The sequence below is a fragment of the Diorhabda carinulata genome, chromosome 3 (genome assembly GCF_026250575.1).
Source record: "Diorhabda carinulata isolate Delta chromosome 3, icDioCari1.1, whole genome shotgun sequence".
NCBI classification, from domain to species: domain Eukaryota; kingdom Metazoa; phylum Arthropoda; class Insecta; order Coleoptera; family Chrysomelidae; genus Diorhabda; species Diorhabda carinulata.
Genome location: NC_079462.1, coordinates 13,492,332 through 13,765,569, shown reverse-complemented (window position 1 = coordinate 13,765,569; position 273,238 = coordinate 13,492,332). Strand labels below are relative to the sequence as shown.

Here is a 273,238-nt window from a genome sequence, read left to right as displayed (position 1 = left end):
GCACCGAACGCAAACCAGTTGGAATTATATATTTCATTTGCTCCAGGTCCCGATCTTATAGACGCGGCAATTTTCCTTCGATAAACTCTATAACTTTGACATAAGCTGGAATACTTTCTTTTGACTTCGCCAGCCGAAAATTTTGCGCCCTCTGCTTCTAAAGTCAATGCAATTTCTTTGAAAGCATCTTCTTTTTTGATCCTTTTTTTTCTGTCTTCATACACCGGATCCCATATGATGGGTCGTTCGTGAACACGAATCAAACATAGACTCAAAGATTCTGACCATTCCATGATTGAACTATGCACGACTCGCTAATAACAGACATAAAACTAAATAGACTCTATAAAAAATTCTGACCTGGTGCGATTAAATAGAGCCAGGCACTTTAAAACACAAAATGACCATGAAGAATGTGTACGCACTGCAAATTCTTGGGCACACAGAAAGTACCCTACAGCGTCAAAAAAGGGACCGAACTCTGTTTCGTGCTTGAAAACTTTTAATTATAACATCCGAATTATCAGGCCTAATAACTAAGATGATGTAGTCAACATAATAGTGAACTGACCAACTGACGCGCTAGCACATGTAGAACGAGGATGAATGTCGCCTCGAATGATGCAATTTTTCGCGATAAGTGTAAAGCGTGTTGTAATTGGAAACAATATTCTGCGAAATTCCTTTGACGTTTCGTAAAAAAACTGCCCTGTCGGGAGAAATGACACGAAACGCGAAAGAATGTTTCGCGAAATCGCTTTCGAAAGACGAAATGCATCTCTTTACACTTATCGCGTTTCGCGTTTTCGCGGTCTTTTTGTGCTGTTTCGCGAAAAGCCTAAAGTCGGCTTCGTAATAATGATGACCTATTGTCATTTGATGTTGATCGATGTCTTATGATGTCTAATGACGTTGATTGATATCGATTCACGTCAATTCATCTCATTTGAGGTAATTTGGCTAATGAGACCAATGGAATCACATTTTGGTTAATTTAAATTGATTTTTTCCTAATAATGCCCAAACTTTCTTTCGTTTCGGTACATTCACAGAATTAAATGTAAAAAACCGTGCTCGCTACATGCTTCCTGTGGGAGATATCGCTGTTACAGACAGACGGACGGACAAACAAAACGCTAGTAATAATAAAAATACTTATTAATAAGATTTGGAATTATGGAGTTAAATGTATGCATTACTTCCACACGTGATAGGCGCTTTTAATCGATATTAAGATCGTCAAAAAGGTCGATGAACATCACGCGCTTTAGAGGAGATGTAATTCACTATTCGTCGAGGTATTATCCATATTTTCGAAATTATTTAATAGGTGAATAGTATGAATCGTATATCGACTACTCTTGATTTCTATCTGACCAGTGGTTCACAGTTGGAAGTGAGGATTGCCCCAGATAGCGTTCGTTGGAAAATGTTTAAGTACATGAACCAAATAGCGATGCTCTTTGACGTTGTCTCCATTTCGGGTCTCTAGCCCAAACGAGAAGTTGTTATACCACTCTGATGAGACGTAATAACGTCGAAACTGTGGTTAAAAACCTCTCCTTGCAATTGCGAGTTATTGGAGATGTTAGCCATAAGAGTAGTTGTTTTCTCCTTTTAAGTACGGCGAAACATATTTTCGAAATATTAAATTTCGAAATTATTTCAGAGGTTAATAGTAGTATGTACCTATATGCAACTAACTGAATCTTTGAATTCGATTTTCAAGCACTTTTAAAGGTCACATTGATGATATTTTGCACACATCCTATGAAAACTAAAAATTATTTGAGGTAATTAGTGTTTTTATCAATTGACAATATAAATGAACTGCAGCTAATTGATACTTTCTGCAGAATACTTTGTGGTAATACTTATGATGAAAGGCTTGTTTGATGAAGTAATGGACAAAAGTATCACTTAGTTGTCTCCCCAAGGCCTCTTCTTTTAGTGTTTGTTTTCTTCTCCAAATCTTGTTTGTTTTCTCCTCCAAATTTTGTAATAAGAATAGTCATTGTTATTTTACCTCTATATCAAGTTGTATCCCTGAGGAGTCAGAATCCAAGTTTCCAAAAAAATTTATTCCTTTACGAACCTTTAATTTAAAAATATCAAATTCTGAACACTGTATGACACTGTTAATGGTAAGTAGAAGGCGATTGATTCATTCTAGAGGGTTAATTAAGACTGAACTAATCTCAATTAACAGTTTCATAGAGATTATTGAATTTGATATTTAGAAGTTAACGGGCTGCAAAGAAATTGATTTGTTTCAAAATTTTGGGCCCTAGTTTGAGGCCCTATAACTCCTCAGGGATGAAACTTCGTATAAATGTAAAATACCCCCAATCGTCATATTTTGGGCCCCCCTATACGCCTATACTGTTTATTGCCTCCCGCTGTATATCAACAATAAAAATTGATGGTACACGTTTATCCATTAATCAATGCGGATATCGTGCACAAAATATTTAAACTTCTTCATAAAGATGTTAAAATCATATCAAAATTGATTTGTAACAAGATTGAAACAATATATATATTTATTATTTTTTATATTTAATCAATGTTCGTTTTGGAGCTAGTAGTATTTCATTATTTTACCTGTTAACTAAATAAGTTTTAGTGATTATTGAAAATAAAACACCTTGTATGGTAATAACGGCAAACCTTTTTACGTATGTCAAAGTGCCAATCATTTGTAACGGAGTTTATGTGACGTAAATGTAGATATCAAATTTTACACACAAGTTACCATTCAAATTTCGTCTTAACCAACCCATACAAATACCGAAACCGACAATTATATATTAAATTCTATTTTTATATCTTCTTTAATTCACTTCATCCGTAAAATTTAACATTTTATACGTTTATATAACTTGTTTACACATTTCTGCAGGTACATTTTGTAATAAAAATAGATTTTCATTATTACTTTTATAGGTGGGTGCGAAGATGGAACCAGAAGTACCTCGCCAAAACAAAGAAAACAAAAATTTTCGAAAAAATATATTTATTTTTCAACGTAATCTCTTTTATCTCTATACACTTTTCCCAGCGATGTTCAATAGATTCGATATCCTTTTTATAATAAGAATCACTAAGTTTCTTAAAATAGCCATCAACTGCCGAAATCACCTCTTCATAGTTGGAAAATCATTGATCATGGAGCTATTTTTTCAAGACTGGGAGCAGAAAATAATCCGAGGGCCTAAATCTGGCGAATAGGGTGTATGAGGTAGCAATTCAAACTTCAATTCATTACTTTTGGCTATTGCAATAACAGTTTTCGTTGTTTTGATGAAACAACACTTCAAATGCTGCAATCAGTTCGCATAACACTCGCCGTTGATAGTTTTTCCTTTTTCGAGATATTCAATGCAAATTAACCCAAGCGCATCCCAAAACACCGACGACATTACTTTACCTGTAGATAGAACGATGTTTGCCTTTGTTTTTGTTCCAGTGTGAGCAAACGCGGCACCCATATAGCTTTCTCATGTCCAAATTTTTAGTTAATATTCGATGAACCGCAATTTTGAAATGCTTACTATGCCTGTTAGCTAGCACACTTCCAGCTGACGATGATCCAGTACCGCTTTGTGTATTTTCTTCAACATTTCTGGAGTCGTCACCTCATTTGATCGACCACTACGTAACGGGTCTTCGCATGTCGTACGGGTCGCTTAAACTCAACTACCCAATATTTGACTGTTGATAATAAAGGAGCAGTGTCACCCAGTTCAGCTTTTATATTGGTTGAGCTAAGGCCAATGGGCAATTTTTTCGATATATACAAATTCACTGAAAACTTTCACTATTGATGGCTGCCAAACAAATACAGATCAAGATGGTGCCTTGAAACTTGAAACATATGCTGTATAGATTCTGTTTTATCTAATACAGTAGTATTTCTCAAGAAACTATCGCCATCTGTAGGTCAGGCCAGGTACTCCTGGGTCCATCCTCGTTCTAGAACGAATCAGTTGCAATAATTTTGTTGAATGGGTTACTATTTTTTGTTAATAAACGTGAAAAAAAAGTACTCTGACGCGTAATTAAAAAATTTGATATCCTACACAAAATGGAGAAATACTATGTTTATAAGTACCGCGCCAGCCGTCACATCTGCATATTGCGATTAGTGTGTGTCATTCGATAAATGGTACTTCTAATTAGTCTCCTAGCGGTTTATCCACTTTCTAAAGCAGTAATGGAAATAAGTTTTCGAAAAATACCTTCAATGTTTTCTTTCTTTTAACCGACTCTTTTCGATTGCGTTCATTGAGCGACATTTTTAATCTGATGAGAAGCTAAAAGTTGAAGAAATCTATGTCAGAACTTTACGGAGTCAGGCGTCCTCGTTGAATGCGCTGGCGCGGTGTAATTACCAAAGCAGTCAATTAACGCTTGTCCAAAGCTGTGATCTTTTCCTTCTGACTACGTCATGAAATATTTTTTATGGTTCATAGCAGTATTATTTAGTGTGTGATCTACCGAAGCATAATCTTGATGCATACTATAGTTACGTTATCCAAAACAACCCTCTTATCTTTCGCTATAAATTTCGAATATGTTTAGTCTGTCTGTAAGTTTTATAGACTCCACTTCAGCCCCATTGAAGTATCATCTTAATCAGTTAATTATTATTAATGTTACAACAATAAACCATAAATATATTTATCTAATTTTATAATCATTATGGTATAAGATTAGAACTAATATATAAAGAACCCTGTAAAACTAATACTTCCTCCATTCAATTTGATATTCCTCTAGTACGCTAGTCAGATTAGTGTAACTAATTGTAATTTTAAATTATTAAATCCTCAGTTTTCTGAATGAATCGTTTTTAAAAAGCAAGTGGGTGAATTGAGTTATTTAATTCTATTTTCAAAATGAAACACAATAGCCAACAGGGCTTTTCGAAAACTATGACCCTGGGTTAGGTGTAGAAACTATCAGCTGATTGGAGATTTAAGCCCACAACGAAATTTTGATCACAGTTTTCAAACGTTGCGTTCAATATTCGTTGGAAATTTCAAATGTACATAACCAACAAAAAATAAATTCAATTATGGATTCTAGATGTTTAATGCTTGTTATTGAACGAATTACCTACATATTGAGCAAAGCTCACTACCAATAAGTCATTTATATGCTGAAATGTCAAAAAATATAGGTTCAATCAAACATTAACAAACGAAAAAACCCGTGGACTGATCGCTTTTTATCCACTGGTCTACCGGGATAGGTAAGGATCCTGTCATATGAGTACGTCCCGATAAATTCGAATAACAGATTATGATTGAATTAACCCGATCATAGTGTTCGACAAGTCTTGACATTCGTCTTCTCTTTTCGACTATTCAGAATGAATGATATTGTTTTTTGTGGAGTTTAACCTTAAACTTATGATTTATCATCGGTAATAATTCGAAAACCTATATTTTGAGGATGGCATACAAGGAAAATTTTGCTTGTCACACTAACAATAATGTATCTAAAAGTATCATTCCACAAAAAATTGAGGATATTTTAATCAATAATCTATTTAATTTTATACTTCCATCAAATCAAAACAGGAGTAGCCTAGAGGTGGATTATAATTGAAACTACATTTTCTGGCGTACAAAAATAACTAATAAAAACGTTCAAAATAGACTCCGCCGTCTCCAAGACACTGTCGATCCTGCTTCAATAAGAAAACCATGGTTTGGAAAATCAGTGGTTTCTTTGCATCATCAAAAATTTTATTCAATTATTAGTTGTTTATAATTTCTGTAGGATAATGTTATTTATTCAGAAAACCCCAGATACTTAAAGTCGATAAAAAAGAGCCTTGGTAACCCATTTGAGCTTCCAGTATATACCCCTACTCTAATAGTACGTTTTATCAAAATTGCAAATAATTTTCATAATTTAACTTCTTTAGGAAATTGGACCTTTTAAATGGTGATCCAAAATTGGTCTCCTTTCGTGACGATTCGTAATGCCATTCTGTTAAAAATAGTTTAAGAAAACATGTATATAAATAGAAAATGTAATTACAATAAAATTAATTTGCAGATTTTGGTGTAGATAAACGATATGGGGTTTGAATTTGAATGTTCATGAAAAAAACTATCAAGTGAAGCAAAAAATGGATAGAATTAATAGTAAACGGAGTTGGAGTTGAAAAGAATGCAAATGTTGTACATGGCTGATAGAAATTCAAAAAGAAACAACCAGTTAATATACCAAATAACGAATATTGAGACAAAATTAGGTGACAGTACAAGATCCAAAAAGGTAAAGAACAAAAAGACATCATTCGATGATGATGATGATTACTGCTATATATTTGAGATTAAGGACCAAGGAAAAATTCATTATATATATATATATATATATATATATATATATATATATATATATATATTTCTTAGATATGTTTATGTTTCTAAATGTTCTTGATGTTAGTCTCTTCTATTTGAAAATTAGTTTTTTCAATATTTGATAAAGACTCAAAATTAGTCGAAACGTCAATATTTATCTTTCTTTTGAAAAATAATTGAAAGAACTAATTTTGAAACAGAAGAGACCTAACATCAAGAACACCATCACACATAAATAGTAATAGTATGCAATACATTTTTCATCATAGTTTTCTTTAGAATGTCTCTTTATGGCGAACGATTTCCTTGGCATGTACAACGATCTAAAAATCTACATATCTCCTAAACCATAAATTTTATCAAATTAAACAAAGAGTACCGTTTTGTTAAAAATCGATTGAAAAATTAATTTTTGCTATCTTTAAGTTGTCACTGTAAGAGTTACGAATTGTTAACCATTGGGCTTGAGCCGCCCCTGGCTTTCAGATAGTAGTGTAGAATTATTTATTCCGTTAACCTCACTACATGGACATACGTAATCATCCATCAAAAATACATTCGAATGTATAATTTAGAAAATATACTTAAATATGAGTTCTAATATGGCAACTCTAAAGGCATATAACTTATAAACGAGGGGTCGTATGAGAAAATTTGTCATAGCATTATTTTCACGTCATTTACTCACTCCCGAATCACTCTGTTACTATTTATGTGTGATTATGTTATTTATATCTCTCAAAAATTATTAAAAAAAACTAATTTTAAAACAGAGACCTAAAATTAAGGATATAATTTTCCTCAATTTCTTAGACCTTTTATATATGTTTATGTTTCTAAATCGTCTTAATTCGACTTATTTCAATCATTATCAAAATGAGTCGAAACATCAATTTTTCTCTGTCTGCCCCAAAATCAAGACGATTTAGAAACATATATCTATAGTATATGACATAGCTTAGTTACTGTACAACGCGATGATTATAGTATGTTGATTTGATGCAGTTTACTAGGAAATGGAAATATCACAGATTAAGGTCATTCAATGACAAATCGTACGGAGTCGAAGATCACTTTCTCATTCAGTTGAAAGATATGAAGAAACATCTGTTAATATTTTTTATCTGTTTTATATATTTGGGCGTTTTGGGAATCATTGAATGTGCTCCTGTAGAAGGTGATAATCAACCAAAAGCCAGTGATGCAAAATGTAAGTATTAATTGTTTTTGTTAAGTACGATGCGCCTGGTACCGAAAGATTTATTAACAATGTAGAGAAGGATTTCGCATTTTATCCAGTCGATTAGTCTTGGCAACTCTTTTTTTAGTTAAACTCAAAAGTACGGACAAAGCTATATGTATTTATGATTTTCACTTCATTACTACATCTGTAAATAAATTTCAATTTGGAATATTCTATTCTTTGAACCAATTCCTTTTGCTATGGAACGATAGGTAAAAACACAAAAAAATATGTTATCCATATATATTCTTTTCTTTAATTGCATTATAAAGTTTTTGAAATTATTTCTCTGCATATGCTGAAAATCTTGTTATTTTGATACTTGAATTTCGTGAGAATGTTAGGTATATATTATAATTATCTTTTTGTTCATTTGACACATGCCTTTGCGTCGTATTTGGGAATTCTTGTCAGTTTTGTCTTTTTGCCTGTTTTTGAAATAAATTTTTTAAAAACACGAATTTATTTAAAAATTAAAGTAAACAATGCAATATGTAAGTTTATTCCTACATCCAATCCTGTGTATACTATACATAATAATATGTATAAAGAACTGTACATTAGTAGTATTTATAAATAAAGAACTCTATAGTACATTTCACAATTCAAGAAAGTGCCTTTACTACCGAAACCTATAAAAAATTCGATAATACTCAAAATTCGTAAGTCTATGACTATTCATGAGGTGAGCATTGTGCAGGGGCGCACTATTATATTATAATACCCAGCATTTTCCTTACTATTTCAAGAGAAATTTGATTGATACACAATATATTAAAACTATATATATTAAAATTTATTTATTACTAGGTATTATCTTCTTCAATTTCGCTAATCAATAATAAATTTTTTTATGGGTTCTAAACTGTTTATATGTGTTCTTACATCTATATGAGTTTTTTATTTTTTTCATGCGTTGAATACAGTTTCTCCAGTTTTCAGCGGTTACATTCTAACTCTCTTTATTAACCCAATCACACTATTGTTTGAAATAGGTGTATTATTGTGAGCACGTACATTAGATTTTAATTTATGCTAAATCAACTCGATCGGATTGAAGATAGAATAATATTGTGGGAGGCATGGAAGGAATTACTTCGTGACCCCCCTGCCTTTTTATTTTGTCAAAAACGTATTACTTTGAAAAATTATACCTTTTATTTCACTTTTTCTATTACTAGCTATCTAGTAGCTTATTCTTTTGACGACTATGGCAGGATGCATCAAATTACAGCTTTTCAGTGATGTATTCAGCATTAATTTATCCTGAAATTCTTCGAAAACTACTGCGGTTGTATCGCAGTTACAATCCAGCCTGGAATCAGCAATATTCTTGGCTGCTAAAAACAGATATTCTCGTATACATCCCTTACTGGGTTCTGAGTTTAATGGCTCGACATGAACTGCCACAGACAAAGACATTGGGACCATACATAATCCGACGCGAAAAATGTTGAATTTTTTTTTATTAGAAATAATGTCCTTATGGTTATGTGTCTGACTTAATTCATATCCGAGAAAGAAAATCTCACCCAGTCACGATATTTTAAGAAAAAAAGAACAAAATTTATTTAAAAATAAAATTTGGCAAGAAACTATTTGATAGGGGTATGATTTTTAACAAGGATTGGAATCCAGGTTATGAAATATATGAAAATTTTCGCTGTATTTCTTTGAACATGTTTGTTTTCATAAAGATAAAATGAGCAAGGGAAAACAAAAGGAGTATGACTTTAGTTGAGTACATTCAGTTCGATTAGATACGATTAGGTATTATACTATTTCCTTTTTATTTTTTGTAAGGTTCAATTCAACAACAGACACAAATTAATATTTTTTCAATATATTAGCTCTAATTAAAACAAAATTTTTGTGTTTTTTGTTTACATCTTGTACTGGATTTTTTGAAGAAAACTAATTACTGATTGATTTTACAAAATATTAAATAAAGGAATTGTTTTAGCTGCATTCGGAGTGCCGTTTGATGAGATAGTTGTCGATACGTCTTTGATCGTGAAAAGGAAGAATCCAGACAGACAATCAAGAAATACAAATGCTTCAAAAAATAATTCTATCAAATCGGCAGAAGCTACACTTACGCAAAATAACTTCACATGAAAACTTTATGATGATTGTAATTTAGTTATTAAATCATTTTTATGATAAATTAATAGTAATAATATTGTTTTTCCCCAATATGTAAACATAATAAATAAAAAAACATGTAATTGATTTCAAAAAACCTCACAGTCTTCTAATGAAATCGCTGGAATATAATTAATGTAGCCCTGGATTCATCTGAATTTTGATAGATTCTAAATTTTGGAGACTGGTATACGAGTATAAAAAAGAATTTAAGAAATATACCATAACAATGAATTCATGTAGGTACGGGATTAGAAAATTTGTATAATCTATAATATATAAGGAATATGGAGGATGGTGAGAAATATCATTAATATATTAAATAAAGTCAACACGGTATTAGTCTTGAGGAAGTTCTAATACCTGTAAATATTACGAAACGCAATAAAACAAAATAAACACTATTAACAAAATTTTCCTAATCAATTCTCTGTTCTGGAATATTTTTCGATTATAATTGAATGAAAATAGAGTGTTCAAATTTCTAATCCAATATTTCATGAAAAGAGCTTAAAAATACTATACAAACTTTCTTATAAAAACTTGTATCTTTTGAAACCACTTCAATATAATATATCTGACAATGACTTCATCAGAAGAGATTAAGCACCTAGTAATATTAATTCTAATAATAATACCTTACCTATTTATACACCTTTAACGTATACAAATCCATCTTCCAACTTCTTGGAATATCACCAATAAATTAAAAGAAATATGTGCTTACCATCGATAACACTGTGGAAATTAACATTATCACTATTTCTTTTTAGCTAACAGTTAACTGTCACTCAAGAAGAATTTTAATAAAAGTCTTTAAAAAAAAAATAAATGAATGTTGTTTTTTGAATTGTCGACACAACTCATCTTACTATACATGGCGTCGCTAAGGGGAGGAAATCAAATGTAGCTAGCCGCAAAGCGAACAAGGTCCTAAGGCCATGCAAGCAATCACTTCCTTACCTGTTAATAAATTCCGCATCGCATGACAAATTAAGGTTTAATGTATATTGTAGAAAGTATTGAAATATTCAGCATAACATTAAGATTTTGACTTCCATTTTAAAGATCGCTGACATTTTCATCACGACTGTAAAATATATAGGTAGGTATGGTGTGGTGTGTGTGTGTGTGTGTGTGTGTGTGTGTGTTATTGTTACGAACATACAAATTTAATTGGTTTTGTGAACAATGCCATCTGTAACTGTTCCTAAGAATAAGCTACCTAGACCAAGTTCCTCTGCAATGAAAATGATATCAGGCGATATGTTGAATAGGCACACATCAACCGATAAGAAGAAGAAGAATTTACTGAAAACTGTTGGTCCCCTTCCGCGATCTATAACTTTGCGGACGATGCAAAACATTTAAAGATAAAATTTAATTACAATCGTCATCTATGGCCATAGAGTACAATAAAACCGCGTTTATGTGCTTCATAGACTTAACGAAAGCATTTGACAGAGTGAGATTACATGACGTTATTGAGCTACTAAAAGAACGAGGCATAAACCAAAGGACAATAGACATCATTCGGGACATGAACAACGGAAATAGCACATATGTAAGAGTAAACAACGAACTCTCCAGTAAAATGCTAGTATCAACAGGGATCAGACAAGGAGATAGTCTCAGCCCAATACTCTTCAACATTATAATGGACGAAATCATAAAAGAAGTCAAAACGGCAGGCAGAGGATACAGAATGGGAAAACATAAGTTTAAGATAGTTTGCTACGCTGATGACGCGGTTGTGATATCCGAAGATGAGGATAATCTGCAAAAACTGCTACACAGATTTGAAACAGTTGCAGGAAAATTCAATATGATCATATCGACACAAAAGACACAATCCTTGACAATAGCGAGAGAACCAAGAAGATGCAAACTGGCAATTTATAATAAAAGTGTAGAGCAGGTTATGTCTTTTAAATATTTAGGGGTTAACATCACGAGCAATAGGAACTTGAAACAAGAAGTCAAAACGCAAACAACAGCAGCATCTAGGATATCAGGATTCCTTCGAACCGTGAAATGGAGGAATAAATTTTTAAGTATCGAAAGCAAAACACAGATATATAAAACTTGTGTCAGACCAGTAATGACATACGCCATAGAAACGAGGGCGGAGACTGCAACTACTAAGCAGATTCTTAGAACGACCGAGATGAAGACATTACGCTCAATCATAGGGAAAACACTAAGAGACAGAATAAGGAGCAATGAAATTAGAAGAATGTGTGACGTTCCGGATATAGTGAGATGGGCCAGAACTAGAAGAAGAGCTTGGAGAGATCATGTCAGTAGAATGGACGACGATCGACTGGCGAAAATCGCAAAGAAAGAGAGACCCAATACAAGTAGACCGCCTGGAAGACCACCAAAGCGCTGGTATGACAGCTGGTCCTCGGAGTCACAACTTAGGCTGCCTCTTTGAAAACACAAGACATAGTTTTAAAATAAGAAGAAGAAGAAGACAATCGTCATCGAGGCAAAGATTTCCAAATTGTAACGCTTCATGCTCTCGACTGTACCAGGCGTTCTTATTTTTTATCTTAGTCTTGACTTAGTCTGACAACGCCCTTGTTACTATGCCCTGTATATCGAGATACAATATTAATAATATGATTTCAGAAATATTTATTAATTAAAATTAAATATGATTTTAATTGATTGACAAATAAGACCTGTTAATTTCAGGCGTTGAATTGTAGTTGTATTTAATATAACTGGCAAGTGTTCACATAATTTATCTCTGGTTATGTCTCTGACTTTCCCGTTGACCATTTTCTTGTTGAAGGGTTAAATTTTGTGGAAGAGAGAAAATTCCTCATTTGATTCGAATATAATTTTATTACTTATAGTTTCTTTTTTACAACAAATTAGCCATTAGGAAACCTTAATGGGGGACATAATAAGAAATTATATTAATTTTTACTCGAACGATAAGGCTCAGATGAGTTAATTTACTGCTAACGCCCTTTTCTTCAATATGAATGAAATATTTTGATAATTGCAGTCCAAATATTTTTATGTGTGTTTAAAGTAACAGTACTGATTTTAAGTCTTATCATTAAATGATATATCATAGCTCCTGTTGTCTTACACCTAAAATAGTTTAATATACAAATGTTTAGATTTTGTTGGGCTGGGTTCTGGTGTAATTCGCCTAATTTTAAGAGTGAACTCTAGTTGACACAAATTATTTTTTGTTCTATTTATTATATCTCAAATACGACTTATCCCTAAAAAAAATTTTTTAGCGAACTGAATAATTTGTAATTGAAGTTGAATATCAGTTATATATATGAAAATGTGAAGGCAACCAAAACTACCGTCTGGAAATTCCATTATTGGTCCATTATTTTTTAATAAAACTTAGCTAGCTTTTTGTATGCTTGAATAAACTATTCATATTCTTATAACTGTGATACAGAAGATAATGTAAAAGGGTCATTTTTAATTAAGGTAATCTCGCTATGAAATTCGCTTAGTTATCCCGTTTTTAAAAGTAACAACATTTTTCCTGATGAAATTCACCGGCATCATGTTGAAGAATCTGTCAATAATGATGAAAATGTATGTCAACGATGTAGGCAGTTTGGTAAAGGGAGGACAAATATCATGATGACGGCCTAGTGACATGAAAACAGACAAAAATTGATGATGAAATTCACATAAAGTGATGACGAAAGACGAAAAAAACTGATTTATTGGTCTGGTTTTGTTCCATCTAATTGTGAATAAAAAATTGATTCATGTTTAGGTGGATATACGAAAAGAGAGAATTTGATTGGCATACCTATCTGAAGGAACGGATTCTACAACTTTAGATTTCTTTATTTGAGACATATTAAATTGTTATTTATGAAATACAAAAGTCAACTCTTGCTGGGATCAATACAACAATGCTCGTTAGTGCAGGGAATTCAAATGAGTTGTCCATTAAAATGATTTGCCATTTGAAACGCCTGATCATAGTAAGGGATTAAATAGAATAAACAACTTCGCAATTTACTGACATTGTTTATATTTATTTGAGTGGACTATATTCACATAACTTGCCCAATTGACTGTATATTTCATTTTTTGAATAACATATTCAAAACTTAAAACTTACGATACAGGGTAGCTTGTATTAGTGTAACAATAATTTAGAATTACTTGTGATTTTTTTATTTGTGGCTTGTTTTTTTTTGCATTAACGTGGCGTCTTTACGGATCTAACCTGAATATTGTTAAAAGAAAGGGGCACCACTGATTTTTCAGGACTAATAATTTTCAACACTCACGTTTAACATAGAGCAAATTTGATTAGAGTATTTTATTCAAGTAATAATAAACGGCCTGATTTTTATGACATATTCTCTTTTTAAAAAAAAAATTACAAAACTACATTTTTTATGATAGTTGGTTTTTTTTGCTAGTTATCAGACTAATTAAATTAAATTAATAAAATCTAGGGGGTACTATAACTTTTAGAAAACAATAATATTTCCCTATCGCGTTTTAACTATTTTGTGATTAAAATCAGACACTTTTAAACTCAAACACCATAAGTCCAATAAAATCGAAGTCGAATTTGCTCCAAACTAAATGTAATATATTTGTTTAAACTTCAACACTTGGTACCTTAAAATTCAGAGTTTCAAGATCTATCAGTCTGTTCATCTGGATCATGCCGCGGATTGTAGCAGTCATAAAACCATTATTTGTGGCAAAATAACTAGCTATTGCTAGAGAATCTATTTAAGGCAAGTTGTCTGATAAACCACGAAAAAACCATTGCTCCATTTTATAAACACATCAACTCATTGTCGTCAAAAGTCACTCTAATGACATAGTACCTATTTGGAATGGATCTCGGGCGGTATTAAATAAATCCAGACTTTTAAACTCTCGACTTTAAATAAACCATTATTGGTATTATTGTATTTATTTTCGTTGAAAGATAAAATAATTTTTTCAATTTCCCAAGCTCATTTAACGTTATTCCACATAATCAATAGAACATACTCTTTGTTGACTAATATGCCGATATATAATATATTTTACTCACCCAAATGTTCCAATCAACCAATTTTTTCATATCTTATTTTCATGAACTGTTTTGACATGTCTTCTCAAGTGACTACTTTGAGTATACTTCCTGGGACACATAATACACTGGTACGGTTTTCTACCACTATGAATGACCAAATGAGATTTTAAATGTTCACTTCGAGTAAACGCTTTGTGACATATAATGCAAATATGTGACTTTTCCCCAGTGTGAGATTTATGATGGACTCTCAAATGAGAGCTAGTGACAAATGTTTTGTCGCAATAGATACAAATATAGGGACGCTCATTCAAATGGAACCTACAAAAACTGTAATTCATTGTCATGTCATGAATTTTCATAAATATTGGTCCAAAAAGTAAGAAATGTGTCTAGTGCTAAGACCCTCAACCTTTGAAACAAATATAAAGCAAAAAATAGTGATTTCCGTCGATTATTTAAAATAAAATTGTATAAATAATTCCAGATAACTAGCCCGATATATCAAAACATTATAGAATACAGGAAAATTATGTGTATTGTTTTTAGGTCTGTTGTGATTGAAAATTGATTTTTAAAACAGGTAAACAATTCCCATTTCGACCTATTTTGATCTTTATAAAAATGTGTTCACATGTAATGTAATCAAAAAGATCACTGAGTATTATATTGGGTTATGAAGTTATCCAACTATCAGATCTTGATTTTAGGTACTTAGCTATTCATAAAACATACATTTTATTACAAGAGAATAATTATCGTGAAAAAATGATGAATAAACAAATACAATATTCAACTGAGGAACAAAACTGAAGCTAAACATCAAAACACCTTCCCTTGCTATAAGTACAATATTACTAAAACATTAACAAATTAAAACAAAAACAAAAGAAGTAATTGTGAATCTGTTTACAAAGGGGAGATATCTTGGTATATATAAAATATATGAAAAAGTCATCAATACGATAAAAAAATAAATAAAACTGCATTAGCAAAACTTGGAATATTAAAATAAAACATGGATTCAATTATAAAAATTCAAAAAATTTTTAATCAGAATCCAATACAAAAAGAGAACTTTTAGAAATGTATAAAACTGCATTGACAAAACATACAGTAGAGAAAAACATACATTGAATTATAAAAATTCAAAAATTCTTTGAACGCAATCGAAAAAGAGAACTTTTAGAAATAGTTCACATACATAGATACAAGAAAGTCGTCAATGACTAAGGATAAAACAAGTGCGGAATTTCCTCATGGAAACGTGACTTTGTCGGTTTTTTTCTAGTATGCAGTCTTTTGCTCAATGTAGGCAAGCGATAAATATAATCTAAAACGCAAGAGTATCGAAAACTTGTGGAAAATGAGCAGGATTCTGACTAAAGCTATTTTCATTCAATAAAAAGGAGTTAACTCCACCTAAAGCTTCAAGTTTGTTATCTCACTCACTTTACAACCATACATGGTATTCACTGAAAAATTAACGCGACAGTGGAAATTAATGTATAAAAAGCGCAAAATAAATACAAGTGTTCTAGATTTTTTAAATTGCTTGAAAGCTCATTTGCATACTCTTTAAAAAACTGCAAACATACTCATTTTCACTCAGTTTCAATTCCGGAAAAAAACAAGAAATTATTTTCAAAAGATGTAAAGGATATGAGTTTTCATAAAAAAGTTTTAGTATTTTTAAGTTCTTTTCGTGAAATATTGGATTCGAAAGTTTGAGGATTCTATTTCATTTGTTTGATTAAACTATTCTTAGTGTTACGTGGGTGATATGAATGATAATTGATATATCTGCCAGAACTTATTGTTCTCCTACACCAGTAGATTATGATTTCTAATTTTACTGTCAAGAACAGGTGTAATGATTGTTCATTATTTTCTTTCTAGAGTAAATTACATTTGAGGATCGAAACTAAAATAATACTTATCAATTTAATCATATAAAACTGATAAAAAATATGCAGATGATATAATTTTATCCCTTCCATATACTGAAATTGATAATTTTCTATTTTACTTCAATATTTCAATTGAAGATTTTGTTAGTTTGATTGTGAAAATTTCTTTACTTCCTTTTCTAAATTGTTTTTGTTGAAAATTAGTTTCTAAAACACATTCAAAATTGTCGTTTCGACCACTGCGGTCTTTATCAAAATATGACTTGACATTGGCAATTTACATAAGGCAATTTATGAGTGTCAGCCATCAATTGAATTATGCGCAGTTACATTAAAATTTATAAAACAGAATTATAAATTTAACTTAGATTGTCTTTATTTATCATTGATAGTTTTCTCGTTCCCATGTATGGGAAAATTCGTATATTTGATTCCAATTCAAGAATTTTTAAATCTTTATAATTGAATGTATGTTTTTTGATATTTTGGTTCATTAATGCAGTTTCACTTTTTTTTTGGCGGAATAATTATGAAACATAGAATATAGAAAAAATATTCAAATGTAACGTTGCAGTTATAATGAAGACACTAACTTATTTTTAATCTAAAATTTCACGAAAAGAATCCAAAAACACAAACTTTTATGTTATTTTAATAAAAAAATTTGTTCAGTACCTATTTCTAGATTTTTTAATGATTTGAATTTATTGAATTGGAAATTCCAAGGACCCTATTTCTATTTATTAAAATAATTTTAATATTATGTGAGTGATATTAATTATAAATAATATAATTTCCAGAAATAATTGTTTTCTAGTTCTTTACATGTGGGTATTTTTCTCTATGTTTGATATTATTCTGTAAAACAGAAGAATATTCATTTTTTGATAATCCAAAGAAATCTACGAGTACATATATTTAAAAAGCACATTTATATCTCATTGCCACAACCACAAAACAAGCATTATTATTACTAGGGTTCACGCCAGCATGGCGACGTAGCGACAATTGTCGCCAAATCATCAAGAAATGTCGCCAAAATCATACACATCGACGACAAATTTGTCGCCCAAAATATTTTTAAAAAAGCCTATGTTTTATATTTACTGTGCTGTTTTTGCATAAAAGAATTTATATATGCCGTAAAAATATGTATAAAAGTATGTGTAGCATGCATATGTTAATTTTTTTACTTTTGTCTACCACGTTATATTTTTGGACCACTAAATCATAACTTAGGTGGTCCTTTTGGACCACTAAATTTTTATTGCTTGTGTGAACCCTAATTATTACAAAGTTAGCAGAATTTTCTCGAATTTATATACAAGTATAGGGGTACTTTCAAACCATCTCAAGAACCTCAAGAACGTATCATCAAATAGCAGTTAGAAATTCATGGTCCCAAGTTAAACACACATAGTGAAGGAACATAATAGAACATACTTTCTCTTGTGGAAATGGAAATTCTCGTCACCTTTCCGCAGAATAATATCAAATATATATTATGGGGATCGGATAATGAAGTCGTTTTTGCGTATGTATATATTTAATTGTCATTTCCCAGCTCGTTGAGTACTTTTAATTGTTGTAATAGATATTTTAAGGTTATTGTGACTTAATTCGGCAATTTGGGATGAAATGACCAGTTAAATACCAGAAGAGCATATTCTGCATTATATGCTTTTTGAGTTTCGAAAGGGGAATAACGCAACAGTTGCTATCAGAATCATTTGCGATGTTTACAACTGCATTAGACATTCGTAAATGCAGAAAAAATGATTCTCGAAATTTAGATCTGGAAGATAAACATTAGATAATTACGTGCTGAAGGCAGAATTGGAAGGAAATCCAAGTCACACAATCATGAATCCTTCAAACGCGCTTAACCAACCTCGGTCGACCAATCATTTGGTTTTGTTGAAAAAATGAGCAGAACAAATGATTGGGTCCCCCATAATATGTACAAAGATAACAAAGCCAACCTATCACAAGCAACGTATTGCTTCATCGGCTTTATTGGATACAAAAAATGATTTTTATATGATAATTCTAAAACATAAAAGACAATGGCTCGCTCAAAATGAATTACCACGGAATACTGCTAGGCCTATTTTAAATACTAAAAAGGCGTTTTTGAGTATTTGACTGAGCGCTGAAACCTGGGCAAACTGTTAAAGAAGATGCTTTTATTCGTCTGTCTATAGAAAAACCTTCGGCAACATAAAAAGGGACTGTGTTAGACGAATCATGGAGTGATATCGCATCGTCGGATTTCCATTTATTTCGATAATTACTTTTTCTTGAAAATTTGTATTATGTATGATTATCTCGGGTATTGTAACTCACACAACAATTGATTTTTATCGGTCCTGCATTGAAAATTTGCACACTTGATAGGAAAGTGTTGTTAATAACGAGGGTGATTACATTAGTTATTACAAATAAAATAAAAAGCGACGTCGCGCGTACATTACTATCTAGTGTCTCCTCCTTGGTAAATATAAACTAATACGCCAGAAACAAGATACAAACAAAAGTTCTCTCATCAATAAAAATGGATCATGTCGATCAAAGCATAGTGATTAAATAACTGCCTTTAAAAGAGTTCAACGCAAATTCACAAAGATTAGATTCGGCGAATCTGCAGTGCCATAGTGAAAAGGTGTCGTCGTATACAGACGAACGTGAAGGTGGAGCACACCTAAATGCTATCACACACAAAAATTTGGAGAAGTCCGCGATTTCGTGTTGCAAGATCGAAGTGAGACTAATAGATAAATAACTGAAGTGATGTCTGATACCATGATAAACTTACTGCCGAAATAAACATCAAAAAACTGCTTATATGAATGTCTACAGATTCATACAAGTAAACTCAAAAAGACTTTTGCAGTCGTCTTTCAACGCAGTATACAAAACAAAGAAAATTTTCTTTTCTCTAATCCATTACTATCATATATAGACCAAATGGTCGTGCCAAATTTATTTAGGTAAAGATAGTTCCAAAATCACGTGAGACACAGAAACAGAGCTCGTTATGTTACTGATTACCTAAGCTTGTACGGTAGCTCGTTAACATACAGATACCAGTTTAAAATGATTTGAAACTCAATAAAATTACTATCATTGGTTAGGTTAGGTTATTTATTTACTGAATCAAGGAATAATAAAAAATAATTTGGTTTTGAAAAAAATTTTAGATAAATATGATTGAGCTAGGTAACGACTACTATTAATCTTACCTCATATGTATGCTTAGAGTTCCACCAGTTCTGAATCCTTTACCACACAATTCACAAACAAACGGCACTTCTCCTGTATGAATTCGATTATGACTAGATAAAGAAGCAGCTTGTTTAAATGACTTTCCACACACCGTACACATGTGCGGTTTCTCATTACTGTGAGTACCTAAATGCGCCTTTAACGTAGCATATTGAATAAACGTTTTTTTACATATCAAACATTTATGTGGCCGTTCCCCTATAAATAAAAGTGAAAAGCTTATAAATTCAACAATTCTCTAAAATATGTTAATCCGTGAAGTGATAGATTGAATTATGTACAAAAGAGAAAAAAAAAAGAATAAACCGTGCTCTCAGAAAACCTTTACTTCAGGTAGAAATTGAAAGCTTTGAATTAAATCATGTACTGAGTACCATTATTTTAATTTGTACTATCTAATTATGTCAAACTTTCTACTTGCGCCCCTTTAAAAGCCGTGAAAAAAATGATTTTCTAAGTACTGATCAGCTGCTCCAATGCAACACGTAGCTCATTTAAGAATGGGTGAATCGAACAATCGAGTATTACCAATCACGTTGCCAGTCATAATCATGAAATAAATATATATCATGTAAATGTTAAAACATGTATCCAATTATAAATTGTTAAATGTCAGACCAGTTTAAATAAGGACAAAGGGCCTATTCCTTACAGCCCACTCTAAAGTTTAGTAGTTGAGGAATGAATATGAAGATTCCGGACGAAGAAGTTTTCCCGATCGAAGGTTCACTGGTAGGAAAATTCAACATAAAATAGTGAAGTAAATTTGATAGGTTTACCTTCAGTCTCTGAAGACGATAAATTGGTTATAGAAACGCGCGTCAGACAGTGTAATTGTTGCTGCAGTTGTGTGTAATCAGTGTGTCAGTAGAATTTTTTTTCTAAAGATGAAACATAATTCTTAGTTGCGCACCCATACATAGTTACCAGCATATTTATTAGCACAATTAGTAGTCAATATAAACTCGCGAACGACAATTTTGAAACCTAACAAAGATATTGTGACGTAACCAATCAGGAATAAGAAATGTGGAAATAATTAACAAGAATTCTTATTTTAATATCTTATTGCTTATCAATGGATATGCCTTAAAATATTTCTTTGAAACACTAACTTTATTTTACCTGTATGGATCCTTTTATGTATTAAAACATGATCAGCCCTAGTAAACTTTTTATCACAGACATTACACGAGTAAGGTCGATTTTTACCATGTATTGCCATATGCTGATTAAGATTTCCCTTTGAACCTAAAACTTTGTCACAAATATTGCATTTCACACCAGTTTTAACCTTCAAATGCATATTTTTGCCTGATTTACAAATGTCCTTATCATATTCAGAAGAATCCGAATCTGTTACAAAAGTGAGATCATCTGTACTCAGAGTATCATTGTTCATATTTTTGTTCTCTATTGATTCTTTTGGCACAGGTGGGGATTTAGTATTATCAATAACAACAGCAGAGATTACTTCAAAAGTTTGTTCCAAAGGTATTATATCACTTACAATCTGAAAAATCAAAAAAATAAACAATAACTCACATGCTACTATTTTTTTGCAAAATAGTTCATTATTTTCTAAAACAAAATGTATCTCTTGATTGAAAATGAACAAATCTAATAAGTAGCACCCAACATTTTGATGAAAGAATTATGCCAAAATTCGTAAATATATATATATATATATAACTCCTTGAAAACTGTGAATATTTAAATAATTTATAACTCGTAAAAATTTGATAATTCCCTACAGTCATATCTTGATCCAGACTTAAATACTTCAGTACGTATCTAAATATTTCCAACTAGACTGTTGTTGTTAATAATTCTGTAAGTGAATTGACAAGAACATAAAATAAGTATAATTATTGGGAAAAAAACAGAAATTGTGGTTATTTTGTGATTTGCAACAATCATTTACCATATTTTAAATTAATTTTATCCTCTCGACCACATGATCCTATCTACTGCTTTGCCAAGTATTTTTCTTTGAAACCAAAGTATTCAAAACCTGTTTCTTTGGTATTTCGATTTACATATAGCGATGGCATTATGATTTCATAATAGGAAGTACAATATTTTAAAAGAAAATAATAACAGTTAGGTCAATTCTATAATTGCCGCTGAGCACAAAAAATATTAGACAAAAAACCCAGTAAATACGTACAATTCCAACCTAATCTGAATGGCCAAAGAAACATTTTGATTCCAGAGTAACACCATGCGCGAGGCGTGTCAAATTTGAGCCGACAAGTCAGTATAACTAGTGTATGTGTATCGTATGTGCCACCAAATCTGACAACTTTTATTAACATTCTTACAAACGTAGTCACCGATATTGAAGTTCTTTATAGATTTAATTTGACAATTCGTTGTATTTTTTTATCGTTGTCAATAATATGCAATGTTTCTTTCACCGTGTGTCTTCTAGGTTAATTATTATTTAGTATGTAGTTCATTATTTCCAGACTGTATAATTTTAGTATAACTAGTATTTTGTCATCGCTTCCAATCTAGTAACTTTTTTTAGTGATTTTTGGTGGTTTAATTCGGGTTTCCTAAAATGGTCCTCCTAATTTAAAAATAAGGTATAATATATAATAATTTCACAAAAAATCAATTCCTAGGCAGCAAATTAATACTCAGATTTTTGTTTTGAGACTACAAACTTGAGATGCATTAATGTATTCAACTATTAGTAAACAATTCACAGATCAAAAAGTATCGCAAACACATCTCGTAGAATAATTAATTAATCATTTCACTGATGGTCACAAGTTTAATTTTGATGATGTGAAAATTCTGGATAAAAAACATAAATATGCAAAAAGAACCATCAGCGAAATGATATACATAAAATTGAATGATACAGTTAATAACCGTAAAGATCTCGGGGTGCATTATAACCATCTTTTGAATGTTTATATGTCGACACATACTGACCTGACTAGTACTTGATGGTAATTACTCGTAGAATAATTCCAACAGTTTTTACCGTTCATGCTTTTGTTAACATTGGAAAAGTTTGGTGGAAGTATTCATTCACTAATAGATGTATGTTAACAGGAGAATTATATTTCGTGCAGAATTTGTATATACATATGTATATTATCTTTTGACTGGCGTCTAATTATTTAAAAAGGTATATTGTTAGTATAGGTTTTTACTTATATGTGTATATATTGGTTTCTTTAAATAACCTTTTCATTGTTCTTCTGTTTTATACAATGTTCTTTTTTGTTTGTTATATAGTTTGTCTTAGATGCAGTGTATCCTATTCATTTATACAGGGTGTTTCGGAATAGCAATCCAATGTCTCGGGAAATATAAGGAAAAAAGTTGGTATAACAAAACTTCCAAAAACGCTTCGTAAACAATAGATTTCGCCCGGATCCCTGATCCACCAATAATAGAAATGTCTCAGGTCTGAAATGGTCATGCAAATTTGTTTGGTCTATACCGTATTTTGATCTGAAAAATTGATTAAAATAGGTCTCAGATCTGTAACTGCAACAGTATTTACGTTAACTGACGTAAAATACAAAAAACTTAACTCCAAAATACACTTTTTTTACGTTTGGAGTGAAATAACTTCGTTAAATGCCTAATAAATAAATTAAACTTTCAAATAAAACTTACAGAAAACTTAATTCTAAAGAGAATGATGTGTACAAGGCAAGATGTAGGCAAGTGTTACGTTATGGATAATATTAAGAAAATTATCTGTTTCCATTTTATGAATTGTAATAATATTTTAACTTTGAACTATATTTTTAATAATTGCCAATCTTAGACCCGAGACATTCAATTTGGCTTCCTATTAGTGGATCAGGAATCCGGGCGAAATCTATCGCTCACTATAACTCGCTTCCCAGTCGTTGTTGGAAGTTGTGTTATACCAACTTTTTTTATTCAATTTATTTATAGAATCATTTCCGAGAGCTTGGAATGCTATAAACACCCTGTATATACATGTATAGAAATTTAAATTGTTACACTATCTGACTATTGGTTTACTTCTACTTTCACAATTTTTTGTTTACTTGTTTATCTTTATCAACGTTTGAGTTATAACGTACCATATATTTTTAGCTTTGATAAAGGTCAAAAAAAGATCAAAACGTTGGAATTTTAAAAAACTCTTAGACAGTTTTATTTTGAGTCCTCTACTCGCAACACCATTCGAAATCACATACTAGGAAGGACAATAATTTCAACAAAGAACATAACTTCAAATACCTTATTAAATGGTATTGATCCAAAAATTGGCCAAAATGTTTAAACAAAGGCTAGAACCACAATTTGAAAATAACCAGCAAAATTATTCTTCAGTAATTAGACCAAATCCAAAAGACAGACTGTATTTATTTTGTATAATTTAATATGATTTTGTATAATGTGTAATTTTAATCAACACCCGCCTATGAAAAATGCATTTTATAAGATAATTTTTTTTGATAATGATTCAGATCAAAAGGTTGTTATTGTCAAAGAGAAGTTGAAAAAGAGAAGTAAAAATGAAGATTAAGTTAAAACATTAAATTATACTCTCAACTAGAATTAATCAATCGGAATACCAATCGAGACATCAGACTTTTGTAAAATACAGTCCACTAAACGAATCAACTCAACCACAGATCCTAGCTACAATCGGGAAATCGATTTTATTTAACCAAGAACTTTTCAATGTAACAGAAATCAAGGTTTTAATAACCATCTCATAACAATTATGACTATTATACAGATTAAAGCCAAACTCTTGAAAATGAAACTCCCATATTTTATGGATAACCAAACTTCAAATTTTTCCATCCCAGACCTTAATGCACAGATTTGAAGCATCCAGAACCAGACTGCTTCGATCAGTGTTCATATAAAAAGTATTTTGCAGGTTAGTTAAAGAGACTTGTATTATATTAAAGATCTTTTATATTGACAGTTGCTGAATTGTCAATTTTTAAGCAAAAAATGCGAAAATTATAGAAATGTATTTATTCAAAGTATAACAAATTAAGGAATTAGAGTAAACGAATCAAAACTTATTCCAATTCAAGACAAAGATCCATACAGAATGTTAATTTTAATTTAGATATTGATTTTTATCTGTTTTGAGAAAACTTCAACTGCATAGTTGTAGAAGTACAGATAACGAAACATATCTTAATTGAAAACCAAATTTATAAAAATACAATTTCCATTAAACCTAGAGTCAAACAAATTTTCAGATCAAAATTTCGGTTTTAGTAGTAATCAGTACTAAATGTCAAAGGTAATTTCCATAACATTAAAAGATCCAGTCACAGAAAAAGTGGTAAGTGATTACGAACAAGTAGCTGAAGCATTTGCAGATCAATTTGAGCAGACATTTACTAAAAACAAGAATCTTAATGCATTGCCTAGTTTCCCAGACAACAGAAGGGTAATTCCCAGCATTATTACCATAAATTTCACTGATGCGAAAGTAGAAGAAGCCATTAACAACTTGAAAAACCATTTCAGCCCAGGCCCAGACCAAATTCCTACAATATTTTTAAAACGCTGTGTGTGAGCAACTGTAATCCCTATATTCAAGAAAGAAGACAAAGGTCTAGCGTCAAACTATAGACCGATTAGTTTGACTTGTCATCAGTGTAAAGTTATGGAGAAGATAATAGCAAAGGAACTAACAACTTTCATAATAGAAAATGACATTGTACCCAAAAGCCATCATGGGTTTATGCCTGGTCAATCCACAACAACAAATCTTCTGGCATGTCTAGACCATTGGACCACTGCTTATGACAATGGAGTGCTACGGATGTCATAAACCTGGACTTTGAAAAGACATTCGACAAAGTCCCTCATATATTATTGTTACACACACTGGAGCATCTTGGAATAAGAGGGAATCTTTTGGCCCTAATTTCATCCTTTCTACAGCTTATGCAGTTCCAAGTGAAAGCGAATGGTATTTTGTCAACCAAGCACGAGGTTCTTAGTGGAGTACCTCAAGGGTCTGTTCTTGGTCCCCTTCTCTTTGTGATCTACATTAGTGATCTTGCTGTGACCATTAAAACAAATATATCATTCAGTTACTCCAATATGACTTGCACACAAGATAAATGGACAAACACCTGGAAAATGAAGCTCAATGAAACAAAATGTAGTGTCCTACACATTGGTTCAAACAATACCAGAAGAGCTAATACATTAAAAGGTGTGGATATTATTACAGTTGATCAGCAAAGTGATCTTGGAGTTATAGTTACCGAAAACCTAAAATGGTATGTACATATTAACCAAATAGTCAAGAAAGCCAACTCATTCACTTATATGGTACAAAAAGCTTTTAAGGATCACTCAGTTGAGATGATAAGACTTCTTTACAAAACGTATATAAAGCCAAAGCTTGAATTTGCGCATTCAGTGTGGAATCCATAATTTGTGAAGGATATTGTGCTTTTAAAACGAGTTCAGCGAAGGTTTACTAAAATACCTCCCTCGCTGAAAGAACGCCTTAGAATATTTGCCCTACCCACTTTCAGAGAACGTCGCTTCAGAGGAGACTTAATAGAAACTTATAAAATTCTTGCGCATATCTACACTTGCCACTTGGACATTTTCCATGTGATTACAAAAGAGCAGTTAAGAGGGCATTCAAGAAAACTATCTAAGGAAAGAAACTGCAAGTTCCATAATTAAGATGCATTTAAACTATGATTATCGTATTCTGCAGAAATTCACTGTATATTTGATTTTACAAGTTTTAGTCTATCTCTTCAAATAAGAGGTGGGGGGAAGCGGGAATTTTATTATGAAAAAACGCGTGTAAGTCCAGTTCTACTTAACCTATCTATGCAAACATAGTCTTTTTGAAGAGAGTTCCTCTCTACCAATGTAAGAGTTACAATTTCAAGACAACCTAATGAGTAACGTATATGCTAGAGGGCCCTATTTATGTAATTTTTTTTATATGGCTATCCTTGAAAAATGTTGAATGGATACATGCAGTTTTAATCAAGGATTATAAAAGTAGACCAAATTAGCAACAGAATAGCGAAAACGGACGATATCTTTTTCGTATTACGAGATATCCTAAGAAAAGTGTAAATTTTAAGAATTTTCCTTTAAACATAAATTACTCTGGACTGAACTGAACGGATTTTAACATTTTTTGACTTCTCAAAATTGTCTTTCTTTGTTCTATTGATAATATTATGTCAATATAACTTATGCTGTGACAGAGAAACTGCGTTATGGAAGTTATGATGGAAATATATAAAAACAAGTAGTGGGCCATGAAAAAAACAACGCAAAAAGATACGTCTTGTATCAAATTAATAAACCTAGTAATTTGGTCATTTACGTGTCATTGAGATTTGTGAGCATTAAATTCGATATAAAATTTACTTAAAAGTTATATCAAGATGATTCTTACAAACGAAGAAGCATTTGATATGATAGGCATTTACTTTGAATGTATGAGAAATGCAACTGTTGCGACTACGGTATATGGCATACAATATCCCCAAAGACGTCATCCCAGTAACTGGAAATGTAAATCTTCCCGTATTTAAGTCGTTTTAGGACAGAGGTCGTTCAGAGGAAAACACAATAAATGTTTTGGTATGTGTGCAATTTAACCCGCATTTAAGTATTAGAGCAATAAGTAGAGACTTGGGAATAAGCAGAACCACCGTTCAACGTATTTTGACAGGACACAGGTAAATTATGATGTAAAAAGATATGTTTCTTAAACAAAATATACCCGCATAATATTATTTGTGGGCATGGTTATATTTTAACATAGGTAATAATTTATTTATCATTCCGAAAAGATATTTAATAGGACATTATATTTCTTTTAGATTTCATCCATATCATCAACAATTGGTTAATCGTGATGACGACAGAAAGTTGGATTATTGAAACTGGTTACTACATATGCTATATGACGACCCTCAATTAACGTCACGTATTTTGTGGTCAGACGAAGCTACATTTAGTAGTGATGATACGGTTAACCGGCATAATATGCACTATTGGTCACAGAAGAAGTTCAGTATCACTGGCGATGGTCGGTGAATGTGTGGTGTGGTATTGTAGATGATCAGATAATTGGACCTTTTATTTTTGGACCAGGTCACCAGACTTAACCGTCTTAGATTTCTATCTCTGATGCCGGATTAAAGACCTTGTTTGTGCACTTAGACCCACTACTAGAGATAACATGATCAAGAGAATACGAAACGCCATTCAGAGTATTAAGTTATATTTCCATTTTAACTTCCATAACGCAGTTTCCCGGTGACAGCATAAGTAATATTGACATAATAATTGGAACTATTAATAATAAAACAAGGAAAGAAAATATTGAGGAGTCAAAAAATGTTAAAATCCGTTCAGTCAAACCGGAGTAATTTATGTTTAAAGGAAAATGCTTAAAATTTACACTTTTCTTAGGACATCTCGTAATACGAAAAAGATATCGGCATGCGGTTTTCGCTGTTCTGTTGCTATTTTGGTCTACGTTTATATTCTCCAATTAAAACTGCATGTTTCCATTTAACATTTTTCAAGGATAGCTAGATTTAAAAAAATAAATAAATAGCGCCTTCTAGCGTATACGTTACTGATTAGGTTGTATCGAAATTATAAATCTTACATTGGTAGAGAGGAGCTCTCTTCAAAAAGTCTAAGTTTGCATAGATAGGTTAAGTAGAACTGAACTTACAGGCGTTTTTTCATAATAAAGTTCCCCCCACCACCACCTCTTATTTGAAAAGATAGACTAAAAATCAAATATACACTGAATTTCTTGAAGAATACGATAATCATAGTTTAAATGCATCTTCATTAGGCAAAATTTGTAAATTATTAATTTTATAATTTTTGTATTTAATTACGCCCTCTGGCGGTGGACCTACAACTCTGTAAATAATTTCCAAGTTTTTCTCGAGGTCACTTTTGGCATAAATTTTTTTCTCGATGCTGTAGATATGATTTCCTTGTTATGATATAAACAAATGAGAAGTGTGAAATTGAAATGTAATGCATAGCTAAAGGAGAGATTTTAACTGTTTGGATTTGGATAGTTTATTCTCTGATTTCAATTATCAAATATAACATTTTTGTATTTGCATTAGTCAACTATGCAAAATTGATTCATGCAAAGTCTACTTTTAGAAATGTGACCCTGCAGCCACAAAGGTTGGCCACTTATGACATACTTATATACCAACTTAGACATAAATGGCATAAAAAGTAAACAGAAAGTTTAAAAAATATATAATCTCACTATAATCAACTGAATTCTAACTAAAATCATAGACATACTTAGGAGTAACAATACCTTCAATGAAACATTCAATGTGGTTTAATCAGTGCAAATAATATCAAACACACAAAAATAATAGCTCATTCACTGACAATTTCAACAAAATAAACGTTTGGGATAGTTATCTGTTTTCTGAGGGGTAGGTTGCTAACCTAGTCCCTCAACCCCCCTATTTTTTTGGGGATTGAGGCTGGCAACATTGCTCCTATGCTACTGAGTCCACCTAGAAGCACTGCAGGCTCTGATACGACAACAACCGAAAGAAATAACCGAACTCTGTGAATCAAGTCAAATATCAGAAGACAAATGTGTGGTCTACTAGCTATTTAAAGAAGGTAAAGTAAGAAAACCAACATACTGCACATAAGGAATGACGTAGAAGTCGACCAAGCCCTAAAGACCTTAAAAAACAGAAAATTTCTAGAGGCAGTACCATTATACTCATGTGTCAAAATGGAGATAAACAAGTTCCGGCTAACCACAGGAGCATAAATTTCCTGGTTAAAACATTACCACTCAATACAAAAATTATCACCAACAAAATTAAATCAATCACAACACTAGAAGATGAGCAACAATGATTCAGATCAGGAAGATCCTGTGTAGATACAGTATTTATCCTATGACAACTGGTTGAAAAATCCATAGAATGTATCAAACTAGCATTCCTATGCTTTGTTGACCTCACAAATGCCTTTGATCATATTAAACTGGAAAGTGTTATTCACCTATTGTACAAAAGAAACATACCTATCAATATCATCCAGACCATAAAAAAGTCAAGTTCTTGGACACAGGGTAAACAAAAAAAAACCATAACAGTCAACAGTGGTATCAGACAAGGAGACTCTCATAGGCCCATGTTATTTAACATAATAATGGATGAGATCATAAAAAGGTGTGCTAAGGAAAAGGTTAAGAAATGGGTGACAGAGACAAATCCTGTGCTATGCAGATGATGCCATATTTACCGAAAATGAAGATAATCTTCAAAAATTATTAAATACCTTTAATTTCACAGAAAAAACAATTTGACTATCTTGACAGAAAAACATATGCATGACAATATCACATAATAGAACAGAGAATGAAATACAAATAGCTAGAGAAAATAAGGTGTTTAGACTGTAGTATGGAGGAACAAATACCTAACTGTAAAAATGTAGGTTTAAGTCAAAATAAATATTTTCTATTCTGCATTTTGACCTGTTTGTGGTATTATATTATGAAAATTGAAAATACTTCATAGTATAATTTCGAAATAACTATGTTTAAGAATAGTTCCTTTATTGTTAAATACAAATTCTTCCAGCTTTTTAATATAAAAAGTATGCCTTCATTTGGAAACTATTTCCATTGTTTTAAAAAATCATTTCAGTTTATTTTAATGAATTCCAATTTTATTAATACCTGTTCCTTTGATCCATCGATACTAACATCCATTGATTGAATGGTGTAAATAGCTTGTTGATTTGCTCTCTTTTTTACTTTTTCTTCCAAAACTTTTCTCAATTTTAAATCATTTTCCATAGTACTTATTTTGAACTTCTGAAAACTGAGGAGAATTTTTAAACACTTCTTACATATATGTTTTGGTAATCCATCACCGTTATTTATCTTAAAATAAAGAACAAAAATTAAAATAGTTAAAATAATAAACTAAATGTTACATTAGTACTTCAATAGGAATAAAAGATCTTAAAATTGAAGCAAAATCTGTTGAAGATGGTTTATGTAGATCAAATATACTTTTGTCTGCTTCTTCTCGTAAACATGTTCTACACATTTGATTGGCGAGCGTAATTATTTCTGATTCCATTTCATCCACACAATTATAATATATAATGTTGTGATTGTTTGGATATTTTGCTTAGGTTCTTTGAGGTTATATTTTTAAAATATAAGTGATATGAAGATAGCTGCAGTCTGGATTTCCGATAAGTCTCGATTATAATTTCCAAATTTCACCTGCGATAACTATTAATCAGATACTATAATACAATCTTAAAAAGGACAAAAATGTCATACTAAGACAATCCGTTAAAATACGGGTATTTAAGAGTAAGCCTGTGTAAAATTTAAATGCACTGATGTTTATTTCCATGAAGCCACAGTTTGTCGAATGCTTGTATTGGGTCTGTAGAAGAAAAATAGCTTTCTTCTAACGTTTTTATCTCAGACAAGGAAAATATAAGGTTTGATGAATCTCGGTCTTCCTTGATACGAACCATTCCAGAACACGTGACTGACAAGTTTGCCATTTTGCCTGGGTGGCAAACAAAAGAATTATTTTCCATTTGTTCACGTGCGTATTTTGTGTTTTAATTGTGTCTTTTATGTTTTTGCATTGTTCTTTATCATCATTTCAGCAACATGGATCGAAGTGAATATTATCAGACCTTAAGCGATGATGTAAAGTGCCAATATGATCAAAAATTGGAAATTATACAATATTTACCCATATGCAATTCCTGTTAAGGAATGTAGCCTTGACATGTACAAAGTTCCCAATATTACAATGATGGATCTGGTGAATTTTTTAATTCTCAGTCACAGTTTTTATACAGGCCAACAGCTCAAAGCTTATAAAAGCTTACAAGCCTACAAGCAATTCGAGGCTGGCTCTGTTCAGGAGCTTTGGGTGAAGCAGGTCAATGATGAAGCCATTGTTGTCATTGCTAAAGTAAACAATATATATTTATTTACATTGCTTTACAGAGTTTAATTAACTTGCAAAAGTTTTCTGCAAATGATTGTTTATTCATAAAACATCTTTATTTAAATTGTTCTCTTTATTACAGGTTCAACACTTTCAAAGAAAAAGAGAAAAATCATTAAAAATTTGGATTATTATCCTAAAAGATACTAGTATTTCTAGTGCCCACTGCACATGCATGGCTGGCTTATCAGATGTCTGCAATCATATTTCCATGGTTTTACTTTATATGCTTAGAGTACAAGATATGGATTGGTCAAAAAAAACTGAGAAGAAAACTCTGTCTGAGAGATATGCTCCTTGTCTGGATGAAGGTGAACTTAGTAATCTGTTGACGAAACTTCAGGAAATCGATATCAACCCTGCAGTTTGTAGATTACTAGAGACATTTGTATCAAAAATGGAAAACAATTTCCCTTTTAGGCAACTGGTATTCTTCAGACATTAGCAAATCATATGAGGAATGACTGGCTATATGTAACATTTTGCATTTGACTTTGACTCCTGAGCAAAGTGAAGCTATCGAGGCAATAATTCGAGAACAATCACAAAATAGTACCTGGTTCAAATACAGAACTGGAAGAATTATTGCTTCTAGATTGAAGATAGTAAACAACCATTGAGAAGCCTTCTTTAGGTGTGTTAAAAGGTGTTTGTTATCCACAATAGGGTTGTTTTCTACAGTATTGGCTTTGGAAGAGTATGATGACCAACATACTAATTTTATGTTGTCAGCAGCTGGATTTATAATGTATCTTCAAAGCATCCTGAAATTGGTACACCTCCAAATGGTTTAATGCCATGTTCCTGGTTTGATTTTGGATGCGAAGAAGCAAAATGTCCATACCTATTAGAAGACGAGCCAAATCTGGAAGACTTCACCACATTATTAATCAGTTCTCTTGGGATCAATATCAATGATTATTATATTCAATATCAGATGTTTGTGACTGAATGTGAATATTGTGTTTCATAATGTGGTTTGAAAATATTTTGTATGTTGAAAGATTATATGATATTAATTTTTATTATAAAAATGTTACAAAAGCTCTCGATTTTCATTGTTATTAGACCAGAGCTTCTAAGGAGATATTTCACAGAAAATTGAGGATCTAAATCAACCTTGTGCTGTTCATGTCAAAAGTCAGATAGGACGCCAAATGTTAAGGTGTGGTAGCGACAATAATTGTGAAACTCAGTGGTTTCACCTTGAGCACAACAATATTTCAGAGACTCCTAAAAATTGGCTTTGTGTCAATTGCAAATAGTATTTGTTTTTTAAGGTTAATCAAGCTGTTTTTAATTATATTTTTTGTTTCTTCCATAGTAGATATTTCAACCTGCGCCAGGATTAGTTATAAGTAAAAACGTCCTCAATCTATGAAATATTTTTAGGTTTGAAACTTGTCTAGTCTCAATTTAACTAAACAAGTCAACAATATAATTTTTTGTTTTATTGTGTTTATAACTTGAGCAACATCTGGTGAACTGCTCATTTTATCAAGAACTACTGTAAGAGTAAAAGGCATTTTTAATAATAATTTTGTTAAAATTAAATATAAGTTAAAATAGCAATAACAATATGGGTGCTTATCTTAAACAGAAATTACTTTTATATCCACTGGCTATCGGATTGATAATGAAACAAACGTTACCGGTGGTCTGGGGGAAATTTACACTTCAGTTTAACATGAAACAGTGGATCCAAACCTAACTTTTTAAAATTGTTTATATTTTTATGATATTATGAAGGCTTTGGTAAAATGATTAAAGACTAGCATTTTATATTTGATAAACTCGACGATGATAATAAAGAAATTATCAACATTGTTGTCGCGCTGAAGAAACAAAAAGTTATTCGTCCTAGAGCAAACCCTTTCCAGGTTTATGATTATGTTGACTTTAAAAAGGGATTTGGGCTAATCAACGTGACATGTGAATTCATGCATGACCGAATTGGACAAGACTTTAAACATCCAACAACGCAGTAAGTATAATAAGTTGATATTTACTTCATTTTAAATAATGCACACATACTTTTTCCCTATCTTGATATTTTTAATTAGTTTATAGTGTTCATAGTAGTATACCACCAGTTCATAGTAACGAGTAACTTCTTATTGTTTATTGTAGTTTTCACACTGTTTAATTAAGGTTGCAGTATCAATACATGGATAAAAAGTTGTTTTCACTTTTAGTTTATTCTAAAATACTATTAAAGTATATCTGCAGTGTAACTTTATTCTTAATTTTCTTGAAACCCTTAGGTATTTGCCGATTAACATTAGTCGCTTCTATATATGGTTGTGGGAAAAACTCGCTTTTTGTACTAATAAATGATAATAAGCAACTTTTTTGTTCTACAAATGGCGTTTATTTGTTGTTGTTTATTTATAGTACATACTATAAAATAAATAAAGAAGCTTTCAATTCAAATAAAAATTAATAAAATTTATGGCTTATTTGAAATTTATTTATTAACTTCATATAATGATAAACAAGAAATTTGTGGTGAATCTATGCATATTTTTATTTCAGTTAAAATTGTATGTAATATTGGTATTTAATTTTTATAAAAAGAAACTTTCAACAATGTGGCGAATTATATTTTTTCTTGTGTGGTCGAGGTTTCTACAGATACTAAACGACCTCCACAATGGTTAGAATAGACAACTATTACAGTGTTTCTATATTTTTTAATACTTCGAAATACAGTCTATCTAGCATCCTAAAAAATGAAATTTGTATACATTTTACAATATCAAACCCAATGACATTTTCTTTTGTTGTCTCTGGTTCATTTGAGATTTTTTTATACCAATTTATAATGTAATAATTTTCTCCTAAGTAGACGATAAGTGGCCTAAAATAACAGGGCTGCTTTGTGTGTGACAATCATTAAAAAATTGTAAATCGTTGTGTAGTTGATGGCTGCACACGTGGCAGTGCAAGTTATCGTCAACATCGATATTATAGATTATCTAAGACAATTACTTGTATGCAACCATTAATACACGTTATGTTAGTCTGCTTTTTAACAATTGCGGCGAGGATAAAATTGTTCGGCCCCACACAAACGTCCTCTTATGAGGAGCAGCACAAAAGTTATGGACAACGTGAACACCTCTTAGTAGTAAGTTTTTTCGTTGCCTTCTTTCCTCTGGGGCAGCATCGTCTTCTTAAGTTCAGCAAATCACCTCATCTAATTGATCATCATTGAGCAGCTGGAGAATCTGGATCGGACACTGGGTTAGTGCTCGCTTTTGTTGTAGGCGGTCGGCTTTGTCTGCTCAAGGGACATACTGGATTTAGAGTTTACTCAGCATTTCAATATGGAGTTAATGCAGAAGCGTGATATTTCCCTATAGATAGATTTGGCTTCCCTAGAGTGGCTATCATATAAAAAGTGGATATCACTACCAATTGAACAATATTTGGTCCATTACGTTTTGGGGCTAATTTAGATGTAAACTTACTTAGTGTATGAGTATTAAGAAGTACCTTGTTGCCAATCTAATAAGTCACGTCGCGCCTTACCTTATCTTTGGGTTGATTACGTCTGTCTTGACTTTTTTCATGTTTTTCTTGTGCCTCTTGGAGAGTTGTACTTAGAGTCAGTAGGTAGGAAGATTATTTGGGGTACGAAATTATCATTTCACGACCAAATGTGAGGTAGGCTGGGGTAAAGCCAGTTGAATCTCAATTCGCTGTATTAATGGCATATCTTATTGCAGGCAGCATGTCTAACCATTTGGCATAGGCGTTCTCTGTAAGAATTGCTAGTTGAGTCTTCATGTCCCTGCTCTTTCGTTCAACTGGATTAGACTGGATGATAAGCTAGTATAAGACATTGTTTGAAATTCAGGCAGTAGGCTAGTTGTTGTATAACTGAACCAACCTTTTGAGCACTTCACTAATTACTCTTCTAGGTTCGCCATCAGAATAACTTCATCTATTAATAAGCGAGTATCTTCAATGATGAAAATCCATTTATATTCACCTGGGGTTTTAGGAAAAGGTCAAAATAAATCTATGGAAATCACTTCGAACCTCTGAGACTGTATACTGGTGTTTTCAGTAGACCAGAGGAATTTCAATTAGTGGCTTTAAATCTTTGGCATTCGATACCTTTGCCAACGTATTCTGAGATTACTCTTTATTCCAGGCCAGTAGTATCTGTGTGCTATGCGTTGATACGTAGTGCCGTAGTGCCCTGCTGTTTCCAAATCATGATATTTCTTTAGGATTACTGGAATCTGAGAGTTAGCTACTATTAGCTGAAGTTCGTCTTCATCAATTTCTGATAACGATATAGTACACCATTAGACATAACATATCCTCTCTCAGCCAATTTCTTGAAATTTACACCTGCATCTGTTGATTCTAGGTCATTAATAATTTTTTCCAACTCTCTGATGTCCTTAGCAGATTTTGTTGGTAAGTCAATAGACACTAGGTTAATCGATTCATCAGATTTCTTTCTATGTGGTGTGGATAATGTATCAGCGATAAGGTTACCCTTCCCCATAATATAGTCTATACGAAGATCGTAAGCCTGTAAGCTTAAGGGCTATCTATCAAGACGTCATCAGGCGTTTTCAAAACATCAACCACCGTAAGGCCTGATGGTCACTTTGTACTACAACTTCTATGTATCCTCTAAATGTTTGCACAAACAATAGCCAGAGCTTCACGTTCTATGGTATTGTAGTTTTCTCTGCAGACGTCAGTAATAAGCATATTCAATAGGGTTTTTGTCTTCCCCTTTCTCCTGGAGTGAGCATAACTACTTGCATATGTGCACCAGATATAGAGGACATGTGCATCAGCTTGTCTGAGAATCGGAGCAGTACTTAATAAAGTTTTTAGCTGGTGAAAAGTTGCAGACTGTGTGTCATCCCATTTCCATCTTGCATTTTTCTTTGTTATTGAGGATAAAGGTGTTGATATTTGAGCAAATTTGTCTATGAATCGGCGGAACCAAGAACAGGTTTGTACAAAGGAAAGCAGGTCCTTAACATTTTTGGGAGTTGGCCTAGGGATTATCATGGTGTATACATTGTAGTGAAATGATATGTCCAAGATATTTAACAGAAATACAACAGAAGAAGCATTTCTCACGATTTAATTTTAACTTTAACAGTGTTAATTTAGAGAAAATTTACTTAAGATCGTTAATATGCTTTGAGAAGCTGGAAAATATGACAATCAAATCAGGAAGACCAGATCGAAAACGATCCATCAATCTTTAAAAAGTTGCTGGGGGCGAAGATAGGGAAAACTGCATACGAGTTTTCTCTATGCAGTCATCTGTCATCTTTTCAAGGTCATCTTTTCTTGGTAAGGGTCATCGGTCCTAGTCACAGAACTTAGCTTCCTGTAATCAACTGCCAATCGAATATCTCCATCCTTTTTGGGCATTAGGACGACTGGAGAAGCGTAGGGTGACTCGTATTCTTCAATTGTATCGCTTTAGGTAGTTTATCCAACTCCTCCTTAAGTTGTAGCGTTTTGTATTCTGACATCGGTAAGGTGGTACACATATCGGGATATCATCGAGTAATAAAATTGAATATTCAGCATCGGCTTCGGTACTAGACTCGAAAGCAATTCCATTTTTTTTAATAAGTTTTCGAAACTTTGCTTTCCTTTCTGCGGTAGGGAATGACCTTCATCTTCACGAACTGAAACTTGAGAAAATCCGACAGTATTTAATTGAACGAGATTCTCATTGAAATAATATAAATTGTTGGATATATCTAACACGATATTGCCAACTTGAATAACATCAACACCAAGAAGAGTACGACTATTTTCATGTTTTGAAATCGACAGCATCTGCATAATAACATCAAAAAAAAAGAGGATAGCTGTATCCTATCGTAAGATACCATCTGTAAGGATCATATCAAGGTCATGGACTACAAAGTGTGAAACATTCAGTTTAAGCAATAATTGCATTTCGGACAGTTACTTCAAATAAAACCAGGGGTACCACACCCATAAAATTTTAGAGATCAACCCTGATTAAGACTACTTGAGGAAGTACTAGAGCTAGTTAAATTAATTGGGTTCGTTTGTTGATCGTGCGCATTTTTTTCTTCTACAAGTTTACTATTTTTAAGCTCTCGACATTCATCTCTTACATGACCTGCATTTTTACAATATGACCAATGTGCATTTTATCACGAGGCACTTTTTCTCGAATTCATTTTTGTAGTACACCGGTACGTACTTTCATCCCTGCTACTAGGAACGAAATACATACTTTGCGACCGAGGTATGAACAAAAATCGTACATACTACACGGGCCGAAAGTTAAAAACTCGGCTTCGCTTCGTACGGACTATAGACACACTTTTGAGTGCGTAAAGTTTTACACAGTAGCACGTGAAGAAACATAGCTTAAGCAGTAGTGGGTAAAAAACGCATTATTAAGGTCTCCACAATGTAGTAGCTAGAGTACGAGGATCACATGCGAGAGGTCCCAAGTCCAAGTCGAGCTGATGCCATTTTTTTTCTGTTTATGTAGTAATAATTATTTTTAGGTGGCATTTATATATGCCGAAGAGAAGAGTTGACAAATGTCGACTTATGTGATTGTCAATATTCACTGGTCGACAAAAGGCTACTTCACACACTTGTTACATCAATAACTATTTAAAACTGAGAAAGTGTTACAAACAATATTTCTATCATGTTCCTTTATTAATATATTAAAATAATAACTTCTTACTATTTCTAGTCCTTTAAAATTATAAACGAGAAGCTAATAAATTATTTTTCAAAATTTATTTGATCATTTACCTTTTTAATATTCCACTTTTCCAAAAATAAGGCCAGATCTGATGAGATAAGATGTATTATTTATTATTGTACTATTATTATTTTTTGTTAGTTAATAGTTAATATAGTTAATATATTTTAATAATTTTTTATTTTATAATTATTTTAATATATTTTAGTTAATTTAAAATTTCACTTTTTCGTAAATTATAATAAAAACAACGATATAAATTGAGCTCAAAATTTCTAATTCTTTTATCGATTAACATGTGTATATGATTACTGGTATTCGTGGTAATTAAATTAAAATTTTATTTTTTCCGAAATTATAATAAGACAATGATAATAATTATAATTCAAATAAATAATTTTAAATCGTCAATTCTTTTATCAATTTAAATATTCGCATTCTGCGATAAAAATTTACAATACCAGACATTAGTAACACCGACGTGCTCTAGGGAGAGTTTGGAAAATGTATTTATTCAATTCTGGGACGCTTGCAATACATCGCCCTCTTTCTTATCTAGCAGACGATAAACATGCACCGGTATGTCAATATGCAGGTCCGCGCGATCTCTCGTACAATGTAGCGTCCCGTTGGAATCAAAATGTGAAGTATAATGTTTGCTGCATATCTGTTATAAGGTTTTATTCTGATTCCAAAAGTAAAATTTGATACAAAAACATTTTATACAGCTATAAATTTTACTTAAAAATTATTTAGGTCTTTTTTCAGATTCTGTTTCGCTTCAGTTCCATATGTAAGTTCAATGTTATGGTAGGTAGAGATTATTTCATAAATGCCGGTATAAATTTCATTAATTTCTTAGACCTTTTGATATATTAATGCTTCTAAATGTTCTTGATTTTAGGTCTCTTATGTTTTAAAAGTAGTTTTTAATAATAATTTTTAAAAGATTCAAATATCTTGAGGACCAAGTTGGTTTCGTATACCTATGGGTCGCGACCTAAAATTGAGTCGCGAAGCATATTTCTTGGGTCGCGCTGAGTCGAACCAAAAAAGTTAGTAATACACCTAATAATAAGTAATACCAACACCTCCTAGAAGAGTTATTCCCTAATATAATGTTTCGGTTTTACCGCTCTTCGCGAATGGCCTTCCGGAAGTGACGTCAAATTCCTGTCCTGAAGCTTTCTCTTCTAGGAGGTGTTGATAATACGCACGCCATTGCCTTGCATGCGCGCAGACCCAGTAAATATGAATACAAGCATTAATTATTATTATAATAGTAGAGTGATCAAGCTGCAGTGCGTATTGTAAAATTGTAAACACCCTAATAATGGCAAAACGTGAATATATTTATACATTAACATTTTTATAATTAGGTTTTACTTGCATTTATGATCGAGGAGTGAACAAGCCACAATGCGTGTTGTGCAGTGAAATATTAAGTAATGAATCGATGAAACCGAACAAACTTAAAAGACATTTTGATGCAAAACATAAAAATTTTTCCTTTGAGGGAAAAGATCGTACTTTATTCAAAAGAAAAGAAGCCCATTTAAAAAGACAGCGTTTGGATGTAAAATTTGTTTACGAATTAATGATATGTCATTTGATATTAAGAATCAATTTATTTCTGCTATAAAAATTGTTGGTTTATTTAGTATTCAACTGGATGAAACGACAGATGTAAGTAAAGATGCTCAACTCAATTCTGCCAAACAAGCTACACTTGCTTCTTTTTATGTGGCTTGGCATATTGCAAGACAAAAGAAACCCCATAATATTGTTGAATAACTTATAAAACCTGCTGCCATTGACATGGCACCTATCATGTGCGGAGATGAAAGTTAAAAGAAATTACAAAAGATACCATTATCAAATGATACAATTCCTTTACGAATTAATGATATGTCATTTGATATTAAGAATCAACTTATTTCTGCTATAAAAATTGCTGGTTTATTTAGTATTCAACTGGATGAAACGACAGATGTAAGTAAAGATGCTCAACTCATGGTTTACGTTCGGTATCCAGGTTTAACAGATATACAGGAGGACATTTTATTTTTCAAACCAATGTCAACAACAACTAGAGGTGAAGATATTTTTCTTATGGTCGATTCGTTTTTTAAGAATTAAATTGGAATCAGTGTTTCAGTATTTGCACCGACGGTGCAGCTGCCACGACAGCATCTCAAAAGGGATTTTCGACGAGAGCATAACAAATGAATCCACAAATTATATCGATTCATTGTTTGTTACATAGACAAAATCTTGCGTCATAAAAAAATTATCACCCGAATTATGTATCGTTTTGGATGAAATTGTTGCGGAAGTCAATTATTAGTATTATCATTGCGGACAAGAAGTCGAATTTTTTTGAGAAAAAAGAAACACTCATTAGCATCTAAATTCTCCGAGTTGAAGTGGATTACTCTAGTTGCTTGTTTGTCAGATATTTTATTTTAAATAAATAATCTAAATACGTCTATGCGAGGACGTAATCATACTATTATTGAATTAAATAAAAAAATTACATGTTTTAAAAATAAACTCAAATTATGGAGAAATAAGGTTGAAGTAAAGAAACTTGCTTCATTCCCGACTCTTAATTTGTCTTGTTGAAGACAATAATATTGATATGACTGATTTTGAAATACAGAAAATTATTATTAATCATTTGGAAAAACTAATAGCAGACTTTGATCGATATTTCCCTGCAGACGATGTTTTCAAATATAATTGGTTTCTAATGCCATTTAATTTTGATGTAAGTGATTTGCATGAGGAATTTGTTAATATTAATCAATTTCAAGAACAATTAATAGAAATACAAAGTGACCAAGCACTTCGATACAATTTCTACAAAAACACTGAATCTTAATGTGCTTTCTAGTTAAAATTAAAAACCGAAAAGCCAATAATTGTTAAAGAAGTCCTAAAAGTATTATTGCCCTTTTCAACAACATATATGTGTGAGGCTGGTTTTTCGGCTCTGTGTGTAATCAAAAACAATTGCCGGAACAAGTTAAATCCTGAAATAGGTATAAGGTGCTCCTTGACAAGCATTCAAACGAGGTTTGAAGATCTTTCAAAATGTATTCAAGCACAAGGTTCTCATTGAAACTGTAGGACTTGCATTTAAAATTTAAAAGACTTAGGTAACATATGTATTGATATTTCTTTTTTTTAGGAATAAGTTAAAATGTCAATTATTTTCACAAAGTTATAAATATATTTTCATTTGGTCAATAAACATTATTGAAAACACTTGATTATTAATTAAATTTTCCTTGGATCAAAAAGTACTTTTGTTTATTTTTATTATTAAAAAAATTAATAAAAAATTTTTTAGTTAAAAAAAATTATCATCGTAGGATTGAAGCTTTTTAAAAATACGATCTAAAATAAAAGTAATGAAAAAATTTTGACTTTTTTTGGGTCGCGACATGAACATATTTCTCAAATTTGGGTCGCGGATTAAAAAGGTTAAGAACCACTGTCGTATACCATTCGGTTCGTATATTATTATTTTGTTTGTTTTCGATTGTGAATTGAAGTTTTTTATTATAAGAATTGAATTTTCTATTTATGCTTTCAATTTGATTCTTTGGTACGGCAGTAATGCAATCATCTACATATCGGAAAAAGAATGGAATATTTATATCAAGTTTCCTCGAGATCTTCCATTACTCATTGTGCTATAACACACACTTGAAATAGAAGGTCTCCTAGCACAACCGTTAATTTGTATATTTCATTTTCAAATTTGAAGTACGTTGCTGTAAGTGTGAATTCTATAGCTTTTATTAATTCGTTTTGAGGTATTTCTTTATATTTGTATGTAAAGAAACCACATCTAACGAAATAAATTCATTTCGCAAGGAATTTTTCTTTGAAATCCCATAGTACCTCCTTGTTTTGGTATGAATTTTTTTTAAAAATATTTTTCAAATAATTAGATAATGGGGTAAGAGGAGTTTGATTACTTGAAATAATCGGTCGAAGGGCTAGCGCAGCTGTCGAAAATTGTGAATTTTCAATTTTTTTGCATCTAAGGGAAATCTTCCCAAGATCGAGTTATATCATTATTTTGTTTTTGATAAGAATTCATAGGGTCTTGTTTAATTTTTTTGTAAGTTGACTTATCGTTTAATAATTTCATCATTTTCTTATTATAATCTTCTGATTTCATAACAGTTTTATTAGATTCATCTGTTTTCAAAATTTTGAGATCTCTGTTTTGATTGATAAATTTTTTGGTTTCAATTATATTTTAGTGTTTGATCTTGCTCTGTTATTGTTTGTTTTTCAATTTATTTTTAAAATTAGTGATAATGTTACAAATATCAGATCTTATTTTATTTTGAATTTCGTTATTTAAATGACTGGTGTTACATTTAATATTATATAAGATATTTGTCACAGGTAATTCTTTGTCACTAGAAATATTTTGTGCAAAATTGGGACCTAAAGAGAAAACCTTTTCCACTTTCACTATGAAAATATTAGTTAACTACATAAGAACGAAAAAGCTATAATTGATAAAAAAGATCTAAATAATGTAAGTAGAATTTATAGCTCTATTCTGTAAATTCTAATAAAACTACAAATAATTTGATTATGTACTGCTATATATGTAAGGACAGAGGAAAAAATTAATTTTTCTTGTTAGAACAAATTTCTATTTTGATGTTCATGATTGATTAATATAAATACGCAAATTGTCAGTGTCAATATCATATTTTGATAAGGACTTTGAATTAGGCAAACGTCAATTTTCTATCATTCTATTAAAAATTATTAGAATTGTTAAAACAGAAGTGACCTAAAATCCTTGGATTATTAGTGATGTCTTTTATTTCTATTGCTGCTTGTCCTAATTTTACGAATCTGTAACAAAATTGTAAGGTTTCTTTCTATAGTATATTAACGTCTAACGTTTTTAACATATCGGACTCTATGTACAATATTGATAAATTATCGAGCCTTTCTTGGATCATCTTTGTCCTTTTTTCATTTTTTAATATTTTTAATTTTGAAAAAGAACGTTCCGCTGAGCAATTTGTTATCATATGCGATAAAAATATACGCAGGGCTGTTTCCACATTAGGGAAAGCTGATTCAATCTTATCATCATGTATTATTTTACTTATGACATATGAATGAAACTGTTTAATTTCTGTTATTAATTCGGTTTTAAGGTCTTCTGGATATGTGTTTACTAGATTTGTGCTGTGCTCACTATATTCTGCAGTTTGATAGAGACACATAATCTTATCGGCATCGGGTATTTTATTTAAGAATGAGAATTTGTCTGTTGTTTCTTTGTATATTTTTCCTCTTTTTCGCATTTCTGCATTTAATTTATCAATGATGCTATAATAACACGTTATTTTGAATTGTTCTCTTGGGCTGAAACTTACTTCAGGAGTTGAACCATCATTGGGCATTTTCTTTCTTCGTCTTTGACGGCTGTCTTTATATTCCGCATCTGGTAGCTTTTCTTTTCCGCGGGCTTCGAAAGAAACAAAGCCGCACCTCAATTTTTCTAAAAAATTCACGAGTGATTCGTAGAGATTAGCGCAAGTCTCTAGAGTAACTTCTGTGTTTTGTAATACCTTGTTGACTTTTTGGAAGGTTTGCAAAATTTCGTCCCAATGAGTACGAACTCCAATTCTTGTAGTTTATTCGACAAATTAGCTGCTTCTCTTCTGGTTTCTCCTTTTTGCATGTTATCCACAGAAATGACGTCTAATGCATCTATAATTTTGTTATATGTCTGTGAAATAGCTGATGTCGCTTTAGCGTATGCTTTCCATCCTCGTTTCTGATAAAGATTTCAAAACACTTTCATTACCCAAATGATCTGTTAATATGCGCCACCTTATGGTTGAGCCAGAAAAAAAAATTGTATAGATTTTGAACTAATGAAAAAAAATTTACAGCTGCTAGGCAACAATCCACGGCGCTTCGACCCACTAAATTGAGCGAATAAGCTGCGCATGGGATATATATTGCAAACGGATTCGCCTCTAGAATCTTCAATGCATGCCATTGTAACGCCCAGACATATTTGAAGCATTGTCATAAGACTGGCCTCTACATTTTGAAAAATCTAATCCACAATGTTCTTCAAGGTATTGAAGAGTCTGCTTTTCATCTTCTGTGTGATGCGTTTTCAACTCAATAAATGTAAGAAATCGCTCTACTGGCTGCCCATCTTTTATATAGCGAATAACTACACTGAGCTGGTCCATGTGCGTCAAATCTGGCGTAGTATCTACTGAAAGACTTTAATATCTAGTATCTTTTATCTGCGATATAATTTTCCCATGTACTTCTTGGGCCATTATCATAATCAACTCTTCGTAAATCGTTTTAGATAAATAAGAGACGTTTCCTTTTCCGGTTTTTCCATATTTGGTTATGTGTGCCGCTGAAAAGGGATGAAATTGACTTATAAGTTCCAGTAACGCTCCAAAATTTCCATTCTGAGGAGATCCAAATTTCTCGACTGCACCGCGAAAAAGAAGGCCTCTTTCTGCCAATGTACGAATAACAGCTATAACTCGCTGTGATACGTGCTTCCAGTAAACATTCTCTTCATGAACTTGCTTATCAAAACCTTGATGCAAGCTCAAACCTTTCCTGCGTGTTAAATATGTTAATAGACAATCTCTGTGACTAGAACTCTTTTCCTGACCTTCAATCATTACTTTGGTATTCCTCCAGTCACTAAAACCTGTTGATATATCAAAAACTGAAGATTTATCTGAACCAAAAAGCTTACATATAAAACAGTAAAGGGATCCTGTAGAAGGCAAATAAAGTAGCCACTCTCTTTTGTAGTTTTCGCCATTAGGCTTTTGGCCAATAAATACTTTTTCATGGCAGTAACGCGACGTTGAACCATAAGTTCGACGGGATTTCTCAAATGAACTAATATGATTTTGACAGTCATTTGGTCCGCAAGATAGCCAATTTTGCTCGTCAACGTTTGAAACCTCACGCCATAGCCCTGGGTCATTTTCTTGATTTGGTGCTCTGTTAATTACAATTTTGTCTTTTCTATCTTCAGTATTATTCAAGCTTTCAGAATCAGAAGGTTCTTGAATCGTAAAATTTTCTTCACTGTTTTTTGACGTCCCTGGAATTGGAATATCAACTGATGGCGGTGGTTCAGATTGATCGGGACGGAAAAAACTTGTTAACTTTTTTGTTTTGCTTATTGTTTCTGCTATTTTTCTTTTATTCTCTTCTACGTGTTTTCGTTTTTGTGCACCACTCAATTGCGAACGCTTCATGACTTAATCTAGGGATACCCCTAGAAATAAATAAAAAAATAAATGATTAAAAAGACTAAACGCTGTAAAATGGAACCTAATTACTCCGAAGCTGAAGGCTTCAAAGCCCTTTTAAATACGCTGCAACTTCATAGCACTCATACGGTCACAGAATTAGTAATAGTACTCCGTACAGAAGTGACACTCTCCGCCCCGCACCAAAACGCGTTCTTGACGTCACGCCCCCCTCGCTCGCCCGAGCTCGTGGGCCATTCGGGGTGCAAGTTCGAAAGGGTGAGGACGCATTCGAAAGGTAGTTTGATCAAATTTTTATAATAGGGCGGAAATTTTGTTCTGTGTAATGAATCGAATTACAACCAAAGACATTTTTACAAATTTCAGTGAAAACTTATACTAGAACCGCGACTTTAGAGGTATGTTAGCGGTTTATTGAGTCATCACTTTATTTGTACTGTTTAGTGTATCCCAGGATGTGTGTTTAGTTTTATTTCTTTCTTTGATTATGTTACCTGACGCCTGATAATATTGTAACCATCCCTAACCTTACCCACACATGCGCGCGTGTACAGAAAAAACGTCTACCACTACAATGACAGATCAAATCGCGCTTTTTGTATGGAGTATCATACCTGTGATACGGTAGTAATTCATTAAAATGCAGCATCAGCGGATTTAGTGCTCATAGCAAGGACTCGACTCGGAACACGGCCTAGGTCGGACTCCACCAAAGAGTCCGACTCTATGACAACTTAAAACGCGCGAATTTTCAAATTAGTCCTAGAAACTTTTTTTGGTTTGGTTTTTGGTGACGTGAGATGAGAGTGAGACATGATGCCCTAAGGACGGTTTTTTTTGTGCTTCTGGTGCCCCCACAGACGTGATGCCTTAGGCAATTGCTTAATTTGATTAAGGGTTAATCCGTCACTGATGGTGATAAAATTAAGAATCTTGCAAAATTGTGCATGAAATGCTTATATACTAAATGTACAAAATGCAGAGCAGCTGATGCAACACCATTTAATTATTGTGCAATACAGGGTGTTCCGTTACCATAATTCCTCTCCTTATTAGAGAAAGACTTCGGATTCCATAGACTAAGAATGATTATAAAGGTCCATTGAATCCAGTTGATTAATATGAGACTATCTATATTTTCTATTGATAATGGATTTGTTGCTATCAATTAATCTTAAAGTTTGTGAATGTCTTCTAATGAGATTTTTTTATAGTTAACGGCTTCTGCACTATTTTGCTGGTTCACCTTCAATGATAGGAAGAATTAGGGGTTGGCCAAGTCTTGTAGGTTATTTATTCCCGAATTTGTGTTTCAAATATTCTACGCTGCAATTTATGGGAATCTGGACCATGGAATTTTTGTTGATTTTGATAAAATTTTCATTTGGACAAAAGGCTTACAATTTCAAAATTTCACTTGTTATAACAATTAAATATTCGTTAATAATTTTATTAAACATTAGTGAAGGATGATTAATAGGTACGTGCACACACGTTGTTTCAATGTCCTGAATTAGGTCTTTAATATAGTCTTTAAATTCCACCTCCAGTTGTGTGTGTGTGGGCAGACCTCTTCACTAAGAGCCAAAAGGGTTTTTTGAGTATAATACTTATATTACTTTTGAAGGGGATTGGATAAAGATGAAAGTATTTGAATATAATGGTAAGGATACAAAAGGGGAAACTCTGCAGCAAATATTATGTTATGGGCCTTAAAATGTCAGGTTGCATGTATTATTGAATATCATAAATCAATGTCTAAATTTAAAATTCTTTTATTTTCATAATTAATTTTTAATTCTTACAAAATTTCTTTTAAATTTTGATGTGTCAATATGTCTGAATGTAATATTGCTAATTTTTCGAAAGTAATGTGGTTTTCAAGATTTTCAATTGTATATTCTGTATATGGTGTTGGCATTTAGTTATTTGGTCAAGAATATTAGAATACATAGTGAATTTATAAAAACCATTAGTGGTCTACGTCGTTGGATCATTATCGCCACGTCTGACCGCAGTATCGAAGTATCGAAATACAAGGTGTGTTTAAAAAAACGAAAATGGCGGCGAGTGCAAAATTGAAATACGGGGTATGTTAAAAAGAGGTAACGGTGGCGTGTTTTGCAAGGTGATAACGGCCGACAGGGTGTACGTGTTTTGTAAGGTGATAACGGCAACGTGTAAGGTGATAACGACCGACGGGTATATGTTGCAAAAAAGCGAAGCGATAAAAGTGTGACGTGTTTGTCAATACTGGTAGGAGATATGTCAATGGTAAAGCGAACAAGTGAGGTAAGACGATAATGGCAACATCGAAGAATCGTCTATACGGGGTGTGACGTGCATGTTTTGTTGATAAGAGTACGGGTGGGATGTATGTACAGGAATACATATTATACAAAAAAAAGGTGAGTTAGGGCGATAACGGCAATATCGACGAGACGTTTGTGTTTTGTAAGACGATAACGGCAACATCGGAATATTGAGGGTGAAAAAGTCATATACTTACGTGTTTTGTAACGGCAATATTTAAATACGAGGTTAAACAAAAGCGTGGCGATAACGGCCGACGTAACGTACGTGTTTTGTTAATAATATTGTTTCGTTGATAATAATCAAAACTTTAAACAAGCGTACCAAAAATTATTTTCTCGTATGTAATACACAAAGTGCTACGATTGGTCCCGACCATCGAATATTACGATTAAAACACACAAATACTTCTCTAGCCTTATGCGGATGCTGTATTAAAAGAATAACAAACGAAAGAGTTGCCATCCTGTCTGCCTTTTATACATACTTGATGAATAAAAACGATAAAATATTGAAAACATTCTTTATTTCATTATAAGCAGCATATAAAAATAATACACTTGAAAGTGCACAAAAACAAACATTGTTTTTATGATTAATATATTTTGGCTTGGAGTGTTTTAAAGATGGGTCCAATTCACAAATAGGTGTAATTTAGATGCTTCATCATATCACCAAATTGATGTAGAGGTGTCGCGATATTCTTTGAGTTACGCCAATCGATGACTATTTAGCTGGTTATAATGGTTTACACAGTCTGAAAATGCGCACTAATACTGTCTTACAGTCTTCGAGAGAGGGTTATAGAAGAATTTCTTTTCACTCACATTTTCTTCGATCGATGATTTTGAATATAGTCCAAGCCACATTTATACTTTTTTTTGTATCGGAAACTCCAGCAGTATTTCAATGCAAATGGACGTAGGAGATCATAATTGAAACATGACACCATCGCCTTTTATAATGGATATATCAGCAAGTGCAAGAATTTTGAAAATGTCATTGTTTATTACTCCATTGGTGTTATAATGAGATACACTTGAAATTTTATAACTGTTTGGAAATTTGAATGCAATTCCTCCATTATTAATACATAAAATTCCTTGTTCAATTTGGTCTTTTGACCTTTTAAGCGAAGAAAGAAATTTGTGTGTCCGTCACTTCTGAGCAAGTGTTTTATTGAATAATGTTAATAAATTACACATTTCACTTCGCATTCCATCTCCAACAATATCAAGACTTCTATACGTTGTTTCTCTAACAATACAATTTCCTTTCAATAAATTATAATAAAACACAAATTTATAGCCTAGACGATATATTCGATGTATTAAAAATATCGATGTCCACAGTGTAATACATCGAATCGATCCAATATTTTGAAATGCTTTCGATATACTCGATGTATCGATGTTTTTCAGTTTTTACTAGGAAAACATCTATCGATTATATATTTATTTCAGTTAGACCACTAAAATTTTACTCAAATTTTTTTTTCCTATTTGTTTATTTAAAAAAAAGTTTATTATTCAATTGTAGACTGACAATATAATGCCGTAGTAATTTTCTTTTTTCAATCACTCTTGGAGTATACGAGTCAGACGAACGCCATACTTCAGAACAAATAGCTGAAATTCTGCTGAAAACTTGTGCGGATTGGGGATAGATAGTGAAATAGTTTCAACTGTAGTTACAGATAACGTAGCTAACATAGTAAAAGTTGTTTATTTAGTTTTTAGAAGTTGGTCAAAAACAATGCTTTACAGCAGTGTATCAATCAGCGAAGCTTGAAAAACAAACTTGGTTTGAGATAGTAACTTAATTTGAACATAGCAATGTGATCGAGTTACGTGAAGCAACCCAAAAACAAACGAAATTGATACAAGAGGTCCCAACGAGATGATATAGTACTTATTATATGATCGAGCGATTTTTGGAGCTTTGCAGCGTTGTCACTAAATACAGTTATCAAAATTATCATTTCCTTCTTCGGTTTTACAATTTCTGCGACCGACTGGAGTTGTAACGAAGGATGTGTCAGTTGATAAATACTGCACTAGCAGTGAATCTATATAAGTTATCCATTGTCTTCTTTCAAAATTTGAATCTTGAGGAGTCAATGAGTCTCTTACCCAAGAAATGCAGTCATCGATCCCGAAAGAGATTGACAAGAGAATGGGTATTATAGAGTAACACCTCTCGCTATAGCCACAACTTGCACCCTAAGTTTAAGAGAATGCATTTTACGGACTCACTCGTTTGCTACATGGATATATTCAAAAATCAATGAAATAATAAAAAGTAGAGTACAAGATGAGTCCGCGGAATTTGATTCACCAGATCTGTATAACAGAGCAGAATAAAAATTTTCTCCGTGGGAATATTCCCACAAATTTGTTGACAAGAGATGGAAAGCGGTGGAATCTGACGATATTTCAGATAAACTATCTATCTATTTCCGTAGCCCAGTAAATAGATTAAATGAGAACCATTTGGAATGATCTCAAGATTCAGATTCCTCAACTTCGCAGAATTGTATATAAATACATGATCATAGTAAGAACTTTTGAACGTTTGATTACTAAGAGACACAAATCTTTAATCAGCAATTAAGTAGACTAAAAAGCAAACGTTTTAATAAAATGTTGCTTTTTGAAAGGTAATCCAAAAGAACACTTGCAACAGAACATAAGAGAATTAGCAAAATTATTGCGGATGTATTTTTGTTCTTGTCTAAATTACAATAGAGATTTTTTTCATACATGGTCTCTACGTTTTTTAATAAAACAATGTTTGAATTAGTGATGGTGACAGACAGTTAGTAATAGGGTTTCATTTATACCCTAAAAGTACTCAAAACAGTCGTTGGGTGATCCGAAACATAAAATGCCATATTTGGAAAAGGTATCTATGAAACTAGTTATGAACAAATAAAGGAAACTATGATTTTGGATTTGTTAGACACCGAGTCGACTTTTGTTTGATAATATGAAAGAGGAATTTGTTTTGAGGTGGGCAAAAACAGCGGTAGTGTGCATGAAATTCATATGAAAGTTCATTATAATAAATAGCATTCATAAAATAACCATCAATATTACGAAAATGGACCGAAAAACCATGAGTATGGCATCAATAACAAAGAAATAAACATAACCACAAATAATATGATTAGAAAGCCAGATTTTGAATAAAACGTTAAAATAGTTTCAAGTTACAGCTTCTAGTTCAACATTTTCTAAAGTTAATAATCATTTGAAACTATTCTAATCAATTCAAGAGTGTGGATGTAATCAAATATGCCATCAAATTTATATCTGTCATTAATGGGTAAATGGTGACATTTTCAATTTTCTTCTCATAGCCATATGAACATCAATTAGGTAACCTTCTAAAATTATTTCTAACCATCCAGGATAATCCGGAAGTGGGTAAACAAATCAACATACGATTTTTAAATGGAACTCCCTATATTTTCAATATATTGAATTGCATTCTAAGTTTTTATCGTGGTGCTTAAAACTTCCCAATATCTGTCTTTAAAAGTTTATAAACATGTCACAAAAAATATATTTTTCTCATTAGTTTCATCAAGTTAATTTATGTCAATTCTGGACATTATGTATAATTGAGAAATCATTTAATCAAGATATTTAGTGTCATAGATCACTAATTGCACTCAGCTTATGTGAGATAACAAAGAAAATAAGTCACATTATTAAATATTGAAGCAGTTGAACTAATAACAAAAAATAAATTACGACAGTTATTCGAATTAAGCACCATTTACTGTAATACAAAGTGTAAACAGTTTAGTTCTAGTCTTTTGAGACTATAAATTGGTTATTGAAATGCGCATCAAACTGAGTAATTATGAGTGTTAGTGTAATGGTAGAATAACAGTGTGTTCAACACCATGCCTAACGTAATAATCTTACGAGAGTTTATTCCTTTTAAAAGCACCTCATACTTCAATATAACCATCTGCTTGCTTTTTCCAATAATCGTTTTTTCTATTAAATTCACAAGAACAAGTTCAACTATTTTATTGATAACATTCATCAGCAAAGTCAATTAGTCAAGGACTTTCAGATTTCATTCCAAACCAAGATCAAATTATTACATTTGGATTTGGCAGAACTCAAATCCCTTAGCACTTCAACCTCAAACTGAGTCTACAATTTATTTTCGTAAATAAATTCTGCAGAAGCTTGTAAATCGTAAGAATAGCTAAAGCGTACACAAAAATCGTATTCCCAAAAGAATAGTAGTCATCATAATTGTAGGAAATCTTATGCCCTATAATTTTATATTCGTAGATTTGGAAAAAAAGGATTGTTCAACAATGTTAAAATTTGTTTATTAACATTTTATTTTAATCAAAATAGCGAAAGGAAGTTAATAGCATATACAGAAATGTAAAGTAAATGTTTCAAAAAAAGTCGAGATAACGAAAATCAAAGTCAGCTAGGTACTGACACTATACGAGGATGGTTCCTTAAGTACTTTGCCTGATCTTGAGATGGCGGTAGTTACTTGAAAAATACTTCTTTATTAGAAAGTACACAATCTATACAGCATATGTTTCAAGTTTAAAAACACCACGTTGTTTAGTATTTATTTGGAAGCTATCAATAGAGAACGTTTTCAGTGAATTTGTAAACATGGAAAAATTTGATCATCGTTATGTGATACCATACTTTTATTTGAAAGGCTTTAGACAAATTAATTTAAAAGCTGAACTAGATTGTACTATGTGTGAGATTGCTCCTTCGTTATCAGTAGTAAAATATTGGATAGCACAGTTTGAACGAGGCCGTACTTTCTACGAAGACCAGAATCGCAATGATCGACCAATTGTGGTGACGACAGAAATATTTTAAAAAATCCACAAAGCGATACTGGATGATTGTTGACCGAACTTGCGCGAGCTAGCATACATACATAGTAGGCATTTCAAAAAGTGCGGTACACTGCATATTAACTGAAATTTGGACATAAGAAAGGTGTACGCAAGATGGATGCCGCGTTTTCTCACAATGAAACAAAAACAGCGTTATGAAGATGTTTCCATCGAGTATGTTTCATAGAAATGAGGCCAAATTTTTGCGCCGTTTCATAACCATGGACGGTACTTATGGGACTATCCTCCTACTAAGAGAAATTGTGAGTTCTTGATTGATTCGTTAGGTTATCGAATCCGTCACCCTCACCATGACGCTATAACGCTATCGCATCATAGTTTTGTTATGCTCTAAGAATAACTTGCCTTTTCATATATATTCAGTGGTTGCAATTATTGCAACCATTGGTGATATTCATCCACACACTGTTCACACTACACCTACATCACCAAATACAGTGTCTGACGATGATAATCAAGTTATCTTCTCTAGAGACTGAAGGTAAACTGTTAACATTCACTCGCTGAAGGGAATTTGATAACTTGGTTATCAAAACGCGCGAGTTATATATGAAGTTACAGCTGACGGTATATAATAAATGTGATTCTCGGTGTTAGTTACGTTAGGATTTTTAATAATTTATTGCGCTATACTACTTCTTAATATGTAATTTAATTCGACTTCCAAAGTTCATCAATGATTCGTTCATATGTGGTCTCATTCTCGTGAGTTTTGGACTAAACAGTCAATATTTCTACGATCAGCGAAACATTGAATTTAAGCTTTTTTTAATCTAGACCAATCTGTCCCAGCACGATTACCTACTAATATTTCCGCTTTATCTATAAGTTTTTCTTGAACTGATTGAAATATGTATTCAGATAATATTGTGCATCATTAAATTGCCGATAATCATTAATAAGGTCTTCACACCTAATACAAAATTTATTTAATGTGTTACTGTTACCGTCATACGGTTTAATGTTATCAATTCTAGATTTTAAAAAATCCCAGTTCATTTCAGGCATATTTAAAGTTGGATTTACTAATTATAAGGAATTAGTGTGTTGTTTATTAATATTCCGTTGGATGTTAATATTATTTTCGTTATCTAATGGTATATTTGAGATTCCGCTAATTATTTCATTAATATCGCTGATGAAAATAATTTAAAATAAGCAATTTGTTCGCAATGAACAGAATTTAACTATCTTTATCAAAATCCTTATACAGAGGGGTTTGGAAAGGTAAAAGGAAACGGCACTTACATCGCTCTGCTCTCCTGTTGCCACTAGTTCGAGGATTATGAGTTCGTAATACACACTTAAATATAAACTCCAATACAAGGTCCTGAATTTCACTTACGGCACATGTGAAATTGTTCACTTCCGAAATCCTTGCGGATCTTACTGACTGCGCCAATTATATATTAAAAGTTCGAAATTACAAAATTACAATTACAAATATATTTTTATCAAGCAACGTTAGAACAAAAAACAAAAAGAAATACAGTTTTTATTATCTTTTGTGTGTCCGCGGAGTCATCACATTTATTATATGCCGTCAGCTGTTACGTCATATGTAACTCGCGTTAGACTTAATTATGAGTGGTGATGGTTGTATAAACATTATATTCAGTTGTTCAATGAAAATGGAAAAATTTGTTATCTCTTCTTCTAATGATCTTATCAAAAATATTTTGATTCAAATTGTGTGGTCGTAGAAGGTGCATCTTTTCATTATTCGTAACAGAAGCTAATATCAATTTTAAAACAAAAAATCTTGAAAAAACAAACGTTAAAAATATTTTCAATTTTGAAAAGTTTCATCGTATTATGTTTTAAGCTACAACTCTGTCGATGGCAGAAAACTGTATCTTCAAATTGTTAATGATCATGAAATGAAGAAGAACAACAATAGAAAAATACGCAGTCTCAATTTTTAAATCTGGAAAATACTTGAACATATTCAATATATTTTTTAATGTTATCAGTTTCATTTTGTTATTTTGGTTCAGCTGGCTAAGTAAGCAAATTTTATTGAAATTAACGGTCACCATTTTTTTTCAATTTATTCTCATAAATTTAGAAAGAATAATATTTCCTACAATTTTGATGTCAAATTTTTTCTTCAATTAAAAATTAAAGATCGTAAAAGGCTCAATTTTCGAGTACGCTGCGACAAACTGTATCGCAAGCTGCAGCAGCATTTGTTATTGAAGAAAATGATTGTGGGTCGATATGTTCCCGATTACTGACAATATTCTTCATGGGGAAAAGTTGATGATGATTTCCTAACTTCTTTGGAATAATCATTCACTTCATACATGTATTCATATATTTCTACGTACACAATGTTCATATTTTTATTCCATATTTATGACCATAATTTCATTTCTCGATGATCATTACAAAATTGTCATTATTTATATTTATATGCAGTATAAATACATATAGTATTACACTGAAACCCAAATAAAAACTGCTTATACTGCAAGAAATATCTATCATATTTAATGCACACAGTCGTTTACTAAAATTAATTGCTGCATAATAATAATAACCTATATCGTTAGCTGGTACTATATACAGGGGATTCTCTATTTGAATAGAATGCAACATTAAACTTCCACCGATACCTGGGGTTTTAAATTATAAATGGACATCAGATTCATCCAAATAGTAGTAAGGTAGAAAATTATGAGAAAATCGGGCTCTTTCAAATTCTAAAGGAGAATTCACCGGTTTTTTTATTTTTAGCTTGTTTCTATGAAATATTAATACGTTATCAAGCGAATATATAATAGTATAGTATTCAGGAGTGTATAATAGAGGTTATTATTCACTTCGGCATAAATCACCGAGTAGAATACTATACTTCATCCATGACTACTAAATATTTTTGTTGAAGTTTTTTTGTTAGAAAATTTTGTTACATTATTAGAAACACCATTATTTTATTCTTACAAATATATTATTGTATACAATATATTACTGTTTATTTAAACGAAAATTATGATAATATTTCCATAATAATCAACACAGAAATCAATGTATTAGTTTAATTAGTATTTATCCATAGTTTGAAATTCATATGCCATATCATATGATTTCCTTGACTGTAATAAATTTAATGAAGCTTCTCTAATGTCTAAAAAAGGATTTTCATTTTCTATATCCATTTTAGTTGGTTTTTCAGTATAATGTAGTAGTAGATATTAAAACACTGAGGAATCTAAATACACAATAATGTTGACAGGTTTGAATTAAATTTATATTGTTTCAAAAGCTACTTACAATCTATAAATTGTTTCAAAAACCCTGGTGCGTTAAGAAACAGATATAGGACAAACACATCCATGTCGCCGACAGCTCAGTGTTGAAGAAAATTTTATTTTTATATTTTTTTCATGTGTACAGACCTAAATTGAAGATATTTAGTAGTTTTTTACATGATAAAATTATGAAAACCGATTGTTTGTAGTAAAACAATATAAAATTATTGGGGTTGATCAAGTAGACGTATAATGGATATATTTTACAACAGTCGTGGGTAAGAAATGTTAATATAAAAATGTAATAAGCCATGTTTTTTTTCTCTAATTGGTTCAAATCGACGTTGGTTAGGTTACATTAGTGGAGTATTTTGGCATTCAGAGACGGAAATGAAATGTCCAATTTAGGTTCAAAGTTGTTAACTCTTATGCATAAATGCACAAATTATATAGTTGAAGCAAAGAAGGTATAGTAAATTTGGATTTACTAAAAATCATAACAGGTTCAGGTTTTTGAAAATTAATTATCTATTTGTTGTCCTCGATCTGCTGAAATTGTTTTTCATTCAATTTAAAAGGGAAATAGTTTGACACATTGTTCATATTCAATTATAGTTTGATCGCATACTAGACTGACTATGGCTGTATCCAAAGTATTTATTGATTACTCTAAGTTAGTAATTTATTCTAAAGTTGAACTTTATAGAGTATTGATTTTGATCGTCTGTTATTCTGATATTTCTCGATGAATTGTTTTACTTTCAAGAAAATTTGTATCAACTTAATTTATTCTCTTCTTCTTTTTACCTTATCAATACATTTATTGCACCTTTTCTTTGTTTTCTTAATATATTTATGTACAAGAGCTTTCCCAATAATTATGTTGTAAATTCTTATCTATTTTTTGGAAATAATTTTCGATCAACAAAAAATCTAAAATCAAGACGATTTATCAAGAAAAACATATAAAAAGGTCTGGGAAGAGAAAAGAATATATATATATATATATATATATATATATATATATATATATATATATATATATTGTAACGCCAATGGTCTCATCTATCTTGTGAGTATCGTTTGTAATTCTCAGTCACTCAGAGTTTAGCGGTGCCCTCTCGATACTAAAATAAACCAGTCCTTAGAAAAAGAACAAATACTTGCCGCTACCAATAGTACCATTTATTTTTAGTACCTAACTCGAAAAATTGCGCGAAATGAAACTGGCAGTTGTCAGGTGAGTACCTCGTTGGCCGCAACCAACGCCGGGGTCGTAAGATTACTGTTCGACGTTTTGACTTTACGAGTTGAATATTTTTGTATACAAAAGTTTTTGTGTAGTGCTATTTTGTGATAAAGATTATAGTTCTCCATTTAAGGGTATGTTAATTTAATGAATATTTTATAATTCAAATTGCAAATTCATTGTATATTTAAAAAATTATTAAATCTAGCAATGAACGTGTAAATTAATTACAGATTTAGTTCACCACAAACAACTTTTCGAAAATGCGTGTCATGTGGAAGAACTTTTTAAAAAATTTCATATATCCATCTCTCCAATTAATTATTCAGTAGGCCAGTAGAAGAAAAATAGAAAATCAAACATTTGTTTATAATCAATCACATTTTTTGTTGAAACGCTTTAATAAATATTTTAATGAAACATTATTATGTATCCTCAGTTTTGAGTTAAATTAATTTAACTTCGCTTTTACAAGGGTATTTTTATATTTATGCCCGCCATGAAGAGTTAGTTCATTTTCTTAAATTCCTATAAACTACTGATCAACAAATTGTTCACTACCTCTGCATACACTCAATTTTTGACGTGCGTTTCGATAACTATCTTATCAGCTTCAGTGACCAAAGGTGAATTTAAACTTACCTAGTTATTCTACTCTTTCCAAGGAGGGGCTTCTAAGTGGTGATATATCTTATAAAATATAGAGCTTATTGTAAAAAAGAAGCTCTTTGTTTTTACTTAAACTATCCTCACATCTATTTCAATACTTTCAATCGCTTCGAATAACATACATTTTGAACAATTTCACATTTACAGTGATAGTATGCTCGGTAATACGCGATTAAACGTTTTCATATATCTACTACATATATCAAATTTAAACTTCTATTCCTTAATACTAAATATCTAAAAATATTGACTATGTTATTCTCAATTTTGTATTATATTTCAAAATTTAATTCTAGGAATACTGGATGTCCGCCCTGGATCTAAACATTTCAGTTAAAATCTATAGGCAACCATTCATAACTAATTTTTCTATTCCATTTTACTAATAAATATATTTTTAAATAAACTATTAACTCTTTTGATAACAATTTAGAAATATCATAACTAGGTCTAGAAATCGCTGAAACGATAAGATCCAACGTAACGGTAAGTGTACTAGACAGGCCCCAGATATCTGTTACGTTTGGTTTATAGAGCTTTTACGATTCAAGGTATTGATATGCAGTATTGACGAGGATGCTAGAAATCATTATCATACAATAAGTTCAGATAATGTAAAATTGTTCAAAACGTATCCAAATACAGTATTTGATACATTTGAATATACCTCTTAAAATAGATATAATAGAATTTATTCTTTATAATCCACTTTAAAGTTCACTAAAGAAAATTCATTATAATTTTTTTTCTCATTTGGACTTGAATGTCGTGTTGTGTCTTGCTACAAATCTTCACACTTGCGCCCATATAAGTTCTATAGGATTTAGTTCGCAATGATATAGCGGGGTGCGCAGCACAGTTACACTATGTTTTTCTGCTATATCTTCCATGGCCTATTTCATAAAACAATATTTGTGTAAATTTGCTATAGTTAATAGTTCTTTTTTATCAAATTATCTTCAAATTCAATACTTTTGGTGGATAAGCAGTCAATAATTTCTTGTTTTCTCCAAGATGAAATTGAAGTTTTCTCTCAGCGTTGAGAATGATAACTTGCGTTATCCATAACTACTACTGAATCAGCCGGAAGATGTTTTATCATTTCACCAAAATAGTCTTCAAGAACATCCGAATCCATGTCCTCGTGGTAATCTCCCGTATGGTACGACTGAAAGGTTAGCAAGCCTTCTTTTAAATATCCCTCTTCGCTTCCAATATGGACAATTATTAGTCTTTTCCCTTTACCTGAAGGCACCTTAATACTCGTTCTAGTCCTTCCATGAAAGCTTGACGAGCACTGGTTATATTTTTGTCCTGCCACGTTTTTAGTACTGTATAACCTTCATTAATTCAAGTCTCATCAAGATAAAAGATTTTCTTCTGCTCTGTTCTGTACTGCTTTATACTTCTTATGTATTTTCGTCGCCAGCAAACAATTTCATCGCTTATGCTTTTCTCAGGCAAAATCCATGTTTCTCAAAGTGGTCCATAAAAGTTGTTTAGTTATCAACGGAATACTGTCATCCTTGCCAAGCTCCATTAAAATCTTATCTATTGTGGGTATTTCTTTTTTAAAATAAAAAGAGTGAACTTTTCTTCGAATTACACTTTTGGTGTCTTCATCAAGGACTTTCATTGGTGTGACTGGACTTTTAATGAAATCATTTGAAATCGGTGGACTTTCCAACTCCAGTCATTCGGGAACATCGGTCGACAGTTTCTTCATCTTATCTTTGGTGTAAATGTCGACATTTTATTACTAATCTTATAATACTGTGAACACTATTTGCGGCTTAACAGCAAATACTGATGCGTTAAACAAATATATTTATAAAGGTCTAAAAATTTTGGGTAAGGCACCATTGCCCTTACGGCGCATGGTTAAGCCGAATCTGAAATAGGGTTGGAATTGGGCAGAGGCACTAATAGGTTAAACGGTACCTGTTAAACGCAAAACGTAACTGTATAATTAATTACCTAAGTTATCCCTACACAATATTTCGATATTGACACTTCATGCCAGAAAACATACTTTTCTAATTCTCTCACGCAATTACTTGAAATTTTAATATTACAAACAGTACTATTTCAAGATCTACATTTATGGCCGACCCCGAAATTGAGACGAACTGGACGGAATTCCCCATTTTATTACTCTATACCTTTCTGAAATATACTATAATAGATCTACTTTTGGTGCTATCAAATATTTTAATTTCAATATTAACATTTGTCTCTCCAATCCATGTGGATCATGATGAGCCATTAAGTAGTTGTTAGTTATTCAGTTTCAGGTATTTTATTGTTTTTTCATCAAGAAATTTTGAGTTAAATACAATATTTACAATATTCGCAACATAACACATTTGCTGAACTAAGCTTTAAGGTAACGCTTTACTTAAATCAGCCACTGGTGGAGAAAAGTTTCTTATACCTTTAGTATTATAATTTGAAATTTTGTTATCTAAGAAAATAATTGTTATTGAATAATTCGAATAAAACTAATGTTTGTAATTTGAGTAATATAACAAGAGTCGAATGTGTAAAAGATTTTACAAGTTGCTATTTGTGTTATGCTGTTATCTGTAAATGCATGTCTTTCTGTACCTAAGAGTGGAATTTATTTTACTATAGTTTTTTAAGTTTTAGTATCAGCCCAATATATAGATGTAAATTTAATAAATATTTTCTGTGTGATTCCGTTTCATCACGCTAGATTGGTTTCTTACGTTGTGAAGCCATTCCAAAATTATAATTTCATCAAAATTGTTCTGTAAATTCATAACCTTCTCCAAAGTTCTTATTATGACAATGCAATTAGTTTATAATAACTTTTGTGTTGAGGGATAAGCTGTAGAGTACTTGAGGTTTAAACGGTGTATTTTATTCTTAAGTAACACATGTTATGCTACAAATCCATTTTTTTTGTCAGAATAGTTCATTTTTTGTCTGATTCTGTTTTATTTTATTTTATTCACTCTACTCACACATGAACAATAAAACAAACTGTTAATAGGTAGTCGAGTTCAGAGGAATATATGAGAGTGCCAAATTAGCAAATTGTTGCTTTCGAACATATCTCAGAATTTCCCAACAACTCCCCAAATCATTACTACTAAAAATAATTCTGAAATTACATTTAAAAATCATCTGGCCTAATATCGAGTTTTCAAGACCTCTCGGACTATAACTGATGTTTAATGTTTGCGCTTAGGTTGAATGGACGTCGTCACCTTTCAAATTTTAACGTATAACACTAAATAAAACAGTGGAATAGAGGCGCCGTTGTAAGATAAAACGGCAATTTATCTTTATCAAATTACGGTCTTAAAGTGAGTCATACCATACTTGAGACAATTATTTAAATGATGTCTTCCACTACTATTATCAAAGGAGTAATTTTGTAATAAAGAGTCCCATCCAAATAAACGGTAATTTATTAATTCATTCATAATTTTTGAAACTATTTTTAGTGGGTACATGGAAATATATACTGATGTTTGCATAATGGGAAATATTAAAAATAATTGAACTTAGAGAAGTTATCGAATAATATGTTGAGGAGGATAAGAAACATATAGTTTTGAAAATAAAATAATAATTTCAAGGCTTGAGCAGAAATATATAGAAACATAACAAAAAGATTTGGAGAAAAGAATAAGTAGTTTACATTAAGCACAGTAACATTCACTTAATTACTGCTACTTCCACACACTTTCCCCGTTTGGGTAGGATTAATTATCTGAGATTCTTCTATTGATCACATCACACAATTAATCGCCAGGTATAATCATAAATGCAAAATAGAGCCAGAATTCAGCCAGTGATCAAACTGTGTTCTTAAAACCACCATTCTTAATCAGGGCAATAGTCAACCACGTTAGAACAGATAAACTTTCAGTAGAAACACAGGGGGACTATTTGAGTATATACTAATTATATTAATATTCAGGAATGACGAATGCTATATATTATGAGAAAAACTTTCGAAGCTCTTCTGTTTTATTGAATGAATTGATTAAGGCTTGTCATTCAATTTCAAGAGGAGTATCATTAAAGAGATGAGATTTTTTTAATACATGAACAGTGGTAGCGAAACTGGAAACACTTTAGACATGATATGGAAATTATTTTTTCACCAATTTTGTTATTTATATCAATATATTGCAAAAACCAAAAATATAGAACCTGATCCTTATATTTCCAGAGAGTGGTATACGACAATTCCTTGCTAACGTAGATTTTATTAATTGTTCCAGAACATATTAAAAGAGTCTGTCTTTCCGGTACCACTAAGAAACAATTCTATTGATCAAGTATCATGGTTCCAAAGAAGAATGAGGATCTTGAGACCGACGTACCTTGATCCATTATGCGAAAATCAAATACATATGCCTAGGCTGATAGAGATCACCACATTTATTACCTAGTCTTAAAAAAGGTTTTGTTTAATTCTCGATAAGTAATTGTCAAACGGTTTATATCGATTCGTCATCGTCACGTGACATTTTCCAAAATAAAATTGTTCTTTTCAATCAATTTCAGATGTTTATCATGAACTAATACTACTAGTTTGTGAACTATTTTGCTCAATTAATCGCATTCTGGAGTTCCAACACACTTTTCACTAATACGATATCATCGATCAGATTGACTCAATCTGGCGCGCGAATCGAAAAACAAGATATGTCTTCAGAAGCAGAAGGTCAACGTAAAATTGTTAGAAAGAATTGTTGTGATATATACGAGTATGTATCACTTGGTAATAGTAATGTATTCACGAAGTTGTTTTCATCATTATCATTTAATACCTGCAGTTAACCCTCCAGTGACTATAATGAGTTATTTAAATATTTATCCTTGATGTGATAACGGCACTCTAATTCATACTGTACTGTATGGATCATAATCAACTACATATTTTTTCTAGAATCTGTATATTATAAGACTTGGAAAGTTACATGAATTAAAATATCTTTTACAGTGAATGTATATAATTTGAAGGTATAGGTAGCGCAATTTTCCCCTCTAGGTATCTGTAGCAATAAAAGAGGTTCCAAGCTCTTTCAAGGACATCCACTTCTTGTAATTATGTATACTAACAAGTAGGTACGGGGAGTTAGGTGTATTTTTAAACTGAAAGAACTTTACTTTTTAAAATGCACTTTTTCGATTAATATCATTTTTGAGAAAGAAACACGAAGATACGACATAATCCATCTAAAAGCATGAGTTTTAGAAATGAGATGTTTCACCCGTAGTGGAGTAGTTTAAAACATATAAGAGTTATTTAAAGGGAAAGAAATATCTCACCTCATACATCTTTTTTTAGCTGCTATAACAAGATATTGAGGTAATTTTTTTCTTTTGTTTTAAATATTGTAGATCAGTACAAATTTTGGAAGACTTTTGTTACAATGTTTTTGTGATTGAATGGTGAACGCAAATCTTTAAAGTTGAGGTAATGATTATAATATAATTGGATATTAAATGAAATACAAGTAAAAGTCAGTGAAAAACGGACTTTTACAATTTGTGTATAATATTATTTACCATGTTACTGCTTACATTGTATTGTATTTGAAGTTTATTAGAATAATTTTTTGAGCTCTTTGTTTTGAGAGTTCACAATAGTTTTTATTGGACAAATATCTGAATTCAATTTTTTATTATATATTTGATATTATGAATTATATTTTACTGAACAAACATAAGAAATCTCTGAATATTATGAATAATTCCAACCATATCAACATGAAAAATATTCGAGTATTTATATGAACTTTTTGATTATAAGTTATATCAAACTTAAATTTTTCCTCATCAATGAGTTAAACATTTAGGATCAAAATTAGTTGCCATATTTTAATTATTCAATTTAATCATTTCATACACTGATCGTGCTCAAAAATGACTCACTGGAAGTAGGAGATTTCTTAATGAAATTCTAGTAGGGATATGTAGATTTCTACGGTACAACTTTACAAATATCATCATAGTATTCAATATCAATGGTTTGTGTGTTTTACACATTATCAAGCATTATCACAAATATTGAAAAATTTGTACAATGTATCTTTGTGTGATCATAGACTATTTATCAATACAAGGTCGATAGAAATACTATAGATATCAACCACAACTAACATTCACTAGTTTTTGATTTGAGTACTTGACTCCACTGATCCGGCAAATACTGGTCTGCTAACCTATGCTGCATGGTAACTTCCAATGGCTGATAACGTCGACTGTAAAGAAGTTGATAAAATCATAACATACAAAGATTGGCAACAACTTCAGCAAACAAGCAGACAAACTTCCTACACCATTAAATTAAAGTCCAAAATGCAGAAGTGGAATACTATACACAATGTCATACCTTCAAGGGGAGTACCAAAGAAGAGTATACTCTTGAAAGAACAGAATTGAATTGAATAATATGCTAATTATAGTATCTGAATTTTGACTCTGCCTGCAGTGTTGTTGGGTGGATTGAATATCTCAATGACTCTGTTGCCGGTCCCAGGCCCTGAAAAAGGAGGAGGAGGTCTGATCTTCGTCAGATCAGGTTAGCAGCCTACTTGAGGACTTTAAATACATTACCGCTCTTAGAACCAAGGTTGTGCCTTGGATAAACCGGACGGATTTAACAATGATGACCAATGCAAGGAACCGGACAACGCACCAATGGAAAACAAAAAATATATTAAGAATAGCCACTTGGAATATTAAATCCTTAAATACAAGAGAACAGGAACTTACTAAGAAACACACAGATGCAAAGATAGGCAAATGCGCTCCTCAAGAAACGAGGAAAAAAGGCAAGTGTCAAACTATAACTACATAATGATATATAGTGGCGTACCAAAGGAAACAAGAGCCAATGAAGGGTCGCCATATTAGTTCAGAAAAGATTAACTACCCAGATTCAATATGGAATAAATGCGCTGGAAAATAATAGAAAAGAAAACATCAGAGAGAGATTTTTCAAAGACCTACAAAGACCTATAAATGATATGCCATCAAATGGGTGCATGATTGTTTTGGGTGATTTCAATGCTCGAATTGGGAATGACATCATCCCATGAATAAAACAACGATTCAACGAAGATGTCAGGAACGAAAATGGGGACCTTTTAATAGATCTATGCAATACAAATGAATTACACATAAATAATACATTTTTCCCACATAAAGACCAGTACAAATACACCTTTGAAAACACAACAGGAAATAGATCCATGATCGAATATATACTAACTAATTGAGAAATACACCCGTCCAAAACAGAGGACAAAAATAAAGAATTCAAAGCGAAAACGCCATGGTTCTGTAGGGAAATACAAGCAAAATGTAAAGAAAAGAAAAAAGCGTATCTGGAATATATGACAAACAAAACACCACCTCATATGAGAACTATGATAGGATTCGCAAGGGGATGCATAGGCTCATCAGAATGATTAAAAATAACCGAGGAACGCTTCTCGAAAGATCTAGAACATGACTTCTACGGATTGCAAAAGGAAATGTGGAGATTTATAAAAGGACAGAGGCAAGAAATGAAAGAAAAAGTAGAAATAAAACATATAGGAATAAAAACCTGAATAGACTACCTAAAAAAAATGTACTCACAAAACCAACTCACAACAGAAGAACCGGAAACACCAGACATCACAACTGATGAAGAAACCAAAATAAGTACAAAGGAAGTAGAAGAAGCTCAGAGAAAACTAAAAAACCGAAAGGCTACAGCAGTGATGGAATAGCAAATGAGTTTTTAAAAAATTGTGAGAAAGCAATGACTGAGCAGTTGGCACTGTTCATTAACAAAATATTAAAATACAAAAAGTACCCGGAGAATGGAAAACAAGTATACTAATTCCACTGTTTAAAAAAGGTGACAGAAAAGAACCGGAAAACTATAGAGGTATCAATCTTTTAAACACTACTCTAAAAATGACAACCATTATTTTAATCCAACTAATAAATCAAAGAATAAATCAAAGAATATCTTTTGAGGACGAAAAACAAGGTGATCATGTACAGACGCAGTATTTGTAACAAGACAAATGACAGAAAAATCTCTTGAATATAATCCACGGGCATTCATTTGCTGACAAAAGCCTTTGATAGAGTTAGATTAAAAGACTTGGTTCACCTTTTATACAATAGACACAAAAAAAATAAATGTCAAACTTTAAAAATTTTTACTATTACATTGATCATTTTAAGAATTTCAAAAATTAAAAATAAACCATAGCTTTCCGCTAAACGGATAGCTTTCCGAGTCTTTTCTCTTAATTTTTTTCCCGCAGAGAGGTGAGTAATGTCGAATAGTAATCTCCAGTTATTGTTCTACCATTATCCAAAAAATCAATCATGATTACTCCATGGCAATCCCAAAAAACTGAAGAACTTTTCCAGCAGATTTTTGGACACGAAACTTCCTAGGTCTTGGAGAACCAGAGTATCGCCATTCCATCGATTGTTGCTTTGTTTCTGAATCGTAGAAATCTACCTAAGTCTCATCCATAGTAACAATTCAGTTTAAGAAGTCTACATCGTTTTCAAATCGAGTACAGATCGAACGTAATGCTTCTACTCTTGCACACTTTTGGTCAACATTCAAACATTTGGGGATCCATTTTGCAGCAAATTGAGGTGAACTATATGATGAACGCGTTCGTATGAAATATTCAGTGCTTCAGATATCCGTTTTAGATCAATTCAACGGTCTGATAAAATCATGTCGTGAGCTGCATTGATATATTCGGGGACTGACACAGAAACTGGCTTTCCCTCTACCCTTTACCTCTTTTGAAGCTTGAAGTCCAATTTTTCGGTGGACATCTTTTTTCTTTGAATTTATTGCGTCACTCTAGTTCACTTTTTTGACGTCAAACTTTACACTGACACTTCTATTAAGTTATTGTTCGATGCAATGGTAACGCAATATTTTGTTTATGCACGGAACTGGTCTAGGCATATCAATACATACTCGTATCTCTGATCTAGTGATTTTGGGACATAATGAATCTTTATGGTTTCCAATTGAAATAGAAACATTAAAGTGAGTTCTAAAGAAGTATTCCATCATCCCCTTATCCATTTCAGACAAGGTGTTAGCAGGAAGTACAGGAAGATTCTGTTCTACCTGCACGAAATGAATCCATTACTGTAGCGCGGCTACTGGGGGTCATGCATCAGTTACGTTGGCGAAGGAGATCCCAGTACGATAAATGTAAACTATTACCCGATAGCCATTAAAAAGGAAACCAGAGCTAGATCATACGTACCAGTAACGTCTATAGTCCACCAAACGACGACAACCGACAATTCCCATGGCCGATTCGAACATGATATCAGTAGCTGGTCAATCCTTAAACCGAGCTAAGAAAATAAGGATGAGGAAATTTCTTTTGCAGTATCGAGACCTAGTTGTATCAAAAGGAGAAAAGACTGGTAGATCATCAGACGTCAAACATAAAATGGATACTGATGATGAGAAGTCAATCAGTTCGCAGACTTCCAAAAGCAAAGAGATAGGAAGGTTAAAGAATAATTCCAGAGATGGAAGAGGGGAAAGTGATAGACCCATCTACTGGTCCATTTGTGTCTCGAGTAATGCTCGTGGAGAAAAAAGATGGAACAACGAGATTCTACGTGGACTATCGCCAGCTAAGCAACGTCACAAGAAAGACAGCTATCCTCTACCCCGAATTGACCATACACTGAACACTTCAGTAAGCAGCAAGCAGGCAGAGATGGCCCCATAAGATAAGGAGTAGACTTCTTTTACTGCCGGATCTGGACTATGGGAAGGTAAGGATAGGACTGCTTTTACTACCGGATGTGGACTATGGCAATTCGGGCTTTGTAAGGCGCCCGCGACATTTGAAAGATTTAGAATTTAAAAAAAGACGGATTTATTAGGGGCGGCGGTATATTCATATTATTTCTTCTGAATAATTTCTGAAAAGGTCTATTTATTTATTTGTTTTGTGTCTTTAATTTCTAGAAGTTTTATCTTTCTTTTGGAATATATATAAGAAGTTTCTGTAGCGCAGTTTAGTTCAGTTGAGAAAATTAATTATAAACAATAAATAATTGCAGCTAAAACTAAATATATGCAATAATGAAGAATCATTAGTTCCTTAAACAATTGTTTGGTAAATCATGGATAAGCAACTTTATTTGCTTCTTTCTTCACATCTTAGATTCTCCTTGGTTTTGTGTGCAGTGATTCGAGCGCACAGATTATATGGGAGAGTGCATTGAGCGCACATTTGTAGGTATAAAGACGTTATCTTCAATCTCTGTATTTAGCTTGGAATGTTTATTACCGTAAATAAAATGAGAAAAATTATAAAAGAAATAGCAACAGAGTAACTAAGAGTTAATACTTTCTCATCGATGTGATTATAGTCATAGTGAAACAATTTAAATGGGGATTTTATACCTAACCTAACCAAAAATGCACTCATTCTTAGAAAAAATCATTTTCTCTATCAATTTTTCAATATTTTATATAATATTGAACATTTGCTTATTTTGGAAAATCTTAGGTATTGCTGGAATTTTCTTGGACACTTGTTGAACGATCTTTCGGATTCTCGCTGGACTTCGTCTGTATACAATGGTGTAATGGATTATTCGATCTCTTGCATATGTCCATCGTTGCATTCGGTACTGCTGACAGTTAGTATTATTTGTGATATTACAGTAAAAGCTCTTTATTCGCGGGGTATATGTTCCAAAAATATGTCGCGAGACAGAAACCGTGAATACGGAATGGTAATTTGTATAGGATTCTGGGGTATATGTTCCTAGGTGACAATATAAATGAATAAATACATAAAAGTTTTTGAACATTTTGATTAATTATCTTTAGGCTTAGGCAATGGTTTGAAGAATTTTGTAATTTTCTCTTGCTTCGCAGTTTTTAAACTTCAATTCAGACTGATACGAGGCAGTCGCATTAGCAATTTGCCTCTTAAAAATAAGGCTTCGTTCCATAGACGGATCAATGTTCCTAAAGAAATCGCAAAGCTCATTTGCCATTCTTAAACCTTCACTAAGATTTTTCAAATTAAATGTCACGTTTTCAGTGCTTGTTGAAACCTCTTCTACAATAGGCTGTGAATTTAACATTTCCTCCAAGTCGGTTTCAGTCAAATTTTCATCTTGCGATTCAATAATTCCTGAATGTCACTTGAATCTATCTGCTTGAACCCATCTCGTCCTCGATCACAATTTTTATAACGAATGTGAAAGACGAAAAAATAAAACACGCAAAGCGACTTTTATATGTATATGTACTTCATCATTGAATAATAAGGTTGCTTTTATTCTGTCTATTTACATTCTAAAAAACACCGATTGCGGCGAAGGCGGCTTATGTCAAAGTCGTCGGCAATACCATTAAACAACATACTTTAGGCAAAGTTTTTATAAGATCTATTTTACTCTTTTATTAGTCCATTTGACGGTATTTACAAAGGATATTGGGGTGGATACCTATTGGAATCCTTTTATAATTATGTATGTACTTATTAAATCCACGAATAAAGAAATTTTTAGCCGCGAATATAGGAATTGGGTTACATTTTTTTACTCCGCGAATAATGAACACGCGAATGAAGGAAGCGCGAATAAGGAACTTTTACTGTATATGATTTTTTACATTCAGGACATTGATAAAAATAAAGTCGTTTTTTAGATAGGTTATCCATATTTAGAGAATTAATCAAAAATTGTAAAAAGCTTTTAACCATTTGCTTTGAACGAATTGAGATAAATGATGTCGAACAGCTACGTAGGTAAAAAATCTCGAAGATTTCTATCGTATTTACTAGTCAAACAAGTATCTTATAGAATATAGATTGATGATATCTTCAGGATAGGTCAATACCATAGTTTTCGAATTTGATGTGTTCATCGATGTCATTGATTTCAATTCTACAAAGAGTATTAACGTTAGTATTAGATTTTCTTTTTTAAATGCACTTTCAAACTCGAATTCTTTTAATTTTAATCGTTACTATACTAATTTAGAGTTTGAGTTCTTTAATATTTAATTTCTATCTCATTCAGAGCTCTGGACGTACCTATATGTAATGAAACAGAGAAAGTACAGCTCACTTGCAAAGTTGCTGTATTTGTAGGGAGTTCCGTAAACTCTAGATAGGCTGGTAACAGTGATTATAGCATGCATTTATTCAGGCTAAGTCTTCGAGTCTATCATTATTTATACGTACCCGATGCCCACGCATACATACAAGATAAACATCCCATTGTCCATAACTTTCCATAATGTGGCAGTAACGTCCAATATAATTAGTGATATCTTCTGCCATTTGGATCAGGTGTAACTCGCTGGCAAGGTCGAGGGTAGAGAAATGGGCATTTCCATAATTTGTTCAGGATATCTATTGTTTTAGATTGGATATCTATCTTTTACTCTTTTCTTGTTGGCGATAGTTTGTATTTTACTATTATTTTTTATTTAGTTGGTAGAAGCCAAGGAAAGCATCTAAAAACCTTCTACATAACTTATGATTATTATCCTTTTGCATACACAATTACTAATATAATAAGAATTAGACTAATTTCAGATTGAGTTGTACAATTTTGGAATGGTTAATTTATATAAAAAATATTGATGACTCGACTTCGAATATTTCGTCGATCGTTCTTTGACTTTGCTGGATTATCGAAGTATTCCTCTGATATAGTTTGTTTAATCTAACGTGAGGAAGTTCAACTTACTGTAAGCTCATGTGTAACTACTGTAGCAGATGCAAACTGGGCTCTTAAGCGCATTATATTTTTATATGTATATTAATATTATGATGATAAATTACGATTTCATCTAGACAGCCACTCATTAACTTCTGCGAGATTTTTGGATATACACTGTACTTGTGGAGTATTTGCTTCACTTCAAGATTGTATTGTAAACTTATCAAGTTCCTGATGATCGCAGTGTGCTTAAACCCTGTATATTTTGTTTATAATACATGTAGAATTGACATATAATAATTATTTATCGAAAAATATTGTATTTAACTGATTTCCATATCAAAAACTAGTTTACTGATGGTTTGAAAATATAAAATATTTTTTCATTTGATTTAGAAAAAAAAATATGTTTGATAAAAGGAATGCATATTTTGCAATTCAGCAAACAGATTGGGATTTACTCGTATATCGAGTTTCATTTTTTACAATTTTATATGATCATCATAATATCTAGAATTACATTGAACGTGATGTTAGCTCAACAGATCTTTTGAATGAATGATATTTTTTATATATTATAATTGAAAACTGTAAATACACCTCATATCAAATAGTTTTGATTTCATTTCTTTTTAATTGAAAGTGCTGAATTGTTATATCTATATTATGAATAATTTGATTACTATGTATGTATGTATGGATGGGTTTGGGTCTCCTATACATTGCGACCCAAAGGATCTATTGTGTCCCCCTTTCTTGCTGCGATACTGGAGAACCCTGTGCTTACAGCCGATCCATTAATCCCACTCACACTTTTAAAAAGTCTAGAATGTGGGATGGTTTTAATTGTCAGAGATCTTTGTCTATTTCATACGCTCCCAGGTATAGTGCTTTGGAGTTCCTTAGTGTTTCATACTTCGAGAGAATTTGAATAGAGGTTTCGTCCTGTGTGCAACAAAACCTACACGCCGCATTATCTGCTAGGCCTAGCATCTTCAGGTGTTTGCTAAGGCGACAGAGCCCCGTTAGAACTCCTTTTAGTATTCGTAGATTGTTCTTACTTAGATTGCTACAATCTACGAATCTACTCTGATTATAGTTTCCGAAGTGTCTTTGCCTTTCTCAGCCCTTACAGGTTGTTCCAATTATTGGTTCTGCTCCTATCTACCTTCTTCTCCAGTGCTTTTTCCATTGCTCTGTAGCTGATACCACAGAAGGGTTCAGACCCCATGAAGGGCTTGTCTGCCCCAATTTGGTTACTAACATTATTATTTGATTTTTTCGACAACACTTCAAGTAGTGTCGAAAAAATATTTGTGACTACACCAAAATCTCTTTTGAATAGCAAAAAAAGTGTTATTTGGTATTATTGTATTATTTCACAATAAATTACGGTCTAACTTGAATTTTTGTTAGCGTTGAATGAACTTCTCTTTAAGGATTTATGAATTCATTTTGGTAACATGTGAATATAGGAGATCCTCAAATTTCTTAGATTATTTGTCTAATAAGTCTAATCAAATTACATGAGAAATTAAAATTTTGAAGCATTTATAATAATTTTGTCACTGCGAAAACTGTCAATATTGTTTTACGCTCAAATTTTGTTTTAAAGGATGAGTTGAAAAAGCACATCAAAAGCCAATATTATTGTTTTTATTTTAATTGAGATTGTCACCTTGCATCTGCAAACAACTCTCTATATTTTATTTCAAATTCGAATCTATTGTAGTAAAACCTCAAATATAGATTCAAAAATAGAAATATTGTTGCAAGAGCTTCGACAGCAAGAGAACTTCAATATGATATAATAATGGAGAAAAAACTTTGTCATTTTCAGAATTGTTTGGATACCGTTAATATTGGAATTACGTACAATTTAGGATTTTTCATTAGTAAATGCTGTGTGTGAATCACGCATTGAATGAAGAGACAAGTAGTTATCGCAACTCTCTACGTTTGTCTTCTTAAAGCAGCGGTTCTTAACATACGGGTCGCGACCCAAAATTCAGTCGCGAAGCATATTTCTTGGGTCGCGCTGAGTCGAACCAAAAAAGTTAGTAATAAACCAAATAATAAGTAATACCAACACCTCCTAGAAGAGTTATTCCCTAATACAATGTTTCGGTTTTACCGCTCTTCGCGAATGGCCTTCCGGAAGTGACGTCCAATTCCTGTCCTGAAGCTTTCTCTTCTAGGAGGTGTTGGTAATACGCACGCCATTGCTTTGCATGCGCGCAGACTCCGTAAATGTGAATACAAGCATTAATTATTATTATAATAGTAGAGTGATCAAGCTGCAGGGCGTATTGTAAAATTGTAATCACCCTAATAATGGCAAAACGTGAATACAAGGAAGCATTTTTAGAATTAGGTTTTACTTGCATTTATGATCGAGGAATGAACAAGCCGCAATGCGTGTTGTGCAGTGAAATATTAAGTAATGAATCGATGAAACCGAACAAACTTAAAAGACATTTTGATGCAAAACATAAAAATGTTTCCTTTGAGGGAAAAGATCGTACTTTCTTCGAAAGAAAAGAAACCCATTTAAAAAGACAGCGTTTGGATGTACCAAGTAGTAATGGTTTTATAAATTCTGCCAAACAAGCTACACTTGCTTCTTTTTATGTGGCTTGGCATATTGTTGAATAACTTATAAAACTTGCTGCCATTGACATGGCACCTATCATAGGCGGAGATGAAAGTTCAAAGAAATTATAAAAGATACCATTATCAAATGATACAATTCCTTTACGAATTAATGATATGTCATTTGATATTAAAAATCAACTTATTTCTGCTATAAAAATTGCTGGTTTATTTAGTATTCAACTGGATGAAACGACAGATGTAAGTAAAGATGCTCAACTCATGGTTTACGTTCGGTATCCAGGTTTAACAGATATACAGGAGGACATTTTATTTTTCAAACCAATGTCAACAACAACTAGAGTTGAAGATATTTTTCTTATGGTCGATTCGTTTTTTAAAGATTAAATTGGAATCAGTGTTTCAGTATTTGCACCGACGGTGCAGCTGCCATGACAGCATCTCAAAAGGGATTTTCGACGAGAGCATAACAAATGAATCCACAAATTATATCGATTCATTGTTTGTTACATAGACAAAATCTTGCTTCAAAAAAATTATCACCCGAATTATGTATCGTTTTGGATGAAATTGTTGCGGTAGTCAATTTTATCAAATCAAAAGCTTTTAACTGTAGAATTTTCCGCGAACTGTGTTTCGAATTTGGTGCAGAATACGAACATTTATTATATTATTCTGAAGTTAGATGGCTGTCCCGGGGCAAAATTGTTCAAAGAGTATTATCATTGCGGACAGAAGTCGAATTTTTTTGAGAGAAAAGAAACACCCATTAGCATCTAAATTCTCCGAGTTCAAGTGGATTACTCAAGTTGCTTATTTGTCAGATATTTTATTTTAAATAACTGATCTAAATACGTCTATGCAAGGACGTAATCATACTATTATTGAATTAACTGAAAAATTACATGTTTTAAAAATAAACTCAAATTATGGAGAAATAAAGTTGAAGTAAAGAAACTTGCTTCATTCCCGACTCTTAATTTGTCTTGTTGAAGACAATAATATTGATATCACAGATTTTGAAATACAGAAAATTATTATTAATCATTTGGAAAAACTAATAGCAGACTTTGATCGATATTTCCTTGCAGACGATGTTTTCAAATATAATTGGGTTCGAATGCCATTTAATTCTGATGTAAGTGATTTGCATGAGGAATTTGTTAATATTAATCAATTTCAACAACAATTAATAGAAATACAAAGTGACCAAGCACTTCGATACAATTTCTACAAAAACAATGATCTTAATGTGCTTTCTAGTTAAAATTAAAAACCGAAAAGCCAATAATTGTTAAAGAAGTCCTAAAAGTATTATTGCCCTTTTCAACAACATATATGTGTGAGGCTGGTTTTTCGGCTCTGTGTGTAATCAAAAACAATTACCGGAACAAGTTAAAACCTGAAATAGATATAAGGTGCTCCTTGACAAGCATTCAAACGAGGTTTGAAGATCTTTCAAAATGTATTCAAGCACAAGGTTCTCATTAAAACTGTATGACTTGCATTTAAAATTTAAAAGACTTAGGTTACATATGTATTGATATTTCTTTTTTTTTTAGGAATAAGTTAAAATGTCAATTATTTTCAAAAAGTTATAAATATATTTTCATTTGGTCAATAAACATTATTAAAAACACTTGATTATTAATTAAATTTTCCTTGGATCAAAAAGTACTTTTGTTTATCTTTATTATTAAAAAAATAAATAAAAAATTTGTAAGTTAAAAAAAATCATCACCGTAGGATTGAAGATTTTTTAAAAATACGATCTAAAATAAAACAATGAAAAAATTTTGACTTTTTTGGGTCGCGTCATGAACATATTTCTCAAATTTGGGTCGCGGCTTAAAAAGGTTAAGAAGCACTGTCTTAAAGAAAAATTCGTTTATTGGAGAGAAAAAAAATTATAAAGTTTATCGTCAAAGATCTAAACAGAGAATGAATGTACAAGTGGATAATAAAATGCATCTGCATTTGTCGCTAAATGAGAATTTCTAAGAATGTATAATATTTGTGCCGGGCTTCGATATTTATAGGTAAGCCGCATATGTAACTACTCCCTCCTTCATTCTCGAAAAATATGGATTGACTTTTCGATTTTTGGCCATTTTCAGGTTTTCACAACTTGTTTCTTTTGTAGGTTTTCGGAATACCAAAATATTTATTTAAGTTTGAACAAGACATATGCTATTAAAATAATAAATATTATTGTTAAAAGGCTTTCGATTATTGATGTATGTGTCTGTAAAACGTAAAAACTTCGTAACCTGTATGTCTTCTACACTAAAGGTCGCTTAAAACACGCGAAGAACCAAGTAAAGTATCAGGATTCGTGTGCTCTTCGACATCCTGTAACAATTTCCGAACGTTACTTGGTTTCCGGACAATACTTTTGTGATACGTGTCTTTATTGGTTTCAAGCAAAATACCTTCGTCTTTGATTATTTTAGTTTGTTTTTATTTCGGAAGTTTCTTAATTTTTAATTTTGTTTTTTTCGTAGGCAATTCTTTGTTTTGAATAGTCTAAAGATTTGGAGCTTTTTGTGTTTAATTTTTCTATAACCTTTTCATGGTCATTTGGGTCAAACGAATCTGAATTATTTATGTGTCCATTAATAATTTCGAAAGGTGTGATCTTTGATACAGTATGAGCCGAATTGTTATAACTAAGGGTTGCGTGTTTCATTATTTAATCCGGTGTCAATTTTTTATTATCTTCCTGTATGCATCTATAATGTTCTAAAATACTTGAACGAAAACGTTTTACGGGTAAGTTGGAGTTTTGCTGTAGTCTGATGCAAATCTATAAAAAGTTCCCTCTTCCACCTAAGTGTTGTGTGTAAATTAAAGCTATAGAAGTAAAATGTCAATTTCATCACATGGAATATTGAAAATTATATTATATACATCTATTTTTTTACAGTTTATTTTGGTTGTCAACCAAGCATCAGTAAACTGGTGGATGTCAGAGCCTTTTTCTTCACTCTCCAATTGAATCAATTGAGAAGCAATGGGAATATAGCTGGTTGATATTTTTACTTGAAAAGGTAAGACTTTCAATAATCTTCGATTTATTTGTTTCTATGAATGTCTAACCGATTTCATACTCTTTCTATTATTTTCAAGATTTTGATATGATTATCATTATTATTCTTTTGATTAATCTTTTGTTTGTATTAGAACTATTCTCAAGCATTTTGGAAAACGTTACCAGGCATTCACTGTTATCCTTAAGTATTTCATATTTTTAGTTCATTAATACCATTAGATTATATTTACAAGCATTGCATTTTAGACATGTTCAAGGGATGAAATTTAAGGAAGCTAGATATCTCAGAAAAAATTATATCTTGTATATATATAATTTGAGTTTCTAGCTTATGAGTTAGGAGAGATGAAAGATCACATATCAATATCAAGAATTTCAAACCAAACATATAGCAAAGCAAAGTATATGACGACGCCTTTGGTGCATTGTACTGCTCCCTGCGGTTTTACCCCAGCAAGAGAGATCAATTTTTGTATAGAAGCATAAGTTTTGCGTACTTTTCACAAGTTTTATTCAAATATCTAATAGAAATTTTTAGGCAGCAGAGTAGCCGATTCAGCGCTCAATGTTCGACCACTACGAATGACGATTTAGCATTAAAAAAGTCTACTTACGAATGTGATACGTGATGCAGCTTTAGCCGACCCTTTAGCGAGCGATCGGAAGTTATAAGGTCAACAACACCCAAATGATTAAAAGCTTCATAAGTGATTTTATTATAGATAATATAATGAATAATGGACAACAGTAGACAAGAATTAAAATTTCAAAATCAGTTTGCTTTTAGTAAAGTATTGACACTAACGCACAACACTTAACCAAAAGCTTATTTTTCTAGCTTTGATTGATGCAAATTGTGAAATTGTGTCATCGAAGTTTAGTTTTGTAGCAACTTCATACTCTATTGAAAGAAATGTCAAATTTGTGAGGCTTTTTTAACCTGTTCGTGAACGGAGGTAATTCAAGGTAACTCAAGCTACGTCTACAGGTACACGAAGCTCACTGGAATGGTAACAAATATCCTCAAACTTATCTCTGTAGGACAAAGTCATTTACACGTTTTTCCAATGCCTTTTGCGAGCTCTTTTTACCTTTTTAATACGTTTTTCATGGAAGCTACATTAACGCCAATTTCTTCTCAAGTCTGTACAGCTTTGGCTATAATGTCTTCTTAATGGCTTAGTTTTTTGGATGAACCGTTCAGATATATGTCTTCCCTTTGCAACAACTTGTTTTTGCAGTCCACGGAAACTAATTTTTCAGACCACAAGATTATGAAGTCGATATTCTTTGTCGAAATATAGTTTTACAAATTCCCATCAAAGTGTCAAGCCGTTTAAAAAATGTATTGGAACTGGATATGGAAACTTGCCAAGGCTCACATACCTTGACTGACAATGGAATGGAAACAGTGCTCTGAAGTCTGGCAATCTTAATTTGACTACTCAAAAAGCACTTGGCAAAACACTTTACAGACAAAACCAAAAAAACAACGCACAACCAAAATTATCAATTTAGAAATTATATAATGAAATATTCTTCTGAATATTCTTGATTTTAGGTCTCTTCTGTTTTTTTAATAATTTCTTGAAAGGAAGATAAAAACTGACGTTTTGACTTATTTGTGTGAAGATTCAACATTAATAATTATAAAGAAGGTGGAATAACAAACAAGTAGTTTTCTGGAAGTATATGGAGGATAATTGAACTGCAGCAGCTACACCTGTTGGGAGAATATCAACGCCCGTGGAATGTTGAACTCTAACAATACCTACTAATGCACTAATCTAATGGAAATCCATATGTTAAAATAGTTTCGCAATACCAATTGGTTATTACACTCGGAAAACCTGAATGATAATATGTATCTAGAATTTTTAACAAATAATTAATTTGAAACAAGATTCAATACTTCTCATTTTTATAATACTTTGGACTACTCAATAATCTTATGTGAAGTTTATGCCAGACAGATATATTAACATCATAACTAGCGAGACAGAATTGATAGTTATTAACTATTCATTAGAACATTAAGTCAAGTTTACAATATTCTTTTAAATTGGATGAACCATTTGATCATTAGACATACCAGAAACTTTTTGAGCAGGTTCAAATATTTTTAATGTGTCTTGATTAGTAATTAGTTACATTGATATTATTTTTTTCTTTTGTTGGTTAATTACGACGAAAATATTTTTTTTTACATTTTGTTCGTGATTGTTATTTTAAAATATTTTCTTTATATCAATGTCATAAATATCAATATTATTGTCTCAATTCACTGCTCTTTTTTATATGATCAATAATGTTTCGCTCAATTTTTTAAGTAAATATTATATTTCAGTGAAATAAATTCTCAAAATAAAGTTAATATCGTCTTGCCACAAGTGAACAATGAATTTATAAAACGTTTATAAGATCCGAGAAGTCGCAAAAATTATTTGATATTTTTTTTGTGGTAAATTTGAATGGATTTTATTTTGTCTAGGTTGCACTTCACTCCAAGAGACGACTTATGTGCGAGATATCCAGTTGAGTTTTTGATTCTACTGTAAAACTCTCATCCTTCCAGCTTTGATGGTATTCCAAGAAAGTTGAAGGCTACTTAAATTGTAAAGATTTTCTACCTGTGTAGATTACAACATACCTTATTTGATTGTTGATTAAAATGGGTAATAAAGTCAAGATAAGAATTGAAATAAATTGGTATGTTTAAAAATTTTAGGAAGAAAATAAAACTAAACATGCTATTTTATAATTTCGCTGAGATTGATTTATGATGTTTTATTGGGATTTATCTAGCTAGATCCAAATTGTGATTGTTGTTTATTAGGAAGTGGATGCTTTACGGCTCTTCGAAATTTTATGTTATCATAAGAATATTAATTAAATGAAAGTAGTGCATTTTTATCATAAAATAGATCTGAATATTTTGCATAAAACCCTAGTTTTCAAGATTTTTCTCATTATTTACGCAATTCATCATTATTACAATACTATTCAGAGAGAAGCTTCGTGTAAAATTCGTATGGGCGCTAGTCTTAGCGTGTAGGGTAGTGGAGATGTAGGATAATAAATAAAGTTCGATAACTTGTTGAGACTGAAGAAGAATGAATTTCTCCTCGATTCCAAACGCCTCGCCTGAGTTCGTGCATTATTATTTGAAATTGAGTAAACTTAAATGTCTGCTGAAAAATCAATTTTCAAATTTTTTGTATTGTCAATTAACGTGAATATTGACATAAATTTATAATTGGACCTGTATACGCTGTCTATTGCATAAACAAAATTAAATAACTTTTAATAACTACTCATTATATTTACATGACTTTTACTATTAGTAATCCTCTTGATTGTGTTTCTTGATTTTTGGAGAAAATCTATACTTCTAATAGCTCCAATTACTAATTACAACGGTGCGATATCTCTTTAATCGTTGAAAAATGAACACGTTGGATAAGTGACAATTCTACATTAACTGACTGCCACCAAATATCAAAAATACTTTATCAAAAATATTTATTTCTTCAATTTGACTGAATTAAATTCCTAACTAAAGTTTCAGTAAAGAGATTCTATTATAATAATTGTTACTCCTGAACTACCATGGGAAACTGCCACAGTTAACCATCTGCATTGACGGTACCATGAAAAACGCGATGTAATCAAAAACTAATTAGCTTGACTCATACGTTAACATTTGAAAGGTTATTCATGATTGTTGATTGATAATTAACAAATACAGAATTAAATTATATAAGCATCATACAAAGATCTAATAATTTAAGCTTCTTTTTATCAACCTGGGGAGAAAAATATGACATTACTACCAGCGTACTACGATGTCATCTCCTATCATTACGTTGTACGGATGCAATTTTTTTTAGGTCAGGATCGAAAGTTCGAATAAAATTATAATTTTTAGTTAAGACTCATTTAGTAGTATACTACGTATTGGATAAACTCGTGAATAAAATAATACCCAATCCATATTTTTTAGTACTGACTAATTTTCTATTAAAATAAACTACGTGATCTTGAAATTTTTTTAATTGAAAACGCATGTTACAGGTCTTCAATATAATTTGCTCTCCCCTATTAATTTTGTTCTTTATAGTTGATACAGAAAAATTAAATGCATTGAATTTAATTCAATTTTTTGACAACAAGAATGGATATTGTCATAGATAGCTCAGCATTTGAAACAAGTGATTTGCGCCGCTGAATTGGACAAATAGTTTGGTAATAGCATAGAGCTTTCCCCCCAAAGAATTCTGGGAAATTCGGAATATTAAGGTAGCCAATTTGATTTTTGGAATGGTAAAGGTTTACCCATATCTTTCAAATCTTTAGATAGGCTTTTGAAGCATTACTTCTTGTACTAAATCAGAACCCCAATGTTAACTTCAGGGCCTCTATACTTCTACATTATAACCGTTCTTCAACAAGTATGGAATAATAGGAACAAGCATAAGGGAAATTTGCTGCAACACTTTCAAAGTTTTTCTAATATAAAAGTGATGTAATATGCCAAAGAATACTTTTTAAATTATTGCTTATACGCATGTAAGTTAGTTGCTTATCGCCGCTGCTCCATCATAAGTCTATGTATTCAGTTTGTGGTGAACTTTGAGTTAAATAAATGTGTCTAATCCTAAAAACGTTCACTAGGCTCATTACCGCGTAGATATCAGAAAATAACCACTAATCGAGCTTTTGCAATAACGTCTGTCGTTTCATGCGCCATAATTAGCAAAAGAAGGAAAATTATCAATTACTTCAATTGTTTTTTCATGACAGACCTCAACCATGCACTGTAACAGATCATTCTGTTTTTTTTTCGGAGGTTCCTATGGTCATCGAAAGAATATTTTAGAAAGAGTGTTTATTTGGAGTTGCATCTGATTTAGCCAAATTATGTATGAGTCCACAAAATATGTAAGAATTATTTGAAGTATCGCTTTGTACCACAAAATTCAAATAAGGTTGAAAATATATAAATTAAAGTAGAATGCTTAAATGGCGTTCCTGATTCGATTGAAATTGGAATACTTTTTATATAAATGACCAGCCATTTCCAAAACATATATTTATTTAGTTCTAAATCATGCCGAAATTATAAACTAAAATCATAAATTCTGTATAAATCGCGATCTTGTTGATGAGATCAGAAAATGATGAAAGGCTCCAATAATTCAATGGTAAAGTTTTCAACCTAGTTAGCAAGTATTAATAGAACTCAGTATCATAACACTGTAAACATCAATTTTCAGTAATTCGACCACGCTATGTGCACTGGCATATCCGACCCCTCCTAACTGACCGATATCTGCCACAGAAATATCCAAGTAACCTCCTTAATGTCTTAATAACATACAATTGAACTAATTCTCTACTATATACCTGATACATTTTTTGGAGAAAAACAATACTTGCTACCTGGTCATTGTTCTATACTTACACGAACTCAAATGAGGCGTTTGGAAACGAGGAGAAATTCATTCTTCTTCAGTTTCAACACAACACAGGAATCAGATTTCGAATGCCTACATCTCAGCGAAGCTGTGCGGTTTCCAGAGACTTAGCTCGCGCGACGTGGTTTCTACTTTTTCGTTGTTATATTTTTGTGTATATAGTTTTGTAAGTTGAAGTTATGGATCTTTATTTATTGTCATACATCTCCACTACCCTCCATACTAAGACTAGCGCCCATACGAATTTTACACGAAGCTTCTCTCTGAATAGTATTTTTAAATGATGAATTAAGTAAATAATGAGAAAAATCTTGAAAAAGTTTTATGCAAAATATTCAGATATATTTTATGATGAAAACGCACTACTTTCATTTAAGAACAATATTAAATATAAAATACGAATCACTGATTAAGTTAAATATATCGATATCGCTAAGATAAAAATTTGGAATAGCCGTAGAGCATCCACTTCCTAATAAACAACAATCACAATTTGGATCTAGATAGAGGTAAATCCCAATATAACATCATAAATCAATCACAGCAAAATTCTAAAATAGCTTGTTTAGTTTAGTTTTCTTCCTAAAATTTTTAAACATACCAATTTATTTCAATTCTTATCTTGACTTTATTACCCATTTTAATCAACAATCAAATAAGGTATGTTGTAATCTACACAGGTAGAAAATCTTTACAATTTAAGTAGCCTTCAACTTTCTTGGAATACCATCAAATTCCTAATCGCCAATGCAGATTGTAAATTATTTTGGGTAAAATTTGCATTTTTATTTGTCTTGTAATTGTAACACGCAGTAGTTGTCTAGTAAAGGATAAGAAGCGATAGTTATCAATTGAATTGACTTGAATGACACAAACGTCTAATTATATAGGGTAATTTAATTGTCCATATGAAAAGTTTAGTGTTAAATATACATAAACCTCTTGTGCAATTCAAAGGAGAAGCAATCATTAGTAGGCTTTTGAAATTGAAAGGATGAGAGTTTTACAGTAGAATCAAAAACTCAACTGATTATCTCGGACATAAGTCAACTCTTGGAGTGAAGTGCAACCAAGACAAAATAAAATCCATCCAAATTCACTTTATATACAAAAAAAATCAAATAATTTTCACGACTGCTCGAATCTTATAAACGTTTTATAAATTCATTATTCACTTGAAAAAATAATTCTAAAAATGCTTAAAACATTCGAATTGGATAACTGTTGCTAGTTATATTTCACCAGAGCACTGCTTTCCTGATCGGAAAAGAAATTGCAATAATCAAAAGAACTTTTAGCTAACAATATATTATTTTTTTATATATACAACCATGGATTTAATTATTTTTAGCATAAATATTTCGAGCAATGTTCCTTATGTAACTTTACCCCCACTTTTGGTAATGGCTCACCTTCCGGTTTTTTCGAGTGATTATTCAAACTTACATACTTAATAAAATCATAAACACTCTATTATAGAATATTATTATTATTTAGCTCATATCATGAATAATTCGCTAAAAAATATTTAGGTATTCGGTATCTAACCACCATATCGTTGTGCTGGACTATGCAGTAAAATTATCCAGTTAAATCACGTCGGGTCTATAACGTATGTATTTGTAAGTCATGCAAAGAACGCGCAGATCACGTTTATATTTCGAATCATAAATAGATTATTCAACTAGTTGACTGGAAGTCGTTCGCCGGGATTTCGCTTGCAGTTGGTTTTTAAGGCATTAAAAGGCGACTACGAAGTATTTTTTAGAAAAAGGAATAGTATAAAAAATGTATTAATTTATATCAGTATTAATTAAATTATGTAATTATGATCATTTTTCTTTCGGAGAAATCTACAGCACTGCAGCGATTATGCCTCACGGCGCTCGCTTTATAAATACGATAAGCGCATCCTGGATACTCTCTAATATAAAGCTATTCTATTCTTCGCTAACGTTAACCCGATATTCTTTCTCAAAATAAATGTAACGAGAATATACTATCTTTTAAAATTTATGTAAATAAGAAGATTTGAAAGTGAAATACTATTAAATTATCAAAGGTCTCGTGTATAGTAATCACCGATGCAATGCACATTTTTGCTAGACCTCGGCGTACAGACATTCATTTGCCTAATATCTACAACTATTGCATGTTCACTGACTAATTCGAAATTATTATTATTAATTTATGCTCTGGATACAATATGAATAAATATACAGAATTGTAATCAAATACACGTTTCAAGGAAACTACATACCGCAGAGTCACAGTTCATTGTCGGTTTTTAAAATAATGTTAATGAAATAACTGTGACAATTTTGATTGTTATTATACTCTTAAGACATATAAAAGAACAATTAAAACACAACAAATATTTTTTGAGCTGTGAATAATAGCATAAATTCTATAATTATTAGTTATTTACACAATGGATGTAAGTAACATGTACTAGTCGAGAATAATTTTGAGCCTGAGCGATAGCGGTAAATATACTTACATCCCAAAAATGTTTTCGGCCATTTTTTATATCGTTCAAATTGCATGAAATGAACATCTTTGGACTGCTTCTTTAACATTATAAGCATTGTTATTTTGTCAACAGCATTAATACGACAGGTTATAATCAAAAATGGAGAGAAATTGTAATTATTAATTTCTATAACAGCCAAATGGCACATGTTTCTGCTTTTTGCGTACTTGCATGAAAACTCAGTTTTAATAATGTCTCCATCAAGCTTATGTGTGAATTTTCCACCCCGTTAATACAGAAAAACATAAGATACATTCAAGTATCCGAGCATTTTTGAAAAAAATAATAAATCATATTTAGTTTCATGTTATTGATGAAATAAAAACCAAAAGGTATATCCTATGTTTGTATGTATAAACTCAATGATTATAAGGTGTTTTTTAAGTAAATAAGATAAACGTTTTATATGGTTTTATACTGAACACTAAGTAAAATATTAAAATAAACTGTAGTCTATTTCAGAAATATATATAGCAATAAAATGGGGAATTCCGTCCAGTTCGGCTCAATTACGGTATCGGTCATAGGTCTTGAAATATTGTGTAGGGATTACTTAGGTAGTAGATTATACAGTTACGTTTTGCGTTTAACAGGTAAAGTACAGATCAAATAAGAAAAACACAGGCATGTCATCCCTGCAAAAGAGGTTGAGAATATCCTCATCACTTTTGTTCGCTGTATTTTTACTACATTGGCAGGTTTAAAAGTTTTCCGTATTCTTATTGTGTAGAACATGTTTTGCTTAATGAAGTGGCAACGTTCACGGTTTTTGCATGATTTAAATTAGAAGTTGAACAGAAGCGGTCTCGTTCACATGGATACTTTATTATTGGCAGATTTTTTCCGATGTTGCCCGATTACTCATGAAGTTGGAAAAGGGTAAATATATATATGCAGGCTGTTTACTTGTCCTGTTTTTTCGGTTTCAATTATTAGTCCTATTTGTAGTTTTTTAGAGTTTGTTTGTGTTTTGTGTCGTGTTAATATAAGTAACAATTTGTTAAAAAGAAGTTTTAGTATAGTTTAATAATATCTTTTAGTTAAATTATGTCTCTGAAAAAAGTCGGAAACCAAGATCTTCTCGTACAGAGCCATGGACGAAAAATTGTACATAGCGTTAGTAACTAAAATAAGTGTAAGTAATTAAATGTGAGGTTGAAACTATAACATATATTACTTATTTTCCCTTTTACTTGTTTTTTATAAAAACAGGGCACTTTGCCACTACAACTTGGCCAACTTAAATATCCTTTTAAAACTGATTTTGGTATATTTTGCGCTTTTTTAATAGCAAAGCTAAGCTGATCAAGAGGGGTTTTAAGTACTATACCGTTTAACCTTCTATTAGTGCCTCTGCCTAATTCCAACCCTAATTCAAAATCAGCTTAACCCTGCGCCGTAAGGGCAATGTTTATAAGTATATTTGTTTAGTTTAACGCATCAGTATTTGCTGTTAAGCCGCAAATAGTGTTCACAGTATTATAAGATTTGTAATAAAATGGCGACATTTACACCAAAGAAAAGTTGTTCCAATAATTCTCCACTGTGGAAAATTTATTATTTTGAATGTACACGATTGCATAAAATACGATTACCCGAAATTCGCTACTGTACAAGAAACTGTTGACCGATGTTCCCGAATGAGTGGAATTGGAAAGTCCGTCGTTTTTAAATTATTGCGGAGGAGAAAGATAGCAGGCCAAGTGGAACCTCCTAAGAAAAGTCCAGGCAGACCAGTAAAAGTCCTTGATGAAGACACCAAAATTGTAATTCGAAGAAAAGTTCACTCTTTTTATTTTAAAAAAGAAATACCCACCTTAGATAAGATTTTAATGGAGCTTGGCCAGAAGTACAGTATTCCGTTGATAACTAAAAAACTTTTATGAACCACTTTGAGAAATATGGATTTTGCCTGGGAATAGCATAACTGTAAAGCACATTTACTGGAAAGCGATGAAATTGTTTACTGGCGACGAAAATACTTAAGAAGTATGAAGCAGTACAGAACAGAGCAGAAGAAAATCTTTCATCTTGATAAGACGTGGATTAATAAAGGTTATACAAAAAATACCAAAAATGTAACCAGTGCTCGCCAAGCTTTCATGGAAGGCCTTTTAACGGGTATTAAGGTGTCTTCAGGTAAAGGAAATAGACTAATAATCGTCCATATTGGAAGCGAAGAGGGACTTTTAAAAGGATGTTTGCTAACCTTTCAGTCGTGCCTTACAGGAGATAAACACGAGGACATGGAATCGGATGTTTTTGAAAACTATTTTAGTGAAATGATAAAATATCTTCCGGCTGATTCAGTAGTAGCTATGGATAACGCAAGTTATCATTCTCGACGCGATCATCTTCTATAGTAGGCTTAGTTTTGATTTCTTTCTGAAAATGTTTTGTTTTTCAAATCAGTGGCCCTTTTTGGTTTTTTGTGGGACTAGTGGACTGCTGTTTCTAGGTTTAATGCTTTTCGCCATTACCTGACAATAGCATATTCCTTCCTTATACATCTCTCTATTTTGGTTTGTTCGACTGTTTTTCTGTAGATGGATGACCTTCACGACATCTCTCAATTTTATATACCCTTCAGAGCTCTGCCTCTGACTTTAGTACCCTCATCCACACCTTGGGAGGCTACATTATCACATTTATCGCTCTCTACGTATAAGGTTTCTTTCACAAGATGGTGATACTCTTAGAACAATAGAGTCTAATTTCTTAATTCTTAGACTTTTTGTATACGATCGTGACATAAAGTTATTTACTTATTTTAACCAGCTTTTTTCGAAGGTCAATTAGTTAAATATCTACTCTGGACATAATTGTTATTGTTCATTTCAGTTGTTAGGGCATATTGCGATATTTTGTCATAGTCGAAACTACAGAATTGTCATTACTAAATTGATTATAAAAGCATATCCTCTACGCTACTGTTACGAAAATAATATTTATTCATAACAAAACTGAAATTTCAGTAACCAATAGCAGACACCGGTATTATTAAGGTTATTTCGAATAACAACGTATTCATCATCAGGGAATGAAAAAAACAATCTTCAAAATAACAATAAAACATGATTATGAAGTTTATTGATTCTGGTAGCTATTCATTTGTTTTTTTTTGCGTCTAATTGAAAGATTGTTTGTTTAAGTTGTTACGAATGTCGTTGAACTTTTATGAAATTTGTGGAATTGTAATCTCATAATCATATTGGGAAAATATTGAGAAAGGAACATGGAAGAAGGTGTCGATGAACATAGGGAATATTATGAAAAAGTACGAAGGCATTAAGTCTTACTTTGAGAATACAGTGATAATTGTGTGTTTAACTTTACTATCTAGTTGGAAGTATTAAGATTGGATTGGTGAATCCATATAATTACTCCAATAAACTATTTATGGGGGCTATTCACTCTTCAGTGGTAATTAAACAAGGTTAATATCTAGTATAATGTTATTGTATCGAGTAAAGAAGAATAATATGAATAAGGATGTGATGTCAACTGAGTTTTGATATGTTACATGAATTTTGTTTGGAAGTAAGGGAGACAGGTAGAAATGGAGGAGAATGAAATTTTTTATTGTTGTAATGAGGCATCTCACTTGACCGCGCCGGTCATAATTTGATGTTGTGGAAATTATAAAAGAAAATTGGTAGCTCCATCTACTATTGGATAACTATTGTTCTAGATGTTTCCCCAGCTTTTCTATCGTAGTATGCTCCACTTGCTCCGGACAGCTTCAGAGTAGAAAATAAAATACTCCAGTGACAAATACGCTGAAGCCAGTTGAAGAGATTTTACTTGTCCTCCTCGATAGGTGACCTGAGTAATCGCAGCTACTAACTATTACTTACGAAGCTTCTAAGATACGCAGTCGTTTAAGAAAGCGAAACAACAGTTAAACACAATTTCTTAAATTTAAAACTGAAACAAAAAGAAACTGTACACGAAAAAAAAAATAAAGCTAGGGAAAGCAACGATAAGAAAAACATAAACTCTACGATTACTACCTAATAACTCATAAGTTCACCAACTGCGTGCCACAAGCAAGGTGAAGCGTCATGCGGATACTAAGCTCTCGGTCGGTCAGACCTCTACAGAAGGGCTGCGGTTCTCGAATCTCGCATTAGCAAATTACCGCGTGTACGTTTATCAATTCCGAGAGAGAAATGCTTTATTGTCAAAAAATTGTTACAATTTGCAGAAAAAAAGCTTGTAAAAACTAAAAAACAAACAAAAATAACTGAATAGAGATAAAACAAATGAAATAAAATTTCAACATACAGAATAAAACAATAATGTGTAACTAATTTATAGGTAATGGTAATAGATAATAATTAGTAAATAAGTCCATAGTAAGAACTAAAGCGCTATGCAGCATGTCCACTCGTACCCCAGATAGGAAGGGCATATCGGAGATCCGACTAAATAGGAGCATAATAGATTGTTAAGGAGGTGGATAAGTTCAGTTCTCTTGGTTGCGGAAAGTATTATATCTATTGCAGGTCTGTTCTATTGCAAGTAATATGCCAGTCATAGATCTTTGATGTGAATTCGTGAGAGGTTTTTGCCGGTTTGACATTCAAGATTTTAAGTTTTGGCACGAAGCCTTTATCTGCGGAGGATAGGTGGTGTTCGCACTTCATAACCCGATCTCCTACGTGGCAACGCCATTCCCAGCGGCGGAGGTTGTAGTGGCTACTTTGGGCTTCGGAAATATTCCAACGTCTCTTACAAACGTTGTAATCGGTCGCTATAATGATCGGCCTCTGCTGGAATTTAGTCTTTGGTTTCCTTTCCTTCCCATGGCTGGTGGCTCGATGAGGGTTGTATTTGCCGGCAGGCTTTATCTGGGAAGCTTCACATCTTTGACAAGAATCACCATTATAGACATAGTTAACGATGTCATGGAACATAGCGGTCCAGTAGTATCGGGCTGCAATTCTGATTTTGGCAATTCACATGTGTCCGATGGTAGGTGCAGCATGCATTTCCTGCCTCACGCTGAGACTCTGCATAACGCTGAGACGTATTGGTTGCGGAACACACAATTTCTAGGTGTCGATTGGCTCTGATTCGGTGAAATCATTAGAATCTCAGAAATGTCAGTATAAACGATCTTTTTTTATGTAGTAGTCGGGAAAAGTTTCTGGGTTTCTTCGATTCCCTACACTATGGCCAAACACTCCTCCGTGAATATTTCTTCTCGGTGGAGGTTAACAACCGCCTGGTGTATGCAATAACATGTTCTTCATCCGAAGGTTAAGTTAGGACAAGACAGGACTTGCTAGAACTGGTGCCCATGTTAGGCTAGCTTTAAGTTTTCAGAAAGCTTCTTCTTGTTCGGATCCCCACTTCCATCGGTTATTTCCTCAGTACTCGCTGAAGTCGTGCTGCAACATCGAAAATAATGGTACAAACCTTCTGTACCAGGAAACTATTCCTAAAAAGCGTCGAAGCGTTCAGACATTAGTCGGAGCGATCATCTTATTTTCTCCGGGACCGCGCGGATTCTTTGTGATGTCACAAGATGACTCTAGTATAAAAGGGCCCTTCTACAAAGTTGGCATTTTTCAGGGTTGTCTCGTAGGCTTGTGGCTCGGAGTCGACGAAAAACTCTCGGAGATTACTACGATATCTTTCAGGTAGGCGAAACAATAGAGATCCATCTATGGTTCAATTATTTTATCTATGAGGCGCTGGAAAGTGGAAAGGATGACATATAGTCCGAAAGGCATCACCCGAAATTGATACAGTCCTCTGCCTAGAATTGTAAAAGCGGTGATTGATTTACTTTCCTCGGACAGCGCAATTTACCAGTAGCTTTGACGTAGGTTGATGCTGGATATGTACTTAGCTTTCTAGAGTTTGTCTAGAACGTCGTAGATGAAGGGTAGTGGATAAGCATCCTACTTTCTGGAAGTTTATGCAGAACCTAAGCTTGCCATCCGACTGGCTATCTTTTCTACGCTTCGCGTAAGCAAATTATGTTCATAATTTACGAATATGTGAACATCAATTTTGTTAAACTCTGTTATAATAGTAGGAGTGCCCAAGTGGGGATTTCCGGATTTACTAAAACGCGGCAGATTAATATATAGGGGGATACTTTGTGCCCAGTTAGTTAACTAATTAGTTAAATATGATCCTCATATGTAAGGCCGCCCGTCAAGAATGAAAGATCAGATTAGTAAAATAACTGATCAACAGAATTTCTCGAGCGTATTACATTAAGCTAGAGTGAGTTAATTACATGCAAAAAAATGTAATCTGACAATTTGAAAGTGGCATAAAGAAAGAAGAGGGCTCCAAAGTTGGAAAAAAAGGCTCTCGAAATTCTTGAGCATAGCTAATTTTATTGATTTACCGCGAACGATTTAGGATTCACAAGTAATTTATCAACTATATCGTTAGTCGTTCCTTTTAAATTTTGTTGAGATTAAATTGAATAAATTGACGTTTTTTTTAATCAAATAGATGCTAAGTATTCATACTAATTGTAAGAATATATTTTATATATTTTACAAACAAAAACTTAGAGCACAGGATGCTATTTTTTTCTATATTTCCAAGTTTATTACATTAACTGAAAAATTTTTGATAAATAAATGGCATACTGATATATTTTTACGTCCCTGTGTCCAAAACTACATAGTTATTGTGCTGCTTCTAAAGATACACTTCTAGATTTCTTTTAAATTTTCATTTGACAGGATTGGACATTATTTAAATTTAGATTGGTGACATTTATATTTCCCTTTATTGTCTTTATGGGATGCTTCAAATTCTCAAGAAATTATTTCTTTTGAAAAATATATCAATGCTTTTCAATTTCTTTTTATTATTGTAATCTCAGTATCTATTCTATTTCCATTATATGTGAGTTTTTCTTTCAAATGTTTCTATTCATATTGTTGGTACGTGCTTATAACAATAAAACGGCACAAGTTTATGGAAAGTATTTTGTTTTAAATAATTTTTTTAAAAATATTCTACTTAAAAAATACACTTATTAGATACACCCTCTTAGAAAACCTGACGCGCAAGATTAAATTATTTTCTCTTCACTTTCAACCCTCACCGTGAGGGCCTCACGTATGACCACTAGTATCATGCAAATGACCAGTTTAACATATGTACATTCTTAAAAATACAACATCTAACGCTCTTGAGTATCTCCATGCAACAGTATTTGATTACATATTTGAAAATCTACAGCCCCTTCCTCCACTGATGAAAAGGTTTTTCACACATTTTTTATTCTTATCATCTAAGCTTTGCAACCCAATAGGTTTCTATAACGCTCTAAAAAATGAAAAATACAAAGTTGATTCTATTACGCATTACGCAATACGTTTATATATAATTCATTTATAGTGGAAAGTTTGTTGTTATTAAATAAAATAAGCAATTATAAGAAGTTATAACATTGGTTCATTAGCTGTTTTTATCATTGTGATGAGAGTAGACATCAAATTCAATGAATTTATATTGAACACAATGTTCACAGTGCCAGTATACCAACACTCACAATTACAGTCTGACGCGTGTTTCAATAACCAAGTTATCGTCTTCAAAAATTGAAACTAAAATCTTTTAATACCTTTTTTATACTAAATTTTCCCACCGATAAAATATCTCCCGTGAAATATAGCGGGAAAATCTCCTTGGTAGCAATCTTCATATTTATTCCATATTTTAAATGAGCTATGTGCTCCTTAAACCAGACATCAATGTATCTCTTAGTCTGTCCGATATACTTCCCGTTACAATCATTACAGCTCATTTCATGTATACCACTCTTCCAAATTTGGTATGTTATCGTTAGGGTTAACCAATGATTGTTTTAATGTATTATTGGATTTATAAACCAATTTAAAACTCACTATGTTGAAAATTCCTTCTAATCCCTTTCCATAAATAAGACTGAAAGATACCAGAGCAAACTTTTCTTGTTTTTTATTTTGATTTTGGAAAAAGGTGGTTTCACATAGAGATTTCTCAAACCTAGAACGGTTGATTAACCTATTTACAATTCTCTTATCATAACCGTTGAGTACAGCTACATCCTCAATAAAAATCCTTTCCTTATTGTATCTTTCGATCTTTAGTGGAAAGTGAATCAAATGGATACCGACCATATTATATTGGATACAATGAAAGGAATGTACCTGTACTTAAAGGTGTTTTTTCTAAATATATAAAATTCTAGCTTATTAATATTGTGATTTTCTTAAGGAAAAATCGATTCCATTCACAAACGCTATTATGGAGCTCCTAAAGCCATCTTAAAAGAATTATACCAGAGGTAACTGCAATTCACAATTGTGCGATGAAAATGATGAAGAATTCCAACAATTGCTGTTACATACCGAATGTTGCATGTTTATCAAGATTTTATTCCCTTTTTAACTCAGTTTTGGTGTTTCTGTATAGGAAAAATCCTGATTTATAATATATTAAATGATATATAAAAGAGGGTATCAAAAATTTTGACTGAAAGGAAAATATCCTGGATTGTGGGGAATTGTGCTTCTGATCTTGTTTCCCTCGTCATATCTTATCGAAAAAAGTTTTATTGCCGTTACAAACTTTTTAACAAACAAAGGAGTAGATTGAATATCACACAATTGAAGCCAAATATTGATAATCTGCTGTCAAGTTATAACAATAATAATTAATAATGTAATGAATTGAATAAATTCCTACAAAACAAGAAATTATATCTACTATACGAGTATTTCTCTTTACGACTCTGAATGCGAAATTTCTAAATAAAATTTGTGAGCATTGATTGGATTTTGAGCAGTGACTGTAGATTTCAAAAAAGTAAAGATAGATGAAGTCACTTTTTCAATTAACCAAGTATCCACTCATAGCACAATCAACAATTGAAATTCAATTGAAAATTAATTTAGTTAATTTTATTACCAAATAATTAAGCCCATCAAGCAATCAATTCTATCTTTCTTTCGAAAACTATCAATTCATCGTTGAAACTCAGCCTCAATGCAATTGTTAGTAATGTATCTGCAGAGAACCCACCGGATTCAACAAAATTTTGAAAGTGGTCCACGATACAAAAAACTTTGAGATCCAATGTTCTGGATCTTCTAAAAGTGAATTATTATTATCATCATATACGTAATATGTACAACGTGGCTGAGGTCTCTAAACTAAAGTACTTTTGCATAGCGTACCTAGCTCTTTCTTGTTTAGAGTTAAGATTATGGCTTGATTTCTATTATCTAGATGTAGCTTCTTTATTTGGTGATGAAGATGTCTGCTTTTCTGTTTATCTTTTCCTATGCCGGCGTATATATTTGTCTCGAATAGAAAAATTTTTCATGAGAGTTTTTTTAAACGAGCGTTGTTGTATGATACCATAAATTCCCATCTAATTTTATAATTTATTTCTCTTAAACTTTTTTTATACTTGGAATGGTATTCTTTGTGACTTTAAATGCACAAATTTCTAATTTTGATGTGATGACCACATTAAATATTTTGAAAAAAAAGTGACAGAAACTGTATTTAAAAATAAATTATATTTAATAAGACAAAGTTTATGAATAATGAACTGTATTATTAAAAATTATTATCAAATATAACGAGCAATGCACATTACTTAATTTTCGATAAATTACGCATAAAAACTGTTTTGATAATTGTAATCTAGATACGTCAGAGCGTTCCATCGTCGAATCTATCAATTTAATACATTATGAAGGGAGCTGGCGGTGTTTATATTGACGTGATAAATTGCGTTGGATAATTTCGTATAATTAAATTAAAAAAAATAATATGGAATATTGTTTTCTTCACTAATAGTAGATATCAACTCACCAATTGAGTACCTAGTACAATTACAAAAATTTTTACTGAAAGTTGATTCAACTATTAGATTAGTTACAGCATTAAATGCCATTATGTTAGTACATAATTAAGTAATATCAGTTATCACCTCCATTCTCTGTCAACCGTGTCTTTCTACAAGAATTTTGTGATTAATGTCACTATTCACTAAAGGACGAATTTCTTAAGAAGATGTGAGGACTATAATACCTCTGTCAAATAATGCCGGACTAGAGTTTTTCGCAATAAACGATTTCCAAATAAATTCTTATACAGAATCCGCATGCAAGACAGCTTTCTTTCATAATTTTATTTTATTATACTCATTCTCATGGGCGATAGCTTGAAGATCTATTAGTTTCTATAGATAACAATAATGATTATCTTAATTGTACCCGTTGTTATAAATGAGAATAGTATTATCTTCAGACTGTAGTTAATGACATAAATAGTCCAGTAACATTATACATCACAACAACATGCATCAAAATCCGGTAGTTCTGATTTTTTGCAGACTTGTTTATGATGTTGGCCTAATGAATAATAAGCCTCGAGTGCCAAACTTAACTTCGTTGAATATCAAAAAAATTTCCGAAATCAATGCTTTTGAGGTTTAACATTTTTTTCGAACTTCACAATTTCTTGAAATTGTGTCTTTCTGATTGTATTTTCACCCTGATTATACTTTACTTTTGTGATGGAATGCTAAAAGCTAAAAAGGAAAATTAGAAGTGTGAAAGATGATGTTTAAGGGTTAAGAATTAACTAAGAGAAGAATGGAATAAATGACTCAAAGAGGAAGGATAGAAATATAGAAGAATAGATAAATTCTTATTTATGCACTGAAACAAATGTTTAAAAAACAATCTTTTCAAATAAAACAATTTCATCTTTGATATCATCTATTATTTATTAAGCTATGAATAATTAATTAATAAAGTTAATAAACTTACTTTTTCAGGATATTGAGTAATATTCAAATAATAAGAAATTAAATTAAATTATCTCTCTTGGTCCCAGTTGAGGTTCTTCAGTATCTGGATTGACGTATTGGGATGGCATATTCCCTCTTATCAGAGGGATAATGAATCGTCGACATCTTGTGCCACAAGTCATCCTCCATTCCAACATCGGACAGATTGTCGCCATCTGGGATATATGCAACTGCAGCATCAGGTATATTTTCTCAAGAGGTCACGATGCAGTGCCTGCAGACTGATGAGCATTTTAATCCTGCCTTCCTGCAGCTGCACGTGTTCGCACAACCCTTCGTGCAGCCGCAAGAAATCATCTGCAAGAGGTGTTGTGGGGCTACACCTCTAGTCATCAATTTGGAAGTGTTGACTTATGGCGAAGATATCCACCCCAAGACAGGACTCAGTGTGAATCCCAACCACGCTTGTACCTGTAAGAAGATTATTCATGAGATTAGAACATGTTGAATGATATGTAATTGATGCAAGGTCAAATTTTTACCTGATTGTATGTCGGTAAGGAGGAAAATAGATCAGTGTCTTGTGTAGGAGGTAACCTGACTAGATTGAAGCTAGTCTTTTCATCGGATTTCCCGATTTTCGACAAAGTTGCGTTGTACACTTGGTGTCACAAACTTGGATTATTTAATAAGCCATCATCATAAACACGCCTGCAAAAAATCAGAACTACTGTGTTTCAAAAACTAGTCCTTTAGGATTAGAATCACCAAAATTTTAACAAAAAACCGATTTTTAATGTTTTTTTTTTTCGATATTTGACAAAATTGCGCTTAGCCATCAAGGTCCCAAACATTAGGTCAACATTATAAACAAGTTTAGAAAATCAGAAGTACCGAAATCAACACATACTACTCCATATTTTCAGGCGACAAAGTTACTGGATGACAAAGCTACAAATGCGTAGCAATTAAATGTGAGATTTAGTTTTAATGAAGCTTCCGTGCTACCACGTGCTTTAGTATCGAGCTTGTAGTTTAACTAGGAATTGTGGTATATTAATTTCGTTATAAAATACTGAATTCATATAATTCAAAAAACAATTTTCAAAATGTCAGTATATATTGTATCCCCGGATATGTGGAACGACTCTTGTAAAAGATAACAAATTCTCGATTTAAATTTTTATATTTTAGAGTTGGTTGATAACTTATTTCTAACTTTTTCTTAGTTTCGAAACATAAAATATATGAAAATTTTTAAGGAACCAATTTTTCTCTACAGTAAAGTAAAAATTATTCAGAAGAGTTGCTTAGAATCAATATTTAGATTACTATAGTAAATTTCAAAACCACCGTTCAACTATATTTATAAATTTTTTGAGTCAAAGACTGCCAAGATAAAAAAGCAATATTAATCTGTTAAAATTAACTATCAAACACAACGTTATTAAACTTGAACTGTTTTTTAATACAATGTTAACATTTAAGGAAAAAGTTAATATGTTGAGAAACCGACGAAAGATCCACATTTATGGTTATTACTTTTATTCAATGAGATATATGCTATTAGTACAATGTACCAAAATACTGCTTGGCGTTCGATCAAGAGATTTCTTATAGCAGAAAGGATTCCTTATATGAATAAGGAAACAAAATCTTATGATCAAACTAATCGGAACTAGCCAATATCATTCTCACATTTTTTGATTCAGAGCTTTAGGAGAAATTACCTGTTGTTGAAGAAAAGAGATTTGTTCCATCCCGACAATTCAATCCCGTATTATGTGAAACTTCCGAAATATTTTATTATATAATTTATTTATTATATAATAGTTTGAAATGGGTTTAAGAAAATTTAAGCTCGCCATGTAAACTATGTAAATTTGAGAGATTATTATGTCAGATGAAATATTTGTTAACAATAACTTTCTCAACGCCCCCTCATATTTCTTTGTATTCTACATACTAGACCACCGAAATATTTCATTAATGTCCTGTATTAAAAACTACAAATTTACTGAAATGAAATATGGTATATGGTAAAGATCAGTATGCGTTGTGTTTATTAATTCATTATAAAAGCTAGTTTATCCTGTTTTTTAATATGGTATTTGGAATTTGTAATGGATAATTATTTTCTTTCAATACATATTTTGCTTCTTCAAGAGCTTTTTCTCAAAATTAGCGATCTGATATGTTGCAGTTTGGAGAAATAGGACATGACTAGAAGTTTAGATATTATGTGGTCAAGAAAAATATCCTTATTTAAAGTTCATCGATGATAGTTATTCCAAGATTTGGAATTACTAATTGTTCTACAACATTAGAAATGGATCCCTCCCTAAAAATTTGCTCATTTTATGTTCGAAATATATTGAAGTGAGATTTTTCTCTTTTTTTGTATTCACCTACAGCTAAATACATATTTAGTAAAATATTTATAAATATCTATACTACTTTAATTGAAATGAATGCACTTACATTGCGAATTTTGATATTTTGAAATTATATATTTTTTCTTTGTCGAAATTTCACTTAATTTTTATTAATTATATATTACGATGTAGAAAATCTTTAAAATATTTTCATCTGTGAATTGGGGAAAGAAAAAGAAAGAAAGAGGAAGAAAATATATAATATAATAAATCAATTCATATCATCCCATCTAATGAAATAGGACAGTAATATGACATATTACATACATCTCAATATTTGGAAAGTTATTATAAAGTCATTAACGTGATAAAAATATCATTAACAAACAATACATTTAATTACAAAAACCAAATACAAAAATTGAAGTTTTCAAAAATGGTCATGAAGACTTAAACATTTTGAGCAAAGTTTATGAGTAATTATGTCCTATAAATATAAATTTATTGAGAAATAATTTGAAATGTTAGATATTTCCTACTTTTTTCTTTATTTAACTTGCATTTTGAGATGAGGATGAACAACTTCCTTATAATTGAAACACATTGTATTTCGATATGTATGTGATGAATGAATTATCAATTCATGCATTAGTTTTGTCCATATGGACAAAATCTATAGAGGCAATAAAGTCATACGTAAACATTAAACGTTAATTCTACTAATATCGAAAATCAATATTCATTTTAGAAAATAAGTGGAAAAATGTCTGATAAATAAAAAACTGGTCTATAGTTCCTTTATGTTAAAAGATCCAATAAGTAAATGTACATGTATATAATGTACAGTTACAGTTCTTCTAATATCAATTGCAGAAGATATAGTTATAAGTTATAAGAGGATCAATCAATATTTCATAAATACGCACGGCACTGATACCAAATTAAGAAATTAATGATAAATTTCACTCCCCGCTAAAATTCAGTAAATATCTAACAAACCATCAGTCAATGTGGACTCTCATCTCCACTGTTTACCAATCAAAGCATCGAATCATAAACATAAATGCATTTCTATTAGCCAAAGCCGCATGTACACAATTTCTTCGAAATATTTCCTGACAGACATTGGCGTTGCTTGGAGAGATTCATTCAATTAAAAAATGTATTTAAATAAATAGAAATATGGACATTCTTTAGACTATGGGCGAATGAAGATAATGAAATTACACAGTGTAGTGAGAATAAAGACAAGTATGAATTTAATAATAAAGATTTAGATATACAAATACAGCAAGTTATTTTAAATATATTGGAATGTTTAAAAAAGGAAAATATTCAGCAATCTGATAATGCAACCATAATAAGAATTGTTTAATTAACTAGAATAAATAAATTTTCCATTAATCGAGTAGTCACGAATCAGTTGACAAAGCTACTCAAGATTTTATACATTAGAAGGATACAGCAAAAGGTAGCAGAATATCCAGAATACAATTAGTGTCAGCATGTCATACATGTCAGCATGTGTTTTAAACACAAAAAACTAAATAAACGAAAGACTACTGAAGTTCTAATAGACACATAATTTATCTAGATGAAACATGGTTTGCCAGTCACAATGTAAAAAATTTCGGTTGGGTTGACAATAGTAAAAATTGCTGTTTTGAATGGGCCATGTTCTAAAGGGAAACGTATTATAATAGAACACGCTGGAAACAAAGACCGTTTCGTGCTTTATTAATATCTGATCAAAAAATTAAAAACTGTGCAGCTTATTATCATGAAGATATGACAGCAGAATTATTTGGGAAGTGGTTTAATGGACAGCTTTGACCTTACATTCCACCACCAGTAATCGTTATGGACAACTCATCCTATCACTCGTGGCAACTCCTTAAGATACCAAATAGTAGTAGCAGAATTACGAAAATATAATCAGTCTCCAAAACTGAGTAAAAATGTTGTAGAACTAGTAAATAATGTTCTGTGTTGAACATGTTATCAAAGAAGAAGATAAATATGGGGTATCACTCTCTTTACAATTCATTATAATTCAATCAAATGATGTCTCTAGTTCAGACGATTCTGACTACCATGATTATTTATAAAGGTACATTGAAATTGAAATATTTTTTATTTTGTTTTATTTGCAAGAAAATTTATTTTCCTTTATTATTTTTGCTTTAAAATTAAAAAAAAACGGACGGATGGAGTATAAATAGTTCACCCTGTTTAAACCAAACTCCCTTACATTTTACTTCATCTATTTACGTTTTATATTATAAATTTCAGTCGTAGCAAGTTAGCTAGGTATAATAATGACTTTTTTCCAAGTTCCAAGTAGGAATACAATTAAATGCATCTGTCTAAATAACGGCGTATAATGCTGTCTAATTTATAATATTTCGATTTCCTTATATCGAATACTTTCTCGCATAAGTTATACATATTTTTAAAATTATTCATAAAAACTACAAATTTATAAATTGAAATATCTACGCCTATGGTAGATAAATCAAACAAAATTGTCGGGAAGGGTTTTTATAATCTGCAATTGATCTTGGAAAAACTATACCACAACACTGCATCGCAACTTCTTCACCGTTTTCTCAATAGAATCTACATCTAGCTTCGATCTTTATTGAAAATAAATCCTCGCCAATATACTCTCCCAGTAATTCAATACTATTATTAGTTATCATACTTAACTTTTTACTAATGTTTTCAATAATTTAAATAATTTAAAAAAACGATCTGTAAGGGAGCAAAAAACCGAGTTCCTTTTCTGCATTGAGAAGTTATCACTCACTATAAACGTTAGTGCCTGTGGATCAATGTGGTTAAAATTAATATCGTATAAGAAGCTTATTACTCAATTTAAAAATAGACGACCCGTTATTTCAGCAAAAATATAAAAGAACTTATCGAGACCCCACATTTGTTTAGGCATAATCGATTATAGGTAGCGCTTGTAAGAAACATAATCGTTTATTCCATTCTATGGAGGAAAAGCTAAGCTTAAAATTTTCTACTTAAACATGTACTGTATGCTATTTATACTATAATCTGCTTTGTTTTTGGAAGCTCTAATTATGGTTCTTAATGGACTAAGAATTATGATATATAATTTCATTTGGTCTAGTTTCACTTCTAGCTTTATGGGCTGCTATTATCTCCACCCTGCTCTTACTTAGTGCATGAATATTTATAATGCTTTTTACACATTTCTTTCAATAGTCTTCTATTTATTTGATAAGAAAACATTTGACTTCTAGTACTTCACTACCTCCTCAGTCGAGTCGCCTTCTTTAAATGTTTCACATTTGTATTAGTCTCCTGGAAGAAAGGTCATAAGATCAGTATTTCCTAAGAATAATAAGAATAATTTTTTCTTACCAAATAGATATCTTGTCACCTATTGCAACAACGTGGAATTGTGTTAATCACTTGTTGATTTATGTTTTCAAATCATTCAAACCTGAAACGAACTTAGTGTACTCTTTACCCTTATTGGTTCAATTTCTGGTATCGCATTCATATCTTAGATTTACTGCTTTTTTTTGAATTTTAATTTGCAGTTAGACTTAGTTACAAATGCTTGAAGCAACTGGGTTTTCAGTATCCTCCTTGACTTTATTCAGAATTAAATCCGATGACGAATGTTGAAACGGCTCACTTACCATTTTAATTATAAATAATACAAAACTATTATTTACTATATATTATTACATCAGCAAGTATCTATTAATAACAATATATACTTACATATATCTGAACTTAAATACGTCGATGACCCGCACGAGCAATGTATGCAATGAGTGATTGACTAGTACACGGCGGCTTCCTACTAATAAATAGGAAATTTAATAAATTAATAGGGCTATATCATAAACCCTTTAGAAATGGAATCAATCATGTCGTATCAGTCCATCACTTTCTTTTTATACCTTAGATACAATCTTAATAATGAATTAGATACTTTATGCCCTTGCTCAGGGGAAAATTTTCGAGTAGATTATTAAATACCAATAGTACAGCTTCGCTAATATTCTCTACATCATTATCTGACATCTACAAATTATTTTATGCTAATAGACAATTAAAAACGATAATGAAATATGGAAACATACATCAAATTTTTTGTGCAATCAGATATTCTGGAGGCTGGAGAAAAGTAGAGAATTGTATAAAAGATTTCTTTCAAAATTCTTCTACTATAGGGCGAGACACTTTCTTGTCATTTAAATTCAATTGAGTACGCTATTTTATAGCTAGATGGTCCGTTGTTGTCTCCAACATTATGAAAGTTTATGACTGGCTTCGAGCTGCTTTTTGTGCAAATTTTTAGTGACAATTATGAAGTCTTTTATTCTGAATAGGTTTAAACATATTGAACCAGTATTAAGATTATTTGAAGTTTATGCACGATTTGTACCTACTTCTGTTTTGTTTATTTCAATTATTGGCAAAATTTGTTGTACAATTATCCTGGATGATTTATACCTGAAAATCATAAATAGGGATCAATGTTTAAATGTACTCGAAATGTTCAAATTTTAGATGTGTCGGAAAGATTATACTGGCAGAACTGTCAAATCCTGTGGAATAGTAATCGCAACGAGTTTCGAATTATGTATGTATACTGAAATATTTATTATCAAACGTTATCTTCTTAAGATTAATAATCATTTTAGAATGTTGGAGCTGATTATATTGATAGTACAATTAGTTTTATGAAAATGACGGATTTCTGAGTTGATGAAAACTTTCAATTAACAGGTACAGACACAATAGAAATTATTTTATCTTTGAAGGGAAAAAATTTATAATTAATAGTCCAAGTGTATCTAATTTTAATATTAAGTAATAAATCTTTCCAGACTAATGTACCATATCCTTTTCATGTTTGATGCATTTAAAACAGACAAAAACAACTGCACTAACACGAATTGTCAGCAACTATTGTTTCATATTTCTATTAAATAAATAGATGGATTGAAATTCCAACCATGTATAATGCTTTTTATTGAACATTGTCCTTGAAGTTTCAGTTTCATAGAAAAATTGTACAAAGGCTAAATGCACAATAACATCGGAGACAGAAATTATGATCAATGTACATTGTAAAAATATGTACAGTACATTATATAAAAGTATAACAATATTAAAATTTCTCAGATTAATAAATTGAGGTGTCTCAATTTTTTTTTATAAATTATTAAATTCATGCGAGTCAATATTCAATATTAAAAATTGTAGTTGACAAAAATATGGAGTTTGTTGATTCTTGCTGCTATTGAAATTGTTTCTTGAAATTGAAATACGTCAAATTCAAGGACAGGTTCGATCAAGTTGTTATGAATATTAGTATATTCTTAAGGGTTAGATTATGAATGACATTAAATGTTTATGGGTTAGATTAGGTTAGGTCTTTATGGATGAAGATGAAATTTTGTAGGTTAAGTGAAGCTCTCGTACTTTCTTCTTGTTTTATATAATTACAAAGGTACAAATTTAATTCAACATTAATTCATAGGTTGCATATGATTATGTTATTTTAAAAGATATATGTTAATTAAATTTATGTAAATACATTATCTTATATAAGTTCTCGTTCTATTAATTTGCTGAAGCAGTATCAGTATTCCAATTATATAAATTTAATTTAATTTAATTTAATTTAAAATATTTATATATATATATATATATATATATATATATATATATTATATATTTATGTTTTTAAATCGTCTTGATTTCAGGTATCTTGTGTTATAAAATTAGTTTTTTTTAATATTAATTAAGAGTTCTAAAATGAAGACGATTCAAAAACATAAATATACAGGGTGTTTCAAAAAAAGGTGATTCCGTCTCTAGGAGAGATAAAAAATGGAAAAAAAATTGCTGAATAAAAAATTTTCATAACGCCATCTGTAATTAAGATAAGGGGCGTTTAAGAAAAAAAATTATACACATTTTTTATCATTTTGCGGCAACTACTGGCAACATTGTATTGACATTTTATACAAATATATTTTGGAAGCTGATGCATCCAATGATTTTATTTTTATGTCTGACTCTCAGATTCGTCCCAAGTAGTACTGGACTTGAAACTTTTTCAATATTAGATTCTTAAGCAAAATTTCAAGTGAACTCAAACATTATTTAATTTTAAACCAAAAAGATATTCTTGATGCTATGTATCATTTTTATGTATAATTATTAATTATTATTATGAATTGGTAAGCATTATGTGAATTACAAATGTTTTGTCGATAAAACGGATACATTTTAAAAAATTGGGTCTGATGGCTTTCGTTTCTTGTAACATTTCACAAAAATTCAGTCTAATCAGTTTTTCAAAGTTAAATAAGTATAGGCACAATGCTATTGGAGGCCATGAAACAAACAATAATTTGATGATCGTGTATTGCGGTTCAGGGACAAAATGTTGTTTGTTTCATAGTAAGGCCTCTAACAGCTGGGTACACATAATTATTCAGCTTTGATTTCAATTTAAAAAAAAATAATTCTAACAAAAATGTTATTCCATATTATTATTTTTAATGATTTTAATTATAAGCCTTTTGATAATGCTTCTTGTCAGAAGAAAAACGTCAAGAAGATGAGATAACAATCTAATAAAAAATCAACCTAAAAGCTCAAGAAGTTTTAATAAAAAAATTTCTCTTCTTCAAAAAGACTGAAATAAGTCGAAACGTCAATTTAAAAAATTATTTAAGAAAAAACTAATTTTAAAGCAGAAGGGACCTAAAATCAAGAACATATGTGAAAGGTCTAAGAAATAAGATTTATATATATATATATATATATATATATATATATATATATATATATATATATAATGCTTCCTGTTATAAGTCTTTCACTGAACAAAGCATTACCATATTTATCGATCTTTTGTCGGTTTCATAACACTTTTTTCTCTAATATTCACATTGTAAGTATTTGAAAAATATTTTGATAAATATCGAAATAGCTCGAAAATATTTTTGTTTCTATTCTATCCGTTTTCAACATAATTGAAAATAATAAACGTATCACAAATAAATAAAAATAAAAAAAAAACATTCGAAAGTTAAACAATTAATTATCAAAAAAAAGTTTAAGACGCACTCGCAAGAGTAGTGTTGACCCCTAAATACAGCAAAGCGGCGAATTCAAGTATGCAGCTGTGTTGTATCGCTATCAATTTTAGTCAATCTCATAAAAACGCGAGTACCATATTAATACTACTATATAATTATTTTACAATGCGTATGATTCTAGAGAAAATTTTCGAGAATTTTCTTGTGTCAAAAACCAATTAGTTTGGATAATATTTCCTAGTAATCGGAACAGTGACTGAACTATTGAATAAATTTTTCATTAGTGCTGGAACGTATTAGTTCTGAAATTCAAAATTAACCAAATTACTGTTTTGTTGTGTAGTTACTGTGATTCAGAATGGCTCATCGGACATTAAACCGTACGTACTTCTACCTTTATAATTTAATTCTGATTGATATTAGAATGTAGAAATCGAAGCAGTAGTGAATTTATAAATGTAAAATTAATCGAATAATAATTAAGACGAAAGGCTATTCTCATTTATAGGTATCACGTAATATTATTTTCGACAAACGATGAAGATAAATCAGAAGAAATATATTTTCCCATTTGACAAATAATTATAATTACCCTAGCACAAATTAAAAATAGGTTTGTGGGTTTTCATAATGAAAATAATGTGTCTCTAAGTTTTACTGGAGCTATTTTTAATTTAGCTAATAAATTTTGTTTGTTAGTTTTATAAGTGAATTACCTGGAGAAGGCAGAAAAATCATATGTATAACTTGTGGGTAAAGTGCATATTTCTCCCTTGAACGATTCATCCTTGGGAGAAAAAGTAGCATTTTCCACCCTTGTTATACAAATAGCTATTGTCGTAAGTTTTTTTGTGTGGTTTGTGAGCTTATTCGATCGATTTTAAACCTTAATATTTTCAAATGTATTGCAAAATTGCTTCTTAAAGAGATGTTACTAAAAGAAGGGCGAAATTTCCGCCCGGATAAGTGGCTATTCTGTTTTTCCACTATGCAATGTTTTGCTCAATGTAAACAAGCTGTAAATATACTCTAAAACTTCTGTACAATAAGCAAGATTCTGACTAAAGCTCTTTTCATCTAATGAAAAGGAGTTGACTCCACCTAAATATTTAAGTTTGTGGGTTATTTTAAAACCTTGAAATATATTCTCTCATGTTTTAATGATATTAGTATCTAAAACACTTCCGTAATTTGAGCACAAAATAAATACAAGTGCCCTAAATTTTGTAAATTGCTTGAAAGCTTATTTACACACTCTTTAAAAAAACTGCGAAAATACTTGATTTTCGCTGTGTTAGTTTCACTGAAACAGATCTAGAAAGTATCTCTGTTCTCTTAATACCATGAAAAAAAAAACAATACAAAACAACACTCAATACCAGAAAACCCAAGAAAAGCTAACATGGGAACACACGAGATAATCAATTGCTTACCAAAATAACCAAAACCTAGTTGTTATCTGAAAACTGAGCTAAATATCTTTAGTCCCATCCTATTAATCTGTTTTTGCGACATTTATTCCATGTATTTCATAAACAAATCAGTTGAAACTGTAACGAGCCAAAGACAAGGGAACAAAATTTATTTGTTTTCCAGTAACAAAAAGTTGAATTACCTTAATGTTGTCTCATTACTAAACCACATTTACTGTCGAAAGAATGAGAGACTTTTGCAATGCTTGTTTTTATTAGTAAAGTTGCGGTTTTAGAAACTCGTCTGCTCTTTGTAGGATTTGTGATTACTTTTCTATCGGTACTAGCATCAGCAATGTAAATTCCACTGTTCATAAAATCATATTCGACTAATTAGTGCGAAATCGTTAACAAAATGCCAAACTTGAATTAATTTACCATTGAGCAAAAATCAGGTAATGTTGAACTTAAGGAAGTGTAGAAAAACTGTGGAATATAAAGTATTCATGATTCAACACTAATTTCAGTAACTACTATACCTCGGACTATAGAAAAGGATAGCAATGTTCATATTAACCAATCATCCAGAAAAGTAAATATCAAAAAATGAGTTGCCGAACAAATCTGAAAGAACAACATTCGGTCGGGATACAATATCTCTAATTTTTTGTAAACATTTCTTAACTGTGTTACTTTCAAGTGTGTCTCATATAATTTCGATCTATATTTGTTTTCATTTCTATTTGTATTAGCTTAATTATTAGATAAAAACATTTTTGATCGTGATCAAAGATTGATTGACGCACTTAAAATAAAAACAATTGATTATTTAAACAAGAAGAAACGCAAATAAATATTTTGTTTTTATCATAAACTCGTACATTGGTATAACCATATTATTATTTATAATTCAGGGGATGTCAATAACAATCACGCCGTCAATTGTTCCCAGAATATTTAATTTTTTTAATAGTTGTAATATCTATCGCGCAAAAATTAACAATGCAAAAAAAGTTGATATTTCTGTAATAACCACGAAGAATTAACAGACTTTCAATGTTTTTTTCGTAACTCTTGGTACAAATGCTCAATTGAAAAATCCATCTAATAATTATGGCACCACAATAATGGATATAGTTTTTTCTCGGACCCGTAACCAAAAATGAAATTATCATTATCAGAATTGAAATGAAAATTTATGAATCACCGAACTAACTATTATCTTTGATTTTATCTCATATAAAAAAAATTACTGTGTTTAGAGTTGACCCAATTTGTGTATATATTTTGTTTTGGCCAAAGCTTCTGATAGCATTCACCATCCGAAATAATCAGTTGGACTACAAAATATAGGAATTTTGGGGAAAGCTCTCAATCTATTTGATTACAGACAACTTATCATAGTGGATTAATAGGAAGTATTAGAAGAGAAATGAAATGACAGAACTGAAATATATTTTCCTTTGCCAACTTGTTTATATATGAGATTCTTCTGAGGTTATAGTAATAGAAAACCAATGTATACTCGTTTTAATATATATTCCGAGCTTTCGAATAATTATATTCATAATCGAGGGCTGGTATTTTTATATTCATATACATTATACAATGTACATACTTTTACATTATACTTTCAAACTCAATGATTATATTGATTCTCATTTAATTAATTATTGTTTCCACAATTTAAAACCTTTGCAAATCGTAACTAATTATTTCCCAGACGATGAATATATAAATGGTCGAAAGCTCTGAAAGCTCGGTTTATTAATTTTTATCATATCGATGACCTTTTAATCCTTTTAATCTATTTTCAAAATATTAAGAAGAATCAAAGCATCAACTACCAACTAATGACAGTTAATCTCTCAAATTAATTACAAACCTCAAAATAAAAATTAATTTTTGAAGAATTCAGAGTGTAAGAGGCAACGAATTTGCAGACGCACTGGCTTGAAAAGTAATTCAGTGCGAATCTTTTATGTTCTTATGTACTCCTCAATTCTGATCATGGAGGGATGGCAAAAATGAATGGTGAAGAAAGTATTTTTTCTCATTACATTCATTCTTATCTTCTAAAGGGATATTGTTTTAACTACCCTCATTGTGGAAATTCCTTATCTATAATACAAGAATTGTATTGAGATTAAACATAATAACATCTAATGCAAAGTGTGAATAAAACTATTTCTAATAAAATTTATAGTAAAAAAATAAAAGCACATATAACATTCAACCCAATCCTAACTCTTTAAAATATTACTGTATCCTTATTCTTCATTTCCTCCACTTTTTCACTAAATTTTAATGTAGAATCAAGCAAGCGCTGCACCTTTCGTATCAAATAAAAGAGAGAAGAACCTGTTTAAATAAGCTGATAGCCCGTTAGATTAGCTGTTAATAAGGTTTCCATTGGTATCTTAAACTATCGAATTGGAAAAATAGAAAAGCATAAGAGTATCTCAAATAATTAGTATTATCTATTCCACATGAACAAATAAAAGAGAGTACGAAAAAGGAAATATCTTTAATTATTGTGTTTGTAATTTCAACATGTGAAATCAAATGAGAACAATAAAAGATACATTATACCTGAAGTGGGAAGTGATTGGATGTAGTTGACCTTGTTACTATGCACCTCCAACAAGTATTAATCTCTTAACAATAATGAACTATCTAGTGAAGTTTTTATTCTATTTTCTCTTGGGCTTTATTTGCACAATTGCACAAAGGTCAAAAAATATTTTTCTTTAAAAATTCAACCAACCAATTTATTGAAATTTTTAGGTTGATACATCATCAACGTCGATCATGTGTGAAAAATACATGAAAACCTTGTCACTTATTGGTACACCTTGAAAGTACTTAACCTGAAAGATTATTATTATATTAATCGTTCAATAAGTTGGTGTCAATGGCTAAGTAAAAACGCCATCCTCGACCTTGTCCTCAGTTGATACATTGCTATTGTTTATAACTAGAACGTTAAGAAATTATTTTCGTGTTTCATAATAATCTACTACCTTCAGTTTTTTAACAATTAATTGGTTTCCTGGAGAACCATATAGATAGACTTGATCAACAAAATGACCCAATTTTTTTCTCTTTATCTATTCGCACATAAATTAATGGTGATCTGAGCTACATAAGAAAGTATTTGTTGATTAAAAGTCGAGTCGTTTTCTAACCATTCATACAAACTAATCCATTGAAAATTTATCATTTTCTTATGTTTCGAGTATTACCTTTTCAAAACAGAAATAAATTAACCGTACTGTATCAATTAACAAACATTTTTTGCATTTCGTTAGTTTCCTCATGAATTTCTGACAATATTGCGAAGGAGACGCGTAAAATATGTAAAATAATAAATTCACAACAAATCGTCTTTGTGAATGGCGAAAATATTTCCACGGAAAATCTATTTAAGCTGAAATTCGAAATAATCATAAATCAACATTTTATCGCAATTTATCTAATGCGGGTAAAAATCAGTCAAATTCGAATTGTTAATGTTTATTTTAGCTTCTAATAACTAGATACGCGATTTATTGAATAAAATTACAAAGCTTTCCAAACTAATTGTTCAAAAATATACGTGAGAGGCGTTTGCAAGGAGAATAAAAACGTAATACTCGTAGTTTCTATTTAATGAAAAATTGTTATATACTTTATAAAGAATTACTGAATCCACATTCTCACTTGCTGTTGAAGAATGATCTAATTTATCTTAAAATGTTATTTCTTCATCATTAAGTGAAAGTTTGATTGATTTTAGAAGTGTATATTGTAGGAACCAATTCGAATTCGAAGTGTAAGTGTAACTACTATACACGTATAGTAATTAGATCACATGTTTTTTATTGTTTAATTTGTATGATTTATAGTTCTCAAAATTGTTTATGATTTATTGAAGTTGAGTTTGTAATTTGAATGTATAACAAGTGTATAAAGTAAAAGACGTACTTGAAAAATATTATAAAAAAACATGAAACAATGAAATATTTCCATTTCTGTTCTAATTTTTGGATCAAATGATGGTGCATTCAAACCTATTTTTCGCCAAATTCGCCAAATGATGAATTTAATATTCATTGACGTGAAAGAGAGATTAACTCTACCTTCAACCACCTTAAAATTACCTTCTATTTTTTTATGTAGGAAATATGGGCTTCTAATATATTGATTGGAACGTTCATTCTTTTTCCTTTGAAAAATGCTACTATTTTGACGTTTATTGCAAAACTGTATATGAAAAAAGAAATACATCTGATTCGCGTATTAGTACCTATACTATAAATCATAACCACTCGTATTGGTATTAATATTAAAAGAAGTAGAAAAGTCGCTTTCTCAGCGCGAGAAACTATAGCGCATTTTTTATAGTTAGCAATCAATAGATATTAAAAAAATCTTAATTTATATAAATAAATTTCCATAAAAAATAAAACAAGAGAAATATCAATAATTTCATTTATTCAATCATTTTGTCCTCATTATTTATTGACCATTCTCATAATAATGGGTTTATTAAATGAAAAAAATGATTTATAAATAAAAGTTTCAATTTTGTAAGTACTTAATTTTGCAAAGACTTCATTATTGTATTTTTGTTTGCTCGGATATTTCCAAATTCGGTGGTTTTTGAAGGACTGTGCTCGGAAAAAATCACAATAATCACGTTCATTTCGGCACATCTACAATTACACAGAAATTAAATGCAAAAAACTCGATCTTTCAACATGCTTCCGGTGAGGAGATATCGCTAATACAAATGCGCTAAAAATTTGTACATTAATAAAGTGAAGGCAATATACAATTCATTGACTTGTGAAAAGCGTTTGTTCTGAAAAAAAAAATAAGTTATAAACTTTTAAACTAACTGTACTTTTCACATTTGTTTAAGATGTTGGAACTTTTGTGAGTAATTTTATATAAGTAATTTTATCAAGGTTAAGTTGTTAAAATAAGTACATATAGCCCAAAAAGCATGCACTGTATGTTAAAAGAAGTTCTACCATCTTTATATAATGATACTAACTCAGGGAGTCTATTTTGATAAAACTCATATCCGTGATGGACACGTTGAATAACAATTATCGGTATACTTTCTGATGAGTGCATTTACACTCAAGAGTCATTCTATTAGTACAAGTTAAGTGTATTTTGAGAAATTTTTAATACGAACTTACTTTGTTTTTTTATATTAATTTTCACACTAACTTGAAAAAATAACATTTTTCAACAAACGTTTTGAACCATATATTGCCACTCCATAGTTCTTTTTGAAAAAAATATGTAAGGGAATAGAAGGTAAGTATCATAGTTTTATTTTGATTTGGCTTTTCCATAATATATCGTTCAGTAACAATAAATGATTTTGACTAATTCAAAATTACTGGCTCAAGTCTAGCCGATAAAACATTGTATGTTCAGCAAACAAGGTATTATACTTAAATATTTTATCAAATTAACCCATTGATAATTGAGGATCGTCAAAAATAAAATTATTGACCTAAGACTGATAGACTTTCTTTGAAATCATTGATGTATTATATCATAAATAGACATATATAACTTTTCAAGATTTTAGAAAAGAAACAAATAGTTTTCAAATCGCATGATTCACCCTTCGCACAAATTGCACTTTGAGCCTTCATAATTTTATGTATAAAAGTTACCCGTTAGAAAGTTATCCAGCAATGAATATTTTTTGCTTGCCATGTAATTAACATATCATGTACGTATATAATATATTTTTGTTACCTACCTTCAAAAACTTGTATTATCTTATTAGGTCATCATTTGATTTTTTCTTTACACAATAATAGAAGATATCATTTCGCTCTTAGTGGTACCGAACTGCATAAAATTAGTTATTAGGAGCTGTTTTGTAAGTACCGAACCAATTAATAACAAATTAACATTGACTTAAAATTTCACACATAATTGGGAGAAAGTGCATTTATAAAGTACGGCTACTAATCTAAATTTCTTAACACAATAACGCATAACACAACATAATCTATACTTTTCAATTACATGAAATGTTCAAAGAATTCGAATCTATTGACCAGCAAAGTTGTATGCATTAGTTAATTACGTTTCCCTTTTATGAAAATCTTGATTACTTAAAAAGCTGAGAACGTCACTATCTTTTTATTTGTCATTTGTTTGCCAGCAGAACTCAAAAGCAAAAATGAATTCCCATTTTGTAAATAGCATAAAACATCTGGTAACAATTTTTCTTATATCGGATTATTGTTCGCTTATTATTTTCGTCCTGCCACATTATTTACATACTCACTATTATGGTTTATATATGTGAGATTCTTCGGGTTGTATATTTCTATTCTCTAAATATTTATTAATCTTTTGGTCAAGGTGTTGATAACTTGTTTCTTAACTATAACTAGTGACCGATTAATACATCTGAAAATGTATGTCGTTATTCCAACTTTTTCTTGGGAACTGAATTTATGAGTCAATTGTTCAATAGGTACCCAAAGTACCTTGGAAAGTCAAATATATAAATACAGAGCGGGAGCTATCCAAGAAAACCAATGCCCTGAAAACTATGTTTTACTAGATTGGAATTTCTAAAAGCGTTGCTAATATTCACACTGAACAGAAACTGAAGGATTTCACTTTCAGTCTCTGAAGACAATAACTTTATTATTGATATACACGTCAGACAGTGTTGTTTTGAGTGTTGTAGAGGTAGTGTAAACAGTGTATTAAGCGATTATTTTTTTTTGGTTCAATCATATATTTATATTTGGTGCGGCTGTGTATCATGTTTTTTTTTTTTCGATCATACTAATATTATAGTAATTTCTTACTATTCTGGTTGTGATGGCAATGGTAGATAAATTAAATTGAGTGCTATAAAAAATATACAATTAATGATAACAATATTGTTATATATTAATTTATATCAAAATGGATTGTAGAATTTTCCCAATTAATAACAATAGGAAAGAACATTTGTTGACAATATGGTTTATATTAAGTTTATTGATAGAAAACGCAGAATATAAAACAGTAGAAACCAATGCACTGATTATCATTATGTGAAACTTATTTTGAAAATTTTTCTCAGCATAACCAATTTTCATATAAAAATTAATAGAAATGCTAGGTGTAGAGTTTTATGAACATATTTAAAAAAAGGGGATCAACATTGACACAAACTAAAATATATATAGCCAATTCAAATAACTAGGAACATGTACTGAAAACAAGATTGCAAGACAGACCATTTAGGAACATACCACAGAGCAGAATGATCGGTAACACAATATTGTGAATGAATTATGAAAAATACTAGAAGGATGGGATGAAATGGAGTTCGAAATGTGGGATTCGACACAAGCCCCGACTACTACTAATTACTAATAAAATTTTTATCGGGAATTTTCGTATTGTAACTTATCGCGTGGTTACAGAATATATTAGCTTGCAAACAATTTCGAAAATTTAGTGACAACTCGTCCACGGCATGTACCGAGAAGCTGGTCCTGTATGGTTATAATAGAAGAGTCTAAAGTTTGGCGAATGCGCCGACTCCAGGAAACCGCTTCTTAAGCAGCGGCAATTTGTTCATATTGATTTTTAGATCCAATTTCTGAGATTAACTTTTTATTTGTTTGTTTGTCTACTTTCTAGAATTATTCGAGAAATTCTTTTTGGTATAAATACTAGATTGATTATAAAATAAGGTGTTTAATTCAATGCTATAATGAACGGACCCAAAAAGTGAAAAGTAACCGGTGAATTTAAATAAATTATTTAAGTAGTGAATAGTTAATTATTATGAGAAGTGAGTGAGTGTATTGTTAGTGTGTAAATGAATTTAGTAAGTAAGAGACAGGTGTTACAATTTATCCCGCCAATACAAGTAGTTTAAATAAGAAAAAATTACAATCTATTATATGAATGTTGGTTTATACGTTTTGGTATTTGAAAGTTCCATTATTATGTAATATGAATCCAAAGTTTCGATAATAAATGGTATACCCGGGATTGCTATTTCTAGTTCTGGCCTAGATAATTATTACTGTGTACTGTTTGACGTTTCTGGTGAGTATTTTGATATTAAAGGTCATATTGTACATACTTAATGAAGCGCAAGTTTGTAGTAATAGTTATATCCGAAAGGACTTTGTTAACAGTAGTAGTTATCAATTGACCGAGCGTATGTTTTTTCATCTTTCTGAAATTTGTTCCTAATATTAGAATGTTATAAAAATATTGCTCTAAACTTTGAATACTTTTTTCGTATCAGCCATCTCTCAAATTCTATTTTTGTCCTCTTATGTTTACTCGGGGATTTTTCATTTGAATCCTTCCAATTATGGCGCAGGTAAACTACTTCCCTTTTCTTGATATGACAGAGCAACTGGCTGTTTTCATTTAATTTTGCGTTCAAGGTGGCTTTGAATTAGCTAGTTTATGTCTGGAAAATTTCTATTATTTCTATTCTATTGACTGATTTTGCTTTAGAGGCATTGAAGCCAATCTGTTCTGCTCATGCTTGTTTTGTTCATAAATACATAAATACTTGTATATTGTCAATTATAATTACATTATCACGTTGAACCACGTTTGATTTATTTTTATACTTTCGTGCTCTTTATCTAGAGTTTGGTGGGAAAGTTTTCAATATAACTAATAAATAAAATTGAGTAGATAGATATTACAACTAACTACATAATTTTTCACCACTCACTTCTAAGATACTATTATTTCGATAAACTTCTATTATAAATTCTATATAAGAGGAATTTTTATCTATTCTGGTACCTAGACTATCTTTGAAACCAAACCCTATGTTTTTAGCGGAGAGTTGCATATTATCACTTAAGTAGTATGAAAAGCTCAACTATCACTTTAATCAAATATTTTATTTCCAGAGATCGTCGACAGTTTTCGAACAAAGGCCGCTATGTTGCTGCGAGCCATTAAAATTTACTGGAGAACGTTGTTCGTTTTAATCTACCCGTTAGCTCTATTGCCAGTTTTTTTAACAAATAACACATCCGCCTTCAGATGTCTCTACGTAGTTCTTCTTATGGCAGGTAAATATTCGATTGATGTTCTCACAATGATTTTGTTGAGCTTTTAGTTTTCTATATATATGTATGTTGTTTCTATTAACACAAAGTACAGGATATACTAACACGAACATAGTCGACAGACATGTATGATTTCTGTTAAAAATATTTTGTAATAAAATCACGTGTTTTTATTGCATTCTTAGAACCTGTAATCAATTTACAATTTTGCAGAAATTGAGTGAAAGGTAAAACATGATAAACTTTTTCGCTTTAATTTAAAATTATTTGTAAATATCCACGGGCTATACTTACAATTAGCCACTTTTCTCATCACTTCTACACGTTCAAATATCCTCCTCATAGTGAGAAATAATTTCTTAGTGTTAATATTAGTCAACCATGAATTGTTAAATTTTTCTTGCTATGAAAACATTTGATGGAGTTTCCATAAAAACAATCAAAATACTTCACAATTATTATTGCTGCTAACTTTTCAAAAGGAAAGAGTTCTATGGTTATTTTTATACTAAAAGAGTTCAACATTATTTAATATTGATTATAATAGATAACGAAGATCTAAAGTTTAAAAATGTACCACCATAAATACTCAAAATTTCGCGCATTTTTAAAACACATGTTGAAAAAATATTTCAAAAAACTTGTCTCGTTTTTGAAAAGTTTCCAAAGAATTGAATTTAAATAATTTTTGCACTACTTATATTCACATAAAATTAATTGTTTGGTGCATTCTGTCAATTTAAAAATAATGGAATAACTGAAAGATATTCTGAAACTGCTTGAAATGGAAAAAAATCCGGATGCTCTTATTAAGGAAGAATTCATTTTTTTAATGTTATGATCGACTATAAAGTATAAAATACGCCTTGGGATCCAAAAGAAAGACTAACATTACTTATATTTGTAATATTTCATATGACGTAATTCTGAATTTAGTTTTATTTGTAGAATTGTGAGAACTCTTATTTTGTTTTATAGGCTATTGGGTCTTCGAAGTGCTTCCCCTCCCAGTAACATCACTTATACCAGTGGTCTTGTTTCCTCTTATGGGAATTCTCGGTACAGACCAAACGTCGCTGTGTTATTTAAAGGAAACAAATATGATGTTTGTCGGGGGCTTGATTATAGCAATAGCTGTTGAACACTGTAATCTCCATAAAAGAGTAGCTTTGCATGTGATAAGACTCGTAGGTTGCAGTCCAAGAAGATTGAATATTGGACTCTGTTCTGTCACTATGTTTGTTTCTATGTGGATATCAAATACAGCTGCTGCAGCTATGATGATTCCAATTATAGGTAAGATACTGTTTTTCTCTGCCATCTGCTATAAGAAACAAAACAAAAATTGATCTTTAGCAATCTTTAGCATGTAAAAAACAGAAAATTACTGAATAATAAACGGACGTGATACTATGATTGTTCATCTAATTTATGTTGAGTTTGTCAACTTAAAGCGTTAAGAAATTATCTGGGTAAATGTTTTTCTTCTTTAGTCAAAGCTGGAGTTTGTTTCCATAATTATAAAATAATGTGGTCACGTGCCCTAAGATTTTCCATGGAACTGATTATACTTATTTAATATTATTAGAACTATTGGTAAATATATTTTAATTTAGGTAAACTCAAATATTTTCATGTATAAAAGAAATTACAGAGAAAACGATACTAGTATTTAAATCACATATAACAAAAAACCATATACTTGAAAACACAAAGATAAAATTAGACTAAGAACCAAAAAAAAACATTTCATGTGATTATAGGAGTTTTTTAAAGTTTACTAATGTTTATCTTACAGAAGCAACGTTAAATGCATTAGAAGAGCAGGGCATCGGCGAGGTATTTGAAAAAAAAAATCTTGAAGGTGAATTCATAACTGTAGATAATGGCGATATGGAGAATAGACGACCAACAAGGACAACTATGTGCTATTTTATTTCCACTGCTTATGCTGCTAGTATTGGAGGAATGGGTTGCATTATTGGTTCAGGAACCAACCTTACATTCAAGGGATTATATGAAACGTACTTTCCAGAAAGTCCAGGTAATTAATGAAAGCCAATTCAAATACTTATTCTGAATGCCAATATCCAATATATTTATAATATATGAATTTTTGCACATCCAAAGCATAAATAGACAGTTTTATATGAAGGAAATATAGATATGTTCGGTTGAGATTATCAGTAGAATGTTTCTTTCAAATTGGGATACGAATAGAAATTACTCAAGTGGGAAGTAACTGTCGTGAAATCAAACCAACTTAGGGAACGGAATGTATTTATTTTTCGAGAAACTTTACACAAACTCACTTATTACTGATATTCTGGAAATACAATATAAGCTTCAAAAAGTTGCAAATTACGTTGGGCGAGTGGACATGAGAAAATACAAGGCCATTACTGGGTGAATCAGTTAACTAAAGCGATAGTGACATCAGGAAACGAATATAATAGTTATCCTTATATTCAGGTATTCCCGAAATAGAACAATGATTACCAGTATTTTAGATGCCCAGTGAGGGCATAGTTCTATTAAAGTACAACTCGGGAGCATCGATGATATTAAAAATTTATTGTTTACTGTTTAACGCTACATCCTATTTAAGTAATGATTTTTTTAAGAAAAATTATTTAAAGACATGCTCATAATTCACATACATATCTTTCCAAAACATGCAGTTGAAGCAGTCTTATGGGAAATGTTGTTCCTATTGCTTCACTTCTTAACCTCTTTTTGTGATGTCTGTTATGAACGGTTTCTTCATATGAGTATCCTTATGATCCTATTTTTCTTAAATTTATTTGAAATATTGTACACTTAATGGCTTCTATACTGATTTCTGGCCGAAAGAGTCATTGAATTTATGTATAAAGACATATATCAATAAATTTAATTCTTTCAGTAATTTATAATTGAATAGTATTCTCAAGATTCTATAAAATATTTTTCATTTTGTTATGAAGTTTGATATTTGTTAATATGGGAAAAGCTTTAACCAACCGATTTCCGATCTACCGGTGAAAATTTCAATAGAGCTTCGCCACAAATTATAATAAACTCCACTGTTCCATGGAACTACCATTCTATTCTACCAAAGAGTAATAAGAAAGTTTCATCGGGGATCACTTTTGTTGTTTGTTCACTTTCATCAGCTTCATGTATTGTAGTTTTAAAAAATGCACACAAAGATGAGAGAATGGATATATTAAAATGGTATTATGGTATATCAACAAATAATTAATTGGTTGATTTGTGCATATGGATTACAGTCCAATATTAGTCGAATTATCCAAGAATTGTGTGTTTGTATGCAAAAGTAGGAAACAGCGATCTACCATGTGAGAAAGCAATCAATGGAATTCGGTAAACAGGAAAATAAATGTTTTTGCTCCTGCTGAAACCAAATAAGATTGGAATATTTTAAACAGATATGGTTAACATTGTGTCAAAGTACAAATAACTCAGGAAATATATTCCAAAGACAAGGCGAGTGGCATTTTGTTAAGTTGTGATGGAAAATCAAAAGAAAAACGATTTTGTAACTTTGTTAGTTTTTGGATACATCAATATAATATAGTCTATTCACCGTAAGATTCGTTTTTACAGTTTATACAGTTCTACCACTTCTTGTTGACTTTGAAGGTTTCTGAAGATTTGATTCCAGCAAGAAGTTTTAAATTATTTGGAAAATACTTTTAATAATAAAATATTTTTTTTCGTGATTTCCCAGCCTTCTCTACAAATGATACAAATTTTGAAGAATGAAGAAGTAAGTAATCCTTTATGGTGGTATAAGCAAACTTTATGATGGAACTATAACTGAACAGCGCAGAGATATGAGACTATCTCTGTATCTGATTGAAAAATTTTTTAATATTGTTTTTGATCAATATTTTTAATTATAGTTCAATTTTGGAATGTCTTCTCTTCTTATTTATATGATTCGACTTACTATCCGCTCTTGGTTAGGTAGGTTAGGGTACTCAAAGAAGCAAGTGAATCAGTTTATTATAATTTTTAGACGTGATCTATTGAAATGTGCACAGGTTAATGTGTATATACACTAAAATTTTTATATAAACATAAATATTTCATCATTGTATGATACGATTTTCCCATTTTTGTTTGAATAAATAAATACGATTAATTTTATTTGGTTTAGGTGTGGAATTTACAAAATGGATGATTTTGAATGTACCTATTATGTTAATGATAATGTACTTGGGCATTATATGGCTTCAGTTCTGGTATATGGGATTATTTAGACCCAATTCGGTAGATGCTAAGAAGATAAAAGTTGGTTCACAAGGAGAAGCTGTTGCTAAAAAGCTCATTACCCATCAACTAGAGCAATTAGGTCCTATGTCTTTCCATGAGAAAGCTATAGGTGTATGCTTTCTATTATCAATTATTTTGTGGTTCTTCAGGAAGCCACAGTTTGTACCAGGTTGGGCAGAACTCATCACTGAACATAAAGTAAGAAACAGTTTATAATACTTTTATTAGTCAATTGACAAATGGAATCTCTTTATATGAAGAACAAATTTTCCTATGAATCGTTCTTTAAGTTGATCGCAGTAAAAATTACACAACCAATTTCACTGCGTCAATATAATCCTTGGGTGTGTTGTTACTAAAAACATGACTTGATTCAAAATCTCATTTCTATTTAGCAAGCCCCCAAATCCCCATGTTAATTCAAAGAATATTTCATATTCTTTAGAAAGAAACTAACTCACATAATCAATTTTTTCATTGACTGGGTCAATCCTTACATTCTTATTATGGTGAAATTTGACTTTATCGATTGGTAATATCCGTTTAACGCTAGAAGCATCCCCAAGAGAAGTTTCTCGATTGATTAGAAAACATCAGCTCACAAATACATATTCTACCAGAAAGGAATTTCTTTACAACTCAATATCCATTATTTCAATTGATTGGTTGCTATCCATATCATTCATATTGAACGGCAAGAAAAAAAATATCGTAGCTACTAAATTTGCAAGGAAACCAAATTCCTTGTCATCACTTCAGTTTGATAGTTTTGATGGAAACATGTTTGAATACCATTGAACGCTTATTTGCATATTCCAGTGTAGTAACCATGTCATGGGATTTGAGAAAATAAAAAAGACGCTAAAAATATAACAGCATATTTGCGAACAAAATAAAACAGTTTCTATCTCTCCTACAAAGTTCTTGGAGTTGTGTTAGAACATAATAAAAAATAAATTTATTTAGTATGCACTATCCATAATCCCTAATTTCAGTAAATTCAAAGCCATCTGATGTATTTCTATGGTGCATGATGAATGATAAAATTGACGGATTTAAAAATTCTTGAAATCTCTATTGTTTATTTTGGTAGAAACTCTATCGTCAAATCAAAACGCATTAGTTACTTATTTATTGACACGTCTACCATGATATCAAATTGAATTAAACAAATTAACTTGATGAATGAAATATTGTAAACAACTAATATCTTCTCTAAAAATACGCTTTATATTCCGATCGGTCAAGGCCTTTTTATTTAATTTCACTCATGCTTCTTAAACGGGAAGTTCAAAGTCTAACATTATTCATAGTATTCAATTGTTACAATAACTATGTTATGTTCCAAATCTGACCATAATTTACGAACCGAAATTTATACGATGCGTCTGTATTTAAGTATTATTCACAAAAAGAACTAAACAATCTCAACAGATATTTACAGTAAGTAGATATCGATCTATCATAAGGTTGTCTGGAAAAACATGAAATTTCTGCCGTTTCATGCAGAACTTTTCGGAAACTATGAGCGGATCACGGTCATTGATGTTCGGAAACTGATAGAGTTAATTGGGTCGTAGTTGATCTTTTCTATAGGGAGTCAGGCTAATTTCATATATGTAATAAAATATGGAACTACATTCTAGATCGCCCTGTAAGATTGTAAATAATTTTGAAATGTGAAAACTTATGATGGATATAATCGCTCAAATTTTCAAATTGATATCTCAAGCGAAGTGTCGAGTAAAATACCCTGCCGAAAGATGATCATTTCATTAGACGCATTGTTATGATGAAAAATGATTTATCGTACAAGATGGAAAATTACCAGAACCAGTCACAAGGAAAAAACGATTGGATCGGAGAAGCTTGTTGTGTGTCTGGTGGAATTATGAAAGTTTGATATACTCGACATCATTCCAAATGTCCGAGCTATCAATGCCGGGATATATAGTGGACAGCTGATGAGAATGTATCAAATTTTATTCGGAAACGGGTTCTCTTACAACTAAGCGATACTAAACCATATACTGCGAAAGTTACGCTGAATAAGATCGAAGAACTAGGTGATATTGAACTTCTGCCACATCCCTCATTTATCCCGCACCTTGTACTGTCAGATTACTTTTTAGTAAGATCCATGGCGAAATAATTGCATAGGAGAAAATTTTATCCGAAAGAGAGAGAGAAAGAAAATACAGTGCAACAATTTTTTGCATCTGAGCGTTGGGATAAAATAATAGCATACGATGAGCTATACTTCAACTATTAAGGCTTTCTTTTTGTATGACTATTCAATATTCAGGGTGAACATTGGAAATGAACATGATTTATGGACCCTCTATATTAAACTAATATGATCAATCTCCAATTTTCGAATCAATTTATTTAATATATATATATATATATATATATATATATATATATATATATATATATATATATATATATAATAATCTTACTACACAAAATCATATTCTTATTCTCAGAATTATTTTCTCGGACTAAATACATACATCATAAAGGCATCATAAGCAACTACCTCTTTTGGTTCGAAATTCTCAGCCAATATTAATCTGGAGAAGGTATTTTCAAACTTTTCAATCACTTAGTTTTATATTTATTTCGTATTACCATAAGGAAAATATGATGTAATAATGTGATTCTCTTTTAAAGAGTACAAAACATTGGTTTGATGTACAGAAACTAAATATATGCACTATTTATACTTGATTTAATTATTTGATTCTCATTTGTTAAATGTAATTTAAAAATTTTTTTCAGGTAAAGGACGCAACCGCTGCGTTAATAGTCGTAATGATAATGTTTATTGTCCCCTCCAAACTCGATTTCATTTATATGTTTAGCAGTAATGAGCAAAAGAGACCAAAAGCTCCTTCTCCTGCTCTTATTTCTTGGAAAATCGTTCAACAGAAAATGCCTTGGGGTCTCCTCTTTTTACTTGGTGGTGGTTTTGCCATGGCTGAAGGGTCCAAAGCCAGTGGAATGAGTCACATGATAGCTCAACATCTTAGAGGGTTCACTTCATTAAATAAGTATTACGTTATGTTGATTTCCGGATGCATGGGATCTTTTCTGACCCAGTTTTCGAGTAATGTTGCATGCGCCAATGTTATTTTACCGGTACTAGCTGAAATGTCTGTGGTAAGTACATCTCATTTTCTATAACTACCAACTAGAAGTTGTTTTCAAACCAATTTCGAACCATTAGAAAAAGATGCATTTCTGATTCATGAAGTATTAAAAATTAAATGTAATATTTTTAGGATGCCAAAATTCATCCGATGTATCTCATGATGCCCGCTGCACTGTGTTGTTCCTTTTCATATTGTCTTCCAGTATCAACTCCTCCTAACGCAATTGCAGCAGCTCCATGCAACATGCCATCTAAAGAAATGACAAAAGTTGGTATCGGAATGACGATAATTTCTTTATTGGTGCTATTTACCGTTTTTCCTTTTTACTCAAGACTTATATGGGACGTAGATACTTTTCCTATTTGGGCAAAAGATGATTAAAAATTTAGTATTGCCTACTTTAACTGTTTTATCCAAAACTTTATGGATAGAGAAAATTTTATTTAATTTCTTTTGTACATTCTATACTGTACTACAAACAATTTGCCTTTTTATTTAAAACAATTTTTTACTGATTAAGATTTAGAGAGAGTTAAGGTGGGTGAAAGTGAGATAATATTCAAATGAATGTATTTTATTGATATAAGTCACCTTTTAAAGAAGTTTCACCTCGCGTAAAGTAGATATGGATGTGTCACTTAAAGTTTATTTTATTTTTAACAAATCCATAAAAGTTTAGACAATGGTGTTAACGCACCTTAGAACTTTTGTTATGGTAACAATTTGATGTTTTAAAATTAGTAGATTATGGACAATATAATTGAATCAGTTGTCAATGTTTTCATATATATCCGTAGTGAATAGTGCCCTGCTGGAGATAAAACATTGAATTCCAATAAATTAAGTCAAGGAATCAATTAGGAGCAAAAAAGGTAATCTCTTATTTTCGGCAAAGTAACATCAATATTTTAAATGAGTAATGAGTATATTTAACATTTATTGTTGAAAAGATATTTGATTTTTTGATAATGTACGATTCTTCCTCTCAATAGAGAATAACTTTGAAATGGATATTGCATTATTGTTTATTAAAATAGGTATAACCATTTCACTAAACTTTTATTGTAGTTCACTATTGAAATATAGATACAAAAGTTAAAATAATTGATTTTCTTTTGATTCTTCACAAAGTTGCTTTGAAACAGGTAGCCATTTTATCTTAGATATATACTACATCTTTGAATGTACACATTGGCAGAGTTGCCACAATTTAAAAGCTGAATGTAAAAATTGAACTAGAAAATGTACTAGATTGTACCAACTTCAAACAAATTTAATTAAATTATAGAAAGATGTATAAACATAAGTTTAAATTAATTTTTTTTTTCCAAAAATGTTATATACTGTGTCAATTATTAGTTTAAGGATGAAAAATTTATATATAAGTTTACCGATAAAATTAGCAATGCAGTACAAAAATGTCACGATCTAAATATAAATCAACTTGGCTCTGTTTTCTAATTATTGTTATAATCTAGTACAATTTCTAGTTTATTTTATTAAACGAAAATATAAAATAACTTTATATTTGCGAACGCAAGGAAAATGTATTAGAAAAAAGGATAAATGTACTAGCGTATAAAATACACTAAAATGTGCTAAAATTGTACAATTGTACTAGCTCTGGCAACACTGCACATTGGTCGCATTTAGCGGACGAAACCGCTATGCAACTGTTGTAGAATCCTAGCGGATTCTTTCGCTGGCGCGTTCGCTACAAACTCAACACGTTCTGGAGCGGCCGTCATGTTTCTTAACGCTTTTATTTTGTGCTAGGTAGCGATAGCGGAACTGAAACAGAACAAGACCAGAAAGTTGTTAAAACAACTGTGTGCCGTGACTAAACGTTAAGTTGTAGCTTTCTTAAAAGAAAACTGATTTGGTCGAGAGAATGAAAAATAAATTGGAGCTCCATAAATTAATCGCATAATTTAGTTTTGATATACATACATCGTAATTTAAAGAAACTAGACAAAGTACCGCAACATAATGAACACTCGTTAAGTTCAATAAAAATAATTTCGTTTGAATACACTTAACCAAAAACAAATCAAAAACGGCGAGCCAGCGAACGTTTAGCACGTTCCCGATCACTCCGCTGAATGCAGCCATAATAATTCGGACAATATTTCAATTTTCCAACTTTTTTATTTATCATTTTATGATTAGTAGACAATTGATGGGCTTCCGAAGTATTATTGTTTCTAGCTATTTCTCTACGTGATATTTTCTACATTTAAACTTTAGTTTTAAGCCCAAAATCAGTCTTTGTATATTCAATAGCTCCAATAAATTACTCAAATATTATGCACTCATACAGTTGATGTTAAAATATTTAAGGAAGAAGTTACTTGAATGAAAAACACTGATTTCACCTGAGTGAATTGATTCAGTACCTAATCGTCGTCTAAGCGTCCGTTTTACTACACTCTCCATCTATTAATAGCATGATAACTTTCTTATTTTGTTTTATGAAAGCGATTTTCCATTTTAATTATAAAAACTGATTATTTTGTAATAAAACGTGCAATGACATTCTAAATATCTACATATTAAAAACATAAATTTATTTTAGATTTAATACAAAATACAAAAAATCGCTTATAAACGCTGATAATGTAGTAACAAAGTATTTGGGAAAGCTTTCATATTTGGTGAACTGGGTCGACTGCGGAAATAAAAAATCTGAATGAAAATCAGAAAACTATATGTACAAACCAATGTGCATAATGCTTAAGACCTTCCCTTCCTATTTTGTGCCATGCTTCACCCAAACCCTTCTAAGGTTCTCATGCCCCTCTATGTAACATAAATAATTTTTAATTTTAAAAAATATCCAATTGTGAAACTTAATGATAGGTTTTAGGAAAAAATCACTAGGAATTTTTCAACGAAACACATTAAGTAAATTCTTAAAACATATAAAGAGAAACTAAAATTCAAATTCTAAATAACTTTCAAAAAGATTTTTCCTATAATAATTTAATATTTTAAATTTAGTGAGTTAGGTCCAATTTGATTAGCTTCAGCTCAAGTCTCGCCCTTCCGTTATATTATATCCAAACTATTTCTTTTTTTTTACCAGTTAATAATTCATAGCACTAAATCCACACAGGTAAATGTGAAGATAGAAACGGAAAAAATAGTATTCTAGTACATTTGGTTGAATTTGGGTATTTTATATCTGTTTCTTCACAAAGTTATGCCATCGATCTTTTTATATTAAATATAGTTTTATCTATGACTGATCATCTTGCACTTCTGCGAGTTCCTCTTTATACTGCATATTTGATAAATCCGACAAATCCACTAATATTGGCTGCATTATCCATTTTGGAAAATCAATTTGTTTTAAATCAGAAAATTTTTCTTTTGAATAAATGACAAGTAAAAAAATGAAGAGATTTTTACGAATGAAATATTCAGAAGTAAATGAAATTGGCTGAAAGAGTCGACAATAACAAAATATAACCAACTTAAATTAGAAGCAAAATCTCTCCGTAAAATTATAACATTAATTAAACAAAAATCTAAATTATTACTAAATCTACGTCTAAATACACACGTGGCTGTGAAGAAAAGAAATGCTTCTCAGACTCAGTCAGCTGACTCAAAGCAAAAGGGTTAAACTAGTGTCGAGTTTATTTTCGAACTGCTCTCTTTTAAAATCAAATTGCTGTCCTGTGGGGCGTGGGCCCTACGTTAGGAAACACGGCCTTAAGTACTTTATTGAAGCTATGACTGTTCCTAACTACTTTGAAAACGAATTTAATCGTCAACAAATTCATACTTTGAGAGTAATTTTACGTCATTTTCTATGGCCTAGATAACGTCACAGCAATCAACAATAAAAAACATTATTTCAATAATAGAACTATAATGGCGTCAGAATTGATATTTTAATATTTTATATAATGTATGTATTTATTTGAATGAATAATTCTCAACGCTCGTAATAAAACTGGTTATATTGATTTCTAATATTGAATAATTCAAATTTAAACCTTATATAACCCATCTAAATCTCAATTACCTACATAAAAAATTGAAAATTTATAGGGATAGCCCAGTATTGTTATTAGAGTAGTTATTTTAGTACAGACTGATTTCGTCACTAAATAGAGTTCATACTGGTAGAGAGAGTTATCAATGTTGAGCTTATTTCACTCATAACATATCATTATTAAGTCTAAATACATAGAGTAGTAATGTAGCAAGTGTAATAATGTAATTGCTGTAAGTATTGTACAATCGCCGTCATCAATAAGATTGTAATATAAGAGGTATTGAAACCAAGATTTATAGAAGAAAAGAAATCAGACATATGAACAGCACAACACTAACAAATAAAGCGTACTCTTACATTTCTTAGTTCAATTTGAAGTTATTCTATTCACTGGATAAATTCAAATAATGTAATTACTATAACAGTTCATTGAATAAATGAAAAGTAATCACCGTTTACTATATTTTTAGCTCATTCACCAATAATAGTACCAATTTGCTCATTACTTCAATCCTAGCTTCATGAATTTGATTAGAGAAATAAGATTAGGTGTTTGTTCTTCAGTAGTATATCAACAAGATATTGTTTTCACTTTATATGTAAATTAAGCATAATCTCTACTAGTGAACTCCAGACATGACATTAGGGTTGGAATTACAGTGCTAATATTTTTTCAATAGTCTTTACTTCTTGATAGTTTTTGCACCTTGCTAAGTACGTTGCTTCATAAATTTTGTTCAAAGGCACGGATGACTGCAAATGTATCTACTAAAAACATGTACTTTCAAAAACCGAGAAGCACTGTCAAAAGTATAAGGTGCTTTGTTTGAGAAGGAACTTTGACTTTTGTACATCACTGTATATAAATAATTCATTTTCATTTTATAGTATGGAAACGTGAATTAAAAACGAATGTGGTAAAATTGATCGCAGGACAGAGCAAAACTCAATAAAGAAATTGAATTGACATATCCTGATAATAAAGTTTTCTATTTTATTTGTTATGATAAATTTCTTTGGCTGCATTGGTTGTAACTTTATTACAGCTTTTTTACGTGATTCGATCACCACTTGGGGTAGAAAATAAATTTCTCTTCTCTACTACTCTCTGTAAAACAGGCTAAATATGCATAGCAGGGAACTTGAAAATGCTAATATGATTTCCTGTAGTTTCTTCTGTTGTAATATTGCATGTCTTGTTTATTATTATTATTTGCCATTTAGATAATTATTTATGAAACTAATGATACCAATGTCAATACTTGTCTTTCTTCTAGGAAAAACGTGAGGAAACTTTCAGTTTTTACCTTAATTACCATTTAGGAAGGTACAAACTCAAAAACGCAGAAAGTTTATGATTTTTACCTCCATGCATAAGTTAATTTTCCATTGGTCTTAACAAGTAAATTTATTTTTCAACAAAACCTCAAAGTAGATATGGTTCACGGATTGTGCAAATATATAGAGAATACTGACCTCAAGGTGAATTTCATAACATTTTTTCTCAAAATCGTTTGCAGCAGTTCTTTTGTTATTTCCAGATTTTACATACTACTCTTCGGATATTTATGTGCTTCATTAAGTTCTGTAGCGTACATTCTTTCTTTTCTGCATTCCATCTTCTGTCGATGTAACGACTTTTTTCATATAATATATATATAATATATTTTTCAAGTTTTTTTAAATTTAAAATGAATATTTACTTTATTCATCGATAATAAAATTAATACTTCACTTGCATTCCAATTATTTTACATGAATTGAGAATCCTTAAGAATTTATAGCACATGTTGAGTATGTTCATTGAAAATAATTTGAGTAATTGTAACCAATATACATATCGATTATCGCATTGACGTATAAAATAAACAATGAATGAAATAAATAATGTATGGTACCCTTAACCACAATTTTGCATTCTCAGTTAATGTAAATTTTAGTTTAAGTATATATTTATTTAAAAATTTGTGAATCTACCTAATAGTATCAACAAATTGTATTTTTATCAAAATATAAAGTAATTAAACTAATGTTGAAAGCTTGTCGTTTTATTACACTTTGAGTTTATCAAAAATCGCTATCCAAAAAATGGCTTAAACGCTATTACGAAAAACAAACTATTTACCAAATAAGTGTAGTGATATCTACACAAGCAGATTTTTTGCTAACTTCAAGTAATAATATCCATGTTTCTTGTTACCTTACAAAAAATTGAAAAATACATTTAGTGAAAGGAGTGAAAGAAGAAACAGAAATATATAGTTACTCAAATTCAACATACTGCTTATAAAAGTTGCAGCTTTTTTGTAGGTAAGTGATACATATTAACTCAACAATTAAAACGGCTCCGATATGCTACTAGTAGATAATAATTATTGCATTTGACTGCCCTCCCTCTTCTGGTCAATATAGTTAATTTGATGATGAAAACAAAATATTTACTCTTACTACTAAAAATGTTCCCATGAGCGTCCCTCATAGATTTCTTTTGAATCATATAGTGAATTTGGTGCCATGAAAGTATTATTAGTATTATGCTTTGTGACTTTTATCTTCAAAAGATGTGGAAAATAGTCATTTTTCTCCTCGTAAGTAAATAATTTGATTTTTTAATTTTAATATATTTTTCGAGCTTTCGTATACTTATGTATTCATCCTCTAGAAAATAATTAATTTTCGGTGATTTTGAATCGTATTAATTCTTGTAAAAATTTTGAATTTTTAAAATTCAGTATTCAAATTGACGCTGATAGAAATATTTCTATATTAACATACACAACGGAAACCACATCAAACACGAAGAGAATATTAGGAACCACCGAAATGAAAATAGTGCGCAGGATTGCTGGAAAAACACTTTTTGACAGGGAGAGAAGCGAGGACATTTGAAGAACAGGTAAGATTGACAACGTAAACCAATGGATATTGGGAAGAAGGGGAAAGTGGAACGAACACATAAATCGAATGAATGACAAGAGAATGGTAAAAATAGCTAGAGACAAGTCGCCATTAGGGCACTGATGCGTTGAAAGACCCCGCAAGAGATGGAGCGACAACCCCTCTAATAATTAAACGGCAGAGGATACGAGGAAAAACAAGCATTTTGCTTACATTAAAGAAGAAGAAGAATAACATAAGAACATAATGGTATAGGCAAACAATTCAAGATATTTAAACTTCAATTCATAAAAAGGATGAATAGGTAATAAACTAAAATCTAAAAAACCCAAAACAAAAGACGTAATATTAAATATCAATTATCTCGTAATGATTGTTACGCTGTCTACCTAGGGCAGAAATCTCAGTATTTAGAAAATAGATTAAAATGTTATCAATATAATAGAAAATTAGAACCGCATTAACGTACCACAAAATATCAAAAAAAAACATACATTCAATTATAAAGATTCAAAAAGACAATTATTAGAAATGAAACAAAGAAAGCCATTAATGATAAAAATACCTAATCAATGTAAAATTTATTTTATAAATTTTAATGCAACTACAAATAATTTAATTGATGGCTTCTATATATTGTTAAAACAAATTTTAATTAAATATTGATTAATTATTTCAATTAATCAATATTTATATCAACGTTAATTTGAATATTGAATTTTGAATCCTATGAATTTAAAAATTTTTACAAGAATTAATATAATACAATACAACCGAAAATCCTAATTAATTATTTCCCAGACGATTCGGAAGCTCGGAAAATATATTAAAGTTGGTCACGTTATGGTCAAATACAATATAAGAAATATCTATAAATGTATAAGAATAATAAAATTTTACTTACAATAATTAATTAAGATTTCCGGTGATTTTTGATATTATTAATGCTTGTAAAAATTTTTAAACTCATGGAATTCAATATTCAAGTTGACATTGATAGAAATATTAATTAATTGAAATAGTTATTCAGGTTACTATAAGAATTTTCAACAATTTTTAATTGTTTAGATTATGATTGACCTTGAATTTTTATAGGTTAGATAAGGATAAGTTGTGGTGAATGATGTTCAATATCAATTGGTGAATTTATAGATAACATTAAATTTCAATAGGTTAGGTCTTTATGAATCTAGTTGAATATTTATTGGCTAGAATATAAATGACAATAAATTTTATAGGCTAGGTCGTTATAAGTGAAGTGGAAATTTAGGTTAGGTTAGGTGAGGTTAGTTGGTTTTAATGGCGTTGAATTTTTATATAAATTGTTTTTTCAAAATCTAAAAGATATGATATGCATAAATCACACTAAGGTTATTTAAATCAGTTTTCTTATTAATGCATTGATAATTTTGGACAATATATTTTGTTTCTAAAAATAAACGTTTTTTGTAGTTTTTTCAGTTGTCAAAAATTTGGTAGATTCGCTAATGAACATCTATGAGGATATAATCTGCTATCACTCTTGTGAGAAGTTATCCGACTGATCAGTGACCTTTTTGACTGACCAATGTACTTTTTGTCACAATTTAAACAATGTATTTCATTTAATATGTTAGTATTCAATATACTACATTAGTATATGAAATACCTGCATTCAAAAATAAGTGCACAACCACAATTACACACCGCAAAATCCAAGCAGGATAATAGTATTTTTATATTATTATAAGCTATAGACGAACCACATCCATCCACCACTCTTGGTGCATTCCACTAAGCGATCACGGCTTCATTTGGGCATTCCACGTAGCGACTACGACCGTTGTTGTGGTTACGGTGAGAGCATCACTCATGACGTCATGACTAACGTTCACGACGACCCATGTCATGAGGTGGGTCGAAGTGAGCGTTGAAAGAATCAGCGGAATTTTCAAAACTCAAGCGACGCAGATTGCAACCATGAGAATCTGCCTCATCAGAAGTGGGATGGGATATCATTATATTCTTTTGAAGCATTCTTGTGACGCACCACCAAATATTTTACTAACTCCGCAGAAGATAGTTTGATTTTACTTCAACGTAAATTAGTTAAACATTCCACTAAAAAATTCAATGACTTACAAATTGTAACATAACTTCTTGAGTAATTCCTCTTACAATTTAACGCTCTGGACTAAGTGGAAAATGGAAAGATCGTGGTCGTGAACGTGACTGTCGTAAATGCTTAGTAGAATGCACCTATTATTGGACGTAGGCGTTCTTGAGAGTATACTAGACATATTACGGTCGGTGGTTTGTCATTGGTTTTTGACTTAAAATTAAATCAGTAATTTGTAAACTTTACTTGTTTTCTAAATATTTTCAAGTCTAGTACAAACTTTTAATGAAGTACATAGCCATGTTACAAAAAGTCCTGATATGTTAATAATTAATTTGTCATACACGTTTGGGCAGGTTTCATAAGTGATCATATTATTGGTTTTATATCTATAGATGCAAATTTGCCAGCCGAATAATATTTAAGCACTATCGGAGATGAAATTGTTCTTTAGGTAGCCAACCTATATCTCAACGCTTTGCCACGTTTCCAACCCATTATGCTTTAAAAGTGAAAGTTTTCCTAAAATGGATTGGATGTTTGTGTGGGGATATCTCAAGTATATGCAACTAGCATTACAGACCTCAAAACTTCATAAATTCGGAATATTCCACCCCAAATTTTAGCAACGTTCGAGAAGATTTATATAAGAGATAACAACAAGCTAAACAACACCTGAAACATTCATTATATTGTACTTTAGATCAAATACATCATGTTTTGCATAGATTAGTCGGAAAACCATATACATAATACTACTACAAGGACAATTGGTATGGGAAAAAACGTCCCTACGTTATGGTGCCGACAATATTCATTTTCTCTTTCGTTCGAGATACTTTATCTATACTGCGCATTGAGAATGCACAGAACCGAGCTAGAATCCCGGAGGATAGAGAAATCGTTGCCATCCTGTCTTCCTTAGTCGGAACAACCTCCACTTATAATAACTGTACATGTAGATGTATTACATATATACGGAAAACACATCTTTTATGATATAGTATTGTAAAATTTAGAATGAGCTTTTGAAAATATAGAAATAGAGAGAATGTTTATTAAAAATGAATAGTACTATGTTATACTTTCGTCAATCATTCAGTATATTCAAATTGGTATTTCAACTAAATGCAAGTCAATAGTATGTTATTCAATTAGCGAGGTTATTACTCATGAGGTTGATTTTTGCAACGTCCGTGGTGTAATTCTTCCAAATAATAAGTAGTGACCATTACTCCAAATAGAATACTATTCTGTATCTATAAGTAGTAATTATAATTAATGTTTGAGAGCTAACTATTTTATCGCAATTAACACGATTTGGACACGTGAAAAATCTTTAAATATTTATGCTTATCAAAAATTATCAGAAATCTTTCAGAATCTATAAATTGCAAGGAATACTAAAGTTTTTTATTTCAATATGAATATAAGGAATCCAAATATTTGTGAATTCGTTTGAATTTGTACAAAACAACCATAAAAATGGACCGAATAGCTCTGGCAGCCGAGACCTTTCTAATTTAAAGTTGAAGAAGAACCGTACTGTTGATGTATATCGAGTTAGATAAACTATAAAAAACAAATAGAAATTACTAAGTGGTATCTAATGGAATTTACGGATCAAACTTTCGTATCCAATAATTCATTACCAGTTTTACCAGATAGACCTACATCTAATATTCAAAGAACATTGGCTGATGTGAAATCTCAATCAGAAGCTGATCTTGATGAAGATGAAGTATCTCAACAAATGACTCAATCTTATAGTGAAATATCATTCAAATCCGATGTTAGCCCAGACAATGAAATACCGTTATCTTCAACTGTGGAGTCCTTACAAATAGCTGATGAAATTAGAAGACCAATATCTTTATCCTACAACAATCTGATGCCCTTAACATTGGAAGGATCCGTGCATATTGAAGGAAATATGACTCATTTTGTAGCTGAAGAGATTGAACAGAAGATTCGCTTGTGCAGCCCAGTGTCAAAAAAGGATACTCCAGGTAAACACAAATGCAAATAATGTCAACATTACCATCTTGGTGACACCGTTTTAGGTTCCTCAAGAATGTGTACACCAAGTTCCCTATATCGACAATTACTAGTTCCCCAAGTAGGTCATCTTGATTCTGCTCTTATTAATGATTTAGAAATTGAGGCCCAGAAAATGGCAACATCTGTTGATAGTCTTATTGAAAATTTGTGTGGCATTTTACATTCTATATCTTCTATAACTGCTGATAATGTTGATGTTTACAAAAATGCTGTTTCTAAGATGTCTGACGCTATGGATGGCAATATTAAAAGTATGTACACAATGATGGCAAAAGCTGAAGAGGTAACACACTCCATGAAAATAGTTGAAAAGCTTTCTGTTAGAATCAAAGAAATTAAAAGGCTTGTAGATTTATTTGAAAGTTTTGTGTAATTTGTTTTTTGTCCACTGGTTATTATATATTATCCCTTAAGTATGCAGTATAAGAAAAACTTCCCTATTTAATTTTCAATAAAAAGCACATTACTCATTTCAAGAAGAGAAAATCTACAAATTAAATTAATTACTCATTTCATAAATGCCGTATATTAGGATCAAATCATGAGCAATCATTGATGTGGAATAGCTATTCATGTTCAATTTGAAATTAGCAGTTATATAACTGTTCATTTTTACTGACAGAATTCACTGTAATTAGAATAATAGTTAATTCAGGATATTACAGATTTTTGTGTTTTAATCAAACTCTATTTATCAAATATTGTTGAAAAAATCATAGAAAAATTAAAAATTTACTGTTCAGCCATAGTATTTCAATCTAATCTAAATTAAACTCTTGCCTAAATGAATTATAAGAAAAGTTTTTAGTTTGGAGTTTTCATTTAAGACGAAAAAAATTGATATTCAATAAAAATGTGACATGCTTGTGGAACTAAATTACACGGAGACAGGAAAATATCAATTTTAAAAAGGTTTTTAAACACAGATTTCTACAATTTAACTAATTTTATAATAATTCAAGTATAGGAAAGAACTGAGCTACATAAATATGAAGGTACAATTTATGCAAATTTCCAAGAAAGTAGATGCTCAAAATTGTGCACATTGAAGGATTCATGGAAAACTGAGATGCTGCTCTAACCCTCAAAAGTTCAACTTTGAGGGCTAGCATGGGAGTTGCAAATATTCCAGATTGACTGTTTAATCTTTTTTGGATTTGATCAGTGATGAATCCAAAATTCAAGTTATGGGAACGCTTGTAATAACATGACATAGCTAAATTGCTGAAGTACAATCCCTCGGATTCCTTTCCAAGGAAGTTGTAGAGTGTCATTTTTAGTTGTAAAAATAAAAAGTCTTTTTAAGTTTCAAAGAACAACAAATTTAATTTTTATATTGGGAGTACACAAAATACCAAAACAGTGTAACCTTATACATTATATGAACATAATATACTAATATTTGCAAATTCTATGGGATAATGTAGGTATATTCTTGTTTATGTTTATGGTGTCCCAAATAATTTGTAAATGACTTTACCTTTTTGTATTATATCAAATAATTTATGGGAGAATAAAAAAACACACTTCCACTTGTGGAAGCTTCCATTCAAACCAATGTATTCAATAATATATACAGAAACAACAGAACTATCAATATATAACATTCCTTATCAGGTTATATTTAAAGTCCACAAAGTCATAATCCCTAATTACATGGAATCTAGTAGTAATACAATCTTGTTTTACTTATTCTCCCACTTTGCTGACACCACAACAATAATATATACTGATTGATCTACGAGGGATGGAGTTGTATGTGATTATTTTTCTATGCCTTTAGCTGACATTTGAGCATTTTTCTTTACGACAAATATATCAATATTTTTCTCCATCAAACTGTCAAAAATTTTTCTATCATTAGTCATGTGTGAAGTGCATCCTGAATACATTATGAAAAAATTTCCCCAAAACTGTCAAAACCTCTGTATTCTATTAAAAATGAGACTTTTCTCTCTGTAGATTTTCCAACTTTTGGTGAATTATTTCGATTATTTCTGAAAAAAGAATAAACTTTACTGTAATTCGTGTTTTTAAAAACTTTGCATGTTTTTTGTTCCTTTCTGATTTAACTTCATTTTCAGTTTTATTTTTATCATAACTTATATAGGTTTCACAGAAGCAAGCATTGTTTTTGAGCATTGGAACCCCACTGCTTTTTCTTTGTTTATATTTTTAGCACTGTTTTCTTCTGTTAAGTCTCAATATCAGATTTGCTGTTTTTTTAATTTTTGAAGTAAATTCCCATGCTGCTTCGAATAAATGGAGTCTTTCAGGCAATGTATTTAGGATTTTGACATAAGAAAGGTGTCATCTACATCTTACTTCAATGATTTCAGTATATAAGCTAAATTTTGCAATTTACTTATATGCGAGGATTTGCTACCACTATTGCCTTAATGAAAACCAAAATATTGTCGTAAATAAAACTTGTGTTCTTCAATGTCTTATTCGAATATATTGTCCAACTTCTGATACATACCTACATTCTATAGATGTTCTGCATAATGTGCACTGATACTTTTTTATCAATTGTTGAAATCAAAATTTTCAGTGCTTTTGCAACCTTCTGCATCAAAGTTTTCGTGTATTTACCTAGAATCATGTTTTGTGATGTGATTTCACCACATACTATTTCTATAAAGTCCATTTGCTTCAAAAACCACAGTTATATGAAAAATCCACAAATCAAAACTTTCTGAATCACAGAATTTATTGCTATAGTGTGAGTTTTCGACAGTTTTTTTCTCGATTTTTGGTTCCATTCTTTGGAATTTTCCAGCTTTTTCCTTCACTGTATATATCATCTTACAATGTTTTCTGGCTTAACTAAGCACATAACCTTTTCCGGCTTTTAATTTTATTTTCTAAATCTTGTCTAAGAGATGTCTTGTCAAAAATTCTTCTTCTTTATTCTTACAACTGAACTAGTTACTAAACTAAGACTAATATTAAAAAAATTTTCTTAACAAGTAGAAACAAGAGGTATTGTGTTGGGAGCATTATTTTATGAATTTTAGAAGAAATTTTTAGAAACATCATGTTATAACATTTAATATATTGAAGCACTACAATACAAAATTTAGCAATTTGTTGAAGTTGTATGAAATAATGCAGAATGCAGTTTGCTTGTGGTCTTGAGTAAGAAACGTGGATTCCTGCATTGTGTATCAACTACAGATTGAAGATCAGTGGATTTTATTTATTCGTACCAATGAAAATGACAAATATTGTGTCGAGATATAAGTATAAGTGAAAATAAAATTACCTGTTAATATTGATTGTATAAATCATTTTTTCTTATTAAAATTGAATACAAATTTTTAAAAATTACGTAATTTTAGAATAAGTTTTAGTCAGCTGTCAACTTTTTAATACGTCATTAGATATTTTATTCTAAATGCAAGAAAAGTGGGATAAAAAAGAAGAAAATTTCTACTGTGAAATATAAAAACTGTTGAAATGTAAACAAAGTTGTCTGCAAATTTTATATCGATTTACAATGCAAAGACAAAGATTATCTCGGGAATTAACAAAAATAACAACCTATCCCCCTCCAGGAATTTGTCTTTTTGCAAAAGATGATACAATGAATAATTTAGAAGCTAAAATAACTGGTCCTCAAGACAGTCCCTACAAAAATGGTGTCTTCACTCTAGATATTATGATACCCGATAAATATCCATTTACACCTCCCTCCATGAAATTTATTACAAAAATATATCACCCCAACATAGATGAAAATGGAAGAATTTGTTTGGATTTGATTAAAATGCCACCAGTGGGAAGTTGGAAACCAACAATAGGGCTAGAAGGACTACTAACTGCTGTTAGAATGTTACTTGAATTCCCCAATCCAGATGATCCACTAGTGGCTGAGATTGCAGAGGAATTTAAAAGTCAATATCAACAATTTGTTAACAAAGCAAAAATGTATACTGAAAAATATGCTCACTAGATTTAATTAATTATTACAAGATATTGTATGGTTGTTCTTGAAAAAAACATTAATTGTTAATATATTCATTTTTTGTATCTGAAATTATTATCATTTAATATAGTTTTTCCTATTCAATCAAGCAAACTATTCAACAATTATTATAGTAGGATAAATTAAAACTATCTTTTTGGGCATCAATGTTACTTCTAACTTACTTACATCAAACAAAAAAAAGTAAGGACAATTAAAGTTATCCTTTTTCCTTCTTAGAACACTTTATACATTTTTCTTAATAAATCCTTTTGATTTTAGATTTCTTGTGACAGAAAATTGATTCCAAAGAACAGTTTGTTTTTACTTAAATTGTTTAGTGTTTTCTTGTTCCTATGGATGTGAACCAGTTTTATTTTTCAAATGTATTGATGACCCTTAATTTAATACTTTAATGCAGTTTTTTTTCATCATATTGATGACCTTTTAGTTTATTTTCTAAATAATGAAATGTCTGCACTATGTAAACAGCTTTACAATTAGTACAAGGTACTTTATATATAATATTACATCTTATGTTTTTAGGTTTTTAGATTTTAGTTTAGTGAAATATTTATATCGTCTATGACTGGTTCTAATATTATATTTTTTAAGTTCTGTTTTTGTCCTTAATTGATTATTATATAGTATTTGTTTATCCTTGTCTTGAATATGTACTATTTTTTCAGGATAATTATTTTCTTGCAATGCAGATTTTGCTTTTTGAAAAGCCAATAATCTAATTACAGGATCTGATAGATCAAACAAACTTATGATCATTGATCTTTTTTGTGGCATGAATTCAAGTTTGAATATCTTGAGGACCAAATTGGTTTTTATATTCTGTGAGATCAATATAATTAATTTTAATTATAGCTCCAAAAGCAAAAACTACATTAAAAAAATAATTATCATGAAAAAATGATAAATAACATATTCAATAAGAGGATAAACAGATACTATAATCAATTAAGGAACAAGACAGAAACTAAACATTAATATGTAAAACATTTTTCTTTACCATATGTACAAGGATTTTACCAAAAGCTATTCAATTATTTCAATAAATGTGATTTGGTAGTACCTTGTAGTGTTAGTGATGCTGTTCATCTCATCATTTGGAAAATAGATTAAAAAGTCATCATTACCATAAAAAAAAAATAAAACTGCATTAAGAAACCATGAAATATAGACCTAAATAGTTTCTGTAAAATTTTTATTCCTGTTTTTGAATTTTCCTGAAATTTTTAATAATTCAATTGATTGTTGCTACATATGATGTAGCAATGAAGGAAAAATAATTTTTGTGGTTGAAAGAGATTTTTATTTAGGTATTCATGTTGTAGGTGATCTATTGATTAATATGATTATGCAAATTGTCAATATCAAATCATATTTTGATAAAGATTGAAATGGGTCAAAACGTCATTGTTTTTTTAAACCAATTTTCTAACAAAATGTCCTAAAATCAAAGAATATATGTATTGATATGTGGAAGATAAGTAGACTTGAACCTGAGATTTGTAACAGAAACTACAATGAACGATCATATTATCATATTATAGAGAATTCAACATTGTAGTAAACTTTCACTGAATTTATACACTTCTACGAGTACCTGATTATAAAATTTGGTTATCCCAACATTTTGCGTAGAGCCAGACAGTTGAATTTTTAACTTGAACATGCTAGTAGAAAATATAAACCAAAAGGCAGACAGTACTGAAGTATTGTAAAGCACTTATTCATTTTAATCAGAGATATAATGTCAACAAATTAGAGTCACCAATTATGAACCCTACCAAATAATTCCTTTGACCTTAAAAAATAGAAGAGTAAAAATCAGTGTACTTTCTATAAAATATAAGGGTTTCCTTCTTACAATGCAATACAATATATTGCTGAACTCATTCCCCAACAAAACTTGTAATTCTTTTTTTGTTTCTATTGAAGTACATGTTCTCAAATGATCAGATCATTGTTATTCAGTAATGATTTTTAGCACTGTTTTGAAACCTACAACATCTGGTACAATCAACAAGTACAAAATTCAAGACGAAGTGGATCCCCAAATGTTTGAATGTTGACGAAAAACATGCAAGGGTTGAAGCATCGCGTTCGATCTGAGCTCGATTTGACAACGATGCAGACTTCTTAAGCCGAATTGTTACTATGGATGAGACTTGGATACATTTCTACTATCCAGAAACAAGGCAACAATCGATGGAATGGCGACACTCTGGTTCTCCAAGACTTCGTGTCCAAAAATTTGCTGGAAATGTTCCTTGTTGTGCTTCATGCTTTTTTTTTGGGATTGCCATGGAGTAATCATGATTGATTTTTTAGATAGGGGTAGATCAATATCTGGAGATCACTATTCGACATTACTCACTACTCTACAGGAAAAAATTAAAGTGAAAAGACACGGAAAGCTATCCGTTTAGCGGAAAGCTATGGTTTATTTTTAATTTTTGTAATTCTTAAAATGATATATGTAATAGTAAAAATTTTAAAAGTTTGACATTTATTTTTTTAGAAGTTTACATACTATTTACTATCTTTCCAAATGATTCTTATTTTATGGAATAAACAACGAAGTCAAACACGATAGGTTTAGTTTAGAAACTCAAAGTAGAGAAATTTTTTAGTTGTTATGAAAACGGATTTGTCAGGATGCTTTTTTGAATTAGACTATTTCAAATTATAATTTATTCAGAGAAAAATTTTATGTTGATATAACTCATGCTACGTATTACATGTTTTTTATGCCGTTTTTATATATTGCTGAATTAAGAATGTATGAATTTTAACATTAGTTTTTGTAACTACTTGTCTAGTTTATTTTCATATGTAAGGAGTATAAATGTATATGAGAGGAAAAAATTGGTTTTTTATCTTACAATTTAATTACTTTCGGGAAAAAAAGGGAATGAATATAAGGTTTATTTTTGCGATTCAATTTTATTAAGTACTGAAACACATTTAAATTTTGGCACTAACATCACATCTAATCCTATAAAGTTCATACATGAGGCTTGAACTTTGACTGCTCAATTCTATCCAGACCCTCTTCTTCTTCGACATCCACTTCTTCATCACTTATATATTCTATAATCTCCTCTTCGATTTCTTCCCCATTTTGATCGTCGATATCGACTTCTTCTTCAAATTCTTTTTCGTTATTTTCTTCATATTCTCCTTTTTTATCTCCTTCATATTCTTCTTCGTTATCTTCTTCATATTCTTCTTCGTTATCTTCTTCATATTCTTCTTCGTTATCTTCTTCATATTCTCCTTCGTTATCTTCTTTATATTCTCCTTCGTTATCTTCATATTCTTCTTCAACAATATTTTCATAATTATTTGAGGAATTTATATCCTAAAAAAATCATATCATTATAAAATTTGGCAAAAATTGATGAAAAAAGTATCAACTCATCAAATTAGAGCAAGAGTTAATGTTAATATCAACAAAAGGGTCGATTGACATCACGCTCTTCAGAGGATTTGTGATTCAATATTTGTCGAGGCATTAGCCAGGAAAGTAGTTGTTTTCTCCTTTGATGAACGGCATTTTCGAAATATTGAATTTCGAAATGATTTCAGAAGTGATTAGTAGAAATCCTGTAATTTGATACATTTTACACCCATCATTTACCATCGGAATTATAAATTATTATAAATGGAAACTTTGCGCTGACTGCTAAGTTGTTGCACTAGTCATGGGCCTGAAATCAGGATTGTGAAATATTATTACTTCCTCTGTGAATCAGACAGCCTAGCCCGAGATAAACACCACACCGTACGGAACTAGCTTCTGCGAGAAAAGTTTACCTCTGGTAAAATGTCGCCCACGATCCTTTGGTCCCGAAGGAAAATATTTACTCGCCACCTTTGCACATCAAACTTGGATTGATCAAGCAGATTGTTAAAGTAATGGACAGATTATACAACTTTTCCAAAAATCGACGTTTATTGAACACCTAAATAAAAAATAAAAACCTAATTGGCTTGCATTCCAAAACGTGCGTCAGAACTTTTTGGGTAACCACAAAAATGATGATTATGTCGCTCATGACGAGGAATTGTACATGGCGTACAAGGCCATGTGTTATATGTCTCTTCTTTGTAAATTCTTTTACACGCACCTAGGCTTCTTCCCTGAAAATTTAGGAGCGGTCTCCGATGAACATGTAAATAGATTCCATCAAGACATCGCTAAGATGGAGAAGATATTTTTAAGGGAAGTGAAATTCAAGTAAGTTGGTGGAGCACTGCTGTTTTTTTGGACGATACAGCTGTACTTCAGAGTATAAAAGAATAATGATGGATATCTTTATTATTTATAATCGTCCATAACTTTAATACTGTTATCGAAAAATGGTTAAAATAGAAATGCAAGGCTCCCCCAAAAATGGTGTATGATGGAAGAAAACAAACATCGAAAAGAAACATTCAACTTTGTAACGGTGAAAATTACAGCAGATGAAAATTTAGAATCTGTAGTCTTTTAAGCGAACTCGAAGTGATTGAAGTGATCTATAAACGAATCCAGACAGCAACTGGAAAAAATCGGAAACAACCGTTAAAAATATGTTAATTGAATGATTCTTATCTAATTTTTTGAAACCGCAATCGTCGACAAAATAAATTTTAGCCACGTTAGATAATATAATTGAAAGAAAAAGTGTAGCGAGACAACTCGGAGCTCGAAAAAAATTGTTCTGTTCAAAATTCTGCTTTGTTTATGCAATTTGATTCTTTGATATCACATTTAGCATCAGCCGGAGGAGCTATCTCGGAGCTTCATATGGTGGTTCAACTATTACATTGATAACCTCTTACAATTACGTTACAAAGGCAATAGAAACTCTATCGGATGACAATATCACGTTAAGTTTTGTAAAAACACAGTTTTTGGGTCATTAAGTTAAACTCCTACTAGTAGATAATCATTAACACGACATAATTTATTTTCAACTTATAATCTCCTAGCATTACAATTTCGACAGTTTTCATTAAGCCGAAAAACAAGCACAATTTAATCAATTATTTGTGTTTTTTCAATTAAGTGAAAAACAGAAACTTGAAGTTTAATTAACTACTTATCGTTAAAATAACTAGGTGTTTGTTTATTTGACACTTTAATGACCTCCTTTCTAAAATTATGAGCAATCGTGATACATAATTTATGTGTTTAAAATTTATCGACGTATTTGAATTTGCAATAAAAAATAAGACTTTCAATTTTTAAAAATTGAATGACGTCAACAAAGCGTACTCATAACGTCATTAAAGCTATGGTGTTGTTCGCAATAATAGCAAAACTGAATTCACATTTTTAAGTGTCTTGGCTTTTTGCCTAAACGTTCCCTAATGAAGAAAATATAAAAATTCTAAGCCAACTAGCCGAACAATAGGTCGAAACATCAATATGTTTATCTGTCTTAAACAAAGTTTCAAAGACCTAAAACCAAAACAATTTATCAACAAAACCATATAAAAAAGAACTATGAAGTGGGAAAGGGAAAAAATATTTACATTTAAGATTAATTAGTAGGTGTTTTCTGACAAAGAATCATCAGAAATTCAATATTTGTCAATACTAAATTATTACATACAAAGTTTAGTGGTGCAGTACTTACATCTGATAACATTGTTTCAGCAAGATGAGAAATATTAATATCTTGTGAACTTAATTCATCGTCTTCTTGTTCGTTTTTGTCATCGGTTTCTAGTAAGCACTGTCCAAATTTTGTAGGTCCTCCACTTATTTCAGAAACTACGTTTGTTCCTACAATATGTTCAGATGTATCATGTTCTTCAACTTTTTCAATAGAACTGTGATTTGCTTGAAGCAGATCTTCACTAGCCTTTGCTGATACTGATTCTACAGCTTTGTTATTGGTAGCATGATAGTTTGTTATTATATTTGCCTTTGATACGTTTTTATCCTCCATTTCATTATTTTCTTGAATATTCGATTGCTCTGATATTTCATCAGTAATTGTTGTTACCTCGGTTGTGGAAAATTTTTCACTTTGTTTTTTCTCATCATCAAGAATTAATTCTCTTTCAACGATTGTTTCTTTTATAGTTTCATTTTGCTTTGAAATTAATTCCCTTGTGGCTTCTTCTATTTTCTCATTTTGATTCAATTGACCTGTTGGGTTTATGTTTAGATTTTGTCCTTTAATTTCAGTTGCGATTTGTTTCAGTCGCAAGCTTTCTACCTCTTTTATTTCAGGGGAAAGTTCAATTTTATTTGATATCTTTTTTTCCAAAACAAGCTCCTTTGCAACAGGTTGTATTTCTGCTTCAATATCATTTACTAATTTCTTAACCTCATCAGTTACCTCATTTCTGGCACTGTCTTGTATATTTTGAATATCGTAAAAAAGACCTTTTTGAAATTCATCAATTTTATAATCAATAATTTCTGTGGTTTTTGCTACATCTTTTTCAGTTTTAGGCAATAGATCATCCAAATCTTGTTGATTATCTGGAGTTCTTTCTACTACAGTTCCAACGCTTTCTTCAATTACATGTTCTATTGAAGTCGTAGTATCTGTATGAGTGGGATTCGATTCAAGAATATCATTAATTTCATTTTTAATTAGAATACTTTTTTCCACTCCATTAAGGTTTTTAGGAGTTTGTATTATACAAGCTTCTGATTCGTTTACGACCGATTCTCTAATATTATCAATTTCTTTTATTGGTGAGCCCGTTGCATTCACATGCTCAGCTTCTGTAATGATATCGTTAATTTCTTCCTCTAGTTGTGCAGCATCAATTTTTTCAAATTCTTCAGAGACATTACTGCTAATTCGTTTTTCTGGCTTCTTGTCTGGAATGGATGACTCTTCTGTAGCACTTTCTGCAAAAGCAAATTTTATTTTGAATGGATGTTCGAAATATAATAAATAATAATGTATAAATCTTGATGAACTATAATGCCTCTAAGAATATCTGAGGTTTTATCAAGGTACCTATTCTAAGAGGTATTAAGAATGTCTGCAGTTTGATAGTCGCACACCATCTAACTATGCCGATCAAGGTTCAAATCAAAAAATTGTGAGTGGTTGTATCTATTGGACTATGTTCAAATGTTTCTAGAAGAAGTTGGCTACTAATAGACACTTATGCTAATATGTTTTGAACATCGTAAAAGTAAATATACGGTAGTAGATCACAGAATTGGGATTAAGTTGAATATTGGTGTTCGTAGCGAGCGACAAGAAGAAGACAAGAAATTGTCATTAGTGTGATAATTGTGGTCGATCAAATTTTTGAGTGTTGGATAATTAACTTGTACAATTTTATTGATGAATCTTACCCGCGAGTTAAGTATGAAGAAACAGCTGACGGCTTATAATAAAAATGATGACTCCGTGGAAACAAGATAAAAAAACCTGTAATTGTTTTATATTCATTCTTGTTTAATATTCATTCTTTGTTCTAACGTTGCTTGATAAAACTATATTTGCAATTGTTATTTTGTTTGGCCTACAACAAGGAAAACCTTAGTAAAAATTTATATATCATCAGACAACGTATTACCGTATACCATTTCCAGAATTTCAAAATCCATATTATTTCATACATTGTTAATGATGTGGACTTTAATATTGATCTAATTAATAACGAATTAATAGAATCGAATACTGAGATACCTCTCAGATATAGACAGAAAGATTACCTAAATATATTATTTTCAGTAGGACCATTGTATAAACCTGAAATTTTGACTAATGCCGAAGACAGATTGCTTTTATAAAAATCCAGAGCAAAATATATCGAACAATTTTAGTTGATCCCAAAGAACATTTAGAAGTAGAATCATTCGAAGAATCTAGTAATGATATTAATACTTTCCTCCATTTAAATATCAAAGAAAACAAAAAATTAATATATCAATATTAATTAGAACGGAAGGACAAATAGAAATCTCAAGACTTTTTCTAAAAATTCTCTTATATATTTTTAAACCCTATGATAAATTATTGTTCACGTCGCGAACAAAACATGAAATTCCTATACATTGTAAATCGTACAGATATCCCTTTATTAACAAACAAGAAATAGTTAATCAGGTATAGGAAATTATAGAAAAAGGTATCATTGGACCGTAATCTTCACCGTGGTCATCCCCTATTTGAATAGTCAAAAAGAAGGCAAACAAATATATTCTTCAGTTTCTATCATATCGAATGGATAAAAATTCTATATCAACGTCAGTTTCTACTATCGATAACGACTATTATGAGTTTCCGTTTTCTTTCAACGCATTATGGACGTAATTTTGAAAGACCTCCAAAATAAAGTGGTCTATATTAATGATATAATAATATTCAATACGGAAATTCAAGAACAAAATGTTTTTACAAAATTACGCGAGGGGAAACTTAAAATTCTAAGCCATACAGAAACAACAGTCGAAATAAAATCCAATTCAAAAAAGGTCAGCTATTAAAAACTTCCCCTTGCCAAAAACAAAAAAAGATATAGAATAATTTCTAAGATTTCTCCACTATATGGTCTTGACCTAACATACAAACAGAACCAGAAAACCTCAAGATTCAGTCTCGGACTCAACATACATCCGCAAAAAATCTTAGAATAGTAAACATGTACATAAACCAAATATTTATAATAACTGGGAATTTAGAATCGATCATTTCATTGTTAAAATTCTTTTTCTTTTTATCAAGTGCAGGTATCACCCGGGTTGGGGTCAATATATGGGTGTAGCGGTATAGCCTATTGTTATCCATTCACAAACACTGAAAATAGTGTGCCCAAGGCGTGCCGGTAGGATACTCGTAAAAAAGAAAGCGGAATCTGAAATAGGGTTGGAATTAGGCAGAGGCACTAATAGAGGATTAAACGGTACGTGTTAAATGCAAAACGCAACTGTATAATCTACTACATAAGTAATCACTACCCAATATTTCGATATTTACATGCCAGAAAACCTACTTTTCCTAATTCTCTTACGCAATTACTTGAAATTTTAATATTACAAACAATACTATTTCAAGACCTACACCTATGCAGACACCGAAATTGAGCTGAACTGGACGAAATTCCTCATTTTATTACTCTCTACATTTCTGAAATAGATTATAGATTATATGTTACACCGCATTCAAATATTTATTCTCCAAATAACAAATTTCATAAAAGAGTAAATCGCCTTAAACAAAAAGTACTTCAAAAATTTTGTGGTACCGTATACCTTATAGAAGTATACCGTTTTAGAAGATTTAAAAACTAAAGAAGCGAAAGTGCAGAAACGGAATGAAAATAGCACTTACTAAATTATTTTATTGGACAAAAATATCTGAGGACATTTAGAAATACATACATGAATAATTGCGAAATTTGTCAAAAATGCAGATACGATTGAAATTCACATTTAATAAAATTTAATTTTCCGTTCATGTATATTTATTGCTTTTAAATTTCAGGAAACACTTAACTATAAGAGACACATTTTCTCGATACGGCCAAACTTTACCAGCTGTAAACGGATTATCTATAATAGAATGTATATTCAATTTTATTACGCACCATGTATTACCCACAAAAATAACTTCGGTTTCACGTACAGAATTAATGAATAAATATTTTAAAATTTTTTTCGAACTTTATAAGAGTTTACTAAATATACTACACCACTGCTACAAACAATAATTCAAACTGTTCTGTAGAAAGGTTTCACTCTACAATTATTGCACATATGCGTTATACACAATTTGAGGTAATAAGAGGACATGCGTTATACACAATTTGAGGTAATAAGAGGACATAAACGAAATAAACCATTCTGATCTTAATGATCATGTTGTAATTCCAGACTACATATAAGTCCACAAACAAGCAACCAAGAGACCAAAATAACAAACTAATAGAACAACAAAAGAAAAAATTATTAATTGCAGAAGCGAAAAGCGCACAGAGGCCACGGATTATAAAAGCTTATATTCGTATTAAAACAAGAAATAACTTCCAAAATTTGAAAAACTGAAAATACTGTTATTACGAACAAGACATAGTTCGTCTAGCCGGTCTTGTCCAGTTATAATAGAATTCTAAAATTTGGCAAATTCTCAACCCGTTTGATGTTCCTATCATAGTAGGCGATTTGTTTACATTATTACATACTAATGTCTAGTTATTTAGTTGTTTTTGTTTCTTATATATATATATATATATATATATATATAAATGTTCTTGATTTATACATGAAATATATATATATATGTATATATATATATATATATATATATATATATATATAAGCGGTTACTTATTGGGAACGTGGCAAATGAAACACAAAAGTGGACTTCAATATATTTTCCGAGTTTTCGAATACATACAATATAAGAAATATGTATAAATGTATAACAATAAATTATTGTAAGTAAAAATTTCATTATTGTTATAAATTTATACATATTTCTTATATTGAATTTGACCATAATTTCAGTCAAGTATTAGTGTTAAGATAATTATTATACAGGGTGTTTCAGAATAGCACTCCAATTTCTCGGGAAATGATTCTATAGGTAAATATAAGGAAAAAAGTTACTATAACAAAACTTCAAAAACCGCTTCGTAAGCGAGTTATAGTGAGCGATAGATTTTGCCCAGATCCACCAATAATAGTTGTCATGCAAATTTGGTCTATACGTATTTGGACCTGAAAAATTGAATAAAATAGGTCCAAATCTGTATCATAGAAGAACATCGTTAAATGTAAGGTTACTTACACCATTTGTTCATTTTTATTTTTATTTTCATTCTGTAAAAGAAGATATTTTCAACTTGCATTTACTTTTTATTGAAGTTATACACTTTCTCTTCAGAATTAAATTTTCTGTATGTTTTATTTGAAAGTTTAACGGATTTATTAGGGATTTAACAAAGTTATTTTACTTCAAACGTAAAAAAAAGTGTATTTTGGAGTTGGGTTTTTTGTATTTTACGTCAGTTAACGTAAAAACTATTACAGTTACAGATGTGAAACCTATTTTATTCAAATTTCAGGTCAAAATACGTATAGACCAACCAAATTTGCATGACAATTTCAGACCCTAAACATTAAATATGGCTTCCTATTATTGGTGGATAAAAAAATAGTTAGTTAAGTGTAGTGTAAAGTATTTAAATAAATTAAATAAGTAAGTAATATACTGGTGAAACACCTGTCCGAAATTCTGTTTGGACGAGAAATAAATCTTCTTTGTGTTGTCGATCTGAAGTAAATTATGTGATATCAATTGAGAAGAAAAATGGTCGACATACACGAATTGGTTCGCTCAAATCTTCAAACCAAAAATGGCGGTTTTAAAGAGAGGGATAAAGTATGGCTGCACAACCCGACGAGGAGAAAGGAATTTTCTCCAAAATTAGAAAAATCATGGAAAGGTCCATACTTAATCAAGAAAAAGATCAATGATGTGATCTATCGCACAAGCAATATCCCAATGGAAAACCGAAACTAGTCCACCAAATGAATTAGCGCCTTTCGAGGGAGACCATGACCTACAGAAAAAGAGTGAACCATTTGCGAGAAAAGCCTGACCCTGTCTTATAGAATTTATGTATACGTACGAAGGAGTCATTAAAGAACAACAACAAAATTTGTTCACTCTGTCGGAAAATTATTCGCTGGCCTGCAGCATTCCTGCCCGTATCAAGATTACGAGGATTATCAACCGTCTTCCGGAAGAAGTTTGGTCGGCTGAACTGGAAGGGTTAATAATTATGATATAATGAAAATTTTTTTGTAAATACTTACCTGATAACTTAATATTGGTAAACATGGTAACAAATGTCACGTAAATTTACACAGCTAAGAAATTGCAAAAATCTGTCCCAAGACTTGTATACAGTAACCAGAATCAATACGCTTACTATTTCTATCAAACGTTAATTTGAATATTGAATTTTGATGAATTTAATGTTTTTTAAAAGATATTACATAATTAATCACACCGCAATTCTTAAATAATTAATTCCCAGACGATGAATACATTTGCCACAATACCACTAAGATAATAATCTGTTCTCTAAGTCTACCACAATCCTCTTTGATGCTTCGAATTCCATTCCTTTGACGATTTCCGTCCTTGAACTTTCTACACCTTCAAGTTTATAATAAAATTCATTCCAGGGACCCTCAAGACACTGTATCACATGAAGCATTTACATCACATAATATTTAGCGAAAATTTATTCAGTTTCAATAATTTTATAAATATCTTTACGTATTTTGACTAATTAAGTAATTTTTTTTCTTTGCAAATATTGAATTGAATTTGAATTTCACAGGAGGACAACTTTCTGTTCTATTTGTGAAAGTTATATGAACTGATTTAGTTTAATTTGTTCAATTCTCCATATTTTTACCAATATTGTATCCTATATAATATGATGGTATAATCGGCATACACTGCTATGGTCGTTAAGTGTGTAGGTTCTAACCTTTATTTCTCTGGACGCATCTTGGTGCTCAATTAAAAAGTGTCTGTTCTTTAAGTAAGACTTAAGTACTCCAAACAAATCATATGGCAGCTTTTTTTGAATTTAGATATTAGCCCCAAATGTCAGACCTTATCCCTCGAGATTTTATTTAATTCAATTTCAATATTTGAGTCAATACCAATAGTACCTTGTTTGTTTCTGAATCCAAACCGATAATCCGGAATCAGATTATTTAAATGAATAATTTGATGTAGTTTCTTCAAGAAAATTTCTCAAAAACTTTAGAGAGCCCTGGTAGTGAGCTAATAGGACGGTATGACGTAACTTCCTCTGCAGGTTCACCAGGTTTGCCAATCATGATTTTTTTGCCAATTTTCCATTTCTTTTAACTCTATACATGTAGTCCAGTTACTGTTGATGTATATAAAACATTGTTTGTAAAAGCGACAACAGTGCTTTTCTCTCAATCAATTAAAGTGTACCTCTACAGTTATTTTTCCATTTTCTCCATACCTTCCAAGGTCTCTTTCAATTTTCTATTTAAAATCCATATATAATTTAACAAAAATATGATAATAGGTCTGCTAATAAAGAATATAAAGGAAAACTTATGGTTATATACGATATATACAACCTTCTCTAATTTTAGTCATACCATCGGTTTCTCTCCTTTTTTCTTCAATGCGAAGTTCTTTCAGCATCTAATCCGCGAAAGAGCTCACTGTTGAATAAGTCCATCCACCTGCAGATCTAGTCTGTGAATGCTACAAGGCTCGTTTTTTCTAAAAATATCACTCCCAACATAATGTTCCACACAAATACAGACTAAGCCTTGAAATGTCTCTCCAGTGACTTGGTATTCCAAGTATTCCAAGTCATGAGATCGCTCCCTTTGTCATATTTGTGACAAGATCAATGGCATCGAGAGTAGATTGCTTCTACGGAAAACATATTGGTTTTATTTCAGTTGCGGTTTCACGGTTGCTTCTATCCTTTTATATAGTATATGCTCAAGCATAAGTTTTTTTATAGAGGTTTGAGTAAGGAATACCTTCAGCGTTTGGTGTTCTGCCTGGTATGTCGAACTATTTCCCACACTGACTTTCTCTGGTCTGTTCCTCCCGCGGGACCGTCATTAGGCATGACTTTGTGGGGAAATGGCGTATCTATACATCTCATCCGTCGATTGCGTTTTTCTTCTCGATGTTGCTCCTTCCTTCTTTTTTCTCTCAGAGAAAAGTTTTTTCAACACCTCAGCTGTAAACAAGCTCTGTTGATATATCCTACACGATATTTTTAGGCATTACTCCTTCAAGAACTGCTTGCCAGGAGCGACGAAGCCTGCTAAAGCACGAACATTTGAAGAATACGTGTTCCGGACTTTTGTTAATTCCTGTGGAGTGTGGACACTCCAGGAAATGGTTGAACTTGTGAAGGAATTGTCTACAGCATTCGTACGCAGAGTGCATCGAAGTCATATAGTAATTTAAATATAGTTTCAGGTCGACTGCGTCCAGATGTTCTCTGGGACCGTATCTAAAGTGCTTCTAGGCGTTTTGCTACAATTACTTCGACCACTTTATCCGCGATTCTTACAAGGTTCGCCTCCCCCGGTAATATAAGTTTTAGTAGCGTATCATCATCAATATCATCATCATATGATATTCGTCAATAGAGAACCTAGGAATGACTATTACGGTATTTTTCCAGTGTAGCTAGTTACTATATGTTGTGTGTTAAAGGCGTTAAAGATTCCTCCCTTTGCAGTATTGACAACGAAATCAAATGCCTCAAGTGTGAAGCGATCTTTACGAAATCCATATTGTTATTCTTCATATAAAATATCTGGTCATCACTACCACGTGAAGCTGTGTGAGTATCTATGTGATTGCAGCGAATTAACGCGGTGTATGTGACAAACGTATGCTGCACTTTTTAAAATTTGAAATATTCGTAGAAAAATGTAATTATTGCGTTCGGCCGATCAAAGTCAACTTTGAAAAGAAAGAATTCTTAGGTGCTCGACTCAAAAAAAATACCTATCATCTTTTTTATTAATAAAATTGGTGGTGCCCAAGAACTATTACTACATTCCACAATACCGTTGTCCAATATGTTATCCAATTCTTCAACAATCTGCTTATGATCTATGACGTTAGCTTTATAATAAAGCTGGCTAATTAGTGAACGCAAATTGGGACCTAAAGGGTTCTATTACCTTTATAAAATTGGAAAACCCAATTTTTGGATTGCCTTTGATGGATAGTGAAAGAAAAAATAAAGACATTATCTATGTAATCAATAATTACATGTTATTTAGTTAACATCACTTATAGTTAACGAATACGTACAAGAATACATTTTATGGCTAAAAATATTATCAAACATTGTCGGCTTCTTTCAGTTCATAGTTTCTTCATTTTCTATACTTACCAGAAGAATCAAGGCTAATCACTGATAAAGTCATCTTCCCCGCAAGAACTACAGCTGGATCTTCTTCAGCATCCAGTTTCTGAGCTTCTGTCGCTGAATCAGTTACTATAAGATGTGATTGAGGAGGTAGAGACCCCTCTAAAAAGATCTCCTGAAAACAAAAACTAGCATGAGAAAAAGTCTTTAACTGTAAATTATTGAGGTACAAATAACTTCCAAATTACAGGTATATTTTTATTAGTACAGCAATATGAAATGAGGCATGTAGAAAAAGTTAGTATCATGAAGGCAAATTTTACTGCTGAATTCCTAAATATCCACAACAAGATAATTAGATTTATAAAATAGTTATTGGTAGAGTTTTATTTTATGATACTAATAGCATTAACTACATCAGCTTTAATATTATCTTTTAGTTCATCTGTTAATGTTTAATAGCAGATTCGTTACTACCTATATATTCAGTACAAGGTAATTCATTGTTATTCCTATATGAAAGTGCGAAATTTTTACCTAATGCTAATATTTCTTCTTTCATGTCATTTGGTATATACGTTCATATATCGTATTGATTTTAGGTCTCTTCTGTTTTAAGGGTCTTAGGCACGATGCCGGCTGCGGGGACGATTCCCACATTTTCGCTGTGTCATATCTATTTAATCTGTCCAGTATGGCGACGTCGACTAGAAGGACTAAACTGACTCTTTTATCAACTACCACAATGTCAGGTCTGTTATTTGTAACCTGTCATTTTCAAGCACTCTCTGCGGCTGCAGATAGTCAGTATTAGTTAACACACTACAAGCCGATGTTATATGTTAAATGGTCTCTGATATTTGCTGACGCGTTCTGCATTTTTCGGGTTGAATTTTCGGATCTTCAAGCATATTCTTCTCGTAGTCGTAGGAAGCCATCTGTTTGAAGCATGAGATATCAGATAAACATCACTTATGCTTCAAACAAAACATTAACTACAAAAATTTAATTTGCCGAGACATCCGTACTCAAATAAGTGAACATCAGCAGAAATGCGTGATTTTATGTAAAGAATAACATGCAATTTCCAAAAATTGAATTCCGTATATTCTTTAGTGCCATGTCCTTTGATAATAAGATTGGTGTCAAAGCTTTGCGCCTATCACATATCTGTTTGATTTGCTTCTCACTGTCTAAATTCTTCATAGTAATTTTTTACTGACATTTTAATTTTCTATCTATTAAACAGTGATTTGAAAATATTAATAAATAAAAGCCTAAAAATTATATGTAATAATTGCAGCAAAAGGGTACTGTACTTGTGAAGTTGTGTCCTTTGTATGCGAAGGTATCCCTGGGAATATTGGAGAATTGGAGCTTGTCCATTTGTGACCATTTTCCCGACTGGCTGAAGTTTCCAGACCGAGAACTTGAACTGATGACTGATCATCTTCTTTATTTCCGAGAGAACCATTAGCTATGACTTCGTCCTAATAGAAAAAAAAAACAAATTCATTGCAAAATTTCAAAAATGTCTTATTGATATTGTAGCAAATAACTGTTTTCTTTTATTTAATAATTATTAGATATTTCGATGGCAAAAATCAAACCATTAATATTAGCCAACTTGTGTAGGAATATTTCCAATTTCTAACATGCAAAGCTGGTTCTTTATTTAAGAATAATGTAAATCAAAGATATGTTAGCTTCATATCATTATAGCCCATTTCTTTTCATAGCTCAATGAAATATATTTTTAAGCGAGGGGCGTATAAACAAGCAAAACACTAATAATTTCTTTAGATGTTTCTACTCCAAAGAACGAGAGGCGTGGAGAAATTATATATTTGTCTGAAAAAAAATGAAAAAAAGCAATTTGAAAATGATAACATCCAAAAAGGTGGTTTTACAATGTACAAGTGTGTCGGCAAATATTAATCTCAAATTATATATTTTTATAAAATACAATAATACAACAATTTAGAATAATTTTTATAATTACCAAAAAAATTGAAAAGTGATAATTGTGTGAAACGATGAATATATTCTGCAGTTTTTTCAATTAATTTGTATGTGTACTACAAACTTCCCAGAATCAGTAGACTCCATATTTATGTCACGAGTCAATTTGAATATTGATTTTTGAAGCTTACGAATTTGATAATTTTGTTAAAATAAGATAAATTTCAACACGTCACAATCCTCAATCAATCGTCGTGATTTAGATGTTAATATAGAGCAATTTACTCATTTTTAAATGTAATTGAAGAAAAAGTAAAGTATATGTACATTTCATTCTATAAATAATATGAAATATACCTTTTAAGTTTGTCTGGAGTGCAATTATTTCTAGCATATTGACGAGTATATCAGTTTTATAAACTTAAGGCTATTCTTATGATGATCCAAGGTCATATTCCGAAAAATTCCGTAAGATCATCAAAATTTAAAAAATATTAACGCCAGTCATTGCAACAAGCACTTCACATGAAGTTCCTGCACTGTAGCTAATTTGTAGGAATCAATTTTCCATGAAATTTCCAACAGGCAACATTATTAAGTCGATCTTTTACAATGTCCTTACTTCTTGGAAGTCAGTTTAGATGTATTTGTCTCTTTCATCATAGCTCCAAATTCAAAAGCAAGTTAATCTCTTCCATCTCATAATTAACATCCTTCTAAAAGTACCCAAAGAAATATACGTCATAACAAAAACAAGCGCAATAGTAGAATAATATTATGGAAAAGAAGCAAAAACTATACGTAACTTGCTAATTTGGTGCTGAACGGGAAAGTAGATAGAAAAACAATTAGAAATATAATCAAATACATCAATTTGAAACAATACAAAATTAATACTCAAAAATCGGTACAAAAATGTAAAAAAATGGAGATGGAGCAGAATTGAACAATTCAGACAAAAACCACGAGCATCATACAACATATGCAGCGACATATTTTAAATCATATTAACATCTCAAATGATAAAATAGCAAATGTCAAATATGGAATCTATGTATCTAAAAATAGTTTGTTTCAATTTTTTTGCGATCCACACAATCCTCCTGTGTAACAGTTGGAATCGAATAAATAGATAATTAGTGCAGTAAAATACGTTTTGGAAGAAATATAACTTCTATTTTAAAACATGAGCTGAAAAGAAAAAGCTTCAACAAATGTACATTGTAGATACCAAACATAAAGTTTCTACAATCAAATAAAATTCCAAAATTTATTTATAATGACATCAAAACTGGAGTACTGCCAAAATAAACGAAATATCTGAAGCATCATATTTAATTTTTAACTAACTCCGACGTAGTTTAGAGCAATAACAGGAATTTAAGAATGCCACTAAGCCAAGTTTTACCTCTTCTGCTATATTATATATATATATATATATATATATATATATATATATATATATATATATATATATATATATATATATATATATATAATTTTAAAAATTAAAAAAACTAATTTTGAAACAAAAGAGACCTAAAATCAAAACATTTAGAAGCATTAATATATCAAAAGGTCTAAGAAATTAAAGAAATTTTTATATATTTATATATAAGCGGTTTCTTATTGGGAACGTGACAATAAAACACCAAAATGGACTAATATATTTTCCGAGCTTTCGAATACTTATGTATTCATCATCCGAAACTGAAATTACAGTTAAATACAATATAAGAAATATGTATAAATGTATAACAATAATAGAATTTTACTTACAATAATTAATTATTGTTATACATTTATACATATTTCTTATATTGTATTTAACTATAATTTCAGTTTCGGATGATGAATACATAAGTATTCGAAAGCTCGGAAAATATATTAAAGTTAGTCCACTTTGGTGTTTTATTGCCACGTTCCCAATATATATATATATATATATATATATATATATATATATATATATATATATATATATATATTATATATTATATATATTGTATATAATATATATACATAAATTAGTTTTTTTAATAATTTTTGAAAGATTGATGAAAAATTGACGTTTCAACTTTTCTTTAAGACCTTATCAAAATATAAAATAGTCCAATCGTCAATTTTGCATCAATCTTTCAAAAATTATTAAAAAAAATTTTAAAACAGAAGAGACCTAAAATCAAGAACATTTAGAATATATATAATCATACATCTATTCTGTTATTAAATTTTGGAATTCTCGAAAAATCAATCTATAAGAGCAAAGCAAATAATCAAAAACTGAAGGGGTGAATTGATATGTTTGAGAGCATTGCAATGCAGCATTATTCTTCAAAACGAAAAATTTATTTCGGGCGAGGCGTATTCCAATAGGGAGTTCTCTCTGAAATATGGTGACATCTAAATTACCTGTTCAACTTCACTAGTCGGACGCCGAGATGATAGCTCCAAATCTACCTCGTCCAGTAGCGCTGACATCGCGTTTACAACTAGGAATAGAGAATCGATATACTCTTTTTCCATTTGAACACCGTTATTGTAAGCAACTGCCCGGTTAATAGTTTATTTATAGGATAAAAATTGTTTTTTCAATGAAAACATCGTTTTTATTTAAGATATTTCAAACCAAAAGAAGTTTAACTCAACTTAATGTTATGATATCATTTATAAAATTCACGTTCTGGCAGCGATATCATTATAATTTTGTATTCGGAACAAGAATTCGTAAACATTTTTTGTCATGACTTCAAGTTCCGTTTATAGTAAATTCTTACATTTGCATTTTTAGATTCACGATCAACATCAGACGAATTTATTTGTTAGTTCCTACATCATTACTTTATCATTTTCCTTGTATGTTGCTCGTTTTTTTTTAAATTTAACGATGGTGAAATACACGCACAGTTGAATTCATGATCACAATAATAATCATTGTTTTGTTGAAATAATGTCATCAACCGCATTTACCTAAATGTCAGAGCATGTATATTTAATATTTTCGATTTTGTAAAGAATTGTAAGCGCCGTAATAAGTCGAAACGTCAAAATTCAACTTTCCTTTAAAAATTATCAAAAAAAAAACTAATTTTAAAACAAAAGAGACCTAAAATCAAGAACATTTAGAACCTATATTGACCCCAACCCGGGTGGTACTACCTGCACTTGATAAAAAAATTTTACAATGAAATCTATGCCAAACTATGAAAGTGGCTTGAATATTCGTTGGGTCACTCTGTGGTCCCTTTACATACTTAATGAGATTTTATTACTCTATACCTTTCTGAAAGAAACTATAAACTCTTCATATATTTTCTAGAATCTCCGATTTCCTGGAAATATTTAATTTACTATAAGCAAATAAAAAGGCTTTCTCTTTCTCGCAGTGACAAACAGTAAGTCTGGTTGACATTCTCACCCTCTGGAACCCATTCAGTCATCACGATACCGTTGATATCGAAAAAAAAACGATCAACACTGCCTTGAATTTTGATTCGCTTTCTCGGCCCTTACTAAAGTGCTTGCACCAAAAACACGCGCACATGATAGAAAATTGTCCCGATAGGCCTCTTGCAACAATTTATAGGATTCAGTCGATTTTTTTTTCAATTTAACCGATCGATATGTTGCTCCTGTTTTTCGGCACGAGAAAAAAACTTTGTTTCAAACCGCTACTGCACAAATACTATAATAGTGACGGAAACGTGTTTTGGTCATGCATATACAAGATATCTGGATACCCAACGCACTATTCGTTTTTTACCTCACCCTTCTAAGGCGCACTCTCGTTATTTCATAGCCAGACCTCGTATATGATTGATTATAATTAATTTCCGTTAAAGGGTAAGTTCCTTATGTTAAATATGTTTGCAAGGAAATTGGGAAATAATGAGGGGGACATGAGCCAATACTTCTGTTGATACAGTTGATACTGCCGGAAAATATTAGTTACTCTAAATTCCTCGAAAAATATTTTGTTTTAACGATAAGTATTGTTCTTAACATTATTCAGTTTTTTTGATATAAAACACGATTGTTCATTTGTTTTCTTTGAACAACAAAAACTTTGTAAACTGGAATAGGAAAAGCTGAAAGAAATACGACAATACTAAAAAAACGAAACACGACAATACTAAAAAAATTACCGCAAATTTAGGCTGGTGTTCATTTTATTTGAATAGTTAATCTAAGGAAAGACCAGTTGCAACAGGGAAACTACTAAAACAAAACTTACAAAAGGGATCAATTGGTAGAAAAAATTGACATGCAATATATAATAAGCCAAAAAGCAAGGCGATAAAGCTGATAGTAGTATGACAAGAAAAGGCCTATATAGGCGAACCTGAAATTTTAGGGGCACTTTGGCCATCTGTTCAACTATGCGTTCCATGGCCATTTCCGTTTCTCTCAATCGATAACGCAGTCGATCCAATTCGGTGTCTCCTGCAGAGAGAATACGTCAAGTATACAACTGTGGTCGCCGTTTGTAGAATGTTCCACATCAATAGTTAGACAATACTAATATTTTATTATACGAGGATGGTCCCAGAAGTACCTGGCCTGACCTAGAGATGGCGGTAGTTGCTTGAAAAATACCACTGTATTGGAAAGTACACAATCTATACAGCTTATGTTTCAAGTTTGAGGACGACACGTTATTTAGTATTTGTGGGCAGCCATCAATAGTGAACATTTTCCGTGAATTTGTGAATAAGGAAAAAAATTGATCATCGTTATGTAGTACAATACTTTTATTTGATAGGCCTTAGCCCAACCCAACCTAACCAAATGAGGTGACGAGGCCAGAAATATTGAATAAAATCCACAAAGCGGTACTGGATGATCGTCGACTGAAAGTGCGCGAGCAAGCGGACGTTGTGGCTTATCAAATAGTGCGTTATATCGCATATTAACTGAAAATTTGGACATGAGAGAGCTGTGAGCAAGAAGAAGCCGAATTTCGTTTCATAAGCATGGATGAAACATGGATCAAAGAAGGTCAACACAGTTTCTTCTGCAGGCAAGGTTATGGTGTTGGGTTATTGGGGAATAAATCAAGAACGGCAAAATTTGGCTAAGAAAGTATTGTTTCATTAAGACAATGCATCCGCTCACACATCCGTTATTGCAATGGCCGAAATTAATGAATTAAAGTTTTTGCTACCTCATGCACCCTATTTGCAAGATTTAGCGCCTCGGATTATTTCTTATGTGCAGACTTGAAAAAATTGCTCGGTGGTCAAAGATTTTCCAACAATGAAGAAGTGATGTCGGCAGTTAATGACTATTCTTATTGAACATCGCTAGGAAAAGTGTACAGAGATAAAAAGAAATTACTTTGAAAAATAAACATATTTTTTCCAAAATTTTTGTGTGTTCTTCGTTGGGCCGGATACTACTGGGACCATCCTCGTACTATAGGGATCTCTAAAATAGGTAAAAAGATTTTTAGAATGCTTAGTGTTATCCATTAACTTAGATTCCAAAAATTTTATAATAATATAATATTAAATAATTATATAATAATAATAATAACAATAATAATAATAATAATAATAATAATAATAATAATAATGTTTCTAAAAATTCTTGATTTTAGGTTCTTTCTGTTTCAAAATTATTTTTTTTAATAATATTTGAAAGCGAAATAAAATTGACGTTTCGACTTTTCTTTTATCATCTCTAAAAACATGATATTTACACTGACAATTTGCATATTTATATTGATCAATAGATCACCTTCATCATGAATATCAAAATAAGAATAAAATCTAGAGCTCGAAAGTATCACACTACGTGATACGTGTGAAGGAAAGCACAAGATCGAGTCCAAATTTGCCGTCTGCTATATCACCTGTTCTCTATAACGAAGATTTACCAGTACCGATTGCGCCTTTAGATCCGCAAAATATTATTTTAGACTATACTGAAGACAACGTATCATCAGGAATCTCCGAGGAACAATGTACCGACCCTATTTTTACTCCAAGAACCAGTTCCGGCGAGCCACATTTGATTGTGCAAAGTGAGTTGAATGATTTAGCACGTGATTTGGGGTCAAAATAACAGTCTGAACTTCTTGCTTCCCGTCTTAAGGAATGAAATTTGTTAGCCAAAGAGACAAAAATTACGACCTTTAGAAAAAGAAATATTACATTTTCTGCATTCTACAGGATGGAAAATTTGTTGTGTGCGTGTAGGGATATTGATGGTTTAATGAAGGAACTTGATATTGAGTATAAGTGGCGCCTATTTATTGACTCGTCTAAATACAGTTTAAAAGCAGTGTTATTACACAACGGAAATTTGAAACCGTTTATACCATTTGCTCATTCTATGAAGATGAAAGAAACTTATAATCGCTTGCTTTTAGACAAAATTAACCACAACAAATATAAGTGGCAGATATGTGGGGACCTGAAGGTGATTGAAATTTTAATGCGACTTCAAGTAGGTTTTACGAAACATTGCTGTTTTCTTTGTCTAAGGGACAGTCGGGTATTAGATCAACCGGGATCTCAAAATGTTAAGTTATATGTTATGCCCCCCCTTCAAATTAAACTTGGATTGATGAAAAACTTTGTAAAGGCTATGGATAAAGAGGGTGATGGATTCACATAAATACCTTGGAGAAGTCTTTCCCCAGTTGAGTGATGCCAAATTAAAGGAAGGGTCACAGCTAATAAAATTGTTGGTCGATGACAATTTTGTAAAAAAGATCACCAGGCAGGAACTTAGAGCATGGAAGGCATTTGTTAGTGTAGTGAGAGGATTTTTGAGCAACAATATGAATCCAAACTACCAACTTCTAGACGCCTACAAATCCCTTGGTGCTCGAATGTCATTGAAAATTCATTTCCTTCATTCCCAAATATCAGTGATGAGCTGGGTGAAGGTTCCACCAAGATATTCGAAAAATGGAAATTCGGTATCAATGACGATGGGATTCGGCCATGATGGGTGATTACAGTTGGTTTTTAAAAAGAGAAAGTGCAGCCCCACATAAAAGGAAAAAGTGGAGCTAATTGATATTTAAAATGATTTTTTTAGAAATTTTTGTTTTTAATAGATGTGAGGCATGTTTATTAGATGTAAACTATAAATGTTGTCAATATATATGATTTGAAAAACGTGAAATTATTTTTTTAATAAATATTAAATATTTTACTAAAGAATATGGTTCTATAAATGTAAAAACCTTACGCGTTATTTTTTTCATATTTTCGTATTTGTATATGTCTATTTTAACACAATATTTTATTCATTCTTATGTTACTACAAAATTTTTTTTGTCGACCAGTGAATTATTGGAACGGAATCCAATACACGGAAAAGGGAGTTTTTAGAAATGGTTCACATTCATAAGAACGAAAAAGCTATAAATGATAAAGTTTATAGTTCATTTTTATTTTGGTAATAATGATGTAGGTGATATCTAATATATTATATTATATATTAATTATATTTGTTGAATCATTTAATATTATAATTACTGCAAACGAATTTACTGAATTTTTTTACATAAATAATATTTCAATTTGAAAAGTTACACATATTTATAATTAAATTAACTAAACATGTTCGTAAGAAAAGAAAGTTTTTATTAAAATTGAACAGGGTTAAATTGTTATTGTTAATTGTTAATACAAAATTAATTTTCCATGTACACTTTAACATGCATATATAAGTTTCCCTTTTTATTATTGGTACCATTAAATAAATTCACTGACCTTCGGTTTATAATCAATGCCACATATATGCATTCTATAACTTAGGAATAAAACTTCAAAAATTTTCACACCACTACTCAAATATATTCTTAATAAATGTTATGTCCTAATAATTTTATGAAATTTTTTTAAATTCTCTCAAAATATTGAAATTAATTTTCCCAAAAACGACAAGACTTCTATTTTCGTTCTCAAATACTCTCTGACTAAGGATCTTTTTCTCCATTAATAACTATTTTTTTCTTCCATTTATAACTATCTCTTTAACATTCAAATGTTCACAGAAACTTCAGATATTGACACAATCATTCATAATTTTACAATTTTGAAAATAAATTAGATATTTTTAGAAATTTATTCAAATAACTAAATTCCTACCACCTAAATTCTAAATTTCATACATATTATGTAACCCTTCTTATTTATATTTTCACACATTGATCATAACATTTTAAATTATAAAAATGTTGCTTCTTTCTATAACAAAATCTATCGAAAATCCTAACTGTGTATTGGACAAGACCAATATTCTTTTTTTTTCAAGTGGTATCAACTTTAATAATTCTATGATGAATTATAATTATCAAGAAACTATAAATACTTAATTTTAATTTCATATGTGCTATTATTTATTAAATAATCGTGTTTTCCCTAATATTCCATTTAATTTCATACCGTTCTTTCAATTTGATATTTTTCTTTGAATCATTTATATTATATTAGATCAAAATCTACAATTCCTTCTCATAATCTTCTATTTCCATAATATTACCCTCCTTATTCCCCTATTAAATCTTCTATTATTATATCAATATATCTTATTTATACCAACAATCAACAAATTCGTTCAATTAATCTACTTCATCTAAATAATAATAATTTCATATATTTAACATTATTTCAGTTCATAAATCTCACATTGTTCATTTCGATAATAATTGCATAACCTTGTGGGCAAAGGTCAAGTTACAAGAGAAAGAAGACGAAAACCCAACATAAGCTATCCAACTTCCTTACAATTTATTATTGCTAGATAATTTTTCTTAACTTCTTGACACCATTAAAAAATAAATTATATATATATATATATATATATTATATATATATATATATATATATATATATATATATATATATATATATATTATATATATAAATTTCTTCAATTTCTTATTTCTTAGACGTTCTGACATATTAATGCTTCCAAGTGTTTTTGATTTTAGGTCTCTTCTGTTTTAAAATTAGTTTTTTTGATAATTTTTAAAAGAAAGATAAATTTTGACGTTTCGACTTTTTTAAAATCTTTATCAAAATATGATATTAACACTAACAATTTGCTTATATTGCTTATATTTGCATTATATTGATTTATAGATCACCTTCATCAAGTGTCAATATTATATTTTGATAAAGACTTTAAAAAAGTCGAAACGTCAAAATTTATCTTTCTTTTAAAAATTATTAAAAAAAAACTAATTTTAAAACAGAAGAGACCTAAAATCAAGAACATTTAGATGAATTAATATATCAAAAGGTCTAAGATCTTTTGACTAGTGTTTTTAATAATTTTTCGAAGAAAGATAAATTTTGACGTTTCGACTTTTCTCTAAGTCAAAATATCAAAATATGATATTGACACTGACAATTTGCGTATTTATATTAATCTATTATGAACATCAAAATAGAAAATGTTCTAATAAGAAAAATAATTAATTTTTCCTTATTCCTTATATCTCAAATATTAAATTATTTTTAGTTTTATTAGAATTTACAAAATAGAGCTACAAATTTGGCTTAAATTATTTATGAATGTCAACCGTTTCTTAAAATTCTATTTTTCGTGTATTAGATTCCGTTCCAAGAATTTTGATTTTATTCTTATTTTGATGTTCATGATGTAAGTGATCTATTAATTAATATAAATACGCAAATAAATCATATTTTGGTAAAGACGAAACTTCAAACTTTATGTTTCTTTCAAAAATTATTAAATGAAATTAATTTTAAAACAGAAGAGACCTAAAATCAAGAACATTTAGAAGCATTATTATATCAAACCTTCCAAGAAATAAGAAATTAAAGAAATATATATATATATATATATATATATATATATATATATATATATATATATATATATATATATATATATATATTGCAGATTTGAAAATGACATTTTTTCCAAATCCCATTTATTTAAGTATCAACAATGGAACAGTTATTACAAAACTAGAATTAGAATTTTCCATATGTTGCAGCTGAACATTAATAACATTCATGTTTATTCAATTGTTGAGTAAATATAAAACTGAATAGTAATTAATTTTATTAATACTGACGTCGTTTTATTTTTATTGTCGTATGAGCACACACTATTTTTGTTTGCCTGTTTCAACTAAATATTGTAATATAGTATAATAATAATAAAATATAGTGGGGTGAAATAAATATTAAACTGGCGCAAAAAGTGATATAATTAACAGAATTAGCATATATTCGAATCAAATTTCATACATTTGATTACTTACTTGCATCACGTTCTTTCCATCCTGTTCGCAGCAAGAAACAGTGAAATATTAAAAATTCATGTTTTTGTACTATATAATTATCAATCATATTATTTAAATTTAAAATGACTATGAAAAAATGTAGCTCTGATAGATTGGAAAGAATCGATATGAGCTACTTTGATAGAAATTCTTTCCATATTGAATTTAAAAAAAAACCAACTGCAAATGACGTTTTTATTTAAATGGTGATTTTTTTGTGAAATAAAATTTAAATTGAGCAAAAATGCATACCTAATTTGCTGGAAACAGAATCTTTAGATACTTTTGATTCTAAATGTCGTCGATCTGCTTGAAAAACTTCTCTTCTAAAATGTGGATCAGGATTTATAGGCGGGTACAAAGCGTCTGATTGTTTTTTGAATACAACCTAAAACAAAAAACAGATGGAGATATTAAAAACAAAAATAATTAATTTACTATATCTTTTTGTAATAAGTTTTAAGAAATTCGAAAGTTATCTCGAACAAAACACATTTAAAGGTTAAATTGAGAGTTACGTTAGTATATTATATATTATTGAAGGAAAATAATTTATTAGAAACAGAAATTTGTGATTTTAACAAATACGATTTGAATTGTCAAATTTTGTTTGTGAGCTACCTTCAAATTATATTGTTCAAAGATTCGAGAAAGTTTAGAAGTAACTGATTTTATATATGGTAAAGGCGTATAAATAGGTATAATCTATTTCAGAAATTTATATAGCAATAAAATGGGGAATTCCGTCCAGTTCGGCTCAATTTCGGTGTCGGCCATAGATGTAGGTCTTGAAATATTGTGTAGAGATTACTTAGGTAGTAGATTATACAGTTACGTTTTACGTCTAACAGGTACCGTTTAACCTTCTATTAGTACCTCTGCCTAATTCCAACCCTATTTCAGATTCGCCTTAACCATGCGCCGTAAGGGCAATGGTGCCTTACCCAAAATTTTTAGATCTTTATAAGTATATTTGTTTAACGCATCAGTATTTGCTGTTAAGCCGCAAATAGTGTTCACAGTATTATAAGATTAGTAATAAAATGTCGACATTTACACCAAAGATAAGATGAAGAAACTGTCGACCGATGTTCCCGAATGACTGGAATTGGAAAGTCCACCGTTTTCAAATGATTTCATTAAAAGTCCAGTCAGACCAATGAAAGTCCTTGATGAAGACACCAAAAGTGTAATTCGAAGAAAAGTTCACTCTTTTTATTTTAAAAAAGAAATACCCACCATAGATAAGATTTTAATGGAGCTTGGCAAGGATGACAGTATTCCGTTGATAACTAAAAAACTTTTATGGACCACTTTAAGAAATATAGATTTTGCCTGGGAATAGCATAACTATAAAGCACTTTTACTGGAAAGCGATGAAATTGTTTGCTGGCGACGAAAATACATAAGAAGTATAAAGCAGTACAGAACAGAGCAGAAGAAAATCTTTTATCTTGATGAGACGTGGATTAATGAAGGTTATACAGTACCAAAAATGTGGCGAAACAAAAATATAACCAGTGCTCACCAAGCTTTCATGGAAGGCCTGTCAACGGGTTTGCTAACCTTTCAGTCGTGCCATACGGGAGATTACCACGAGGACATGGATTCGAATGTTTTTGAAGACTATTTTGGTGAAATGATAAAATATCTTCCGTTTGATTCAGTAGTAGTTATGGATAACGCAAGTTATAATTCTAAACGCATAGAGAAGAGTCCAATTTTTCGTATAATGTTCAATAAAAAATAAGTGTACCTAATACCATGTACATAACGTCTAGTTTTTATTCTGTTAAAATAAAATTCTTTCCTTTTTACGAGTATCCAACCGGCACGCCTTTGGCACACTATTTTCGGTGTTTGTGAATGAATAACAATAGGCTAAACCCATATATTGACCCCAACTCGGGTGGTACTACCTACACTTGATAAAAAGAAAGAGTTTCACAATGAAATCAATGCCAAACTATGAAAGTGGCTCAAATATTTGTTGGGTCACTCTGTGGTCCCTTTGCATACCGAATGAGGTTTTATTATCTACTCTATACCTTTCTGAAATAAACTATAGCTTGTTTCAAAATATTTTTCTTAATTATAGCCCGATGGAATTTACGACACTTCGGGTATTACATGAAATTTGAAATCAATAGTGATCAATTTACTAGTTCAAGATTGTATTATTTAATAAGATATTAGACCCGGTTTAAAAAAAATTATAAACTATAAACATTTCAGTACTAGACATTTATAAAATTATGGGTATCAACAGAAAAATAAACTTGTGCACTTCATTTTAACGCATTAGTCAAGAAAAATTTCAAATTTTTAAAATCAATTGTTTATAAGCTTCAAATGTTGTGTTCAACTATTTGATTACAGGTTAAAAAGGACTCCGAAATTTTTACAGTGCTTCAATAAGTTTCATATTGGAGCAGTTTTAACATTTAAACATATTCTAATATCTTCAAATTGGTTGAGTGGCCTAATGAAAGCCTTTCTCACATTTCTCTTTTACAAACCCTGGATCTAAATGGTTTTTTGTTAAGGATAATACCTAACTTTTTTTAATGAAGCACTATGTAGAATCGAATATTTCTACTGTTAGGAATAGTTCTTTAAAGTTGGGCATATTATAACCAATAAAATAACATAAAATAAAGTTCATCTTATCAAAAACCGTTTCAACGTTTGTATTGTTGTAATAAGAAGTAAGAAATTAAATAAGTTTTTCCAACTTTTCTATCTCATTTGATCTAAAAATTGAAATCACAGTTTTGGTACCAATCCTTCTTGCAACCAATTGGCTATTAAATATTTGTACATTAAATTTGGTGAAATATGTTTCCAATTTTGATTCTCCAGTAATGTACTAGCTGACATTCCATGAAATATTTATCGGTTAGTCCCTTAGGGTTGCTCTAGGAATCTAACATTGTTTATATATTACTTTTAAATGCGTTTTAAATGAGTTGAAAAAAAGATAGAAAGATTCAGTTAGCAGATATTGAAAAATGACTTACCTTCATGACCGTGTACGCAAAGAATACAACAATACCAATGGTGTATAAGGGCATAATTAATCCCATAGTATTACCACCTTGTTTTGAAGGAGGCACTATATGACCGGCGCCTCCTATGGTTGGACGCATCCCAGGAATAGGCCCAGGCTATAAATAGAACAAGAGTAGTGTAGACATTATTATTAAGTTATACTTAAGACTATCATAAAAGTTATATAACTAATGTCAACAAGAAACTTTCCAATTCTTCATATTCATACACCAAAATTTTGTTATTTCCGGGTGCTCCTGCATTGCAAAATAAAAGAAAAAAACTGATTTTACGATAATAATAATAAGGTACTAGGAAAAATGTTATGATATTTTGTTTTGGAACAACATATCCTATATATTTATTTATATATCTGCTTCTCACATAGGGCACAACTGAGGATTATGAAAGAAAAAATATATGAAAATTCTTAAGGGCGGTAGTAAATTGGGCCAGATAGCAGGTGGATGACCTTTTGGTATGGTAAATTCAGATAGAGATGCAATATCGGTACACATAAACTCGGCCACATTTTATGGTGCTATTTTAAAACCAAAGAAACTTAACCTATAACTCAAAAGTGTTTAGAGCTCTATCGATCATTACGATTTTCCAAGAATTTTATTCTTATGCTCCCGCTATACTTAGGTGTTTCCAGTCGTTTATCTGATATATAAAAATCTAATTTAGGGATGTTTTTAATTATACTATTGTATTGAAATGTGAATTAGGAGTGTACCGATTTAATGAAAACTATTGTCTCTTGTCCTTTTTCGGATATTTGCCTGCTTCCTGTACTCACGTACCTGTGACACTTTTGGTCGATTTTACCAGTGAATTTAAAACGACCTAACATTCATATATAAATCATTTTCGTTTTCGAGGTTGCAGAATCTATTTATCGATGTCCCAGATGTCGAAAATAGTACTTCCAGTTTTACATATAATTGGATTGGTTGACTTCGGCCTTTTGAGCTGGGTTTATGAAACGGCAGTTCCTCTTGTTATCAAACACATTTGATAGAAAAATATTTTTTCCCGAGTTATTGAACAATTAAGGTCCCATCGCTTAAAAATAGGCCTGCTAAAATAAAACATTCCATTCAATTTATAAATTGTAATTATAAATTGGTAAAACTGGAAGAACTCATTTCAGGTATTTGAGACCCCGATAAATGGATTCTACGAACTAAATTTACCAGTTTCAACGTCGTCGCATGTTAATCATTCAGGTGCAAGCAGGAAGACTGGATTCTAATGGATTTTAAATGTTGAGTAGATCTTCAAATAATAAGTTTCAAAACATAGAGAATTTCTGATTATTAGACAAATAATTACTATCTGTGATGACGAATTTTTTAGTTTCAAGATAAAAATTGACTATGGTCAAGGTTGCTGAGATAGTAATTTAATTCCTGCTGTTGTTATACAGAGTTCGGATAAACAAACTTTGTAGTTTTTGGATTTATACATATTTTTTATTCATTTTTAATTAGTTAGTAAGTTACATAAGAAGCACATGTAATAGTAACTCTCTTTTGCAGGCAATCTACAAAATTTACATATCCAGCATCCCAAATAGGATTAGTATAAATTTCCCTGCCGAAGACTGCAAGGTATGTTTTCGAAAGGTGAACTATACTTTGCATTTGGGTCTTTACATCAAAGCGAAGTATCCATGACTCATCCATTATTACTAATCTTGAAAGGAAAGTTTATTCGTCTCATCTATACTATATCAAAAGACGACTTGCAAAAAATTATACAAAATACAAGACTATTTGTTTTATAGTTACACGTTGATCTTGCAACAAGAGATCATAGTTTCTTTTAACATATTCGTGTGGTTCAGCGATTACCACATTTGCATATAGGTCTGTGCACGACTGTGTACTACATTTAAATTCGTGACACCAACTTTTGTAAGCACATTTCAACAGCTTAAATTTGACCATTTCTAACGTTAGTTTATATATAATAACGTTACAATCTGATGTGATGATAAATATTTTGATATATAAATGAGTCAAGGGCAGAGCAAAGGGATCAGTATTCAAATAAAACCATTGTTTTGTAAAAAATGAATAAAAAGTAACTTATGTTATCAAATTTTTGAGATTTCTGCTGTAAAGCTCTTTTACGATGAATTTCAAACTTTTAAGAGCTTTGACAGTATCAAAAATTTACGTGATTAACACCCGAAGCTTTCTAAATATGTAGCTCCCTTCCTAGAAGTAACAACCCCATTTCTTTATCAACACCAGTGACTAAAACTTGGTTTTTGTAGAAATATATAAAAACTTGTCTTTATTGGGGATATTGAATTATTAACAGGTTTATTATGTCGAAACGATATGAAACTAATGCTGAAGTAGCAAAAAACAATATTTCATTCAATAATTTATGGGGAATTTGATTATTTGTAGAGTCTATAAAACCTTGCCTCCGCATATCCGGATATATAAAGTACACTCATAACAGTATGAAGCGGATTTGTTGAATCAGGCAAATGGGGGACCTGTTTTTCACTATCAATGATCTAGGTATAATATTGTGAGGAGGTTTCAATCATATTTATTGATAGATAATTCCAGTTCCAGTTCAAAAGAAAAAAATCGATTAAAAATCATCAAACAATCACATGTCTATAACGAATAGATTAATTGTAAATTAACAATAAGGTTTAGCCAATCAAAGCTTATGGAACGTTCAAGTTCCTCCCTATCGAGCGGTCGAGAGAGCCATAAAAGTATTTAGCTGCTGCCCCGTTTTAGAAACAAAATTCAAAAATCCGAGATATCTCTGACATAGAATAAGGTAGGAAGATGTATTTGATCCTAATGCTTACCATAACTACGCAAAATCAACCAAAATCAAACTTATACCAAACTTGCCATCATCTTATCATAATAAATTATTATCATTGGTTGCGGTGTTGCCACCTCTTATCGCTAAGTCAAACAACCAATAATTGCAACGCTCAAAATTTCACTCACAAGGAGGAGGTAACTTTGATTGAAACTACTTTTGAAAAAAAAAATAAAAAGATTTTATATAAAAAATGATCATATAAATTTGTTATCAAAATAAGTATGCTATTGACTAAACATATAATTCAATATAATTGGTTTCATCTTTCGATGGGATAATGCTTGCAGTTTTTCACAGAGGACATATTTGTTATTAGAATATCACTGTATAAATAAAAAGACAGAAATTATCTCATTTTACCAAAAAAAGATTTGGGGAAACTAAATCTATTTCTCAACAACAAGTAATTCAATGACAAATATATGTGTGAATACTAAGATCCATGTTCAAAAGGCAACGAAAAATAAATGTTTTTTACTTTTAAAATTTTTCATAGAATGTTTGCAATAGTTTGCCAAAGTATACAGTCGACTTGATTCAATGCGTATAAATAAATTTTGGAAAACTACCAACTAATATTCTTGCCATCTAAAAATAACCAAACACTGGTTCAGTGCCTATGTTAATTATAAATAAATATAATGAAATAGTAAAAACAGAATATCAATTCAATGAGTGAAAAGAATTGTAAATAATCCATTATGAATAATAACGCTTTTACTAATGGTCATTTTTTATTATATTAAAAAAATCAATATAATATACATCTCAGATCTGAAACTTTTGTTGGAACATCATCAATTTTTTTTTAACAAAAACTAGTGAAAATATTGTTTCAGCCTTTTACCATTATTAAGAAAAAAAAATAATTTCATTAAACCGAGTATTTTCTTTCGTAGGTTTTGAATTATTATTCAGACATTATCGACAGTAATTGGAAGTTAAGTGTTTAGGGTTGAAACTACTTCACCCCTCATGACACAGGAAAGAAGAAGAAGAAAAATCCAGTCGTAATAATAAAGAGGAAAAAATTCCTTAGAAAATGCGGATACCTGTGATGAGTATTCTAAAAAAATATAAGTAACATATGTATTCATTCCCATTAGTTCATAAACTAAGAGTGGGTGTTGATCAATTTAGGAATAATTTTAGCAAATTCATATTAATTAAAATTAAGGAAGAAAATCGATAACCTCCGCTCTCCTCTTCTCTTCAATAGACTTTTTATTTGAGGTCATACAAAAACTAAGGTTTACACAAATGTCAGAAGAGAGCTGGACATGCAAAAAATGCAGAATGCCACACATGCTGGGTTTTTAAGAATCCATTATAAAAGTTCAATTGGTTGAATCTCTTGTTTATTCTTCTTTGCGTTCAACAATTTTAGATGGTCCGCTTTAATTCTCAACTATTTTCCGTTATAAAACGTTCAGGTTCATCTAAACCAATTACAAAAATGGAGTAATGGAGAGCTAATCAACAAATGTAACATTCACTCTACATAAGGATACATGCCCAACAGTAAGCTGAATAATACAGAAATACCACAAGCAAATAGTGCTTATTACCTAGGAACCCACCTAGACAAAAAACTTAACTGGAAACATCATAGCACAAAAAAAGAAAACAACTTGACAACAAATCCAAAGTCTCACTTGAAAACTAAGTGATATATGGAATTGAGATGTGGGGTTGCACTTCCAAATCTAATATAAATATTATCCAGAGCTCCCAATCAAAACTCCATTAACTAGTAGATGTTCCAGGGTATTAACAATCACACCATTAACGTGGACCTGGAAGTGTCCACTGTACAAAAAGTTATCCAAGAGAAGATCATCAAACGTCACAAAATCAAGGAAAACCACCAAAATTCACTACTAGAAAATTTTTTAAGAACAAGAAACGCAAAGAGATTGAAAAAAATTGGTCAATAAACCTAGTATGAAGTATTAGAAGTTATATCACTGGATGTAAGCCTCATAAAGACATTATAGATGTTAGATTATCTAACAATCACGAGCAAATTAACTCAAAGAATGTAAATAAATATTGTGATTGTTGATAAAAGTGTGTTATAAAAAATTCTGTTAGAACCAGATCGTAGCATTTTGACAATTCAGTACTTTTTGAATATACTCAATAATGATCACGTCTAGGTATTCAACTATATTCTTGAAAGGTTGATAGTGTGAAGGTAAATGAACAGTTAACCTTTGGTCTCTGAAGACGATAAATTTGTAACTGAAATGCGGGTCAGATTGTGTAATTTTGAGAGTTGGTTTAGTGGTATCAGTAAACAGTGTGTTCACTATAAGTTTCTTGGATATTGCACTATACATTTCATCAAAATACCTAACAACAGCTTTTGATTTGTAACTGAAATTAGGTTTTGTAGTATAGTAGTTTGTTAATCATAAGATCCGCCTAAAGTTAAAAAAAGGAAGGAAACTAATAATATTTCATATGCTATTTGGCAGGAACATCAATTTCAATTCTCAATCAAGTTTTGTTCACTTGATTAATTTGATAGGTAATTTTCTGAACCTGAGAGTGTTTGTAGCATATTAAATAATTTATCATGTGTTACATAGATGATTTTGCAGCTTCCATAAAAATCAAAACAGATCCAATCACATCATCTATATAGAAATAATTACATGGTATTAAATTTGTGAAATATCATGAATTGATTAGCATGTTATCAAAAACTAATTGCTATAAAAATGATTATTTGTAACTCATGTTTTACTTCAATAATTTTTTTGCCATCGCATAAAATTTTGATTACAAGTTCCTTAATAATCTTACAGTAATGTCCGTAATTCAAATTTATTGGATCAATTATTTCTTGTAATATTTCATGTAACATTTTATTGAAATACTTACCTTGCCTTCAACAACCTTCTTAATCAAGTGTGAAGGTGGAGCAGGTTTAGTTGGAGTAAATTCCGTTTGAGGAATAGCCCTTCCTCGTTCCCTGAATGCGGGATGCACCATTTCTGATCTAAGATGTAGTGGTCTTTCTTGCCTGATAGCTAAAATAATCAATACTAATTATTCTCCCAAAGCTAACAGAAAAATAAATTATGCTTTTTACAACTTAATTGTCAGAATACATGATAATAATAGCTAAAATAATAATGTTAATTATAGATAAAATAGCTAATATTACTTCCTTCCCTAAATTATCAGATGAATAAATTATTTATGTAATTATTTGATTACAGCTTAAATGTCAGAAAGATTAGATGATAATTACTACAGTGTGGTAAACAGAAATTAGTGATTTATGAAAAATCATGAAATGGTGCCAGGTAGACACACATATTTATTTTAAAATACATTATTAGTTTTAAATGTGGATATCAAAGCAATAAAAAACGTTGTTAATAATGTTAATAAGAAAAATCTTGAACTAAACAGTGCTTACTGGAAGAAGGCAACATCTTAACATTAACTCTATGAGGCACTCCTAACTCCCATGGAGCTACTCCAAAATTATATTTTAAACATAACGAACCATTTAAAGATCTTATCTCTTCTAATATCTGTTTAGTAGAGTGCCCCAGTCTTACTTGTCCCTGCAGTACAGCAGAAATGTCAATGCCACATGTATCCAAAACAATACTTTGGCATTTCTGTATTACATCTTTATTCAATAGAGAGTTTTCTTCATTGTTCTTAATAATTGTCTTGCATATTTCAGACATTAGTTTGATTGTAGTCACATCTCTTTCATATATAACATCACAACAACCTAAATACTCATATTAATTAGCAATAGTGGGATAAATAACTATGATATAGAATTGGAAATGACTGTTTTGTAAATGCTTATATTAGTAAATAGATATTTTGTTACAAGCATGTCTGGTCAAATAATTTTTGGTACCATGATTCCTAATTTGTTCCTACTACCTAATTACAATTAGAAATTTATACCCCTATTTTAACTCAACAGTAAAAACACAAGAGCTTTTATTTTTAGAAAAATTTCTTTTTATAATGAATGAATGAAATACTTTTGCTAATCAGTAATTTTTTGGGAAAAACAGATACCGATTTTGTGAAATATCAGTGTCAGTTTTTGAGCAAAATAATTGAGTTGTAAAAGAAATTGTATCCTTAATTGAATATTTATTGACAAAACAAATCAATAATTGAAGATATGAATGAACAACACAATTGTAATGAATTGTTGCTCTTGTTGCTCGATATACCTAATGATTTAGAAATTTCCTTTTTTAGTATGTGGAATATTCATTTTGATATTTATTATTCAAGGTTGATCGGGAGATAATACAATTTTCCTTCAGGATCAGTTGGAGTTAGATTTCAATATAAGTAGTTTGTTTTTGTATCAAGTATAAACAATATTTAATAATTATGAATGACAGGGTAGACATTAAAATGATGTGAGCATACTAAACGTATTGTAGTTATGAGGAACAGGCATTTTTATCAGTGATAAAAAGGATCCACCTTTTTTTATTACTATCGAACTAACAAAACTGACATCTACTTGCACCTTTCAACAGTAAATAGATATTTGAAAATAATTTATTCGATAAATATGCAAGCATTAATCTTCAGTCATTTGTTCCAATTAATTTTCTAAGTCTGGTTCTATTTAATTATATTTGAAAATGCAACTGCCAAGACATCTAGGTTCCAGATTAAATAATGGGACTAAATATACTATTTGTTTTCTGAAAATAAATTTCCTATTTACAATAATGGAATTAATACATGATTAGGTATATAATAAATATATATTATATAAATATAATAATAAACTCAAACTTATTCACTTTGCACCTAAAAATAAATTTTCCTTGATACTATTATATATATATATATATATATATATATATATATATATATATATATATATATATATATATATATAATATTATATATATATATATATATATATATATATATATATATATATATATATATATATATATGAAAACAGATAAACAGATTTGTAATCAAAGTGGAGAGTATTCTATATTTGTAACTAATAGTTTTGTTATACAACATTCATGTCAATTCTGAAGTTTTGAATATATTTAGATATTTCATATGCATACAATATAAATTTGGTTATTAAATTAATTATCCAATGATAATAGGGTATTTTCTTTCAACATTTTGAGTAATATGAAAGCTTTTTCATTTGTATTTCTTCACTGAAAATTTTGTCAAATGGGAAATATACTAACAAAGCAGGTACTTTTAGTTCAATGATATCTAGTTTTGAGAAGAAATAAGGTTTCAGTAATAATCAAATTGATCATTTAGAGATGATAAATTTCAAATTTCCTGAATTCAAATGGTTATTCAACGATTCATTATTTTTAAAACGAGACCTACCTTGCGTTCTATCAATAGAGCTAGGTTTTATTCTGGTAATTGCTGAGCCAACTAACATAGGATAAAATACCTTAGGCCATAGAACTGCGAAGCAACCCACCACAATCACCAAAACAAGCATAGTTTTTCTAGGGCTAAGATCGTTCACCATTTTCCCCGAAATATATCCTGCGTTTTCGTAACTTAACCTTCTAGATCGGTCAATCATTTTTTGATGCGCTGCTCTTCCAACTTACAGCGCATCGTCATCGATTCGTAACTAAAATTTCAGAAATTCCGGGCTAGACTAGAATTATAATACCAAAATAATTCTTGAAAATGACAGCGACATAGGAAATGGAACATCCACCTATTGAGCGACAAGAGAACTGAAAATAGTAGAATCCTTGTTTAAATGTAACGCTACGTTATAGCTGTTCAATATTAAATACAAGAAGCCCGAATAGTGAAAAAAAGGTATCAATTTGAGGAGGCAGATTTTTTACCGGTCTCTTCAAGAAGTACTCGATTCAAACATTAAGCGAGTAGTTCTGTTCGCAAACGTTATTTTTTAATTAAAATTAAAGATAAGAAAAATAAATCAAATCATGTCATACGAATTTTATAATTTTTTGCTCCTCCCCTATTCCTGGTCAAATTTGTAAGACTCCCCCCTTCCTAGTGTGACGTCACATATTTTGCAAATTACATTTAGAAATTACTGAATGAAATCAGTATTATTTCCATTCAAATTATTTTTCAATAAAATTAACCTCAAATCAAACAATTAACAAAACAAAAAAAAAACGATTAATTATATTAATGAAAGAAAAACAGAACAAAAAAATTAATAGAATTATATTAATTATAGATATAAATTTAATAATCTTAAGTCCATGGATTTTGAATTCAATCCACTAAACTATTTATAACTGGCATAGCAGCCACTTTGTTCTCGTTTGAGTTGTTCATGCAGGAACATTAGTTGTGTCAACATACAGCATCATTGTAATCATCCACACAAAGTTTTCTGACATGTCTAGCAGCAATTCTTTGAGGACGCGATAGGTAAAAGTTCTTGTTGCCTCGCATATTTTGAACATCACTCAATCGAGCCCTGGCTTTGGGAATGGCGAGACTTCCCGTGTATTATTTTCACACCATCCATTGCTAATTCTCGGATAATTTTATTTGCAGCAAATTTTTATATTATAATTATTTATTATTATTATTATTGAAAATCGTTTCCTCTGCAAAGTCTGAAAATTGTTTATCAAGTTGGGAAGCCGGAAAGCTCTTTCCGATACAAACTATTCGTTGGCAGAATGGACGTTTTCTGTAGTGTAATAAATAGGCGTATATTTTGCTGAGTGATTCAACATCATATCTTTTATTAATACATCTCCAAGAATTTTCTTTTGTTATAATGCTTTCAATGTCTAGAATTTTACGTTATCCAAATCTGCATAGTGGAACTCTTCTATTATGTATTCAGTTAATACACATTTTGGTTTCGTGCATCGTGATTTCAAGCGTTGAGATGTCATATCTACATATATCTTATTACAGCTCTTACATTCTCATTTGTTTTTGTCAAGGGATCTTCTGGTAGTTAAATAACTCAATTCACAACTTTGTAAAAACTATTTATTAACATAAAAAATATAAAATTAAGTGGTTTCAATAATCTGACTACTGTTCTCGTTGGATGTCCAGACTATTAAGAAAACACTATGCTTTGTACTCACTTAAATACTAATCCTGTTGTAACAAAAGCTATAATTAATTATATTTATGGTCATTAGAGTCACATCAATGCAAAAATAAGGGTAAGTACTTCGATAAGTTAATGGAACTTCAAGTGTCTAAGGGACATATGGAATCGTTTAAGTAAGACGTTGAGGATGGTCGGTTTACAATAAGTCTTAACGAATACAATTGTAAGTAGAAGTTAAACAGGTAGATTTATGATTTTTCACAGACACATTAATATAAGACAGAAATTAGGTAACCCGGGACGAAACGTTAATGGAGTATAAAATAAGAGACATATTGTATAACTTAATATATGCTTAACAGATCTTAAATGGTTCCCATAAGGAGTGGTGAGATAATTTGGTTGTTTTAATTGTGTGAAAAGTGTTTGCAGTTATTTTGTGTAATTTTAATGTTTGTTTCCCCTTTGAATTCCTTACTAATTTTTTCAGAAAGAGGTGTAATGTATGGGTATCAGGGATGTTTTGTGAACATAGTGGGCCAGATAATAAACTATCAACACAAAATAATACAAGTTATAATTTTATAAAATATTGAATGAACTTAATTAATCTCAACAATTGAATGAACAAAATTCATTAAAGGAATGAATCAACAAAATTCATTAAAAGGTGCTCACAACAATTTCTATTTATAAAAAAATATCTTTTTACGTTTTGCTTTTTAGAATAGCCTGGATTTTTCTACATATAACTAGCGTAACAAAGATGTTCTGATTGGCTCTATCTATTCCACAATAGTCGTGATGCACGTCCATTCCGCAATGTTTGATTTAGCCCTACGGTGTCAGTTCATTATATGAAATGTCATTTGTCAATTGTTAAAGTCAAAATATTCGAGTAGCAAAGTTTTGAAAATTTATTATGACTTATGATTTCTATTTTGCTACGAAAAATAATTATTAGAAATATAAAACATGTTTACCTCGAAACATCTCATTAAGCCGCCTCTTACTAAAGGCATTGTACAGAACGTATTAACGAGATGCTTATTTTCCCAAAAAGGTAGTGGTTCAAAAAAATATTATGATATAATTATTGCTGGTGGAGGAATGATTGGAACGACTCTGGCATGTACTCTAGGTAATACAACTTTATATTTTATGTCAAAAATTCTCGCTCTTACTATAAAGTTTAAGTTTGTTATACTTTTATCTAGGCAAGAACATAAGATTATCAGGGAAACGTATCTTATTACTTGAATCTTCAAAGGATTCTCTCTATGTTTTACCTGAAAAATACAGCAATCGCGTGGTATCTTTGAACCCAGGCACAAAGAAATCTTTAACTAAAATAGATGCATGGAAACATATAAATGAAGCAAGATTTGCAACTGTTAAAAGACTTCAAGTTAGTACATATAGCTTTAAAAATATTAATTTCATCTATAAACAATTTAATCAAATAGTTACTAATTTGTGTACCTGTTATTAGTTCTATTCAAACATTGCTATTGTCTAAAATGCCAAATATTAATTTTTGCAATATATCTTTGAAATGAATTTCAGTAATCAACAATTGAACTTATTCAACCACACAAATTATAACTATACTTTTCCTCCTCTTATAATTTATTATGGTATTGTGCCATATGGTTATAAGAGGACACTTAACTGGAAAACCCACAAAATAGTTACATTTTCTATATTTTATTTACTTATTCTTCATAAAATATTTAATTTGTACATAATTATTTTCACATTTGTGAAGTAAATTCATTTAATGAACAAACTTTATATAAAATAGCTTATGGATGCTCTATCAGATGCCTCAATTACTTTCGGAGAAGAATCTTCAGATAAGGACATTTCTTACATTGTTGAAAATAACTTAATAATAGATGCAGTAAAGAAAGAAATTAAAACAACTAATAATGTTGAAATATGCTATGAGAGAAAAATAAAGAAATATCTCATACCTGGTATAGAAGATCATCATGTGCATATTATTCTTGAAAATGGTGATGAATACTCATGTGATATATTGGTAAGTTACAAAAAATCTTTTAATACTATTTAAAGCTCAATTAGAATATGACGTACTTGTTACTTTTTGTTAGTTCTGTTCTCATTCTATGCATTATGGGATGCCAATGCCCTTAAGGAAGCCAATAAGGAGATATAGCTTGTTTTTATTGAGATTGAAATACTTTTAGGGTCTATCAGTATCATAATTCAAAAGAAAAATTCTTTGAATGATTTGGCCTGGATAGGCATTGCATAAGTCATCCTAGGAGCTTTAATAGCATATATATCACAGGATTTTTGGGTACTTCTGTAAGTCATCATTTCCTTTATGGTTTCACTGAATTATCCAGATTGAAAAATCATATTAAACTAACATTTGAATATCTAAAGATTGTAAAAGTTTATTCGACTGTTTTCCTATAGAAATATTTGTTGAGCAATATATTACTTTTATATCTTCTATACAGTCATTAATGTACCTTGTACAGGAAAAAATTACAGAAAATTTGGATCTGATAGTAACTCTGGTGTTAGTCTATGTATTGCAGAATTGATATGTAGCCACAATTTTATTACCAAAGGGTGCATGGTACAAAATATTCAAAGACACAATGGAACTCTAATAGTTTATATATATATATATATATATATATATATATATATATATATATATATATAAAATATTTTTTCTTTTAGAATTGTTACCACTGAAAACTGTTACCAAATGAAATAATCAATACTCTGTTTCAAGAAGACCTATAAGTGGTGTTAATAGTTTGTTAAAAGGAATCATTAATTTTCTATAACAAATCTCAATACCAGTCCTATGGCCTTATTTCTAATCTTCAGAATTGCCAATGTTGCAAGCAAATTCCGAGACTATGATGCCAGAATTTCACGCCTATTGATAAAATGAAAGGAATAATTATTCACAATTTTCTTGTGTTCCACATTTAACTACACCTTTACAAATAATGATCTCTTCGTGAAATATAACAATTGATGGCAACGTTAACACTTCCAGTTTAGCCTGCCCCAAAATTCTAATTACTTGTTTGAAATAATGGACAAATTTCATGGTTTTTACGTTTAAAGCTTCTATCAAATTTCCATGAATAAAAATCCAAGTTTGAGCATGAAAAACATCTAGAAGAATGTTCTAATTTCAAATCTATTAAGATATTTCTTAAATCTATATTGGCGTGAACAGTTTTGTTTATATTTATTGAATAAAAGTGAATTGTTTAAAAATTGTTTTTAGTTGAGAACTTCCATAGTGTAGATTTTGGCAGAAGAAAAGTTGATTCCTCTCAATTAAATCAATATTTGATACGCTTTTATTGAGGTCATGTTGAGGAGAATAAAAAAAATTATTCTGTAATGTTTTTGTTTTCTAATCGATTTTTTTATTTACTTATTCTATTTAGTTTGGATACAATATTTATATAAAAAAGACATCTTTCTTGTTTTCTAGGAAATGCCAATAAATACTACTTACCTAGACTAATTTAAAATATTTCATTAACCCAATTATTAAAAACTTTTTCTCAGTTATTTTTGTATAAAATATTTATTTGCTTGGAGGAAGAGTTGGGAGAGTGATAATCAATTTTTTGCTTGTCCAATATATATGTTCTATACCTTTGATTGGTACAATATTTCTCATAAAAAAGATACATAATTTTTTTGTTTTCTAGGATTACCTAGATACATATATTGACTGTTTTATTATTTAACTCAAAATACTTCATTAATCCAATTATTATTAAAAATACCTTCTCAATTATTTTTGTGTAAGCTATTTGCTTATAGGAAGATCTGTAAGAGTTATTTTCATTTTTTTTTCTTCTTCAATGTTCTATGCCTTTGATGCTGACCGTAGGTTATAGGTTTTAATTGTCTATCAGTAAAAAGACCTTACTTTGGTCCATTTAAAGTGAGGTAAATTTTATCAATTTTATGTTTCAATATTCGATTTTGTTCATAAAAATCTCGTGAAATATCATCAACTTGTTCCTTAAGTGTTGTTAATTGATTTTTACTACTGTTTTTAGCTGTTTCACTGGTGTAAGAATTTAATCTAGACAGAGATGGAGATATTATGTCATAGTAATAATAATCATTCATTTTTTTTGGCTTTTTGGGTTTGTCTTTCTTACTTACAACTATTTGATAAATGTTTTTTACCAAATCTTTAGGTATTCGCTCTTCTCTAGGATCATTAGGCCTTATATACAGAGCCCAGTGATATTGAGATCTTAAAAGTAATGCGTTGTTATGCAAGAATTTCATTATTTTTTTGGGTACGCAAGAGAGAAGTTTGGAAAACAGCATACTTTCTAAGTGAGCTACTAACTCTGCTTGGCGGACTAATCTATCAAGTCCAGCACTTCTTTGTAACTCCTGAATGTCACTAACAGCCAAACCTACTATCAAATTTGTGAGAATAATTGTAACTAAAATAACAAATCCCAGATACATTAAATGGGCCGTATAAGGATATCGTATTCTGTACTTCTCTTCTTCGGGAAAAAATACATCTTCATATTCCAACTCACCTGACATCATTATTATAACTTTAAGAAACACCCATTTTAAATCTTGAAAGGCTGGATAATTTGCAAAAATGACTCCAAAGCTCAAAGCAAAAGCCAAAAATAAACATATGTATGCCATCATAAATTTGGCATAGTTAACAGCGACAGTTGTAAACATTTGAATATATAAGCCGAACATTGGAAATCTGCCTACTATCATCATTAATTCGACCCAAGTAATGAATATACATATTGCTGCAACATGATGTTGCCAAGAGAATACATCTTGCCTTATATCCATGTTCGTCGTAGGTTGAACGCAACAAAATACTCCAAAAATAATGAGCCACTGCAATGCGTTTTCCCATTGTTTTATGTACGTTTGCCACGAATGCGCTATTTGGAATAACTCTTTTGCTAGTAGCAATAAAGTAAGTATAAGTAAATTGTAACCAAAAATTTTAACATATTCGGGAACCCAACAAGGATTTTTAAAACTTTTTGAAGAAGGACAATTTTTTAAAAATACTCCTATGGTGTAAAAAGTGAATAAAATCGCAAACAAAGAATGAAAAAAGAGACTGAACAGAAAAAATTTCCTTATCCGTCTCCATTTTAAAAATAAGAAAGTTTCACACAATGGATGCTTTAAAACTTCTTTATGGCCAACTTCTATGAAGTTCAAAAGTAGTTCTGTTTCTTTATTACCCACTGTCGGAACGAGTACTCTAAAATCTAATTTCAGTTCGCAGTCAATATCGCCTATTTCGTGATCCACGACCTTTATAGAATTGTCAAACTTCATTATATACTTGTGTATGACGCCAGGTGTTTTCCTTGTTATGAAAGTAAGCACTGATATTCCTCCATTGGTTCTCGCTGTAACATCTCCACCATTATTTATCAGTAGCATTACACAATGGGAGTATTCATTCAGTGCAGCTAAATGTAAAGGCGTATAACCAAAAATATCAGGTTTATTTACATTTGGTCTAGCGCCAAGCAGGATTCTTACACATTCGCACGATCTTGATGCTTTTACAATAGAACAATGTAACGGAGTTCTTCCATCTACGTCTGCAGCATTAGCGTCAGCTCCCTTTGATAAAAGTAGAGCAATTGTTTCAGAACATTGGGATAACGCTGCCAAATGTAAAGGCGTTTGATTTTTATAGTTTTTAGCGGAAACATTGGCTCCAACGTTTATAAGTAACTTGACACATTCTAAATCTCCGTCTTCGACAGCCAAATGTAGGGGAGTCATTTTTTCGGAACCACATTGTACATCGTTTGCAGCTCCATATTGTAGAAGTAATTTCATAATTTCAGAATTTCCAAGAGATGCTGCTACGTGAAGGGGAGTTTCGCTGAAAACCTGAAACAATTAAAAATAATGAGTTTATTTAAACATAATGAAATGATTTATGATCTTTGTGGAGACATTGTCTGCTTCTTCAGGAAGATCAGTGACTGAATGCAAAGTTATCATTGTTATGTACCTACTGTGGTATTGGTAAATGATAGGTGCCAAATATTGAAAAAAATATATAAGAGGCTATTGACGAAATAAAAACTAATATTTAATAATGCAATAGCTTAATAATGACAATTTATCTAATAAGCGATTCATTATTTAGATTGGTAGATTGGTAAATAGACTACACAATTACAAATAATTGGTAACATTAGTGGATTTAGTCATTATTTTCCTTCCATATCTCTCCATATATCTTTCCCAGCTGGACCCGAAAATCTCCTGTAATTCTTTCAGTAAATTATCTAGACATGTCGTTATTAATAATTAAACATCTTATAAAGAATATACTAATGATCCAACTCTTGAAACAATTTATGAGTGAAATAAATTAATACAAAAAATTTGTCAATGAAAAACTAATTGACAAAGAAACCAAAGAGAAATTGAGAAACTATAATAACTGCATTTCTGCTAAATTCCACTGTTAACCAAAAATTCATAAATCAGCTAGATCATTTGTAGCATCAATTAACACTCCGATTAAACCTCTTACTAATTGGTTAACCAAAATTTTAACAAAATATTATAATTATAACAATCAAATACTCATTTAAAATTAATGAAACTATTAATCGATTAATATATGTCTAACATCTTTACCACACTATTGGAGTGATGTAAGTAAAAATTGCTAAATTGATAAAGAAACTCTTATTAAAATTAAAAACATTCATTTTTAATAATACATAATTTTCTTATAATATATTTTGGAATTTGTTATATCTATTTTGCTTTTCAAATTATTCTTTATTAAAAAGTGTGTAGATGATATAATTTTATCCCTTTCATATAATGAAATTGGTAATTTGTTATTTTACTTCAATAGTTTTGATCCCCTTATACAATTCAGTATAGAAAGAGAGAGTGCTGAACAATCATTACCTTTTCTTGACACAAAATTTATAAGAAACGAAGATAATAAAATGTCAATTAACTAGTATACTAAACCAATAAGTTCTTGTAGATACTAGTTCTGACAATACTGTCTTATCTATTAATACACGTTTACTATATATAAATTCAGTTACTCTTAAACTTTCAGGAATCTTTTAACAATATAATTTGAAACTGGCTTACACATAAAACTTGACACTCGAATGTGCATTCACTAAAATGGGATAGAACACTAACTAATGAAGTGTCTAATAACGTAATTGCTTGTTTAAATTGTGATAAGGATTACATTGGTGAATCTATAAGATCACTGCCAAAGTTTTGACTACTGAAATCAACTACTAAAAATGCCTGTTCTTAGAAACAACATACATTGCTCAAAATGTTTAGTGTATCATTATCTAACCTATAAAATTCAACTTTCTACATAACGACCTAACCTAATCTAACCTATAAAATTACAATGTCGTTCATCTAATCTGACCAATGAAAATTTAGAACGATTTGAATAGCAACTATAATCAATAAACTTGATATTTATCTCAATCCTCAAATTAATATTGATATCTGAATCTTTTGAATTTAATAATTTTTTTAATGAAAAAACAAAATCAAGACACCGCAATTCTTAATTAATGTAAGTAATTTTTAATATTGCTATATATTTATACATATTTTCACATTATACCTTCACCATAATTTCAGTCCCCGATGATGAATACATAAGTATTTGAAAGTTCGGAAAGAATATATATTAAACACTCTGGTGAGATGAATTAAAGTAGATTTTTATAGACAATTGTTGTTCTCCCTACTATTACGTATGTTTCCAATAACTTAACTCATTGGAATTTCGACGAACAGTTCTCAAGTTACGTTTAGAGCGGCAGATACATGTTTACCTATACAAAATAAATATTCAACATTGTTCTAAACAACTGATATAATTTTGAACTAGAGTAGTAAATAAAAAAGGGAAAATTATAAAATGTACAAGAATCTAATTTTGTTAATTGATAATGAAATTATTTGTCAAAAAGTGTAAGCATATGTACATGTTATTCTTGTATAAAATACAATTCAATTAATACATTCAAACACCTAAGTTTATTTAGTTTTTATTTGTGCTGCTTATAATGAGAAATTTACTACCCTTCTGGAATTTCTATGATATTACGAAACAACAACATCAAATAAGCTCTGGATGTCGATGGGCGGAGTTTGTCACGGCGTTTGAAAATTGTCAAGGTGGAGTGTCAAACTAGGATGATCGAGTTGACATTTTCAACTTCCAAGACATGTGCTTCTGTATGCGATTTTTTATAATACATTAAACTAGCTTATGCCCATTTCGATATTGATTCTGTATTGGATGTACATTTGTAGCAAACAGTGTCATAACTAATTCATTCTTAGGAGAAAAGAAAAAACGTTTCATTGATACTTCAAACTCACCTGACACGGATTGGGTATAGCTCCATTTTCCAAAAGCTCTTTAACACAATCAGTAGCATTGCTCTGAACAGCAAAATATAAAGGAGCTTTGTATGCACCGCTGCTGAGACCTGCGTTTACATTAGCTTCTTTTTTCAACAAAATTTTGATACAATTCAAATCTCCCGCACCTGCCGCACAGTGTAATGGGGTGATTTGCTTGGTTTTATCCCAAGCATTTATATTACAATCCGTATTCAATAGCAGATTGAGGCAATCACTTTTACCTCCATATGCTGCTAGATGTAGGGCGGTCCTGAAATTAAAAAATTATGATCTTTAACATTATCTTGTGAAATGCTTGCAGATGACATTTTAGTTACAATACAATGTCAAAAAACTAAATGAAACCAAACATGTATTACCCGAATATTCATAAAAACAAAGTGAATTGAATATTTACCTGTTTTTCTGACTAGTTATGAGGGTGATTACTTTCCAAAAAAAAATATTTTTTTTGGGTAATCAAGCAAAATATTAATCTACATAAAAAAATTCTTACCGAGTTTGAGCTCTTTATAATTACTTTTATTTTATGCTCTACGAAATCGCTTTAGAGTTTTTTAATATAATTCGCGCTGGCTCACCAATATGAGTCGTTAAAGCACTGTTTTTGAAAAAAAAAAATTTTCCTCCTATCGCGCGAGTTACACAAAAAAAACTAAAGCGATTTCGTAGAGCATAAACTTCCCCACAAGATCCATCAAACTAATTATAAAAAATTTCTTGCATGTAATTCAAATGGTAAAATTTTAATATTTAAATTGTAAGTACTTAAACTTGATGTTAAGAGTTTATACTTGCTGAGAATTTTCTTTTTATATGTAGATTAATTTTTAGCTTGAGCACCGAAAAAAATTTTTTTTTCGGATACGGATAATTTTTTTTCGTATTTTCAAGAATTTCACTTCAGTTGTTGGTTCCATTTTCTTCAGTTAACTGAAAACTTGGTTTTTTGTTTTTTGTATCGCAGTCATCGAATCAGACAACATGACAAAGTTTCTACAGTTTTAACTATATCTGTGATCATTTTAAAGTAACTTCTGCAGCGACAATTAAATTTTCTTCTTTATTGTTTTTTCTCGAAAAGCAAGATGTAATAATTTAATCTGTTTTAGCTTTCTTAATAAGGGTTTGATGCTTTTTTCCTATTATTTTTCGTACATCTCATGTCGTCAAATTGGACCAAAAGTAAACGTTTTTTTTTCGATAACCACGTATAAAGCTTTAATCACAGGTCATTGAAAGAACAAGTACATTTTCCTTCACACTTTTACTTCTCCCACTTCTCAAGTTATCACGCAAGAAGTTTATCCGTACAGAGGTGGTACAGTTGCTGTTTGAGGAGGCTTTTTTTACTAAGCGAATACAGAATTGTAAGTGCTCCATGAAACTATGACTATGAGCATAGACGTACAATAAATGTTTTTGTTTAGTGCTGTTATTTCAACATTTTCCAATGTTTAGTAGATAATGCTCTACTACATCATACAAAAATAAACGAAATCGCTACGGATCATTGTATCTCGGATTGTCTGACCTCAATCTTATGAAGCATGTTTGAAAACAGCTACAAAGAACCTTAAGCCGTAAGACTTATCAACAATTTTTATCCAGAATTGGGAAACAGATCGATCAATACTATTTCGAAGACCCTATTTATAGTATACCGAAACGTTATCAAGATGTCCATGTGTAATTTAATTTTCAATCAAATTTTTTTGTTCCAAACTGCAAATTTATTGCGCAAAAGGGCATACAAACAGAAAGAAAATCATCCATTATATAATATGTAAACACATTGTGATTGAAAATCGCAATTAGCTTAAACACAATATCCCCTTAACATCTTTGGAGTTTATTTTCAATACCAGCTAAGAATTTTTTACCTTATAGTTTCTTATTAGAAAAGCAATATTTCGTAGCTGGTATTTTGAATAATTTTCTTGGTGTAAGAAAGTCAACTTTACCTTCCACTTTCATCACAAGTTTCTAAATTTGGCATGCTTTCTAGAATTAATTCAAGTGCTTTGATATTCCCCAACCAAGTCGCCATAAGTAGTCCGGTATTTTTGTTTATTCCGATTATTGATTGGAGATTGTTTTTTTGTAACAGGTCATAGATCTCTTCAGCATCTGGTAAATTCTGAAATAAAATTTATGTATCACCTTAATTGAACATGAAATTTTATATATTTACCATTAGACTCTCCCAAATAGAAGATGCATTCCATATTTCTTGGTATGGTCTAGTACGTATTCTTTCCTCGATATTATCTTCAGATCCGTCATCTTCACTCGATATTGTTGAGGAATAGTGTTGCATTTCAATATCTTTATTTTCCCATCTGAATATGGGCTCTTCGTTTTCACTAAGTACCATGTTCCTTTAATTGGCATAAATGAAAATATAGAATAAGAAAGACATAAATTTCTGTTTTATAAAAGGTTAAAGAATTTATTGAATTTTATGTAAATGATTTTCATTTCAAAAAATATATAATAAAATCGATGTTTTAAAACAATATCGATAAATTTATATGAATGGAACTACTATTATATAAAATTACGTTTAGTAATCGCTAGGTCCTAATATTTTTCGCATATACGAGTATAACATGTTAAGCTTTTGTTCTGATTTGTGGCTCATAGACGACATTGCCTTTGAGATTTCAATGTCCTGACATCCTTTTGGATTCAATACATCTTGTGGATTTGATGCATTAAAAACTCTTTAAATAGGGCTCAATTCATCAAATAGGCAGCAGCTCTATTCGTCAACTTCTTGGTATGACGAACAATCGAATTATACGATTAGTATAGTACATTTTCCATGTACTTGTAATCAAAAATTCATATTGATTTCCAAATTAATTTTTTGTCACCTAGTCGATAACAGCTTTTTAGCAGTTTTCAGAACAACAGGGAGGCTCCGTTTGTTTGAGTAGTACCATGAGTTCAAAATTTACGCTTTAAAAGCAATTCCCAAGTGACAACCATATTATAATAGATTCCCCTATACGAGGATATATTGAAAAATTCTTAGCCTACTATAGAGCCAAACAAAATTTCAATGTCAAAATATTTTATTACGCAACTTCTCTTAACTGGATACATTTATTACAGCGAACCTGCAACGTCTCTAGACCTTCTAAAAAAAATGATTCTTCTTGCTCTGCACAACAGACCTCCACAATTTTTATTACCTCCTCGTCGGAAGAAAATTTACGACCTTTACACGAAACTTCTTAGGTCTTGGAAAACCAGAGTGTCCCCATTCCATCGATTGTTGCTTTGTTTCTGTATCGTAGAAATGTACTCAAGTCTCATCCATAGTAACAATTCGGTTTAAGAAGTCTACATCGTTTTCAAATCGAACACAGATCTAACGCGATGCTTCTACCCTTGCACGCTTTTGGTCAACATTCAAACATTTGGGGATCCATTTTGCAGCAATTTTTCTCATGTCCAAATTAATGTGAACTATATGATGAACGCGTTCGTATGAAATATTCAGTGCTTCAGATAAAATCATGTCATTAACTGCATCCATATTTTCGGGCGCTGACACAGAAACTGGCCTTCCCGATCGGTCATCATCTTCAACGGAAAATTTACCTCTTTTGAAGTTTGCAGTCCAATTTTTCACGGTCACATACGAAGGACATTGATCACCAAGGGTATTGAGCATATCTTCGTAAATCTGCTTACCTCTTAACCCTTTTAAATACAGGTACTTGATGATGGCTCGATACTCCAATTTTTCGATTTTCACAATTTCGGTGGACATCTTTTTTCTTTGAATTTATTGCGTCACTTTTTTGACGTCAAACTTTACACTGACACTTCTAATTAGTTATTGTTCGTTGCTATGGTAACGCAATATTTTGTTTATACATGGAACTGGTCTAGGCTAACTAAATATCAATACGTATACGTGATGCCATGAACTTAGAATAAGATTCAAGAAGAATTGCACTTGTTTATTGTGAACGAGATCTTTTGCCACAGTACATGTGAAAATTACAAATATATCCATTTTTAGCGTCACATACATACCATTCTTATAAGTATATCATATTTTATAATTTTCGATGCATATTAAATTTTGAAGGATAGCAATCCCCTCCATGGTATGATACTTCCATCCAATGCCAATTCTTGTTGTCATTTTTGAAGAAATGCAACGCATAAATTCACACCCTCAAAAAACTGTTTTTAAAAAAATTAGATGATTATTTCAGATCTTGTAAATATAAGGGTTTTCGAAAAAAGTTATAAATAACAGTTCCTCAGATTTTAATTCCTTATAAGTTTTTGTTTTGTATTTGTTTTATCATATTCTATCCTTTATATGTTCAGATTTGAGAAAAATATTCAAAGTTTCAAATTCAAATTTTCAATGTTTCATCTCAATTCATTGGCCGAGAAGATAAGTGTAACCTAGGTATAAACATCCAGCTGAACCTCTGTCAAACCAAAAATACATGAAATGGATATATCCGACTAAACATAGACAATAAAAACAATACATAATTTGATATTAAGGTTTTGGTACGTGAAAATATAGAAATTTATATAATATATTGTGAGAAACATGTCCTCTGATATAGACCGTGGAGTTTTAATATGGATAAGGAGGATACCTTCAATTAATCTGGTAGGTGAAGAATAGAATATGGAGATATTGAATAACAAACAACAGGCACGTACAGGTCTGATGGATCCAAAGATTTTTTTCCTACTATCTACTCATCCCTTTTCCTCTTCATCTATTTCAATATTTCCATGGTAAATTCCTTAACCAGTAAACCGTACGGATGTGGTTGAAATTTGTATTAAACAAATATTATAATTTACATTATTATATTATAATATTATAAATATTTATATATCTACATTACTACTAGTGACAGTCTCTTATGTATTTTGGAACCACTCAAATATGCCCTCTATATATTACACATTGAAGAACTGGAAGAAAATTCCTCCTCACAGACTTGTTCCTGGCCGTAATTCAATTCTGTGGTGGGTTACCTCATTTCGGGAGTGCGGAAGTGTCGCCTAAACCCAGACCTGATTATCAAACGACCACCAGAACTCTGGAAAATGTAGAAAGAGTGAAGTCAGGCAATTCTGCGTTCTCCTCGGCGGTCCGCTCGCAAACATGCAGCTGCTCTGGGAATTTCTGACACCACTGTTCGGCGAATTCTCCACGAAGACCTTTATTTTCATCCTTATAAATTGGCTGTTGTGCAAGAATTGACTGAACGCGATTTTGTTGCCCGTCAAAACGCATGTGAAGTGCTGCTTGACAACCTTCCTCAAGATACGGTCGTTTTTTTCAGTGACGAGGCTCATTTTCACTTTTCGGGCTGCGTCAAGAAACAAAATATGCGTTATTGGAGTGGTAAAAATCCGCGTGAATTTCACCAGAAGCCACTTCATTGCGAACGAGTTACTGTCTGGTGTGCGATATTGATAATGGGAATAATTGGTCCTTATTTTTTTGAAGAAAACGAACGTGTAATTACTGTGATTGCAACTCGTTACAGTAACATTATAATTTTGTCTTCCAAGCCTCGAACAAATGAACGATATGGTGTGTGGTTTCAGCAAGATGGAGCCACAGCAGGAGGTCCAATGGATTTGATGCGACAACATTTCCCCGGCCGCACTAATCTCTCTCGTTTATGAAGATCGACCACGGTCCATTGCTCACCTGAAGAACAACATTCGTGATGCCATTGCCAACATACCCATTGATATGCTGCGAAGAGTGGAGATGAACTTCCGAAATCGCCTAAATCAACGTATACATAATGGAGGTAGCCATTTAACAGATGTCATTTTCAGCACCGAATGAAAAAAAACTGGGACATTGTATTCTCAAATAAAAAAAAAAATTAAAAACAATATCTGAAGTACTTTTGTTTTTATTGACCTTTCAAATAAGTAAGTTTCTTTGGCCCACCCTGTATTATATACGATATGGGCAGTTTCTATAAATGGAAATTGTTCCGACTAAGGAAGACAGAATGGCAATGATTTCTCTATCTTCCGAAGTTCCAGCTCGGTTCTGCGCATTCTCAAGCATGAGTAGTATAGATCAAGACTCCCGAATGAGAGAGAAAATAAATATTGTCGACACCGTAACGTAGGGACGTTTTTTTTTCATACCAACTGTCCATGTAAGTATTACATATATGTAATATTACATGTATGAGTTTTTACGAAGCAACTTTTTCAGTTTGAACGCATTGAATGAAATAGAAGTTTGTGTATATGTCAAATATTTCAATTCAATCTAATCCAGACTCCACTTACAATAATGCTTAAAAAGAGATAATGATGATTAATATTACAGTGTTCTAAGCAAAACATCACTATAGACAAATAAAAATAGAATAGAACTATAACATTACAACATTACACACTAAATAAAACCATTTGACATCACATTTTCTATAATATTACTTTGTAATAAAGATTTCAAACGCCGTTTCATAAATCTATACTATTTTTCAAATCCGTACGTATTGGAAAAGAAATAATTTATATTTCATAATACCATGGATCAACTTTACAAATAACAATATGGATTGAACGAATACTCAAGTTAGAACAATTATTCAAATTTTAATAGTTCATAGTAGCGGTTTTTAGTTTTTAGTTTAGCGGTTTTAGTAAAATTTTCGAAAAAGCAGTATCTTTGAGATTATTTGACTAGTTTATCCGACGCTAGTTTTTCTTTGTAACACCTGAACTCTCTTGACTCGACGTCAGGATTTACATCCTAAATTTTGTTTTACTCTTGTAAATAGTTATATCAAATTATTTATTACGTATGAGGAAATATTGGCAGATTTCGAGTAAGAGGAATGGGAAAATGAGGAATAATTATGGAGAGACTTGTTCAGATAAACAGACAGGCGTACTTCAGCAAAGTGACCACAACAAAAATTCTTTTGCACCGGTCAATTTAAAACTACTTCAGGTATCCCAAAATATTTTTAAGGAATGACGAACAAATCGAATAATCTAAATATCTATTTTGGATATCATATCGCACACGAAAAAATAAAAGATCTAACTAAATTACTAGTGTTAAAATAATAATATAGAACCATGTAAGACAAATTAGCATTCATCTGATCACTTGCGACCGCCATCCAAAATAACTTCGAAGTCTTAAACATCCAAATTCTTGACAATTGATAAAAAGTTGATTCCGATGCCATTGCTGGTCGCGAAACAACCAAGCTTTGCAATGACGCCTGCTAAAACTGATCCCAAGGATCATATGGACCTCGTCTAATCACCCAAAGACATTGTTTTTCGCGTCACTGGAATTGTGGACAGTAGCTGCAATATTATTGTGATAATTCACATTCTATTAGCAATATTATTTATATGCCATCGTCCGTCTTAATTTCTGGCTGATATACCTTCGGATTTAAAAAAAAAATGAATGAAGCAGAAAAAGGGGTAGTTTTTGTGCTTCTACTGAATATAATATCATTTTTTTCATTTTTGTGGAAAAACAACGAACTATTTCTATATCTGCATTTAAATATTAGATTTTGAAAAAATTATTTGATTGTACTATTGTATCATTCTAATAAACAACTAGTATTTTATTAAATACTAGTATTAGCAAAATTTTTTGTTTTTATTTTACTATCTATTTAAAAATCCACTGGTTATGGAAGAAATATTCTTTTAATCACTTTAAGGATTTGAGCCAGTCTATGATTCGCATGCACTCCCTGATTGTTTATATTTCATAGATGTACTTCGAGATGTTCACTTCCACTACTAGTTCCTTTCAAATAAAAAATTCCTTGACTTAAAACTAAAAATATCGATTTATCACATTTTAATTGTCATTCCTTCCCCGTTCGTTAGTGATTTTTTAAAAAGTTTATGATGCATAACCGAAAAACATTATAAATATAAATTTCAACAGATCACCTGCAAATCCCGGTGTGCTCCCATTTTGCAAAACAATGAACCCGCAAACTTTCTCAAAATGAACTTTTAAGACCAACCTTCCATTATGCTTAACGAAATCTTTTTTCTCGTCTTAGACGATATGGCTTTCATTAACCGTCTCGTCCAACTTATATTTTCTTTCCTTTTTATTGTATGTTTACTACTAAAGGAATTTATTCTTTCCACTGACAAATAAATTCGTCTTTTCGAGTTCCAGATTTTCGAAATAAAAAATGAAACTTCAATAAAGCCCCCAAATTGTTCTTTGTTTCATATATGGTAAATGTAGGTTCATAAATCCTATTTAAGTAAACGATTTTTATTAGAAGAAATAAATAAATTCAGTTTAAAATTGAAATAACCTATACGGACAATAAAGTAAGGAATCGTTTTAATGACATTTTGTAAATTCACCGATTATTGTTGGTGGTTGATGGTTCGAATTTATTTGAATAATACTTAACGTAACGCTAAAGGCTTAGATCGATACAATTCGGTAGTTATTCGAGAAACCAAAACAAAAATTTAATAAAACCTTTAACCTTAAATACCATTAGCTCATAATCTCAAAAATAGTGCATTGACATGCATAATTTTGTTTCTAGATATATAACGGACAAATTTATTAATAATGGCGATAGGCAATCGAGATAATTAATGTTCTTGTTTATTAATCGCCAATCTAATTCACGAGCTCATCACAAAACATGTATCGGCTGCACTTTTCACGAATTAACAATAAACTACAATCACTACTCAGACTATGTTGAATTTTTCTTAATTATAGCTTTATTATCGTTAATCAATATTCTCAATTTACAATTAGTTAAATTTAAAAAATGAATTGATAAATTAATATCTGCATGTTGACAAATTTATATTTAAGTCTTCTTGACGGGAGTAATTTGCCAAGTATTAGTGGTTTTTCCCCAAGAGTAATTTAGCAGTATATGCAGCAAAGAATTATCTATATAACCCTCTGCTTCAGCTAATAACTGAAATGTCTATACCACTGTCATACAGTGAAGAGTTGCGAATACTCCCATTTCAAGCATTTTACTGCAACTGGGTGTGTGAAATATTTGTTATTTTTATAAAAAATGAAAAACCGTTTGCAGTAAGTACCGATCTCAAAGAAATATAGTATTCAGTTATATTTAGAATGATATTTGTTTCATTCTATTCTATTTATGTGAATAATTCACTCTGAAAGAAGAGCATGCCGGTGAAGAAAGTTGAATTTTACTCATTTTATAAATCTGTTGAAGTTCCCGTATATCAATTTATGTGTTATCACAAATTTTATTTTTCAATAGTACTCTTTATTCAACTATATTTGAAATAATCAAAATGTATCATTTTTTCTTCGAGACAACTTTTAAATGTTTCTATAAAAATGTGCATTTGAAAATTTGGGTACACTGAAATTGTATGTTTGTTAAATGAAATGTAAACTGTGTGTGTAAGTAATCTACTTTTAGATAGTACAATAAACAGAGAGGCAAACTGTATTTACTGGTTTCGGGTTTATTTGTTAGTAGATCCAATCAAGATTAATTATTAGTGAAGGATATGGAAGTATATCCCCATTTATTTACTTAGGTTATTTTTGGATCTTTTTGTCAAGTTTGGAAAGTGTTTTGTCACTGCGTCTTTTCATATATTAATATAAATTCATTGATATAAAAAGAAATTACCACTCTTTAAATAAAATTACAAAGATATTATGCTTAAGATATGAAGTTTCAATGCCCAGTTATTGAAATTTATATTTGCAAAATGGAAATTGATTTTATCTGGTATTTACTGCAAAATCTGTGTATTTTTAGTTTTGTCTATTACACTCACCACAACAAATTTATTAACACAATAAGTAACTGAAAATTTTCGATTGAATTGCTTTACGTTCACAGAGAAACTAAAAGCCAGGCATTATAAGTGGGAATTGTGATGTGGCTATTTTTAAATATATTTAAAGAAATCTATCAAATACAAAATTCGCGAAAAAAATATTATAGGCCAATCACAAATATTTCATTGGACTAGATGTCCACTTGTTTATAGTATTAAATGTGAAGTTGAAAAAGGAAAAATATATTTAAGTGAAATTTATCACGTAGTCGTACAATCACAAAATCTAATCCCTCCCAATTTTCGAAGCTGTTTTTTATCATTGATATGATTTGTTCTTGTTTAAATTAGGTATCTGGTATAAATATGAATAACATAAAAAATTGTCAGAATCTGTTAACTTCTTAAATAAATATTGCCAATAGAACTCTTCATTCAAGAACAATATTTGCACTCACACCTCATTCGAGTCAAATATTTTTGGGAATTGTATTTAGGCTTACGAATAGAAAAAAGTCGCTGGTATAAAATCTATAGAATTCAAAGTTTAATTGTAATTTTCATATCGTATTTAATCCTTTCTTCCCCAGCTAAGATTATACAAAATAAAATTATATTTTAATAAAATTCATTATACATAAGTTATTTTACATAAAATAAAATGATCATAACGATTGAAGCAGTTTGGCATACACAATGCAGGTCTTGCAGGGCACAAATTAGAAGAGTATCTAGTATCGCATTTGATGTTATTTGACGAACACATAACACATCTTCGTTGTGGACGCAGACGACAACGAGTAAGTGGAAATTTTGAAAAAGTATAAACAACAGGTTTATCACGAACTTCAATTTGTTGCCTTCGACGTCGTCTAGGAAGTGGCTCATTCGCATCCAATCTTTCGATTTCTTCTAAACGGCTTTCCATGAAAGAGACAATTACAAAATTTGAGTAGTCAATGATGTCATATTTTGGTCGCTAAATTGTTTGTAAACATAATGTGAATTCAATATTGCACATTGAACAAAATGTATATCTAATTTCTTGAACCATGATATACGGCAACATTTATAGGCATGCAATAATTGATCGATTTTATCGACGCCTAGCAAACACTGAGTGTATTATTGAATCACTGCAGGTTTCATAAAAAATTCTCGCTGACCACCTACAACATATCTCTCTCTTTCAGCAAGTTCCGCACTAAATTCTGTCGAAAGAACGTACAAGTCTTTTTTGTCAAAATATTTCAAAATAATTACATTCTCTTTTCTTGCAAATGCTGACGGGTGTCTATTGCGTGGAGAATGTTTGTAACCCCTCTATCCGATCGAACCTTATTATTATTATTCGAAAGACTTATTTACTACTCAGCTTACAGCTGGTATTATTTACCTATTGCGGATACAAAGTATCAAAAGGATTAGGCTCGGTGCACATAATGAACTTGCGCACTGTGTGGCAAGTATTATTCAATATTAGAGTCTTCTGGATGTTGGCGAAAGTGTTTTTTGGTAATCCCTGTTTGGCAATGCTGTCATGCAGGGTCTTAGGCACAACGCCAGTTGCTGACATAATAACTGGCACCATTTCCACATATTCGCTGTGCCACATCTGTTTGATCTCAATTGCGAGATCCGCATATTTGGCCAGATGCTCCTGGTGTTTGTTGAGAACGTTATGAGTGTTCGTTACAGCTACATCGACAAGAAGAACTGAATTGACTCTTCTATCAACCACCACGATGTCAGGTCTGTTATTCGTCACCTGTCTATCGGTGCTAATGGACCTATCGTAGTATAGTCTAAAATTGTCATTTTCGAGCACCTTCTGCGGCTGGTATTGTAATACGGTGTATACGTATTGAGAAGACCGAACTTGTTGGCCAGTTTTTGGTGGATGATGTTGCACACATGGTTATGCCGGAGCAGGAAGTCGGTATTAGCTAATACACTACGAGCAGCATTTGTCAGATTGAATGTTCGGATCCTTAATATTTTTCTTGTAGTTATTTGTGTTAATAACTTGATCTTGGATAGCCATCATGAAGCCTTCGGTCTCTGGAAAGAGATTGCCGCTAGGAAGCCATCTGTTTGAAGCTTCTTTGTCAACATGCGGTTGGTTGAGGTCATGATAATGTCTTCCGTGTAGTGCCTTCCTAGACCACTGTTGCATATTCTTGGTGTAATTATTATTACTATTATTATTATTAATTAGTAAGTATAATGGGAATTGAAAATTTTTTGTGGCGTAAATGAGACCCTTTCGATAAAACAGATACATTTTAGGACTGATGGCTTTCGTTTCTTGTAAAGTTTCACAAAAATCCAGTCTAATCAGTGTAGGATCTTGTTTTTCAAAGTTAAATAAGTATGGGCACTGAATTATTTAACTTCGAATTTTACACGGCAATAGCATTTTCTCTGTTTACCAATAATAATTACATGTCTGAAATCTTGTTATTTGTTAAATTAGATATTGTTAATCAAAATGTACTCAAATTTTGAATACACTGACATGTTATTAATTCTGGTTGGCCAAGAACCATTAATAAAGAAAAGATGATTTTAAATTTAGTTGATCAAAATCCAACAGTTAGCGTAAGGAATGTGGCATGACAAACAAATATGTCTTCTTCAAGTACTTGGAGGATACTTGAAGAGCAACAGCTACATCCTCATCATTACAGACAAGATATTTTCATGTAATTCTAAATTCATTAAATTCAAAAAACAATCTTCAGAATGACAAGGTATAAAAATGAAGTTTGTTGATTCCGGTTGATATTCAAAATTTTTTTGAAATTTAAATCCGTCTAATTGATCTTCCATAACTAACTATGATGAACTGATATGGCTTCTCTCATGGTACAGCCATTGATTTGCTCGTACTAGTATTTTTTATTCTCTTATTTGAAGTACATCGATGTCATTGTTAGTTCCGCAGCTCTTATCAGTTAATTCCGAGTTATATTTTTATGTTTTCCAAATGTTCCTCCAATATAACTTACACAATTTATTGTAAAATAACTACATGTTCATTTTTGCTCCTCTGAAATCCCATGTAATCCCATATAATATTTAGTTTGGCAAACAACTCAAAATTCATAGGCAAATATAAAATATCACAAATGAACTAACATAAAAACTCAATTCTTCCCACGTTATGTGGATAATTACCTTTCTGCTTTAACCAAAAAATGAAACAACATGAACTTAATTTCAAAAACTACCATGCAATTAAATGAGTTGGCTAAGTGGTGACATAAAATTAATTTAATGCTTTATAATCATACACTAAAACTACATAATCAAAATTTTTGGGCTTTTTAGAAAAAAGAGTACACGAAGTATCATCCCAATTTTTGGACATACTTTTAGGTCTAGAATTACATGTACGTGAATATCCTTGTTTCTACTTACAAACTCCTGTATCTTCAATACCACGTTGTAAGTTATCAATTAGACATAAAAATACTCTTGAAGTAAGAGTATAGTTTTTTATTTCATTTATATATCAAGTAGCATACAAAAGAAGTTAGTATTATAAATTATTGTTTTTCATATATCAAAATTGAAATAATATTTTTATTGTGATAATCTTTGAATTATTCAGAGCTGATGATTCTGACATATTAAAATGGGATTATTTAGGTTGCCTTCCAGTGAATAAGTTAATGTTTTATTTTCTATAATAGTTTCAAGTTTGAATGAACGTCTTCACATAAATTTTATTACTACCACATACTTCCACAAAGGAAAAATCTAAATTTAAAATTCTCTATAACACTTATGTAGAACTGTGTCGATGATAATTATTAATAAACTGCGATCTATAAATAACATTTTGTGAATACGGCAGTTTTTAGTCTTAACTTACATTTTCCATGACATCATTCTACTACTTGAAGAGTTACACAAAGAATTTGTTATTATTGAACAGTCTTCAAGTAATTATAATATCTAAAATCAGGAAAATCTGTTTCTTCAGGTTTAAGATAGATAGGCGTTACCTAGACTATTATAGTGTAATGTTTCAGTCAAAGAAGCATTCAGTTTTCAATAGGCTGATTAGAACATTTTGTTGCAAATTTTATGATTTATATAGTTTGGATTTGGATACATAAAACAAATCAACGATATGTTATTGACACCATTAAAACGATGCTTTCATTTCTTTTGAGTGGTATCAAAGTTTAAAATGTAACTTTGCATGCAAAATATTTCACAAGCTCTCAACAAATTAGTTTTGTGGTAAATTATCTTTCCTCTTAACATCAGAAATGATCGGTTTCCGCCTACAGATTTACTAATCCCAAAACAAATATTGCAACTTTATAAAATTACTGAACAGTGTCGATATATAAATGTAACAATGAAATTTGAGTATTAGCCTATTTCGTATTTTCTCAAATTTACTCTTATCCAATACGCTAGTTAACGTTATTTCCTAATAAAATGTTGAACATTATTATATAGTCATCAAGCAATAGTTATTGTTAGAAAGGTTCATATTCAAATTATGGTACAATTAAATGAGCAGTATTTATAACAGTTCTAATACATACTGAATGTTCTCGAGGTTAAAATGGAAGATTGGTAGTAAGAGTAATCCTATTCCTAGAGTTTAATTTTGAGAAATTGTATAGAAATAGATTGTGACACCCAACAGGCGAATTTGCGGAGCTGGTGATATTTTATGTCCAAACAGGACCAAATCCTGAGCAGCAGTTCTAGCCATCTGCTGCATTAAACTTTTTCAGATTGCTTCCATCCCACTCCATAATGGTTTCAAGATCGGTATTGATGGTGGTAATGTTGTGTTTAGATAGATTCTGGTATCTATATAAATGCTGTTTAATGATTCTATTTATTCGATTTAAATGATATTGATCATTATTCAAGTATGTTCTTTACTTCGAAGTGATATTTGGGTAAATCTAAATTTATAGCTGTATCTACTAGTTCTATAATTACGCTTTTTGTGTTCATATTATAATATAGATATTGTCCATACCATGTTTCTTCTCTCTGTATTTCAGTTTTAATTTTATTATTGTTGGTTTTAATAAGATTCGTATCTGAAAAATTTATATGATGACCTACTGTTTTCTATTGGTGAACTGGATTTTAGAGTCAAATGAAACATTTGTATATGGAATAGAAATTAAACACTAATCAACATAACGTCTGAAAAATAATACATGAAGTTTTATATTTTTTTACTTTTTCTTCTACACACTCAATTACAATTTGTGCAAAATAGGCAGAACTTGAGAGATCACATGGAAAGTTTGTTTAGTTAAAGATAGAAATGATCATTGTATTGAAAATAATTATCTATGCCTTCTAGATATCAATGATCAGTAAGAGATGTATGTTGTTTAATTGAATTCGACATCTAGATGTACGATTTTGTAATTTTTAAGATAAAGTATTGTATCTAAAAATAGTTTATAAATATGAATCTTTTGTTTAAAAATAATGTTTTATTCATTTTGATAAAATATCTACTTTGTGTGATTTTGGCAATCCTTATTTTGGTGGCATTGGATTATGTGGTTGTGATTTTTTAACACTGTATTGATAGAATTTTTATTTAAAAGTTTATTAACGATAACAATCACCGAATTTGGCGGAATATTTGTTAGGAGCTGATTGGTAAACCATTTTTTTAGTAATACCACGGTCATGTCTTCGTGGTAATCAGCACAGAATTTGGAAATGTCTAAAAAAAAAGAAATCAATGCATATGGACTGTTTGAATCTCGATGTGTATTACATAAATATTCTTGTCAAAGTTCAACTATACTATTCTGTTGTCAAGTCTTGTATATTTAAGCCACATTACACTAAAATATGTGTCCAATTTTGGCACTAGATTGGCTTTGTAAAGGTTAAACAACATTCGTCGAAGAACATATTTCATCGCATAGTTACGTTTTATCATTTTTGGATTAATAGCATGTTATAAATGTTTCCATGTTCACGTCATAAGTACTCGAAAATATTTCAAATAACCCTTAATAAAAATCACTAGGAAACGAGTACCTAAGTAAAATTCTCTACGTTTCTCGTGGAATAGGTATTATACGCGCTTCTCTAAAGCTCGTAGATCTAAAATGTATTTTATACATTCCTTCAAGTAAGAAAATATCAAATGTACCTACCGTATTTGTCCTTTCGCAGTCATTATCTCCAGAGGAGATAAATGAGTTTCTCGTTATCCATTGAAGTGAGCAAACTGAATTATTTGCATTGGCCAATAACCGTATCATTCTTCAATGTTGGTATTTGAAAGTTTTTTCGGAATATTTTTAGTTTCAGCCGAGGTGAGTGTTCTTTCGAGAATAATTACCTTGTCGCTGATTCTGGTAGGAGATTGCTTCAGAAGTTCAATAGCTTCATCGTTTCTGTACTCCTCTAGCTCGACGGTAGCTTCCACTTCACTCCTCGTTGGTGATACAAGATCTTTTATTTTCATGTTTTTTTCCATTTTTTCCTGAGCCTTCTTCATTTTTTTCCTTAAATCTTTTTGATGTACCTCAATTTTATTTCTTCACTTGCCTCCAAATTTTCCGGAATTTTCTTAATTTATTCTTGGACATTTGTCATATTTTCTTTGATTTCTTCTTTGCTTGCCTCCAATTTTTCTGAGCCCATCTTTATTTCTCCTTGTATATTTGTTTTCTATCGCTCGCCACGTATCTTTGCCATTCAAAGCAGTTTTCTTATTTATTAATTATGTTGTTCAATGAACTAGCTAACTGCATTATATAATACTTTTATTTATAGATTGGTTGTGATGGCGTGAATTCACAAGTCAGAAACGCAATGGGTGTTCATTATTTAAATTGGAAATATGACAATACAGGAGTTGTAGCAACTTTAACCTTTTCAGAGGTAAGCTAGAAAATTAAAATTTGCATTAAATTTCACTTTTTGTAAAATAAATGATATTTATATGTATGCCAGATGTATATACACAAAACATACCCTAAGGAGATATACAAACTTGGTTGTTAATCAGTGGAAACAACATGGCGTATTTTTGATGCCACTGCTCTTGATGGTACGTGGCAGAACTAATCTATTTTCGCGATTCATTTAAATTTACAACGCAGAATATGTTATTCATTTCCACCCCGTTCTAATTTTGCAGTTTCCAGAATTCATGATAAAAAACATCTTAGAAATAGGACACGTTCATTTACAAAATAATTTTACATACCAAGGAAAATTATTATCAATTTTAAAATGGAAACTGACAAAATATAGATTTTTCTAGCAAACAAAGTGAAAAGTGTAATATATAAATAAATACTAAACAGAAATAAAACAGTAATTCAATTGAACAGATATGCATATTATTACAATGATGTATTACTATCATTTTGGGATTTAACAAAAAAATATTACTATGAATACAAGTGAGACCAAGAACATATAACGATAATTAATATTTACGCTCTTGGAGGGAGAATATATAGTTTAGCCGAAGAAGACAACATGTATATTAGTAGCACTAGTTTTAAACATAAGAAAGAACATAAAATTACTTGGATGATACCAGGAATTACCAAGGGAAACCAAATAGATCACGTCTTAATATCAACAAGAAGATCAAAGATGATACAAAATATATATATATATATATATATATATATATATATATATATATATAACAAAAAAAATTGAATTTTATTTAAATTTATAAAGACATAACATTTTTCCAACCTGAGCGTACCACGAATTTTTTCGGGTCACCTTAGATGTAACATGTATCAATTGCATGTGGTGTATACGTAATAAGGAAAATTCCGTCATGTAATTTGATACTGCGAAAATATTGTAGAGCTTTTCATTAATAGGAGCAGATTAAAAACCTTGCATATTTCTGACGCAAGTTTCAATAACAACGGACTTTTTACAAAGAGGTTTGTATGATACCTTTTAGTAAGTTAAAAACTGAAATTGAAGAATTCGTGGCCCCACTTACAAGCTGAATTTGTATACGATAATTCAGGTTGTCTTGGAAAATGTACATATACAACAAAAATATATTGATATCTATAAAAAGGAAAATACTACTCCATCCTTAAAGAACTCTGGAGTTCCATTCATACCATTCACATCGATTGTGAAAATAACTATTTGATTTTTGTACAAGAAGCGAATCCAATAGGAATAGGAATAGGAGACGAATTATTTTATAAATAAATATTTTGAGCGACGACGTCCAAAAATTTATCCTTGTACAGAAAGATGATGAATATATTTTACTCTGACATGCTTTCATTGGTTGTGCGTAACAAAGTTTATTCACGCCATCCAGACGAAGAGGAAAGGGCTTTTCTTAAAATTACAGAAATATTAGAAAGGCCCATATTTAATCAAAATCAGGATCGATGAAGCAGTACTTCTATCTACGAAGCCTACGAGAACATGTGACATCCAATCTGAAGGAACTGTCTATACCCAAGATAAAAAGCTACCAGTTCGATTGGCGAATTATCAGGGTTGTAGTGATCTTCCATAATACCAGTGTCCACATATTGAAATCGGTTTTGCGTCATTGCGCATAAAGAAAGTTACTGATAAAACAGAATGAGGTAAAAATACAGTGAAACTAAATACAGACCATCCAAACCAAAAATCGTTCACACATTGATAGGTAGAGATTATGATGAGCGTTTTGAATGTTGCTTTTTTATCGAAAGAGAGTTTTTTTTAAATGGAATTGCCATGACATGGTCGCTAGTGATCTAAGAAAATCCCAATTTTATAATAAAGACTCATCATTAATATTGGACAAACATTCCTTGAAAGATCATCAATGTATTTGGTACCCCACATTTAATTTTAGGGAATATTTGTAATTTTGTACTCGAATTAGATATTATATAATATGAACACGTATTACATACAGCAGAAAGATACACGTTGGTTAGTTGCCAGAAAATGTTTGCAACGATTCTTCACTCTAAAGAAAAAAATTCTCGTTTTTGGACAGGAAATTCAAATAGCAGATGCATTCATACAATTCAAACATTTATATTACATAAAATACATTGTCATAATTGTGTGATTTATATAAATCGTGGGACCATACAAACAGTATGTTATTTTTAATAAGGCCATAACTCGAAGGTTTCTTTATCAATACAGGTCTAGAAGGATTTTTTAACTTCTTCATATTAGTGAGTATAATTATTAATATATCAATATCACTGGCTCTAATGTCAACGTTATGCCGATGTGCTATTGTTAAGAGCAACAGCTGTACTCAGACATCTACCTTAAACTAGTTTCAATGATGTATGTTAGAGGACAAGAAAAAACTTTGAGTTGGAAAGAATACGACATTAGTATATGAAAGATAAGAAATAAAGAACGAAAACCCTTTTATTCCATATACAACGTATCTACTAGACCCAGGAAAAATCGTGGTATTTTACTGTCTGTGCCAGGTCAAAAGAACCTACGTATCGGCCTGTCTTCAGAAATATAAGCTTTTCATATTTCAAATAATAACATATACAAATTTCAAGTTTCCGAAAATATGTTTATTTTTATTTAATTTTTCAAAATGTGTGCCATCACTCTAGAACCGCGATAATGCTGTTTTGATTTTAGTTAGCAATAATAGTATATTGTAACATATCCTAACGCAGCTAAAATATATTTTTACTTCATGAAATTTTCTGAACTGTCACACTTGAGTGTAGTTGTAGCTTCCATTTCATGGTTGGCAGATACAGCGGATTCACCGAGGAAATTTTAGACTTTCCTAAAATATGTTTGATCTACCGCCCACTGGCTCTTAATTATTACGCATGCAAACTTTAACTGATGCTTTTTAAGTGAACAGAAGTGTATAACCAGTTCAAAACTTCAAATTCTGCTTCAATAATTCTCTTACTATATGTGTGTAGGACATGCAACCCGTGGTAGCATGTGTATTTTGGTGGATATTTTTCCAAGAATTTTGGAGGGAATATTTTTTTTTGGCATTGTTCGGAGATTGTTTTATAAAATACGATCGCCACACACTAAAGTCGTTGATATATCCAGGACCTAAAGTGTTCTAAAACTATAACATTTTTGTCTACATCAGTTGCAATATCAACTACTAATTTGTCTTTCGGCATATAAAAACTTAATTGTCAGATAATATCATTTTTTTCAAGTCACTTTTATTTTTGATGTTGGACAAAAATTTTATTATGTTTCAAGGATATATGTTTGTGGAATCCAATATCTGTAAGTTTATTCTTCAGTGGACAATGCTGTCTTTCGACTGGAATCATTCAAGTCATTGTATTTCTTAGCTCTATAGAATATCACGGATGTATTAAATTTATCCTTAAAACATTATGTATAATACTTTCTTCATTACCTCTATGAGATTCGTAACAACTTACTTATATATTTATCTTCATTAATAGTAGTAAGGGTCCAGCTTCATTTTGTTGCACATTACAATAGTTATTGCGATTATTTTATTTTACCACTTCTACATTATTGTTCAAAGCCACTGGGACCCTCATAACAGCTATCTGTAATTCAATATATACAGAAGAAAAATATATGAAATAGAAATGCTCTAATATTAATAATTTATACTTATAGTTTATATTGGATAATGAAAAAAATCATGTCCCAACAAAAAAAAAGTCTGCGTAAAACAAAATCCTACTAAAAAATATATATTTCTCTACCAACAAAAATACTAGGAAAAACCTCCATGTGCTGCGTTATTCATTTTAATATTTTTTAGGAATTTGATAATTGCATTGCTTGGCAACGTTGGCTGCCGACTGGACCTATAGCATTGCTACCTGTGAGTATTAAATATAACTTAATCACTATAAAAAAAATCAAATAAATAGAAACGATTTGGGCATTTCAATCTATATATACCCAATTTTTTTTGGGAAAGTCCTTGTACGAGTACATATGGTAAGGAAAAATGTTTTATGTTCTGGTGTTTCCTTTCTGATTTGTTTTTTAATTGATTGTAGTATCTGATTATCCTTTTCTTGGATATGTTATTCATCATTTTTTCCGGATAATTATTTTCATTCAATGCAGTTTTTGCTTTTTGAATAGCTAAGCATCTAAATTCAGGATCTGATAGTTGGATAGATCTATCAGCCAAACGTATTATCAATGATCTTTTTTGTGATATAGGATGACACGAATAATTGGACATGTCCATTATTATTATTAATATTATTATTAGACACACATGTAAATCCACAAAGTCAAATAGTCGGTCAAAATATTACCACAAGTTAATAAGCTTTAACTGACCAATGTCAAAAATTAACTGTTTTTTTTTTCAATAAAACCTAGAAACGTTTTTTGTCTCTCCTGAAAAATTTATAAAAGTGGACTTGTCCACTTCTTGCATTGACCCCTTTAATTGAAGTTTAAATATCTTGAGGACCAAATTGCTTTCGTATGCCATTCTGTTCTTATGTTATTGTTAACTTTATATAATGTGACATCAAGAAAATTTATTCTATTATTTGGCTCAACCTCGATTGTGAATTGAAGATTTTTATGATAAGAATTGAATTTTTTACTTATGTTTTCAATTTGATTCTTTGGTACAGCAGTAATAAACAGATACTACAATCAATTTAAAAACAAAACTGAAACGAAACATCAAAACATTTTTCCTTGCCATATGTACAAGGACTTTCCCAACAATTATCGAATTATTTCAATAAATATGATATTGGTATAAATCATAGAGGACAAAATACATTATCCTAATATTTCACTAAATTAAAATCTAAAACACCAAAAAACAAAAGAAGTAATATTATATATCAAGTGCCTTCTACTAATTGTGACGCTGTCTACATAAGGCAAACATCTCAGTATTTAGAAAATAGACTGGTCATCAATACGATAAAAAAATAGAACTGCATTAACGAACCATGAAATATCAAAAAAAAAACATAAATTCAATAAAGTTCTAAATAATTTAAGTAAAATTTATAGCTCTATTTTGTAAATTCTAATAAATTTAATATATCTGAGATGTGGAAACCAAGGAAAAATTAATTTTTCTTAGTGGAAAAAAGTTCTAAGTTGATTTTATCCTTATTTTGATATTCATGATGAAGAAAAAAACTAATTTTGAAGAGACCTAAAATCAAGAACATTATAAGGAAGTTTCTGCCAGCTAGATTATGAGCGTTTTCGTAGTGGGATTGCAAACAAAATTAAACACCAAAGTGTACTAAAACTATAAAAAAAAATTAATTTTGAAACAGAAGAGACCTAAAATCAAGAACATTTAGATATATATATATATATATATATATATATATATATATATATATATATATATATATATATATTTAGGTCTCTTCTGTTTCAAAATTAATTTTTTTAATTTATTTTAATTTAATATTTATTTATAATAAATAATTTATTTAATTTAATATTTATTTAATTTTTTTAATTAATCAGTACATGGTACTTGATACCAATATTACTTCTTTTATTTTTTGGTGTTTTATAATTCAGTTCAGTGTAATAAGGACATAATGTATTAGTGTATTATTATAAGTCATAAAGGACATAAAACAGAGAATTTTTAGAAATGGTTCATATACAGAAAAACGAGAAAACTATAAATTATTGAAAAGAACTAAATAATTTAAGTAAAATTGATGACTGCTTCATATTTGCGAAATGTAAAAACTAAAGAAAGAAAATATTTGTTATTCAAACAGATTTTTATTTTGATTTTGATATTTATGAAGTATAATTACGCAATGTCAAGTCATATTTTTATAAAGACCGATGTAGGTCGAAACGTAAATTTTTCATTATTATTTTAAACTGATTTTCTATGGAAAGAGACCAAAAATCAGGACAAATCATCACGAAAAAAAAATATGTATTTATACAGGGTGGATGATGAGGAACTTTACGTACTTTTACCATATGTTGAGCTCCTCAGGGAGAATATCAAGAGACTGACTAAAAATCTCAATGAACACTATGAGGATAATACTGTCGCACTTTTATTCGGTTTTTAGCGAACAATGAAATCTTACTAAAAATGAACAACCACAATGAGAATGACGTATCTCATAATAACGTATTAATTAAAAGAAATTATATGAATTTCGAGTATTTCATTAAAATGAGAACCTCCTATAACATAATCTAATATGCATGTATAAATTCAACTACATCTTTACTGTCTTTTGGTATTATCATATCATAAGAGCAGAATCAATTACGTTTGGTAGAGCTTTTGTTACCTTCATTCAAAATGCCATATCAGTTTTCGACCAAAAATATACTGACATACTCTTGGTTTATGGGTTTTGTAATGAAATTGGTAGAGCTGCTTCTAGAGAATATCACAGGAGATTTCCTAATCATCGAACTCCCAGTAATCCAACATGTGGGTCAGTTTTTAATTATTTGCGAGAAAATGTCACAGAACGACGTGTAGATGGAGCACAGGAAAATGACATTATTGACGCTTTCACTATGAACCCTACAATAAACTAGACAAGTAAATCGAAAACTTAATGCAACTCAATCAAAAGTGGGCAGAGTCTTACAAAAAAATCAACTGTACCAATATCATATTCAAACGGTTGAGCGACTACATCCTGGAGACGGAATCCATAAGTTGGAATTTTGTAGACGGATTAACAATTAAACAGAACACCATTTACAGATGAAGCCCAATTTACAAAAGACGGGAAAATAATTCACATAATTCACATGTGAAGACAGAAGAAACTCCCCAGTTAGATTTTCGCATAACATGTGGATTGGTGTCATAAATGACTGATTTGTTGGTCCTTACTTTTTTTATGGTTCTTTAAGAGGACAGGTATATTTGAACTTGAACTACAAAATATTTTGACGAATTTGGTTATCAACTCAAACGTTGTTATCCGAGAGATGTATTTTCAGCATGATGAGGCGTCCCCCCACTATTTACTGGCTGTGATAAAACATCTAAATAATATTTATGGTAATAGGTTGATACGACGTGAAGGTCTTATTCATTCATTTACCCAAAGAATATTAATAAACGACAACATTTAATTAATGAAATTATACTCTTTAGTAATACTATGATCAATATTTGATTCCCTAAGTATCCGTAATTAAATAGGTAATTAACAATTCGGCAACAAAAATGTGTAGAGGCTACTGGGCTCCATTTAAAGAATCTACTTCAAATTATTTTCATTTTGTTACAATTATTGTATTTTTTTCAGTTTTTTTATGTATCTTAACTACGTAATTTTACTTATTGTCTTAAATTGTTGCTCGATCTTGATATTAGTTTCTGTTTATTGTTGTTTGGTATTTGTCGTTATTGTAATTTGATACAGTTTACATTTTAGTTGAAATTTATATGATTAGTTCAAATTAATACCTTATAACTTATTATGTGATACGTTAGTCTCATTGTGGTTTTTCATTTTTGGTAAGATTTGATCGTTCACTAAAAATTTAATGTAAGTGCGACAACGTTGTGGTTTTCATCGGTTATTTATGTAGTTTGAAAGTCACTGAATTTAAAAAAAAATATACAGGGTGCAATCTTCAATACGAATCCCTAAATTGATTTTTCCGAAGCCGGTCCTGAAATTTTTGAAGTTTAGTTAATACCAGTCGAATGCTTGATAGTAGTGTTCCTATATTAATGTAATTTTCAAAAAAACTTCATTACTGTTGTACTTTTATAGATATTTTTACATTTATTTAACCATAATTTCAGTCCTCGATAATGAATGCATATAAATGTTTTTTGGTAGTGGGAGTGTGGCAAAATTAAACACCGTAGTGTACTCGGTCTACTAATATATTTCGATTACTTTATTCATCATCGGCAACTGAAATTATGGTCAAAGTATTTAAAAAATAGATGTATTAAAGTATAACAATATTGAAAATTATTTACATTATTAATAGAGGATTGTGGCATGTTGACATTTATTCTCTTTCAACAAAATTATTAAATTCATAAACTTCAAAAATCAAAATTCAAATTGACTCGTGACATAAATATAAAATTTATTTATTCTGGTTGATATTCAAATTATTGGTTAGATTATGAATGACATTGATTTTTTATAGCTTAGATTAGGTCGTTATGAATAAAGAATATTTATTGATTAGATTATGAATGACTTTTAATTTTGATAGGTTAGAATAGATTAGGCCTTTGTGAGTGAAGTAGAATTTTATACGTTAGGTAAAGTTAGTTGGTTATTGATGGCTTTGAATTTCTTTCATAGCTTTTGTTTATAAAAATCTAAAAGATATACCTAAGTTTTGACAAATAAAAGTAACTACAAAAGACACATACTTAGAAACAACAAATATTACTCAAAAATATCATTATATTAAGAAAAAAACTGACTTAAATAAACTTTGTGTAATCAATGCATATCTTTCAGATTTTGAAATAAAAAATTATGAATACTTTATACTATAACTTTATAATTTGAATTATTTTTATTGTAATTCCAGCTCAACAATTCCCAAAGTTCCTTGGTTTGGTCCACAACACCTGCAGATGCAAAAAAGCTATTACAACTTACCAATGAACAATTTGTGGATGCGGTGAATGAAGCCATTGTTAGTATTAAATCTGAATTTTTATAACACTTTTTGTTTACTACCAGTACAATTCATTTAAACCCACAAAGCATCTAATTTCTTCAGTTTTCAAATTGTATTTCCTCAAAATAATTCAAAAACATACACTCCCAAGTAACAATGTGTTATTTACTTTTAGGGGACTAATTAGATGTCTTTTTACTGGCTACTTTAAATATGAGAAATGATTTTGTTGAATTACTTGACCTAGTAACTCCGAAATTAATTATAAGGTTCGCCAAAATCATAATCTTACCCCCGAAGGTAGTTCTGTAGCTTTCGAGATCATTAAAAAGTTTACAAAAAATAGGAAGAAATCAGAAACCACGTTAATGTTGTAGGCGTGTAAATGATGCAAATCACTCTAATTTTTGTGACTCCGAGCATTAAGACAAATGGTTGTTCCCTTCATCAAGATTTTGTGTGGTACTATTAATAAAAAATAAGCAAAAAGTACCTGTAACTTGACCTCTTTCAACTCTAGTACATCAGAGTACGATTACAATTTGCTAGAGATCATTTGAACAGGAAGACCACCAAAAATCAAATTTAATGAATGATCAACAAAAAAGGAAACTTTCCCTCCATGCATGACAATGTTCGTCTGCATGACGCCAACAATTCAAGCAATGACACGGTCAGCTTACAGTTTAATATATTTGCCAAGTTTTCCAACACTTTTGAGACATAAATACCAAAAAAATAACGCTACAATAGTTAACGAGATCTAGTTAAATTATAGTGTTATAAATAAGAATAAATCGCATCACAATATATAGTTAAAATATAGTTAAGTTATAAGGAATAAAATTCAGTGAAAATTTAATCAACATTTCATAACAAAACCAAAATCATTATTATCCTGATAACATTTTTATTGGAATTATCTTAAGTCAGATTAAAAAAACAAAATTATACCTTAATTTTGACGGAAAAATAATTTGTTAATGGGTTGATTGCTATTATTAAAATTTGAGTAAGTTATATTAGATCCAATTTCAAATTTTCAAATTTCTTGACATAAAAAAATAATATGAGTGAGTTCCGACTTCACAGGAAATTATATAAGAAGGAAAATTCAAGTGGAAACACATTATTTATATTATTGGATCCTGCTGTTTCCGATACCATGCTTAGCAAGTTATACATAATTTGTATTTATTTTGTCTCAGAAAGCAACTATGCTGCAATTGAATTTTTTCTCCTTCTATTGTTTCAAGTGAAATCAAAGGTCAATTTATTGTGCGACAAAATTATGCAGTTATGCCCCATATATCCACTCGAATTATAATAATATCGAACAACATATTCAAAAAGTAGATTAACATTATTTTTTTTTTTTAGTGGAAAGTGTTTAAGCACAATAGTTACGTGGATCAAGTGTTAAAGACCTTTGATGGATTTCTAAGAGTTTCAAATTGTTCCCCTGGACTTAATAGAAGATATCCTCCCAAAATTGTATGTGTAGAAGAAGGAAGTAGAAATATGTTTCCACTGGGATTTGGTCATGCTGCTAGTTATGTTGCTAAAGGTGTAGCTTTAGTTGGGTATGTATGGGTAATTATTCTGGTTATTAAAACGTTTTGAATTTTCTTATATCAGTAACATATCAAATTAATAGCAAAAAGGTGAATTTTCTTTTTATAGGGTCAAGTTTTGGTTAAAAAATGCTTAACTAGCTTGGATTGTATTTTCAAATTAAATGTTAATACTATATATAATACTATTGTTGAGTGAACCTTAGATTAAGCAGTAAAATTTATAAGTAATATTTTCATATAGCCTTCTGTTCTCAAATTTGTAACACATTTGCCCAAATAATTTACTGCTCAAATTCAAATGCTTCAAAATCCATTTCCTTATTAATTGTCAGTGTTTTTACCCTTACAATAAGTTCTAAGTTTTCACAGGTATCAAGACCTAGGATCAATATATGAATATAATGTTATTTTCTTCAATTTTTATTTTACAAACTAGCTTTGCTTCACCTAGAACTGCCATTTTATCTTCCGTATAACTAATTAAATGTTTTGTTCACCTTGGTTTCAGATTTGCTTTCGTTTTGTTCATTAAGTGTCTTGATAACACGTCGCATTATGCTCATGTATCTAGTTTGGCAATGAATTTCACATTACCAACTTGTAGTCTGTCCAGTCTGGTCTTTCTTTTCTCGGGTACTCATAGCTGGTATGTATACTGCATCTTCAGATCTATTTGAGTTTTCTTCTAATGTATTCACTCTATATTTCTGTTTGAGATGTTTCTTCTCGGTTTCGCACATATTGGTATAGTATCCATTTCTATTGCACTCCTTACAGGGTTTATTAAATGCGGGAAATATTCTGCATGTATGTTTTGCGCAACATTTCTTGTGGTCAAAATATTAATTTTGTTTATTTTGGACTCCTTTCCTTCTCACTGCTTTATCTACTTTATTTCTACCTTCGAATTCGTCTAGTTGTTTGGAAGCTTCTTCACTAGTTTCACAGATTGTTGAAGCTTTGGTCAAGTCTAATTTATCTTCTGATAAAAATTCATGTCTTACTTGATTCGGTCACATTCCAAGTACTATCTTGTCTTTTGTCATTTCTTCGAGTAAATTGTCAAATTCGCATTTGTTTTCCTTTTTTTTTTCTAGTTAAAAATTATATTCGTTTTGTAGCGAAATAGTACACTTTAAACTTGTTTTCAATGATTCTCGACTACGTCGCTAGGTTTAATACTGTTGTTCTACGAGTGAAAAAAAGTTAGTTCTTATTTTGTAATAGTAATATTAAAAGTACAACTATGAGCATTATTAATTTGACGTGAAGAATTTACATTACTACTGGTATTTGAATTGGCAACATTTAACGAGTTCAAAGATAACATCGTCTATAGTTGTATTAGTACTTATTTGATTGTTGGTAGGATCGTCAACATTTACAATGTTGCTTAAAGTAAAATTAGTTGTTCCCGTTAAAATATGCGAAATCCATTTTGTTTTTTATTGGGTCGTCTAAATAACCCTACGCAATTGGGTTGGATTTCCACCCACTATGCTTGTTTAGTTGAATTATATCACCACCGGCATCCACTAATAGAGACGCTGAATAGCGTCGAAATGTACGCCACCGTATAGTTTTTTGGATTAGGTAAATTCAAATATGTTGCTATAAGCGAGGAAATTTTTGGAAAGGTATTGATACCTACAACTTGGATTTTGCATTTTTCATTTCTATACTGCAAAAAGAAACTATCTGTTTTGACATTTGTGGGTCGTTGGTTTTTATATTTTTTATAAATGCTTATAAAGTTCAATGTATTGTCAGATATTTCACCAATAACAGTAAATCGACGTTGGACATGACTTTTCGTATAAAGAAGAAGTTTTCATTTTTTTATATAGATAAATTATAAAAATTTAAGTAAAATAAAACAAACGCGTGAAAGAATTAATAAAATATCTCAAGAAATTAAAAAGTTACGCTGTATGGGACTTTGAAGTTGCGCTTGCAAGAATAATTTTATTACACGCGGAGCTCCATCGTGTGACGTCATTTGACCTAAACGACGCAGCACGTATTCGCTGAGTACGTACGAATGTATTGTTGTGTAGTTGCTTGCGCCGTTCGATTCGCATTTTGTTTATTACCCGATGGCAGAAGTTAAAAAAAATGCCTACAAATATTGTATTGTTCCTATGTGTCAAAGCACAACAGTTAAAAATCCCAATAAATTTTTTTTTGTGTACCAAATAATATAACAAGGAAAAAGTGGTGCAAAGTAATGAAGCATGATTTAATTGGCCCTAAAAGCACTAAATATGTGTGTGAAGATCATTTTGATGTAAGTAACTATTAATAATAGGTGCCTATTTCTGATCGATATAGCTATTGAATCGTAAGTAGGTCCGGAATAACTTATTCAGTAAAAATAACTATAAATTTTATGTAAATATATTTGTTATTTACTTCATATGTATGTAAGTACTGTGAATATCGAATTTATTTACAGGTTGAAAATGACACAGAAAATTTAGTTAAACATCGACTGGTTGGGGGAACATTGAAGTTAAAAGCCAACATATGTCCTCATAAATTTGATTGTCAAAAGGCGGTGAAACCTCAAAAAGAACGAGTAGCGTATGAAAAAAGACGTCGAATTGAATTTTATCTATCTATTAACAAAAGAAGTACCGTCGACTTCAAGTCAATCATCTTCGTTTCAATCTTTTGAAATGATTGTGTGTGATGAAATGGAGTTAGATGAAATAGAGGATCCGCTACCAGAGAGCATTATTTTTACAGAATCAGATAACCAATACCAATAAAAAGAGAAACAAATGAGTTCAAGTAAATATGAAAACGTCACAGAAAAATCTAGCAGTGCAAACAATTGTAAGGAGGAACATTGCGAAAAATACAGGAAATAAATACTCCCAAATTGTTTATGAATCTCCTCAACACTCTCCATCGACAATATCGATATCTTCTCAAAGCAGTTCCCAATCAAAAGCATCAATATTTTCACTGAACAGTACAAGTTCAGCTAGTTCCTTCTCAAACACAATCAAGCCTCAATATTGCAATGATACCATAAACAAAATAACTAAAAACGTTATTTTTTATATAGGGTTGCCACAAGAGATTTTTTTTTCTCACGAAACTACTATCTGAAAGTGTTGCTAGTCCATTAAGAGATATTTTAATATCATTGAAGAAAATTCGTTTAAACGATTCCTATGTACGTCTGGCTATAGATTTTGATATTTCTAAAAGCTCAGTAAGTAAAATATTCAATAAAACTGTTTCCTTAATAGCTGACCGAATGAAACAGTTAATATATTTTCCACCTATCGAAGAAATTAGTGAGAAGTTACCGATATCTTTTAGAAATATATCGGCAACTCGGAAACTAATACTTGAATGATTCGTGGTGCGGTGATATTGAATAGGTCAAATGACGTCACAGGCGAATCAGAAACCACAGACGATCCGTACTAAAATACGTAAACTTCAATAATTTATTTCTAAGTCATTTATAGATGGATTTCAAAAATTTTTTCAGTGATTAATTACTTTTGATCTATATTTTAATACCGTCACGTTAAATATAATATTAACAACATCATGAAACTTCTCCATTAGTGAATTGTGATAATTAGAACATTTCCGGTATTATTAATATCGTTACACTTCATCTTAAATAATTCCTCCCTCCGCAGAGCTACTGCGATTCCGAATACTAAAGCAACCTGAAAGATGTTACAAATAATATTTAAGCTTTACTGTGCAATTTTCTCCATTTTTAACTATTTTTCATGATGAATATATTGCTCTTATTTTCAGAGATGCTGCACATAGAGTACATCCACTTGCAGGACAAGGAGTCAATTTAGGATTTGGAGATATAACTTGCTTAGATAATGTACTAGGCGAAGCTGCTTATTCCGGAAGCTGTTTAGGTTTGTTTTTTAGACCAAAATATTTTGATTGGGTAATTTGGTATATGCAATTGCATATAAGAGTTTTTAACAACTTTTGTTGACGGGTATTACAGTATTTGTCTTCAAGAGTTATAATGTTATAATTTGTAATGAGAATTAATGTATTGAATAATTTATTTTCTCTTAATCACCTATTGTATGTTTGTGCCTATGTGTATATTGGGGTACCATGTACACCGCGACTCAAAGGATCTATTGCTTCTTTCTTGCTGAGATACTTGGGAACGTGGTATTTACAGCTGATTATTAATCTCACTCCTCTTAGAAAGTTCAAAATGTGAGATGGCTGTAGCTGTCAGAGATCTTCGTACTCTATTTCATATGTTCTCAGGTGTAGTGTTCTGGATAGAGGTTTTTTCCTCTGCGTAACATAATCTGCATGCTGAAATAACTGCTAATTACAGCGTATTCAGGTGTCTATTGAGGCGACAGGACTCCTGTTAGTATTCATAGTCTGTTCTTACTTAGGTTGATATATTCATCAGATTTTCTCTAGTTTACCAAAAAAGTCTTTGCCTGTCTCAGCCCCTGTAGGTTGTCCCAGTAACTGGTTTTATCCCTATCTAACTTTTCCAATGCTTTCTATATTATTCTGTGGTTGATACCACAGAAAGGTATCAGAAGGGCTCAGCTCCTATGAGGGGTTTGTCTGCCTTAGATTTGAGTTTTGAACTAAAAGTCAACACCAATGTAATTACAATTGTTTCCAATACCGCTCTAAAAATTGTTATTGTGATGGTCATCATAATATTCACAAAAAAAGAGAGTAGTTATTCAATATTGTATTGTACAGTTTTGTGTACAGTAGATATATTTTCAACCTACTGATCTAATCTATGCTAGACTTATTTCTAAATTACATCTACATTGTATTGTTTGCACATCATCTCCTCCACATTCGATTACTAATCCATATTACTTTTAGTTACAGTTTTTACCTTGGCATCCATTCAAAATTCTAGTCCTAGCATTACATTCAATATTATTCAATTTCAATAATTTCTTCTAAATCAATAATCTTGTGGTCATCTGAATCCTTTCTTGTCATTTTTGTTAACTTTTATAAGGTTAAATCGATTCTGTAAGATGAAATTATAAAAAAAAGGAGATGCGCAGGTGAGAGAACCTGGCGAAAATGCGTTCAACGTGTGCTAAAATAAGAAAATTGGTCTTCTTACTAAGTGTAACTAATAATTTTTAAACGGATACACCACATTAAATTTGTATTATTCACCTGCGAATACAATAAAATCAACAAAATTAAATAAAAAATCCATTTTCTCATGTCTTTTGCTCAAACAATTTAATGCGCTGAAATTTTAATACTACAAAGAGTGAACCCTTTGCTTTTAGACCAGTGACATTTGTACTTTCTAAGTGTTAAATTTATTATTTTCTTCCAGGTAATGTAAACTACCTGAAAGTATATGAAACAAAAAGACAACGACACAATATGAGCATGATGGCGGGTATAGAAGGACTCTATAGAATTTACAGATCGGATTTGACCCCTCTAGTCCTTTTGAGAAGTCTAGGATTGCAGACAATTGATGTATTAAATCCAGTTAAGGTAATTTATTTACTTTCCTATTATGAAGTGAATATTTTGAAAATTTGCAGTATTTTCAATTATAAAAGCAGATTAAAGTTTAAGATGGTTACAAATTAGTGTAGGAATTTTTGGCCACAAGACATGTTTTTTTGATTTGTTATTAATGATAGTGTAAGGCCATTGTAGCTTCCAAAGACTCATATCATGTGTGGTACTCGAAAAACCAGTAAATATTCAAACTTTTTCCAATTTTTTATGTTACCATTTTAGTGCACAAACAAATCTTTTATATATACATACATATATACAACTCTTATTAGCCGACTTCAGTACGAAATATTGACTGAAAAACTCCTCATATGACAAATGAAGTCGTAGAAAAGCTATTTAGCTTCAATTTAAACACAACCTTGTAGTTCTTATGTTTTCCGGAATAAGCGAAATTTTAATAAAAACTCAGCAAAACCAGCATCCTTGCCTGGACGAATAGAAGAGGGAGTTGTTTGGCGATGCGTGAAGAAGTTAATCCGAGTTTTTACCTAGCTATGCTCAATAGTGGTCGAAAATACACTGTTATGTCGGATCTCTAAAAAACTATACGTCGTAGGAAGCATTAGATTGCTTTCAAATTTCAATAGTCATATGGAATGAAAAATTTTGATTGTTTTGAGCATAATTGATGCAATGATATTAGTCAAAATGGCGTTCAGAAGACTAATGCAAGCTTACAAAATACATATAAATTTCACGATAATTACGTTGGTAGACTAGACCTTGGATTCTAAGACGAAAATTATATGGGGTGTCAGATTAGTTTTACAAGATTCGGAATGGTATCAAAATGATTTAGAAAGAAATAATTCAATAAGTTTCTACTTAAATTACTTTCAAATAGAAAGAAAGATAAGTACAAATACATTTTCGTTAAAATATCTATTATTAAAGAAAGACTTTCCTAAGAATAGTACTAACAAAATATTTAATGTGAAACATCTTTACAAATAATAAAAACAATACAGACAAACTTTGACTGTTTACACCACTGTCTGACGCGTGCTTCGATAACCAAGTTATCGTTTTTAGACTTCAGTCAGAAAGTGTAATTGTGAGTATTAGTGTAGTGGTGGTGTAAACAGTATATTCAGAATGAATATCGCCAACGGTTCCAGAAATTCCAACTTAACAGACAAAGTTATTCTAAAGATTATATACAAAAAATAAAATGTGGGATTACACAAAGTCCAAGTTAATGAAAGTTTTAGATACCTTTACTTCAGAATCCTCTAAATCACATCGCAGCTTAGCACGCCAAGTAGGAATGTCTCCCAAAACAGGAATTAAAGTTCTACAGTAAGGATTTTATCACTTCTTAAGTGGATTATCATTTAAACCTACATTTCGGTGTTTAGAAACAAGTTCAAACGGCGTACACTTAATAACCCGATATCGGGTATATAGGCTCCATTGAACATAAAAAATAAACGTCCCAGTCAGAAACTTTGTCTAATTCACAACTAAGAGTGGTTGATATACAAGTTAAGATGGTTTTGTTGAGACGTTTTATTTGACGGTTACTCCGTGGCATATCTCCTGTGATTTTTACATGAAAGATAAAATGTTCTTTACAAAAATGATCGAACTCGAAAGTTTAAAGTCTGAACCTCTGTCTGTGATGATTCGAAATGGTTTTTCCATAATCAGAGATGAATTCCTTATAAAACAACGGCATTTATGAAGACAGTATGAAAACAAGTGTTGCCTTTCTCCAGTGGATTTGGTGACTTTGGTATTTTATGTATTGCTTATATATCGATTAATTTATTTATTTGTGAAATTTCGCATTTCAATTTTTTTTGTGTGTGTCGGTCCTTAAATGCTTTATGTCATGGTGTGCTTCGCTTACAATATCGTATCGTAATTCATCTGGTGGATAGAGTCGCGTATGTCCGTATTTGTGCTTTATTTTATTTTGAGTTTAACGCGAATCGCTTCAATTTCCGGACACGTCCTCTGCATGGTTGCAATCCAATCGTTGGTAACATGCATTACTGGTAATCCTACAAGATCAGTTGCTTTGTCTTCCTTTTCTGAATACATGCTTAAGGAACCTGCTACATTGTTTACTTACTACCGAATGGTACTATGTATCGTATTAAAATTCCGAAAGTCTTATAAACCAACGACATATTTTAGGATTAAGATCCAATTTTTTTTGTAGCAACTTCATGTTTTGATAAGGCTAAAACTTCTTCCTGCAATTGCCCCAAAAATATGAATTATCCTTTCGTAAAAAATTTGTCAATGGCTTGGCTAAAATAGCAAATCCTTTTATAGACCTCCTGTAATAACTCGTCATTCCAATAAAACTTTTAATACCCTATAAATATGGTGGTATTGAAAAATTCACAATGCTGATTGATTTTGCCTTGCCAGGTGCAATACCATTGTGGCTCATTTCAAATTCTAAGTATTCAAGCTGTGTCTCGAAAAAATGATGACATTTCTTTAATCCTTTAATCCCTATAAGGATAAATTGTCTTCCTTTAGGGTATTTACAACTTGTCTAAGGCTTCGTAACCTCTCATCTACACGCTCTTCAAATCGATTATAGTATCGTCCAAGTATGAGAGTGCTGTAGAGTATTTTAAATTACTACTATACTAAAGTCATGAGTCTTTGAAATAAGGCAGGTGCATTGCATAATCCAAATGGGACTTCTTTAAATTGATAAGCTCCACCTGGAGTAATAAAACAGTTTTTTCTCTCGATTTCACGTCCATTGGTACCGGGTAATAACCACTTTTTAAATATAAACTCGTGAAATAGCGTTAGTTATGCAAAAGACATAATGTATTATATATCTGGTCTAGAGGAAAATGGATCATTAACAGTTATTTTATTCATACTCGATCATAAATTAAAAGTATTCCCAAAAGTTCAGTAAATGTTCCACTATTAAAGGTACAACTGGAGAATCATCAGAAAGAAATTCTGTATTGATGTTGTAACAGTAGTGTAAATGTAAGTTCAGTATTAAACTCTAATTAATTTTGCCCCTAAAAATAATTAGAATGAATCAGCGTAATTGTGCTGGATTTTATTCACTTACAATAAAATGGAGCATGACCACATTACTTTTTTCCTGTTAGACAATGGTTAATACATAGAATCTCCAGCAGGATTAGTCGAAGAGGATTAATAGAATGGCCACCTTGATTTCTTGATCTTGAACCTTTAGATTTGTTAATATGGGGGCATCTAAAATCGATTGTTTATAAAACACAGTATGAATAATAAATAAATAAGTTTCACACTTTTTTCTAAAACTGTATAAGTGAGATATGTGCCTTTGAATGGGTAAATTGAAAACTTTTTTTTTTTCAAATATCTGCTGATCGGATTTAATACGAAAATCATTTTAAAGGTTATTGTAAGACTTTACCAAATTTCTTCTCGTCACCCCGTTCATCCCATTTCAATATAAAGGATGACTGTTATACCCTTATTTCTATACATAATTCTAAACCATCTTATATCTGGAGGTAATCATTTCGATTAAGGTCGTTCAGACGAAATATTAAAAAATTCGAAATTGGAAATTAATTTAATTGGCCAAAAATCAAAAATATATATTAAAAAGCATATATACTAAAATGCGTAAAATTTGGAAATGTTTTAAAAAATCAAAATAATATTAATATGAAATATTGTCTTTTTCAGAAAATGGTTATCAATCATGCTTCTACTTAAAAAAATGTAAGTACTAATTGCTTCTATTTAATAAATTACTAATGTAATCATTTAAAATAATCGAATGAAAACGGTGTCTATTGCAAGAGGCAGAAGATCTTTTAATAGTTTCTTCATTTCATAATAGATATATCACTATAGTTTATTCGAAAATGAATGTTAGCACAATTTCTACCGCCCAGGAGGTAAACCCCAAGATAGATAATATCAACATATTTGAGTTTTCTGTCTAAAATTTGTAAACACACCAATTTATTTCAATTCTTGTCTTAACATTTCTAGTTATTTCAATATAAAAGTAGGTAATCTCTATATGTAGAAAATATTTATTGTTAGAGCATAATCCACACATGCTTCCAAAACGTATTCCATATGTCAAAAAAGTCATTAATCAAGAAATAATTTTCCTCATGTGATATACCGTGACATTGAGGCATACTTGGACATTAGTTCCACTAACATACATTCAATATTGCATGAACATATGGATTTCAAAAATAATATTTTGAAAAACAATAAAGCGATATCTAATAATACTTTGTTCTATTTATTTATCTCAAAACTTAAGTAGGAGCCCTCGTACCTAATCGCTAGTAAATTAGCTTAAAAGTCATTTGGATACAACAAAAATTATCACGTTAGATAACTTGAAACTTATGAATCTGCTTGACGTACTGCCAATAAAAATAACAAATCACACATTAATAAAATCAAGAGCCGTCAAAGTGTAATGATGACCATCGATTTGTTGAATGTTCACCGTTCAAGATTAACTATTGAACGTCTGAAGTTGATTTCGGAGCTCAAAGTATGTTTCAATTGCTTTAAAAGAGGCCACTATGTTAACCAGTGCTAAAAGAGTGGTCACAACATTTGTAGGAAACAACATATATACTTTAATAGTTCATATAGCACAATATAAACGTCAATCATTTCAGAGTGTTTGTGCCAACTTTGCAAGAATACTCCTTCAGACTCCTCTACCTTCTTAAGGAGTACTGACGACACGAAAGCTTTTTTTTACAAATTCAACCATTATCCTGGTTGATGAGGCATCCAAGAGGGTTGCAATCGTTTGTACACAATAGTGTTGCCGAAATCGTTGAGAATAGTAGTGAGTGACTTGGAGACACATGCCAAACTGATCAGAACCCGGCCAATTATAGTTTCTGTGGTATGGACGTGTCATGACAGCAATCTCTAGAGTTGTGATGGACTGGATAAGATTATCTTAAAATTGATGAAAAACCTTTTTCTAACCCATCGAGATTAACACGTACCGTAGCGTACATACTTCATTTTATTGGTAACTGTAGATCAGGCTCAAAATATCGTTCTCCTTAAGAAACACATGAATTAGAATGCGAGTCTAATATTTTAATTTAAAATGATCAAATGGAATATTTTCTTGAATAAAAAATAAGGAATTTTCGCCTAAGAGGAATCGACTCCTGCAATAATGATGATATTAGAATTTTTGGTTGGTCATAAGATTAGGTAATTTTTGACGATGTATACGGTTTGTGCCGTCTAGCTCCGCTAATGGGTATCGTCTAAATCGGGTATATTCTGATTGTTGGTGATTTTATCTTCAGGTTCGCCAGTGTCGGTTTCACTGTGTGTATCGTTTGCATCTTGAGCTGCGAGATAATCATCTATTCTATGAAGATCTAGAAGGACCTCTCCTGCTCCAGGAAGCATATTCTTCTTCACAATACTCATTTTTCGGTCAGTAATACGTTGTTTCGTTAAGTGCTACAATTGACTTGCGTTGCCGTAGAAACGGCAAGAACAGGTGGAGTGTTCCTCCATTGTGTTGATTATCACAGTAGCCCTGCTCGGAGTCACGCTGCGAGGCCAAATAGAGGGAATAAGGCTGGTGGAAGAGACCAGTGAAGCAAAGTAAGGATCGAAGAGTGAAATTTCAGTTTAGTCGCCTTTTAAGACACGCAAGAGACACGTTGGGGGTATTCTACGAAGATATCCCGCTCACCTAAACGGGGATTAAAGCTTCTTTGATAACAAGCGACTGGTTGAGGTCGTGATGATGTCTACCGTGTAGTGCCTTTCGTGATCACTGACCAGTTTTTCGGTGTCCAATACTATATTATTATTATGCGAAAGACTTATGCACTACTCAACTTAGAACCGGTATTATTTACCTATCCTTGATATAAAGTATCAAAAGGATTAGGCTCAGTTCACATAATAAACTTACGCACTGTGTGGCAAGTATTCAAAATTACAGTCTTCTGGACGTCGGCGAAGGCGTTTTTTTGTAATCCCAGTTTGGCGATGCAGGGTCTTAGGCACGACGCCGGTTGCTGTTTAATCTCAATTGTGAGATCCGCGTATTTGAACAGTTTCTCCTAATGTTTGTTGAGAATGTTATGAGTCGACGAGAAGGACTCTATCACATTGTCTGGTTTGTTATTCGTCACCTGCGAATTGGCGATAATAGACCTATTGTAGTAGAGTCTAAAATTGTAATTTTCGAGCAAGCAGACGAACCTATTGATTAGTTACTGGTGAATTATGTTACACACTTGATTATACTGGTGCAGATAGTCATTATAAGCTAACATACTACAAGCAGATGTTATATGCTGAATGGTTTCTGATGTTTGCTTACATTTTTTTATTGTGAGTGTTAATAATTTGATCCTGGATAGCCATCATAAAGCTTTCCTTCTCTGGAAAGAGAGCTCCGCTAGTAAGCCTATCTTTATATGTTATTTGTGACCATTGTTCCAACTTCTCGGTATATTATACTAACTTTAGAAGTCAGATTCTAGCAAGACGAGGTTCAGAGCTAAGTAATCCTTATACGCTGTGCATATTGTAACATGTCATTTGGCCTGTTATGTTTCATGCAATTTAATTTTAATTTATTTTCTATCTATCTATCTACCTATCTATTCTATCAACTCAAACTCTTGGAACTCAGTTGAGGGCTGCAACCATGTCGGCGTTCCTTTGATTAGTCAAAGCTCTTATCTGATTTGTTTTTAATATAATTTATTTTTAATTTATAAATCTTCATTTTAGGACTTTTCTGATTTTAAATTGGTTTTTTTTTAAATTTTGACGTTTCGACTCTTTATCAAAATACTCTCATCGACCAGATACGTTATATCTGACAGAAAGAGGACCAACAACTGTGAACGTCAATAGATAATTCCAAGATACAACCGTTGTTGCCAGGGAACTTGATTGAAACAAATCTGTCGATTCATTTTGCGATGCCAACGAAGCTGTGATAATCCAATTGAGCTTTTGAATGATTGAATATGCCACCTAATAAATTACAAATCGAAGCCAGCATTTTAAATGGCAAGTTTCGATGTGAAAATTTATTGCTGCTACGAATTCCTTTGATTCCTACAATTGAAATCAAACGCAATCAATTCCCAATTAGCTTGGCATTCGCAATATCAATAAGTCATAAGGCATGTTATCGCGTTGGAAAACCATTCAGTTTTGATAGTATTGGCTAAATACTACTAATACTACCAAAAATATTGTTCACTCCATTAAATTGTAATTTTATATTTGTTACTACAATAAAAAATAATTTCTTGACTTGAATAAAGTATACAACACTTCATTCCTTTTTTTAATTATAATGACATCATTACATAGTTTAGCTATTTTTTATTGAAGTAAAAAATATTAATAGTAATACTGATATGGTAACACAACGTTACTCTTCTAATATTTTTGGGTCTATACAGTGTATACTTCACTTAAATTATAACTGGTTTTATGACGCGCAGTTAGAGTACTTTCATCTTCATTTCCAGATAATAATAAAATAAATCTTTTTACAAGGTTGACAATTTTACAATACTTAACATATTATATCTTAAACGCCAACTATATTTGAACTCACGTTTTCTACAGCCTTCTTCTGAAACATTTTAGTTCACATTTCCATTTCAGTTTGTATAGTTTTGTGATTATAACACACAGAATTGTTACCTCGATATTAATCAATTGATTTTGAGTAGAAATAACTAATTATTGTGCTGTAATACTTGATGTAGATGTTAGATGCTAGCACATCAATTTTTAAACTTTTACGCTCGCGCTGACGTCCTCGTTCGCGTTCAACATAAATAAAACAGATAACTAAGTGTGATTTATAAACACAAACGCCCGCGCTCGCGTTAAATTTCACGCCGAGTTGGTCTGGGAGATGGTCAACTTTATGTTCGACTCTCACGTTCCATCGTGTTACATAAGATAGTATTAGATGGCTAGTATATGGCCTCCTATATCAACTACACATGACCACTAGGTGGCAGCAGAACGGAAGACAAGTAGAAACGTCAGTGGCACTCCTTCGCTTATCTTTCATCTTGTAAATGATATATGTTTCCTTAATAAAATAGTATTCAAAAAGTCCTGAATATAATTTAACAAGTTATAAAACATGTAACTCATCGTCTAGCCAATAAAAATAGGTATCCAAGTCATAGGAACATGTACACAGCAGCAATAACCAAATGAAACCATAACTAGGATAGAAACAACATCAACAAATTTAAAAAATGCTAAAACTTGAAATAAATGGAAAAGGGACCAGATTTTTCTTCTACTATGCAAATGAAATATCTCAAAAGTAACCGGGACATAATGGTGTGAGGTTAGAAGGGTCTGACGATAAATGAAAGATTGGATGGGAGTTGAGAACAGCCTTGATTTATGTGAGCAATGTTTTGACTCACTCGATTCTTTGGTGAGTTTCCAATGAGTGGTTCTATGGATTTGAGTTGATAATGGACAAAAATCTGAATGTAACAGTCTAACGTGTTCCCGTTTAAAAAGAAGTTTTGTGAATATGTGTTTGGATGATGGAAGAATAGGATGTTTTTTATCATAAGGCATCATCCAATATTGTCCGAGAATGGGGAGAGTTTTGATATGGTACTCGTAAGCTTAGATGGATTTTCAGAAATAATATTTATTTTATCTTGAAATGAATCAGCTTGAGAATAGTGAAGCATTTGTGATCTCAATACTCAACAAAGGACCAAAGCAACGCCTGTCGACGTCTTTCTTAGAACTCTGTAAATCTTAAGTCCAGTTTGGATAGATCGGAGTATTTTTCGAAGAGAGAAAAGGATAAGATTGAAGTTTGTATGTAAGTAAGTATGCTCTGAAATTCTGGATGTTTCAGCTATTCGAGACCGTTCCAATAAATGTTGAAAGCATGATACCACCAAATATATAGTCTGCCGGGTTCTCGGTTATAGGTATGGGGCTTCCTCTATATGTTTGACTTAATTCTTGATTCCTTGCAACTCATTTCCCTAAGAAGGTTTGTAGAAGATTAAGCTCACTTTTAAGCCATCCTAATATGTACCACCGTCGAATCCTACCAATAAACTTGACTTATGTCAATGTCCATGCCTTTACTGGAGCAACATTTGATTCTTCGCAGATCAATTGGATCGTAATATTTCCATCTACAAATTCTACGCCTTGGCTTCTAGAATAAATACATGCTTCGAATGCTATAGAAGATGTATCGGCGAAACCATGAAATTCTATGTCAATGAGATCCAAGCACAGGACTTGAAAACATTCACTGTCAACACATTTAAATAGTTTAATTCGTTGTGAAATTGTAACCAACGATTTTGTAAATGGTTCGATTATTTATAAACTTTCATCTCAACACAGTTTCTCGGACCAAAACTCTTGAAAAATCATCGTAGCAATTATAATAGATGGACTCAAAACGTCCAAGGGGTCAAATATTTGAGAAGTTCCTTACAAAATAGATCGTTTGGTCCTTTGTTAAAGGAGTTATTGCTATTATAAACTATCAGTATGAGCACTCAAAATTAAACCTAACGTTTTGGTGGTTTCGCGCGTGCCGAACTCGATGTAATCGTTTTTATTGGCTGATTCAATTCCTGCTAAGACGTCTGATGAATTGGAAATATATTTACGTAATATGAAGCAACTGCTCTTATAGCTATATTGGCTATAGAGATTGCGTCAATTATTGAATAGGATCCACAAGAAGTCATCGACAAATAATTTTTGATGATTTTGGAGATAATACGTGATTCTCACAATCACAACCAACCCGATGGAGGCATCTTATAGCAGAAAATGCTGCCGATGTCTCATATGTGACAGTAGTTGGTTCCTTAGCTATATAATTCTTTGGTAACTCATTTCTTTTATAGTCTTTAGTAAGTTCTTCTCATTAATAGAACTCGCTTCTATCCATTAAAAGAAAATTTCTGGAATGCTTTTTCCAGCGAAAAGCTATTTTGAAAGTTCCCACGGTGTGCTTCGACTCATTTGATGGTAATCAATCAAATCATCTAGAGCCGTGCCAAGAACTTGATAGTCGGAAATTCTTGCACTTTCCTTCGAAGACTTTTTTCAAAATGATTTTTTATTTAAAATTTTGGATTTCCTGGAGCTCTACCTGCAGTTTGAAACTCGTCAGAGTTCTCTTCTTTAATAACTCTATAAATCGTAGATTTCCCAGTACCAAGCATATTACTAAATAATTCCACTGTGTGATCAACACTTTTACATAAATGTTTGTCTGTAAATAATATAAAATAATTAAGTATTAATGTTTTTCCATTAACTGTTTAAAAATCTACAATCGTATTTTCGGTGAAACATGTTTGGACGAGATTCCTGGAATTCAAATAAATCAAAATTTCTATCACTGACAAATAGGTACTTATTGAAAAATGCCAATAAAAGACCGGAACTTGTATTAGCACAGGTACATCTTGGAAAATTTTAGAAAATATTTTAATTATTTTATAATAATATTTGGAATGATGGTTTTGTATTAGAAATTAGGTTTTATATATCCATGTGTCAATTGTATGAACAAAGTTCACGAAAATTGTATTGTTACATCATTTAAATCGTTTAAAAATGAAAAAAAAATAAAACATCCAAAGAAAATTCAGTCCTAATAAAAAATGTGTTGAGGTAGGTATAGAGTCTATACTATAGATCAAATGTATTTCTACATAATATACTGTCTTATTATAGTATTGTCATGCTGAATATTCAACTTCTTTAAATAATTTGTAGAAGAATATTTTCTTCTCCGAGTTTTCCTTGCCTAGATATAAATCACTTTCTAGAAATTTCCAAATGCGCAGTTTCCTTAAATGGTATAGTCCAGTAATTTGACAAATCCAATTATTTTTTATTTCCCATACAAACGGAAAATTTATCTGTTTAAACGTATATATTTGTTGTTGTTTGTATGATTTATAGTTGTTGTGGATTAGGTAGAATTAAAATTTTCTTTGTAAGAATCTATATTATATTATTTGTTACAAATCATGAACAAACAACTAGGTACTACGACCACTAGCCTATTAGGTATTTTTCAACTGTAACTGTCTTAATCTTATTGAATGAGAAATTTTTCAAGTTTCATTAGACAAAAATGTAATTCTAATTAAGGTTTGTTTTGTAAATAATTAAAGTTGTTTTAATGAATTTTTCCATTTACAAAAATCCAAGAAATATGATCAAAATATATGGAACTACTTTTTTATGCGCCGCGTAGGAATACAGTTTGTATGGATGACGTAACAATGACTCTGTTATAAATAGCGTATTCATAAGCTAGCGTCGTTCTTTAGTATTTCGAATCTCCAGTGAGAAGCAGTTGTGTTAGTGATTTCCTAGTTCTTTGTGCTATTGGAATCCACTGCAAAGCAGTTTTATTCAAGACTCTGTTCACATCGTTTCTGTAAAATTATTCAGGTGTGTTTAATTAAAATTGCAAACAAATAAAAATTGAAGAGATTTTCTAGTCGTAATGGGCGTGGTTGCTCAAACTCATATGAATGATTTTATGTTTAAAAACAAAGATTTATCTGATTGGATAGCTTTAATAAAAGTCAAGAAATTAAATTTTAAATGTCAAAAACGAAAAAATCTCTTCATAGAAGCCGTTTTAAACAAAGCACTTTCAAAGGCTGAATCCGAATTACGTCAGAAACAACTGGAGAGAAAGCTGAGGTGGCAGCATTTGAAATCTGAATTGGGTTTATTACAACAAAATGGCGCCTGTGATAAAATATGGACTCACCATTCCTGTGAAGAATTGGAGAATGATATTGATGATTTTTTAACAAAATTAAAAGTAGTTAATAGTCACATTCAACGATAATACCATAATACCGTTTATGTGTTTATATATCTATTTTGTGTACGCTTTTATTTTCTCAAGACTTCTAGTTTTGATTCTGTGATATTATGTAGCGTTTTTCTATTACAGTCACCTTGTGGGCGACAACCTCCTCTTCGAGCCAAGAAGTCTTCTGATTGGTTTGTAAATTGTATCTTTTTTATTTAATGAAAACGATGTAAATAAAGTGATATTAGTCTATAATAAAAGTATAGTTTGAAGTTTTGGATTTCATGGCTAAACCTCCCTATACTAATTTATTTTGCCTTTACATGTTTATAAGCAAGATGTTCCTGCAAACTTTGACTTCTGCTGCTCTGAAAATTCGTTCACAGAGTATTGAACCTGGGTAAGCGAGAGTTAATTCCCACACATTTTGGAGATAGTAATGAGCTGGGCGATTAACTACAGGGAGTTGTAGAAGGGCTGCATTAAACGGTAACATTTGATGTATATTTTCCCCATGTAAGTACGAATTACTTCAAATTTATTTAGTGTGCTCATAAGTTGCAAAAATGGAAATGGTTGTAAAGGTATTGAGAAACATTAGATTTATTTGATGAGTGAACATTTCTAAATTTTTGTGAATATGAGTCGACAACAAATTTGAAATAATGAGTACTAAACTCGTGGTATTAGCTTATTATGCTTGGAATTGTTCCTAGTTTGTAGTATTTGGCAATGTTCTAATGTAATAGAAATAATCTTTACAAATAACTTTTGAGTTTACATTGCAAATGATATGAATATATTTTAAGTATAATTTGCTAATATTATATTTAGAAGTAATTAATTTTACTTCTGAATTTAATATCTTATATACAAGAAAAATGATTTTCTTCAGGTTGGCAATGAGGCTTGCAGGCCTTCTCCGATAGTTGCCAACATGAGCCCTACTACTTCCTAGAAATGCACTCATAAGGATATTTGCACAGGAATATTAAAAATTTATATACATCCCAATAATCTTTGATGAAAGGATACCATTTGCTGAGTACTGGTCTTTATTCTGGTTATATCTATTATCTGAAATGAATTAGAAATTTACTGGCAATCTAATCATGATTCCATTTCAATTATTGGTAGTATTAATTTTGACTAAAACTACAAGGTCTGAGACAAGTGGAGGACGTGAAATGAGAGGTAATATCAGTCGGTATACTTGAATTCTTAATACTGTGTTCAGAACATTCCTTGTTTTTGAAAAATTTCTTTTTGACCTAGATATTGTGAACTAATATAAAATGTACTCTTAAATAACAATATCTACTCTGTTCTTTGAATTATCTGAACATTTTTATTGCAGCAAATGACTACAAAAGTAGAGTATTTATGAGATCTTTCTGATATAGTAACTAAAATTGTGATTGTTATTTGGAAAATGTTAAACATCACTTGTTCAAGTGTAAGGAGGATATGCTGGGTGCTATAATGGGAGGTAGGTGATATAGTGCTGTTCAGATATTCTTCAATTACTGGTCATCTATTACATGATTGAAAAAAGACTAATGCCTTAATTCTATCAAAAATTTACTCCAATTCAAACTACAAATAGATGTGATTTCATTTCCACCTGATCTAATTTACCTTGTCAAATTCCTCCAAAGATATGAAGATGACTGATAAGTTCCATTTTATGCATAGCTCATAAAAAACTGCTGTCAATATACTGCATTGTGCATTGTATAGATGGGGTTTTTTAAAATATGCTCAAGAAACTGACTTATCAGTCAGCTTTAAAAAAAAGTTAATTAGTTTAGATGGTAATAAAATCTCATCTAGTATATGTAGTTTTCTTCTATCATTTCTATTATAATTGATTTAATCTTATTTTACTGAAAATACGAACTATTCCTCAATATTCATTTTTCTTAAGCAGTCATTTCTATTATACAGATTGGGAAGTACTTTGATTATAATTTTTAATCATCTTAAATAGTGGCAAGAGAGCTTTAATTATTGAATGTTTTAATGAGGTTTGCTTAAAATTATTTCAAAATTTCCTTTTTGCTAGGATTTCAATGCAAAATTCTCGTTTTATAAAAATTTATAGCTTATTGGATTGAATATCTTTGTTTCTGGCTGACAACTTTTCCTAAAAGTTTTTTTTTGTTTACAATAACTTTCTGCTATAGGTTACATCTCGTACAATCATTATTTCATAAAAAAATCACGTGTTTTGTGGGCTGCATGTTTCTCAAATTTAGTGATTTTTGTAATTTACTTCTGAAATTATTTTCAATCAAATGGAACGATTACAGTGTTCTACACAAAAGATTGTTCCTAATATGTATTTATCTCGAATTTTGTGATGTTTGTGTATTTTCAGTATTAATAAAATTACCGACCTTTTAATTCTGTAGAAACTTGGTATTATTGCGTGAGAGTAAAGTATAGCAGGGTATAGAAATTCATAAAAAATTGTATATTTCTATTTTTTACAGATATAGTATATTACTAGGGAACAATAACTAGACTGAATCTGTGTGAGTGATTACTGAGAATTATCGCAACTAAGACTTTCCGAGGAACTAGATTTCTATTGAATTTTTTGTTTCTTCAAAGTTATTCAGATTTATTGGTGTGGCAGAGGTATTGCAAGAATACTCCTTCAGTTCAAGAAAAGTGAATTAAAAGAGTAGGACATATTGGTATGCTTGTATTCTTCGTTTATTATTGCAACTTGAGTTCAGAAGTTTTCAAAAAATTTGCAGAGTACAAAATGTAATTATATTTTTCTGTGTGATTCAAAATAATATCTAATTATCATTTCTGGAATTTTCCTGTTTGAAAGAAATTAACTCTTAGTTAAATACTTGAATAACTGAATTTTTTGGTGGTTTATCCTCTCAATTTTTACATAGCTGAAATCAGTCTAAATAAAAGTTTATAATTTCATAAAATTCATATAAATTGACAATATTTTCTATTTGTAGTTATCCTCAATCTAAATTATATTTTGATGATCAATTACTGCCTTGAGTTTAGTTACCAACAGGTCGTACATAGGATATAAAAAAACTGAAGCTTCTTCTGAGGGCTTGTAATTGAAAGATGCGATATAACTAGTTTAAATTGTAAAGGTCTGTTTTTTTCAACTAATTGAAGCTTTCAATACTGACGCTTCAAAAAAAATTTTTGAAGGATGAATAGATTGATCTTCTAAAAGGTCCATTTTAATAATATTTTTTGTAACTTTGCATGCATAAAAATTCGTAGAATTTAGTTTTCTTAGAATGCTTTGATATGTTATAGGTTATTTGGAGAAATTATAAGTGAAACATTTAAGAAATCCCCTACTCTATTTTTCAGAATATTATTTATTCCCAAGTGTTTTATCATTTGCATTAACCATTTATGTTTTTACACTGCAACAATAAATTGTGAGTTTCGAACATCAAAGTAGATTTGCTAATACATATTTCCATTTTTTTTTACTGTGAAGCTAGAATTTTAATTTATAAGTAGATTGATTCTATGAAAAAAGTAACTTCGAATTAGTGAAATATCCAAGACACTAAAACATGAGAATGAGCTAATGAACTTATTTTATATTAAGTTGTGAAGTGCTTACTAATACGCAGATGTGCGCATATGCATGGAGATAAAGTTGAATGTTAAGAGTTTATCTAAAATTTACTACGTATTTATTTTCGAATTTATGGTTGATTGAATTCTTTATTTGGAAGCCTGCAATTTTATTGGAACATATCAAGTAGACATATTTAGCCTATTACTTAAAATAATGATCAATTATTAATTTAAACTAATTATGATACTGAATTTTAATAGTAGTATGTGACATATTTGGTATATAGTTTCGGCAAAACTATCCACTGAAAAGTTTTTTTTAACGAATAATTTCTTACTGCAATAAAATGTTTTTATGTTGTTCGTTAGAATGGAACATTGATATTTCTTGTAATATTTCCTCTGTGTTCTGCTAAATAGAAGGTTACGAGAATTGCAGTATTTCTGATTTTGAGAGATTTCCTGATTCTCCAAAAATTTCGCCCAAAATTTAGAAACTAATCAACTTTGTTGTAAATATTTTTTATTTAGGATAATTTTTTCCGTTCTTTCTTTTTTAGAATGAAAATAGTTTCTTCAGATCATCTAAGAACTTTTAAAGATCATACTAAATTGTCAGATATTTTAGAAAATTAAATTATTTTTCAGAATTGGTTACTTCATTCGGTTTTGCTAGTAAACATGATATATACTCCCTATTTTTTGTGGATTTTGGATTGAAACTATTAATCACGAGACTTAGTCGATCAGCATTAGAATTTTATATCAAGTACCAGCGTCAGAATACAGTATTTTTGTATTGGTCTAACATCCTATCATCACGTTAAAAATACATTTGTTTGAAAAGATAGTGCAGGGTATACGACAATTCTGAAATATTCGGATTATCCTAGACGTATTTTTCAGATTATATGTAGTTCGGACGGAACAATTTTGGGAGCTCTTAATGACATTGTGAGCATTCGTTTGAAAATAACCAAGAATTAACAATTTTATGTCCTATACATACGAATTAAATTCTAAACTTTTAATTGAATAGATTGAGTGATGAAGGTATTGGTTTCGATCGCCTAACGGTTTTTTTCAGAATTCATCATTTAACTTTGTAATCAACAAAGCGAAGGTATGAACCATGAAATATTTGGGATGCTTTAACAGTATTTTTCAGAATATTGGATTACTCCTATTATTATTATCTAAAAAGAAAATGACTTCAAGATGTACCTGCATCTAGCTTACCAAAGTGTAGGTTAGCAAACTGTCATAAAGTCCATGTAAGGGTCGCATAATGAAAAATTCTAAAAAAATAATTTTTTAGAATAACCATGTCGTGGAAAAGTATTTCAAAAGTTATCATAATTATCGATTTGCACTGAGGTCCTTGTTTTTTTATAGTAACACTTGGAAATTGGATGTTTCGTGGTGTGCAGATAGAAGTAAATATTTCACTGAAATTCGTTAGAATATCCTACGAGTAGTTAATGAGTATGTATATAGCTTACCTTGGAAAATTGGAAATGCAATCATTGTATCACATGGACACTCTACCAATGTTTTATGAATTACAAGTGAAATGAAAGAGTTCATAGTTTCGTCAATGACCATTTTGAGGAATCCGTAGTATGACGCCTTTTATATTCATACATTGATATTCTAGTGCCGATCAGTGCCTCTTTAGAAAGTTTGGTAAGAGATATGGATAATTTTTTTTGGAAAATTGCGTATTTTCGAACAGTTTCTAGGATCTGGATTTTCACTCTGACAAAATATTAAACATTTATTCTAAATCACAACCTGCAAACGATCTATAAACCTAAGGTGATAAAAGATATTTTTGTGGAATATCTAACTGTATTTTCAGATTATTGAAATGATTTACGCAGACACTTTCCCCAGAACTTTGGATATAGCAAATTGGGTAATCGCAGATTATTTGTTCTAACTGTATTTTTCAGAATGCATCAACTATTTATTTCAATGGTTTTGGTGCGTATGGGGATAGATAAAGCACAGTTTGTCCAAAAGATACATAATTGACATTCTTCTAATCACAAAAAGTAGTGAGTGCAGCTCGGTAATAACGAAAAACACGCATAAGTCTGTAATTACAGATTATGTATCGTACCTTAACTGTATTTTTTAGAATGTCTTACCTGAAGTAGACCTTAGGTAATTATTGCTTCCCCAACAAAAGTTTTTCCAGGAACAGGATTGACCTTGGGAAAAAATATTCATAAAACATTTATAGAAAGGAATGATTCATACAATAAGTCTACTAAAATCTATTGTACAGGAAACTTATTTCAATAGCATCAGCAATTTCCTATTAGAAGTAATATTAATAGCACTTGGAATTGAAGGTTTGAAATATGTGAAATCCTGAAGTTTGAAGTATTATGGCACATAAGAAAGTTACATTCACAGCTTGTATTGATACCTATGAAAATTCCCAAGTGTAATCATTATACTATGCCATCAATCAACTAATGTTTCCTGGTAGAATCGTGTGAAAAAATGTTTTGGTGCGTTCTAAAGACATATTGAAAAAAATGCCGGCATGGAAATTTTTGGTAAGGGATTCGTATAATTTCTTTTCGAAAATCTGTATTTTCTAGATCTGTTCTCACTCTGCGGATTTTCAATCAATCCGGGATTATAAAAAATATGGGTTTTCTAATAGCATTTTCATTATTGATTCGATTTATTAGGACACATTTCGGAAAATGTCATCCGTCGGATTTTTTTTTGAGAAAACTGGTTATCAAATACGTAGTGCCAATAAAAATAGTGATTGATGCGTTTCGAGGAACGCAAGAATCGACATACAGACATCGACAGAATATCTAACGTGAAATTTCGCAAGTTTTTTAATCGTATCAAGGTAAATTCAAATAAAAAAAATAGATATTTTTTAGAATAACTTTTATGGAAATGATCTCGAAAGCAACGTGGTTCAAGCTTATCAAAAATTTATAACAATGAAAAATTCTACTAAGACCGTAGCTAAACATTTTCTCTATTTGCACCTAAAATAAGGTCTTATGTTTATAATGTGCAGTTGGAATTTAACGTGAATGTATTGATTGTATTGATAAATAACGTTTGAAAGCATGTGAGTTTTGTTACTTATGGCATGCGGTTCATAATAAAAACATGTTTTGCAACATTTGATACTCGTGAGTTACATATAATCATTATAAATCGCTTGACCAAAAGCTGTCTTCAAAATTCCTACTTCATTTTGCAGTTCCAGTCGATGTCTATTTGGAAGTTTGGTAAGAGATATAATTTCATTTCGAAAATCTTTTCGTATTTTTTAGAATGCATTTGTATTTTTTTCACTCCATGCTATGTATACAAGATTAATTTATGAATTTCCAATCTTACCACTTTTCGTAATTATTGGATGGATTATCTTAATCACGCAAGTATTATGATTTGGTCAAACATGCTTCGGAATCTGTTTGGAATACCTAACGGTATTTTCAGGTCATTGGTACGATTTACTCCGACGCATTTAGCAACATTTGAATCTGCGAAATTCGACAATCAGATATAATTTAAGATGTTTCAACTATATATTTCGGAATGAAACTACTTATTGAATGGTTTTATATGAGCAGATAGAAGGAGCGTGCCCAAAATATCATTATTGATATTAATTTCTCAATCACCTCTATTTTGCTGGTCTTATTTTATCGAACAAGCAATAATCAGGTCTGTAATGACGACGTAATTTTGGAATGCATAACGTTTTGTTTGTATAATTTACTTATACAACTTGCAATTCGCAAGGGAAATATGTGATATCTTAACCGTATTTTTCAGGACGTAAAACCTGAAATAAGCAAATGACATAATTAACAATTATTTTTTTGGTTAAAGTAGAAATGAAATTATTACCTGATCTAGATTTTATCGGAATGTAATAAAATTAAAGATTAGCAAGATATTCAGACTTAGGATTAATTTTCCGTAATACAGCAGAATGATACAGAAATACAGGATGATGTCGAATATCATCGCGAGATCTTTGGAACTGTATTTCAACATTCCCAGGATATCTGCATTACTCCTTGTGTAATTTAATCCAATAGAAAAACGTTAACTGCAGCAAATCTCGATTTTTTTAAAAACCGAGTATTTTTTTTTTATAAACTTGCTCGGAATATTTTAATGAACGTTCAATAATCAGGTTGGTAAAGGAACTATTTTTGGAATACTAACTGCATTTTTAGATTACTCAATCGATTTGTCATGATTTGGATCAAGTTATTCGAAGAAATATCGACATTTAATGACCAAATAAAGCTAATTTTAATTGAATATTCCAAAAAATCGGATGTCTCAAGCTGCGCAGTTGTCATTTGTAGTAAGGTACTCGTTTAAAAAATTTGCATTTAACGTAGATGTTTCAGCGAATTCTGGAAAAATCATTAGATTTACCAAAGAATTGTTCTATCAAACTTAGGTATACTTCAATTTCGTTCTATCCAATTCCACTCGACATTTTTTAATTTGACAAAGATAAAAATGGGATTGATTTTATTATGTCTACAAGCGAGCCACGTATTCTACAACAAAATTTTCGGACATACTTAAATTACATGAGAGAGGAACACAATAAATCATTCTGGTCACTGTACTTGACACCACAATCACAACATATACGCATGAACACGAAAATTTGGAAAATTTCAAATTGCGTCTGCACGTTTAAAAAAATCGTCATATTGATGTTTGAAAGCACTTCATTTTATGTACTTATGGTATGTGGTCCATATTATGATTTAAGTTTTATAAAATTATGTAATAATCATGATAATTGTAGTTCTGTTAAACAGGCGCCACTTTAAAATTCGTACTGCCAGTGGCCAATTAATTCCTTTTCGAAAGTATTCCTATTTTCTAGAACGATTCTCTGCCTATATTTTACTTCAAATCGAGTATCTGATGTTCAACGATTTGAATTCTTTTATTGGATATTATACATGCAAGTATTATGATTCTATCAAGTGTCAACTAGATATATTTTAGTAATTAACATGCTTCAGAATATGTTGGAAATTTGAAAAAGGATATTGAAATATTTTTGGACTACGGCAGTTTTTAAGGTTATGGAAACGATTTACTCGGACACCTTTCGCAGTATTTGGAACGTAAGATCGGCAATTAACTGTATTTTTCAGAATGTTTTGTGCTTGAAGTAAATTCACTTTTTCTACCAAATATAGATTTTTCTAATTTGTAAACTATTCAGTAATTTAATAAGTTAGTTTACAAAAACGAATAATACACACCTATATGTCTACCATATATCTAACAAATATTTTACAGACTCATTCAAGTAAAGAAATGTTTTTGATAATCAGTATACTAATGTATACTTATGTTCGATTCTGTGCGTTGTTGAGAAATTTAGTATGCTGCTGAAAGCTTTTGGGGGATGAGATTGATTCATAATCCAGATTGCAGTTCGAGCCACTGTCCTACCGTGTATAGTCTTTTCCAAAAAGGTTGGATTTGTACTGTATTGAGTGAACATTCATCGTGCATGTGATACTATAAATTTGACCCAACGTTATTTGGAAATATTTTTTTAAAAACTATGTTAAAAATCTATACAGAGTATAAATAATACTAATTAACAAATGGACTAGCGATGTAATTTGGAACAATTTTATTAGAAAATGTAAACATTGAATCCTGAAATAACTAAGTGGAAGATTAATTTGTCGACTGTATGTAGGTAATTTTAATGAAATCTTGAAAAAATATATTGATTTTTTTAGAACATGTGGTAAGGTCCTCCTATAGTTCCTCGTAAGAATGAAATATATGTATCTATAATTTGCAGGTGGAAGTTAAATATTTCAGTTCGTCTTAAGTTTTATTGCAGCGGAAAAATAGATAACTACGATAAATTCCGTGAAAATCTGATTGCTCCGGAAACTGTTAAAATGACAGTGATGAAAATGAAAAATGTCTGTAATCATTACGTTATGTTGACAATGTTTTCTAGAATTCCTCATAATAATACATAACGTAATAATAAATCAGTTGAACAAGCCTCAAAATTCGTAATGTTTTATCGAGTGTCAGTCGGTGGTCTGGTAAGAGATTTCTATAATTTCGAAAATAGATAATCTTTTCTAGAATGATTCCCAGCCTATGTGATAATTGGTTAGAATACTGTCATTATAAAACTATTTTGATATGGTCTATTACTAATTAACTCCATCTATTTTACTCTGATGATTCTCCAAAATCTTTATGAGGGCCTAATTGATGATTTTGGGATATCTAGAATCTATCAGATTATCGGGATGATTTATTAGGACAAATTTCAAGGAATGTGGACAACTTGAAATAGGTAATCGCAGATTATTCAAGGAGTTCTAACCGTATTTTTCAGAATGCACCAGTATTTGTCTTATCAATGGATTTACTGAAATCTGCTTCCGATGGATTATTTACCGTGTTTTCCAGAATTAAAATTTTTTGACAAGTGATCTGCTTAATCCATAAACGAGTAATTCATTTATTATGCCGTCTGCTCATATATATTTTACAGACTGCTTTAAGAGAGGAGAAAATGGGTATATACATCATTATAACTGCTTGCGTGTCTTCGGAAAAAACTATCCATACTTGCAATTGAAATGGAAAGGTCAGTTTCTTAATATTTCGTACCGTCTATAATATTTTCCAGGTATCGGTTGAACATTATAGAAAATTAGTGACCGAGCCAAAGGGCTGTCATTTTTTCTGTGTTTCATCTATTTTACAGAGATATTCCAACATTCCCGTATCATCTAATGATGATCATCACTTTTTATTTGTTTTAATGCGATATTACGGCAATTCGAAAAAGCGAGTCACATAATCAGGTCGGTAAAGATGAAGTATTTTTATAGTAACTAACAATATTAGATTATTTTAACTATTTGCTCCTACACGTTCTACAAAACTTCACATATCAAAGTGGGTAAGGTGGTTTAACCCTATTTTTTAGAATGTAACAACGACAGAATTAAGTACACAGATATATAAATAATATGATTCGGCGTTTGTTAAAGAGGTCAATTCAATTATTCTTGTAATTATAATATCCTGGAATATCGGACAACGAACAATAAAACAGGTCGGTAATAATGAGGTACTTTGGAATACATAACTGCATTTTCAGTTCGTTTGATTTACTGCCGACACATCTCGCCCAACTTTAAATTCTCATTGGGCGGATATGATGTCTTAACCGTATTACAATTGTTTAGTGCTTCAGTGTCGAACATTTAACGATATTTTCAGAATTGAATCAACTTACATATTAATTATCTGGTATGTTACAATCTATTTACTTCACTATGTGATCAACCTTTCGGCAAAATCTATATTGCTTTCTATATGAATGACATTAATTATAGCAAGTCTCTAGATTAAAATAATGCAAATTTTTTCATTTTTCGTGATTAACATGCTTAACATCTTCAATGGATAACCAATCAGCAGGTCAGTAATAAAATAACTATATTTAAAATACATAAGTTTTGAAGATTATTGGAACAATTTAATCGGACATATTCAGCACATTATCAGGAAGTAGTTTTTTGGAAGCTTATGTTTAATGTCTATACAGAATGGGAATAATACTTATTACCAATTGGCATAGTGATTAATTAATTTCATAGAATGAGTATTATCGATAAAATATTGAGGTGGTTTGGAACATTTTGGTTAACAAATGTAAACTTGTGATGAATCAGGAATACTTAACGGAGAAAGATCGGTTTTTGTTGACAGTATGGAAGTACTTTAAATGCGGTATTCCAAGAAAATATATATTGTTTTTTTAGAATATATAGTAAGGTCCCCTTTCCATAGTTTCTCGTGAGAATGAAATATCTGTGTCCATAGTTTGCAGCTGGAATTGAATGTGAAAGTGAAATCTTTGAAATTAACGGGATTCGTCGTAGTTTACCACCCGTAGTTATAGTAATCATAGTAACTTCGTGAAACCTGATTGCTTCGGACACTATTACTGATGACAACGCAAAGGTCGGTAATCATTACGTTATGTTGACAATGTTTTCTAGAATAATCACGTGAAGAAATGTATTCTGAATTGGTGACTTATGATTTATATTTGTACATTTTAAAGAAATTCGCCATATTGATAAATAACATTCGGAAGTAGGTGATTTTTTATAGTTTGATATACGATTTTTATCAAAAATAGATGTACTATCGATCGATCATTCATAATTCGTAATTTTTTTATTGTAGTACCATTCAGTGTCTTTAGAAGGTCTGGTAAGAAATTTATATAATTTCTTTTCGAAAATCCTTTGGTTTTTTTTTTCTAGAATAACTCTGACCATGCGATGACCAATCTTCTAAACTCTGCTTTTACAATGCTTGAATAGACTACTTAAATTATGCAACTATTTTGATATGGTATATTTCTACTAGAATTTATTTGAGGGCCTAATTTTATGATTTTATCTTAAAATTCGTAAACGTAGGTTGTTCAAGGTGTTCTAAACGTATTTTTCAGAATTATTTGTTTTATCGATGGATTTGCAATATATTCAGATATTAGAGGATAGTTTGGAAAAACTCATTATTGATATTTTCACAATTGGAATACCCAACCGAATTTTCAGATAACTTTAACACATATCAGATGAGTTGAAATACGCAAACCATGGATTATATACCAAATTCTCCAGAGTTGAAATTTTTTGCGCTGTACCTTGCCTAATTATAATCCATAAAAACGAGTAATCCATTTATTATGCCGAATGCTAATATATATTTCACAGACTGCGACAAGAGAAGAAAATATGTTCTCGAAAATGGGTCTAGATCATTATAACCGCTCGTGTGTATTCGAAAAAAACTAGATTTATTTATTCTTACAAGAGGAATGCGAAGAGGTCAGTTTCTTAAAATTTCGTACCGTCTATAATATTTTCCAGGTATCGGTTGAAGATTATATAAAATTAATGACCAAGCCAAAGGTCTGTCATTTCTTCTGTGTCTTATCTATTTTTCAGAGATATCAACATTCCCATATTATCTGATGATTATCATCACACAAAATGGTATTGATTGAGACGGAGTATTTTTATAGTAACCAACAATATTTTAGATTATTGTAACTATTTGCCGAATACAAAATTTAACATGTCGATATCGATAAAGTGTTTTAACCCTATTTTTTAGAATTTACCGAAACAATCTTAATGATATATGATGATATATTAAGAATATGATTTGTCGTTTGTTGAATACATCAATTCAATTATTCTTGAAATTATAATATCTTCGTATATTTTATCGGACAACAAATAAGCAAGTTGGTCGATAATGACGAAATACTTTGGAATACATAACTGCATTTTCAGTTCTTTCGATTTCCTTCCAACATATCTCACCCAAATTGAAATTCCCCTTGGACATTAACCGTATTTTTCAGGACTTGTTTAGTATTTCAGTTAGAACTTGAGATAATTATTGCTTTTTCTTATATATTTTTCCAAGATGTGAACTGAATTGATAATGTTTAAAATATTTGTGGCAATATGCTATCCAATAAAAACATTAGTTATTTTTCTGTCGAACATTTAACGATATTTTCAGAACTAAACGTGCATACGAATTTTCTGGTTTGTCACTATTTAGTTACTTTACTATGTGATCAGCAGGTCAGTAATAAACTACTTATATTTGAAATACCTAACGGCTTTTTAAGATTATTGGAACGATTTGATCGGAAATATTTGGCACATTATCTGGAAATAGTTTTTTTGAAACTACCTATTACCATATGGACTATATGACTAATTAATTTCATGGAATTGGTATAATAGATAAAATATTGAGGTAATTTTGAATAAGTTTATCAAAAACGTGAACTAATGATGAATCAAGGAATAACAAGAAAAGGATTTTTGGTGACCGCACGAAATTAATTTCAATGAAATATTCCAAAAAGATATATCTTGTTTTGTAGAATTATGCCAAGGTCGTCGTTGTCTATAGTTGCCCTTAAATATGAAAAATCCGTATCCGTAGTTTGGAGTTAGAATTGAATTTTTTAGTGGAATATTGAAAATTCAACAGGATTCATCCTAGTATTATGACAATGAAGAAAATGAGAACGTCAGTACCTAATTATAAATATAATTTTTTCTAGAATAATATTGTGATGAAAGTTTCACGAATCAGGGACTAATTGTATTTGTGCTGTCAAAGGAAATTCGCCATTTTTATAATAACGTTCGACTGCATACCCATAGTAAGAGGCTCCTATAGAAAATAAATTATGAAAACTAAAATTATGGAAACTATCAATCATTTATTATAAATCGGTTTGAAAAGTATCTTCTTGAAAATTCGTAATTTTTTATTTTAGTGCCATTTAGAACGTCTGGTAAGAAATTTATATAATCCCTTTTCGAAAATCTTTTCGTATTTTCTAGAACTATTCCCAGCCCATGTGATGACTAATCCTCTCTCGGCTTTTGCAATTATTGGATAAAATACTTTAATTATGCAAGTATTTTGATATTGTCTAATACTATATTAATTAATAGTAATACTTAATATTAATTCGCATCTATTTTACTTTGATGGTGACTCAGAATCTATTTGTCAGCCAAAATGATGAATTTAAGATATCTAGGATCATTATCAGATTATTGGAATGATTTTTTCGAACACATTTCGAAGAACGTGGATATTTTAAAATTGGTAATTGCAAATTATTTAAGGTTTTAACCGCATTTTTTAGAATGTACCAACTATTTGTTATCGATGGTTTTACTGTACTTTCGTATATATGGAGGATAGTTAAAAATCCATAATTCATATTTTTACAATTGCAACACCGAACCTAATTTTTAGTTTACCACAATACATCCCAGATAACATTAATACGCAAACGATGGATTATATAAAAACTGCTTCAGATGCCTCATTGCAAAATTGTGATTAGTTGCTCCACATATCTTAATGTTGAACCAGTAACAAGGCCGTTAAAGACGAATCATTTTTGAAATAATTAACTATTGATACAATTTGCTCGAACACACTCTGCAAAACTTGACATGCCGAGATCATTAATCGAAATAGTATCGAAAGTATCTGTATTTTTCAGAATAATTTCCAGCACGCGGATTAATAACTTTTCCAAATTACTGATTGTTGATAAATTGGATTCTGCCATTATTTAGTTGATCAGAACTACTACTAGGAAATACAAGAAATATCTGACGAAATAAATATAATACTCGTTAGTTTTGTAAGGAACTTATTGGACAATCAATTAGTCTGTAGGTGATATTGAGATAACTGGTTGCTTTCCTTTATTTAAAAATCTGTAACCGCAATAATGAGACATTGTGAAGTACATTGAAGATGAAATAAGTTTGAGTATTGATAGAGTTTATTGAGGTTTTTGGGTTATAACTGGTGTTATTCGGCACATGGGTAAGTTTTGTAAAACCTTAGGGGAATAAAAACTTGATGATATATTTTCAGGTAATTTCAAATATTTCCATAACACTTATAGTATGAAAATATTTATTAATATAAAGAGGAAATTGATGTAACATTAGAAAAAAATTTTCTATTTAAAGAGGAGTTAATATCTTTGAATTAAGAAGATTTATTGATTATTGAAAAGATGATTATAACATTAAATACAATGAGCAGGGAAGGTTGACAATTTTATGGTAAATGAGACCTTTTGATGAGCTGGAGAAAGGTGATGGTTTCATTATGTATGAGAAGAATAACAGTTTTTGTGTGGATAGATTGATGGAAACTATTGGTCGATGGTTTCTCAATGAAACAAGATAATGGCACCTGAATTGTTGAAACAATATTTCCTGAATGGATGAATCGATGGTTTTTAAATGGATGGACCGATGATTCCTGATATTACTGGATGGATACAGACGGCGGTTCCTGGATGGATAGAGAAGGGGTTCCTGGACGGACGGAGATCACGATACCTGAATTCATGGATACGACGTTTCTTGAACGGATGGATACGATGGATCTTGGACGGATGGATACGATGGTTCTTGGACGGATGGATACGATGGTTCTTGGACGGATGGATACGACTGTTCCTGGATAGACGGAGAAGATGGTTTCCTAGATGGATGAAGACGATGGTTTCCTAGATGGATGAAGACGATGGTTTCCTAGATGGATGAAGACGATGGTTTCCTAGATGGGTGAAGACGATGGTTTCCTAGATGTATGAAGACGATGGTTTCCTAGATGGATGAAGACGATGGTTTCCTAGATGGATGAAGACGATGGTTTCCTAGATGGATGAAGACGATGGTTTCCTAGATGGATGAAGACGATGGTTTCCTAGATGGATGAAGACGATGGTTTCCTAGATGGATGAAGACGATGGTTTTTGAATGGATGGATAGGTGGAAACTATTAGTCGATGGTTTCTGAATGAAAGGAGAGAATGGCTCCTGAGTTGTTGTGGCGATGTTTCCTGAATGTATGAACGGATGGTTTTTAAATGAATGGACCGATGATTCCCGACTACGATTACTGGATGGATGAAGACGGCGGTTCCTGGCTGAACGGCGACCACGATACCTGAACTCATGGATACAACGGTTTCTGGACGGATGGATACAACGGTTCCTGGACGGATGGATACGGCGGTTTCTGGACGGGAAGGATACGGCGGTTTCTGGACGGGAAGGATACGGCGGTTCCTAGACGGGAAGGATACGGCGGTTCCTAGACGGGAAGGATACGGCGGTTCCCAGACGGACGGAGAGGTGGGTTCCTGTACGGTTGGTGACGACGGTTCTTACATGGTCGGTGACGACGGTTCTTAGATGGTCGGTGACGACGGTTCTTAGATGGTAGGTGACGACGGTTCTAGATGGTCGGTGACGACGGTTCCTGGATAGACGGTGACGACCGTTCCTGGATAGACGGTGACGACCGTTCCTGGATAGACGGTGACGACCGTTCCTGGATAGACGGTGACGACCGTTCCTGGATAGACGGTGACGACCGTTCCTGGATAGAGGTGACGACGGTTCCTGGATAGACGGTGACGACGGTTCCTGGATAGACGGTGACGACGGTTCCTGGATAGACGGTGACGACGGTTCCTGGATAGACGGTGACGACGGTTCCTGGATAGACGGTGACGACGGTTCCTGGATAGACAGTGACGACGGTTCCTGGATAGACGGTGACGACGGTTCCTGGATAGACGGTGACGACGGTTCCTGGATAGATAGTGACGACGGTTCCTTGATAGGCGGTACGACGGTTTCTGGATAGACGGTGACCACGGTTCCTGGATAGACGGTGACCACGGTTCCTGGATAGACGGTGACCACGGTTCCTGGATAGACGGTGACCACGGTTCCTGGATAGACGGTGACAACGGTTCCTGGATAGACGGTGACCACGGTTCTTGGATAGACGGTGACCACGGTTCCTGGATAGACGGTGACCACGGTTCCTGGATAGACGGTGACCACGGTTCCTGGATAGACGGTGACGACGGTTCTTGGATAGATGGTGCCGATGGATCCTACATAGGTCGAGACAATGAATCCTACATAGATCGAGACAATGAATCCTACATAGATCGAGACAATGAATCCTACATAGATCGAGACAATGAATCCTACATAGATCGAGACAATGAATCCTACATAGATCGAGACAATGAATCCTACATAGGTCGAGACAATGAATCCTACATAGATCGAGACAATGAATCCTGCATAAGTCGAGACAAGGAATCCTGCATAAGTCGAGACAAGGAATCCAGGGGACGGCGGTTGCAGTACCGCAAGAACAGATTGTTGCTGGATTAAGACAATGGTTCCTGGATGGTTAGAAACTACGGTTCCTGGATGGTTCGAAACTACGGTTCCTGGATGGTTCGAAACTGGATTATTAAAAACTGCGAGTCCTGGATGGTCCAAGAAAACGATTCCTGGATGGTCCAAGAAAACGATTCCTGGATGGTCCAAGAAAACGATTCCTGGATGGTCCAAGAAAACGATTCCTGGATGGTCCAAGAAAACGATTCCTGCATGGTCCAAGAAAACGATTCCTGGATGGTCCAAGAAAACGATTCCTGGATAGTCCAGGCTCTTTGATGGAGACGATGGTTCCCAGTTGGATGGAGACGACGGTTCCCAGTTGGATAGAGACGACGGTTCCCAGTTGGATGGAGACGACGGTTCCTAGTTGGATGGAGACGACGGTTCCCAGTTGGATGGAGACGATGGTTCCCAGTTGGATGGAGACGACGGTTCCTAGTTGGATGGAGACGACGGTTCCCAGTTGGATGGAGACGACGGTTCCCAGTTGGATGGAGACGACGGTTCCCAGTTGGATGGAGACGACGGTTCCTGGAAAGAAGGATACGACGGTTCCGGGAAGAAAGGATAAGATGGTGTCTGGAAGGAAGGATAAGATGGTGTCTGGAAGGAAGGATAAGATGTTTCTGGATGAGGGGATGAAACGGTTCCGGAATGGAGGGATGGAATGATTCCTAGTTAGATGGAGACGACGGTTCCTGGATGGATAGAGATGACTGTTCCTGGATGGATAGAGGTGACTGTTTCTGGATGGATGGAGACGATGGTTCCCGGATGGATGGAGACGATGGTTCCCAGTTGGATGGAGACGATGGTTCCCAGTTGGATGGAGACGACGGTTCCTAGTTGGATGGAGACGACGGTTCCTAGTTGGATGGAGACGACGGTTCCTAGTTGGATGGAGACGACGGTTCCGGGAAGGAAGGATAAGATGTTTCTGGATGAGGGGATGAAACGGTTCCGGAATGGAGGGATGGAACGAGTATAGTATGATATAGTATAGATGGAGACAGCGGTTTCTGGATAGATGGGGACAGCGGTTTCTGGATGGATGGATACGATGGTTCCTGTATGAATGGTAATGACGTTTGTTTTATGAAGAACGTTGGCGGTGACGGCTGGATCGACCCCAATATAAATAATTTGTACCGATCCCAATATGAAAAATCAGTATGATTAAGTTACACGATTATCCTGAATGGATAGAGATGATGCCAAAATGAATGTAGTCGATGGTTTCCTGGATGTATGGAGACAATGTTTCTTATGTGGATGGATACAAGGGTTCCTGAATTGATAATATGTTTTTTGATTGTATGAATTGATAGCTTCTGACTCGATGGATTCTGGATGGATGGAGATGACGTTTTTCGGATGGAGATAAATAGGATGATTCCTGGATAGTGGACACAATGACTCTTGAATGGTACGTGACCATGGTTTCTGGATGTATGGCTACTATGGTTCCTGACGAAGATTATTGGATGAGAGAGACGACGGCTCTGGGGTAGATGGAGATGAAGTTTCTTGGATGGACAGAGACGGTGGATACATGGAACCGATGGCTGGAGAAGATTCCAGTTCATTCTAAGAAGACTGTTCCTGGTCGGTCGGAGAGTACTGTTTTTGTTGGTTGTACATGTTTCCTGGTCGAATATCCAGTATGAGTGATTTAGGAGAATACACTCCATGAACAAATGACGAAATTGTTGATGGAGAACTACACACTACGTTTGGATGAAATGGGTCGATGGTGTTTGAAAGGAATGAGATAACAGTCCATGAATAAAAAGAGGCGACGTTTCTTGGATGGGTGGATACGATGGATACTAAATGGTAAGAGACGATGCTACTTGGATCGATGGAAACGATAGCTTTCTATGAATGGAGGGAGACGACGGTTCCTTAATTGAGGGAGACGACGGTTCCTTAATTGAGGGAGACGACGGTTCCTTAATTGAGGGAGACGACGGTTCCTTGATGGAGGGAGACGACGGTTCCTTGATGGAGGGAGACGACGGTTCCTTGATGGAGGGAGACTCGGTTCCTTGATGGAGGGAGACTCGGTTCCTTGATGGAGGGAGACGACGGTTCCTTGATGGAGGGAGACGACGGTTCCTTGATGGAGGGAGACAACGGTTCCTTGATGGAGGGAGACGACGGTTTCTAGATGGATGGAGACGACGGTTTCTAGATGGATAGAGACGACGGTTCATGGATGGATGGGAAGACAGTTCATGGATGGATGGGAAGACAGTTCATGGATGGACGGAAACGACGATTCCTGAATGAATGAAAACGACGATTCCTTGATGGAGGGAGACGACGGTTTCTAGATGGATGGAGACGACGGTTCATGGATGGACGGAAACGACGATTCCTGAATGAATGAAAACGACGATTGCTGAATGAATGAAAACGACGGTTCCTGGATGAATGAAAACTAAGATTCCTGGATGAATGAAAACGACGGTTCCTGGATGGATGGAAGCGACGGTTCTTGCTGAATGGAAACGGAGTTTTTGATGAATGGGTATGATTAATCCTGGATAAATGGAACTACGGGTCCTGGATAAATGGAAACTACGGGTCCTGGATAAATGGAGACTACGGGTCCTGGATAAATGGAAACTACGGGTCCTGGATGAATGGAAACTACGGGTCCTGGATGAATGGAAACTACGGGTCCTGGATGAATGGAAACTACGGGTCCTGGATGAATGGAAACTACGGGTCCTGGATGAATGGAAACTACGGGTTCTGGATGAATGGAAACTACGGGTTCTGGATAAATGGAAACTACGGGTCCTGGATGAATGGAAACTACGGGTCCTGGATGAATGGAAACTACGGGTCCTGGATGAATGGAAACTACGGGTCCTGGATGAATAGAAACTACAGGTCCTGGATGAATGGAAACTACGGGTCCTGGATAAATAGAAACGACGGTCTCAGGATAGAATTTTCGTGAAGGTAAATGAATTTACTTCTGTTTGTTTTGTACTAGAGTAGGAGTAAAATAAAAAAACATTTATTCATTTCAAATTCCGTATTTCTACATATAATTAGAACCAGTTTGAACATCATATTATTTTTATCATTATATAATGACTATAATATGATGACTATATTTTGTTACAGAATACAACACGACAGTCTTGAAGAATATTCCACGCACAGATCAGCTTATTGTGGTGGTTCATTTGAAGACAAGTATCTAATTTTGATCTTGATTACATTTGGTTCAAATTTATGTACAATGAGTATTATAATAAAAATTTTATATTCTAAAAAAACTTTATTTCTCCTGTATACTTATATCGATTTAATCGAGCGTCATATTGGATTTTAAAGCTGTTCAAAGAGCTAAGAACCAACGTCGATGTATATAAATTTAAAATCGGCATCTGTCCACTCCAGTAAAATGCAAGTAAGAACTTTTTGTAGTAAAATATGATATCCGGAATCTTCTCGCTGTGTCATCCGTATGCTTGTTATCTATTGCGCTAATGATATTTGGAAAATTTGTGCGACTATAAAATTCACCTGCAATTTTAATCTAGTCATTTTGTTTAGTTGGCATATACAATAGTTGAAGAATGTCACCCTTGCCCTCTTTCCGTTTATATAATCATCATCGTGGGACTAATATCTTACCACCATCTATGCAACCTGTTCTACTCCATCCCCAACCAACCAATTTGTGATATAATGAATATTAAAAACATCTCATCGCCAGACCATTCTAACAATACAGCCCTTTCACACTTCTCACTCACTTGAGATGAATCACAAATATATGACTTGTGACAGAATATATTTCCTAAAATATTAGATATGTGAATTTAATTGCAATAAAAAATAATAATTAGTATTTTTAATTTATTTTACTGTATCTTAACGCTCAATACCTCCTCTAGTGGTATATTATATTTGTATCCTCCTTCGCTATTGCTGGTCCAATTAATTTATAAAGTTCGTTAAAACCGGTAATGCTCATTATATAAGAGGTAAAAACTTTTTTGGATAATCTAATTACTTGGAATGCAAGGTATTAAATTTTCCAAGCATTCATCTTTCGCTGTGAATAGGATACACTCGATACTCTCGATTTCTTTCCTTAGTTCTATTCCTCCTTTGTATAAAAGCAATAAGATTTCTGGTTAATCTTGTATTAACTTTAATTATGCACTAGCTTTCTGCAAAAGTCACTTGCAAACTAGGAAATCGTTGAAGAATGATCGTTGTTAATCTATGCATTCACCACTCGACTATTAAGTTGGCTAATTGTGCGTACTAACAGCAAAACCCGATTAAAATGCCGGCTGAAGTTTGCGGGGCCTCTAAATGTAGGTTAAGAGTGTTTTAATGGCAATGCAAGCTAATGATTTCGAATATTCATTTAATTGATAGGGATGTTCGTCGATTAAAAGGGAATTTTAAGAATATATTGTTAATAATTCTTGTTTTAAAGTTTTCAGTTCATCGAAAGTAAACAGTTCAATATTTGGAATGTATTGCTGGGAAAAGATTATTGTTCGAATTAGTTTATAGTTTGTTTCATTATTTCATTATGAACAGTATGTATCCATTGAAATCGGATGATAACTTATTATCCACCAACAATTATTTTAATATTATTATTCTGACAATTATTGAATCCTGTATCCTGTATTTTAGAAAATTGAACAAGTTTCTTCTATGTTTGTGGGTTATTTTAAGAAGATTATCGTTTGCTTCGATTAAAAGATAAATATTGAGCTTTCAGAGGGGCTAAAGCTTTTAGCCTCTTTGAAACGCATAGGAAACGCACCTTTAGCCTAAAGGGCGAATCGAAAAGTTCACTAGGATTTGTTTCTATGGTGTCTGCTAATTTTTCTAAATTGATATGTAGAATATATCCATGATAATGATTTATCTATTTTGATTTGCCTATTTCTTCTATTATAACCGTTATTGGTGATTTTCTTGAGGAAATTCCCTATCGATAGTGCCGTATTACAAAAAATGTCTTTCTAAAATATATTTTTTTTTAAGTTATGAAATCGTTTTGCGAAGTACTTTGTTTGTCAGTCCTACCAACAACTTAGTGTTTTTTATGCATGTATTTTAGAATATAGCGAGCTTAGGTCAACGTTTTTCTTAGTTACGTACACAGAGCTAGTGGAATCTATTTTGGGAATTGGTTCATTATTTCAATTGTGTTTGTCTAAAATTTTCTTTTTTATTCTTATATACGTCTATTATATATGGCTGGAGCTCCTCCTTATGTTTGGTCGTATGTTTCGTATAATGGGATATCAAAATCGAAATGTACTTCTTCCGCATAAGGGGCATAGAGAATTGGAAAAGGTGAGAAGTTGGTAGAACTGTGGATTGCCTAATCATAACGTTGATTATTATTGGTTATTCATTATTCTTTTTGTTGTTGAATATTGGAAATCAAGCCACAATCCACACAAATATTTCAATATTCACCTTCTATCGAAAATATAATCTACTGTGAATGGACCTTGAAAAATGTACGACAATTTTTTGCATCAGTCTTAAACCATCCTATGATATATAATAATATATAATATTATTGATGTTCTAGTTTTCGAATTTTTTCATTAACGTCGGCTAGGGACCAACAATTTTATAAAACATTATTTTTTCTCATTATGAAAAAAATAAGGTTTGTTTTTGTTAACCCCCAAATGTTTTATGAGTTTTTGATTGGTAGTTGATAAATCACATACTATACCTATAGTGTTTAGTTCTATCTCACTAATTTTTTCCAATGCCTTGGTAATTATACACCATAAAGAAGCATATGACACCCCACCATTTGTTATATATTCCTCTGATCATGAGAACTAGAGCTTTACTGGCAGGGAAAGGCTTTCTTCCAAACTCGCCCATATCTTCGAAACCCTCAATGAAATATGTTTTCATGTTGTACTCAAGATTCCTCTTAATAGACATTTCGTCGAACATCAGAATACATTACTTCTCGTAAGGCAGCATCTTATCCACCTTTAAAGTAAGGCGCATAAAAATTTTTTTATTGAATCCAGGTTTGCAACGGAAATTGGTAACCCATGATTTCACTGTTGATATTACTGGCAAAATAAACTCTTTTTGTCGCAAATATCTGTATGTCATAGGTCCTTTATAAAATAACGACAGGGCAATTTTCTTTTCAAATAGTAACCATGGGGATTTCATCTTATGTTGTAATTGCATATCCACAAGAGATTTTGTAAAATTCGTGAGAGTTCCTTTCCAATACAAAACGTTCACAGAGAGTTGCGTTCTCATAATCCTTTTTTTTTGTAGCTCTCAATTGAGTATTCAGGTTATTGACTTTTTTCCTAGCATTGGTTAGTTCCTTTCTCAACCGTTCATTTTCTTCTTGCAATAACTGCTTCCTACCGCCAATTTCCATAGAACAAGATGGAAGGTTCTGTAACTCTTTAAACCACTCTTCATCTTCATGTTTACTGATAGAACTATCGGTCCTGTCAATGTTTACAAAGGTACAAAGGTAGATACAAAGGACCCGCGACGAGATCTAAATTTCGAAAACGATTCTATCTTAATGATTATTTTGCGAGTAAGAGAGACTATGATGAAATTAAACAAAATATTTTGACAGTCGAAATGAACAGAGTTAAAAATTGCGTAAAACGGCGTACATATCCCTATTCTAACTTTTTATGTTCCATGCGGTGGCATAAAAAATTATTTTATACATGGTGGTCAGAAACTTCAATTATTAAATTCGCTATTATTTGCGATATTGATATCAAAAGAGTAGAAACTTATATTATTAGTAATTTTCATTTGTATTTTTTTAAATTAAAATTATGTTTCAACTGTTTTTATTTTGGTTTCTTAATTTCCTTTGCTAAACTGTTCCCAACATATGCAAAAAAATTAGGTACAAAATTGGACTAATTCTATGAAAATGTCGTGTGCGGTAACGTCGAAACATTTTTTAGCTTTATCATTAGGAAATTGCAATTGAATTTTGGATAATCCATTTTTATTATTAACCAAACCTTTAGTTATCCATGGCTTTCGCTCATAATTTTTTTGTGACGTCATTATTGGCATAGTATTTTGTTGAATGGTTTTTATTTTCTGGCTGTCATGGCCACCCAATTGTTATTTGCAATGTCTTATTTTAATTTCATAAACTAATTTTGGATTTTTAGATACGTCACATTTCAGTTGTGCTGCAATACTGGTTTAGTAATGATCAGTTATAGTGCCTTTTAAAATTAAGGGAATTAAATTTTCAAGTACAGTCTCACTTTGGGACTCATTTCTATCCCTTCTCTCTTTATCCTTTTCAATAATCACTTATGACATTTAAAGAACCTGATTTTTTTGAAAAAACGAATAGCTGGTGCAACAATTTGTGTTTCTTCACTCCGCGACAAACGTGATAAAAGTAAAAAACAGAATCGCTTGAATATCTAATGTAACTATGCAATTATAAAAAAAAATACCTACTTACTTTTCTAAAATATTTTTGTGACGTCAGAAGAAAACCCGGAGTAGCACGTTAACATTCGAGAGAAGTAACGCGGGAGAGGGGATTGTGTACTCAATCGACTCACCGTTTACCCGGTATCTCTATCCTAGTAATGTGCGCCCCAGATGTTGAGAAATCCTGATCTTCAAAAATAAACAAAAAAAATATCTTCAAAAAATAACTAGCAAGTAAAGAAAGAACATAAGCATTTTCTCGATACAACCATGAAATACAATCAACCCTAATGATTGAAGCTTATACTAAATGCCTAATTTACGGGTACGCATGTACGGTTTGGACCAGACTATATCTCGTAGGCATCCTGATAGTGCAGATGCTTTGTTAATCTGGCTTTTTAGGTCTTTAACTGGGTCATGGGTACTTGATATGTCTATGCCTAGATATCTGAATTGCATAACTTGTTCTATGGGATTGTCCTCCACCACCAGCTTACATCTGAGCGGATCCTTCGCGATTGTCATACATTTGGTTTTGCTGATAGAAATGTTCATATTGAGTTGGCGGCTTACCAAGAAGAACTGGAAGAGTTGTCTCTGTAGGTCGTTTTCTGATTAGGCGATGATTGCTGCATCATCGGCGTAGCATACCATACCAACTCTTTTGTTGCCCATTCTGTATCCGAGGTTGAGACATGTTACTTTGTTGATTGATTGAAAGTGAATGTTAAAAATACGTTTATGTGGGAAAATTAGGATGATTTTTCTTGTCATTGACCGACCAGAAAATCATGAGAAAAATTTACTTCAAATATTCAACTCGTCTTTCAGGTTTACAAAAAACATAGTCTGTAATATTAACGAAGAAATCAATGTAGCACAAAGAAAACTATGAATTTGCTACTAAGGCACAAAAATGTTTCTACATTGACGTGTCACATTACTACATTAGTATCTTAAAAACAATGTCAAATATACGGACATAAATAGCATTAAATTTTCGGTAAATGTAGCTGTATCATTTTGTCATTAAGGCTAATAGGGGAAATAATTGAATAATCTGTAACCTCTATCAGTATCTAATACATAGATCATAAAATTGATTAGTTCATCATCATAAATTTTGTTTAGGTTATCCGATAAATAAGTTAACTTACTTGTAATTCTTTTATATTATATTACCACACAATTTAAATACTAATTAAATACGTTATGTGCGTTTTATAAAATATCTCGAACATTTAAAATGTTACAAGACACCTTGATTGACACCTCATTGGAATAGAAAAACTATTTGAAAGATAATCTCCATCAACTTATTCTCCAAATCTTACGTCTTAAATTATATTTCTTTAAACCGATATTCTAAAATTATAATTGCACAAATTATTTCCGTCAAGTGTTTCTGCTCTGTCTATTTGTAACTGGATTTCAAATTTATGTTCATCTTAACAAGACACTTTGATTTATTCGTTTACCTTAAGGGAAGGTTGTTGCAGATAATAATGTTTTGGATTATTTTTATATTCTTAAGTTATGTTAGAAGTGAATGGGTGATTATTTCACCTGTTGTGAATAAGCGAAATTTGAGTAAGCTCTTTCTTATTATATATTTAAAATTTGATGCTTATGTATATTGATCAGTTCATTATAACGCGTAAAAAAAAGATAAAAATTGGATATAAGAAAACTGATGGTGACTTTTCATGCATTTGTGTAAAGTGTATATACTTCTCCATATTTTTTTGTAAATCAAATTCTAGACACATTTATTAATAAGATTCTTACGTGTTCAGCTCTAGGCAATTATCAGTTGAATTTTGTGCATCAATTTTAATATTAAGTTTAATTTGAAAACTTTAGAATTTTTTTCGATAGAATTATTACCGAAGTTATTGCACATAGTTAGCCTCGTATTTATTTGTAAAACTACAAAAATTTTATTTAATCTCCCATACTGTCAAAAAATATATACTTTGGTCAAAAAATGATAGCTTTTAATGAAATCATGAAGTAAACAGCTTTCTTTTAGCTTTTACCATTTGTATATGTTAACTTTCTATTTGCACTTATCTAAAAATTGAGACAAAATGATTTGTTAACAGCGGTTCAACTGCATACCTTCTGTGCGTGTGCCGTGGAAAATTCTGATTCTAGCAGAAAATACATTCAATTAAAAAAACATCATTTAATATAAAACATTTGAAGTTATAAATAAAAAAACTTCATTAAATATCTACGAGTATTTTCATCAGTCTCATTGAAAACTCAAGATTTAGCAATTTTGGACTGTCTTCTTGCATTGTTGATGATGTTTGCGAAAGTTTTCAGAAAATACTTGAATCACACAGTAAATTTTTGAGTAACCTAATTTTATTAGTACCTACACGGCCATTGCAACTATTGTTAGATGTGTTTATACTTTTCTACTCTTACATACATGTTAGGTGGCAAAAGGTTAGTTCATTCCATTTCTTTGTAGTTGTCATTGAAATCTTGGTGCTATGAATGGTGACTGATTCCTTAGTGATAGTGCATTACTTTGTTATAGAAGTTAGCAGAGCAGTTGAATATAAAATTGAACATATCCAGATTATTCAAACTAAAGTAAAGCTATTTACTTTTTTATTCAATCAAAAGCTATCATGTTTGCCAAAAGGATATGTTTTTTCGAGACACCATGTGCGATGTTACCATTATTCTGCCATTATATTTTCGATGATTTTCTGATATTTAGTTCGATATTAGAAAATTGAATAGTAAACGTAAGAGAATGTTTTTTTTAGGTTTGAGTTGCATTAATCGTGAAACACCAATGCGTTGTCTAATTTTTTCACTTATCTAGAACTTTGCATGAGAAATTTTTACAAAAGCTTAGAATATACTCCACAAAACTTTCCTCATTTGTTGCTAGTCTACACATTTTCTGTTCTTGATGCGTTGAAGATAAATTTCGATAATAGAGACTTTGATGACATTTCGAATAAAATTCAGATTTGTCAAAATCCTCTCATATTTTATTGAAGCTTTAACCTGAAAACTTCAATTGAGAGCAAGTATCAAAACTCATTTGTGTCGTCATTGTGAAAGTTTCTATACTTAGTCGTATTTTATATATTTTATAAATTATTTGGAAGCTGGAGAATATTTTTCAAAATAAAATATACAAAAATGTTCATATATCTCATAAGTATCGTTGATATCTTCAATAAGGAGATAAAAGTAAAATTGGTACACAACTATGCATGATTGTCAACGGAAATCTTCAACCATATAAATTTTATTTTATAGTTAATAAGAATTGTTCAAATTATTTTTAATTAATATAATATAAGAATCTTTTGCGTATTATAGTTTTCAATGGGCTTTACCGAACAAGAAAATATACTGAGCTATTATCATCCGATCTATCACAACAATAAATCAATATATTTCTCTCCGTTCTGCTTCCAACAGCACCCTATATAAGTTTATGTAGTGAACTTCTATGATAAAGTTCATAAAAATATTGAATTGAATGAATCATTTGTAGCTGTTATATCTACAACACCATCAAATCATGAAGTTGTGATAAAAACGCCTCTGAGATCAAATTCTTTATCGACAACTCCTATATATGATGATGTAATTGAGAAAAAACTGTTGGAAGATTCAAATAGATACTACAACAATTCGTTACAAGACGAAAGTTGTGAAGACGCTGTTAAGGACGATGTAGATAATGGAGAATTAGCTGATGAAATATTTTACAACGGATTTTTTCCCTTCTTGAAGTTAATACAAAATAATTTGGTAAAATTGACCGCCAAAGGGAGTAAAATGGCAATATTGAAACATTTGAGAGACGTAATGCTATCTAATTTACGTAAGTATTATAAATAAATACTTTAAGTTTGGTGATAGTGAACGAAAGTTCTTCCAATTTATTATCCTTCTGAATGTTCTTGATTTTAGGTCGCTTCTGTTTTAAAATTATTTTTTAAAAGAATTGATGTTTCGACTTATTTCAATCCTTTTTAAATATAAATAATAAAGTATAATACATATATATATATATATATATATATATATATATATATATATATATATATATATATATAAAAGGAAACACCAATAAGTGGACTACTAACTTCAATATATGTTCCGAGCTTTCGAATACTTATGTATTCATCATCTGGGAAATAATTAATTAAGATTTCCGGTGATTTGGAAAATAAATAAAAATATAAAAAATTTTTAAATAGATAGAAAGCTCGGAAAATATATTGAAGTTTGGTGTTCCTTGCCATGTTCCCAATAAAAAACTACTCATTATATAGCTGGCAAAGAATTCTTTACAAGAATATATATATATATATATATATATATATATATATATATATATATATATATCCATTTAATTTTTCCGGAAAAATAATGAAATTTGTTATTTCAATTGGATCACCCTGTATATTTTTCGCTTTTCTAAATTCCTATAATGTTCCCTATACCTAAGAATATTCAAATTAAACGAGTTTCTTCAATCATAGCCATCTAAATGTACAATATTTATTGTATTTTTGGTGGAAATACTGTAAATGTAGCTCTAACACCGAAATTACTTCTTAAGGATTTCTAAAAACACAAAATATATAGGGTGATCCATTCGAAATAACAAAGTTCCTTATTTTTCCGGGAAAGGAAAAATCTGACAACAATGAAGATACTACCATAATACTGGCCGTATCACAAGACCCTTGCGCACAAAAATTTATAAAAATATCACAATCCGTTTATATATACATATACTCGTATATTCGGAAAGGTTTCCGCGGTCAGGATTATGAACAAAAGGACTTAGTTCACGGAATATATATATATATATATATATATATATATATATATATATATATATATATATATATTTCTATGGTAAAGGAGATGTGCAAAATGTGTCAAAATAAAGGATTTCTGCTATTCACTTCTGAAATAATTTCTAAAATCAATATTTCGAAAATATATTCCGCTCTTCTTCAAAGGGGAAAACAACTGCTTTCCTGGCTAATGCCTCTACGAATATTGAATTACAATGTTAATATCGTCAAATGAAAGCAGCTATATCTTCAGTATAATAATTTAGAGAAACTTCATAATTTAACAAATAAATATTCCCCACTCATAAAGACCTAACCTATTCTAATCTGTGAAAATTCAATGTCATTTATATTTTTGAATCTCATGAATTCAATAATTAAAAAAAACATAATCTAAGACACCACAATTCTAAAGAGATAAATGTAAATAATTTTCTTATTGTTATACAAGTACTTTTATACATATTTATTCATTATAGTTTGACCGTAATTTCAGTTTTCGATGATAAATACATATGTATTCGAAAACTACGAGTATATATTAAATAAAGAGAACTTCAGTGGTTTATTTGCAGCGTTTTCTAAACTAAAACTTTTCTTATGACTCCTTGCAGCAATTGATATTCTGTCAGAATTGACGATTTAGAATAGATGTACATATTTTTGAGTTTGCAATATTTGGATTTAATAACAGTGGCAGTCTGTCGTTCGTCTTTAACAACCGATGGGACAGCGAATAATAGCACGGAAAGAATTTGGCAGTAGCTTACTATGTCTGCTAATAGATATTTTGAGGTAAAGACCAAGTTTTCAATGGGTAGCGTCTGCTCTTGTTGAACGATGTTAATCTTCTGGTGAGTTTTATTAGAGTGCTATAAATCAGTGTCAACATTAGTCTCACTGTTGGTGTCTATTATGTCAGGTTGCTGGAATACCCTTTTTAGTTTTTTATTGCTTCATTTTTGCCAAATTTCAGCCTCTTTATTCTTTCCTTTCCCTTTTTTGTTACTCTAATTATTAACCCCGCCCATATACTTCATTTTATTTTTATTTTTGTTTTTTCTTCTTTTTAATATTCTTTTGTGTTATATTTTTCGTGATCTTCTCCACTCATTCTTTTTGTGTGACATATCCGTTTTTATATGTGTCTTTTTGCGCCTATAATATAAGGTTGATGAAATATCTTTATCGCTTTTTCTTTCGTTTATTTCACCTAGTTTTTTCTCTCTAACAGTTCTTCTAATCACTATTTCTTTCCATATATTCTGATTTTTTCTCTTGTTCATCTTTTTCATGTCCATATACTTTGACTCTTCTTACTGATCTTCCTCTAATTCTATTTTCTGTTTTCTCTCTGTTTTCTTTATGTTATCATTTGTTTAATGTGACATATCCACTGTAATTTATGTCCTTTTTTTGTGTGTGTTATATCTGGTTCGTCGAATACCTTTCTCAGTTCTTTATTGCTTCATCTTTCTCATATTTCACCTATTTTCTTTCCTCCCTTCATAAAATCTATGTAGATAATTTCTTTCTTAGTTAGATACTATTTTGTTTGTTCTCCATTGTAATGTTTATTCTTATCCATTCAATTCCCTAATTAATAAACTATCATTTGAACTTCGTTCACCTTCATACCAATATTGCGTACGTTAATATTTGGATTTCTTTTGATATTAAACTCATACTATCAGTCACATAAACAGCTAGTTTCTTCCACTTGGTGACGTAGGTATTAATCCTCTAGACGGAGCAGGTAAACAACACGATATTGCTTATTTGCAAAATCAAGTCATTGAAGAACCACATAGAGCAGAGAACAAGCTGGACGATAAAGCTTGGGCTCGAGTTAAATCTAAAAATATGAAAGTAGACCAAAAGTGGGAATTGGGTCGAAGAAACGTCGTGTTTTTCATAAAGATGTTGTTTTAGAATACGAAGATCCATGAAGGAGAAAGTATCTTTTAAAGAAAGCGCTTCGTTCGCCTTGTCAACAGGTAAATGATTTATTCGACAATTTTGAGAATAAAAGCAAATTAGTTCTCGAGTGATACTTGTGAAATCTGGAAATTTCTTACCGCGTTTGTTGTACTCTCAGCACATGAAGCTCTGATTGAACTGCTGGGGTTGCTGAGACCACAAAAAGAAACTTGCGATTGAGAGACTTAGATGTCTATTATAACTAAGAAAAAGGATGAAATTTTCAGCAATAATCATCATTAAAACTTCAGATTAATTGCAGACATTGATATTTAAAATGGCATGGAATGAGTTACGTGCATAATCGCTAAGCAGTTTTAATTCTAAAGAGCTAGCACATATTTTCATCGAAAATCTGATAAAGTGTGTGGGTTCATCAGATTTTAAGCTGCAGCTTCATCTTTCTTGCTTTGTTTTCTACAACCATCCTGGTTAGACAACTCATTGGTGTACTTTGATTTTATATTTATGTTCAAACATTCCCATTACTTTAAACAGTTATCATGTTGCAATTGTTAGGAGTGAAAGGTCAAATCACTTATTTACCTTCCAACCACCACCACCTACGCTTATTGTAATAAAAAAAGATGAACCACTACATTCCTTCCATTCTTATCACAGCATACTAAACTTAAAAATTCCAAGTTTTACTATTACGATGAAACTAAAAAGGTGCAATTTTTGTGCCAAAAGGGTGTTACGAAATTGTTCATATTGAAATGTTCATACACGTTGGGGGCAATAATCCGCTCAGACCAGGAATATTATATATACATAATGCTATGTTACAATACATTATTTTCAGTGAATGTAGAATTTCCTACACGGAATCCGATAGTCTGGATAACATACAATGAAGTTGATAGATGAAGTTCTTTGAAATGAATGAAACTTTATTGTGCATTGAAGGGTCGCTCGATATGCATAAATCTGGTGACATAAGGTTAGCCGATAGTGCAAGTAGTGCAAAAGAGATGGAAACGGTTCAACATCCTGTATTTGTGAGTGCTATACTAGGTATAACATAGTACAATTTAGATGGTTCCAATAACATCGCTATAGCCAGCTGAAATTAGCTTAAGGTCTTATTTTGAATACCATCGACAAATCATCCAGTTCAAAAATTCCTCTCTAGATAATTTACGGACGATACGTTTGGTTTGAGCTCGAAAAGATAATGATTATGTACATATTACGAACCTCATGAATTACTGGCAATAACCAGAAACGCTAGACGTGAAGTGTGGGCTGTTAAATCTACTATTCTCAACCTACAAATGTGATAACAATAAAACTGACTTCACTCCATTTGACAACGATGGTATTCAAAGTATCCGGTTATCGCTAAAAAGTGAGAATTGGCCTGATGAGAAACTGTAATTATACTTTAGCACAAATGACTATAATGTGACATACTTAGACTATACCATATTTTATCCTAGCTATATAAACTCATAACACAAGCAAACAAGTCAAATTTTTACTGGTCTTAAAAATAAGCTAATTTTTAATGAGAAGAGACCTAAAATGAAAACGATGTTTCTAAATGTTCTTGATTTTTGATTTCTTCTGTTTCAAAATTAGTTTTTTTAATAATTTTTAAAAGATAGATAAAAATTGACGTTTCGACTAGAGTTAGACCAAGACTTAAAAGAAAAGTCGAAACGTCAATTTTTATCTATTAAAAATTATTAAAAAAATTAATTTTGAAACAGAAGAGAACTAAAGCTAAAACATTTGGAAACATAAACATATCAAAAGGTCTAAGAAATAAGAAATTAAAGAAAAAATAGAATATATATAGAATATATAGATATCACTATAACACAAGTCATTGAAAATATAAAGTTCATATTTCATTCCATAGAATATGCTGATAGTTGTTTTTAGTAATTCTGCAAGTACCCAATTTATCCCGAGCCTTTTCCACTTCTTTTGACCAAACTCGGCAATGCACGTTCTCAATTGGTTCCATAAGCCTTCTTCCATATAAAATCACGTCTTCATTCGAAAGATCTATTTTTATAGTGAATGTTTTGAATCGATATTTATCTGTCTGTCTGATTTGTACTCGAATGAAGACAACTGATATTAGTGATACTAATGGTCTAGGACCCCGTTCCATGCAGATACCTTTTTAGCATCGAACGTCGTGACTACACGTATATGTCTGCATATTAAACAAGAACTTCACATATTCTGACGGGTAGACAGCCGCACGCTATCTGCCGGCGCCGATCATAACTTAATATAATAGAAATTATAGTGTGTACAAAGCTGTAAAAATAAATTATCGATTTTTGCTAAAATGCTAAAATATGCCATCAGAATGGACACAGGATTTTTGACTTCACCTATAGCGTGTACTGAAGAAATAATATAAATAACGAGTTTTGCAGAGAATTCCAGAATATTCGCTTTAACAGAGTTGATAATTCAACATTAAGACAATGAAAAGAAGAGAAATTTAGAGAATATTTGATTGAGAATTCAGTTCCATTGAAATTTGTGCCCCTTACAAGAAGTAATCAAGCCAAAATGGAGGATTTGGCAAGTAAAGAAGAACAGAAAGAAGAGATGGAAACAACAGTCCATGAAAAAAGTAAGGAAGGTCAGGAAGTCGAATAAGAAGGGAAATCAAGAAAATTGAACGAGATTCTGAGGATACAAGACTAGAAGTTGTGGAAGTGCAGCACTACACGCAGGAATAATTTGATAGGAAATCGCGTTGGTCTGCCTACCTAAGATAATTCAACGCTCTAGCCGAAGCTAATGAATGGGACTCTTTGGAGAAGGCAGGTTTTAAGACAAAGAAATTGGAAACAATTTCATTCGCGATCTCAGTTGGTTAATGATGATGCCATTATATGATAGCATACGTTCACTTTGAACAAGCTTTTAGGATCTCAGAGACCTTTCTTCTCACAAATTTCATCAAAACTATGTTTCATATTTTTCTGACAAGTTTTAGGAAATTTAAGATTTATTCTGTTTATAATTGTTCAAATTCATGTTAATACCAACAAACCAAGCTTTTGAAGTAAAAGTGGCTTTCTAAAGCAGCACCGTAAAAAGTTTTCAATAACAATATAGTTTTTCTTAATTGAAAAAACCTGAGTGTCAACAAATTGCAAAAAACCGGCTGTAAAAATTATTCTAACGATTGTTCAACGTTCAATTCAAGAATGCAATTTTGTAATTATTGTTTTGGTAGTTACGAATGTCAAAATAGTGAATTATTTTCAAATGTGCGACAAGAATCATTATTTTGTATATTAATTTTGCAGCATTTGATTTCAAGATCTACTACCGATACCTACCGACAATGTAAATAGCTATTTTTATACGTAAATTAAAAATTAAATGATTGTTACGCGACAAATTATATCAAATATTAGAATAAAATTCTTTCTTTTCTATTCTATTTTTACAATAATACATAACTAAATACTTGTATATACAAATATACAGACTTGAATACTCAGCGGCATAAAAATGTGTAATTATAAACTTGGGATTTCCAGCGGAGAACATAAATTCATTATACAATAATTTCAATTAATAAGAAAGTGATCTGTATATTATTGTTGAAATTATATGTCAGAAAAGTAGAATACTTAAGTAATTCAATTTCAAGATTTACAAATTTCCAAACTGTGGAAACCAAAAAAATCTAAAAGAGAAGCAAGAGGATATGAAGATGAACATGAAATGGAGTTTCCATCGAATGAAGGCGCCCTAATGACTATAGGATTTCTCACTTTTGCAGTGTTTTTGATCAAGTTAGTAATTGTAAGTATGTAATTATTTGTATATGTAAATAAGATATACAAAGGACAATAGCGAGAATTTCTGTTATAAATATAAATTTTAACATGAATTATAGTTCATCCATTTGGTCAGTTACATTTTAAATACGTAGATAAATCAGTTTTTCTTTTTATATTATATTATATTCATTAAATTTTGTTTATAGATCATTTTATTGATGAAAACTGAAAGAATCAAAATTCAATATTCAAAATGATGTTGAAAGAAATATTCAATTTATTGCTCTTAGAGATTCAAGACTTGGTTAAGATATTCATTTTGGCTTAATGAAATTCCCTAGAAACGAATTTTACGTAATGACACCCACACAGAGCAGCGCGGCGCGGGGACGTTAAGAATAAAACGAAAATTTAAATCTGTTGCTCCTATAAAATCGGTACAAATATTATTTTTATGGTCCTAAGGTTGCCTAAAAACGAATCATATTCCGCCTACTATTCAAATTACGGGGGAGTTAGAAAGTTTAGAAGAAAAATTCACGTTTTTCATCTATCGCTCTTAGAGGTCTGATATTATTTTTGGTATAATAGAATTAACTAAAAATTAATTTTACAAAATCATACCTACATAGAGCAGTGCGGGAGCGTTAAGAATTAAAGAAATTTTCAACTTTAAATTTAATACTTCTATAAATTTGAAACTTGGTACAAATTTTATTTTTATTATTATAAGGTCGGTTACTAATGAATTTTACGAAATGGTACCCACACAAAGCAGTGCGGAGGCATTAAAAATAAAAGAATTTTTATCCTCAAATCTGTTGCTCCTACAAATTTGAAACATGGTGAAATATTCTTTTTATGATGCCGAAGTTAACTAAACATGACCAAGTTGGCATGAATAATAACTGCAACGCTGGAAGTAACCTATACCAATCCTTGAATTGCTCTAATCCACAGGTATAATTAGGAAAACAACATAGAGAATTGTAATTAAATTGTATGTTTATTATTAAGAATTGAAATATTTTAGTAATTATCAAATCAGCAAAACCATTAAATAATGCATTAGGTAGCACAAAATAATTATGAATTATTTTTTTCCACTGAGATTGTGATTTCTTAGCTTTGCCAAACGTTCAATTCTTTTTTCTTCTGAAGAGTAAATATGTTCACGGAAATGTTTCAAAAAAACTAAAGGTGTCATAAAGAGCCCGTATGAATGATTGCTGTTAAAGTTTGAAACGTTATTATTAGTAGTTATAACTCAAAAATGTTAATAAAGAAGATTGGGAATCAAATGATTTACATTTCGCGCTTGATCATACGTTGTTCCAAAAGATGCATCTCGCGACTCTTTGAAGGCCATGGTAAGTTTTTACGGCGGTTGTACATCCAACAATATGTATCTCGTCAATGTGATCAACAAAATCTATTTAATAATTGAAAGCAGATTTGAATTATTTCATATAATTCCTTTGTCGTAATTAAAAATAAACATTTGGCATTAATGAACAATGTTTTAGGGAAATATTAAGTTATAATAGTATAGGGATAAATTTTTCCGGATAAGAAATTATTCTTCATTGAACCAAATATAAAATACAAATTTAAATTATTGTTCATTATCAATTATTTTTAATCGTCACCCAAAATTACAATTCCTTTAAATTTTTTTTATTTAAATCAATTATTTTTTTAATAATTACCAGAACTTTTTTTTAGGTTGTTTATTCAATTTTTTATTTGGAATTTGATTTATATTGTAGTTATTTATTCTTTAGAGAAGTTTAATCCATTTAATTTAATATTTCAATAGATTATTGTGTTATTTGTAGATATTTTAGTATTAATGATTCAGTATGTTTATAGATTTGAAGTCATCTTAATGAACGACGTTTACTTTGATATTATTTTATATCAAAATAAAAATATAATCAAACAGCTGTCAATTAATAGATATTTTTATTAAGTTATTATATTCGATGGAATCTGACATTGCTTTAAAAGCAGTTCCAGGCGATGTGGCATGTCTTTTTTCTTCCTACCTACATTAGAAAACGGATAGTGCATCATGTGTTCAACAACTGGCAGAGATTCAAATATTTTACTCAGCAACCGTCTGGTAATCCTTACGATACTGAACGTTTGTATTTTGAAAGGAGCTCTTAGTGAAATGAAAGAGTTTTTTCCGTATGAGTTTCAAGTATATCAAAATTGTTGTCTCATGGCTATATTTGGTGAAGCATTAGATGAAATTAAAAGCCGAGAGTGTAATAAATTTATCTCGCTCTGATTCAATTCAATTCAAAATTCTGATTCAATTCTAATGAATTTTGATGAAATTATTTCCGAAACTGAAGCATCGTTAGAAACAAAAAGGGGACAAAACGGTAATATTAGATTGAAACAAGTGAGAAAAGCTGTTTTAAAATTCTCGACAAATCAGAAAGAAGGCTGTAAATTATTGCCCTGGACTTCTAAATATTTTTCTGGCTTTCAGTACAACAGTCAAATGAATTATTTCAAAGACAAAATTGTAAGTCTTGGTCCATGTTTACGTTGCCTTTGGTGTCGAGCCTTGAAATGGAAGGATGAGACTCAAGGAAGGTGCTGTACCAGTCGTAAAGTTCTACTTTCCAACCTTGGGCCCTATCCTAAACTTTTACCTAGGCTCCTGACCCATCAGTATCCACTGTCGGGGCATTTTCTAAAAAATGCTTGTATGTATAACGGATGTTTCCAAATAACATCTTTCAGAGCCAAAGAGGTGAGGGAAGGAAATTTTATGCCAACTTTCAAACCATCACCAAACTTTGTTGGTGATGAAAATCATGAAAAAGGCATCCGTTGTGCAATTTACCCTGGCGTTTATCCAGTTCATTAGTTCATCAAATACAGGTATTGCCATATAACTACAAAAAATATCTTCACAGCTGAGATAACAAATTGATGAGGGTCAGTGAAATATATTGCTCATTTAATGCTTTACAATCTTATATAATAAAAAAATTGATGATTTCCATTCCGAGTTCGTTCAGGCGTTCTACCCAACCGATTTGCTTAATTTTTTTTGTCAATAAAAGGTATTGAAGCACAGATCAGCCATCAACCATCGGATTTCATACACATACACACGTTCTATCCTCAATATCTCAGGTTCTATTCAAGATAGAGACTTCGTTTTGGTTTAAGAACACTCGCTGAAACACCTTCCTTCTTTTGAGTTTTTGAACACTTACATCGGTTGAGTTGCAGAGGAGCTAGGCGCGGACATTCAATGTGGAGTTATGGATTTTTGTGGGTTTTTGGCATTTTTCTACATTCAAAGATCTATATCACAGGTTCTAATATAGCTACAGAGTTCGTTCTTTTCTATTATAATGATTTTTGATACTTATTTAATGGATTCGATGCGAGCGAAGTTGCGGGTAAAAGCTAGTATCCTTTAATATTCTGTTATTGAGAAATGACGATCAAATCAATCTACCTAAACGTGGCGAGACGACTAAATTGCCACTCGATAAGACAGTATCTGCTTCAGAATTTTACATCTTTATAATTATGGAGTGGGAAGGTGAATTGTGCTATTTAATACGGGTTCGTAGTTTTTTTAAATCAATTGTTAATTGACATGTAGGCAAAAATTGAAATTAATATTTCTGAATTCTGAATACGTTTACTTAAGATATGCTTTATCAAAAAATGTATGATGAATTATTAATGGTGAGAAAAAGGGTTGTTTTACCTGTTCCTTTCACTGGTGACCCCGTTACATGCATGAGCCAACTCAGGATGCAATGACATATGTGCGTCATTTTGGGCCTCCAGATTTATTCATCACATTAACCTGCAACCTTAAATGGGCGGAACTTAAGTGAACAGAACTTTTTGATATATAAATATATGATGAAGATTCTTACTGTAGGTCATATTTTTGGTCACAGGTACCTCATGTCCATATTTCATTATGGTTAGAAGAGAAAATAAGACCAGAGTCCATTACCAAATTATTTGCGCTGAGTTGTCAAAACAACCATGATTCCACGGTCCATATGGATCTTTCAACAAAAAAGTAACCCTGTATGGTTGAAGGTCGGTGTACACAAAAATACCTCAAGATATGTTTGAAATACACTCAAACAGGAGAAGATGGTTATTCTAAGTACCGTCCGCGATCTCTAGCAGATGGTGGACGAACGCTGAAACTCAACGGAGTTAAAATCGACAATCGATGGATAGTGCCAGACAATCCTGTTCTGACCCATATATTCAAGACTCATATAAATGTTGAAAGCTGTAATTCTGTGAAATCAATAAAATACATCTGTAAGTATGTAAATAAAGGATCAGACCAAGCAGTATTCACGTTACATCAGTAGCTCTGAAGCAGTCTGACGAATATTTCGTTTTTCTATTCATAAAAGGTTTCCTTCGGTGATGCATCTTAGTGTAAATCTTGGAAATGGTCAAAGAATTTATTGCACATAGAAAAATGTTGTTGATAAAGTAATCAATCCTTCAAAAACAAATTTCTGCCGTTTATGAGCTGTGTCAAGTTGACAATTTTGCAAAATCTCTTTTGTACGTTGAAGTTCCAGCTTAGTACGTATGGAAAAATAACCGCTTCGAAAGAAGGAAAAAAGTTAACGACGTTCCATTATAGTTTATAATGTACATCCCGGGAATGTTATCACCTGCGTATTCTTTTGCACAAGATCCAACATCATTTGCTGCTTTGAAAACTGTTGATGGAGTAATTTATAGAACATTTCAAGCAGCATGTAGAGCATCGTGACCTGTTGGCAGACGTTCCATTATAGTTTATAATGTACATCCCGGGAATACTGAATGTTATCACCTGCGTATTCTTTTGCACAAGATCCAACATCATTTGCTGCTTTGAAAACTGTTGATGGAGTAATTTATAGGACATTTCAAGCAGCATGTAGAGCATCGTGACCTGTTGACCATAATGTTAGTTTTCTGTCATGCTGGAGACCCACCAAAATTATGGGAAAAATATAGAGATCATTTTTCAGAAGATCTTAAATAGGAGTAGAAGCAGACGGTGAAAATATTGAGTTGGTGCTTGAGTTTATTCACAACAAATGTCTTATATTAATTGAAGATATTGTAATATCAATGACGCGAATAACACTTCAACACCTCAATTTGGTCTTCACTCTCCATCACGAGATGAAGGATGTATTATCACTAATCGCCAATATATTATGAATTAGCTTATGACACCTCCTATTTAGCTATAGTTTTAGAATAAAATGTTCCCAAACTAAATTTAGTAGAGAAACAGGTCTCCAACGACATTTTGAATTCGATTAATTCTGATTCTGAGCAATTAGCAGTACTAAGTAGCAGTACTTAATCAATTAAATGATTAGTAGTTTTATTAGAATTTACAAAAAAGCTATAAATTTTAATTAAATTAATTAGATCTTTTTTATCACTTATAGCTTTTTCGTTCTTATGAATGTGAACCGTTTCTTTTCGTGTATTAGATTCGGTTTCAAGAATTTTTGAATCTTTATAATTTAATTTATGTTTTATTAATATTTTATGGTTTATTAATGCAGTTCTATTTTTTTATCGTATTGATGACCTCTTAGTATATTTTCTAAATACTGAGATATCTGCCCTATGTAGACAGCTCACAATTAGAACAAGGGACTAATATCATATTTATTGAAATAATTCGATAATTGTTGGGAAAGTCCTTGTACATATGGTAAGGAAAAATGGTTTATGTTTTGATGTTTCGTTTTTATTTTGTTTTTTAATTGATTGTAGTATGTGTTTATCCTTTTCTTGAATATGTTGTTTATCATTTTTTTTAGGATAATTCTTTCAATGAAGTTTTTTCTTTTTGAATAGCTAAGCATCTCATACTCAGGATCTCATATTTTCATAATTAGATCATTATTATGTTTTTGATAAGAATTCATATGGTCTTGTTTAATTTTTTTTTGTAAGTTGTCTTATTGTTTAATAATTTCATCATTTTATTATTATAATCTTCTGATTCCATAACAGTTTTATTAGATTTATCCGCTTTCAAAATTTGACATTCCTGTTTTGATTTAATATTAAATTATCAGATCTTATTTTATTTTGAATTTCATTATTTAGATGATTGGTGTTGCATTTAATTTACATAAGATATTTGTCACAGATAATTCTTTGTCACTATAAATATTTTGTGCAAAATTGGGACCTAAAAAAATTTTTTTCGCTTGATCTGGCATGATAGTATCAGTTAAATTTTGATTTTATTTCATTGTATTTTCATCAATAGGTTGTTGTTTTGATATAAGGTTATAAATTTTCTTAATATTTTTTTCTTCGCATTTACGAGTATTAAAAAGTGATCCAGTTCTTTTTCGGCATTTTTCAAATTTTTG

General features: G+C 31.1%; 10 protein-coding genes and 1 long non-coding RNA gene across 42 annotated transcripts; 6 read left to right on the top strand and 5 right to left on the bottom strand.

Annotated features, from left to right (window-relative positions):
* Positions 1–6,186: 6,186 nt before the first annotated feature.
* Positions 6,187–9,790, top strand: LOC130891042 (uncharacterized). Its single transcript, XM_057795536.1, has 3 exons — positions 6,187–6,294; positions 7,386–7,590; positions 9,587–9,790. Exons 1-3 carry the CDS (start codon positions 6,187–6,189, stop codon positions 9,739–9,741), a joined length of 468 nt encoding a protein of 155 aa, XP_057651519.1. The 3' UTR covers positions 9,742–9,790.
* Positions 9,791–12,601: 2,811 nt separating this feature from the next.
* LOC130891038 (zinc finger protein 624-like) lies at positions 12,602–31,607 on the bottom strand. 2 transcript variants are annotated; one of them, XM_057795529.1, is made up of 6 exons: positions 31,002–31,607; positions 30,734–30,940; positions 21,130–21,517; positions 19,962–20,202; positions 14,828–15,130; positions 12,602–12,876 (listed from the first exon to the last, which is right to left on the bottom strand). In XM_057795529.1, the coding sequence occupies exons 1-5, from the start codon at positions 31,140–31,142 to the stop codon at positions 14,854–14,856; spliced, it is 1,254 nt and encodes a 417-aa protein (XP_057651512.1). In that variant the 5' UTR covers positions 31,143–31,607; the 3' UTR covers positions 12,602–12,876; positions 14,828–14,853. The 2 variants fall into 2 exon arrangements, with proteins under 2 accessions (XP_057651512.1, XP_057651510.1); XM_057795527.1 differs by having other exon boundaries at positions 14,828–15,139; positions 31,002–31,239.
* On the top strand, positions 31,366–33,086 carry LOC130891040 (uncharacterized). Of its 2 annotated transcripts, none has more exons than XM_057795531.1 (3): positions 31,366–31,628; positions 31,693–32,006; positions 32,125–33,086. In XM_057795531.1, exons 2-3 carry the CDS (start codon positions 31,749–31,751, stop codon positions 32,485–32,487), a joined length of 621 nt encoding a protein of 206 aa, XP_057651514.1. In that variant the 5' UTR covers positions 31,366–31,628; positions 31,693–31,748; the 3' UTR covers positions 32,488–33,086. The 2 variants fall into 2 exon arrangements, with proteins under 2 accessions (XP_057651514.1, XP_057651515.1); XM_057795532.1 differs by having other exon boundaries at positions 31,540–32,006; positions 32,125–32,406; positions 32,463–33,086.
* Positions 33,087–45,092: 12,006 nt separating this feature from the next.
* Positions 45,093–46,103, bottom strand: LOC130891524 (zinc finger MYM-type protein 5-like). Its single transcript, XM_057796334.1, has one exon. It carries the CDS (start codon positions 46,101–46,103, stop codon positions 45,093–45,095), a length of 1,011 nt encoding a protein of 336 aa, XP_057652317.1.
* Positions 46,104–57,725: 11,622 nt separating this feature from the next.
* LOC130891036 (protein I'm not dead yet) lies at positions 57,726–128,059 on the top strand. 2 transcript variants are annotated; one of them, XM_057795525.1, is made up of 8 exons: positions 57,726–57,989; positions 76,805–76,928; positions 115,544–115,708; positions 116,684–117,001; positions 117,504–117,749; positions 119,871–120,184; positions 122,771–123,151; positions 123,274–128,059. In XM_057795525.1, the coding sequence occupies exons 3-8, from the start codon at positions 115,576–115,578 to the stop codon at positions 123,523–123,525; spliced, it is 1,644 nt and encodes a 547-aa protein (XP_057651508.1). In that variant the 5' UTR covers positions 57,726–57,989; positions 76,805–76,928; positions 115,544–115,575; the 3' UTR covers positions 123,526–128,059. The 2 variants fall into 2 exon arrangements, with proteins under 2 accessions (XP_057651508.1, XP_057651507.1); XM_057795524.1 differs by lacking the exons at positions 57,726–57,989; positions 76,805–76,928 and adding an exon at positions 105,268–105,596.
* LOC130891044 (uncharacterized) lies at positions 98,352–101,778 on the bottom strand. Its single transcript, XR_009058845.1, has 2 exons — positions 101,504–101,778; positions 98,352–101,443 (listed from the first exon to the last, which is right to left on the bottom strand). It is a non-coding gene; the product is annotated as an uncharacterized LOC130891044 (long non-coding RNA).
* Positions 128,060–133,367: 5,308 nt separating the features above from the next.
* On the top strand, positions 133,368–138,249 carry LOC130891032 (BLOC-1-related complex subunit 6). The gene is made up of 2 exons (XM_057795519.1): positions 133,368–134,155; positions 134,210–138,249. Exons 1-2 carry the CDS (start codon positions 133,756–133,758, stop codon positions 134,578–134,580), a joined length of 771 nt encoding a protein of 256 aa, XP_057651502.1. The 5' UTR covers positions 133,368–133,755; the 3' UTR covers positions 134,581–138,249.
* LOC130891033 (ubiquitin-conjugating enzyme E2 T-like) lies at positions 137,710–138,249 on the top strand. Its single transcript, XM_057795520.1, has one exon. It carries the CDS (start codon positions 137,710–137,712, stop codon positions 138,163–138,165), a length of 456 nt encoding a protein of 151 aa, XP_057651503.1. The 3' UTR covers positions 138,166–138,249.
* Positions 138,250–141,118: 2,869 nt separating this feature from the next.
* On the bottom strand, positions 141,119–176,996 carry LOC130891029 (DNA ligase 1). 8 transcript variants are annotated; one of them, XM_057795508.1, is made up of 11 exons: positions 176,627–176,944; positions 174,678–175,004; positions 174,134–174,282; positions 168,343–168,489; positions 165,575–165,710; positions 165,302–165,322; positions 157,456–157,535; positions 154,401–154,571; positions 153,106–153,256; positions 143,823–145,057; positions 141,119–141,556 (listed from the first exon to the last, which is right to left on the bottom strand). In XM_057795508.1, the coding sequence occupies exons 1-11, from the start codon at positions 176,832–176,834 to the stop codon at positions 141,200–141,202; spliced, it is 2,982 nt and encodes a 993-aa protein (XP_057651491.1). In that variant the 5' UTR covers positions 176,835–176,944; the 3' UTR covers positions 141,119–141,199. The 8 variants fall into 8 exon arrangements, with proteins under 8 accessions (XP_057651491.1, XP_057651490.1, XP_057651493.1 ...); XM_057795507.1 differs by lacking the exon at positions 157,456–157,535 and adding an exon at positions 159,386–159,486 and having other exon boundaries at positions 176,627–176,938; XM_057795510.1 differs by lacking the exon at positions 165,302–165,322 and having other exon boundaries at positions 176,627–176,996.
* A 1,620-nt stretch (positions 176,997–178,616) lies between these two features.
* Positions 178,617–252,591, top strand: LOC130891031 (ubiquinone biosynthesis monooxygenase COQ6, mitochondrial). Of its 22 annotated transcripts, XM_057795517.1 has the most exons (12): positions 178,617–178,992; positions 179,049–179,463; positions 179,540–179,730; positions 180,127–180,366; positions 203,451–203,558; positions 207,436–207,498; positions 212,190–212,297; positions 213,663–213,865; positions 217,649–217,764; positions 219,210–219,376; positions 223,079–223,114; positions 231,396–231,526. In XM_057795517.1, exons 2-11 carry the CDS (start codon positions 179,298–179,300, stop codon positions 223,106–223,108), a joined length of 1,392 nt encoding a protein of 463 aa, XP_057651500.1. In that variant the 5' UTR covers positions 178,617–178,992; positions 179,049–179,297; the 3' UTR covers positions 223,109–223,114; positions 231,396–231,526. The 22 variants fall into 22 exon arrangements, 1 of the variants encoding a protein (XP_057651500.1); XR_009058835.1 differs by lacking the exons at positions 178,617–178,992; positions 179,049–179,463; positions 179,540–179,730; ... (6 more) ...; positions 219,210–219,376; positions 223,079–223,114 and adding exons at positions 230,728–230,878; positions 232,150–232,448; positions 232,612–232,743; ... (4 more) ...; positions 246,384–251,707; positions 251,876–252,591 and having other exon boundaries at positions 231,396–231,743; XR_009058839.1 differs by lacking the exons at positions 178,617–178,992; positions 179,049–179,463; positions 179,540–179,730; ... (6 more) ...; positions 219,210–219,376; positions 223,079–223,114 and adding exons at positions 230,728–230,878; positions 232,150–232,448; positions 232,612–232,743; ... (3 more) ...; positions 246,384–251,707; positions 251,876–252,591 and having other exon boundaries at positions 231,396–231,743.
* Positions 181,731–197,102, bottom strand: LOC130891030 (transient receptor potential channel pyrexia). Its single transcript, XM_057795516.1, has 5 exons — positions 196,653–197,102; positions 189,010–189,196; positions 188,780–188,955; positions 186,771–187,065; positions 181,731–184,259 (listed from the first exon to the last, which is right to left on the bottom strand). Exons 2-5 carry the CDS (start codon positions 189,190–189,192, stop codon positions 182,265–182,267), a joined length of 2,649 nt encoding a protein of 882 aa, XP_057651499.1. The 5' UTR covers positions 189,193–189,196; positions 196,653–197,102; the 3' UTR covers positions 181,731–182,264.
* Positions 252,592–273,238: the final 20,647 nt, after the last annotated feature.

Excerpts from the sequence above, each read along its gene's own strand:
- LOC130891042 (XM_057795536.1), top strand. The coding sequence starts at position 6,187 with ATGCAAATGTTGTACATGGCTGATAGAAATTCAAAAAGAAACAACCAG. Across the intron at positions 6,295-7,385 it reads ACAGTACAAGATCCAAAAAG|TTTACTAGGAAATGGAAATA; the intron begins GTAAAGAACAAA and ends GATTTGATGCAG. Across the intron at positions 7,591-9,586 it reads AAAAGCCAGTGATGCAAAAT|CTGCATTCGGAGTGCCGTTT; the intron begins GTAAGTATTAAT and ends GAATTGTTTTAG.
- LOC130891038 (XM_057795527.1), bottom strand. The coding sequence starts at position 31,142 with ATGGAATCAGAAATAATTACGCTCGCCAATCAAATGTGTAGAACATGT. Across the intron at positions 20,203-21,129 it reads ACATAAAAGGATCCATACAG|GGGAACGGCCACATAAATGT; the intron begins GTAAAATAAAGT and ends TTTTATTTATAG. Across the intron at positions 15,140-19,961 it reads ACTCTAAGCATACATATGAG|TTTTTGTAGGTTCCATTTGA; the intron begins GTAAGATTAATA and ends AATGAATTACAG.
- LOC130891040 (XM_057795531.1), top strand. The coding sequence starts at position 31,749 with ATGATCAAAAATTGGAAATTATACAATATTTACCCATATGCAATTCCT. Across the intron at positions 32,007-32,124 it reads CCATTGTTGTCATTGCTAAA|GTTCAACACTTTCAAAGAAA; the intron begins GTAAACAATATA and ends TCTTTATTACAG.
- LOC130891524 (XM_057796334.1), bottom strand. The coding sequence starts at position 46,103 with ATGAAGCGTTCGCAATTGAGTGGTGCACAAAAACGAAAACACGTAGAA.
- LOC130891036 (XM_057795524.1), top strand. The coding sequence starts at position 105,575 with ATGGCTCATCGGACATTAAACC. Across the intron at positions 115,709-116,683 it reads CGTAGTTCTTCTTATGGCAG|GCTATTGGGTCTTCGAAGTG; the intron begins GTAAATATTCGA and ends TTTGTTTTATAG. Across the intron at positions 117,750-119,870 it reads GTACTTTCCAGAAAGTCCAG|GTGTGGAATTTACAAAATGG; the intron begins GTAATTAATGAA and ends TATTTGGTTTAG.
- LOC130891032 (XM_057795519.1), top strand. The coding sequence starts at position 133,756 with ATGGAATTTACGGATCAAACTTTCGTATCCAATAATTCATTACCAGTT. Across the intron at positions 134,156-134,209 it reads GTCAAAAAAGGATACTCCAG|GTTCCTCAAGAATGTGTACA; the intron begins GTAAACACAAAT and ends ACACCGTTTTAG.
- LOC130891033 (XM_057795520.1), top strand. The coding sequence starts at position 137,710 with ATGCAAAGACAAAGATTATCTCGGGAATTAACAAAAATAACAACCTAT.
- LOC130891029 (XM_057795507.1), bottom strand. The coding sequence starts at position 176,834 with ATGATTGACCGATCTAGAAGGTTAAGTTACGAAAACGCAGGATATATT. Across the intron at positions 165,323-165,574 it reads TTCTGTTTCCAGCAAATTAG|GATGGAAAGAACGTGATGCA; the intron begins GTATGCATTTTT and ends TGCTGCGAACAG. Across the intron at positions 159,487-165,301 it reads ATGGAAAGAACGTGATGCAA|GAGACACCGAATTGGATCGA; the intron begins GTAAGTAATCAA and ends TTCTCTCTGCAG.
- LOC130891031 (XM_057795517.1), top strand. The coding sequence starts at position 179,298 with ATGTTTACCTCGAAACATCTCATTAAGCCGCCTCTTACTAAAGGCATT. Across the intron at positions 180,367-203,450 it reads AATACTCATGTGATATATTG|ATTGGTTGTGATGGCGTGAA; the intron begins GTAAGTTACAAA and ends TTTTATTTATAG. Across the intron at positions 213,866-217,648 it reads AAAGGTGTAGCTTTAGTTGG|AGATGCTGCACATAGAGTAC; the intron begins GTATGTATGGGT and ends TCTTATTTTCAG.
- LOC130891030 (XM_057795516.1), bottom strand. The coding sequence starts at position 189,192 with ATGGTACTTAGTGAAAACGAAGAGCCCATATTCAGATGGGAAAATAAA. Across the intron at positions 188,956-189,009 it reads CTATTTGGGAGAGTCTAATG|AATTTACCAGATGCTGAAGA; the intron begins GTAAATATATAA and ends ATTTTATTTCAG. Across the intron at positions 184,260-186,770 it reads CTATACCCAATCCGTGTCAG|GTTTTCAGCGAAACTCCCCT; the intron begins GTGAGTTTGAAG and ends TAATTGTTTCAG.